The sequence below is a fragment of the Haliotis rubra genome, unplaced genomic scaffold (genome assembly GCF_003918875.1).
Source record: "Haliotis rubra isolate DU_JTF1 unplaced genomic scaffold, ASM391887v1 Scf161, whole genome shotgun sequence".
Lineage (NCBI taxonomy): Eukaryota > Metazoa > Mollusca > Gastropoda > Lepetellida > Haliotidae > Haliotis > Haliotis rubra.
The window spans coordinates 1074858-1282690 of NW_025765570.1; the positions used below are offsets into that span (position 1 = coordinate 1074858).

The 207833-nt window shown below is 41.7% G+C and overlaps 7 protein-coding genes, 2 long non-coding RNA genes and 2 other non-coding genes across 16 annotated transcripts; 4 read left to right on the top strand and 7 right to left on the bottom strand.

Annotated features, from left to right (window-relative positions):
* Window positions 1-2137: 2137 nt before the first annotated feature.
* Window positions 2138-13794, bottom strand: LOC124271553 (bifunctional peptidase and arginyl-hydroxylase JMJD5-like). Its single transcript, XM_046706692.1, has 7 exons — window positions 13516-13794; window positions 10956-11107; window positions 10296-10465; window positions 8988-9148; window positions 4137-4301; window positions 3455-3557; window positions 2138-2622 (listed from the first exon to the last, which is right to left on the bottom strand). The coding sequence occupies exons 1-7, from the start codon at window positions 13761-13763 to the stop codon at window positions 2416-2418; spliced, it is 1206 nt and encodes a 401-aa protein (XP_046562648.1). The 5' UTR covers window positions 13764-13794; the 3' UTR covers window positions 2138-2415.
* Window positions 7494-7926, bottom strand: LOC124271555. The gene is made up of 3 exons (XR_006897073.1): window positions 7800-7926; window positions 7690-7725; window positions 7494-7656 (listed from the first exon to the last, which is right to left on the bottom strand). It is a non-coding gene; the product is annotated as an uncharacterized LOC124271555 (long non-coding RNA).
* Window positions 13795-15721: 1927 nt separating the features above from the next.
* Window positions 15722-19389, top strand: LOC124271554 (bifunctional peptidase and arginyl-hydroxylase JMJD5-like). The gene is made up of 6 exons (XM_046706693.1): window positions 15722-15854; window positions 16560-17031; window positions 17804-17970; window positions 18268-18437; window positions 18550-18710; window positions 19221-19389. The coding sequence occupies exons 2-6, from the start codon at window positions 16745-16747 to the stop codon at window positions 19387-19389; spliced, it is 954 nt and encodes a 317-aa protein (XP_046562649.1). The 5' UTR covers window positions 15722-15854; window positions 16560-16744.
* Window positions 19390-28181: 8792 nt separating this feature from the next.
* On the bottom strand, window positions 28182-43090 carry LOC124271552. Its single transcript, XM_046706691.1, has 7 exons — window positions 42482-43090; window positions 41337-41488; window positions 34546-34715; window positions 31886-32046; window positions 31234-31407; window positions 29277-29370; window positions 28182-28794 (listed from the first exon to the last, which is right to left on the bottom strand). Exons 1-7 carry the CDS (start codon window positions 42748-42750, stop codon window positions 28372-28374), a joined length of 1443 nt encoding a protein of 480 aa, XP_046562647.1. The 5' UTR covers window positions 42751-43090; the 3' UTR covers window positions 28182-28371.
* LOC124271570 lies at window positions 33716-33818 on the bottom strand. The gene has a single exon (XR_006897080.1). It is a non-coding gene; the product is annotated as a Z30 small nucleolar RNA (small nucleolar RNA).
* On the bottom strand, window positions 38858-38960 carry LOC124271571. Its single transcript, XR_006897081.1, has one exon. It is a non-coding gene; the product is annotated as a Z30 small nucleolar RNA (small nucleolar RNA).
* Window positions 43091-43123: 33 nt separating the features above from the next.
* On the top strand, window positions 43124-49854 carry LOC124271556. Its single transcript, XR_006897074.1, has 3 exons — window positions 43124-43177; window positions 46373-46378; window positions 49797-49854. It is a non-coding gene; the product is annotated as an uncharacterized LOC124271556 (long non-coding RNA).
* Window positions 49855-50047: 193 nt separating this feature from the next.
* Window positions 50048-55622, top strand: LOC124271557 (zinc finger protein 532-like). The gene is given in 2 exon segments (XM_046706695.1): window positions 50048-54562; window positions 54564-55622. Coding segments are annotated over 2 exon segments (5082 nt in total). The 5' UTR covers window positions 50048-50074; the 3' UTR covers window positions 55158-55622.
* A 6349-nt stretch (window positions 55623-61971) lies between these two features.
* On the bottom strand, window positions 61972-86075 carry LOC124271560. Of its 5 annotated transcripts, XR_006897076.1 has the most exons (8): window positions 86010-86064; window positions 84127-84193; window positions 82858-82887; window positions 77408-77533; window positions 77086-77200; window positions 74569-74598; window positions 65469-65516; window positions 61972-65049 (listed from the first exon to the last, which is right to left on the bottom strand). XR_006897076.1 is itself a non-coding variant. In XM_046706699.1 (6 exons), exons 3-6 carry the CDS (start codon window positions 82884-82886, stop codon window positions 64852-64854), a joined length of 468 nt encoding a protein of 155 aa, XP_046562655.1. In that variant the 5' UTR covers window position 82887; window positions 84127-84193; window positions 86010-86064; the 3' UTR covers window positions 61972-64851. The 5 variants fall into 5 exon arrangements, 2 of the variants coding, with proteins under 2 accessions (XP_046562655.1, XP_046562656.1); XR_006897075.1 differs by lacking the exon at window positions 65469-65516; XR_006897077.1 differs by lacking the exons at window positions 65469-65516; window positions 82858-82887.
* Window positions 86071-199003, bottom strand: LOC124271558 (band 4.1-like protein 4A). Of its 2 annotated transcripts, XM_046706696.1 has the most exons (26): window positions 198583-199003; window positions 143209-143313; window positions 141905-141947; window positions 139990-140071; window positions 126436-126533; window positions 120852-120972; window positions 119419-119506; window positions 114072-114160; window positions 113792-113855; window positions 112600-112691; window positions 111263-111334; window positions 108209-108324; window positions 106648-106720; window positions 106355-106441; window positions 105772-105876; window positions 104656-104718; window positions 103838-103948; window positions 103156-103194; window positions 96398-96457; window positions 95548-95604; window positions 95193-95261; window positions 94460-94540; window positions 89058-89192; window positions 88833-88923; window positions 88532-88646; window positions 86071-86086 (listed from the first exon to the last, which is right to left on the bottom strand). In XM_046706696.1, exons 1-26 carry the CDS (start codon window positions 198727-198729, stop codon window positions 86082-86084), a joined length of 2208 nt encoding a protein of 735 aa, XP_046562652.1. In that variant the 5' UTR covers window positions 198730-199003; the 3' UTR covers window positions 86071-86081. The 2 variants fall into 2 exon arrangements, with proteins under 2 accessions (XP_046562652.1, XP_046562653.1); XM_046706697.1 differs by lacking the exons at window positions 86071-86086; window positions 88532-88646; window positions 88833-88923; window positions 89058-89192 and adding an exon at window positions 115580-115600 and having other exon boundaries at window positions 94456-94540.
* Window positions 199004-201318: 2315 nt separating this feature from the next.
* LOC124271559 (40S ribosomal protein S15-like) lies at window positions 201319-205626 on the top strand. Its single transcript, XM_046706698.1, has 5 exons — window positions 201319-201434; window positions 201639-201745; window positions 203099-203231; window positions 204753-204854; window positions 205477-205626. The coding sequence occupies exons 1-5, from the start codon at window positions 201375-201377 to the stop codon at window positions 205588-205590; spliced, it is 516 nt and encodes a 171-aa protein (XP_046562654.1). The 5' UTR covers window positions 201319-201374; the 3' UTR covers window positions 205591-205626.
* Window positions 205627-207833: the final 2207 nt, after the last annotated feature.

Consider the following 207833-nt stretch of genomic DNA (forward strand, 5'->3'; position numbering starts at 1 on the left):
GTGGGCGAGACAGCTGAATGTTCACAGACGACCATGCTCATTGTGTCACTCATAATTGCCACTGACATTTAAACCTTTAAAACATGATCTCATTTGATTCCAGCGAGTTGTCGCCAAGCGTCTCCTCTTACAAAGGAATATAATTCTCCCCATGGACCATTCAGCCTTTGTTAAGCTTTGGGGTTATTTACGCATTTGTGCATGTACCATCGCCCCTAGTCTGTCGTACAGACCCTGAAGCAAATATATCCAAGAAAGCCCACACAAGTCTAGAAAATGTGGCAAGTCTAGATTTCCTCAGCCTCAGAGGAACATGAAAAGTCTCAGGGCTCCTTTTCATTATATTATATTTATATTTTTTACTATGAACTTTTTTCAGTAAAAATATGTTCATTTCAGAGACTAGTTGTTAGTCTACATCGCCCCCTGAGTCTGCAGCAAGTGTGTACATGTTTTATACATCCCAGTGTACCTGCATTAGGTCAACACAGATTTACTGTATTATCAATCCGAACATCAACTGCAACGTACTCATCGTCGTCGTCTTTTTGTGAAATTAGTAAATAATAAATTACAAATTTAACTTCAGTAACTGAAGTTTCTCGTGAGAGGCGACTAACGGGATCGGGTGGTCAGGCTCAAGATTTGGTTGCCACATGTCATCGTATCCCAGTTGCGTAGATTGATGCTTATCCATGTCTGGTCCAGACTGGATTATTTACAGACCACCGCCATGTTGCTGGAATATTGCTGATTGCGGCGTAAAACTATAAACTCACTCACTCTATTCCCACTGCTTTCTGATTATTTACTTCTTGACCTGGGCCTAGATTTTCGAAGCTCTCTTAGTGCTAAGATAGTCGTAAGTTAATGTTAATGAATGGCACTTACGACTATCTTAGCGCTAAGAGAGCTTGGAAAATCCGGGCCCTGGAAACAATACACCCGTGCCTTCCTACTCCTTCACTATCCCCGAAAGACAATTCCCTGAAGACAATTATTGAGGCCTCTGTATTTTGGTTTACAGTGTTCGAAATTGTATTTCCCAGTATTTAGTGAAGAATTTGGTAAGTATAGGAATGTGGAGTCCGGCACAAGAAATAGAAACTTCACTTGTACACACAATGTTCCATGATATCAACTGTAAAAAATTCAAATTAGCTCAATTTGTCTGGCTCCCATTTCACGGAGTTAAAGACGTATTCCTTCTCGTGAATAAAAACACAAGTTTCTATGTTGTGAACGTTTTATTTTAACACCAGTGTAGATCGGTGAGAAGTTGCATTTTTATTGGAGTACAGAAATACCTCGTCCATCGTGTTCCATGACAGAAATCAGAAGAATCTGTTGATTCCAGAAGAAGCATCAACGAGACTATATGGTTTATATACATCATTTCGCTAGAAGTTTGCATGATGCCAAATGGTTGCGTTAGTCGCACCTGCTCCAATGCAGGTAAAGAAGGGCCGGTGAGCTCCTGGCTCAGGGGGCGGTGGGGTAGCCTAGTGGTTAAAGCGTTCGCTCGTCACGCCGAAGACCCGGGTTCGATTCCCCACATGGGTACAATGTGTGAAGCCCATTTCTGGTGTCCCCCGCCATGATATTGCTGGAATATTGCTAAAAGCGGCGTAAAACCATACTCACTCACTCACTCACTCACTCCTGGCTCAGGGTGCACCACGAGAACAACACACAGTGCCGTGAAAGTGGTGTTCACTATACTCGTACAGAAGGGAACCTGTGAAAACCTGCACACTTCAGCACTTAGTTAATATCTGTATGTGTCATCGGAACCTACGTGCAGGTCTGGACAGGTCTATTAAAACTAATGGTTCGGACTTTTTGTGCCTCAACATGATTTCCCAATAGCCAGTTTGAAGCACCTGGTCAGTGACAGTACAGTTCACTGACTCCGCTACTGTAGTGAGTGAGTGAGTATGGTCTTACACCGCTTTTAGCAATATTCCAGCAACATCACGGCGGGGGACGCCAGAAATGGGCTTCACACATTGTGCCCATGTGGGGATTCGAACCGGGGTCTTCTGCGTGACGAGCGGACGCTTTAACCACCAGGCTATCCCACCGTCCCTCCGCTACTGTACAGTTAACGTTATGTAATCTCATACAAACTAATAGATGAGTGAATTTAGTTGTTTAATGGCGTTGTGAACATCACTTCAGCTATATCAAGGTCGTCAGCTTCATATAAGGAAAACACATTTTTAAAACGTTTGTCACTTCAGTGAAAAGGTGTGTGCGTGCGCATGTGATGGTGTGTGAGTATATGTGTTTGAGGTTATTTATGTATTACAGACGCTGCCATTCAGACATGGATTCATACAGCAAACTGCTTGACCTGTAATAAACACAACTGCCAATGGTTGGTGTCAAAGCGGTATGACAAACTGCCAACCTCTAAAGTTCATCGCGTGTCAGATCCTTCCCTTGTTGGTCTCTGGATTCCAGAAACGACACCATCATGTCCTTCTTACTCCGATACTCTTCTCGGAAGTCGTTGCCGAAACCTTTAGGATACATCTTGAACATTTCGTCCACGTTGAAGGTGTAGAGTTCGTCCCACGTCAGCTCACCGTCCCCATTGACGTCAATATGGTGGAATATCTGAAAACAAGGGGTAGCTGTATGGTAGAACCAGTTTGCTGGCATCAGTTTCAGAAAGCGATCGTACAACTACATTTTTCGTAACTACCATAGTTTAACAAAGATCACAATTTGTACAGAGTGAGTGAGTGAATGAGTATGGCTTTGCTCCGCTTTTAGCAATATTCCAGCAATATCACTGCAGGGACGCTAGAAATTGGCTTCACACTTTGAACCCATGTGGCGAATCGAACCCGGATCTTCGGCGTGACGAGCGAATGATTTACCCAATAAGCCACCTCATACCCTCTCATTAATGATTAGTAAATAGTGGTGATTTTGTGTTTTAGTTCCATAATCACCGATTCGTTATGGACACGATATTTGACACGTTTCATTGAATAAATGACACATATATATACTTCAACTGTAGCAGGTGACGTAACAGTGTGATTATTTGCCATCTGTACAAGCGTAATAGTCAACATGCTTTACACTTCATATTTTCAGAAACATGGTATGGTATGCATGGGATACAGCTCGCCAAATTGGCGTGTTTTAGAGTGCCGTTGTCTCGATTACGATATTTCACCACATGTTATATGATAATAACTGACGAAACCTGCAATCAAGGAGCTTGTCCCCGACATATTCCTTCTTATTCATTGTTTTTCGGTTGTTTCGAACCTGGGATAACTCGTATAATTTACTTGGTGCCTTCGACACAGCAGGATTGGTATATAGGTATTTCACAGCGTGTCAACTTAATGCGGAAGAACAGTGTGCATGTCGTAAACATTTACACTCTACACAGTGACGACTGTAGACAGAATATATATAGATGGTGTATGACCTTCGAACTGGCCTCCTTGTCAGTAGAGATCTCCCTCCATCTCTCCAGGAACTCCACCTCCGTCAGGCTCTCCTCCATCCGAAGCGGTGCAAACACCATGTCCCTGCAACATCGACAACACTAGCGTCCACCACGTACATGTAAAGTTGGTGAGTTATGATATACGTTTTCGTAGCTGAACTGAAAAACAACTCTGTTCACATTAACCGATAAGGGATATAAAGTACATAATGTAACAATGAAATGTAGCTGATGAAATATTATTCAGATCAAGATGAAATACAAATTAAGACCTGAAGCTAACCAGGAAAACCAGTGAGTGTTATGCATTGCTTGTAATTTCGACATTCCCCTTATAACTGGCAATATTCTAGAAGCTCTACCTTAGAGGTACAACCGAAAATGCTTTTGTACAATTGTTGCAAATCGCTGAGGCCTCTGTGAAGCTTCAAAATCGTTTTATGGTGACATGTAAAGGGCATGTTTCCAAGTTGGAGGCATCAGTGACAACAATTCTGCATGGTGCAGTTCCTTAGTTGAATTACGCCGTAGGTTCCCGCAGTTTTCAAATAGTTGCCTTGGCTTTGCATGTATATGCGATAGGCTCATGTCTTGAGAAGGGCGCTTTTGTATGAGGTAATACCCGAAGTTATGAGACCTAAGCTGAGGCCGTGGATCTTACCTGAACGATTCATGCAGTTCTCCGTAGCCGTACTTAGTGAGGGAGCCCTCCGTCTTCCACGACACATCCACAGAGCAGTCGGTGGCGTTAAACCAGTGTAGATGGTGCAGCCAGATGTTGATGGCCAGGTTCCGACTACCGAACGAGTTCACTTGGTGGTACCATCTACATAGGCAAATTACAAATACACAGGTGTTCGGTTTCAGAATGTTTGTGTCTCGGTTTGTAATTGTATGGAAGATGTGGATGATCTAATACCTGATACCACATGCCTGTATGTCTGCCTGACTGTAGTGATCAACATATCATACCTGTGTATCTCATTGACTGTAATGATCAACATATACCCGTGTATTCCACTGACTGTAATGATCAACATATGTGAATGAGTGAGTTAAAATTTACGTCACATCGGCAATATTTCAGCCATATCGTGACAATGATCAACATATACCTGTGTATTCTACTGACTGTAATGATCAACATGTACATGTGTATCCCACCGACTGTAATGATCAACATATACCTGTTCGTCTCCCCGACTGGAATGATCACATATACCTGTTTGTCCCCCCGACTGTAATGATCAACATGTACCTGTTTGCCTCCCCGACTGGAATGATCAACATATACCTGTTTGTCTCCCCGACTGTAAGAATCAACATATACCTGTTTGTCTCCCCGACTTTAATGATCAACATATACCTGTTTGTCTCCCCGACTGTAATGATCAACATATACCTGTTTGTCTCCCCGACTGTAAGAATCAACATATACCTGTTTGTCTCCCCGACTGTAATGATCAACATATACCTGTTTGTCTCCCCGACTGTAATGATCAACATATACCTGTTTGTCTCCCCGACTTTAATGATCAACATATACCTGTTTGTCTCCCCGACTGTAAGAATCAACATATACTGTTTGTTTGTCCCCCGACTGTAATGATCAACATATACCTGTTTGTCTCCCCGACTGTAAGAATCAACATATACCTGTTTGTCTCCCCCGACTGTAATGAATCAACATATACCTGTTTGTCTCCGACTGTAATGATCAACATAACCTGTTTGACTGTAATGATCAACATATACCTGTTTGTCTCCCCGACTGTAATGAATCAACATATACCTGTTTGTCTCTCCCCGACTGTAATGATCAACATGTATCTGTAATGATCAACATATACCTGTTTGTCTCCCCGACTGTAATGGTCAACATAAACCTGTTTCACTCCCCGACTGTAATGATCAACATATACCTGTTTGTCTCCCCGACTGTAAGAATCAACATATACCTGTTTGTCTCCCCGACTTTAATGATCAACATGTACCTGTTTGTCTCCCCGACTGTAAGAATCAACATATACCTGTTTGTCCCCCCGACTGTAATGATCAACATGTACCTGTTTGCCTCCCCGACTGTAATGATCAACATATACCTGTTTGTCTCCCCGACTGTAAGAATCAACATATACCTGTTTGTCTCCCCGACTTTAATGATCAACATGTACCTTTTGTCTCCCCGACTGTAATGATCAACATACACCTGTTTGTCTCCGCGACTGTAAAGATTAAAATATACCTGAGTATCCCACTGACTGTAATGATTAAAATATATAGAGGATATTATATGAGTGCCCATGTCATACTATGACACGAGTACTTAAATGTTGGTATTTCCCGAGCGAGAGCGAGGGATATACATATATTTAGGCACGAGTGTCGTAAACATAGTATGATATGGGCACGAATATAATGCATTTATTACCGAAGTCGTCAAATTGAGCAAAACAAACCCGAATCTACTTTCAAACATAGGCTGGCTACCCGCCATGACCGCATGTAGAACGCATCGTCATAGAAGAAACGTGACGTCATTGTTCATGACGTCAAGTCACCATGACAAAGTGATATTTTGCCCAAGCGCATCGTATGAAAAATATGAACCCGATATTTTCGCCCTGGTAGTTAATAAACCAGTATATTATATGACGGGTAGATTTCCGCCCTGCTGATTGGCCCACTTGGTCACATGACAGCTTTGACGCTAAGCAATGTCAACCTCGAAACGTCGCGAGAGGTTGATATAACAATCCAAGAACCTCCAGTGGCTAAAATAGATTTGGGACATTCTAGCTGTCAACTCCGCACTGCGTGCGTCACGCTTCGTCCCAGTGTCTGTGTTGGTTTAGAGTTACGTCCCATCTGTATCAAAATGGCTGCACCTCTGGGTCATGTGCAACGCCATCGGTGGTATGCTATGTGACAGAAAAACAGGCATTCAGTACTTTTGTCATATAATAAAACAATTATTGACTTCTAGTGAGGTTGATCCAATGATTTATCGACCCTGGACATGTGATATTCACAGAGGCGCAGCCGAGGTGAATATCACATGTCCAAGGTCGATAAATCATTGGATCAACCTCACTAGAAGTCAATAATTGTATATTATTATTCACCCGTTGAAGATATCGCTGTTTAATAATTTTACAATGTTATTACACATTGCGTAACAACATCGCGTGATGCCGTACGTATGACGTCAAACTGGTTTACAGTTATGACGTCACAATGCTAATAACTCTGTCACAATAGTATTAGACCTTGCTTGACTCTCGGAAAGCTGATTGTCATCATGCACGTTGAATTCTTTGAAAGAAGTACTTTGCTCGATATTATTTTGCTAATGTTGGGTGCGTAATAAATAAAATACTAAACTATGTCCCATGTAATACCATATTTGTGTGTGGTATTGGTGAATGGTATTGGTATCTAACGAGCGAAGGCTCATAAATATGGTATTACACGGTACATCGTTTAGTATTCTCTATGTATCCCACTAACTGTAATGATTAACATATATAGAGGATACTAAACGACCTTCCGTGTATTACCATTTTTATAAAACGAGTTAATGATTTGGTATCAAACGAGCGAAAGCTTTCGCTCGTTTGATACTAAATCCTTTATGAGTTTAATAAAAATGGCATTTCACGGAAGCGAGTTTAGTATTCTGTTTATTACTCTCCAACATAACTTGAGAGAAACTGCCTACAGTGTGATGACTCTCAGCTTTCCGTGAGTCATAACATTGTGACTGAGGTATTAGCATCGTGACGTTATAACTGTAAACAATTATGACGTCATACGTCCGGAGTCACGCGATGTTATTACACAATGTGTAATAACATTGTAGATTTATTTAACAGTGGTATCTTCAACGGTTGAGTAATAAACCTGTGTATCCCACTGGCTGTAATGATTAACGTACCTGTGTAAACGTAATGTTTAAAATATACCTGCGTATCCCACTGACTGTAATGATCAACATATACCTTTTTGTTACCCCGACTGTAATGATCAACATATACCTGTTTGTCTTCCCGACTGTAATGATCAACATATACCCGTGAATCCCACTGACTGTAATGATCAACATATACCTGTTTGTCTCCCAGACTGTAATGATCAACATATACCTGTTTGTCTCCCCGACTGTAATGATCAACATATACCTGTTTGCCTCCCCGACTGTAATGATCAACAACCTGTTTGTCTCCCCGACTGTAATGATCAACATATACCTGTTTGTCTCCCCGACTGTAATGATCAACATACACCTGTTTGTCTCCCCGACTGCATAAGAATCAACATATACCTGTTTGTCTCCCCGACTGTAATGATCAACATATACCTGTTTGTCTCCCCGACTGTAATGATCAACATATACCTGTTTGTCTCCCCGACTGTAATGATCAACATATACCTGTTTGTCCCCCCGAGTGTAATGATCAACATTCATAACTTTGATACAAATAATCAGAAGAATAAATATTATTTTAGTGCGAGTGACGATGGTTGATACAACTTTCATCTCTCACGCGCATGGTTGGGGGATATTTTCCAATACTAAGATCAGCACATTCTCCAAACGGTTTTAATCTGTCGAAATTAAATTACTGTAATGGGAGCAGTGACAATGTTTTGTTACAACCACGCCTGTTGAATATCTGACTACAGGGGCCAGTCAGCAGCTACAATTAGTGTCCAATGAATCCTGATATAACTGTACCAGGAAGTGGCACAGTGAAAACCGGTCGGTAAGACCATGCTAGCGGGACTGTTGTTAGTGTCCTCAAACCTGTGCGTAATCTCGCATTAACCTGTAATGTCGGTCGCCACTGCTGGGGCCTTACAGGAACCAGGTGACTCGCACACATTGGGACACTTCCGGTTTATACACCGCATGCGCATTACATGAGGAAAACCACTCGTGGTGTTTTTGTTTCTCAGCGGTCAGGTTCAAATGGCGAACGTAGGATAGATGGGGCCAATGTGATAAGTAATGGGTACATGAATTTTATGCCTGAATTTTTTTGATAAATGATGTTTCAGTCTATATATGTGATACATTATGTCAATGTGTTTTTAGACAGAATATATTTGGCTCTATGGTTTTAGCTTGAAAAATATGTGGTTTTCCTTTAGAAAATCCCAATTATGGCTTGCAGGAAAGCCAAACTACAAAATGAGTGATGGATCCATCACTTACGGTCATCTGTATAGATGGATCGTCATATTCACAAATAAATGATTCACACTTGCGTAAATTCCATTTCCTATCATCTTGGGATTAAATGTTTTGATGATCGATTTCCTCATATTAAAACAATAACTACATTTCCCTTCTTTTTGCTTTCAGTTCAAACATTAAGTCATAAGGTTTCTCGTTTCAAGTAAGACGTTAATAAATACGGCCACGTATCATTAAGTGCGAGTTCTACAGAAAATGAATTCGTTTTCAGATTTTGTTACAGCGGTGCAATGTTGGTACAGACACGCTTACCTGTATGGTATAAACAAACAGTCTCCCTTCTCCATGTGTACCTTGAACCAGGGGAGACCACTCAGACGGGGAAACTTGTACATATCTACACTGTCCACATCTACCGAACTGTAGGATCCATCCCACACATAGCCGTCAGCCTCAATGTCAGGGCCGTATTTCTAGCGTCAAAACAACAGAGCCATTACAATAGTCCGAAGAATTGCGAAATAGTGCGACTGTTAATAAACGAAGACAATTGCATCCGTTTAACTTCTTTAAAAGGCATTTTAGAAGTTGTAGAAATGAAGCAAAAGCTCTATGGATAGTCAACTTCTTTATTGCGATGAATGCGGTGTTTGCTTGATAACGGCGTTAGTATCTACACCGAAACGTCACATTCATTGCAATAAGGAAGTTGACTACCCATAGAACTTGGTTTTCCTTTAGCTGCATCCGTGTAAATACAAACCGAAACATGAGTCTCATTAACCTATTCAGACAATGACCTACTTTTCAGCCTATCCGAATTTTCTCGTGTGAAAGTGAAAATAGACATCACAAACAACTATGGTTACACTGAATTCCAATTCCTTGTTTCATAAGAAAATGGTATTTACACTTGAATTGTAATTTCAAACTTTAATAACATGGTATTTCTATATTTTATGGCGAGGTGTAGGCAGCATGACCTTAACTAAGACGTCACAGACTGCCGCAGTTTGATGAGGTCGTACAATGATTCACAATGCATCTGGCTCACTGGTTACACCTGTTATGTGTGTTCTGCGCTTATTCAGTGTAGTTCTGTAACCCATAATGTGATTGATAGAATATCAAGTCCGTACCAGACCGCCAAACTTTTCTAGCGGCAGAGCCTCGTTTTGAGATTTCCACGATTTCCAGGTTTCTGTTTGTCAGTGCTCGCTGTACGACAGAGCACGCTGCACGACATGTTTGCAAGGATTATATGGAGCGCAGTGTTCCAATATACAAGTGCTTAAATGTACCAAATAATACTGATTAATATTTATGTATCCAGTTTAATGAATTGGTCTCAAAATTCTGGACTGGTTATTGTACTAAGTTGCGTAATAGGGCGGAACCCAGTCAACAGGAAACGAGACTGTTGTGTAATCAATGTTTTGACTTGTGGTGGTGGTTTGAACCCAAGATTCGCAATGATGATACACCAAGTGACTGGCATCACTACGGGCTTCCTCCCACACTGACATATAATTTAAGATACCTGAAAACGGTTCAAAGTTGTGTTACAAGGCTGTCAAGCAGCACCTGCAATAACACAGAGATGTGAAGAGCTCTGTTTACCTTATCGTAGAAGACGAGGTCCTTGGTGCCATCCAAGAGGCAGTTGATGTTGTCGAACTCGTCCATGTGGAGGACGGACTTGGTGCCGCCGCTGCTGAACCACGTTATCGCCTTCGTAAACAGCTTCTGGAACCCTCCACAACGTAGACAGTAGGGCACGTCCACGTCCCCTGTAACACACACGCAGGGTACACTACTCAGTATGTCAGTCTTGACCGTCGGGAAACTCCCCATAATGTCTAGAACCCACAGACATCGACAGAGTCTGCTGAGTCATACTGACAACTAAAAGTAAATCCCGCTCCAGGTAAACGTCTTTACAATTAGGGGCGTCGGGGTAGCCTAGTGGTTAAAGCGTTGGCTCGTAACGCCTAAGACCCGGGTTCGATTCCCCACATGGGTACAATATGTGAAGCCTATTTCTGATGTCCCCCGCCGTGATATTGTTGCAATTTTGCTAAAAGCGGCGTAAAACCATACTCACTCACTCACTCTTTACAATTAGCTACATTTCCCTTCTTTTTTGCTTTCATTATTAATAAACATTCAAATCATACAGTTTTTCGTTACAAGTAAGCTGTCTATAACAGAGCCCTGCTGTGAAGATGCACGGAACGAAACGTTTACACAGAAGAATGAAGGATGGGTAAGCTACAGTACTTTTCATGTCGGCGGTCAGGTCGTGAACCAAGTACACGTCGGCCTTGCGGTACTCGTCCAGGAACCGACGGAGGGTCTGCGACTTCAGCTCCTTGTTGCGATCTTCCTTCTTCCCCGTCTCCACATCCACCACGGTGTGTCCGAACCTCTCCCTGCACACAAACACTACATTATCTAGGGTTACTTTCACGAAGTTAAGGTTAACTTTAACTCCCATTCTTTAATTATTTAACATTACACTAACGTTACCTCAGTGACTAATGATCACCTTAGCGCTTTGTGAAAGGAGGGTGAGGTGAGGTGAGGTGTGAAATTGGGTTTAACATCGTGCTTGAGAATATTTCGCTCATATGACGACGTGCATGCGTATGTATGTGTGGCTGCTTGTACTAGGCCAGACTTAAGCTGGTTTTATAGTGCTAGCCAACTGAGATACCATGCCGCAGTGAAGCATGAATACCCCACTCAGCCACATTATACTGACTCCGAGCCGACCAGTCCTTGTTCTACCCATTAATGCCGAGCGCCAGGCAGGGACCAACAGGTACCATATTTTAACGTTTTTAATTTTGGTATGACGCGGTCGGGGATCGAACCCGCGACCTTCCGCTCTCCGGGCGGACGCTCTAACCACTACACCACGGAGGCGGTCCGTGAAAGGAGGCCCGGGTGGGCGGAACACTTCAGCGAGAGAGAGACGGGGGTTAAAGTTCTACAGGATACTACTTGTAGTTATAACACTACATTATTATTTCATGGTAACAGAATACTACACCAGGGAAAAAATACTACACAAGAAACAGAATACAACAGAAAAGGCGGAATACCATTTAGTAACGGAATACCACACCAGGAACAGAATACCACAACGCCTACCCACACCCTCTCTCTCTCACTTTCACACACTCACTCACTCACACTCACAAACTCGAGTGGATGTTGAGTATTAAATATCTCAATATGTACATTTCGAATCCCGGAGAGCGGAAGGTCGCAGGTTCGATCCCCGACCGCGTAATACCAAAAGACGTTAAAATATGGTACTTGTTGGTCCCTGCCTGGCGCTCGGCATTAATGGGTACAACAAGGACTGGTCGGTTCGGAGACAGTATAATGTGTCTGAGTGGGGTATTCATGCTTCACTGCGGCATGGTATCTCAGTTGGCTAGCACTATAAAACCAGCTGAAGTCTGGCCTAGTACAAGCAGCCGCAAAACACATACACATGCATGCACGTCGTCAAATGAGCGAAATATTCTCAAGCACGACGTAAAACCTAATTTCACCTCACCTCACTTCACATTTCGAATCGACTGTTCCACTAGTTGCCTATGTCACTATGACATTACAGACAACTAGTAGAGCGAGTGAGTGAGTATGGTTTTACGCCGCTTTTAGCAATATTCCCGCAATATCACGACACCAGAAATGGGCTTCACACACTGTACCCATGTGGGGAATCGAACCCGAGTCTTCTGCGTGAGGAGCGAACACTTCAAGCACTAGGCTACCCCGCCGCCCCGACAACTAGTAGAACATGAGTTGGTGGCGACACCGGTGACAGGGGCGGTGGGGTAGCCTCGTGGTTAAAGCGATCTGTCAAGATCGTAGCCTCGTGGTTAAAGCGGCCGCTCGTCACGTTGAAGACCCGGGTCCGATTCCCCACAACGGTACAATATGTGAAGCCCATTTCTGGTGTCCATGTCGTGATATTGCTGGAATATTGCTGAAAGCTGCGTATAATTAAACTCACTCACTCTATACGACAACACGGCATGCGCATGTGTTGTTTCTAGTTGCTTCGAAAACATCAGAAAACTTAATGGCAATCAAAACGTCAGCCCACCTCCATGCAAAAAACACATATGATGCCCTTCAGCAAAAAAACAAAACAAAACACAGAGATGAGTCACGTACAATCTATAGTGCCATGCAGATTATTTCTTTTTCGGAAAACAGGTTTTCGCCATTAACCGCGGCAATATGTCAGCCACACGGGTCAGTTTGAGACAGGCGTGTATTGCGCTTCCGACATCGTACTTGACGTTACCACTGTATGTCACATATTGCTTAGCGAGCAAGTACCTGTCTCTATCGGGGAATTGTTAATTAGTACTGCTGATCGTTAAAAAGCAAACATATGTTGCTGTCAATGTATTATAAAATCCCTCTCTGTTTCCATTTACATGATGGGTAACACGTGGTACACAAGAACCCAGGTGATGAGGATGCATACAGGGGTGTTATCTGCACACCTGTTGCTGTGGAATATAGGATGAGGCTGATAACAATCGATATTGCCTCACGAAAGAAGCCGGGAAACTCTCAGGTTAATTCATACAAAAGGAGCAACACGTGCTGAACTATCCAGACAATGAAATGGAAAAAAAAGGAATACGCATTCTAAATATTTCCTTCGGCAAAATGCGCCCGGAACATGTTCCTTGGCAATTTTATGTTGTGTATGTGACATGCCTTGACCGTGACGGAGATATGCCTCACTGGCAAGTGTGTCACAACACTTTCCATTAACATTTGTGAAAAAAGGATATTTACTCACCTCAAGTACTCGTCTGTCCACGTCTTGTATGGTTTATAATCAATATTCTCCAAAATAGACTTGAAAACTACAGGTATTCCTGGTTTAACATATTTTGCGAAAAAATCAGAGGGGTGTGGAAATTCGTGTTTAACTTCCAGAGTTTGGGGAGGGGCGTGGCTCCCGATGGGTTGCAGGTGTCCCGGGGGATCAGCGCTGTGAGACAGTGACGAGAAGGAGAGGAGACACACGAGTACCCACACGTCCATGTTAGCTGCTCGTAATGATGCGCGTCGTGTTGTCAGGTGGTGATATTCATTCACCCGGAAGCAAAGCGGACTCGTTCATCCAGTCGATCAGATTACGGCATCAGCTTAACGCGCACGTCAGCCATCTAACACAAGTCAGTGTGAGTTTGAAAACAGTTTCATTCTGTCAAGATCGTAGAATTTGTTTTGATATTATTTTCTCCACCTTCACAAATGTTGTGCAGATATTTTATATGGCACTGTTCTTAGATTTACCTGTATAACCATTTCTATAAGTTCATGTGGAACTCTCCCGGGGTTTCACTTTATATTTGGAGAGGATTGAAGTCGTATTGTGTTGTGATCTGCCTTTTTATACAAAGTAAAGGTCGGGGGAATTGTATTCGGATGTTATATATTGTGGTAAAGGTGTGTGGGACTGTTTTGTGATCTGCCTGTTATATCGATATGGTATATATGGTCTACAGGACTGTATTGTGATCTGCCTGTTATATCGATATGGTATATATGGTCTACAGGACTGTATTGTGATCTGCCTGTTATATCGATATGGTATATATGGTCTACAGGACTGTATTGTGATCTGTCTGTTATATCGATATGGTATATATGGTCTATAGGACTGTATTGTGATCTGCCTGTTATATCGATATGGTATATATGGTCTACGAAACTATATTGTGATCTGCCTGTTATATCCATATGGTATATATGGTCTACAGGACTGTATTGTGATATGCCAGTTGTATCGATATGGTATATATGGTCTACATGACTGTATTGTGATCTGCCTGTTATATCGATATGGTATATATGGTCTACGGGACAGTATTGTGATCTGCCTGTTATATCGATATGGTATATATGGTCTACAGGACTGTATTGTGATCTGCCTGTTATATCGATATGGTATATATGGTCTACAGGACTGTATTGTGATCTGTCTGTTATATGGATATGGTATATATGGTCTACAGGACTGTATTGTGATCTGCCTGTTATATCGATATGTATATATGGTCTACAGGACTGTATTGTGATCTGCCTGTTATATCGATATGTATATATGGTCTACAGGACTGTATTGTGATCTGTCTGTTATATTGATATGGTATATATGGTCTACAGGACTGTATTGTGATCTGCCTGTTATATCGATATGGTATACATGGTCTACAGGACTGTATTGTGATCTGCCTGTTATATCGATATGGTATACATGGTCTACAGGACTGTATTGTGATCTGTCTGTTATATCGATATGGTATATATGGTCTACAGGACTGGATGTGACTGTTGCGTTCTTTTCTTGACGTGGACACCTTCAGTGTGTCACGTTTCATGCTCTATTATCAAAGATATTTTTGGTGTAGGCCTATTTTGATAGGGGTGGATGTCAGCCTTAATGTGGGCACATATCTCCCAAAAACACCATTTCACACATGTGGAAAACATGCATTTGGTTCTCAAAATCTGCAATATAAAGTCTTGTTAAGCTGAATTGTGTGTACTTTTGACCGTTGTTTTCTTCGCTATGTGCATGTGGTTGGATTTATATTTGTGGTGATTAGTAAAAGATAAACTGATTACCTTATTCTCTTGTGGAGAATGGACTGTTTCATGCAACTGTTTTGAAATGAGGCTATAATATAATAAACGTATTTAGCCAAAAAGGGTTTTTTTTCCATTTGAAGTAACATGTGCTGAATATCCATAAGGTGTACTTCTGATTTGTGACAGTGCACGATTTGCGAATGCAGGCTTTCTGTGAGTGAGGCAAACGCTTCAACCACTAGTCTTAACTCGCTCGTTGTCCAAGCAATCAATGGCGAAACATAAACAGAAAAATAAGCCGTTCTGTTGCCTAACCTACCCATACCATGTCGGAACCATCACTCACATCCAACCAGCTGTGCGAGCGGCGGTTACCAGCTGTGACGTACAGCTTTGAACCATAGTTCATGCATATCGACGCTTGCAGGGTTACAACCAAAGGTGGGGCTATTGATAGTTACATGGCTTAATATGATGCCTATATATTAATAACGACAGAATCATTTGAGATTTGACCTGGTGCCGTGAACTTAAGGGGTAAGTTGGAAATCATCATCATCATCATCATCATCATCATCATCATCATCATCATCATCACGTTACACCGACTGCTGTCTACAACATCGGGTCAAATACGAGTATATCCTCCGTACCTATACGTTGACTACGTGGCCCAAATCGTGTTCTGCCATATGTAAATCATAGGCAGAACCTTGATTCGTCACGGAAAAACGTTATTGACGAACACCCTGTTACCTAGCACACCACAGTCTTGCCGGCTCTTGTATCTTGTAGCGGCTACAACCTTCACAGGACGGGCTGCATAAAGCCTGTTTTAAAGGAAGATGTTAAAATTCGCCTTCCTGTTATGGTACAGAATTCTCTAATATTAACATGAGAAGGTGTGAATCTGTTGTGTAGTGCAGTTATTGTAATGAACGATCTACTCTGTGTCGGTTTTTATATGCCTGCCTCGCCCTGATCTCACTGCAAGTCTATCTTGCAGTACTTGTCCCACCGTCGAGAAATCACACATTCTGATTTACCAAACAATCAAGTAACGTGGATATTGGCGTTCCTGCGTTAAGATGTTTATGTGAATGTTCTCGTCAATGGTCGTTAGATACAAATCATTAGTTTCCGTATTTTTCGTCCGTGGTATATAGTTGTGAGTTGTATATTAAATTATGAATACTTCTAACGCTCTCTTTACAAAACAGCGACTATTTTATAATTTTGCAGTCACTCCTGAACGGCATGCGATGTTTCAGACGTCACTATCAGTAACAGCACGCGGAAATAATCTGTAGCAAACACCCCTGTCGACAACGGTGACACAACACAACTGCGCCGACAACACGTTTACGGCTTGTCAACAGGAATCAGCTGTTACTTAGTTGTAGTTGTTGAACATTAAAGCAGGTAAGATGAGGGCAGTCTTATTCTGTTGGTTCGTGAGTATCTTAATCCTGCTTCACTTTACGGCCTGGGGTGATGGACAGAAGGAAGATGGAGGTAGGACAGCGCCCCCGGGACATAATCTACCGCTTGGATCTCACACAACTCCCCTCGAAGTCCCTGTTGTCGACAAGTTCCCCACGCCAAAGGTGTTCTTTGAGGAGTACTTGCGTAAAAGTAGGCCTTTGGTCATTAGGGCGATTATGAATTTGACAACTTTTCCGGCAGTTGTGAAATGGACGGACGACTTTTTCAGGTATGGAAAGCCATAAATTTATTTTCGTTTAATTGTTTAACTCCGCGCTCAGGAATATTCCAAGTCCATCATGTGTAAGGGTTTGTTGAAAAAGATTTAGTCAGATGGATATCTCGATGTGTAGGGCAAAGTTAGAAATTACAACTCGACGTGTCGGGGATTCATGACGAACAGCCTCTCGACTGCATGTGTGCGTTATTCTTGAAGACAGATACCTCGACGTGTCGAGTATTCTTGAAAACTGATGCCTCGACATGTCAGGGGTTCGTGAAGAATAATTAGTTGAAGTGTCGGGTATACTGGGTCGGACCCAAGTTCAAGTAGGACATCTATAAGCAACGTAAACGCGCGCCTCAGGCTGTGTAGGCTGTAAATATACATACAGATGGTTAAAATCTATTCATAAATGCCATATTCATTTTATACACTATACAACATTTTGTATGTCCAGGGAAGAATCCGGGTTAGGACCCTGATCGAAAGTGGCGACTTCTAAGATCGGATGACTTGGTTGACTAACTTGGTTGATGGGAGTCACAGTATCTCCAATGCGTAAATGATGTTCATGATGTCAATCACTGGATTGTCTAGTCCGGATTATATACTGACCTCCGTCATGTAGCACGGTTAAACACCAAACAACAATATTTGAGAGGAACAACGAGATATTAAATATCATTTACGAACACGTAATTTAAGTATTCATTTTGGTATGTCATAGAGTAATAGGGCGAGGGGTAGTATATCCCGATTACCATTGTATATGCACCAGGAAGGAGCTGGGGTCGGAATACATCGACGCCGAGCCGGCCCGGAAGGAGAACCGCGATTTGAAGCCCGAGGAGATGACGATGAAGACCTTCCTGCAGAAGTACACCGAGAGCGAGCTCTACCTTGTCGGCGGAATCCTAGACTTCCAGGCCAAGGACAAGCTCATGGGTGAGGAGGCACTGGAAATATTGTCAACCATATGCCAACATTTTATGCACAGACTTTGTTTAGAAACACCATTGGTAATAATAACCATGAGCTCGTAAGGTGTGAAGAGTTATGCCCCTTAGCTGTCAGGATGCTCTAGTTGTGAGTTCGATTCTCAGCTCGGGACTGTGTGGTTGTAATTCCGTGTGACTGTGGCGTCTATGAAGGAGATAAATATCTCACTCCTGGACAACCAAGGTATACAGTTTCACTGATCATGTCCGAGTCCAACATATATCCTAGCGCTGTTTGCTGCAGATGACCTGTACGTGCCCCGATCGCTGCACTGTGGGGGACTCCAGTTCTCCATCGAGTCTCTGGTCATGTGGTTCAGCAGCGGCGGCACCAAATCCGTCCTTCACAACGACGACTACGAAAACTTCAACTGCGTTCTGGACGGGACTAAGGAGCTGATATTCATAGACTGGGTACGTTTAATCATAGACCCTTATACGATGCCACGTTGAACGATACGCAATTGTCATTTGGCTGTTACTAGCAGTATGCCAGGTTTATCAGGAAACTTACTTTACATTCCAGAAACATAGTGAGCAGGTGACAGCGGACGGTTACCATGAGGACGGTAGCTATAGTGATGTTGATGTGGACAAGGTGGACATGCACAAGTTCCCGCGTCTCCAGGAAGTCCCCGTATACAAGGCCGTATTGCATAAGGGGGATTGCCTCTACATACCCTACCAGTAAGTGCCATCTTTCCAAACAGTTCGTTTTTACATTTCTGAAGCCTGATGTGTTTCAAGAAGAAACCAACCCAATATGACGAATAGAATCCATAACCAATCAGCTTCACGTCTTTAAAACGCATGAAAATCAGGGAAGAATTCTTATTCATAATGAAAGTTTCACATCATCATCATCGTCATCAGCATCATCATCGTCATCAGCATCATCCAGTTGTCCCCACAGCAGGTTCCAGACATTGCTGCAGCTTGGGGCTCGGTCTTTCCTTCTGCCTGTATTCCACTCGGACACACCCTTCCTTCCCGTGTCGAGGCCGTGTTAGGATTGTTTGTATATAAAGCTGGGGAATGTTGTTACAGAGAAGTCAACACCATTCCACCTATATCTGAAAACAGTCTAGTCGAGCTCAGGAAAAACCAGTATCTGAAAGATTGAAGGTTTATGACGTAATCACGCGAAATGAATAAAATATGTGTCTGTTAACGACACCGGGTTGTCTCTGTATTCAGGTGGTACCATCAAGTCAATTCCCCCGGAGGACGGAGCCTCGCCATCAACTTCTGGTTCCTTTCCACCCGCTGGTTCAACAACTCAGACTGTCAGAAGAAGAACTTAGAGCATCAAACACTCCCAAGTTCCATGTTTGACATCGGACAGGGTCAGATGCAGGCCTGGTAATATCCGTGCTTATTCTTTCTTTATTTTCTTCTCTTTTTTTTGAGTGTTGAGGATGGGGGACGTTCACTGAATAGTTTGGCGAAAACATTTCACTGACAAATTTATGGATAATAACTTTGTGAGTGCATTTTGAATAGGGGATTTTCTATGTAAGAGAGCCAGTGAGTTTTATGCCGTTTGAGCATATTTCGAGCTGCAATGAGAGCTCAGCGTCTTATCTGTACCCAGACTAACATTCATAAGTCATTTCCAGGAACAAATTCGCATCGGCATTTCGAGAGGAATACACGACTAACACCGAAGGTACAAGAATTGATTACCTATTTAAATTCAGTTATCTCAGTTATTGAGGTCAATAGAAGGCGATTTTTGATAATCATAATCGTTTAACACTGGTGTGGTGCAAATAGTATGCTAATATAAGGGTAATGCTCTTTTTGAGGGCATTATCATTTGCAGAAGCCCGAGGTCTTCCATTAACTGCCCGACGAAGGAGCGCAGTTGAAAAAGACCGAGGGCTTCTGCGAATGATAATGCCCTCAAAAATAGTATTACCGTTATTATTGCTAAAATACATGGAATTTGTGTTGAAAAGAAAAAGGAAACAATGAAGGAATTTGACTGTAAGTTTACTCAAAACCAACTTCTGACGGGGCTGACTGCCCGAATGCAATTACGTCATCGAACAATTCAAGTGACGTCACAACAGAAAGTGACGATATTCGACCTTGGCCTTTGACAAAACATAGCCTGCAACATGTCAAACTATGTCAGACACAACGTCAGTTTCAGTGTTCGGGTTTGATCAAACAACAACGTTAATAGTGCAATTGTTAAGGTTAGCACCAGCAAGAAAGCCAATATTACCGCTATTTTAAGCGTGAATTCGGGTTGTTTTGACTTGTTTCACCCAGAATATCTGCCAGTCCAAAGCAAATGTCGAATGAACCGTAAGCCCACGCACCCACTATGACGTCACTTGACAACAGAATTGATAGTGGCCCGTCGTTAAGGTTGAGCGGGCCAATATCATTTGCAGCGGCTCGCAAGTTTCTGATAATGGGAGGGCCGTTTCATGATAATTCCATGTATTTTAGCTATAATCTAAGTCAATGTTTACAGCCCACACTGCAAATAAGGGTCAAACAAAATAAAAAAGCACCGTTACCTTTAATCCTATAACTCAAGTCACTGCAGATTTTCCTCAACTACATGTTTCCATCCACTTGGTACAACTCCAGTCACTGATGTATTCATTGCACTTTGTCCCAAGCCTGACTCTACCCTCATACCCTCATCCCAGTCTCTGTATGACTCTACCCTCATTGTCTCACTCCAGCCTCTATATGACTCCACCCACTTTGTGTAACTGTCTCTATATGACTCCACCCACTTTGTGTAACTGTCTCTATATGACTCCACCCACTTTGTGTAACTGTCTCTGTATGACTCCACCCACTTTGTGTAACTGTCTCTGTATGACTCCACCCACATTGTGTAACTGTCTCTAAATGACTCCACCCACTTTGTGTAACTGTCTCTGTATGACTCCACCCACTTTGTGTAACTGTCTCTGTATGACTCCACCCACTTTGTGTAACTGTCTCTGTATGACTCCACCCACTTTGTGTAACTGTCTCTGTATGACTCCACCCACTTTGTGTAACTGTCTCTGTATGACTCCACCTTTTTTGTGTAACTGTCTCTATATGACTCCACCCACTTTGTGTAACTGTCTCTGTATGACTCCACCCACTTTGTGTAACTGTCTCTATATGACTCCACCCACTTTGTGTAACTGTCTCTATATGACTCCACCCACTTTGTGTAACTGTCTCTGTATGACTCCACCCACTTTGTGTAACTGTCTCTGTATGACTCCACCCACTTTGTGTAACTGTCTCTGTATGACTCCACCCACTTTGTGTAACTGTCTCTGTATGACTCCACCCACTTTGTGTAACTGTCTCTGTATGACTCCACCCACTTTGTGTAACTGTCTCTGTATGACTCCACCCACTTTGTGTAACTGTCTCTGTATGACTCCACCCACTTTGTGTAACTGTCTCTGTATGACTCCACCCACTTTGTGTAACTGTCTCTGTATGACTCCACCCACTTTGTGTAACTGTCTCTGTATGACTCCACCCACTTTGTGTAACTGTCTCTGTATGACTCCATCCACTTTGTGTAACTGTCTCTGTATGACTCCACCCACTTTGTGTAACTGTCTCTGTATGACTCCGCCCACATTGTGTAACTGTCTCTGTATGACTCCACCCACTTTGTGTAACTGTCTCTGTATGACTCCACCCACTTTGTGTAACTGTCTGTATGTATGACTCCACTCCCACTTTGTGTAACTGTCTCTGTATGACTCCACCCACTTTGTGTAACTGTCTCTGTATGACTCCACCCACTTTGTGTAACTGTCTCTGTATGACTCCACCCACTTTGTGTAACTGTCTCTGTATGACTCCACCCACTTTGTGTAACTGTCTCTGTATGACTCCACCCACTTTGTGTAACTGTCTCTGTATGACTCCACCCACTTTGTGTAACTGTCTCTGTATGACTCCACCCACTTTGTGTAACTGTCTCTGTATGACTCCACCCACTTTGTGTAACTGTCTCTGTATGACTCCACCCACTTTGTGTAACTGTCTCTGTATGACTCCATCCACTTTGTGTAACTGTCTCTGTATGACTCCACCCACTTTGTGTAACTGTCTCTGTATGACTCCACCCACTTTGTGTAACTGTCTCTGTATGACTCCACCCCACTGTGTAACTGTCTCTGTATGACTCCACCCACTTTGTGTAACTGTCTCTGTATGACTCCACCCACTTTGTGTCAACGTACTGTCTCTGTATGACTCCACCCACTTTGTGTAACTGTCTCTGTATGACTCCACCCACTTTGTGTAACTGTCTCTGTATGACTCCACCCACTTTGTGTAACTGTCTCTGTATGACTCCACCCACTTTGTGTAACTGTCTCTGTATGACTCCATCCACTTTGTGTAACTGTCTCTGTATGACTCCACCCACTTTGTGTAACTGTCTCTGTATGACTCCATCCACTTTGTGTAACTGTCTCTGTATGACTCCACCCACTTTGTGTAACTGTCTCTGTATGACTCCACCCACTTTGTGTAACTGTCTCTGTATGACTCCACCCACTTTGTGTAACTGTCTCTGTATGACTCCACCCACTTTGTGTAACTGTCTCTGTATGACTCCACCCACTTTGTGTAACTGTCTCTGTATGACTCCACCCACTTTGTCTGTCTCTGTATGACTCCACCCACTTTGTGTAACTGTCTCTGTATGACTCCACACCCACTCTTTTGTGTAACTGTCTCTGTATGACTCCACCCACTTTGTGTAACTGTCTCTGTATGACTCCACCCACTTTGTCTGTCTCTGTATGACTCCACCCACTTTGTGTAACTGTCTCTGTATGACTCCACCCACTTTGTGTAACTGTCTCTGTATGACTCCACCCACTTTGTGTAACTGTCTCTGTATGACTCCACCCACTTTGAGTAACTGTCTCTCTGTATGACTCCACCCACTTTGTGTAACTGTCTCTGTATGACTCCACCCACTTTGTGTAACTGTCTCTGTATGACTCCACCCACTTTGTGTAACTGTCTCTGTATGACTCCATCCACTTTGTGTAACTGTCTCTGTATGACTCCACCCACTTTGTGTAACTGTCTCTGTATGACTCCACCCACTTTGTGTAACTGTCTCTGTATGACTCCACCCACTTTGTGTAACTGTCTCTGTATGACTCCACCCACTTTGTGTAACTGTCTCTGTATGACTCCACCCACTTTGTGTAACTGTCTCTGTATGACTCCACCCACTTTGTGTAACTGTCTCTGTATGACTCCACCCACTTTGTGTAACTGTCTCTGTATGACTCCACCCACTTTGTGTAACTGTCTCTGTATGACTCCATCCACTTTGTGTAACTGTCTCTGTATGACTCCATCCACTTTTTGTAACTGTCTCTGTATGACTCCACCCACTTTGTGTAACTGTCTCTGTATGACTCCACCCACTTTGTGTAACTGTCTCTGTATGACTCCACCACTTTGTGTAACTGTCTCTGTATGTCCAACTGTAACTGTCTCTGTATGACTCCACCCACTTTGTGTAACTGTCTCTGTATGACTCCACCCACTTTGTGTAACTGTCTCTGTATGACTCCACCCACTTTGTGTAACTGTCTCTGTATGACTCCACCCACTTTGTGTAACTGTCTCTGTATGACTCCACCCACTTTGTGTAACTGTCTCTGTATGACTCCATCCACTTTGTGTAACTGTCTCTGTGACTCCACCCACTTTGTGTCTGTATGACTCCACCCACTTTGTGTAACTGTCTCTGTATGACTCCACCCACTGCCTTGTGTAACTGTCTCTGTATGACTCCACCCACTTTGTGTAACTGTCTCTGTATGACTCCTGTATGACTCCACCCACTTTGTGTAACTGTCTCTGTATGACTCCACCCACTTTGTGTAACTGTCTCTGTATGACTCCACCCACTTTGTGTAACTGTCTCTGTCTGTATGACTCCTCCACCCACTTTGTGTAACTGCCTCTGTATGACTCCACCCACTTTGTGTAACTGTCTCTGTATGACTCCACCCACTTTGTGTAACTGCTCTGCCTCTGTGACTCCATCCACTTTGTGTAACTGTCTCTGTATGACTCCACCCACTTTGTGTAACTGTCTCTGTATGACTCAATTGTATGACTAACTGCCTTGTATGACTCCACCCACTTTGTGTAACTGCATGACTCCACCCACTTTGTGTAACTGTCTCTGTATGACTCCACCCACTTTGTGTAACTGTCTCTGTATGACTCCACCCACTTTGTGTAACTGCCTCTCTGTATGACTCCACCCACTTTGTGTAACTGTCTCTGTATGACTCCACCCACTTTGTGTAACTGTCTCTGTATGACTCCACCCACTTTGTGTAACTGTCTCTGTATGACTCCATCCACTTTGTGTAACTGTCTCTGTATGACTCCACCCACTTTGTGTAACTGTCTCTGTATGACTCCACCCACTTTGTGTAACTGTCTCTGTATGACTCCACCCACTTTGTGTAACTGTCTCTGTATGACTCCACCCACTTTGTGTAACTGTCTCTGTATGACTCCATCCACTTTGTGTAACTGTCTCTGTATGACTCCACCCACTTTGTGTTACTGTCTCTGTATGACTCCACCCACTTTGTGTTACTGTCTCTGTATGACTCCACCCACTTTGTGTAACTGTCTCTGTATGACTCCACCCACTTTGTGTAACTGTCCCTGTATGACTCCACCCACTTTGTCTGTCTCTGTATGATTCCACCCACTTTGTCTAACTCGTCTCTGTATGACCACCCTCATCGTCTCACTCCAGTCTGTCTGACTCCAACCAACTTGACCTGTTTCAGTTATTCAAGGACCTCGACAAAGACCACAGCTTGACCCTGTCAGTGGAAGAACTTTACAATGTGGACGTCCACAAGATTCTGTCCAAGTATCCAAGCCTTGATTCAGCACTAACTGTAGAGGAAACAGCACATGATGAACTCTAGCAGCAGAATAACTTTGACCAGTGTAAATATCCTGGTGTAACTGGTAGAATTGATTCACATTAAAAACTCACACCTTACATTATGGTCACAATATGGCTGAGATATTGCCGATATGACAATAACTAAAACAAACACTTTATATTATTACTAGATATCACAATAAAAGTGTTTGGATTATCAGAATCCCATGTTACAAGTTCTTCTTGACATGAGCAATTGCTGGTAAACATCTTTGATTTGTGAAACATCCCAAACTGAGCACCTGTTACAGCTGGCGGTGGAGTGTGAGACCAGCCCGCCTCCACAGAATGATCACTCAATCCAAATATGAGTCTACCTCTGAGTTTAGTTTAAGGTCATTTTAAACGCTATTCCAGTTATATCATGGTGTTCCAGATTAGGAAAGCCCAAAGTTTCAGATATTTACCACTGATGTAACCCATGAGCATCTGTATTGTGACTGACCTACAAAAATAATCAAGCTGAACTGGGATTCGAACCACAATAACGGGTCTCTAGAAGACCCAAGGGATGCAACACAGACACCTGTGCACCTAGGCCTTGACAGCTTGGAATAGGAGAGTATTTCAGAATACCTTGTGTAACATAGTCTAAATCAATGTTTATCAGTCAGGACACCTTGACACATGGTTGTCTACCAGAACATCTAGACACATGGTTCTCTGCCAGAACACCTTGACACTTGGATGTCAATCAGGACACCTGACACATGGTTCTCTGCCATGGAACAGCCAGAACATCCTGACACATGGTTCTCTGCCAGAACACCTTGACACTTGGTTGTCTACCAGAATACACCTTGACACATGGTTGTCTGCCAGAACACATTGACACATGGATTTCAGCCAGGACACCCTGGAACATGGATGTCAACCAGGACACCTTGACACATGGTTATCTGCCGGAACATCTTGACACATGGATGTCAACAAGACACCCTGACACATGGTTGTCAGCCAGGACACCCTGACAATGAGTGTCTGCCAGGACACCCTGACACATGGTTGTCAGCCAGAACTACACATGGGCTGCTGTAGCTCTCCACTCAAGCACACTGTGTCACCTGTGATGGACAGTTCTCTTCTTATGCCCTTTATGCTCAGGATCAAAACGGGTAGGTAACACTAAGAGCGTTCGAAATAATCGCCGTCCCGGAAGCCCAGCACCGGTTGTTATTGTATCGGGCAAGCAGTTTCAAATATTTGCAGGCCCTTGTGGCCTTCAGTCAACTATCTGTCTTTTTCTTCAACCAAAATATTGCCCATTTTTTTTCTTCTTTATTAACATTTTGGAATCATCCATGATCCATCATGTTACGATAGCTTACAGTTTCACTTCCTGGCAGTTCAGCGCTTTACGCATAGGAATGTCAACACCAGTCTTTAACAAATAAAACATCTCTTTGTGCCACAGGCTTCGCTAACTGACTTGTAGAAACAGTGTGAAACTGTGTATAGTGTAGTCTTTTTTGTTGTTGATTGGTTTGACTTTAATAAAATGGGCCTTCAGATTTCACTCGGGGCCAGTAGAGTTTACAGCCTGCAGGCACTTAGGGCCAACTGGCAAATTAAAGTATTGCAAACACTGAACACAAATACCTGAAGGTGTTTTTGCTTGTGGCTCTAGACACTGGCTTCACACCTTGCAGTATGTGGGTAACCGAACCTGGACCTATAGCATAACATGTAGGAGGTATACAAATAGGCTCACATCACCTGACTGACTGACTGAGCAATATTCCAGCAATATCACGGCGGGGGACACCAGAAATGGGCTTAACACATTGTGCCCATGTGGGGAATCGAACCCGGGTCTTCGGCGTGACAAGCCAACGCTTTAACCACTAGGCTACCCCACCGCCCCTCACATCACCTGAACATCATTAGGAACAGAGGAGCACATTGGTATGAATGACCAAGTGTGCTGTTACAATGCAAGTGTGTTGAAACGATGCATGTGTTTTGTACATGTACTGTGTTAAACTCTCAAAACAATCTGTCCACAAAAGTAGTTTATTCAATTCCATTGTATTTCATTTTGGATAATATTCAACAATTAAACAACTCATTGTCTCAATTCAGTAAACAGATAAACGAAGGACATAATAAAACAGTTAATATATCTGGGAATGATGGAGTGTGACATAGCACAGAAAGGGCACAACCATTAGTACAACCAGACAAGGGTCACCACAACACCAGACCAGACACAACTCATTTCCTGTACTACACGGACCTACAGCAACACTCAATAGCCCAGCATTATACATAAAAGCACATAAAACCTGTTATGGTGTACATCGTTATTTTTATGCATCAGTAATTTCCTATTATCAACACTTTATCGATATATATATTGATTAAAATAGACACTAAATTAATAATTCACTCCCAAAAATCATTTACAGTCATAAAGATTACCATGGTTAAGAAGGACAAGGCAAAAAATCAAATCATGTTGTATCAAAAGAAAAATGTACAACAACTGACCCATACTACTATAAATGGCTTCCAAGTGTCACCAATATTGCCTCTTTGACTGAGAAGCTGATAAATGAGTCCCTATTTTGTGGCAAACTCTCTAAAGCACCATCTTGTAAGATCATCTGAACAAATATCAACATAAAAAAATACTAAAATCTCTCATCTGCTGCTGATATCAGGAGTGAATACTAGCACTCATATGGCAATAACATATTCAAAATATCTGGAGTCAATCCAACAAGTTCATCCTAATATTCACTTTGAAGGACTGTTATTCCACTTCACTATGTTCACTTACACACTATTCTGAGTGGAAACTCTGGAAGATACTATTCCAAACAAATGGAATTGAAAATTTTAACTATAAATTGTGTGTAGAGAGAGAATGCATCGCATGAGTTAGGATAAGTTTTAAAAATTAATACTTGATTCAGTCTCACTTGGGACGTGCCGTTAAGGCAAAAAAAAATAATGGTGTTCCGATCACCCGACCGACCCTTTAATTCTGGTGAGGACCTTTGGTTTTTTTAAGAGGTATGAATAAAATAAGCTTTCAGATACCATTGTTTTTCCACGGCACCAACGGACATTGATCATTCTGATAGAGAAAGTCAACATGATGGCCTTGGGCTTGATTGAATAAACAATTACACATTGATAAATGTGTTATTAGTTCGTACTTTAATTTCTAAAAAAGATATAAAATATAAGAATTACTACCTACCTACCCTAAATTTTAAAGAGGTGTAATCGGAACCACAACATTTTTTTATTTGGCCTAACTGTCGTAATATGAAAGAATGAAGAGCTCTTTAACTTCTCTTGAGTAGAATATATAACAAAATCTCCACTCTTTCCTGAAGTTCATCAAAACTCATCATGCTTATGACTAGACGTTTTTTCATTTTCACTGTCAGGTTTCCTGTCCTGCTGCTGTTTCTTACTAGTGACCTTGACCTTGACATCATCAATGACAGGTCTTTTGTCAGCTGGGTTTATATTAGCTGAGCCTCCATGTTTGGCGACGTCCTCTAACATTTTCTCAAACTCCTCGTCATCCGGAGTTATCATGGGGATATTGATAGTACGATCTGATCTCTCGGGAAAGTCACCCTGGACTATTATTGGTTCTTTACGAGGTTTCTTTTTGTGAATATTCTCCTCTTGAAGTTTCACGCCTGCAGCGAACAACTCTGGAAACTTCATGACAGCCTCATCAATGTCAAAGGTATAGAGCTGTGCCCATGATAGGACCTCAGCTGTTTCCTCCTTGGCGATGTAATGGAAAAACTGAAAACAGGGAGTGAGTGAATGTGTGAAAAATGCACTTAAAACAGTATTTCAACTACAACATGGCATGTCAGCTTATATAGCTTGAGTGTGTGAGTTTAGTTTTACCCTGCAGTCAGCAATATTCACGCTATATGACGACAGTCTGTAAATAATAAAGTCTGGACCAGACAATCCAGTGAACAACAGCAAGAGCATCAATCTACGTAACTGGGATACGATGACATGTGTCAATCAAGTCAGTGAGTCTGACCACCCAATCCCACTAGTCTGCCCCTTTCGACAAGCATGGGTTGCAGAAGATCAGTTCTAGCCCAGATCTTCACCTCCTCAGTGAAACCAAGAGCCAGAGAGATATCATGCATGCAAATCTTGTAAAACTAAAAGGCAAACTCTAACTCGTAATCACAGTAACTTTTTCCTGAAGACTATTTCTATGACTATATTTCTCACATGATGAAAGGGGTCTAACACAGACATACCTCCTCTGCTGGAGCTGCTCCAGCTAGGAACACAGACACAAAGTCAGCCTTGCTGATGCTGTCCATCTCACTGAGGGGCTCCAGTATATGGCTCCTGTACAACACAAACAATCAGGAAGTGTTAGATAGGTAGGAAGAATGTTACTGAGAGTGAGTTTAATTTTATGCCGCAATCAGCAATATTCGGATTTATTCTAGCTATATGGCAGCAGTCTGTAAATAATCGAGTCTGGATCAGACAGTCCAGTGATCAATTGGGAACGATGACATGTGTCAACCAAGTCAGCGAGCCTGACCACCCGATCCCGTTAGTTGCCTCTTACAACAAGCATGGGTTACTGAAGATCAATTCTAACCTGGATCTCCACAGGTCAGTGGTTACTGTGTGTCATACAAGCGAAACAAACATGCACAACAATTATTACATGCTAATGCAGTGCAGCTTGTTTGTGTAAAGTGTAACGTGTAGGCATGTGTAAGTAGGGGAGCGACTGAGTTATTTGTGTACAGGCTTGATGAGTGTGTGATCAGCAAGCAAACAGGCTTTCAGATACTGGGAACATTTTTCAACCAATCAAGTTATATCATGACATTTTAGTGTGAGGTGTGAGAACTTTAACACTGACATATTACTGAAACTGATAAGCACAGATATGATGCCAACTGAGACTTGAACCCATGACCAGCAGATCCATCAATGGCAATTCTACATCATTAGCAGGTGCTCCTCAACAAAGTGGTGCCTTGTGTGTCAGTAGTAATTAATCTACTGACACCTATCTGTATTAATAGACTCGAGAAATACCAGTGAGCCATAACTACTGCTTTTCTCCATCAATATGTACAATAGTGTAATGTTAAGTGGACCAGACAAAACAATTGACTTGTTCTACACCTACATGATTATTGCAGAAAGCGTTGTTCCAACTGTTCCCAAGGGGACTACTCTGATCATCCTGCACACAGTATGAAGACCTTGCAAGGATTACCACTGATGTGACGGATATGACAAATAGATTCACTGAATCAACATACCAAGTTGACAATACTGTGTTGTTATTTGAAAAGAACTGAAATGAGTTATCACATACAACAATGATCCAAATCAATGTTTTGTCTCAATATTATCGATGGATGTACATGTGACATTTCTACAGTTTGGTTCAGTTAGCACTGCCAGCCACACCCATAGCGTCCCTAGCCAAACTGTGCTGTGAACTGTCACTTCCTGGTTGTCAGACTTGACCAGTTTACACTTCAGGAGTCACATGACAACTAAAAAGGAAGATTTTTTCAGATATTTAATTAGTATTAACAATTGATGTAACTCTGAATTGATACCCGTCCACCACCCTTGTATTATGTAGTATGTACTGTGTATTGGGCCAATCAAAATGATTTGGCTCCACTGTGAAATCAGAGTCCTCTGACAGCACTTTCAGGGTAGATTTACTGACAGCACTTTCAGGGTAGATTTACTGACAGCATTTTCAGGGTAGATTTACTGACAGCACTTTCAGGGTAGATTTACTGACAGCACTTTCAGGGTAGATTTACTGACAGCTGATGAACAGGTGTGGTAACTACCTTACTTCAAAGGCTAAAAGGCTAAAAACAAAAGTGTGAAATATCTCAAACATATCATGGTCTTTATCCTCTTCCAAACAGAACTGCCACGATAAGAAACTCTGACATACACTGCTCCGAGAATTTTGAGGCTTCAATGCTAATTTGATGATAAATATGTCACACCTGATTTGTCCCGTGGAAGGTTTGTAATCTCTGGATGGAGAGGTATTAAATCATGGTGATAGAATCTGAGTGGAAACATTTCAATCAGTTCAAATTGTATAGTGAGTGAGTGAGTTAAATTTAAAGTCACATCGGCAGTAATTCAGACAAACCGTGATTATTCAAATTGTATGAGTATTCTGAAGTTGTCACAGTAAAAACAAACCTAATTTGTTCATTGGTTGATGCTAATTTGAACTTGGAAAGTGGTTCTGTTACGTTGAGTTGTTGGAACTGTCGACAGTCTGTGGCGTTGTGCCACCACCGATGTGAGAACCAGTAGTTGACAGCCACATTGCGATTCTTTTCCCCACCAAAAGAGTTGACCTGATGGTACCATCTGCAATAAACACCAACTCAGTAATGGCTGAAAACAGTTGTAGAGAGGTTCTTAAACAGTGACTTCCAAATAAAAGTATAAAAAAGCACTTTACTTCACTTGATTATCTCCCTTTGACCAAGGTTTGAATGATCAAGGTTATGAACTGAAGTTCTGGTAAATACAACATTTGATTTGGTTTGTTTTTTGTTTTAGACTGCAATCAGCAATATTCCAGTTATATATTGGCAGTCTGTAAATAATCGAGTCTGGACCAGACAATCCAGTGATCAACAACATGAGCATCGATCTACACAATTGGGATGCGATGGCATGTTGCAACCAAGTCAGCAGCCCTGACCACCCAATCCCGTAAGTGGCCTCTTACAACAAGCATGGGTTACTGAAGACCAATTCTAACCCGGATCTTCATGGGTTACAACAATTGAAACAATTGAGAGTGGCGATGTTCTGGTAAGGCAGAGAGATGCAGTCTTACTTATAAGGTATATATATGCAGTCTCCAGCCTGAAGATGTGCTCGATGCCAGGGTACGGCCTTCAGTCTGGGGAACTGCATCAAGTTGACACTGTCCACGTCCACTGTGCTGTACGTCCCTTCCTGAACAAACCCGTGTGCCTCCACATCCGACTTGTGAACCTTTAGTAACATCAGTAAACACTTGCTGATTCATACCAAACACAAACTGCAAAGATTTTATTTCCAACCAGTGATTGGAAGCATCAGCAATTCAATGCCAGGGCACCATGAACCACAATTAGTTCCGAGTCCCACTTATATACAGGGAAAGGGCGGCAAAAGGGAACAGAAAAGAGGAAGGATGTGGTCATGAGACCCTGGCTACACTATGCCTACTCCACCCTGGCTACTCGGTACCTACTCCACCCTGGTTACTCAGTACCTGCTCTACCCTGGTTACCTGGTAACTACTCCACCCTGGTTACCCAGTAACTATTCTACCCAGGCTACTCACTACATACTCCACCCTGGTTACCCAGTAACTACCCCTACTCCACCCTGGTTACTCAGTACCTGGCTACTCCACCCTGGCTACTCAGTACTCTACTCCACCCTGGTTACCCAGTAACTAGCAACTATTCTACCCTGGCTACTCAGTACATATTCCACCCTGGTTACCCAGTAACTACTCCACCCAGGCTACTACTACATATTACTTCACCCTGGTAACTAGTACCTACTCCACCCTGCTACCAGTACCTACTCCACCCAGGTTACTCCATCCAGGTACATACTCTACCATGGTTACTCAGTACATTCTCCACCCAGGTTATTCGGGTTACATAGCTCTACCATGCTTACTCAGTACATTCCTGGTTACTCAGCACCTACTCCACCCAGGCACCTCCCTCCACCCAGGTACTCAGTACCTACTCCACCCTGGTTTCCTGGATACAATTCTACCCTGGCTACTAAGTACTTTCTCCACCCTGGTTACCCAGTAACTAATCTACCCTGGCTACTCAGCACCTACTCCACCCTGGTTACTCGGTAAATACTCTACCCTGGCTACTCAGTACCTACTCCACCCTGGTTACTCCAGTACTCCACCCTGGTTACCCAGTAACCACTCCACCCTGGTTACCCAGTAACTACTCCACCCTGGCTACTCAGTACCTACTCCACCCTGGTTACCCAGTAACTATTCTACCCTGGCTACTTTGTACTTACTCCACCCTGGTTACCCAGTAACTACTCTACCCTGGCTACTCAGTACATATTCCACCCTGGTTACCCAGTAACTACTCCATCCAGGTTACTCAGTACATACTTCACCCTGGTAACTCTGTACCAACTCCACCCAGGTTATTCGGTACATACTCTACCATGCTTACTCAGTACATTCTCTACCCCCGTAACTCAGCACCTACTACTACACCCTGGTTACTCAGCACCTACTCCACCCAGGTTACTCAGTGCCTACTCCACCCTGGTTTCCTGGATACAATTCTACCCTGGCTACTAAGTACCTTCTCCACCCTGGTTACCCAGTAACTACTCTACCCTGGCTACTCGGTACCTTCTCCACCCTGGTTACCCAGTAACTACTCTACCCTGGCTACTCGGTACCTACTCCACCCTGGTTTCCTGGTAACTACTCTACCCTGGATACTCAGTACCTACTCCACCTTGGTTTCCTGGTAACTACTCCACCCTGGCTACTCGGTACCTACTCCACCCTGGTTACCCAGTAACTACTCCGCCCTGGCTACTCGGTACCTATTCTACCATGGTTATTCAGTGCCTGCTCCACTCTGGTGACTCTACACTACTCTGGCTATCGTTAGTTCTGCTCAGAGAGAAGATTCATGTGATCCTGCCTTGGTCAGAGTCATGGTGTATGAGCACAGCTAGACAATACCAAGTCACAACAGTCTACATCATCACTGCAGAACAGATGCCTCGTCAACACGGAATCACGTTTCATGGACAGTAGTGGTGTTCCAATTAATTGAAAAGATTGGTCGCAGTGACTAAACGACCAAGCTTTTCAATCACATTTTTGCATAATTGAACACAAACGATTTTGGAACCGTTGTCTTAGTGTTTGAAACACTTGACATATTTTTAGAGTTGTCAAGGACATAAAACGTGTTGAATGCTTAGAAAACTCACTTCACTTGCTGATAAGTCATGACTGAATATTTCTTAAAACTACGGGAAGTTTTTGTTCTTGATATATTAGTCATCACTTTAAAGAAGCAAGTTGCATCATTTTTTACATGGGATGTGAAATTTGCAAATGCAATTTGCGCAGTTTCGAAATAAAACAAACAAAAAACAACAAAAAGAGAACCACCTTATACCTATCTGCATGCATTAACAACCTAAATAGAAAAATCTGAAAAATGACGCTAACCAATTTTTTTCGATGATTGCTCATTGGTAATAAACCAATTATCAGTTGTGATTTCAACCAATTCCCAACACTACTGGAGAGTACTTAAGTTTAATCCACTGCCTTGACACACCCCAGCCTGAAACACAACACTGCCTAAATACACCGCTGCTTAAATACATCACTGCTTCAAAACATGTCTAAATTAACCACTGTCTCAGTAAATGACTGTCTTAGATCAAACCTGCCACAGCACATCACTGCCTCAGTAAACCACACACCTTATCAATGAGGATGACATCCTTGGTTCCACTGAGCACACACAGCAGATTGTCCAGTTTGTCGCTGTGTAGAACGGACTTGGTGCCGCCACTGCTCATCCACAGAACTGTGTCCTGCAGCACATGCTGGATTCCCCCACACTGAAGGGTGATGGGAAGGTGGACATCATCTGTAACCATGGTAATGAAAGTACACCAAAGCTGAACCTTCAAAACAACATACCATCCACCTTCCAGTAAACAGGCAACAGATGTATGCATGGTCCTTTCTTAGTTCAAAGTGAGTGAGTGAGTTGGGTTTTATGCTGCTTTGAGAGATATTCCAGCAATATCACGGCGGGGTACACCAGAAATGGGTTCCACACATTGTACCCATGTGGGGAATCGAAACCTGGGCCTTCGGCGTGACGAGCGAGCGTTAGCTTTAACCACTAGGCTACCCCCTTGGCCCTCCTAGTTAAAATTTTTCCAGCAACTATTTTAAGCTGCCCCACTCAATTTTCAGGGATTTTAGGAGCTTACCCCTCAGACATCAGCTTATAATAATCTTATCATGAACTATATTTAATATTTATCCCTAAGGCATTTTCATTTTGGATGAATGTTAATTAACTTGTTCACTTGATATATAAGATTAGAGGTTCAATCTGTATATTTCTGAACTGAAGGCTAGAGGCCATAGCATATGTGAAACGATTTTAATATTTTGAAACATGCACATTCACAGTACAAGTGTGTAAATGTAGCCACATTCTGTAGAAGCTGGGCATTTTCTGTTGACATTAGTATACAGAATTTGTAAACAGTTAAAGGTCACATAAACCCTAGGGGTGAAAATACATAAATCACTAACTGGCATCGTTATAAATGAAAACCCCGCCATTAAAACTACTCATTTCGACCTTTAATTGACTTAAATCGACCTTTTGACAACAGTGCACAATTTCACCAAGGCGAACTAAATTTCAACCAATCAGAGCCAAGATCTGTGACGCCATATGAGGAATAGCTTTGAGGGCCGATGCAGAATTCATCTACATTTTAGGGGTTAAATTATCTTGTTTACAGGCTTGTATAAACCTGAAATCGCGGACAATTGTTGTGGAAAATGAAAGCTATATGTTCTCACAATCTACTGTCATTTAATTTTGTCTCCTGCTTTGCCTAGTTTCCGAAGTTACAACTTGTTTTCATAGACGATTCTGTCAAAATCGATTGGTGTCGTTAGGGCCCTATTTGTATAATGACTGATCCAAATTGATCCCATTTCTGTGTTTTTTACCTCGATATTTAATCATGTCATGTAAAAATCTGTTTGTATTCTCAAAACAGTGTCGGCCCATAAGTTTTCACATGCAATACAGCAATTAATACTCCCTTGTTGTAACCCGTGTTAGGTGGTATATACCTACATATGTTATTTGTCATCATTCACTTGATGGTCAGTTAATGAATTTATAACAGGTATAATTAGTGGTAACACACTTAGATTAACTCGACAAAGGTTCCCATTTGGCATTTCTTGTGTCTGAGTAAATATTCAACATTATAAACATCGATCAAAGGATTAACCGATAACACGCTGATTGATTAATTACTTTTATCTTACACAGCGGAATTGTCAAAAGGTAGTGTTTATGTATGTAGATTTTACTAATCTATACTGAATACACTCTGTCGCGGTCGGTGTTCTGCTGTAAAAACAACGCCCTTCTTTCAAAGGATTAACCGCAATACATTGATTGATTGCCCATTATTGGCTAACTAAATTACTGTTTTAAAGAAAGCATGGACATTATGCAATTAGTTGCCAGGTGTGCTATCTTGGGTGACCAATGAGACTATACACCAATACCTGAAAAGATTTATCACTTTTTCAGATATATTAAACTGTTAAAAGACACATCATTTGGAACAGTTTTGTGGATATTGATGGATACATTCCTCAACAAGGTAATGGCCTGATATTGTTCCTATAACTTTAATCTGTTTTAATTTTAATATTTGCATTTTGTTTTTATTCATTTGTCGAGCATATCAACAGAATCATTGTTTTCGAAGGAAGTGTAATGAGACAGACAACATGCACTAGGGGTGTGTGTGCTAATTATGATTCACATTGGCAAACTATATAATGTCTAGATATTACAGTTCTGTTATAAATTCACTATAAGTATTCAGCAGATCGCCTGCTTTTATTTAGTTTCAAAATGCATACAAGTATTTAATTAGGATTATAAGACCAAATATAAAGACGCATTACTGACTAGTATCTACATACTGGTGAGTGGACATTAACCATGGGAATGTAGCAAGAAAGTTATCGCAAGAGTATTGTGACTTCGACTTCCACCTCGCCTCGCGGGAAGAAATCGCTATGTTAGAAGTTGTGTCATGCAAAATGCTTTTGGTTATGATTCCAATACATATTTACCATTTAGTAGAAAGTAGTCTTGATTTTCTAACTTGATGAAAAAACAAACTATAATCTCATTAATTCTAACAGATTTTTTTTATTTTTAAAATGGCGGCTACTGTCTGGGAACATCCGCCAGTCTGAGGATAAATGGTATTTAGGTTTGTTTTCACCGAAGTTACAAAATCAAAACTACTTTCTACCGGTAGTAAAATATGTATTTTATTGATGGCCAATAGGATTTTGTATGATTATAGCGATAACATAACAAATTTCTCCTGGCAGCGTAGGTGGGTGTCAATATAATACTACTTTACAATATTATTGTTACTTCAACCACAACCTCGCCTCGGAGAAGAAATCGCTATGTTACAAGTTGTGTCATGGAAAATCTTTATGGTCATCAATCATATGCATATTTTATTACAATTAGTAAGTAGTTTTGATTCTTTAACTTCCGCGGAAGCCATCTGAAATACCGCGCAAGTAACTACTCCACCCTGGCTACTCAGTACCTACTTCCACCCTGGTTACCCAGTAACTATTCTACCCTGGCTACTTTGTACTTACTCCACCCTACTTACCCAGTAACTATTATTCCCTGGCTACTCAGTACATATTCCACCCTGGTTACCCAGTAACTACTCCATCCAGGTTACTCAGTACATACTTCACCCTGGTAACTCTGTACCAACTCCACCCAGGTTATTCGGTACATACTCTACCATGCTTCCTCAGTACATTCTCTACCCCCGTAACTCAGCACCTACTACTCCCTGGTTACTCAGCACCTACTCCACCCTGGCTACTCGGTACCTACTCCACCCTGGTTTCCTGGATACAATTCTACCCTGGCTACTAAGTACCTTCTCCACCCTGGTTACCCAGTAACTACTCTACCCTGGCTACTCGGTACCTTCTCCACCCTGGTTACCCAGTAACTACTCTACCCTGGCTACTCGGTACCTACTCCACCCTGGTTTCCTGGTAACTACTCTACCCTGGATACTCAGTAACTACTCCACCCTGGTTACTACTCTACCCTGGCTACTCAGTAACTACTCCACCCTGGTTACTACTCTACCCTGGCTAGTCAGTACCTACTCCACTCTGGTTACCCAGGAAACTACTCCACCCTGGCTACTCGGTACCTACTCCACCCTGGTTACTCGGTACCTACTCCACCCTGGTTACCCAGTAACTACTCCACCCTGGCTACTCAGTACCTACTCCACCCTGGTTACCCAGTAACTATTCTACCCTGGCTACTTTGTACTTACTCCACCCACGTTACCCAGTAACTATTATTCCCTGGCTACTCAGTACATATTCCACCCTGGTTACCCAGTAACTACTCCATCCAGGTTACTCAGTACATACTTCACCCTGGTAACTCTGTACCAACTCCACCCAGGTTATTCGGTACATACTCTACCATGCTTCCTCAGTACATTCTCTACCCCCGTAACTCAGCACCTACTACTCCCTGGTTACTCAGCACCTACTCCACCCTGGCTACTCGGTACCTACTCCACCCTGGTTTCCTGGATACAATTCTACCCTGGCTACTAAGTACCTTCTCCACCCTGGTTACCCAGTAACTACTCTACCCTGGCTACTCGGTACCTTCTCCACCCTGGTTACCCAGTAACTACTCTACCCTGGCTACTCGGTACCTACTCCACCCTGGTTTCCTGGTAACTACTCTACCCTGGATACTCAGTACCTACTCCACCTTGGTTTCCTGGTAACTACTCCACCCTGGCTACTCGGTACCTACTCCACCCTGGTTACCCAGTAACTACTCCGCCCTGGCTACTCGGTACCTATTCTACCATGGTTATTCAGTGCCTGCTCCACTCTGGTGACTCTACACTGCTCTGGCTATCGTTAGTTCTGCTCAGAGAGAAGATTCATGTGATCCTGCCTTGGTCAGAGTCATGGTGTATGAGCACAGCTAGACAATACCAAGTCACAACAGTCTACATCATCACTGCAGAACAGATGCCTCGTCAACACGGAATCACGTTTCATGGACAGTAGTGGTGTTCCAATTAATTGAAAAGATTGGTTGCAGTGACCAAACGACCATGCTTTTCAATCACATTTTTGCATAATTGAACACAAACGATTTTGGAACCGTTGTCTTAGTGTTTGAAACACTTGACATATTTTTAGAGTTGTCAGGGACATAAAACGTGTTGAATGCTTAGAAAACTCACTTCACTTGCTGATAAGTCATGACTAAATATTTCTTAAAACTACGGGAAGTTTTTGTTCTTGATCTATTAGTCATCACTTTAAAGAAGCAAGTTGCATCATTTTTTACATGGGATGTGAAATTTGCAAATGCAATTTGCGCAGTTTCGAAATAAAACAAACACAACAACAGAGAACCACCTTATACCTATCTGCATTAACAACCTACATAGAAACATCTGAAAAACGATGCTAACCAATTTTTTTCGATGATTGCTCATTGGTAATAAGCCAATTATCAGTTGTGTGATTCCAACCAATTCCCAACACTACTGGACAGTAATTAAGTTTAATCCACTGCCTTGACACACCTCTGCCTGAAACACAACACTGCCTCAATACACCAGTGCTTTAATACATCACTGCTTCAAAACATGTCTAAATTAACCACTGTCTCAGTACATGACTGTCTTAGATCAAACCTGCCACAGCACATCACTGCCTCAGTAAACCACACACCTTATCAATGAGGATGACATCCTTGGTTCCACTGAGCACACACAGCAGATTGTCCAGTTTGTCGCTGTGTAGAACGGACTTGGTGCCGCCACTGCTCATCCACAGAACTGTGTCCTGCAGCACATGCTGGATTCCCCCACACTGTAGGGTGATGGGAAGGTGGACATCATCTGTAACCATGGTAACCATGGAAATGAAAGTACACCAAAGCTGAACCTTCAAAACAAGATACCAACCACCTTCCAGTAAACAGGCAACAGATGTATGCATGATCCTTTCTTAGTTCAAAGGGAGTGAGTGAGTTGGGTTTTATGCTGCTTTGAGCAATATTCCAGCAATATCACAGCGGGGTACACCAGAAATGGGTTCCACATTGTACCCATGTGGGGAATCGAAACCCGGGCCTTCGGCGTGATGAGCGAGTGCTTTAACCACTAGGCTACCCCCTTGCCCCTCCTAGTTAAAAATTTTCCAGCAACTATTTTAAGCTGCCCCACTCAACTTTCAGGGGATTTTAGGAGCTTGCCCCTCAGACATCAGCTGATAATAATCTTATCATGAACTATATTTAATATTTATCCCGAAGGCATTTTCATTTTGGATGAATGTTAATTAACTTGTTCACTTGATATATAAGATTAGAGGTTCAATCTGTATATTTCGAACTGAAGGCTAGAGGCCATAGCATATGTGAAACGATTTTAATACTTGAAACATGCACATTCACAGTACAAGGTGTGTAAATGTAGCCACATTCTGTAGAAGCTGGGCATTTTCTGTTGACATTAGTATACAGAATTTGTAAACAGACAAGATGTATATTTATCTGGATATAATGACCCTTTAGATCTTAATAATGTGAGCACATGAGAAAAATGTGATATTAATCAGTGATATTATTACTGTTACACATTCTACATAATTAGTAGCAGACTTCTAAACTGTAGAGAACAAGTATAAATTCAACCACATTGGCCCTCATTTCTTGTACCATTTGAGATTATTAATTTTGATTTTTCAATGCCTAATCAGAGGCCCAGATAAGCTGCGTATCCGGGTAAAATACTCATATAAAATTTGAAACTATGCATTGAAAAATAACTGTTGCGTACCAATAATGCATTTAAAATGTTAGATACGCAAAAGTTTAAAACAAAGGCGTTACGGAATATATTTATAAAAATCGCTTGTGTAATGAAAAAGACATTGATTGCTATCAAGTTGTACTGTTAGTATAGGACAAGTGCTGTACTGTCCATTTAGGATGAGGGACTTTTTATGAACTCATTTCCATTATATTTAAGTTGGTTTTGATTAGGTATGACATAGTCATAAGGCTGAGTCAATATACTTAGGTGAGTAAAATGACTGAAATGCACACGTTTGAAAGCAGTGGGTAACAGAAAATGAAATACCCACTCAACATTCATAATACCCACTCCAAAAAAATACAGTGGGTACAGTACCCACATGAGCTAAATCTTATCTGGTGCTCTGCCTAAGTTTGTCACGGAATGGAAGTGAAAAGAATGGATGACAATGTAAACATTGTACATATGTGTTTGTAGTGCAAGTAGCACTGGCCATGAACACTAGGTACATCTGAAATAAGGTTTCTACTCGTCCTACAAAGACAACTTTCTTAGGCTGAGATTACCTTTCATGCTGCTGGGAAGTGACTGAACCAAGTAGACATTCTTCTTCTGATAGAGATCTAGGAACTCATGGAGGGTCATGGTGGATGTGGGCTTGTTCCTCTTTTCCTTTTTAGACTGTTCCACTGACACCACCTCACTCCCGTATTCCTCCCTGAAAATTCAAAGCCCAGGAAACATGCAAACTGAAATATACCACTTCCAGTGTTTGATCATGTTGATGAAGTTTGCTGTAATTAAACCTGAGGGTTTTATTAAATGAAGGTAATTCCAAACGCTAACTTCATACCCATGTTTGATTATCAGGAAATGGACAAGAGTGGATGTGAACATAACACTGCAGTCCAATACTCCTATTACATGTAGTATGTTGTAGCATTATTCAGAGATTAAAAAAGAACTTGTAATAAAAAATACGCTATAATTAAAGATTTTAATCCAAAATGAACTTGTTTATTAGCTCTACCATGGATTTGTCTGAGTCTGTTCATAGGCCATCTGTTGCAAATGTCAGGAAATAATTCCCAGATCAGAAATTGAAAGTTCCTACTTCATGGCTAACATGTACGTACAATCTACTAACCAATACAGATTTCTCTCAATTTGTTACTCATGTATCACTTGCTTGACAACAACATTAGAACCTATTAGAACATCGCCTCCACAGAATAAAAGAAGTTGTATATCCATAATAATTGTCATTATTATTATTCCTATTTGTCAAGACAAATAATACAATTTTCAATTTTTTTACCAATGCTTCTTTTTGGTTTTGATCTGTCCTTTAAGAGTTTCCCGATTTTCATTTTCCATGTGTTTCATCTGTATACATGTGCAAAAGTTGTTATGAAGCACTTTACAACATAAACATTTAAGTAACAATTAAGTTACATAATATACATAATTTCTTAGATGTCTAACACAAGGAATTTTGGTCATTGTGATATATTTTGAAAAATATGCATGTTTTCATGATATTGCCATAATGTACAGATCTGCACTAAATAACCAGTCATCTCTGATATCTATAGAAGTCAAACTGTGTACCGATAAAGAAATGTGACACAGACAAAAACCCAACAATAATCCTAATCATGATGCCAAATTGTCTCACCTATGTTCACATAGCTTTTCAAATTATTCTTACCGAAGATAACCATCAGTCCATTTTTCAAATGCTGGGAAAGGATTGTCCAGGAGGGGTGACTTCATTAATAATGGTTGACTTTCCTTTACAAAATTTTCATAAAACACACCTGGTGATGAGAATTTGCCTATGAAAGTCACACCACGAGGAGATGTGTGAGAGCCCAAAGGCTGATGATGACCTTTGAGAGTTTCACCTGAAGCAAACTTCAGCATCAAAACAATGAACAAGGCGCACATATTCTGAGTCTGCATTTTAATGTATTTCATTGTTGATTATCAGCTGTTATCCCGGAAGTCACAGCTGGTCAAACCTGTGTAATTGCACGTAAAAGCATAAAATACATGGTCACTGCAATAGCCGTCTACTGTGGTGTTGTTTACACCATCTGATCGTGATGCATTTTCGTCAACTCGATATCCACGAAAAGGTTCCCTGCATGATCGAACAAAAACATTTGTAATGAATTAAAACAAAGTGCATAAAAGCATTTAGATGAGCCGACGAGATAACGACCGTCCGTAGTCAGCGCTGATTGCTACATAGGAGAAATATACCCGCATTCAGCAATAACGAAAACGCATGAACTCTCGTTCATGGGGGCCGCCATTTTCCAAGTGGTGCATCATGGTATAGCGGCGTCACGTGACATGTCCCCGGTAACATCGCCATGTGCAGTAGCAAAGTTGATTAAAGGTGACTTTATGTTTCAAATTGTACTCGATAGATTTTGCTAACTCATTTTATTCAACAATCACAAGTTCTGTTCATATTGCATTCCAGTTCAACGTTTTTACAGCTCACCAGCCTCTTTTTCAGACTAGGGATGTCAGCCATTTTGTACACATAGCCTTGTGTGAGTTTTCACAGTGAGGAAATCATGTCAGATTGGTAAAATGCATACTTCATTTTGAGAGAGAATTTTCTTTTGCAAATTGAAGTACACTCAACAACAGACTTTTTCCAAGAAAAAAATCCATACTGAAGTGTAAGTAAAGCATCCAAATTGCAGGAAATATTAGTCATATTTCCAACCCAAGAACAATCTCAGTGTCACAGTGTGACCTGACCTTCAAGGTAAATGTGATTCTTTCAAGTGCAGAAGTGCAATTGTTGTTGTTTCTGTTTAAACTAAGTGCCCGGTTAAACTACATTTAAGTGCGGTTTGTAGATGACATTATGTATTGCAGTATTCTTGTAGTGTAAGTTGGGCTGCGTCAGTGTGAATGATAACAGATCTATACTAGTAGTTAGCGTCTGATTATATATCAATTATATCGTAATATATTTTAGAGCAGCAACTTTGGAGAAGTTATAATCAGGTTGGCTTACTTGTCGAAAAGTAATCCACTAAATATTGATTTATTCTTTTCTTACCTAAGTACAAATTTTCTTTGAAAGGTTCTACATTGTAACATGTTTAGTTGGTGAAAGGTTCTGCAACAAGGAAATCATGATGAAACAACAGCCTCAGTGTGTAACAGTTTATGATGACATAGTTGATCTCCGTCATACGGTTTCATGTCTGGAGTTAAAGATCAACATAATTTAGGAGCGTACACGTGCTGTTGATAAAATATCAACTTCATCAATCAACAGACTTAGATTATATTATTAGGAAAGCAAAATGTTCAATTTATTATGTACATTCCAGCTCACGTTACTAAAAATTGTTGTGCTAATAAGGCAAACCCAAAAAATTTCTGGCACAAAGTGAAATATCAATTGTATTTCTTTATATTAATGTACTGTGTAACATTAGGAAACTAAAAATAAAATTTGTCAAAAAGAGTGGTTCTGAATAAACTTGTGAAATGAAAGTAGAAGAATATGGAATGATTGTTCGAGAAAAGTTTCAGCATTTTTAGATATGATCACTTTGTGAATATTGATATGCCATGTATAGCTTTCATCCTCGAATAGGTGTAATAGATCTCAATTCTGTTGTGTTAGATACCTTGGACTAGTTCACTTCCATACGTTAAATTTGTGTGTCCTCTTCACACAAATGTTCCATCAAATTATGTTGTTCTTCTTTCTTTCACAAGACTAGATCATCTTGTATCATATTATTAGGGCTCTCCTGACCAGTCTTAATACTCAATGAATCATCATTTCCCACATAGAATTACAGTCTCCTGATTCAATGCCTTTCTAATTATTTGAATACCGTGTCTTTCAAACGTGAGAACATTTTTTATGCAAATTGTGTGAGTTGTCATGGTTGTGGGTGCCACAGTTGGGGCTGGATGCACCTACACCTTTTGAAGATACATGGTGTCATTTTTTATTTTCAATGATCCAGTCATATGAATTTCATTGCCACGTTGCCTTTTATACTCAAAAGAATTTGTTACGGCAAATAATCAATACAGGTTATTCTCTGGCATTTAAGTTGCTTATATATAAGTGAGTTTGTTTTCATGTAACAAGTGTATGTTGACGTTTTCCCAGTATTTCTGGGCAATATATGTTAATCTGTTATAAAGTTGTAATTAGATGTTCAAATCTTTGCCTAACTGCCAAACATCACATCATTTATTATTCCCAAGTACCTACAAACTGTGAAAATATATCCTTAAGATATATTACCTACTCACATGGATGAAAATGCAATAATTTATTTATTGTATCCCTCTCACTATTCAAGTTTTGAGTTCTCAGTCATCACTTCTGGGTCATTTTGTCATGAAACTGCTCGTCAGGACTTCCAAAGTGAGATAAAACATGGCCACTGCAGTAGTGTTAGTCTGAAAACTACAGTCAGTTACTCCTATACATGTGCATATAAATCATTGAGTATAACACGATTTGATTACTGTTACTGTCATTTGCAATGTGACCTGTTGATAATTTCGACTGTACGCTGATATCTTGTTGAACTAAATAGCCTCATTCACAGCTTTATGGTGTCAGATGTTATGACCTTGACTTTTGAAACTGTTTCTTCCGTATTGATCTGGGATGGTGTGACCCAGAGTTTCCTCCCTTTGACCATGTTTACCTTTGCTTTTTTATCGTGGACAAATAACAAGGCAATGCTTCTATAAGATGGCAACAGTGTTCCCTTCTCCCCTTTTTCTAAATCATCAATGTATATTTCTATGTGTAATGCGACACCAAAGTTATTTGTCTCAGAATATACAATAAACGTAAGCTGATGTTTGGTGTATACTTGAGGGTGACTAGCTCAACACCAAAGCCTCCGATAAATTTGACTATGTAATTTGGTTCAAACGATGCATTACCTGGCAGTGTGTCAGAAAGGTGCAAGGTATCTTATTAATTTGAAATTGACAGTTATTGATATTTGTATGTCTACTATTGAATGGGGACTAACAATCTGAAGCATTGCAATGCCATGGGTTACACACAGGTAGCTTGCATCTATACCGAGAACTTGTTGATGTCTAGATACATGTACTACGATGTAGTTAACACCAAGTCATCAAGTTTGTCTCGACAAAGACATGTTCATATGCTAGTCACACTAAGTCAAGGACCACTTGATTCTTTCATATTACATCGTTAATCTGTAACACCTAGTTCTGTCATATTTACAGTGTCCAACAATACTTGAAAGGATTAATATGTCAGTGGGTTAGCACCATCATCCAGCAGGATATGGGGGAGGAGATCATAGCATATTCTGCATGAGTCCCATGCAACCTAGGGTGGCCGTAAGGTCACATGGATCAGATGGTTAGGCATGGTGAGGCATGGTGACTAGGTTCAATAGTGTGACATCATGCTCCGACACCGTGGGTTATTCCTCACAACATCAATCAATATACTGTGTTTTCTAGACCTTGGCTGGTCAGGTGATGTGTGTGGGGATGGGATCATATGCTGGTCAGATGATGTGTGGGGATGGGATCATATGCTGGTCAGGTGATGGTGGGGATGGGGATGGGATCATATGCTGGTCAGGTGATGTGTGGGGATGGGATCATATGCTGGTCAGGGGATGGGATCATATGCTGGTTAGGTGATGTGTGTGGGAATGGGATCATATGGGCTGGTCAGGTGATGGAGTGTGGGGATGGGATCATATGCTGGTCAGGTGATGTGTGGGGATGGGATCATATGCTGGTCAGGTGATGTGTGGGGATGGGATCATATGCTGGTCAGGTGATGTGTGTGTGGGGATGGGATCATATGCTGGTCAGGTGATGTGTGTAGGGGATCGGATCATATGCTGGTTAGGTGATGTGTGGAGGGGGATGGGATCATATGCTGATCAGGTGATGTGTGTAGGGGATGGGATCATATGCTGGTTAGGTGATGGTGTGTAGGAATGGAAACATATGCTGGTCAGGTGATTGAACGTGGAGATGGAATTATCTTCTGTGCTGTGAAGGTGCCCAGAGTATTTATGCACTGGTACATGTAATCCTTCTTTCTTCATTTCACTGTATAATGTACAGGTTCTTGGATTTTTGGAATGTTCTTTAAATGACCTTTTGCAACAATATGTTAGGTTGAACAACAGGTTCCTGTAGGCCTGGATAGAGCCTCACCAGTAGGAAGTGCTAGCTGGAATTATTGTGTCCACAGTTAATAGAGGTTAGTTTCAAGGGCCCAGGGGATGGCAGTCCCACTGAAGATTGTCTTGCCTGTAAACTCCAGTTTTATTTGCAGAAAATAACAACCAACCTTGTTGAGTGTAATATATGTTACAATATCAAGAAAATTACAGCATAAACTGGCACCATGGAACTTAGTCACCATAATGATCACAGACTTAAGTGTTTCAAACCAAATATAAACGAACGGGCAAAAGAAACGATGCCTTAGTAGTCGATATCTCACTGATATTACAAAATGACAAACCACCATTGTGAAAAAGGAAAGTGAATTTTAACTTGTTGCCGGGCATACACCTGTTATTAAAATTCACTTTCCTTTTTCACAATGGTGGTGTGTCGTTTTGTAATATCAGTGATTTCGACTTGGTATCGTTTCTTTTGCCCGTTAGTTTGTATGCCTGGAATGTTGTCCACTGCAAACTAACAAACGAAATTTGATGGCTTTGATAAATATGCATTATGAGAATAACAGAAATGTAAATAGATTGTAAGGAACAAACGTAATTGAATTTACGAATCACTGTGAGAAATACTTAATGAATTTATGAAGCTTGGCTTGACAGGATGATTGAGACATTATGGAAATGAATAACCAAAGACTAAAAACAAGGTACTTGATCTGACTTTGCAGAGTAGAAATTATTACAAAAAGTGTTAAATATGTCACTGTGTTTATCATTCATGGCTAGTTCTCAGTTTGATGTAATGCTGAACTGCTGTTTTTGTACAGAAAACATGTTGTAAAACATTGAAAAATGTCAAGCGTTTGCTTGTCAGGGAAACGTTAGGATTTACAGTTTATATGTTATAATTCAGTCTTGTATGGTTGAGACAACTAGTTACGTAGCCACAGCTAGTTGTGGATGGGTGAGTTGAGCTGAACTGTTTGGATCTAGGTCAGTGAGGACAGTTGAACTCCATGATAGCAGTAGGCAGCTCAGACAGCCTGCCTCTTATTATGTAGGTCATGCAGGAAGTGACCTCTGACCTCCCAGCTCTGCATGTGTGTGAGAAGACTGCAGTTGCATTGTAAGGAATAACAAACTAATGCAGAAAGATAGTTGCTTTTGAAGCTTTGTACAATATGACAATTAGATGATATGTCTCAGTATGTGTTGCTCAGAGGATGTGTGATATTGATTTATGAAACCGAGGGGTGCTGTCCATGTTTGTGGACTAATCACAACAATGGGTGATATTATCTCAAGCTTAGGATTCCATGTGTGCTGGTAGCGTGTAGGCTCTCATTGTTTTAATGGAGTTCACTGTAACATAAGGTTGCAGTGTACATCCCAGACTTACCCCTTTACATAACTCCATTTCCTAAATGTCTTTATCACATTTGACCTGTATAATGTTAGTTCTACAGTTAACAGTACTCAAATAAAATTGGATATGCATGTGGCATTTGGAAGCTACAGCTTCAATGAAGACTGAGCGTTTTCTTGGATTTTCACTTCTTATTCTTTCAATGGAACGTACACATGCTTGTACCTTCTGAACCAATACCGAAACACCATTTTGAAATAATTAGAATTTTGAAATCATTAAGTCAATGCTGTCTCCAGTGAAACCTTGGTAACACCAATCTCAATTGCCTGATTCATAACATAACTCAATGACTATCATTTAGGTCTTCCTATCTTAATATCAATGACTAAAGCAAGATGAAATTCTGTTTTATATCATTCTGAATGCAGGATAAGGTGTTCTGTATGAATTATTTATATGCTGTTGCATATGAAGTAGGGTATTCTCTTCAGCTGTTGTGTGGAAAACATTCTAATTAACACAATTACTTGTGAAACAATCTAGCTATATGATTTGCCAGTTTCCTTCTTGTAAAAACCCAGTTCAGTTGGCCAGTGTATACAGGTATCATAACATCATGATGTTGATGTCCTAGGTCACACTTCAAGATATATGTACCATACCAAAAGCTGATATTGGATACAAAATTGGTTGAATAGTCACATACAAATAGTTACCTGGTAGATACGAGAAATAAGTTATTATAACTTCTTTACAGCTTGCGAACTGATGAATTTGTTGTGTAGACCCTCAGATTTGTGGTGTATTATTTCACAAGCTCATCCAGTTCATAAGATCCCATATAACTCGACAGATTCAATGAGGATTTTGTTATAACAATACTCTCACTCTTGCAATTCATCTGCAGACACTCTCGTCTTGTAACTATTGTCTTGTAACTGTGTGAATAGAGTCATGGTAATCTCATATAATGTCAATATACTGACACTTTGATCCTGTAACAGTTTTCATGAATACACTATTGGAATATGATATTATCATGAATAGAATACAAATAATTATTCACGAATACAATATTGTAGTTAAGTGATTGATGCACTTTATAGAACGCCCATGTTGACAGTTTTGATTTGTCACAGCAATAACCAGTGATCTCATGGCACTCAAATTTGGTATGTAATAGTTATAGTCGACAGTACCATGTGCAGTCTTGGCAAACTAACATGACTTGCACTACTGCAATGCTAGTACATGTTCCATTCTTGCATATCTCCCTTTGGAAAGGACATAAGGGTTCAAGTAAAACATGCTCCCTTAAAAAGGACATAAAGGGTTCTGGTGACAAGAATAAAACATGCTCCCTTAAAAAATACAGCCTTAGAAAACATCAATTTGCCAGTCTGAGATCTATATATGTTATGAATAATAATATGGGTGCTAATAGTTGGTTGCAGATGGTGAGCTAGAATGATGAACGGTGAAGGTGGGTCCTTGGGTCACTCCCAACCTGGAATTGAATTTCATGCTCTCCCTTCACCTACAGGGCAGCACCACAGATGTTAATGGGGGTATTATGGAGGACAGACCAGATGAGATGATGTTCAAACAGTGCCAACAGTCTGTAAACAGTGTTGTGAAACATGAAAGCGGTGTCCACAGGACCCCTCTAGTCCCCCATGATCTGTAATGGGGTTATTGCAGTTAACAATTCTCAAACGTAAATGATAAAATTATGGAAACAGATGTTGTTAATACTGAAACTAATATTGAATCTGTAGGCACACTTATGGAGGCTGAAGGAGAAAATAAACAAGTGGAACAGGAAACAGTGTCAAATATGGGCAGCTCACAAGATCAAGACGACACAAGCATTGGTGGAATAGCAGACTCAGAGGGTGGACCTGACTATGATGCTGAACTTAGCATTGAGATCAGTGATGTAAGAACTGTAAACTTTGATGAGGAAGTGGATTTAGATTCAAGTGATCCTCTGGCAATAATTGATCTCGAAAACACCGAGGGCCTGTCCAAAGGTGACAGCACCAAGGAAGGTTTCACCAGCCCTATGACAGGATCACAGGCTTCACCACGGAATGGTGGCAATATGGGAGATTGTGAAGGGCAAGTCAGCCCTCTTGGCTCCATGGTAGGAGACACATCACAATCTATTCCAGACGAAGAGCAATCTTTAACACAAAGTGGTGGCAATATGAAAGGTCATCAAGCCCATCCTGATGGCTCCAGTTCAATAGTGAATGGTAGTGAAACAGCCAAGAATTCAGAAAAGAGATGTGAAGAGAGGCCCAACTTGAATGAATGTTCTGAGGGGGAATTAGCAGTTTCCAAGAACCAGAATGACGATAGCGCCAGGATTGAAACCCAGACCTCAGAGGGTGACATCCTGCATGATCTGTACCAACAAACCTCCTCTCTACATGACCCTGAACTAAACACTCTGAAGACATCTGATACTGTGGGAGAATCAGATAAGGAGTTGTCACCACCAACAACAACTCAAGCAAGTACTCTCCTTTCCAGCATAGCTGATACAGTGCAGAAGATAAAATCTGAGCCACAGGACCAGGGTTATGAAGATGCTTTGACGTCTGCTCAAGTAGTCAAGGTAGGCAACTGTGCTAAGAAACAGGATATGACTGAGCGGTTCCGACTGCCAGCGAGTCTTTGTAGGACAGAAGCAAGTAATGTATCGCATACCATCACAACAACGTCAGCATCCCTGATCACCACTCTGCCATCTCCAAGAGTGCTGCCATATATGGCCATGAAGACCACTGTTCCTCCTACTCTTCCAAGTCATGTGATTGGCCCCACGTCAGTTGCACCTGTGTCACGGGCCATAACTACAGCTGCTGTAGGGAAGGAAGGGATTCAGACCAAAACTGTAGCGTTACTAGTTCCTCTGAGAACACAAGGGAATGATCAGGGTCCCATGTTTGTTTCACTTCCCTCTGTCACAAGCAAAGATGCCAGTTGCACAACTGCGCAATCAGAGATGGCAACATGTGTGAAAGTAAGTGTTGCATCCCTGGAGCCTCTGGCATCAGCCAAACGTCATGTATCTAACAGTGTGCAAGATGATGGAAGTTTTGAAAAGCTTGTGTATGATAAATGCATGCAGCATGAACTGAAGTCAATTGAATTAGGAAAAGTGTCAGAATTTATTCAGCGGAGAAATACTTTAAAGTGTTATAAGGCTTCCAAACATCCTTCTTTCACAGACAAGAAACACCATGCTTGCCCTGAGTGTGGAGACAGCTACGTACTGAAGAACAGTCTCAACCATCACATGACGCGATGCAGCATTGTAATCAAGTACCACTGTGACAAATGCAAAGGAGATTTTCAGTTTACCAACAAATGTCAGCTCTTGACTCACATGAGACTGCATGTTGACGCATCCAGTACATGTAAGGTTCCCCCGCCGCTGAAAATAAACTCTGACAACTTATCTATTGTCACCCCTTCTGAAAAAGATCTTCAGAAGGCAACTGAAAAGTTTAATGTTCCGCCAAAGGACCCTGACAAAGTTATGGTCCGCTGTTTGGAATGCAGACAGGTTTTTGCAAATGAAAAAATCCTCAAGGTCCATTTTGGTGCCAATGAATTAGTTTGCTCGTTTGCATTCCAGTGTCCTGTTTGTTCTAAAGTCCTGCCAAGACAGTGTGCCTTGAATGCCCACATGAAGATCCATTCACGCATGTCAGAATATGTTTGTCCAGAATGTGGCAAGCCTTTTACAAACAAGAATGTGTCATTTGTGAGACATCTCAATGATGAATGCTACCACCAAAACAGAATCTTCCTACTTCAGTGCCCAGTGTGCAACATCCAACTGGAAAGTCACCCCAAGATGAAAGAACACTGTATGAAGGAGCATGTAAAGACAATTATCAAGTGCACGTTTTGCAAAGAAGAGTTCAAAACATGGGTACTGTTAAAGTCTCATATTCAGAATACTCATGGCTTTGAGCCTTATCCGCAGGAATTCACCGGTAGTAGGATATGTGGACTGTGCAGGATCTTGCTCACTTCAACTTGTCTGTTAGAGAGGCACATGGATCATCATATGCAGGAACTGAAGAAGAATGCAAAGTTTGGTTATCAGTGCAGTGACTGTTCACCTAAGAAGCCTGTTTTTACTACAAAGCAGCTGCTAATTCAACACATGCAAGCAGTTCACAGCAAACTGCAGACAGTGTCCTGCAACTGCTGTGATCTGATGTTCAACTGTGTCTTTGCACTGGAGAAACACCGGCAGAAGCTACACCCTGTACAGCCACATTCAGTGGGTCAGTATGAAAACACCAAGGTCACCTACCAGTGTGGAAAATGTAAAGTGACAAATTCATCAGCAGCTGCTCTAAAGAAACATGACTGCAAACCACCCATACCCACGGTTCCCATCACGGTAGCAATGTGTGCTAGATGCAAGTCTATAATGGCAAGTGATTACTCCAAACATAAGTGCCCACTGGCTGTGAAGAGTCCAGACAAAGCTCAAGAATCATCATTGTTAAAGGGTCCAACCAAACCTTTCCCAGTACAGCTGATAACAATATCAAAACAGTCCCTCATGCCACTGTCAGGGAACACAATTCGCTTAAAGAAAATTAAAGAGTTCAGCTGCAAGCACTGCAAAAAGTGTTTAGATTCTGCAGGAGATCTGGCAGTTCATTTGCAGAGCTGTGAAAGTAATCTGTATGTGAAGAGAACATCCAAGACAACTCTGAAAAGTAAAAGTACTCCTCTCAGTAGCTCCCAGTATGTGTTTTCTTGCAACTTGTGTCGTGTCAGGTTTGCTTCAAGGGACAGGCTGTTAATCCACATCCAGGATCACAGTCACAAAGGTGATAAGATATGTACAATCTGCAATGTTATGGCCTTCAAAACAGGAACTCAACTGGAAGATCATATTCCATTATGTAAGGGTCCTGATCTTGTAGCTGATCCAGACACCAAGGTTCAGTGCAGAGTATGTTCCCAATACATACAGAGGGTGTACTTGAAGACTCACATCCTCACGCACATAAGCAAGGGAAAAATGATGTGTCGCCATTGTCAGAGGATGGAATTTCAAAATCGAGAAGAGTTCAAATCTCATGAATATGCATGTGGGTTTTCCGACTACCCCTTAGAGCACAATTACTGCTACGTCTGTGCCAGGACATTTGACTTTATTGAGCAGCTTGTTTGCCACCTGCAGCAGCATGTGAAGGAAGGAACACTTGTGTGCTGCAAGTGTCAGAAGTCCGAGTTTACCACGAAGGAAGAGCTTAAGGCTCACCACGAGACATGTGGACAAGACTACATGAACATACTACCCGGTGAGATGTGCAGCCTTTGCCGATGTTCTCTGCATTATCGACCAACAAGCGATTTGCACCGCCACATAACGCAGCATGTTACAAAAGGAGCTCTAATTTGCTGCCGATGTCAGAAGATGGGATGGGACAGCTTTGGTGAAGTGAAATCACATCAAATAGGCTGTGGAATGTTCACAGAGAATTCTGGCCTGACCCGGAAGGACCAGGACAGGAAGTGTGTGTGCACCATCTGCAACCGGGACTGCAGTGACATGAATGCTCTGATTGTTCATCTGAAAAGACATGTAGCTAATGGACAGCTTATTTGTACAAAATGTCAGAAGAGGGGCTGGAAGAATGCATCAACATTGATGAACCATGAGATAACGTGTGGCGTCACTCTTTCTAAGCCAGTCAAAGCTAGTTATAAGACAATGGATCATGTGTGCGAACACTGTGGCAAAATGTTCCGCAAGTTTCACCTCCTGCAAGAACATGTAAAGAAGGAACATGTCAGTTTCCCGTGTCATCTCTGTGGTGTGGCGTACGACACCAAGTCAGCCCTGGTGAGCCATGTTAGTGTGGTCCATGATGGTAAACGGTCTCTTTTTTCTTGTAGTATATGTAAACAGAAAAAAATTGAAAAGAGTTTTGCTAGTCAGCAAGGTTTAGAGAAACACATGAGGAAAATGCACAGACATCATCGCCGTCGCTCTGATAGTTCTGACATGAACAATGGTGAAAGGCACACAAACTCCTCACAGTCAGAAGCTACCACACCTTCGTCTGAGCCATCATCCCCGCCACCTGTCAAACGACTGCGAGTGGAGGGGGACCCGCTCTACACATGTGCCAAATGCCCTGTCATCATGGAGGATGCAGCTCACTTCGCCGAAGCACATCAAGGAGCACAACTCCGACAACACCAACCAGTGTCCTGACTGTGGCCTCTGTTTCACCATCCTGGCCACTCTCAAGAAGCATTTGTTCCTTGTCCACAAGATCCGGGACTCAAACAAGTACTTGCAGGACAGGGGCATGAAGACTGAAGAGGAGGAAATAATTTCTGACTCAGAGGAACTGTCTCCACCACCAGTAAAGAAAACGAAATGGTTGAATGATTCTGTGGTGATGAGGAAGTCTGCCAATCCACTTGAATGCACTGTTTGTTCAAGAACATTTGATACTGACAGGCAGTTGAAGACACACATGAGAATACATGGCATGGCATTCCTTTGTTCCAACAAGAGAGCTGGTTCTGTCAAGTCTAGTCCAAGTGAAGATGCGTTGCCCAGTGTGGATGTATCACCAACAAAGTCGTCAGGTAGTTCATGTTCTGACGCAAAGATTTCTGAAAGTGCTGGGAGCCAGGATATGGAGCAGGAGAGAGAGACAGGCATACAGACGATGGCAGCCACTCCACTGACGGAGACCACACAGCAGACGCAGAGCGCAGTCAAGGTCAAACAAGAACCTATGGATTACTACTGATAGGGCAGACCAGTCCTCACCATCATCCGTTGGTCTGATGGTGCTGTGCTAGATGATCTTCAGTTGATGTTTTGTTATCATTTAACATATCTTTGATTGTTGTAGAATCTTGATTTTAATTGTCCCTGTGAAATGGCGAGTGAATCTGCTTTATGATCAAATAGAAGCTGACAGCTTTCTTTCCGTCTATAGACAGAAAAGTTCACTGATGGGATGTTAAATAATTATGGTAAAAGAATTTTCTTTGTTTGATTCCCTTTCGGATTTGGAAAATCCATGCCCCCATTGTTATGAAGCCTTATCACTCACCAAGCATGAGCAGGTTATTCTCTATTTCTTGAGACAGAACTGATACCAACATGTTAATCAAGCATATTCAGGGGTGGAAATAACTTTAAAATTGCTATTGTACTCCGGTAGAGTGGCACATGTAAAATCACTTGCCCTGATAATTTTTCCGCTATACCGGCCGATTTTCTTGGTGATTTTTTAAATAAACAATATGATTAACATTGGAATGTCAACTGGATGCCAGTACAGCATGATATACAAATGTCCTTGCCCAACAGAAAAAAACACTGGACTCGGACGTCGGGCAATGGGTTATTTCCACCCCTGCATGTATGCTTGTTATCTCCTTTTGAGGGAAATGATACCTATTTCGTCTTTATTTTTTGCTAGTGTGTTATAGAAAATGCACTACAATTTGTTTTGTATATAAATTGAATTTGAATGACACAGACCTGAAAGAAGGCACTGCCATGTCATGATTTAAACAAGCAGCCATACCCCCAGTTCTCATCTCAACTTTTGGTGACATTGCAAATACAACTGTAATGTCTTGTTGCATAATGGCGTCCAACCCCCATGATAGTACTCACAAAACATTTTTTCCCAGGTTTAAACAAGAATTAAACAGTGATTCCAGAACTCGCTTTCCTCATTTGCATTTTAACTAGTTGTTAACTGATTTCAAGGAAGGGAAAATCTGTGCTGTGTTAGTGTTGTGACAATGACACAAGTTTGTATTGGTTAATAAGGCCAGACCAATTTTATTTCTTGTTTTACAGATTTTTGTCCTCAGAAAACCTAAAGGCAGGAGGGGAAAAAATAAAAAACAAAATCACTAGTCAAAATAATTTTCCTTTTAAATACTAAAAGTATTTTATTTTTGGCAATTTATGAAGTTTGATTGGCAAAAACAAATAAAAAAAATGTCTTTTGTAAGTTTACATTTTTGGCCAATAAAAACGTGAGGATTGTATTTTTTGAGCTGGGTGAAAATTCATTTTAATTTTTTTTCTTATTCTTGAAGTAATATAACCGGCGGATCTGTAAAACAAGAAATAACATTGGTCTGGCCTAATGAACAATACTGCCACAAGGTCAGACGCTATCTCATGAATTGCTATTAACAGTAATTATAGCTTTAGGAGCAATGAAATTGAAGAAAGAGGTTTCTAATAATCAAATTGTATGCATCAACTTTACAAGTTTTAGTATTGCGATACATAGCTCAAGATGCTGATATCACAAGGTGAATGTAATTGTGTTATTACACAAATAGTTAGCAGACTATGCCTGGTTATTCACATGTCTTCATCAGTCAGTAAATTCATGCATTCAGTAACTGGTCACTTTCTGTCCATCAATCACGATGGTCCAAACATCTAGGATTTAATGTCGTGAATGGGACATCCTGTTGGAATTCAAGGACAAAAGATATCCTTTGCTAGTGGTAAGAGTTGGCTGATGTATGTATTCATATCAAAATGCTAGGGATAGCAGTCATCTGACCAAAACTGAAACATGAACAAAGTCACATAACCAAATTTTTTGTCAAAGACATCAAACTTTCAGTGGAAGATTAGTAATCCACGTGATAAGATCACTGTCTGTCTCATTCTTCAGTAAGAGAATTTACAAGGATAAGATTTGTAACCTGGTGTGTGCCTTTGAAAGACTTGAAACTTTGAATAGTATATTAAATATTAAGCGTGAAACGCTTTGGTGATGTGAGAACTGGGTCATGCCCCTGTGCTGGAGGTAGCCATTGCGCTGTTAATCACTGCCCTTCCTGGTACAGACAGTTTGTACAGTCCTGGTGGCACTTGTTAAATATTATGGACCATCGTGAAAAATATTCAGACTTTGTGAGGCTGCAATGTTGATTTGGTCAGCGTCTGTGATCTAGTCATGAGAAATGGAAGAATATGGATGTTGATGTGTGAGGGAGATGGTAGACAAAGCTGTATATGTGCTCAAAGTGGGAGGTCTTTAAATCTTTCTGATGATTATTTTTTATTCAAGATATTTCTGTTCATATATTAATATATAACATTGCTGAGGTGCATGTCATGCTATTTTGAGGTTATGGGAGATGCAGATATATTTCTCCTTGTGATATTGTGTACAGGTTGTTATACCTTGGTCCTGTAGGTTCTGGCAGGCTGGGGGAGGTGGGGTAGCCTAATGGTTCAAGCGTTGGCTCGTCACGCCGAAGACCCGGGTTCGAAACCCCACATGGGTACAATGTGTGAAGCCCATTTCTGGTGTTCCCCACCATGATGTTGCTGGAATATTGCTAAAAGCGGCGTAAAACCAAACTCAGTGAATCAGTCAGTCTGTCAGGCTGACTACATTAACAAACTTTCTCACCATTGCTGAAGTGTATGCAAGAGGGATGAGACAAGTACAAACTTCCTCCATTCAACACCCTATTGCCTGTCCCTACCTGGATACCCACTGTAGGTCCCAAGAGGAAGGCAGAAATTGGGAATTGTTTTACTGCAACCCTGACAAAAATGTAAAATACATTTTTTTAAATGTATGAATATGCTTACTCTGAAACTGACTGAAGCTTTACTCAGACATGCACAATCAGAAGCACTGTCAGAAAGAAATGCAAACATGAGTGACTTAAAGTGTAACCATGGAGATGTATATCGGTCATTAAAAGATACATCACAAACTTCGGACCTTGGTAGTCCTGTGGGTAGCTTGGTGCCCAGATACTCAGAATATTTTATTTTGACAAAAGTGCTCAGATAAACTTTATCACCTTATTTGTCTGTCTGCATGCTGTCATGTCATATCTAGTATAAACTTGATTGTAAATGAATTTTTTTACTTGGAATATATTCTTGATATTGCAGAAAAATTGAATATGCTGGCAATGAAGCTTGAATAAAGTGTGCAACACTGAATAAGTTGAGTTTTGTTCCTTGGAGTGCAGTATACATAGAGACCACATTCCTTGGATGCAGTGTGGAGGATGAATCATCATGTCTGCCAGGGGCTCCTTTCACGAAGCAACCTTTACTAAGGTTACCCTAACTCCCATTCTTTAATATTGCACTAAGGTTACCTTAGTGACTTACGATCACCTTAGTGCTTTGTGAAAGGAGGCCCTGTTCAGCCCTCTGTTGGGACACCAATATTTTTTGGATACAGTGTGCAGCCATCTGTTGGGGCATCGATATTCCTTGGATGCAGTCTGCAGCCATCTGTTGGGGCACCAGTATTCCTTGGATGCAGTCTGCAGCCATTTGTTGGGGCACCGATATTCCTTGGATGCAGTGTGCAGCCATCTGTCGGGGCACCGATATTCCTTGGATGCAGTGTGCAGTCATCTGTTGGGGCACCGATATTCCTTGGATGCAGTCTGCAGCCATCTGTTGGGGCACCGATATTCCTTGGATGCAGTCTGGAGCCATCTGTTGGGGCACCGATATTCCTTGGATGCAGTGTGGAGGATGAATGCACTGGATATTCATAATTCCCACTTTCTGACAGCTGTCAGCTTGAAAATGATGATAATTTTATGGATATACAACTTCTTTATTCTGTGAAAGGCGATGTTTCAACAGATTCTAATGTTGTTAAGCAAGTTATACATGACAAAAAATTAAGGGAATATGTACATGAGTTTTTATTACAATAGACTGGGGATGAGTTGTATATGCAATAGATGAGGTTGATGCACATAGTTTGTGTATGTTAAGTAAGGTTATACAAGCTATGTACATCAACCTCATCTATTGCACTAACATTTATCTGTCCTCCAATCATTTGGTTAATCTCTAATTCAGTCTTTGTACATCACCTAACTGGCTTCCAAACAACTTACTTAATCTCTGACCGCCTCCGTGGTGTAGTGGTTGGAGCGTCCACCCAGAGAGCAGAAGGCCCAGGGTTAGATCCCCAAAAACGTCATACCAAAAGACATTAAAATATGGTACTTGTTGATCCCTGCATGGTGCTCTGCATTAATGAGTACAATAAGGACTGGTCAGGCTCGGAGTCAGTATAATGTGTCTGAGTGGGGTATTCATCCTTCACTGCAGCATGGTATTTCAGTGGGCTAGCACTATAAAACCAGCTTAAGTCTGGGCTAGTACAAGCAGCCGCACACACACATACAAACGCATGCACGTCGTCATATGAGCAAAATATTCTCAAGCACGACGTTAAACCCAATTTCACCTCACCTCACTTAATCTCTGCCCAGAGACACTCCACTATGGTATCGCTCGTCACGCCGAAGACCAGAGTTCGATTCCCCACATAGGTACAACGTGTAAAGCCCATTTCTCTGGTGTCCTCCGCCGTGATATTGCTGGAATATATTATCCGCCATGAGCATGCATGAGTGGGTGGACACTGACGCTTTACAAATATCCACTATTATTATTATTATTATTATATTGCTAAAAGCGGCATATAACTACACTCATTCACACCACTATGGTATGATGACACATGTTCAGTATTTGAGTCTCTCAGGGCAGATCATGTGTCAGTATACCATATTATTGGAGTCTCTCAGGGCAGATCATGTGTCAATATACCATATTGGTGGGTCTCTCAGGGCAGATCATGTGTCAATATACCATATTGGTGGGTCTCTCAGGGCAGATCATGTGTCAATATACCATATTGGTGGGTCTCTCAGGGCAGATCATGTGTCAATATACCATATTGGTGGGTCTTTCAGGGCAGATCATGTGTCAATTTACCATATTGGTGAGTCTCTCAGGGCAGATCATGTGTCAATATACCATATTGGTGGGTCTCTCAGGGCAGATCATGTGTCAATATACCATATTGGTGGGTCTCTCAGGGCAGATCATGTGTCAATATACCATATTGGTGGGTCTCTCAGGGCAGATATGTGTCAAATATACCATATTGGTGGGTCTCTCAGGGCAGATCATGTGTCAATATACCATATTGGTGGGTCTTTCAGGGCAGATCATGTGTCAAAATACCATATTGGTGGGTCTCTCAGGGCAGATCATGTGTCAATATACCATATTGGTGGGTCTCTCAGGGCAGATCATGTGTCAATATACCATATTGGTGGGTCTCTCAGGGCAGATCATGTGTCAATATACCATATTGGTGGGTCTCTCAGGGCAGATTATGATTCAATATGTATGTGATATACCATATTGCTGTGTCTCTCAGGGCAGATCATGTGTCAATATACCATATTGGTGGGTCTCTCAGGGCAGATCATGTGTCAATATACCATATTGGTGGGTCTCTCAAGGCAGATCATGTGTCAATATACCATATTGTTGGGTCTCTCAAGGCAGATCATGTGTCAATATACCATATTGGTGTGTCTCTCAGGGCAGATCATGTGTCAATATACCATATTGGTGTGTCTCTCAGGGCAGATCATGTGTCAATATACCATATTGGTGTCTCTCAGGGCAGATCATGTGTCAATATACCATATTGGTGGGTCTCTCAAGGCAGATCATGTGTCAATATACCATATTTGAGTCTCTCAGGGCAGATCATGTGTCAATATACCATATTGGTGGGTCTCTCAGGGCAGATCATGTGTCAATATACCATATTGGTGGGTCTCTCAGCAGATCATGTGTCAATATACCAAATTAGTGTGTCTCTCAGGGCAGATCATGTGTCAATATACCATATTGAGTGTCTGGGGGCAGATCATATGTCAATATACCATATTGGAGTCTCAGGGCAGATCATGTGTCAATATACCATATTAGTGTGTCTCAGGGCAGATCATGTGTCAATATACCATATTGGTGGGTCTCTCAGCAGATCATGTGTCAATATACCATATTAGTGTGTCTCTCAGTGCAGATCAGGTGTCATCATACCCCAGTCGTTTGAATCATGTGTCATCATACAGTAATGGTGTGTGATCTTGGTTAATGGATGTCACACCTAAGCAGAGTGTCGCACAGAAAAGAACAAAATGTTCTCACAGAATAACTTTTTATTTATAAAATCGGTAATAACAGCTGAAGATGGCAACATTTGACATCAACATCACGGAAAACAAACATGATGTTTCTGGACCTTGCTAATAAAAGCTTGTTCCTGTAAAACAAGAAGTGACGTTCTTCTATCAACGACATCCAGTGTATAACGCGGTATCACACAGGGGAGGTAAGTGCTGTAGTGTAGCAGCACCAGATGCATGATGGGGTTCCCTACACACAATGTGTAACTTTGTAGCTATGCTGGTGTATGGGTGTAGTGCTACCAGATCAATACACTCTCAATGTTGACATAAAGTGGCACCAAGTTACAATGAAATTATTTTTCACAAGGCCAGACCAAAATCACCAGTCAAAGTTATATTCCTTCTAAGTACTCAAACTATGTTACTTTTGGCAATTTATGAAGTGTATATAGGCAAAAAAAAAAAAAACAATCTAAAACCAAAATTTCTTGTATGTTTACATTTTGGCCAATAAAAACATTCAGATTTTATTTTTATGAGTGGGGAAAATTATTATTATTTTTATTCCAAGTTTTTCCCCAAACATTTTTGAAAAACTGAAATGTATAAAAGCAAAGCTAATGTGCATCTTGATATTCTATAACTGAAATGGCTTGAATGCCTTTGCCCTATAATTTCAGCGATTCACAGTAATTATTCCCTTTTCTGTGGTCCTGTATTTTATAAAGATATGGAAGTAGTCTACAAGATGTAAAATATCCGTGAGGGTTATTCCCATATTGGTCAGGTAATCCAAGAAGCAACTGTTTGAGTCAGTGGGACAATTCAGTGGAGCATCTGTCAAGCCAACAACAGGATGCTCTAACTGTGAGACTAATTGACATTGTCTAAAGTGTTACGAACTGCACCTTATCAATATGATATCAACTGATCTAAATTAAAATTAAATTTGACATCAGAACAGATTTAATTTTCAACATGTATTTGAAACATTCCAAGCAAATCAGTAGGACTTCATTTATTTTCTCAATATTTAACAATTCCTCAATATGGCAACAATGAGAGTGTATCTATGGTTTTCTAAGTGGTTGTTTGGACAATACTATCACTGACTGCATGCTTGAAACTATATACTTTGGAACAGATAGATGCACATCCATGCTGAGAGCTGGTGGCAGGGACAACAGCAACAACCTACCTGTATACATTGTAACAATTAGTGATGTAAAATCTCTATATCCAATTTCATTTCTAAAGTTCAACATAGCATTACCTTGCAAATATACAAATATTTGGTGGTGAAATAAATATTGCCTCAAATATTACAAATACTGACTGAATGCTGAAATACAGGAAGCATATCCTGCTACTTGACCAGGAATCACAATGTTTGACATCGGACGAGCTCATCCATGGTTGCCAACCATGGGGTGGCCCTGTTTGGCATGCACTAAGCAGCAAGTATGTACACTTCCCAGGAAGGTTACCTGTATGACAGCTGGTTCATGTTCTAGCCATGACTTATAGCTGTAACATTCCTACAAGTGGGATACATATATTTACACACATTCAGTGTCAGAACTGACGATGTGTTATTCCTACTGAAAAATTTGCTGGTCTAGTACATGATACGTACAAAACCAAATTAAAGCTCTCTAGTATGATAATTCAATTTAGAACATTTCAAACTGACATAATTTTTCTGTTAAATATGGAAAAGTTGCAAACATATGTTCTAATATCCTCTTATACCAAGCAATTCTGACAGTAGCATGTGAAAATGTTTCCCAGCATATAAAACATCCACATTTACACGTGGCATAGCTGTCTTCACCACAAAACCTCAACCTATTTTCTCATGACAAGCCCGGGGGTCTCCCCAAAATACCACTGACAGAAAACCAAGATGGCTGATTTAACCAAGCTGGCAGGAACCTTGGGTCCCTCGCCAGAACGCTGGAATGTGAGTTGTCTCGCAGCACTAGTCTAACATTACCTTCAGCTAGTGAATATGCTCCAATACACAGGAAGACATAAATACATGCTTGAATAAATTACATACACTGTGTAGACCAGATTCAATAAGTAGTTGTGAGGTGTACACAACCGAGTATTACTCCTTCAGTTACGGCTACTATCGCACAATTGCTACAGTTGACTACAGTCCACCACAGAGAACACACAGCATGGCTAATACATGGCTCTCAGCTATTAGTAAAGAAGACTTAAAAAGTTCTTACAAGTGTTAATATTTTATCAGATACCATAAGTCAAACATTCTTGCCCAATTGGAGTCTCCTCTGACTGGAGCTGGATTTGACCTTGGAGGATATGCATGACCTTGGAGGGTGTAACTAGATAGATAAGGCTGGACGCATATCACAATACATATAATTATACAGTTAACATTGAACTTACTGATATATCATTATAGATTAATCACAAATTTATTTTCTAAACAAAATTCAGTATCAGATCTGTGTATCTTTGCATCTCAACCGAGTATGATACTGATAAATACCCGTCCTGGTACGTAACTCATGCAAGACCAGATACAGAAATGATAGAGAACTGATCCTGATCAGAAGTATATCTACCAACCTGAATCGGACATGATGCTGATACAGAACTGACACCAGACCAGCCTCTCACTGACACGTGTCCCATATAACATGAGATCAACATAGATACTGTCTGATCAATGTCCACAGAAGAAGAATGTAGAAACACGATCAATATCACCTTTTAGACAGCAAATTTAACAACTTTAATATAGGAAGCAGCATCTGCCTCCACAAACAAGGCCGTCCATGATGCCTTAGTTCCTAGATCTATCTCCCCTTGAGTGAGTTGCTTACAGTGCAAGACATGGTTGTGATGAATATCTCCTGTGAACTAAGTGTTCATACCTGTCAGTTACCTGCAAGGGGAGATACTCCTGGAGTTACCATGAAAACCCAAGTCATGACAGTCACCACAACTATGAGTGCCAATCCTCTTCCATTAAATCCATTCACACAGTCATCCATCCACACACCTCTTGTTGCCTAGCAACACAGAGAGAGACAGGACAAGAGTGAGGTGACTAGAGTTACATTTTGTAAGACAGGATCACAACTTGTGGCAACATCCATTCTTACAGGTGACTGTTGACCAAAAAGGCCACAAGCTTCACGTTGATAGTTTATCCCTGAATGTGTTGAGTGTTCTGCCCTGTGACCTCACAATGTACAAGATGTAACAAAAACTGATGTTATGGCTTGTCAATTTTCAATCCTGTGTTTCACTATGATCATGCCTTCCAATGTAATGACAGCAGGTTCTACTACCCGTAGAAACAAGATACAATGATTATTCCATATCTTGCATGTCATCTCTCTCTCCATCTGTTGCTTGGCAACAAGCCTCTCTCACAGGTCCAGCGCCACTCTGGCAGAAATCCACCCCTCTTGTCCCCTATCATAACTCTGTACACAGGTCGGAGGTGTAGCCAGCTGGTGGTCGGACATGTTGCGGGACAGTTTCCGAGGTCATGCTGCTGTTGATGCTTCTGCTTCCTGATTGGTCACTTGGTGCCGGTGACGGACGGGACGGGGGAGCATAGCGAGACCCAGATGACAGGCGTTTTGATGGATCTATGTGACTTCGAGAGTTGGACTGGAAAATAAGGAGAAACATTTTAAATAATAATAATGGCTATTTACAAAGCACCTGTTTTCCGTGCACCTGTGCATGCTCAAGGCACTAACACATTGCAATATTCATTCAAGAACTGTCTCAAAATATGTGTCATCCTATCAGGTACATGACATGTCATAGTTAATGCTGTAATGTTTTAAAATGTATGACTTCATATGTTCCATTTTCCACTTAGTGAGTGAGTATAGTTTTATGCCGCTTTTAGCAATATTCCACCAATATCACGGCAGGGGACACCAGAAATGGGCTTCACACATTGTACCCATGTGGGGAATCGAACCCAGGTCTTCGGCGTGACAAGCAAATGCTTTAACCACTAGGCTACGCCACCGCCCCCATTTTCCACTTAAATCCTGAAAGTATGACATAAGTAATACCTGTTCTGAAAGAAACGAGTAAGTGATGAGGCCTTCTCATGTAGTTACCTAGAGACCAGTAAATCTTTACATTAACAAACCAGGTTTTGACTATGATGCTGAATTATTACCTCTGTCTTTGTTTAACATCAAGGCCGATATTCAGAATTATCATACATCATATATGTGTGATGGTGAACATAAACTGGTTGTTGCTGTAATCACATTTTACAACATCAAAATTTATGCATTAAAATTAATGCTTGAGCAAGAATTTTAGGCAGTGTATGACTGAGTTGGGTTTAATGCCACTTTTAAGTGCATTCCAGTTAATGACAGCACGTAAGATTGTATATGTGAAACCATCAATATTTATACATCACCTCCTTATTCAATGTACAAACGTGAACTCCACATTGAGATTAGAATGCAGGTGAATGAATGGTTGAACAGGAGGATGGTTTATACAGGAGGATGTATGTTGTGCTGAAGTGTTGTATGCTGTGCTGAAGTGTTGTATGCTGTGCTGAAGTACAATGAGTTTCATAAGTAGTAAGTTATCAAAGTTCCATGTTAACTGTTGTGAAGAGACTTGTTGTCAAGAAGCCAACCCAGTCAACATGGTGCTAACAATTACACACAGTGATATCTATTGTGCTGTCAGTGAACATCAACAATAACGTCCGTACTAAAGTGTATCACAGCATCTATGCCTCAGAGGAGTGAAATCATTAGTGCACATGTCCTTCAAATCTTTAACCATATGGATAAAAGCTGACGGTGGGTAGTGTGTTCTAAGTATAAGCTGAAAATGATGAAGTGTCTTTTACAGGGGTAACATTTGTACATCAAAAGAAAATATCAAACCCTTTTTAATGCAAAGAGTTACTGCTGAAAAACACTACCCTTAAACCATAAATATATCAAGTAAACTTATAAAATGTCATTTCAGAATTGCATTTTGAAAAAATAAACAGTTACTTGAAAATAATTGCTTGAAAATAAATGTAAGAAAAGTGATAGATTACTGGATACACAGCATAAATTAGACCATATACAAAAAATATTTTGGCTGCAAAAACAAAACTATGTTGACCCCGACGTGATTTGAACACGCAACCTTCTGATCTGGAGTCAGACGCGCTACCGTTGCGCCACGAGGTCCCCTGCTCTGTTCTGGCGAAACTTGACTATACGAGCTGTATCTGAGCGAGACTTCAATCAATGCAAGCACAGCTAAACATAGCACAGCCCTGATCAGCTGGGTCAAGCTGACCCAGAACAAAGAAACCTCACTCAACGCTGAATGTAGCTGATACAGGAGGCTTTCAGGCTCCCTATAACGCTCCTTACAGTTACACACTTGGTCCCCAAATACTGGCATTATTTCCACATTATGTGTGTGTATATACATATATGGATTGTTGCCTTCAGGATACAGAACAACTACTTCTATTGATTCTACCATCTACTTACTGAACATTGCATAATGAACTTCTAAATAGTTTCTGTCAACAAATGGTTTTATGATAAAAATGTCTTAATAAGAACCCTCATTGTTTTCATGTGAATATTGGAGTATTCTCTATTTTTCATGATTTTGTGCTATTCACAAAATTAGTGCAGTTTGGACAGCCCTAAAAAAACACAAACATAATGCTGTGTTTAACTGGAGATTGCATAGTAATCTGAAAACATAATGTTGATCATATTTTTGCCATAGAATAATATATAAAAATGTAAACATGCACATGGGTGTTCCTTAAGAAGTGCTCCATTTATATTAGACAAGATGAGACATATGTTAAAGATCACATAAACCCTAGGGGGTACAAATACATAAATCACTAACTGGCATCGTTATAAATGAAACCCCGTCATTAAAACTACTCATTTCGACCTTTAATTGACTTAAATCGACCTTTTTGACAACAGTGCACAATTCTCACCCGCGAACGAAATTTCAACCAATCAGAGCGGCGCGTCTCTGTGACGTCATATGAGGAATAGCTTTGAGGGCTTCATGCAGAATTCATCTACATTTTAGGGGTAAATTATCTTGTTTACAGGCTTGTATAAACCTGAAATCGCGTGACAATTGTTGTGAAAATGAAAGCTATATGTTCTCACAATCTACTGGCATTTAATTTTGTCTCCTGCTTTGCCTAGTTTCCGAAGTTACAACTTGTTTTCATAGACGATTCTGTCAAAATCGATTGGTGTCGTTAAGCCCTATTTGTATAATGACTGATCCAAATTGATCCCATTTCTGTGTTTTTACCTCGATATTTAATCATGTCATGTAAAAATCTGTTTGTATTCTCAAACAGTGTCGGCCCATAAGTTTTCACATGCAATACAGCAATTAATACTCCCTTGTTGTAACCCGTGTTAGGTGGTATAAACCTACACGTGTTATTTGTCATCATTCACTTGATGGTCAGTTAATGAATTTATAACAGGTATAATTAGTGGTAACACACTTAGATTACCCGACAAAGGTTCCCATTTGGCATTTCTTGTGTCTGGAGTAAATATTCAACATTATAAACATCGATCAAAGGATTAACCGATAACACGCTGATTGATTAATTACTTTTATCTTACACAGCCGGATTTGACAAAAGGTAGTGTTTATGTATGTAGATTTACTAATCTATACTGAATACACTCTGTCGTTAATCGGTGTCTGCGTTAAAACAACGTGTTTCGCTCAAAGGATTAACCGGCAATACATTGATTGATTGCCCATTATTGGCTAACTAAATTACTGTTTTCAAAGAAAGGCGGACATTATGCAATTAGTTGCCAGGTGTGCTATCTTGGGTGACCAATGAGACTATACACCAATACCTGAAAAGATTGATCACTTTTTCGTATATTAAACTGTTAAAAGACACATCATTTGGAACAGTTTTGTGGATATTGATGGATACATTCCTCGAACAAGGTAATGGCCTGATATTGTTCCTATAACTTTAATCTGTTTTAATTTTAATATTTGCATTTTGTTTTTATTCATTTGTCGTAGCATTCAACAGAATCATTGTTCTCGCCGTGAAGTGTAATGAGACTCTGTCGTGTCGGTGTCTGCGTTAAAACAACGTGCTTCGTTCAAAGGATTAACCGGCAATACATTGATTGATTGCCCATTATTGGCTAACTAAATTACTGTTTTTAAAGAAAGGCGGACATTATGCAATTAGTTGCCAGGTGTGCTATCTTGGGTGACCAATGAGACTATACACCAATACCTGAAAAGATTGATCACTTTTTCGTATATTAAACTGTTAAAAGACACATCATTTGGAACAGTTTTGTGGATATTGATGGATACATTCCTCGAACAAGGTAATGGCCTGATATTGTTCCTATAACTTTAATCTGTTTTAATTTTAATATTTGCATTTTGTTTTATTCATTTGTCGTGAGCATTCAACAGAATCATTGTTTTCGCCGTGAAGTGTAATGAGACAGACAACATGCAGCTAGTGTATTGTAATGCGGATTATGATTCACATTGGCAAACTATAAAATGTCTAGCTATTACAGTTCTGTTATAAATTCACTATAAGTATCAGCAGATCGCCTGCTTTTATTTAGTTTCAAAATGCATACAAGTATGATAATAAACAAATTAGGATATAAGACCAAATATAAAGACGCACATTGACTAGTATCTACATACTGGTGAGTGGACATTAACCATGTGAATGTAGCAAGAAATATATCACGCAGTATTGTAACTTCGACCCCACCACCGGCTTCGTGGAAGAAATCGTTATGTTATAAGTTGTGTCATGCAAAATCCGTTTGGTTATGATTCCAATACATATTTAACTACTAGTAGAAAGTAGTTTTGATTTTTCTAACTTGATGAAAACAAACTATAATCTCATTAATTCTAACAGACTTTACGATTTTCAAAATGATGGCCCTGTCGGGGAACATCCGCCAGTCTGAGGATAAATGCTATTTAGGTTTGTTTTCACTCCAGTTACAAAATCAAAACGTCTTTAATACTGGTAGTAAAATATTTATTTTATTGATGGCCAATAGGATTTTGCATGATTATAGCATATCTTTATAACAATTTCTCTCCTGGCAGCCAGGTGGGTGTCAATATAATACTACTTACAATATTATTGTTACCGACCACAACCTCACTTCGAGGAAGAAATCGTTATGTTACAAGTGCGCCATGGAAAATCTTTATGGTCATCAATCATATACATATTTTACTACAACTAGTAAGTAGTTTTGATTCTTTAACTTCCGTGGAGGCGATCTGAACACAAGTAAGATATCGTTTCAGGCTTCCACAACGCCGGCTAAACCACTCACAAACATAACCCATTTAGCAACGAACTCGCGGGTCCTGTGGAAATCTGTGCATGGTGACACCATCGCCCGACCCCTAGGAGCAATTGGCAACAAAGCAACGATTCGGCATGTCGTCGTTGATGTCGAGAAATCATCAAAATGATGAGCATGCTACACACTTTCTTTACAACTAACTGAAAATCGTTCCTCATATGACGCCACTGCAGTGATCTCATGACAGAGTTACGTAACCTGTCTGTGGTTTCGCATATGGCTTGCGAGAGAAGCAGGCGACTTTTTGGCCACTTTTAATGCATTTCGGTATTAATTAACCACATTAGTTTGTATATACATAAATGGATTGTTGCCTTCAGGATACAGAACAACTACTTCTATTGATTCTACCATCTACTTACTGAACATTGCATAATGAACTTCTAAATAGTTTCTGTCAACAAATGGTTTTATGATAAAAATGTCTTAATGAGAACCCTCATTGTTTTCATGTGAATATTGGAGTATTCTCTATTTTTCTTGATTTTGTGCTATTGTTCTCTTCACAAAATTAGTGCAGTTTGGACAGCCCTAAAAAAACACAAACATAATGCTGTGTTTTAACTAGAGATTGCATAGTAATCTGAAAACATAATGTTGATCATATTTTTGCCATAGAATAATATATAAAAATGTAAACATGCACATGGGTGTTCCTTAAGTGCTACATTTACATTCGATTGACTGACTGACTGAGTTTGGTTTTACGCCGCATTTATCAATATTCCAGCAACATCACGGCAGGGGGACACCAGAAATGGGCTTCACACATTGTCCCCATGTGGGGAATCGGACCCGGGTCTTCAGCGTGACGAGCCAACGCTTTAACCATTAGGCTACCCCACCGACCCCCATTTATATTAGACAAGATCAGACATATGTTAAACATCCTGTACTAAGCCTGAATATATACACGACAAACTGTGTTTCTTTCTCCACAAATACAGATTTTTCAGAGTAGACAGGACATTTTATCAAAATATACTTTGTTTTATTGACATTAAAAACCAAGTCTTTTCTCCACTGATCAAAGTCAACACCTGTGTGTGAATTTAGTAAGGACGCATCAAAATAATTTGTTTCTCATTACTGCCCGTTCATTTGTAAAAAAATGTTTTCATTGGTAAATTTGCGTGTATAAAGCCAGCAGACTTCTGAAATCCATCTCCACTTTCGACATTCCAAGTTTTCGACTAACATTGTGGAGAAAAAAAATATATACTTCCCATCAAATGTTTAGACTCACTGAAAACACTCACTATATGTTATGTAGATATATATGGTTACATCAAAGATGAATTTCTCCACTAACTTGGGGGAACCAACTGCAAACCTTATGCAGATGAACTGCACTAGGATCATGCATCAAACTGCTGAAAAGCATGTGTAAATATCGTGCATGTGAACAGTTGCGCTTTGGTGTAAAGTTTTGTTAAGAATTGGCCAATTTTCACTGAGTTTTATCATTTCTTGAACTCATGACAATAATCTTTTCAACGTTAAGAATTTGTTTTACAATACATCAGTTCATGTGTAAACAGTACATGTAAACAGTATGGAATATTTTGCAAAAATTAGTTTAGAACAGTTGCCTGAAGTAAGTGGCTATATTTACACTAGTAAGTCTAAACTTTTGATGGGAAGTATATATTACAACATTAAAATAGCTGTATCTACATTGCAACAGTTTATCTACATGGCACTAAATTATAACTATCATAATACTATTGGTACGGTGCACATTTTTTTAAGTCACTCTTACTAATTTAACAGTTATCTACTTCACCTATTTGAACTTATCTGGGCACTTTTTTGCCTTCTGTTTATTGGCTCAGAAATAAGACTAGATCACCACATAACATTGGTCTGACATATTCTGCAGCTGATGTTGGTGTTAGTTGAGACAGCAGTCTCATAAATATTAGGGACCAGTTCAAATGTTTCATGTTGGAAAAATACTTCCCTCTGCAAACCCCCTCAAAATAATATAAATTCTGAAAATTCTGGAGTTTTGCTGCTTATTCTTGTCAAACATTGTTTGCATGTTTTTTTCAGATCATTTATCGACTGAAGTCTATTTTTTGGGTGTTGACTATCATTGTTGGGTTTCAGTAGACCAAATTTTATGATCAAATTCTTATATCATACTGAACAAGCACTTCTACCAGCGAGGACAAAGCCCTACCTCATGGAAAGAATCACTCCAAACAGCAAATGAACTAAAATAAGAGCAGTTCTTCCTTGCTTAGGCCAGACCAATTTTATTTCTTGTTTTATTGATTTTTGTCATCAGAAAACCTAAAGGCAGGAAGGAAAAAAATATAACATGAAACTCACCAGTCAAAGTAATATTCCTTTTGAATACTAAAATATTTATTTTTTGGCAATTTATGAAGTGTATATGGGGCAAAAAAAAAATCAAAAACATTTCTTTGGTAAGCTTACATATTTGGCCAATAAAAACATGAGGATTCTATTTTTTGAGCGGGGAAAATTAATTTTTATTTTTTTTCTTATTCTTGAAAACATACGACCGGCAGATCCATAAAACAAGAAATAAAATTGGTCTGGCTTTAAGTAACTATGTACATCATTAATAATCAGGTGAGATGATTTGGTCCAAATGGCAAGGCCAACTGGCACTGTTATCTGACATCAAACTTTTGAACTGGTCCCTCAGTTGAGATGTTAGGTGAGATATAGTTGAGCATGAGTTAAGCACTAGATCAGTTCTTGCTGGGGGTTAATGATTCCCCATACACTGATGTTTCATGATACATCATGAGTTTCAACACAACCATTGATTGACACATGGATACCAAACAATATTCACACATGTTCAGACAGTAAATTCCAGGCTATCAAGGCATTATTCTGAAATGGCATATTAGAAGCTGTGAGTGAGTGAGTGAGTTTAGTTTTACGCAGCACTCAGCAATATCCCAGCTATATGGCAGCGGTCTGTAAATAATCGAGTCTGGACCAGACAACCCAGTGATCAACAGCATGAGCATCGATCTGCGTAATTGGGAACCGATGACATGTGTCAACCAAGTCAGCGAAACTGACCACCCGATCCCGATAGGTTCGCCTCTTACGACAAGCATAGTCGCCTTTTATGGCAAGCACATGGGTTGCTGAAGACCTATTCTACCCCGGATCTTCACAGGTCTATTAGAAGCTGTAGTCATGGTAGTAGAAATGAAGAATTCTGTACAAATGCTACTACCTTTATCAAGCAAGCGATCACCAGGGAAGGACATGCTAATGTATGACCCATAAAGACATCTGCTTGACTGCAGATGAACACAATGCCGTAAATAATAGCACGTTGACATTCTATTGTTTCGGAATTACGGAGTACAGATATCTGCTTTCCTTTGTGAATTAATGCTGACAGTTCCTATGGCAATATCTCATACTGCGAGAGATTGTTAAATGCAATTAACCATGTTGGTTTGTTTTATTGGTGACACCATAATCAAGAATACTTCAGCCATATGACATACTTAAACAAGTCTGGACCAGACAATCCTGTGATAGTTACTATGAGCAACAATTCACATAATCTGGGTTCAATGACGCTCCATCAGCAAAGTCACAGAACCTAACCATCAAATCTAAAGAGACACCTTGAAGACACCTTGGACTGACCACCTGATAAAGGTAACCAAGGTTGGTGTTACCCCAGATACCCTGTGAGTCTGACTGAAACAATGCTGGGAAGTTGAGTGGCTGGATAACACAGGATGTAGGTGATCTTGTTGTAAGAATTGAGATTGATCAATAAGGGTGTTTGCTTGTGGATTCTGATGCCAAAGTTGAAGATAACATAAGAAAGTTATATTTTTTTTATAAGAGTGCACATCTACAGCAAGCATCACTATTGCATGTATACCCCAAGCCTGTATATTACATACTGATGTCGCCATCCACTGCTCAATAAGCCACCTACGACATGGTCATGTGCAGTCGACAGAAGATGATCTGCCGAGAAATTGCATGACAGTGTGATTATGCCACTTCCTCAAAGAGTTGCAGACAATCGTACATGTATTACTACAGCCTGTTTGTCACCTAGTCTGGACGACAGAAGCTGACAACATTTGCCAGTGTCAGTGTACATTGTCTCAATCAACTGAGTCCCCCTTATACCTCCATTATGGGTTGTGTCTGCTGCAAGTGCAAGGTACTGACAACCTATTCGCTTGAAACACCCCCGACCCACCCCAACTAGAGAGCTTGTTAGGTGTCCCTAGTATATTTGTTAGATGATACAAACTCACCACACTTACATCAGTGAAAGGATTAGCAGAATAAATACAAGTCCAACCTCACAAGCCTGTACCAGAATTATTCCATTAATGCGAACTCAGTAAAATGCTAACATTTCTTTGTCATTGAGAATGTTTCCTTTACAAAATAAAACAGGATAAATTTGGAATCCATCTTATAAAGCATGGAGAAACCTGGTCTGGTCATTCAGAGATTTATGTGTTTCATCATTTAGACAGTTTACAAACAGCAATATAATAAATAATCTTTGTTCGTATTAATGAAATAACTAGGGCAGCTGTTATTTATATGCAAGTCAGTAAAGGTCAAGGTAATCAAAATCAATTTATTTTGAAACTTTAGAAAAGTATAATTATGTTATCTGGAATTTTAAAATTAACATGATAAAGAATACCCATACTCTTGACCTTTACTTCCAGATAATCATGGAAACTATTCTAGAACTCACACTCAAAATCATTTGGGCAAAGTATTAAATCTGTAAAAAAGATTTAAGAGTAGAGATAAAATTACATGAATATTTGTAGAGAAAACACATGCATACACAGGATACAGCAACACAAAAATTACTACAGCAATACAGGTCACATTGGTCAGTGAAGTAGGGGATCTATCTAAGATGTACAACATGTCAGAGAGGGGAGATATCTACGCTGTCCAAACCAGAGAAGGGGCCTATCTAGGCTGTTCAAGTCAGAGAGGAACCTATCTAGGTACTACAACAAGCCAGAGAAAGGGCCTATCTAGACTGTACAACAAGCCAGAGATGGGGCCTATCTATACTGTACTGCAAGCCAGAGAAGGGGCCTATCTAGGTACTAGAACACGCCAGAGAAAGGGCCTATCTAGACTGTACAACAAGCCAGAGAAGGGGCCTATCTAGGGACTTTACAACAAGCCAGCTTTACACAAGCCAGAGAAGGGGCCTATCTAGGTACTAGAACACGCCAGAGAAGGGGCCTATCTAGACTGTACAGTAGCAAGCCAGAGAAGGGGCCTATCTAGACTTTACAACAAGCCAGAGATGGGGCCTATCTAGGTACTAGAACACTGCCAGAGAAGGGGCCTATCTAGACTTTACAACAAGCCAGAGATGGGGCCTATCTAGGACTGAACACTTACAGGCCTAAAGCCAGAGAAGGGGCCTATCTAGGACTTTACAACAAGCCAGAGATGGGGCCTATCTAGGTAAGCCAGAGAAGCCAGACTTTACAACAAGAGAGGGGCCTATCTAGGTACTAGAACAGAAGGGGCCTATCTAGACTTTACAACAAGCCAGAGAAGGGGCCTATCTAGGTACTAGAACACGCCAGAGAAGGGGCCTATCTAGACTTTACAACAAGCCAGAGATGGGGCCTATCTAGGTACTAGAACACGCCAGAGAGGGCCTATCTAGACTTTACAACAAGCCAGAGAGGGGCCTATCTAGGTACTAGAACACGCCAGAGAAGGGGCCTATCTAGACTTTACAACAAGCCAGAGAGGGGCCTATCTAGACTGTACAACAAGCCAGAGAAGGGGCCTATCTAGGTACTACAACAAGCCAGAGAAGGGGCCTATCTAGGTACTACAACAAGCCAGAGAAGGGGCCTATCTATACTGTACAGCAAGCCAGAGAAGGGGCCTATCTATACTAAAACAAGCCAGAGAAGGGGCCTATCTAGACTGTACACGCCAGAGAAGGGGCCTATCTAGACTTTACAACAAGCCAGAGATGGGGCCTATCTAGGTACTGTAGAACAAGCCAGAGAAGGGGCCTATCTAGACTTTACAACAAGCCAGAGAAGGGGCCTATCTAGGTACTAGAACACGCCAGAGAAGGGCCTATCTAGACTGTACAACAAGCCAGAGAAGGGGCCTATCTAGACTGTACAACACGCCAGAGATGGGGCCTATCTAGGACTACACTACAGCCAAGAGAACAAGCCAGAGAAGGGGCTATCTATCTAGAACAAGTACTATGGGGCCTATCTATACAACAAGCCAGAGAAGGGGCCTATCTAGACTGTACAACAAGCCAGAGAAGGGGCCTATCTAGGCTGTACAACAAGCCAGAGAAGGGGCCTATCTAGGCTGTACAGAGAAGGGCCAGAGTACAGGGGCCAGAGAAGGGGCCTATCTAGGCACTACAACAGGGGCCTATCTAGGTACTACAACAAGCCAGAGAAGGGGCCTATCTAGGTACCACAAGTCAGAGAAGGGGTCTAGCTAGGCTGTATAACAAGCCAGAGAAGGGGCCTATCTAGGCTGTACAACAAGCCAGAGAAGGGGCCTATCTAGGTACCACAACAAGTCAGAGTAGGGGCCTATCTAGGCTGTACAACAAGCCAGTGAAGGGGCCTATCTAGGCTGTATAACAAGCAAGAGAAGGGGCCTATCTAGGCTCTACAACAAGCCAGAGAAGGGGCCTATCTAGGCTGTACAACAAGCCAGTGAAGGGGCCTATCTAGGCTGTATAACAAGCAAGAGAAGGGGCCTATCTAGGCTCTACAACAAGTCAGAGAAGGGGCCTATCTAGGATGTACAACAAGCCAGTGAAGGGTCCTATCAAGGTTCTACAACAAGCCAGAGAAGGGGCCTATCTTGGCTGTATAACCAACAAGAAAGGGGCCTATCTGGACTGTACAACAAGCCAGAGAAGGGGCCTATCTATACTGTACAAGTCACAGAGGGATATATCTAGGCTCTACAACAGATCAGAGATGATATCTATCTGTTCTACAACATGTCAGAGATGGGATCAATCTAGGCTATGCAACAAGTCAGAGAGGAATCTATCTAGGCACTACAAGTCAAAGAGGGGGCTTATCTTGGCACTACAGGTCAGAGATGGGGCTTATCTTGTCTGTACAACAAGTCAAGAGAAAGGATCTTTCTACGCCTGCAAGCACACAGAACGGATGTTCACCAACTACACTGTGTGCAGAGACAGGACCCACACCAACAAGGACAGAGAAGGGCTTACCTGGACACTTCCATTGTAGGATGACCGGTGGTAGGGGTTCGGTGCCAAGGGAGGGGCTGTGTGGGTGGGGCCCTCGGGGAGATGATGGTATCCCGAGTTGTGTGATGACTGGAAGCTGAAACACAGAGGAAGATTGCCTGACAATCAGTTGCACCATGCCATGTATGTCAGTTCGGGTGTGATGTTGACATCAGCTCCGCCTCTTGTGGTAGTATGTAATGACACCACTCTTGGTGGTAGCATCTAACCTTATTTTATATCTCTAGCCATGATGGTGTCATAATGAATCAACAAGCAAGAGACGTCCTCCATTTCCACCCACCTATTCTGATGGTGTCTGGTCTGCTGAGTTGTGTGATGTTGTGAGGTGTGGTGTCCACTGCCCCGGGAACCATGTGTGGAGCGGCTACCAGAATGCCATCTGTCACCCTCTACTGCTCCGCGTGACCTGCAACACATGACAATATGAGACACGTCTCGCAGCTACAACACATGACAATATGAGACACGTCTCGCAGCTACAACACATGACAATATGAGACATCTATCTCAGCTGTAACTACCAACATGACAATATGAGACATCACTCTCAGCTGCAACCTCCAACATGACAATATGATACATCAATCTCAGCTGCAACTACTAACATGAGACATCTATCTCAGCTGCAACTACCAACATGACAAGATGAGACATCACTCTCAGCTGCAAATACCAACATGACATGAGACATCACTCTCAGCTGCAACTGCAACATGACAACAAGAGACATCTATCTAAGATAGCGCCACCAACATGACAAAATAAGACATCACTCCCATCTTACAACTACCAACATGGCAAAATAAGATAATACTCTCCAACACAACTACCAACATGGCAAAATAAGATATCACTCTCAGATACAACTACCAACATGACAAAATAAGATATCACTCTCAGATACAGCTACCAACATGGCAAAATAAGATATCACTCTCAGATACAGATACCAACATGACAAAATAAGATATCACTCTCCGACACAACTACCAACATGACAAAATAAGATATCACTCTCTGATACAGCTACCAACGTCACAAAAGAAGATATCATCTTCACATACAACTACCAACATGACAAAATAAGATATCACTCTCCGACTTGCAACTACCAACATGACAAAATAAGATATCACTCTCAGACACAACTACCAACATGACAAAATAAGATATCACTCTCAGATACAGATACCAACATGACAAAATAAGATATCACTCTCAGACACAACTACCAACATGACAAAATAAGATATCACTCTCAGATACAGCTACCAACGTCACAAAAGAAGATATCATCTTCACATACAACAACCAACATGACAATATGCTCTCAGCTGCAACTACCAACATGACAAAATAAGATATCACTCTGACACAACTACCAACATGACAAAATAAGATATCACTTTCAGACACAGCTGCAACTACCAACATGACAAAATATCAAGATATCACTCTAAGATATCACTCTCAGCTTGCAACTACCAACATGACAAAATAAGATATCATTCTCAGATACAGATACCAACATGACAAAATAAGATATCACTCAACATCTTGACACAGCAACTACCAACATGGCAAAATAAGATATCACTCTCAGATACAGCTACCAACATGACAAAATAAGATATCACTCTCAGATACAACTACCAACAGATATCACTGACAAACACAACTACCAATATCACTCACTCCAACACAACTACCAACATGACAAAATGACAAAATGAGATATCACTCTCAGATACAACTACCAACATGACAAAATAAGATATCACTCTTCTACCAACAACAAAAACTACTATCACTCTGACTGACAACTACCAACATGACAAAATAAGATATCACCAACATGACAAAATGAGATATCACTCTCAGATACATTGTACCAACATGACAAAATGATATCACTCTCAGATACAGCTACCAACATGACAAAATGAGATATCCACTAGACTACCAACATGCCCCACTACCATACATGACCAAAATGAGATATCACTCTCCGATACAACTACCAACATGACAAAATAAGATATCACTCTCAGATACAGCTACCAACATGACAACTACCAACATGACAAAATGAGAAAATAAGATATCACTCAAAATGACAAAATATCACTCTCAGATACAGCTACCAACATGACAAATGAGATATCACTCTCAGATACAGCTACCAACATGACAAAAATGATATCACTCTCAGATACAGCTACCAACATGACAAACATGACAAAATGAGATATCACTCTCAGATACAGCTACCAACATGACAAAATAAGATATCACTCTCAGATACAGCTACCAACATGACAAAATGAGATATCACTCTCAGATACAGCTACCAACATGACAAAATGAGATATCACTCTCAGATACAGCTACCAACATGACAAAATAAGATATCATATCACAAAAATAAGATATCACTCCCAGCTTGCAACTACCAACATATATCACTCTCAGATACAGCTACCAACATGACAAAATGAGATATCACTCTCAGATACAGCTACCAACATGACAAAATGAGATAATCTCTCTGCAGCAACTTGACACCATGGATATCACATAGTCATGAACAGAAATACTAAAAGTTTCCCAATGGGTGTACGAGAACTCCCCTGAGTGTATGCTCATAGAGGGTATAATTATCAACCTAGCCCACAGTTCTGTGTTCATTTACTTGTCATTGTGTTCTAGCTAGGGATTATACACTTGACGTTCTGCAGTGACACTTCCATCCCTTATCCTACACTTTGTTACAAGCTGAATTATCCAATGATGGTCATTAGCACAGTTTAGTTACAAAAGCAAATCAAGCAATTGCTGTTTAAAGAAACTATTCTTTTTGTTTATAAAAACATATTGACATGAAATTGTGAATTCTGTCCAACAATAATCTAACACTGATGCAATAGTATACAAAATAAATAATCTCTTTCACATTGATTAAACACCCCTGAAAATCTCAATCTTCACAAAAACAAATGATATGCACAAACTGTGACGAAAAAAACTCATACTCAAGCAAAAACTTGACACACTAACGGATGCCAGCTACTTGCCGGATGTGTGAAACAATGGCTGATGACAGCTTGGCCAGGGATCTCATGCAAACATTTCACATGAACAATGGCACTGATGTACTGGTGAAACAATGTATTCACAGGCTCACCCTATCTGTGTGGACCTAATCAGACAAACAAACTTTTCTTGTAACATACTTCCTGTACAGATACAGTGTGCCATATTATCTGTATGGATATTATCTTTATGAATATATATTATCTGTATGGTGGATATTATCTGTAGTGTGTATGGATATTATCTGTATTGGATGTATATACTATCTTATCTGTATTGGGTGTATATATTATCTATATTGGTAGTGGATATAATCTATGATGGGTGTGGATATTATCTGTATTGGATGTATATACTATCTTATCTGTATTGGGTGTATATATTATCTTATCTGTATTGGGTGTATATATTATCTGTATTGTGAGTGGATATTATCTATGATGGGTGTGGATATTATCTGTATTGGGTGTATATACTATCTTATCTGTATTGGGTGTATATATTATCTGTATTGTGAGTGGATATTATCTGTATGTGTGTGGATATTATCTGTATTGGATGTATATATCTATATTATCTGTATTGGGTGTATATATTATCTGTATTGTGAGTGGATATTATCTATGTAATGGGTGTGGATATTATCTGTATTGGATGTATCTATATGGGTGTATCTTATCTGTATTGGGTGTATATATTATATTATCTGTATTGTGTGTATATATTATCTGTATTGTGAGTGGATATTATCTGTAGTGTGTGTGGATATTATCTTTATTGTGAATGGATATTAAATGTAGTGTGTGGATATTATCTGTATTGTGAATGGATATTATCTGTATTGGATGTATATATTATCTTATCTGTATTGGGTGTATATATTATCTGTATTGTGAGTGGATATTATCTGTAGTGTGTGTGGATATTATCTTTATTGTGAATGGATATTATATGTAGTGTGTGGATATTATCTGTATTGTGAATGGATATTATCTGTATTGGATGTATATATATCTTATCTTATCTGTATTGGGTGTATATATTATCTGTATTGTGAGTGGATATTATCTATGATGGGTGTGGATATTATCTGTATTGGGTGTATATATTAGCTTATCTGTATTGGGTGTATATATTATCTTATCTGTATTGGGTGTATATATTATCTTATTATCTGTATTGGGTGCATATATTATCTTATATATTGTAGTGGATATATATTATCTTATCAGTATTTATATTAGATATTATCTGTATTGGATGTATATTATCTTATCTGTATTGGATATACATCTGCATTGGGTTATCTTATCTGTATTATCTGTATTGTATATATTATCTGTATCTGTATTGGGTGTATATATTATCTTATTATCTGTATTGGGTGTATATATTATCTTATCTGTATTGGGTGTATATATTATCTTATCTGTATTGTACATACTATCTTATCCATATTGGGTATATATTATATTATCTCTTATCTGTATTGTGTGTATTTATTATCTGTATTGGTGTATATATATTATCTTATCTGTATTGGGTGTATATATTATCTGTATTGGATGTGTATATTATATATTATATATTATCTGTATTGGGTGTATATATTATCTTATCTGTATTGGGTGTATATATTGGGTGTATATATTATCTGTATTGGGTGTATACATTATTATCTTATCTGTATTGGGTGTATACATTATCTGTATTGGGTGTATATATTATCTTATCTGGGTGTATATATTATCTTATTATCTGTATTGGGTGTATATATTATCTTATTATCTGTATTGGGTGTATATATTATCTTATTATCTGTATTGGGTGTATATATTATCTTATTATCTGTATTGGGTGTATATATTATCTTATTATCTGTATTGGGTGTATATATTATCTTATCTGTATTGGGTGTATATATTATCTTATTATCTGTATTGGGTGTATATATTATCTTATCTGTATTGGGTGTATACATTATCCACATAGAGCACATATGTTCACATCTATACAGCGTGCTTATATGCTGTGTAATATGTATACTGGTATATATCACCTCTCATGTTTGGGTAGATTATCTGTATGCTATCTGTAAAATCTGTGTTTATCAGCATTTGAAAAGTATACACTGTTATTACACACACAATGTGTGTATACATGTACATACTGTGTTTAAACCCTGTTAGTATACATCATTTGAATACACTGTGTGTGTATATATCTTACTCCTACAGAATGTGCTATTCAATTGTCTATATAAAATACCTCTTCTTTTGAAGTATGGAATGATGTTTCTTGGACAAATTAGCAACATATTCTCAGCTAAGTCCAATCATTGTGATCATGCAAACCTCAAACCATCATGCTGAACCATGAAGCTGATGTTTGAAATGTTGTTGTACAAATTGTGCATTTCAAACAAAGCACACAAAATATGACATAAGATAAGCAAATAAATAAAATATCTGCAAAACAGTACCCAGAAAACAGTGCACACTGCAACTAAAAATCAGCATTTTCCAACTGACATTTGGCTGTAAGCGCAATGAGGAGGTGTAGGGGGAACGGGGGAAGTGACTGTAAGGCACAGGACAACACCGGCGACATTCCTCTCTACCCTGACATCATACTTACCGTTTGTAATTATGATATTTGTTCCACATTCTGCAGCAAACATTACAGAACATTGTCAATGATCAAAGGGAGATAACTCAAGGATTCAATGTACTTTGAACATTCCACCACATATATGACATACTGAATTATTCTGTGTTTCATGGAAAGACGTTAGGTGCTTAGAAGTAACTTCAAACATGCAAAATACTGTGAATTATAATTAGTACAGAATATCAAGTATCTCATTAGAACATTAGCCATTAAACAAAGCCAGGTTCAATAAATCGATCAATTTGAGAACACATATTTGATTTAGTTTCTTTGATGTTTAATGCTGCACTCTGCAATATTCCTTCTTGACAGCAGCAGCCTTTCTGTCATTTGACCAGACAATCCAGTGATTGATTGATTGATCAACAATCTAAGGTGTTAGGATACAATGGAACACAGTCTGACCATCCAACCCTTTCAATCTCTTCCTACAACAAGCATAGACTGCTGGGGACAGCTAACCTGGAATCCCAGCAAGGCGACAAATATTTACCTCAATGAGATGCCAATGTACAATGCAACTTTATCATGGTACATCAGATTCATAAACATCAATCTGTTGTTAGCTTATCAATCATGCATAAAAATATGTGGTATCTTGGGAGCTCTTGCTTCAAGCAAACACAACACAAATCTTTAAGGGAAGCAGAAAAAGAATATCAGAAAATAATATTTGCTTTACAGTTCATATTTCCTTATTGGTGTAAAAGAGAAATAAAATGAACTAAAAGCTGTATGTGTTAATGATAATGAATTTGATTGATACATTCCAGTGACAGTACACAATTCAATCCACGATCTTGTTAGTGTTATCCAAACTGCAAACTGAAATAGTTCTATCAAACCACAGAAACATTCATGAAATATCGGATAATTTTTGCAGATTATCCCACAACAATAGTGAGTGAGTGAGTGAGTTGGGTTTTACGCCGCTTTTAGCAATATTCCAGCAATATCACGGCGGGGGACACCATAAATGGGCTTCACACATTGTGCCCATGTGGGGATTCGAACCCGGGTCGTCAGCGTGACGAGCCGACGCTTTAACCATTAGGCTACCCCACCGCCCCTCCCACAACAATAAAAACTGAATGTTGACCCCAGATCCTGCAAGTGAGAAAGCCCATTGTTCTCATCTAGAACTACTTGATGATACGGAGAAAGATCATGCAGAGGTAATGAGTTGAAGGAAGAGGGTACAGTATTAGACGGGTTAACTGTCTGCAAACAGAATACCTGTTATCCTTGGGGGGGAATTAAAGTTTTCTGCCATCTTTGAAGCTGCTCTTTGTAAGGATCAGATCTAGAACATCACACCCAAATTTTTCATTTTCAAAAATTATATTTTCCGTTCAACAAATTTTGAAGGGAAAGCCTTTGTAATTGTTTTGAACATGGATAATTATACAAATGGAACTTGTCTCCTAAAGGTCAGACCTCTGATGATATGAAACATGAGAAGAATGATATAACACAATGAACAATAGTTTCAATGTAAAAACATGTAGTAACTACAAATTGATATGAAACATACTGTCATCCATAACAGCCAATCATCCCAGCATCCTCTCATTTCTTATCTTCTTTCATGTCCAAAGATTCTCTTGATCACAGACAACGCATAATGACAGGGAATCCTCAGGTCACACACCAGCTGAGCCAAACAGGATTACATTTGTTCTTTATTCACTAAAGATGTAGGCCTCTGCAATCTTATTGTCCAGGGTTGCCACAAATTTGTACAGAAACAGAGGGCTACTGCTGAATCAACAGGATGCCTAAAAACCTGAACACTGGTGCTAAGACCATTTAAAGACAAAATTAGACATTAGAATTCAGGGACATTTTCAGTAAAACTCTTTTAAAATTCAGGAACATTATTATTTTCCAAAAATAATTCTCACTAGCAGTACAAAAATTTGTTTGCCAGTTTCTGTGACCTGAGTTTGGGGAAGTCAAAGTAAGTATAACAAGTTGTGGTTGACATGTTCAGTGTCGCTACATGCCACGTGATAGTGTTGTGTGGTACAAACTCATGCCTCAGTGTGGCAATAGCAATATGGTAGCATAGCAACATGATGTTAAATATCAGTGGAATGAAGAAATGAATCAAACCAATATTGTAACAATATCACAACCAGACAATATTGCTACAGCTTTAGCAAGACACAACATTCACAACCTCTCCACACAGCTACAGCTGTAGCAGGACACAACCTCCCCACACACCTACAGCTGTAGCAGGACACAACCTCTCCACACACCTACAGCTGTAGCAGGACACAACCTCCCCACACAGCTACAGCTGTAGCAGGAGACAACCTCCCCACACAGCTACAGCTGTAGCAGGACAACCCCTCCCCACACAGTTACAGCTGTAGCAAGACACAACATCCACAACCTCCCCACACAGCTACAGCTGTAGCAGGACATAACATCCACAACCTCCACACAGCTACAGCTGTAGCAGGACACAACCTCCCTACACAGCTACAGCTGTAGCAGGACACAACCTCCCTACACAGCATAAAGCTGTAGCAGGACATAACATCCACAACCTCCCCACACACCTACAGCTTTAGCAGGACACAACCTCCCCACACAGTTACAGCTGTAGCAAGACACAACATCCACAACCTCCCCACACAGCTACAGCTGTAGCAGGACACAACATCCACAACCTCCCCACACAGCTAAAGCTGTAGCAGGACACAACCTCAGCCCTAACTCCCCCACAGTGCCCAGTGAGGTGAGTGGGTAGGTGCTGCCTGTCAACCCCCATCACTACAGGCCCCCGCCCACACCGTCAACCCTCTCTCTCCCCCATGTGCCCAGCCAAATGAGGGTGTAGGTGATGCCTGTCAACCCCCATCACTACAGGCCCTGCGCTCACCCCAGCCCTTCTTCGACCCACAGTGCCCGGCCAGGTGAGGGTGTAGATGCTGCCTGTCAACCCCCATCACTACAGGCCCTGCCCTCACCCCAGCCCTTCTTCGACCCACAGTGCCTGGCTAGGTGAGGGTGTAGGTGCTGCCTGTCAACCCGCATCACTACAGGCCCTGCCCACACCCTCAGCTCTCCCTCTCCCCCTACAATGCCCAGTCAGGTAAGAGTCTCACCTCTGTGTATTGTAATGCTCTGGGTTGTAGGTGCTGGTTGCCTCTCAGTGTTGGGATCTCGTCCCTGAGGTCTCATGCAGTGAACAAATACACACTAGGGATGATACACCTGGTACACAATACCAGTCAGGACACATATGGTACTCATCATCATCATCCTCATATATACATTTGTATGGCCGATACACTCCGGCTCCAGGATACAGGCCTTTGTTTTACACAATACACAGTCAGGACACATGTCATTGTCAATCTACACAATACACAGTCAGGACACACATGTGGTCCACAATACACAGTCAGGACACATATGTGGTACACAATACACAGTCAGGACACATATGTGGTACACAATACACAGTCAGGACACATATGTGGTACACAATACACAGTCAGGACACATATGTGGTACACAATACACAGTCAGGACACATATGTGGTACACAATACACAGTCAGGACACATGTGGTACACAATACACAGTCAGGACACATATGTGGTACACAATACAGTCAGGACACATATGTGGTACACAATACACAGTCAGGACACATATGTGGTACACAATACACAGTCAGGACACATATGTGGTACACAATACACAGTCAGGACACATGTGGTACACAATACACAGTCAGGACACATGTGGTACACAATACACAGTCAGGACACATATGTGGAGACAATACAGGTCAGGCGGGTTCGATCCCGATCGCATCATACAAAAGGCGTTAAAATATGGACTTTTTGGGGCCGCTGGCTAGAGTCGGCATTAATGGGTACAACAAGGACTGGTCGGCTCGAGTCAGTACACATCTGTGGGGTATTCATGCTTCAGGACACATGGTATCTCAGTGGGCTAGCACTATAAAACCAGGACAAGTCTGGGCTAGTACAAGCAGCACCTACACATCACACACATGCATGCCATATGGTACACTCCAGAGTCAGGACACTATGTGGTACACTACAGAGTCAGGACACATATGTGGTACACACATACACAGTCAGGACACATATGTGGTATACGCTACACAGGACACATGTGGTGCACAATACACAGTACACATATATATGGTACACCCTACACAGGACACATATGTTGTATACGCTACACAGGACACATACGTGGTACACACTACACAGGACACATACCTGGTACATGCTACACATGACACATATGTGGTATAAGCTACACAGTACATATATATGGTACACACTACACAGGACACATATGTGGTACACACTACACAGGACACATACCTGGTACACACTACACAGGACACATACCTGGTACACACTACACAGGACACATACCTGGTACACACTACACAGGACACATACCTGGTACACACTACACAGGACACATACCTGGTACACACTACACAGGACACATACCTGGTACACACTACACAGGACACATACATGGTACACACTACACAGGACACATACCTGGTACACACTACACAGGACACATACCTGGTATACACTACACAGGACACATACCTGGTACACACTATACAGGACACATACCTGGTACACACTACACAGGACACATACGTGGTACACACTACACAGGACACATACGTGGTACACACTACACAGGACACATACGTGGTACACACTATACAGGACACATACGTGGTATACACTACACAGGACACATACCTGGTACACACTACACAGGACACATACGTGGTACACACTACACAGGACACATACCTGGTATACACTACACACAGGACACATATGTGGTACACACTACACAGGACACATACCTGGTACACACTACACAGGACACATACCTGGTACACACTACACAGGACACATACCTGGTACACACTACACACAGGACACATACGTGGTACACACACTACAGGACACACACCTGGTACACACTACACAGGACACATACCTGGTACACACTACACAGGATACACGTGGTATACACTATACAGGACACATACCTGGTACATGCTACACAGGACACATACGTGGTACACACTACACAGGACACATACGTGGTACACACTATACAGGACAGATACGTGGTATACACTACACAGGACACATACCTGGTACATGCTACACAGGACACATACCTGGTACACACTACACAGGACACATACCTGGTATACACTACACAGGACACATACCTGGTACATGCTACACAGGACACATATGTGGTACACACTACACAGGACACATACCTGGTACACACTACACAGGACACATACGTGGTACACACTACACAGGACACATACCTGGTACACACTACACAGGACACATACCTGGTACATACTACACAGGACACATATGTGGTACACACTACACAGGACACATACCTGGTACATGCTACACAGGACACATACGTGGTACACACTACACAGGACACATACGTGGTACATGCTACACAGGACACATATGTGGTACACACTACACAGGACACATACCTGGGACACAACATACACAGGACACATACATGGTACACGCTACACAGGACACATATGTGGTACACACTACACATACCTGGTACACACTGTTGCGCTCCTCTCTGTGGTAGTGGTGGCGTGACTGCTGACTGTGACTACTGTGCTGACTGTGTTGACTCACGTCCATGTTGATTTGGTGAGAGTTCTGAACATTACAAGAAATCATCAGTTTGCAATCAACTAACTCATATAAAAAATGCCTATCAGTATTTTACTGTCACAGAGCTAGTTTGCCATGTTTCCTTTCTAATGAAACAGCTCCAAATATGCATCTGGACAGAAAGAAAACAATCACTTTATTTGCACACAACAATCTCCAACATGATCTCACCCTTGTCCGAACAACAGGCGCCATCTGCATATCCTGCATGTGAACCACAGGGGAAGATTGCACCTGGCCGTAACTGTCTCGCTGCCGAGAACTGGGGAATATACAGATATTCATACAGGCCACAGGGGAATATATAGATCACCATAGTCTCCATCACAATAATCCAAGACCAATCACAACAATCCATGAAACTATCTCAAAGCAATCTTCTCTGAGCATGCTCACCTGTTGTTTTCAGAATTTGAGTAGTTGTCATAGTAACCACTATGTCTGTTTTGTGTATTCTCTCTGCCAGACAAATGGTACTGCGTCACACTGCCCTTGTCTGATAGCCCAGCCTGGGAGTTTCGGTCAGACTCACTGTGAACAGATCATCACAACTTGGAACATTGGCTGTGATTTCTCAAAACAAAATTAATTTTTTTATCAATTTCAAACCAAGTTTGACAATTTGAACAAGCTGAGTTTCTAACTCAGTTCTCAAAAATTGGAAATTTTAATATAAATTGTACATTTATATACTTATCCTATCTCATGACTTGCACCTCTCTCTCTTGCTTCGACTTTTAGTGGAACGACTGTAAACTTTTTTCCATAGGCCTCCTTGTCCATTTGCCCGTGCACTCCATGCTACTCTCCTTAATTAGCTTCCTAGTTCCTAATAAAGCTTGCAGCAAGCTCCACTAATTGCCCACGTGACTACCTTGAATGATCATTCTCATCTTGGAGCCATCGTTGTAATCTGAGTAGTGGGGAGGCCGGGCGGGCATCCATCGCGTGAGATAGGATAAGTATATAAATATACAATTTATATTCAAATTTTCCAAATTTTTAAAGTTATCCTATCTCACAACTTGCACTTATCCCTCGGTTGGACGGCGGGCCGCAGATTACCCTTCTGTCTGGACAGTGCAAACAGGTGGTCTTGGAGCTGTGTGGACTGATGACAACCGTAGATAGCGATGTACAAGGGAGGCCTGTTACGCATGCACGCAACTCCTATGCTTGTAGTGGGTTCTCCGGAACCCCTTGGCTTATTAAGCACAACGACTCCCGAGCGATGTGGTATTCGTCCGCAACCTTGTACAAGACAAGGGACGCAACTCGGTAAGTAGGCCTCGCCTGGCCACGATTTACAAGGTACCCCCGTAATTAAAGTCTTGCGACTAGAATCTGGCAAGACCCTGCTTCAAGAAGGTCCCCCAGACGGGTGGGTGAAAGAGAAACACAACTCGGCATCTCCAAGGTTTAACGTTCAGTTCCGGGCAGCATCAAATTGACCCTCACTCCTTTGCCTAAGCTTAGTCAAAGGATGTGCCCAGTAACTTTGGAGGCAGAACGCAAAAAATCCACTGGAATTTGGGAGTGTCACACTTCACTGACGTAATTGCTCCGTGGAGTAGAGGTCAGTAAGCGTGAATGTCGAACACCTCTGCATTGTCATACTGATTGTGCCTCAGGTCGGTAGGGCCACGCTAGGTGGCCGTTTTCCTATGCCTTGGTATGATGGAGGCCAAGTGAAGTAGTTTTTAAACCCATATAATGAGAACAAAAGGTTGAGATCCAACTTTTATTCAGTATATACAAGGAAGTAGTAACGCGAATGCGGAACCGTCCCTCATCTGCGTTGTTGGGCCGATGTAAGCTGCTGAGCCAGTACAAGAGGTCCGAACTGGTGTAGTCCCTGGACATCCGTGACAGACACGTCTCGCAGGTAATGTGAAGAGAAGACTGTATCAGAACACCAGAAGCATCCTTCCATGATAGCGGTCAAGGAACAGTTGCTATGGAGGGCCATCGTCGAGGCTAGTGCATGAGTCTCATGAGGATTGGAAGCAGCTGGAGGAGGCAACCCTGCAACGGTGTAGGCTCGCAGGATCGTGGCATGCATCCAGAAGGCCAATGTGGTCAGGGAAACCTCAGTTCTTGAAGGGGTCGACAAGGGCATGAAGAGGCGCTTCTGTAGCCGTCGACGATCCTTGGGGGCAGCAAGGTAAACGTGTAAAGCCCTAACAGGGCAGAGTGGCAAATCTACATCAGGCCCAAGAATGGTGGACAACGGCACATCCGGTCCGGTTGCCCTGGCAGTTGGTTTTTCGCAATGAAGTCCCAGCGGAGACCCAGGAAAGCCTTGCCATGCTTCTTCCGTTCGAACCGCACCTGATTGACATCATGCGCATGCAGTTCAGATATACGAGCAGTTGTAGCCAAAGCTACCAGGAAGAATGTCTTGAATGTCACTTGTTTGAAGTCCTTGTCTTCTAAAGGTTCATAATCTGTAGAAATCATATGACGAAGGACGACGGACAGATCCCAGGCTGGCTGATAGCCGTGAAGTAGCAGATTGGTGACGTACGGATGCCGTCACTGGTCCCTGGGCCAGAGTTGGTCCTGGGGGGGGGGGCAACAGAAGGAACCACCACGGCCAGATCTGTTTCCTCTGCCACAAAAAAGATTGCGTAAATCCGGATTGGTAGGGGTGAACTGTGCAGTTCGACGCTGTTTTAATGAGTCCTGGAGCTGTGACTTCTGTATCTTTAACAGTTCAATCGAGACATGAAAGCAGGTTTCTTTATCAACTTTATTAGATACTTCTTGTATGCTACCATGGAAGAGGGAGTCAGTAAACCAAAGCTGGCAAAACAGTTCTGTTTTAAATCGCTCCTCCCATGAAGAGATGTTAAGGGGTCCAGAAGGATTATATCTGGGAGCAGAGAATCCGTCCTTAATTCGTTTCAGGCTCTTGAAACCATCATTTAGTGTACTGGTTAATTTCAGAATACAAGGTCGAGGTGGTAGGGTGATGGTAGACCAATCCCGGTTCCTAAGAGTATAAGAGTGATCCAGGTCATCTGCTGAAGTACTCAAGGGAAGTTGGAGCTTCTCAACAATCCAAAGGAGTACCTGAGGTGTCTCAACTGCTGCAAAGCTACCCCCGGGGATAGATAACTCAGAGTGAGCGGGAGATGCAGGCACGGCTATTTGGACTTGATCAATCTCAGGAGGCGAACCAGATGAAGAGCCAGGAGCTACCGAGGCCGGATGGGCTGGAATAGAAGGCTGTATTTGGTTCCAGGCTGTGGTTATGGCCCTGATCATCATATTTAGATCCGGAGTCGCTGTAGGAGTGTTATCAGGTTCCCATGACTCAGCGATGATCCTAAAGCGAGTTGAAGGATTCTCAGAGCGTGTAGACAGAACATCATAAGAGACTGTAGGCCTATTAGTGGTATCAGAGCAATGATCACCCAAACGTTGGTCAGAGGAACTGTATCGAGATCTCGACATGGTAAGTACCGAGGTAGGTTGGTAAGCCGGTGATCTGGATTCCCTAGTATGGCTAGGTGATCCGGTATGATATGAAGAACTAGTCCGGGTCGCTGTAGTTCTAGTTGGTGATCTGGTTCTGATTGGAGCTCTGGTTCAACCATCTAGATCGAATCGGTGATCTGGTTTGCAGTTGCGATCTGGCTTGATTTGGTGATCTGGATCGGTTAGGTGATCTACTTTGATGTTGTGATCTGGATCGGTCCGGTGATCTGGATTGGTCTGGCGATCTACTTCGATGTTGTGATCTGGATCGGTTAAGTGACCTAGATCGGTCCGGTGATCTAATTCGAGGTTGTGATCTGGATCCATTCGGTGATCAGGATCGTTCGGGTGATCTGATTCAAAGTTGAGATCTGGATCCATTCGGTGATCTGGATCGATTAGGTGATCTGGATCGGTCTGATGATCTACTTCGATGTTGTGATCTGGATCGGTTCAGTGATCTGGATCGGTTCAGTGATCTGGATCGGCTAGGTGATCTGGATCTGACCGGTCATCTGATTCGAAGTTGTGATCTGGACCCGTTTGGTGATCTGGATCGGTTAGGTGATCTGGATTGATCCGGTGATGTGGATCGTAGTTGTGCTCTGGATCGATCCGGTGATCTTGATCGGCACCTTGATCTAGATCGGGCTTGTGATGGTGATCTGGATCGTGAAGGTGATCTAGATCGTTGTGGTGATCTAGTATGATGTGGCAATCTGGATCGGCGATTAGGTGACGAAACCTGAAGTGTTGATTCATGATGAACGTCCCCCGGCGACGCTGTTGTAGCCAGCTCCTTCTGGTTCAATGAACTGTGGGGATACAGTTGGCTGGTTGAACGCGGTTGGCCAGGCCACAAACAAACTGAGACAGTTGAGGGGATATGTACCGATGATCTGGATGATGATAGTGTCGATCTAAGGTGCCCTGGAAGTGTAAATGGGACAGGCAACTAAGAATTATCGATCACAACCGACCGCAAGTGATCTGATGCTATGGAAGGAGGTGATTGATGCATACGTAATAGGTGCCGAACATCCTCAGATAAGTAAGAATCTGATGAAGCGTCCATAAAATCCTCTTGAACCACAGACGTCGCTCTCTTGCGTGAAGGTACGAATTTCTGTCGCTGTAACTTGATATGTTTGGCGGGAGTGGGATCAGATTCTGTTGATTTCCTGTCCCTATCGGCGATTCTCCGGGAGCAAACACGAAGGTAGGACTTAAAATCCTCATCTTTTAGTGAATTACACTTGCCACATCGTTTGTCCCAGTTACATTGTCCAATACAGTCACTGCAAGACGAGTGAGGGTCGAGGGACGAATAATTCGTCTTGCATTGAGCACAAACTTTCCTTTTCCTTGACTGATTATCAGTTTTCCCCATGATGTTAGGGTGAAATAATGTCCCTAATATACAGCACGTCCGCACAGTCGTGCGACAAGAAAGAGAATGATCATTCAAGGTAGTCACGTGGGCAATTAGTGGAGCTTGCTGCAAGCTTATTAGGAACTAGGAAGCTAATTAAGGAGAGCAGCATGGAGTGCACGGGCGAATGGACAAGGAGGCCTATGAAAAAAAGTTTACAGTCGTTCCACTAAAAGTCGAAGCAAGAGAGAGAGGTGCAAGTCGTGAGATAGGATAAGTTTAAAAAATAAGAAACCTAAAAAAACTTTATTAAACCATCTACCAACTCAAACTGTTCACCAAGTTTAATATCAATTTCAGTTTATTTGGGGAAAATTGGTGGATTTTCTATTAAATTTCAGTAAACACCCCAACTTAAGCCAAAACTCAGACTTCAGTTGTTTTCAAGAATTTGGGTCCAGGAGAAGATCACATGCTCCAGATCAGGAGACTTCTGATCGTGACATACAACTGAACAACTTGGAAATACTCGGATGAACAACAACCCTCGATAAACATGGCTGGTAACATTACACGGTGAGTGAGAGCAAAGGCTGAGCTGAAGCATGCCTCAGATGTTTACCACTCAGGGGAAGAACAGGCATGGCATCAACAAACTTACTGAAGATGAATCTATTGTCCTAACCCACCATAGCAGATTTCTTGCAAGGGAAACTGCTGTAATTCTTAACAGCAAATTGTTGGTTGTGTCACAAGAGACCCAGAAAAAAGATGCTCAAAGAATTTCAAGAATTATAGGATATAGGATGTTTCACTGATGTGAATGAAACTTTAAGTCCATTTACACTTCACTTGATTTCTGATCTGTTCTATGGATCATTACTATGTTTCTACATACTGCTCCCTGTCTGTATTCTTGTTTCTCCGAGTCACCTCCACTTACCCAAAGCTTTTCCTTCTCGCTGCTCGCATCTTCTGTCGGGTCTTGGGGGAGTATTTGATCTTAAAAGGTTCAGCTTTGGTTCTGAAATAAATGTCACAACAAATCTGTTTCACTTGCTACAGAAGTTATCTCCCTTTAACTAACAGATCTTCCTCAATGGCAGTTTGAACGTCTGTAATGTGAAACATTGCTCTGCATCAACCCCCAATGAAACAACATTCACCAAGCATCAGTCAGTTCCCTTTCATCCAAACATTTTGTTTAAAAAATAATGCAACGTACAATTCAAAACATGTTCCCTGTTGTCCTCAAATATCTGTTGTCACCAAACAGAATAATGATTTAATCAAAGAAATGTAACCATTCTAGTTGATGCATCCGTGTCACAATATCACATCAGTGTCCCAATACACGTGACTGAGTGAGTTGCCCTCACTCCATAATTTCAATATTCCATCAATAGAGAGGCGGGCACTCATGAACGGAGCCCATTCAAACCAAGGCCTGTGGCATGACCATACTTTAGGGGATGTTGGGACAGCCTGGTGGTTCAAGTTGTGAGAACGTTAATGGTAACATACTATACTGCCTGAATCAACAAAAGATTTTAAGTCACAGTTTCATTTTTGGTCTTCTGAGCATAAATGTGCCTGTTAGGAAGCTGTGTTCAGTGAAAGAGATATTTCCATGTCATGGCTGACTCCATCTTTGTTCACAGTCAAGGTGTACTCACTCTATTTTCGTGTATGTGATCTCGCGCATCTGGTCTTCGGACATGCCCTGCGTGTCCACCAGTCCGTATCTGAAACATCAGCAGTCTTATTACAAGGCATCAAAGTGAACCATCATTTGTGAATGTATTTTGTGTGGACCTACTCATGATAGATTTTATACAAGAGAGACAATGTTGTACATAAAACGGTCTGCAACTGAGAGGAAACATTGTTTGTTACTTTTTAACGGTATCATGCTCAGTGTGAAAACAGTGTGAAATAGCATCCACAACCGTGCTGCTACATATGCAACTGATTAGCTCAATGGCTGTACGAGTGTTGGTCTGGGATGAACGCAACCCCTAGAATACGTACTCGATGTACTTCCTCAGCTCCTCCGGAGGCCTCTTGCCGCCTGGAGACTTGCTACGTCTGAAACAGAATGTGTGAGTTAATACAGACCTCACAAATGCTGATTAATCTTACTTTGAAAACATTCAAATTTTCATTTAAATTCTTTTTAGCACAATACTTGTCGCTGACAGCATTTGGTCAACTGTCGGTGTTTGTTACTTGTGACCTATCCCAGGGCTTAAGTTAGTTTTTTTAAACAATTGAATATTTTTACAGAAAGTAAGTCAGGTTTTTTATATTTAAATAAAAAACTAAAATCTGCTAATCATTGTACCCTGCATTGTTTTCATTTCTAAAATTTGTGCCAAATTTGTCAGTCAAAACACATTTGTTTACAAATCAAGTTATATAGTCACACTGACAACTGAAAAAGTGAAAGTTTCTGTGGTCAATAGTTCTCAGAGTGCTCCTTCTGTTTGGATCATATAGAACGCATACATGCAGCCATCTGGTTGAACATTGAGTGTTGTGGAAGTGTATCTGTGGTCAGGTACATATCTATCACCATGATATCAGTGTCACCTGTAACCATTACAAATGCGTGGACACGAAGGAGTGAGTGAGTTTAGTTTTACGCCGCTTTTAGCAATATTCCAGCAATATCACGTCAGGGAGACACCAGGAAATGGGCCACACACAACGTACCCATGTGGGGAATCAAACCCAGGTCTTCGGGGTGACCAGCGAACGCTTTAACCACTTGGTAACCCCACCGCCCCAGACACAAAGGATTTAGGTAAATAGGAAGGGTTATTGCTTGACATTTTCCTGGTGTATATTAATATATTAAGTCAGTAACTAGGCAACAGACCTCCTGCGTCTCCTCTGCCTCTGCTCTCCGCCGGGGGCTGAATGTAGGGATGGGATTGAGCTGAAACGACAAGTCAGAAAGGATACAGATTGTGTGACCATCAAACATGGAGGACAGGTAAATGTCCTGCAGAGCATCAAGGAAAAGCTTATCCCTTAAATTGTAATTACTGTTTCTGTTTTATGTGACTGAAACATTTCAGATTCGAGGGACTGAGAGAGCGGAAGACATCCAGCTGTCAAAAATGTAATTTTTAGAGTAAAATTGATATTTTATACTTATCCTGACTCATGCTCTTTTGCTTGTCTTCTTCTTCTTGCGAACATAGTGGAACACTTGTATCTCCTTATTTGAAGCTCCCTTCAAAATAAAATCACTAATTGGTACTCACCACGAGTTGCTCCCCCTTTGCTTCCCCTGGCGGGAAAGGTGTCGCCACCCTCTGGCCATGTGCTCCACTCTCTCCTGATTTAGCGAGCCCAACACTTGAATTTACAGGAAATCCAAAGTGTTATGTGGGGAGGATGGGAGGATAACCTCATGAGTCAGGATAAGTATAAAATATCAATTTTACTCTAAAATTACATATTTTTCCTTATCCTGACTCATGCTCTCTTTTGCTTGTAGCATCCTACGAGCGGAGGTGGGTAACAGAATACTTTGGATTTATAATTAGTGATTTTGTATAGATATACTGTAAATATCCCACACGGAACTTTCATGAAGGCTTAGATTTAGGATGTTTCCTGTATAAAGAAACCATAGGTTATATAAAGCCATTAAAGGGAATTACATTATGAATATATTGAACAATACATATAAATTATATATATATATATAGGTGACTCTGATAGAGGCACTGAAATTGACTATACCAAAGTATATGCTTAAGGTTGAATACTTAAGCTGAACATATATACATAGCCCTAAAACTCCGTCAGAGTTATAAGCTAGATGAGTATGTATAAAATACATATTAATCTTGTGAGGATAATATTTTAACGCCACGAGGGACTGTCAGTTGCTGAGCGAGGACCAGTGGTCCGAAATGGTGAATGCCAGAGACATCTTCTGTAGTGATGTCTCTCAGGTAGTGATTAGCAAATACCATGTTAGATTTCCAATAGCATCCTTCCATAATCGTGTTCAAGGAACAGTTACCGTGTAGGGCGAGGGTAGAGGCCAGTGCCCTGATCTCATGTGGATTTGATGCTGTTGGTGGGTCCAAGCCTGCTGCCTTGTAGGCACGGAGAATGACAGTCCTTATCCAAATAGATATTGTGGTCCGTGACACTTCTGTTTGATTCGTAGGCGATAAGGGGATGAATAAACGTTTGAGAAATCTTCTCCTTGTTTTGGATCGTCGTAAATAAACTTTGAGCGCTCTTACCGGACACAGTGATAGGTCTTGTGTATCTTCTGATCCGAGAATAGAGGATAGCGCCGGGATGTGGAATAATCTGTCTGGTTGACCTGGCAGTTGATTTTTTGCGATGAAATCCCATCTTAATCCGAGGTGCGCTGTGTTATGATTGTCATCAAACTGTATCCTCTCGTAATCCAGAGCGTGAATTTCAGACATTCTTGCTGCTGTGGCTAGCGATAGCAGAAACAGTGTTTTCTGTGAGAGAAATTCAAAGTTTGTCGATTCCAAAGGTTCATAGACCTCACTCGTGAGGTGTTGTAATACTACATTCAGATCCCAAGCTGGGCGTGGAACTTCGCTTTGGTCCTCCAATCGGAAAGCTCGTAGTAAGGCCAGTAACTCTGGAGATCTTGTCAATTTGACACCCGTTCTCATGGTGATTACAGAACTAAAGCTGCAAGATATGTTGATATCGTTGAACCTTTTAAATGTTTGTTTTGGCGTAGGTAACACAAATAGTCTGCCACTTGAGGTTGTGAAGCCTCTCTTGCTGTAAACCCTTTCTTTGTTGCATAATTTTCGAAACTGTGCCACTTGTCGTCGTACAAGCCACGAGTTGAGTAACGTAAAGGCAAGCGTGACTGCTTTTGCCGCCCTGGCAGAATATCCTCTCTTGTTTAAACACATTTGTATACAGTCCATACGTGTAGTTGGAACATTGCTGGGTTTCCGTGCACTTGTTTGGTGTGAGGATGAATTAACAGGTTTGGCGCAGGTAGCTCCAGTGTTGGTTGACCGATTTCTTGAATTAGTATGGAAACCACGTTCTGGCCGCCAGTAGGGCTGACCAAAGTGAGTTGTAGGCTCTGTGTTTGTCTGATTTTCTGTAATACTTGAGGTATTATTGCTGGCGGCGGAAACGCGCAGACGATTGAGGCCTTCCCATGATAGACTTAGAGCGTCCGTTGCCCAAGCTTGGGGTCTGGGACTGGTGACACGAATGTCGGTAGCTGATTGTTGAATCGGCGTGGCGAATAGGTCTATTACGGGCAGCTCCTAATTGCTTGATTATCTGTGCAAAAATTTCCTGTTGATCATTCACTCTGTCGGTGATGGTAGATGAGGCCGAGAGAGCGTCTGCTAGTATATTTCTGGCTCGGGAATGTGCACTGCTCTGACATGTAGATTTAGATCTTGTATTAAATCGAACAGTTGAAAGCTTAGGTTCAAAAGGTTCATCGATCTCGTTGAGCCTTGCTTGTTTATGTAGAACGCCACTGTCGAATTGTCTGTATGGATCATTAGGCGATTTTGTAGAAATGTGCTCCAATGTAGAATGGCGTTGATTACAGCTTTCATTTCTAGACTGTTTATATGGAGTTTGCATTCTTGCTGATTCCATAACCCTGATATCGTGTGGTTGGTGAGATGAGCTCCCCAACCTTGAGTGACGCGTCTACATACAGATGGGTTTTGTATTCCTGCTCTGCTAAACAAATCCCTTCGCGCAGACATTCGATTTCTTGGTCCACCATAGTAGATGCGGTCTGAGATGTTTCGTAGACTGAATGGTTGTACATCGTTGAGATGTGCTGATGAGACCTGTAGGGGGCGTAACTGTAATCTGCCTGTGACAGTCATGTCTTGGGCTGATGTGAGAAGACCTAGTAGGCTCTGCCATTGTCGCAGTGGTAGCGGAGAGAGTAGAGCTGGTGGAATGGTCTGCTGTATCTTGAGCCAACGGTCTTCTGGTACCAAAATACGGTGCGATTTGTGATGAATCGAATACCTAGGAACTGCAGATCTTGGCGATGGTACTAGGTCCGACTTAAAAGTTTACTAACCAACCTAGTTGTGTTAGTAGCTTTATGATGTAATTTAACTGTAGTTTGAGACGAGTGGATCTTGATCTACTTGTATCCCATCGTCGAGGTAAAACGCACTGCGTAGCCCTTGACGATGTAGAAATTTGATAATCGGTTTCGTTATCCTCGTGAATAGCCAGGGGGCTGATGATATTCCGAATGGGAGTACTTTCCACTGGTAATGTAGCCCTTCTAGAGTAAATCGTAGGTATTTCCTGGAATCGGGATGAATGGGGATGTGCAGGTAGGCATCCTGTAGATCTATGCTGCCCATGTAGTCCATAGGGCCGAATCATCTGGCGTAACTGAGGTAAATGTATCATGCGAAACTTCGTGGTTTGCGTAGATAGTTCTTGTTGAAAAAGCTCATGTTGTAGATGAGTCTGTATTTCTCCGTGGAGTTTTTCTTGGGAACTAGGAAAACTGGGGAGTAGAAACCTGGTTCGACGTTTGCTTGATCTATTACTTCTATGGCCTGTTTGGATAGGAGTGATGAAACAGCCTCTCTTATCTTTGGTAGTTGTTGCGCTTGTAAATCGAACTTGGGGGGTTTGATTGTCAGCGGAGGCTTGGCCTGTAGAGGATACTGAAAATCCGTGTTGAAGAATGTTGGAGGCGTAAGGGTCTTGCAATATTCCCCAGTTTTCCCAGTGTAGTTGGAGGCGTCCACCCACTTGAGCTGGCTGTACTGGAACGGCTGGGGGTGGAAGACTCCAGTCGTTCGAACCTGTGATTCAGCGCCTATAATTGCGGGAACCTCTGGGTGTCCTGCCTCTTCCTGATCCTCCTCTATAGTTGCCATATGGGCTTAATTTTAAAAGAATCTTTACCTCTAGAGCTGGCTATCTTCCTGTCTCTTGCTCTTTGTAGGCCCGTGAACTTAGATCTGCCTGAGTATCTTTGTGAAGTCTGACGAATGACGCTGGCTAGTGTGTCCATCGATCTAATCATAAGGACTTCCCTGGAATCCATAGAGACTTCCTTGGCGACTTTGTCGATTTCTCCGTCAAAGATGGATGTTGTCGACCACGGGCTGTATAAAGTGGGGCTGTAAAGTTCTCCCCAATTACAGGAGGCGAGGAGGCCTTGACGACGAGCTAAGGTCAGTGCTGCTGAAACAGATGTAAGATGATCCGTTAAAACTGCTGATCTTTCTTTTGCATAAGTAAGGCAGAATAAATCATTCTATCATCTTCCGTCGTGGAATCCGGAATCTAGTAATAAGAGTCTCATTGATCGTCCTAGATCTATTTAACCCAAAGAACATCACGCCTCGTCATGGTTTCTATATGAGCCAACTTGCGATCATCCATCTTGTAAATCTTGTTCTTTACATCGCTGATGATCTTATAGTTCTCATCGATGTCCTGGAGCCTTGTAGAAGGAGTCCATGTTATCGTGGAGAACTTCTTGGCTTGAAAGTTGGGCAGATGTGGTATCTGAACTTTGTAGCTTCTGGAAGCTGCATCTAGATTCTGTGGCACTGCCGCAATCGGGTCGATCGGGGTAGAGTGATTGCATCTGGATCATCTTCCTTCATCAAATACGTCTGCGCTGTATTGCCACTTTTAGATGGTGATATAAGATCTAGGTTATTGACCATCCAATACCGTATCTCTGCATCAGAAAATATGATTCCTCCATCATCCTCAAAACCATCATCATTAACAAATTGTAGATGCTCTTAGGGACTGCGTGTAGCTGTCTGTATATCTGATGAGGTTTGTGGCGATCTAGTTGACTTGTGCCGCTTCTATGTGGAGATCTGACGGGTGATCGACCTGGTGATGAACGAAGTGGAGATCGCGTCTATGGGATGATCTTTCGGAGACTTGTGAGGTGAATGTTGATAGCTTCGCGAAGCTCTTCGGCAGTCCCTCGATGTTCTTCTAGATGATGAAGATCTGGAATCATATGTCCTTCGCGAATGCCTTGTGAAGCTTCATTTTGCGTCGGTCCGGGGATCGATGATATGACCTTAGCGAAGGCTTCCGTGATGTCTGATGGTCTGAGTCCATATCTAGAGATGAAATCGAAGATGGTGATGATCTCTCCGCCGCAGCGAAGGCCTTCGCCGAGCTGTACATCTAGGTCCTTCGTCAAGGTGGTGTGGGACTTCCTTCGCGAAGGTGACATCGTCTTGGCTGCTACGTTGACGGGGGGTGCCTCTGGGGTGCTGTCTACGTTGGAGCCTTCGCGAAGGCTCGGACCCTGCTTGCGCAGTTTGTAGTGGTCCTCCATGATGTTCATAATCTGCCGCATCATGTCTTCTGGGATGATCTGTGGCGAAGTCGCCGGTGTCTTTTTCTGCGATGGGGTTCACATCAGTGACGTCTGGCGTCGGTGTAGAGGCATCAGGCTGCATGGTGATCTCTGCAGAAGTCACAGTCGCTGACACCGGTCGCTTCTTCTGCCGTAAGTCGGGGATGATTATCGGCTGATCATCGTAGAGAGGCCCAATTCTGCTGCTGGAACGATCTCAGCTGAGAAAGTTCTTGCTGTCTTCGTAGATTTCCCTTTGGAAGTCTGCGCTGCCCTGGGTGTCCTCAATCTGCGTTGAGGCAGCGATGAGGCCCTCTTAGACTTGGTCTGCAATGGCGAGATGTCTGGGGAGGCGGTCGTTTCTTCGAGGTAACGGACTGCGTCCACGTTCCTCTGCCAGGGGTCTCTAGCAGAACACCAGGCGGAGAGGGTCGATCGCTAGCAGCTGACTGGATGGAATATCTGGACTCTCTGCCATGTTTTGCCCTTGTTTGCGTGATCTATCTGCAGCACGTCTTAAGACGCAAAGATGATATTTATTAAATGCAGAATGAGATAAATTAATGCAGTAACTGCAACGTGAATTAAGCACACGCAGTAGAACAACTAGGGCATATTACATGTGGTTAGGAGGCAGAAAAGCGTAATCTACAAATCGTACAGATTTTCATCAACGTAAAGCTAGCTGAACAATCACGAATACCACACGTGAATAAACAGTAGAAATCGATAATTAATCAATACAAATAGTAAAGGATACTAGCTATACCTCTATAGTAACCTATGAGAGGTAAAACTAAGAGATTATCAAAGGATATGGTGTGTAAGGAGACACAAGGCGCTCTCACATCCTGCTCACTGGGCGAAGAAGGAGAGAGTGAAGCACATGGCCAGAGGGTGGCGACACCTTTCCCGCCAGGGGAAGCAAAGGGGAGCAACTCGTGGTGAGTACCAATTAGTGATTTTATTTTGAAGGGAGCTTCAAATAAGGAGATACAAGTGTTCCACTATGTTCGCAAGAAGAAGAAGACAAGCAAAAGAGCATGAGTCAGGATAAGGAAAAATTACAGTATTTAGGAACTCATGTATTCTCATGTATCAAAAACAACCTATCTTGTCAAAACCAGACCTGGCATTCTCTGATCCAGGACAACCATACAAGCACACACTCTGCCTCTGAAGGAACACACACTCTGCCTCTGAAGAACATTCTTCCAACACAAACTTTTACTTTTACATCATTAATATTCAAAATCAATTCTTACCCATTTGGATGATTTTCTTTGTCAGCAAACGGATATAATCTGAAATGAGATCCCAATTACAAAGCAGGCTGGGCTCCAGACACAACTACAATACAACTTACAGATTTTTTCTGGGTTACATCTTCTTTTTATTCTTGAGTACAACGTTTCAGGGGTGGTTCTGGCCCCATCATCAGGTAAAATGAGTTTTACCTGAAACGTTGTACTCAAGCCCTAAAAAGAAGATGTAACCCAGAAAAAATCTCTATGTTCATCAAATAGCATCTTCTAAAATGCCAATCAAGCAACAATACAACTAAAACGAAGATAAAGAATAACGGCTGTGACAGAATAACACCAGTCATATGAAAACTTTAACTTTTATTGAAAAGCAGTAAATTATTTCTAGTTTCTAAAGTAACTGTTATATATTCAGTTTGCAAAGAGGTCACATTTCCCAGCTGACATGGTTTAGTCTCAATGGCGTCCCTCTGGTCATGGAGGATCCCATACTTTTAATATGAGGTTATGACAAAGACCCCAAGGGTTTCATGGCTATTTTTATACACTGTGTACAGCATCAAGAGAGGGGTATTCTCTAGCTTAAAATATAAATGATAAGATATAAAATGTGAATTTTTTATCATAAGACTATATACCCCCATGCAGATCACTAGGCGGCATACGGTAAAGACTGACTTACATTGGTATGTGTCCACCTTGAATGTTGCTGTCGTTGGAGACACGGTTCCGGCGGTTCTGTAGGACGTTCCTGTAGGAGACATCAGACTCACTACCACTGTCAATCTCTCGCCTGGAACCAAGAAGCAACACAACATCATAGCACAATGTCTGGTAAAAGAGGTGAGGTGAGGTGAGGTGAGGTGAGGTGAGGTGAGGTGAGGTGAGGTGAGGTGAGGTGAGGTGAGGTGAGGTGATTGGGTGAGGTGAGGTGAGGTGAGGTGAGGTGAGGTGAGGTGAAATTGGGTTTAACGTCGTGCTTGAGAATATTTCGCTCATATGACGTGCATGCGTGTGTATGTGTATGTGTATGTGCGGCTGCTTGTACTAGCCCAGACTGGAGCTGGTTTTATAGTGCTAGCCCACTGAGATACCATGCCGCAGTGAAGCATGAATACCCCACTCAGACACATTATACTGACTCCGAGCCGACCAGTCCTTGTTGTACCCATTAATACCGAAGCGCCAGACAGGGACCAACAAGTACCATATTTTAACGTCTTTTGGTATGACGCGGTCGGGGATCGAACCTGCGACCTTCCGCTCTCCGGGCAGACGCTCTAACCACTACACCACGTAGGCGGTCGTCTGGTAAAAGAGCCCTGCCACTAAAAACCTGTGCATGCCAATGGATACAGTCACCATTTGAAGTTATGAATCTGTACCAGTGTACAGACTTTCTGACTTAATCTATGTGGGTTACCAATATGTAAATAGACACTAACTATTGTTTCCATATATATTGATATTCTGGCAGGTTGAACAGAGAGTGAGTCTTACCTTCTCCTGCGAGGGGCTGACACTTCGCTGTCGTTGTCTGATCCTCGTTTGTTGGGGAAGTACCTGTAACATATCATCTCTCTACAACATACTGCTGACGGAGATGCCACAAAGCAACTGCAGTGATAAATGTAATTTGTTTGTTGTTAAATGCGGCACCATCCTTGTGGAGGAAGACTATAATCACGTCTTGTCCAGACGAACCAGTGATGGGCAGTATCAGCATGTTGTGTGGGAATGTTGACACACAGCCAAAGAGCCCGGCTCTCAGATCCATTCAGTCGCTTCTTTCAGCAAACATTGGTTGCTGGGGAACAATTCCAACCTGAATTCCTACAGATTTGGCCACAGGCGATAAATTAAAAATATTCAAACATAGAGTTCCGACATATGGATACGCCATTTTTGTGAAGTCATGCAAAAAGCACTGGAAGAGTTTGTGTACAGGTAATACTATTTAAGAGAGGTGTCACTTGGTCTGTGGTTAGTGCGGACTGGTCAAGCCTGACACTGAGTGACTGCAGCAGGTAAATAGTAGGAGTGTCACGATTCACTCTCACTTCGATTCGATACGATTATCGATTCAATTCGTTCGATTCAATTAATTTTGATTCGATTCACCAAAGCTGAGGACAAAGTCAAAATTTGTTGTAATATCAGTTTAATTTGGCAAACTTTGGAAAATTGGCACAATGCACTATTAGAACACTGTCAAGACAAGTTGTCAACAAATACTCACTGAACAAGTGATCATGAAATTAAGTTTGAGTCACAAACTCTGGTGTCAAGTGTTCATTGTGACTGTAATGTCACTGTAAGTCATTTGGAATGATCATGTTCTGTGCAAGCAATTTTCACTTGAAAGACATGCCCTCTGGGCACTTACAATGTCTCCGGCAGTGGAGAATACCCTCTCATTGGCCACACTTGTAGCAGTATATTTTCAACATAATTTCTTACGATTTAAGATGAAACAAACTCTCAGTATTAGAATGTAAGTACTGTATGAATCGAATTGAAATGGATGCTTTGAAATCGAGATCGAATTGTACATCTATCAATTTGATTTTCGATGAACCGAACCGAACCGATTCGTGACACCCCTTGTAAACTTACTTTCTGCGACTGACTCCACTCTCGCTGTCGCTGGCCTGGCGGTTGTAGATGTGGCGCTCGCTGCGGGTGGACAACGGTGAGTCTTTGCCTGATGTGTACAGTCCACTGAATCACAGAAAAAACAACATCACAATCTGTAAAGGCCTGAAGTACCACGTGGCCTAAATATACCACAATGGAATTCCTTTGAATACGATACTAGTGTAATTACCACAACAACATACTGGTAGAATACCACTGGCAAAACAAGTCTTTACGCTGAGAAAATACATGATGGCAAAAGTAGAATAATTATATTCTGAAGTGTCAGGAAACATGAAAGAATTCTCTTAACTTTGGTTGACAAATTCAAGGCCTTAAAAGAGAACTCTTTTCAAATGTCAACACCATTTAAAGGCAGATTCAGTTTCTGGCTGCCACTCCTTTTCAAAGTACTTTTTGAAACTGTACAGCCTTTATGTCTGGGTGGTGTATTCAAGGCCAGTGAAAAGTATTTTGTTTGCAAAGCCATGCTTCAGTTGGAAAGAGGCTAAGGGATTGTGGCAGCCATCCTGTCTCCAGGCAACAGATCCCTTCTACTCACCCATCATAGTTGGTCTTCCAGGGGGCTGACCTCACACTGGTGGGGGACTCCTTGCCCTGCAGCTCAGGGAGGCTTCGATGCCGGGGACTGTACAAACACAATAAGGCAACACTCAGTAAAACAAAACTTCAGTGACCCTGTCAAAGAAGCAGACAAATTTGGGAATGTTTTAATTTCTTGCAAAAACAATAATTTCTGTGCTATAATTTCAACAAGAAATGTTAGAGGTGGCTGTGCTAAAAGGAGGTCAACTCCAGGCTGGAGACACTTGGTCATGGATTCTTTGTACTCACGCTTTCACTGGTTCTGGCTTCACCATGGTAAGGACAGTGCCTCCTTCCACACCATAGCCACCACTGCCACCTGCTGCAAGCAACAGGCACAGGCATGTGATAACAGACTGGATCATGTGATAACATACAGGAACATGTGATAACAGACTGGATCATGTGATAACATACAGGAACATGTGATAACAGACATAGGAACATGTGATAACAGACTGGATCATGTGATAACATACAGGAACATGTGATAACAGACATAGGAACATGTGATAACAGACTGGATCATGTGATAACATACAGGAACATGTGATAACAGACAGGAACATATGATAACAGACATTGGAACATGTGATAACAGACATAGGAACATGTGATAACAGACTGGATCATGTGATTACATACAGGAACATGTGATAACAGACATAGGAACATGTGATAACATACAGGAACATGGATAACAGACACAGGAACATGTGATAACAGACATAGGAACATCTGACAAACCTAGGAACATTTGACATTGGAATAGGACATAGAAACATGCTACTGATGTCAGAATATCTGACAACAGACAGGAATATCTGACAAGAACATCTGACAGCAGACAAGAATATATGACTGACAACACGAACATCTGACAACAGACAGGAACAGATGACAACAGACAGGAACAGATGACAGATATCTGACAACAGGAACAGCTGACAGCAGCATGAACATCTGACAACAGACAGGAACATCTGACAGCAGACATGAACAACTGACAACAGATAGGAACAGATGACAGCAACAGATGACAACAGATAGGAACAGATGACAGCAGACAGGAACAGATGACAACAGATAGGAACATCTGACAGCAGACATGAACAGCTGACAACAGATAGGAACAGCTAACAGCAACAGCTGACAACATATAGGAACAGCTAACAGCAACAGCTGACAACAGATAGGAACAGCTAACAGCAACAGATGACAACAGATAGGAACAGATGACAGCAGACAGGAACAGATGACAACAGATAGGAACAGATGACAGCAACAGATGACAACAGATAGGAACAGATGACAGCAGACAGGAACAGATGACAACAGACAGGAACAGATGACAGATATCTGACAACAGGAACAGCTGACAGCAGACATGAACAGCTGACAACAAAAACTTTGGAACCTTGTTCTACATTGTTTCAACATTACTTATACACCACCTTGGAATCATATCCACATATATACAAAAACATATTACAACATTCTTCACTTATTGTGTCACTGTAGTTTGATCTCTTTGATAACAGATGACAACAGACAGGAACAGCTAACAGCAACAGATGACAACAGATAGGAACAGATGACAACAGATAGGAACAGCTAACAGCAACATCTGACAAAGGAACATCTAACAACAGACAGGAACATATGACAGACAGAGGAATATCTCACAAGACATGGCTTAGATACACTATTCAGGTCTGCAGGGTATTCCCATACAGTTTTGTAGGCAGTCATGTATTTGTTTTTCACGTATATATTTTGAGTGGGTGATACTGGTAATTTAGTCCCTCACCATTAAGTCTTGACTCGGACTGTATCCTGCGTTGTTGTCGTCTACTGGGTATCCGCAGAACGTTTGGCTGTTGGCGACTGTAGTCGTCCCGCTGTGACTGCCTCTCCGTGCGACCACTGCACACAGGGAGAAATCATTGCTCAAAGAGGTCACAGGAATATCATTCTCATCACATAACATTTTCTGTCAGTTCTGTGTAAAATATTCAATTGGCTAGGTTTTAATATAAAAGTGATCAAAATTCAGTTAAATAATTACATAAGCCAATACGTATGTATTTCATAAAATATTTGTGACAAAATAGGTAAACATTACACACAACAGACAATATGGGTACATTAATGTACAAAACAGATGCTATGAACAAGATGGACTGAACTGCTTCACTGAGATGATGCACAAGCTGCAGGCTATATAACTGGAAGCCATGACTGCACACACGAGGCGAGGAGCCAGAAGTGATGAAAAGGATGCACTCAAAGCTACAATATGTCTACTTTCTGAACACATATTGTTTTACTTCAAAATACCCTATTGCACTGGACAAATTGTCTCTATTTACTTAACATATCATCTCTTTTTCAAATATCCTACATTAGTGATTAAAATGTTTCTTCTTTCATACACCCTGTGGAAGTGAATATGTCGTTTCTACATTCATATACCTAGTAGTTGTGAATATGTCGGTTTTTCTTTCATATACCTAGTAGTTGTGAATATGTCGTTTCTACTTTCATACACCCTGTGGAAGTGAACATGTCGTTTCTACTTTCATATACCCTGTGGAAGTGAACATGTCGTTTCTACTTTCATATACCCTGTGGAAGTGAATATGTCGTTTCTACTTTCATATACCCTGTGGAAGTGAATATGTCGTTTCTACTTTCATATACCCTGTGGAAGTAAATATGTCGTTTCTACTTTCATATACCTCGTGGAAGGAATATGTCGCTTCTCTACTCTTCATATATACCGGGTAGTTGTGAATATGTCATTTCTACTTTCACATACCCTGTGGAAGTGATATGTCGTTTCTACTTTCATATACCTAGTAGTTGTGAATATGTCGTTTCTACTTTCATATACCCTGTGGAAGTGAATATGTCGTTTCTACTTTCATATACCTAGTAGTTGTGAATATGTTGTTTCTACTTTCATATACCCTGTGGAAGTGAATATGTCGTTTCTACTTTCATATACCCTGTGGAAGTGAATATGTTGTTTCTACTTTCATATACCCTGTGGAAGTGAATATGTCGTTTCTACTTTCATATACCCTGTGGAAGTGAATATGTCGTTTCTACTTTCACATACCCTGGGGAAGTGAATATGCCATTTCTACTTTTATATGCCCTGTGGTAGTGAATACATTTTTCTACTTATACTTTCCCCATGGTTGTGAATACATTGTTTCTACTTTCATATACCCTATGGTAGTGAGTACATTGTTTCTACTATCATATACCCTATGGTAGTGAGTACATTGTTTCTACTATCATATACCCTATGGTAGTGAGTACATTGTTTCTACTATCATATACCCTATGGTAGTGAATACATTGTTTCTACTTTCATATACCCTATGGTAGTGAGTACATTGTTTCTACTTTCATATACCCTATGGTAGTGAGTACATTGTTTCTACTATCATATACCCTATGGTAGTGAGTACATTGTTTCTACTATCATATACCCTATGGTAGTGAGTACATTGTTTCTACTATCATATACCCTATGGTAGTGAGTACATTGTTTCTACTATCATATACCCTATGGTAGTGAGTACATTGTTTCTACTATCATATACCCTATGGTAGTGAATACATTGTTTCTACTTTCATATACCCTATGGTAGTGAGTACATTGTTTCTACTATCATATACCCTATGGTAGTGAGTACATTGTTTCTACTATCATATACCCTATGGTAGTGAGTACATTGTTTCTACTATCATATACCCTATGGTAGTGAGTACATTGTTTCTACTATCATATACCCTATGGTAGTGAGTACATTGTTTCTACTTTCATATACCCTATGGTAGTGAGTACATTGTTTCTACTATCATATACCCTATGGTAGTGAGTACATTGTTTCTACTATCATATACCCTATGGTAGTGAGTACATTGTTTCTACTATCATATACTCTGTGGAAGTTAATATATTGCTTCTACTTTTATTATCCCATTGTGAAGTAATATATCTACTTCCTGTAGCCTTTAACACTTAACAGTTTTTCTCAACTTTCAAACATACATCCAACAAGACAGAACACCCATACATACTAACTGGAATGCAAGTACAAAGCTTAAACTTATTTTTTCTTGTTGGGCCTAAATTGAGAAATAAATTTCTGACGACCTAACCTACTATTGGCGTTGGGCTTAACTACATGCATTCCTGAAATGTTTGTCTTTGTTTCTACATCTCTGCAATAGTAAGGAAGGTGTTACGGAGTATATCTCACCCATCATTGTAAAATCGTTATCATTACTCATGCACCATTAAGGTCCTCTACTCTATGTATGTTAACATATAACTTCTATGATCTACTGAACAAATTTGTTCTCATACTTGATCCAACCATACTGTCAAAGGTCTCTGGTTCAATCTAACTTTGGAACCTTGTTCTACATTGTTTCAACATTACTTATACACCACCTTGGAATCATATCCACATATATACAAAAACATATTACAACATTCTTCACTTATTGTGTCACTGTAGTTTGATCTCTTTGATAACGCCAATCATTTTTTTCTCACCTGCATTAAAACAATTGTTGATTTCAGTCAGCTCTCTGATAATATCATTTTCACAAAGAAACTTTCACAAAACCCTACACCATACTCCCCATAAATTTCCATAATCAGATCAATAATACTTTGAAGTGTTTTCATTGGCTGAAATGTTGATAAAATCAAACAAAATGTTCACAATAATTCCAAAGTATCAAAGTTAAGCCAACACAGTGAGGAACATTAGCTGGCTGATAGCATCTGGCTGGGTTGGGGGTAGGCACAACTGCCACCTGAGAGTGATTGCCTTACCTGAGTCGATGTTTTGACCCGGATCTAAACAATTTGCCTGCCCTAGATAAAGGATCTGCGACCTGGTTTAGTCTGACCAATGAGAATACACGACACATGTGAGTGGTGAGGGAAGGGAAGCACTAAAATGTATCCGTGCTCAAAACTTTTACACAATTTAACAAAAAAAAGAACTGATTGATAAAACTTTGATCAAAAGAAACTCTTGTAACATTAAAACACAGATACATTTCCAATGCAGGATTAGACATGTAAATGGAGAAAACTGCTTCATTGTGGTGCAGGGAAATCCACACACATGAAAATAGGTGGAACATATTCAATACCGAGATCAGTGGACTGGCCACAAAGGGATGCAAAAGGCTTTTGAGACACTGAGCTGCTGTATCTACATAGCAAATAGGAGAAATGACATAAATCTGTAAAGTATGCAACAGTTTTCTCCATTTGTTGGTGATTAGATATAAACAATGAACATAATGAAAAGCTAGTAACACATGACAGGGCAAAATACTTCCACTCACATTTTAAGTGATTGAAAGGACATCACTTATTATCTTTTTAAAAAAAATAAAATCTTCTCTCAAAAAGCGTGCATTAACTCAAAATCAAAAATGATTCTGCTGATTTTATAATCTTACAGTTGAATAGTGAATATGCAGTGTTCAAAATGAAGAGTGTTCTGGTGTCCACAAGTTTACTGCAATAGTATCTGAATATATGAACCCTCCATATCTCTTTAACATCAAGAGGTCTGAGGACATTCATGCTTAATTTTGAACACTGATATGGATAGACATATATTTTGTCAAATATACTTAGAAACAGACATAATGCATGTTCAGTTTCCTTCATTGGGAAATCTTATGGTTAACTGATCTGACAACAACACAAATGTGTTTGGTCTTCGGTTCAAGTGAAAAGCTTTCAACTCATTGATCGTAAAGTATTTTGCCCTACATTCAAACATGAACATGAAATATTCACTTTAAATATCAGATAAGATTTGTTTTACAAAACCAGGAGAGCAATGCTTGATAACTTAGCATTCTGAACAACAGACAGATGAAACTGAATAACACTGACACACTTCGCCCAGACAAGTAATTTGCTGGGGAATTTTGTTATTCCAAATAAAACATGGTTTATTACAAAGAGATGACAGTGAAACGAGGATGTTCACATGCTGATATTAATTAGTAAAGTTCCGTTACAAAAAGTTAATAGAAAAATGTAGAAACACACATTCAAAGAGAGTTATTTCAAAATTCAACACAAGTTACTATCAGTCAGGACATGCATATTGGTGTGAACAGACGAGTCTGGATACCACTCACCTGAAGAACGCATGATGCTCCACACAGCACTTCCATAGATGTTTACAGCTCGTCTTTGTGGGAAGCTCAAATGCGTACGTGTGCTCATCACTCTGAAACAAAGACATAGAATGGTCAAATCTATAATCGTTCTAATATAGTGGGTGATGTTTTGTTGCGGTCAGCATTATCACCACAACCTAGGCTGCCTGAACATATTGTGGCAAAGCACTGACTGAAGGTCATCAGGAGCAATGGTTCACCCTGTCTGGGAACATCACAACCATAGGCTGCCTGAACATATTGTGGCAAAGCACTGACTGAAGGTCATCAGGAGCAATGGTTCACCCTGTCTGGGAACATCACAACCATAGGCTGCCTGAACATATTGTGTCAAAGCACTGACTGAAGGTCATCAGGAGCAATGGTTCACCCTGTCTGGGAACGTCACAACCTAGGCTGCCTGAACATATTGTGTCAAAGCACTGACTGAAGGTCATCAGGAGCAATGGTTCACCCTGTCTGGGAACATCACAACCATAGGCTGCCTGAACATATTGTGTCAAAGCACTGACTGAAGGTCATCAGGAGCAATGGTTCACCCTGTCTGGGAACGTCACAACCTAGGCTGCCTGAACATATTGTGGCAAAGCACTGACTGAAGGTCATCAGGAGCAATGGTTCACCCTGTCTGGGAACGTCACAACCATAGGCTGCCTGAACATATTGTGGCAAAGCACTGACTGAAGGTCATCAGGAGCAATGGTTCACCCTGTCTGGGAACGTCACAACCTAGGCTGCCTGAACATATTGTGGCAAAGCACTGACTGAAGGTCATCAGGAGCAATGGTTCACCCTGTCTGGGAACATGAGTCAGTCACACCTTGCAGCCAGCAATCCTCACAAGTTAGTGCTTGAAGTGCAAGGGGCCTCTTTCTCTGTTGAACCAAGAACCACAGTGGCCATTTCACTCACTGAGCATCCGCTATATCCCTCTTTTATGTCACTTGTCACCTTGCGTGATACGCAATACCATAACCTCTTCCTGAGACCAGACAAACCAAATACAACTGTCCACTCTTGCTGAGGCAATGCATCCATTGTCCTGAATGTGTTAGTTTGCCAAGTGAATTCTATACCAACAAATAATATAGCGCTGAGACAATCAGACCTGATGGTTTTTCAAAGATGTACAATACCTAGTTATACTCACATTTTTGTCTTTGACCCTGATGATGAATATTTTTCCTTTGAAAGTGACCTTTATAATTCTTGGCCTGGAAAAAGAAAAGAAGAAAATGCATGAACTGTACTGATATTTTCATGCAAACTTCTTGTTGGCAGAACCATTTCCTGGATGCAATATCCTGAGTGTACAGTGTCTTTGCTAGACAAGACTACATTAACATGCTTATCAATACCCAAACAAGAATAAACAAAACAAACATTATTTCTTGCAAGAAAAGTCATTAAAATGTGAGTTTTCAACTTACCAGAAATAATTTCCTATCTTTGACTTATTCTTATATACAACAATTCCTGTGGGAGTCAAGCCAAGGAAGTACTCTATATTGCCTTCTCCCTGCAAGAAAGACACAAGGAGATATGGTCAGTCATGTGGAAGCCTCTATGTTGGCAACCCCAAGCACTACTTGGGCAGTATCTGGGTAAATGTGGTAGCAACCCAGGGACATCGTCACCATGATCCCCATTGTTACAAAGACATGGTTTACCTTGTTGGTGAACCCTGTGAGAACTCACAGCTATATTCCGTTTGGGTTCAAATGAGAACAACAAATGATTAAATATCTCGAAATTGGGATAAGTGCAAAAACATAAATAAGACACATAGTCCTGACGTTTTTTGATCGAAAAGTTGTTTAAGAAACTATCATGTAATACTGAGCTATTTTCATGCTTCACACCGGGGGTGACAAAAAGCTGATGGAAAAGCACCAGACAAGCTGGGGTCATCTCACCTCGCTGCACCTGAATGTGTGCTGGTGCTGTTCCACCAGCCGTTTGTTCCACCAGCCGTTTGTCACCCCTCAGTGTGAAGAGTGAAAATAGCACAATATTACATGATGGTTTCTAAAACAACTTTTTCCCCGATCGAACATAAAACGTCAGATTTCAGATCCTGTTGGGTACAGAGGTTTCAGCACCATGTTTTGTGCACTTATCCCTATTTCGAGATATATCATCATTCACCGTTTTCATTTGAACCCAAACGGACTATAGAATATTCTTGTGATCAGACATTACAATCAGGTGGTAGCAGGTCCCACTGACGGACTATGACATCTAACAACACATATCATCACAAATCTGTTATCAAGAGAAAGCATTAAAATTAGCAATAAAAATAATAACATATATATTGCAAAGCAATTTCAATGACAGGATAAAACCTGAGCAGTACCTGCATGTATTGGTACTTACATTGTACCACAACTGTAAAATAGAGTAAATATATAGACTGTAATAATTAATCGTAAGTAAGCGAAGTGACGAAAATGTCAGTGTTCTCTATTTCAGTAAAGCATAGAGACCTAGGGGAGTTAAAAGCATAACTCTATATGGGGCGTCTAAGAAATATGAAAGCTTTGTGAAAAATTTGGGCTTATATGAGCAGCAAAAAAAGCAAAGAAAAAAAAAAAATCCCATTAAAGAAAAGAGAGAATGAAATTCCCACAAAAAATTTAAGTTTAAGTTTAAGAGATTAAGTTACAGTAGACTAGCCTGAACGAACAAGACAAACTACAGCTGCCAGTATGTACAAAGAACCCTTGAGTGCAGTTAGAGCATAACCATGAGTATATGTACTTCATATACATGAGTATATGTACTTGATATACTCATGTCCAGACTGGCCTGTGCACATATAATCCCAATGTCTTTACTATCTTCTGAAAGTTCAGAAACCTATCTATCTTTAGTATTAATCTAGGTATAAGTGAGCTGGAATATGTGCACCATTAGTGCCCGTTGCCTTGCCTACCTTTTTTGACTTGTACGGTCGCTGCAGAAAAAAGACCAGTGACTATTTCACTCTGTAGAGTAATCATTAGGTGATAGTGGTGTGGCAGTGATGGCAGGGAGGGAAGTCCAGGGAAACAAACTTCCCTACTTCATGTTAGAAAGTTCGGGGCTGATCATGGCTGGAGGTCTACATATTGTGAATGGAATGAAGTTGAAGGTAGTGGACCTCTACTTATTGTGAATGGAATGAAGTTGAAGGTAGTGGACCTATCCTTATTGTGAATGGAATGAAGTTGAAGGTAGTGGACCTCTACTAATAGTGACTGACTGACTGAGTTTTGGTTTTACGCCGCTTTTAGCAATATTCCAGCAACATCACGGCGGGGGACACCAGAAATGGGCTTCAAACATTGTACCCATGTGGGGATTCGAACCCGGGTCTTTCGCGTGACGAGCCAACGCTTTAACCACTAGGCTACCCCACCGCCCCTACTTATAGTGAATGGAATGAAGTTGAAGGTAGTGGACTTCTACTTATTGTGAATGGAATGAACTTAACGGTAGTGGACCTCTACTTATTGTGAATGGAATGAAGTTGAAGGTAGTGGACCTCTACTTATTGTGAATGGAATGAACTTGTCGGTAGTGGACCTCTACATATTGTGAATGGAATGAACTTGATGGTAGTGGACCTCTACTTATTGTGAATGGAATGAACTTGACGGTAGTGGACCTCTACTTATAGTGAATGGAATGAACCTGACGGTAGTGGACCTCTACTTATAGTGAATGGAATGAACCTGACGGTAGTGAACCTCTACATATTGTGAATGGAATGAACTTGAAGGTAGTCGACCTCTACATATTGTGAATCAGAAGGTCAACCTGTTGTCTATGTTGGTAAGGATAAGTGAACAAACTTGCTTGGAAGGGACAAGTGAACATGTCAAGTCGACCTCCAGGTTTAATGGATGGAATAAGTGAACATGTCAAGTCGACCTCCAGGTTTAATGGATGGAACAAGTGAACATGTCAAGTCGACCTCCAGGTTTAATGGATGGGACAAGTGAACATGTCAAGTCGACTTCCAGGTTTAATGGATGGGACAAGTGAACATGTCAAGTCGACTTCCAGGTTTAATGGATGGGACAAGTGAACATGTCAAGTCGACTTCCAGGTTTAATGGATGGGACAAGTGAACATGTCAAGTCGACTTCCAGGTTTAATGGATGGGACAAGTGAACATGTCAAGTCGACCTCCAGGTTTAATGGATGGGACAAGTGAATATGTCAGGTCAACCTCCAGGTTTAATGGATGGGACAAGTGAACATGTCAAGTCGACTTCCAGGTTTAATGGATGGGACAAGTGAATATGTCAAGTCGACTTCCAGGTTTAATGGATGGGACAAGTGAACATGTCAGGTCAACCTCCAGGTTTAATGGATGGGACAAGTGAACATGACAGGTCGACCTCCAGGTTTAATGGATGGGACAAGTGAACATGTCAGGTCAACCTCCAGGTTTAATGGATGGGACAAGCGAACATGACAGGGCGACCTCCAGGTTTAATGGAAGGGACAAGTGAACATGTCAAGTCGACTTCCAGGTTTAATGGATGGGACAAGTGAATATGTCAGGTCAACCTCCAGGTTTAATGGATGGGAAAAGCGAACATGACAGGGCGACCTCCAGGTTTAATGGATGAGAAAAGTGAACACAACAGGGCGACCTCCACGTTTAATGGATGAGAAAAGCGAACATGACAGGGTGACCTCCAGGTTTAATGGATAAGAAAAGTGAACATGACAGGTCAACCTCCAGGTTTAATGGATGGGAAAAGCGAACATCACAGGGCGACCTGCAGGTTTAATGGATGAGAAAAGTGAACATGTCAAGTCGACCTCCAGGTTTAATGGATGGGAAAAGCGAACATGACAGGGCGACCTCCAGGTTTAATGGATGGGAAAAGTGAACACGACAGGGCGACCTCCACGTTTAATGGATGAGAAAAGCGAACATGACAGGGTGACCTCCAGGTTTAATGGATGAGAAAAGCGAGCATGACAGGGTGACCTCCAGGTTTAATGGACGAGAAAAGCGAACATGACAGGGCGACCTCCAGGTTTAATGGATGAGAAAAGTGAACATGTCAAGTCGACTTTCAGGTTTAATGGATGGGACAAGTGAATATGTCAGGTCAACCTCCAGGTTTAATGGATGGGAAAAGCGAACATGACAGGGCGACCTCCAGGTTTAATGGATGGGAAAAGCGAAAACGACAGGGCGACCTCCACGTTTAATGGATGAGAAAAGCGAACATGACAGGGTGACCTCCAGGTTTAATGGATGGGACAAGTGAACATGACAGGGCGACTTCCAGGTTTAATGGATGAGAAAAGAGAACATGACAGGTCGACCTCCAGATTTAATGGATGGTAAAAGCGAACATGACAGGTCGACTTCCAGGTTTAATGGATGGGACAAGTGAACATGACAGGGTGACCTCCAGGTTTAATGGATGGAACAAGTGAACATGACAGGGTGACCTCCAGGTTTAATGGATGGGAAAAGCGAACATGACAGGTCAACCACCACATCTAATACTGTACTGTAAACGTAGTATATTTCGCGGACGTTTTATTTTTCGCTACAAGAAAACATTTTAGCTTAAAATTTATACTCATGAATAAACCTGTCATTCATTCAGTCTAGCCACGCCGCTTCGCCCTGAGTTGTTACCATAACACATCACGCTTGAAGACAGAAATCTACGGAATCTTAAAATGACGACTGATAGTAGCATAAAGAATCAAACTTAACTGTCGCTGTAATGGATTTCCCAAAACATAATTAAATAATGAGCCAAATCCCATCACGAATTAGCTTAAAACAGCAATGTGTGTTGTGGCGCCATGGAAATTGGTCACATGACAGATGGTTTAATACAAAACAGATTACCATGAAACGACTTCGGAAAGAAATAATACAGCAGTATTTTATTTATTCATTTAGATACAAACGTATCATCATGAAGTTTAATAGTCACTAACACTCAATCATCTCATTCACAACAACCCGGCTTGTTTGAAATCACAAAGAGCTTTATATACAGTATAAGTTAATTAGTCAGAATTCGGAACATAATACTGATGTGTTTTTCATCTCTTCCGGGAGTAAACGGGTTACTGTGTACTAGTATATCGCACAGATAGGGATTTCCTGTGAGTAAGTAATAAACGCCGCCTGACAGGTTAAGCCACTGTTTGTTTTCACTGCTATTAGTGACGGCCAAAGAGACAGCTGGCAGTTCCGGCAATTACTGATTGCGCGAATAATTGCCCGCGCGATGTAGTCTAAAATGTCAATTCCGCGAAAATTGCACCACGCGAAAATAAGTACGTTTACAGTAGATGGAACAAGTGAACATGTCAAGTCGACTTCCAGGTTTAATGGATGGGACAAGTGAATGTCAGGTTGACCTCCAGGTTTAATGGATGAGAAAAGCGAACATGACAGGTCGACCTCCAGGTTTAATGGATGGAACAAGTGAACATGACAGGTCAACCTCCAGGTTTAATGGATGGGACAAGTGAACATGACAGGTCGACCTCCTGGATTAATGGATGGGACAGGTGAACATGTCAGGTCGACCTCCATGATTAATAGAAGGGACAAGAGAACATGTCAGGTCGATCTCCAGGTTTAATGGATGGGACAAGTGAACATGACAGGTCAATCTCCAGGTTTAATGGATGGGAGAAGTTAACATGACATGTCGACCTCCAGGTGTAATGGATGGGACAAGTGAACATGATAGGTTGACCTCCAAGTTCAGTGGATGGGAGAAGTGAACTCACCAGGACTGGATGGAGGTCCACGCCAAACATCTCCAGCCACTTGACCTTGTCCAAATACTTGTACTCCACCACAGCCGGGACATGACCACTGCAATACCAACATACTGTCATCACAGTAGGCACACACACACACAGCAGCAGGCATACACACAGCAGCAGGCGCACACACAGCAGCCACACACAACAGCAGCAGGCATACACACAACAGCAGGCACAAACAGCAGCAGGCACAAACACAGCAGCAGGCATACACACAGCAGCAGGAGGCACACTCAGCAGGCACAAACACAACAGCAGGCACAAACACAACAGCAGCAGGCACACACACAACAGCAGGCACAAACACAACAGCAGGCACAAACACAGCAGCAGGCACAAACACAACAGCAGGCAGGCACACAACAGGCACAAACACAGCAGCAGGCACAAACACAGCAGCAGGCACAAACACACAGCAGCAGGCACAAACACAACAGCAGGCACAAACACAACAGCAGCAGGCACAAACACAGCAGCAGCAGGCACAAACACAACAGCAGCAGGCACAGGCACACACAGCAGGCACAAACACAACAGCAGGCACAACAGCAGCAGGCACAAACACAACAGCAGGCACAAAAACACTGCAGCAGGCACAAACACAACAGCAGGTACACCACAGCAGCAGCAGGCACAAACAGCAGGCACAAACACAACAGCAGGTACCCACAGCAGCAGCAGGCACACACACAACAGCAGGCACAAACACAACAGCAGGCACCTACAGCAGCAATACCAACAGCAAGAATTGGTATAACTGAATGTGTGATCTTAAATGCTGCTTTGAACAGTATTCCAGTAATACCGATGTGGAATGAAACCATCGAATAATGACGTCTTAGACAGTGACAGAGTATTGGTTTACGACACCCCCAGGAATGTCGAAACATTAGCAAAGAAGAGCATACCCCACCGCTCAGACGCCCTGGACAACTAGGCCAGCTTCACCCCACCAGCAGCAGTAAGGTGAGTGACGTTGTGCATAACACTGAAGCTGCCAGTGTTCACAGATGGTCACCTAGACTAAGGCTTAGTCTCTGAATATATATAATTTTGATAGGAACAAACAAGCCCATTTATATTGAAAAGGAGCCCTAGGGAGACCAGAGATTCAGAACCTGAGGAAATCTAGACTTGCTTTATTTAGGGCTTTAGCACGGCAGAGAGAGCTTGGCAGTAGGGAAATTAATGTGGTTCAGGGACTGTGAGACAGACTAATGGTCACCCATCAAATACAGCATTAATTGTTGCAATCAAGCCCTCAATCTCAACACCTCAAACAACATTCTGAATGAATGGTGCCTTCAACAACACATCCAAACTATTTAAGAAACATTTCTTACAGTATTCATTCTGCCTGAGAATTACAAGGACAGACTCCCCACCCAACTCACGCAAGTCTCTTGTGTACAGCACTGATGCGGTTCTCCATGTCCTCTGTTTGGTTCTGGACGAAGCAGAACTCAGACACATACCCATGTGTAGCGTGGTTGGAGTCATAGTCACCTAGTTCCGCTGAAACAACCAACAATGGCACGTGTTAAACTGGTCACATTGCAATAATTACCTCCTTGTTATTTATGTTGCTATTGTACTTTAAATTTTGAAAAATTATGTTACAAAACAGAAAACTGTGCATGGAAATTTGTACTTTAACTACCCCGGTAAATGACACGAAATAAACCAGAATGCGTCACCTATCATCTATAAAACATCGCCAAGCATCTCTAACTGAATGCCTGAATATCCTTGTCAACAGTAGTGTATGCAGAGAGACACTATCCTTGTAACTACCACTGTATGTACTAGTGGTATTCCGATTAATTGAAATAATTGAAGATTGGTCGCAGTGACTAAACGACCAAGCAATCAATCACATTTTCTCATAATCGAACTAAAACGATTTTGGAACTTCTGGTTTAGTCTTTGAAACACTTGATGATGGAACATATCTTCGAAGCTGTCAGGGTCTGAAAACATGTTTAATTGTTAGAATACTAACTTCACTGACTGAAAAGTCATGACTGAATATTTCGTGAAGACTCCAGGAAGTTTATGTTCATGATATATTAGTCATCACTTTAAAGTAGCAAGTTTTATCATGTCATACTTATCTGCAATAACAACCTGAATAGGAAAATCTGAAAAATTACACCAACCAATTTTTTTTCGATGATTGATCGGTTATTATGAACCAATCATCAATTATAAGATTTTAACCAACTCCCAACACTAGTATGTACAAACAACTAATTGCTGCTTTACAGGCCACATGCATCTAAAACACTGACTAAATGTTCAAAGCCGAAATCTAATTTGTTTTGGGTCTCAAAGGGCTAGTGAAATAAGTGTAGTGACAAGTGGTGATTGGACTTGACACTAAAGGTGGCCCAGTTCCTGGCAAAATGGCAGCACCAGTAGGATTGATGTCCTTAAAAGCACCCACTGTCATTCTGCCAACTTACTTTTTATTCCATCCAGCAGCTGATAGTTAAACTAATCCCTTGTCTAATGTCTTTATTTCAAGAACTACACTTCTTGTAACATCTACTGTCCGTTCAAGGAGCATGGTTCCCTGTAAATATCCTAGGTGAGTGAGTGAGTGAGTTAATATTTAACGTCACATCGGCAATATCTCAGCCATATCGCGTGACGAAAACAATTTATACAATATAAAGAGAAAACGTTTTGAAGATTAAAACCTGTCGACGATGGACAGTAAAAATACTAGAGAATCACAGATATGAATAAAACTAGCGAGCAAAGCTAAAACATTTCAATTAAAGAGGACAGTACAGTATAAAACACTGGCTATAGATCGCCAACAACTGAAGGTAGATCACCATACTAGGAACCATGGGGACTTACATTACTTTTGCTACCTGCATGGACCCTAGCTGGATTTACACCATCCCTTCAGCCGCTGGCGATTGTAGGAAAATTTAGCCGGCAGTTAAAAGAACAAAGATACTACGTTTAAAATTTGGTAAATTTACATTTTACTTTGAAAGTTTTGGGACTTATGTACCCTCAAATATCCTAGGTGCTGTCATGATAACTGACTGAGTTTGGTTTAACGCCGCTTTTAGCAATATTCCAGCAACATCACGGCGGGGGACACCAGAAATGGGCTTCACACAATGTACCCATGTGGGGATTCGAACCCGGGTCTTTGGCGTGACGAGTCAACGCTTTAACCACTAGGCTACCCCACCGCCCCTGTCATGATAAAAACAATAATAACAGAAGTAAGTTATGTCTCTACAAGTTATTTCTACCCATTAACAAATATTGACAAAGAGAATTGTTTACAAAGGTTTTGATGCAGTCTGATTAGAAATCACCAGGAACAACAAATGTCTTTATTTGCATTCCTTTTGGGAAGGCAGACTGCCTCTTGTCTAGGATGCTTAGTGTACCATCATGGCCAATGTCAGTTCATTGCTGAACTCTTCAAAACATCCAACTTATTTCATCACAATGGGTCAATGCTTCTTGGTACTCATATTGTGACCTTAAACTATATCTGCACACATTTGGTCTCTTCATACATGTATATGGCAATAATAAAACACTTTTTGTGTCAGTCAACAATTCTCCCATAAGTTATCACAGATACTTGTCACGTCAAGCAAGTGATCTATGTATGTTTCGACAAGAGAACATGAATATAGCTTATCAAACAATACTGGCACATAGCCATTAAGTTAGAGGATCTGTGTCTTTTCCAAGTCAAGACTACAAAATAATGTCACATTCTTGATAAAATGGCATGTTTTCATGCAATCGACTTTAAAAGCATTGAGAATATCAATATTATTGCTCCTTTTAATAAAACATTCCTCTTTATTTATTAACATCATTGCGCTGACAATCTCATGACTTTTAGTTTTTTTTAATTACCATAGAAAGAGATTCCTGGTAATTAGCTAGTAGCCAGGTCCATTGATGCTGCAGGAGTACCGAGTTACCCCAGCACCTCCGCTATGCTCTCTTTATAATTGATGAACAAAGCTAACATTGCACAAATACCACATGCTCACTGACATCCGTCGATAACTGAGCATGACTAAATACATGGGGTGATACAGTATCGGTTGTGGAGTCAGCTGAAACAGGGCACCGTGCCACAAAGTGACATTAGCACGGTCGTACCTCCAACACTTTAACATTGACTTATGATGACAATCACAGTCCAGTCGTACCTCCTACATGTTAACATAGACTTACAATGACAATCACAGTCCAGTCATACCCTCTACACTTTAACATAGACTTACAATGACAACCACATTCCAGTCATACCTCCAACACTTTAACATAGACTTACGATGACAATCACAGTCCAGTCATACCCTCTACACTTTAACATAGACTTACAATGACAACCACAGTCCAGTCATACCCTCTACACTTTAACATAGACTTACGATGACAACCACAGTCCAGTCATACCTCCCACACTTTAACAAAGACTTACAATGACAAAAATGACAACCACATTCCAGTCATACCCTCTACACTTTAACATAGACTTACAATGACAACACAGTCCAGTCATACCCATACCTTTAACACTTTAACATAGACTTACAATGACAATGACAACAGTCCAGTCATACCCTCTACACTTTATCACATAGACTTTAACAATGACAACCACAGTCCAGTCATACCTCTACACTTTAACATAGACTTACAATGACAACCACACAACCACACTTTAACATAGACTTACGATGACCATCACAGTCCAGTCATACCTCCAACACTTTAACATAGACTTACAATGACAATCACAGTCCAGTCATACCTCCCACACTTTAACATAGACTTACAATGACAACCACAGTCCAGTCATACCTCCCACACTTTAACATAGACTTACAATGACAACCACAGTCCAGTCATACCCTCTACACTTTAACATAGACTTACGATGACAATCACAGTCTAGTCATACCTCCCACACTTTAACATAGACTTACGATGACTTAAAAAATGGTTCAGTTGTTGACAAATCTTAGTGAGTGAGTGAGTTTAGTTTTACGCCGCTTTTAGCAATATTCCAGCAATACCACGGCGGGGTTCACCAGAAATGGACAAATCTTAGTCTATTATAAATAGTGTAGTTAGACATCAAGCAACTAGTCAGTACAAAACAAACAGCAAAGCAGACGGAGAAACTTGTTCACTGATTATGATTGAATAATGTTCATCAGGTGGCAGAAAAACAAACATCAAGTATCAATGGGGAATATTACAAACAACTTTAATGAAAATAAAATCTGAACATTCAGTGAGAGAACTGGCAGAAGAAAATCAAATTTTGGAAGGATTTAAATGATGGATGGCTAAAAAACAAGTGTCAATGAGGAAGTGAACTTGAAACAATGCAGATTGTGGTGTCAGAAATGGAGGAACTTCAGGTGCTAATTACTGGAGTAAACAGATTTCTGACTTTTATAACAAATGTGTAGTTGTGAATGGAGGCAAAAAGCATGTGTATGTGTAGAATATTGTTGAGACTTGTATTGGACCCTGTCACCTGCGAAATACTGAGGTAAGACTTTGAAGCTTTATCACACTATGCCATTTTGAATTTGCCACCTCCCTTCATGTGCATAACGTCACCAATCATGAATACTTATGGCCAGGCACGTAAGCACTTCAGCCTACTTTACTGTGTTAAAGCATATGAGTTCCAGCAACATAGGCGGATCTAGGAATTTCTGAAGGGAGAGGGAGAGGGAGAGAGAGAGTTGGGAGGGAGGAGGAGGGGGGAGGGGGCAGAGTTCACGAATGGTGTTTCAAAGTAACAGAATTAACAGGGGGGAATCGGGTGAGGAAGAGGAGGAAGAAGAAAGAAAGAAGAAAGGGGAAGGGAAGAAAGAAAGAAGAGAGAGGGTTTTGAACCCCCTGACACACACACACACACACACGCACACAGACGCACACACACACACACACACACACGTGCACACACACCCCGGTTCCGTTTAAGCAGAACGTTAACTTCAGTGTGGTCTTCAGTCATTTTCTGAACCCCCTGAAACAAACAACAACAACCCCCCACCCCCAACGATCCGCCAAACAACAATCACTTTGTTAAACATGATCCTTGCCATCCCAGTATTGGTGCTCATGCGCCCATCACAGCAGGCTGACACACTTCATCTCTAATCAGTTTAGAAATAATCCAAACACCATCTTCACTGGAGTCATTTTCTAGCCAGGATCAGATTATGAAAGGTTTTATATAGTTTCAGCATTAAGGTTCTACACATCTGAGACTGGCTGAGTATTTGCTACCAGTTTCCACTTCCAATCCAAAAGTCACATCTAATATTTGATATTTGATCATATGAAGACATATTAAAATTTGCCCAGGGAAACTATCGATATTCAACTGGAAGACGATCTGTGAAACAAACAAATGACAAGTTGATATTAGTGGTGTTCCGATTAATTGAAATAATCGAAGATTGGTTGCAGTGACCAAACGGAAAATCTGAGAAATGACGCTAACCAATTTTTTTCGATGATTTCTCATTGGTAATGAAGCAATCATCAATTGTGAGATTTCAACCGATTTCCAACAATAGTTGAGATGACCTGACTGAAGTACTACTTCCTGTGATCCCTGATGTAGAAACAATACACAACACTCCAGGGTGGAACTGCTCTTTAAACCACATATGAAACATTAAAGCCCCAGACAGAACAACACATATCTCCTTTTGAAGGTGTAATGACGACACTCAAAGGTTGCCCTCATAATCCTGTCTATATCTACAGTATATATACTGGCATATGTAATTAAATAGCATACTAAATATCAGCTTGTGGAGAAGGACTGACAGGCCCAGAGTCAAGGCAGTGACACAGTCTGCACAGCTATGTTTGACTACACACACAGTCACCAAATGCTTCTCAAGGGGAATGTCACACTACCAGGAGAGGAGAGACAGGACTCACATTGCACAGCATATCCACAAAGGTCCACGGCCTCTTCAAATGTTACAGGGAGCCTGCCCTGTAGGATGTCTTGCTTGACTTGCAGAAAAAACAGATACCTGACAACACAAAGAACACTTAAGTAAATTCAAATGCAAATGAATACAACAACATTTACAGATGATACAGATATATACCAAGTAGAAATGTTCTTCAAAGGATCCTAAAGGTTTAATCCTGGGAACAGACAATAAAATAGTGACCTTATGTATTTAATTAGGACCATCACTCTTATCTAGTAACATTTTCCAGCTGAAAGAATGTTTAGTGGAAGACAATCAGTTTCTTTAAGAGGAATCAGCAAACAATTGTTGGTAAAAGCCAGTGAGTGAAAAGTGTTGGGTTTTGACACTGCAATGAACAGGTGAGGTGAGGTGAGGTGAGGTGAGGTGAGGTGAGGTGAGGTGGGGCGAAATGGGGTTTAACATAGCTTTTAAGAACATTTCGCTCATATGACAACATGTATGCGTATGTGCGGCTGCTTGTACTAGCCCAGACTGAAGCTGGTTTTATAGTGCTAGCTCACTCAGATACCATGCCGCAGTTTAGCATGAATACCCCAATCAGACACATTATACTGACTCCGAGCCGACCAGTCCTTGTTGTACCCATTAAGGCAGGGACCAACAAGTACCATATTTTAAAGTCTTATGGTATGACGCGGTCAGGGCAGTGAACAGAATCTCCGGAAAATCACAGCTGGAGAGTTTGAGGAGTCATAAATCTAAAATGTATTCGAGCAACTTATGAACATTGATATGATGCAAACAAGCCATGGATCAAACTCAGAGGAACCTGGAATTCAAACCATAATCACAAGATCCTGGAATGTCTAGGGGACTAAACTCTGCATGCTGGCTTTCAGCACCTTAGAAGACTGGGCCCCGTTTCTCAAAGCTCTCGTAAGCCTAAGATCTCGTAACTTTTCTCGTAGCATTCGTACTCCCTATGTTACAGTATAGGAGATTCGAATGCTACGAGAAGTGTTACGAGATCTTAGGCTTACAAGAGCTTTGTGAAACGAGGCCCTGGACTGTTGGAAAGAATATCTGAGGCTGATTTGACCTGTGGATGAATTGTCCTTTTGTTGCACTCAATGTATTTGGACAGAAATGTAAATTGTTGTACAGAAAGTTTCTGTCTGGAAACAAGGTTTGCTGAAGAGTGTTGTACAGACTGTTTGTGGATGGAAACCTGCAACATGTTTGTGAGTGGAGAATCTGTTCGAATATTTCAGTACAAAGATGGTCTCATTACATCGACGCTAATTGTGTCGTGGAAATTATATCTTAAGGGGAGTATTGATCAGAATTCATAATTGTATTCAAATCAATTTCATTTCTTGCCAAAAAATTTTTTTGACAGATCTGTCAACATTCAGGACATAATACAGAGACACTGCAGAGCAGGATAACCAATTACATCCCACTGATCCCAATCAGCGGAAATTGTAGTAGACAAACGAGTGTCAATCACTACCTAGACGGACCAGGATTAACCCATCCACCAGTACTGGGTCATCAACCAACCTCATAAATTATTACCCCTGTCTAGGCAATAATTGCATCTTATCTTCAACATACTGGAATTGACTTAGAATATAACCACCATCTTGGTTTAATAGCCTTCTCAGACAGAATTTGACTGGTTCCATGATCATGTTGATGATACTTAAAAGTTCCAACAATACAGATTTAAAAGGCTGGAGCACAAGTCATCTTTTCAAATATGTTTAAAATATTATTCTGAGAGTACCACTTAGTTGTATCGGTGACATACTTCAGTAAGAATGTTAGTAATACCAGAAAAGCAGAAAATGGCATTTTTAAGTCTCGAGTGGAAGGGACATGACAATATACCATGCAGATGACTTTTATCTGGGGGAAACATCACAATATTAAAACACCCTGGCGACTTGCCAATGACATGATGCGTTGTATGGCCAACAATAATCTTCGAGGAACAATAACCATAAACATTCTCAGACATATCTCTAATAATATTCATTGAGCTGAAGCTTCACAAGTCACTTGCTCATATTTGGACACTGTAATGTTGCGTACAGTGTCCCTACAGATGAAGGGTGCGATGTCTGTTCAGCACGAGGGAGGGAAGCAACTTAAATTATTGTGGCCCAAAACCAGTAGGCAAAACAAACCTTCTCCAAGTTGATCTATATTCTTGTGATTACCAATATCGACCCGATCAGGCATTGACAAACCCACTCAAGCTGTTCAGTGAAATGGGAAAGACAAATAACTGTGTCTAACAACAACTCGGATATTGTTTTTCCAATATCCATGAGTTATGCTAGTTTCATGATTTTTACATTCATTGTTAACCCCCTGGATGCCAGAGGGACATATATGTCCCTCCTTTGCAAACTTCACTTTAAAGTCAAATAAAATTCAAACTACATCATGCACACAAATACACTTTAAAGTTTTGAATTCTACGAGAAATGTCCTGTTTCTTTATATCACCCCCTACCATATAAGGCAAAGCAAAGTCCTGAAAATTACCACTGAAAATTAGGTCCATTATAAATCTGATTTCATAAAATAGATAAATTTGCATAGATCAGATGAATTCTAAAGAAACTGTGCAAGTTTCCTTCCTTCGCGATGCCCATGACTGATCTGAAATCCCACACAACAACAACAGTGTTTGTTTATTGGCATTTCTGACTACTTCTCTTGGTCACCATAACATGAATGGAAACAAACAACAATACACAGATAGTTACAATGTTTCTTTTTACTCACATCACATATATATATACAAACCATCCCAGAAACAAGGCAAGGTCCCTCACAAAATCCTGCATATAAATGTGAGCGAACAGGCAGTTTTTTAAGAATTGGTCATCGATAGTGATGTCATATGTCAACATTGTTATACATATTTTGATCATTTCTTTGAGGTGAAGGGCAGTAGAATAAGAGTAAACAATTATCTCAACTGCTGCTCACAGTTTAAATATTACGATGTATGTTTTGTGTCTTTTACATATTTTGTCATGAAACTAATTTCATTTCCTGCATTTGATCCTTCCTTCATTGTTCAATATCAGACATCAGATACAGGCCATGAGTAAGAAGACATAGTGTTTTCCACAGCAGGTGACCTGAGTTAGAATGACCTAGTACTAAGCCATGCCCCCTTGTCTCTAGGTGACCTCTTTGTCTTCATTTTACGTCATTTAATAAAATAAATTTTCATCATTTATGGATAGTGGTTATTTTTATTTTGAATGTGTAACATTATACATAAGCATAAACACACCTTTGATACATACTTATGTTGTTCAGATATCAGGCAGTAGTTTCATCTGTCAGTTTCCATAAAGATGAAACAAAAATCATTGCACACTGCTTTTATCGGTGTACGGTGAAAACAAACGTTATAGAAATGCTCGTCAGAAAAAAACTTTGTATCCAGAATGTTAAGTGTGATTAATTATCCAGAATATACACATGTATGCCACAATGAAGTACTGTGAACTACGACCAACATCCCCTATTCCCCAAACAAACATGTGCTGGCAAGAAGGTAAAACATTGTATTTGTGTTTCAAGAATATTTTTAGTCAGCATGTGTGGGGTTTTTGGTTTCATTAATACATATTTCTTTGACTGAGTTTTCTAGAAATCTACTCAAGGAATATGACTCAACTTTAGATATAGTAGATATTGAGGTATTACATACTTTCACAAAACTCAGAAACAGACACATGCCAGGGAACAGCAAGTAGCATGCATCCTTCAACATGGTCCTTGCCAGGGTACAGCAAGTAGCATGCATCCTTCAACATGTTCCTTGCCAGGGTACAGCAAGTAGCATGCATTCTTCAACATGGTCCTTGCCAGGGAACAGCAAGTTGCATGCATCCTTCAACATGTTCCTTGCCATGGTCAGCAAGTAGCATGCCATGGTCCTTGCCAGGGAACAGCAAGTAGCATGCATCCTTCAACATGGTCCTTGCCAGGGAACAGCAAGTAGCATGCATACTTCAACATGGTCCTTGCCAGGGAACAGCAAGTAGCATGCATTCTTCAACATGGTCCTTGCCAGGGAACAGCAAGTAGCATGCATAATTCAACATGTTCCTTGCCAGGGTAACAGCAGTAGCATGCAGCATCCTTCAACATGTTCCTTCAACATGTTCCTTGCCAGGGAACAGCAAGTAGCATGCATCCTTCAACATGTTCCTTGCCACAGCATGGTCCTTGCCAGGGAACAGCAAGTAGCATGCATCCTTCAACATGTTCCTTGCCAGGGAACAGCATGCATTCAACTTCAGGGAAACATGCATGTCCATTGCCAGGGAACAGCAAGTAGCATGCATACTTCAACATGTTCCTTGCCAGGGAACAGCAAGTAGCATGCATACTTCAACCTTGTCCTTGCCAGGGTACAGCAAGTAGCATGCATACTTCAACATGGTCCTTGCCAGGATACAGCAAGCTGCATGCATAATTGAACATGGTCCTTGCCAGGATACAGCAAGCTGCATGCATACTCTGAACATGGAACATGGTGAACATGGTCCTTGCCAGGATACAGCAAGCTGCATGCATACTTGAACATGGTCCTTGCCAGGATACAGCAAGCTGCATGCATACTTGAACATGCCACCCTATGTGATTATCATCTATATGGTCCTTGGTGTGACTCATTTATCGCACCCAGTGCTATGAAATACATGCAGTTCTAGTTGAGCTGACGATTCTCTACTTCAGTAGCTATCCCACTGACAATATATCATATTATTCTCAAAACAAAACTTCTCTACAGGGACACATTAAATCAATTATATCATTTCCAAATTTGATTTGTTGGTTCAATCAATTTTCTGACAACAATCATAAATGCGGATTATTATCCCATTGATGTCAGCTTTAAACAATAAAAGATACAACATCAATGTCATTCAAAATGCAACTCAATCATGATCCTCACTGCAAACAGGGCTCAGTGTGATCAGACTGCAACACGCAAGTGTGGAGCCATCGACTTGTGAAAAGCATGATCACTTTCAAAGAGGAAGAAATCCCAAAACCCAACAGTCATATTGATCAGCAATTAAAAATCATCTGTCCCTCAAACAGGGAGAATGTCGCACTAATCGACACTCAAAGAATCATTCTTCTTATCACTGGCCGAGTGAAGACGAGCAAAGCATTTTAATACATTCTGTCCTCATGGAGTGTCCCCTCCTACACTGCTGGCACCTGGCACACTGATAACTTGCAGGGCTCTGCTACCAAGTGATTTACACAGCAAATAGACCCTGTGCAACTGTAATCTTGCTATTTACTTTGCCTAAGTGGGAATTAAATTTTCATTCTCACTTCTCCCTTTTAGAGGATGTACGACTTCAGATGCCAGTGTAAACGGTGCAATAAATGGGGATGGCCATTCAGTTGCCTCTGGTCTTTGGTGACAGTGTTACAGGTATGATGAAGGTCTGTTAAAATGTAAGGTGGAATGTGGGGTGGTAATACCGTGTCATGGGGTAGCCGACATTGACTACTTGTGGTATGACAATTACTTACCTGGATCTATTTTCAAGTTCAGAAACTTAACTCATCCCTTATAATTTTACATGCCATAAAATGGATCAGGATTTCAATGTAAGACTGAAGAAGATCATTTGAGTGTACTTTTCAACAGAATAAAATGTCACTGTGCAACTTTGATACATTTTACTTACTGACTTCCAAAGTTCACTCTCTCACAATTTGTTTGTGTCTGTGACTGTAGTAGAACAGATCAGAGTGAGTGAGTATGGTTTTACGCCGCTTTCAGCAATATTTCAACAATATCACGGCGGGGGACACCATAAATGGGCTTCACACATTGTACCCATGTGGGGAATCAATCTGAGTCTTCAGCATGACGAGCGGACACTTAAACCACTAGGCTACCCCACCGCCCCAGAACAGATCAGAACCAAGAGGGAGCAGAAGAATGTCTTGTGATTTAGATGCATACAGACACCTGCCAACCTCTGCTACCTCTGCTGACATGGAGGAAACATGGAGCGATGGCTCACATTGCATCATGCCTTGTGATGCACAAGGTGGATATATTAGCTACTTCGGGTGACGAAGGAAGTGGTTGTGATGATTAATTCATCCCATTCACTACACCTGGAAGGCTGCAGTTCTCGGTGCAGAGATAGAGGAACTGAGATTAATCATGTTGTAAGTGTCATCAACAACGACATTATCAACCCACATGTTCTTCAGATATATTCCACACTACAGCATCACTATAATGCATCCACTACAGTTTTTGACTTAATCTTTATCTGAAAGCAGCGTACATTTGGTTTAATTATGGCAGCATTCCTGGTCTGTAACTTCTCTGTGCAGCAGACATTTTGTCTCGGCATATCACAAACTTCATGTTGTGATCTGCTTAACAGGAAAGCATTACGATTAGATTGTCTCCAGCAACTCTACCAATTGATTTAATGATGTTACTTATGATAATCAGACTGAGGATGACATTATGCACTGAGTGAAGGCATGTCATGCTGTGCTACAAATGAACGCCCCGCTGAAGACATTAAACCCCATATACCACTGCCATGGAATAAACTTGCCACATACACCACGCCCCGCTGAAGACATTAAAACCCCATATACCACTGCCGTGGAATAAACTTGCCACATACACCATGCCCTGCTGAAGACATTAAAACCCCACATACCACTGCCGAGGAATAAACTTGCCACATACACCACGCCCCACTGAAGACATTAAACCCCATATACCACTGCCGCGGAATAACTTTGCCACATACACCATGCCCCACTAAAGACATTAAACCCCACATACCACTGCCGTGGAATAACCTTGCCACACACACACAACCCCCGCTGAAGACATTAAACCCCACATACCACTGCCGTGGAATAAACTTGCCACATACACCACTGCTGGGTATCAACCTGTCGGGACATACGCCCCATGAAAACACACTAAATACATCAAGTTACCCTTGCTGAACCATTCTTTGTTGAGCATCATGTTTTGCAGTAACCGCTTAATTACACACTTTAGACCTAATAACATGTTTAGCTGGTTTAACAAAGTTACACAATCTACATCTAATTCGACACATGTCAACTAACAACATCTGAACATTCAAATGTAATATTCCTGTTTTCTTCCATGAAGTAAATAATGAGCACCTAACAGAATTTTAAAATGTAATGACTTGAACAGCAAGAGCCAATGCTGGTTCAGTGAATCAGGGTTCCAAGAACCATGGAAGGATTTCCTTCAAACTTCATCACGATTACAGCCAGTCTATAGCCAGGGCTTCATTTGTAAAAGCTGGACTGTGAGGGCAAAAACACCCTATCACCAACCTGATGATGGAAAACCAAACTTTCCCACAGGAAACAAAACACACAGCTATCTACTGACCAATCATTGACCTTGGTTCAAGTATCAAGATGATCTATTGCCGGACCACTGGTTTTCTATAGCCACTGGACAACAATAAGCCGGACCTATGTCTCACAGCTTCAAACCACTTCAAGAAAACTGGAGTGAGCAAGTTTCTGTTTTGGGGAACATTTCAGCTAATACTGCATCAATATCATTGCAGTCAATAAATAATGTTGGAAAACTAGTGGTTGACTGCATGAGTGACTCTGTTTCTACTCTCTTGGTTGAGGACTCAAGCAATGGCCTGTCCATAAATCAATTAACTATTAAAGAAATCAACATATAAACACATCCTATGAACTGGCAAATTTTCATCCAAACTTTATAATGAATTATTATACATTGCTAAGAAAGAATTGAACACTATTTCCAATGACTAAATAGAAAAAAAGAGAGAAAATCCCACTCATATCCCTACTGTGACTCCCAACTTCAGCTGTGCACAATTACAAGTGGTTATTTGTGACAGAAATACAAGATCTGTATCAAACATTGCTCTAAACCTTAAGTATAAAAAAGAAGCCATTAACCAAATCTGAAAACAATCCATTGAATGATTGTAAATTTATTGGTTGAACAATTTTGATGTAAGCGCTTTCCGTGAGTGAAAGAGATGTAATTTGTGATTAAAGTATCAAAATATAACTTGGAACTGCACCTGTCCAATATATATGAAGGCTGATCCCCTAATATGAAAGCAATCTATTGAAATGTGTTCAAGTTACTGGTTGAACCCAAAAAATTCTAAAACCTTTTTCAAAGTATGTAAATTGACAAATCTCTTTCAAAAATTAGAAAATGAGAACCAGACTTTGCACAGTACTTCTTCTTTTCACAAAGAAGCTGTTTTCAAAATTTGAACTTATATATTGGTTGAACAATTTTAAAAAGTTTGTGTTTGATGGTGAGGCAGGGTGTTTGTTGGTGAGACCAGGTGTTTGTTGGTGAGACAGTATGTTTGTTGGTGAGACAGTATGTTTGATGGTGAGACCAGGTGTTTGTTGGTGAGACAGCATGTTTGATGGTGAGACCAGGTGTTTGTTGGTGAGACAGCATGTTTGATGGTGACACCTGGTGTTTGTTGGTGAGACAGCATGTTTGATGGTGAGACCAGGTGTTTGTTGGTGAGACAGCATATTTGATGGTGAGACCAGGTGATTGATGGTGAGACAGCTTGTTTGACGTTGAGACTAGGTGTTTGTTGGTGAGACAGCTTGTTTGACGGTGAGACTTGGTGTTTGTTGGTGAGACAGCTTGTTTGACGGTGAGACTGGGTGTTTGTTGGTGAGACAGCATGATTGATGGTGAGACCTGGTGTTTTTTCGTGAGACACCATGTTTGATGGTGAGACCAGGTGTTTGTTCGTGAGACAGCATGTTTGATGGTGAGACCTGGTGTTTGTTCATGAGACAGCATGTTTGATGGTGAGACCAGGTGTTTGTTGGTGAGACAGGGACAATAAGAATATTTGGTGTTGACGCAAGGTGTTTGTTGGTGGGACAGCATGTTTGATGGTGAGACCAGGTGTTTGTTGGTGAGACAGCATATTTGATGGTGAGACCAGGTGTTTGTTGGTGAGACAGCATGTTTGATGGTGAGACCAGGTGTTTGTTGGTGAGACAGCATGTTTGATGGCGAGACCAGGTGTTTGATGGTGAGGCAGGATGTTTGATGGCGAGACCAGGTGTTTGTTGGTGAGGCAGGATGTTTGATGGTGAGACCAGGTGTTTGTTGGTGAGATAGCATGTTTGATGGTGAGACTGGGTGTTTGTTGGCGAGGCAGGGTGTTAGGTAGTGAGGTTGTGTTTGGTAGTGAGGTAGTGTTTGGTAGCGAGGCAGGGTGTTAGGTAGTGAGGCACTGTGTTTGGTAGTGAGGCAGTTTTTGGTAGTGAGGCAGTGTTTTGTAGTGAGGCAGTGTTTGGTAGTGATCACAAGCCTATTTACTATCTACAGTGACCACTTTCTACCCTCAAATGTAATGCTGCCAAATTTACTGACCAACAATGATAGATTCTGACAGGTGACAAACAGATGACTGACGACAGACATAATGTATGTCATCCACACAGGAAGTCATGCATAGAAGATCACCGACATAATGCAGCTCAACAATGTTGATGACATCCCCATGAACACAGTCGCTATGACATAACGGGGATGGAGCTGTAACCATGTCTCCAGCAGAAACACTGTCAGGGGTTGGTCATGCCTGATGTTGCCTAACACACAATACTAAGAATACTGTGGAGTGTGAATGTGAGACCCATGGCAGTACACATCTATGGATCATTATTGTTACTGGTATGTAGCATGCACTTATCATACCTAAATGATGTCTGTAAGCTGCTGCGGCAGAATGATGGATGGGAACATCTTTGTTTGAACAAGACCGAGTGAGCAGGAACATTAAAGCAGATAGGTTTCATAATCAATCACCTGTCAGTTTAGATTTGTTCAAGTCAATTAAACATGGTTCATAAAACTGGTTTCACATGTTATTTACCTACAACACATCACACAGCAACTGCTGTTTTCCATTATATTACGAATCATATTCATTGTCTGATGACTTGCATATTAATTTCAGAGTTGTGTAAAGTTTCCCGGTTTATGAAAGAGTCCTGAATAGTTTAGTCATGTGAGGCTGGATAATTGCAACAAACAATACATTTCATTACAGTCCATTATGGACAATTGATAAGGACTAGGTACCGAATCAATCATCAGAACACCGCACAAGACAAGAACTGCACATTTATTACCAGTTTGGGAATACATGAAAAAGCACCAAGAAAACATCTACCCAATCTATATCAGTTAAGGGATAAACTGTGCAATTTAAAACCTGTAATAAGGTTTCCACAGCCATCATAGGGTTTGAATCACAGGCCTTGAATGGTATGCACGAGCTGCTATAATTTTACGGATGACTACTTTCTTGTAAGGAGTGTTTTCATTCGAGGCTGATGAGGGAATACAAGGTTCCTTGGTCATTAATATTGAGGATAATATCATATCTTAGACCTGGCCAGTGGAATTACTTGTTTTACAGATCTGACTTTTAGCCATTAGGACAAAAATTAAACTTTTGTCACAAAAATGTGTCATCAGGCTCACATGTCAGGGCAAAATGCAGGTGGAACTGCACAGTCAAGCAGAGGCTCCTGGTGTGTGCCAGAATCAAATATTATAATAAAGGTCTTGAAATTTCATAAAGTGTACTCGGTTTGGGGTTTGCAATTTGGAAAGATCAACAAATGTTTTCACTGAAGAGGGCCACACTGCTTATCCAGACCACCTGAAGAGGGCCACACTCTTCCTCTGCAATGCTTTAATTTGCCAGTTGGCTTTAAAATCTACAGGCTTTAAAATCTACAGGCCCATTTGTTAAAGTCAAACATATAAAAACAAAATAGACTACACTGTACACAGTTGCACACTGTTTCTACAAAATCAATTAGCGAAGCCTATGACACAGAGAGACGTTTATATTTCTTAAAGACTGGTGTTGACATTCCTATGCGTTAAGCGCTGAAATACCAGGAAGTGAAACTGTAAGTTATCGTAACATGATGGATCATGGATGAATAAAGTTAAAAAAGAAAAAAACAAGAGAAAGATTCCAGGCCACATGGGCCTGCAGATATTTGAAACTGCCGGCCCGATACAATAGCAATTATTTCGAACACTGCCTCTGAACCACCTGAAGAGGACAGTTCTTCCCCTGCCCCGTCTAAAGAGGACCACACTCTAAAAGAGGACCACACTCTTCCCCTGCCCCGTCTAAAGAGGACCACACTCTTCCCCTGCCCCGTCTAAAGAGGACCACACTCTTCCCCTGCCCCGTCTAAAGAGGACCACACTCTTCCCCTGCCCCGTCTAAAGAGGACCACACGCTCCACACCCTTCCCCTGCCCCGCTCTAAAGAGGGCCACACTCTTCCCCTGCCCCGTCTAAAGAGGACCACACTGCCCCATCTAAAGAGGACCACACCCCTGCCCCCTGTTCCCCTGCCCCGCCTAAAGAGGGCCACACTCTTCCCCTGCCCCGTCTAAAGAGGGTCACACTGTTCCCCTGCCTCCCTGTCCCATCTGAAGAGGGCCACACCTCCTCTGCCCCACCTATTGTATCAGAATAGAACTGACACCAGAAACAAATTTAGGCTTTCTGTAAACAGCATTCATTTGATGAAATGCTTGATTTTAGGAGATATCTGTCCAACAGAAATAGAAATTTGGTGACCTCTTAATTGTTGATAGCTTTGGAAAAGATAATGTTACAAACAAAAAACATGAAATTGATTTTTAACTGTCTACATGACAACGGATGAAATGGTTTGGATCTGGCCACTGTAAACCTCTATTACACAGAACAATGTGTATGCATGCTACTGTGACAATACAAACAACCATGCACTGTATTCAGGTGTCTTGTTTCACACTGAATTGTCTAACACAAAAAGCTTATGCCAATAAATTTTAAAACATGCTGATTTACAAAATATCTAAATCCACAAACTATAAAAAAACAAAAAATAATTGCCTTTGATGAAATTTGTTTTGCAAGTGCAAATTGTTTGTGTGATGTATATCCTCTACCGACGTCCTACTCTCCTGACAACAAAGGCCAACATTCATTTGCAGTTTCATGGCAAAATACATTAATGTTGGTCAATTTCACATCAGTGTTGATATTTCACAAGATGTAATATTTGATGTTGCAGTGAAATCTCTTTTGGGAAGTAGAAACTGACATTGATCTGTATAGTTTACAGGGAAACGTCTGGTGATGGCATTCAGCAGGTAGAAGTCATTTCATTTAGTTGGCACAAAGTCAGACTAATTGCCCCTGTGGTATTTATGTGGACATTAATAAACTCGGGTGACATTGTTGAAACTACTGAGCAGTCTCTCGGTGTAATTCTGGTGGTGGGTATAGTATTACTTGGCTCAGTAACCTGGAGGTCTGGAGCTGACTTGATGTGTCCTTGTGTCCCTCTGTCCCGCCTCGTGGAGCAATGCTCATCTGACATACAACTAGAGCTGTGACGACATATCGTAGTATCGATAATCATGATACTTTTTCTGACAATAAATATATCAATACTTTTTTCCGTATCGTGATATGTATTGTTGACCTTAAAATTTTCTTGTTATCAAAATACAAATTTTTAAAGAAAATAACTAAAGATAGCATATCGTGATATGCATCGTATCGAATCGTCATCGTTCCATGATATCGCGATACGTATCGTATTGTGAAATTTCTGTATCGTCACACCTCTACATACAACCCACTACATTTGACAATGCGGTGTATTTTATTGCAATTAGTGAGTGAGTGAGTTTAGTTTTACACAACTATAGCAATATCCCAGCAATTTCACAGTGGGGACACCAGAAATGGGCTTCACACATTGTACACGTGGGGAATCGAACCCTGGTCTTCAGCGTGATGAGCGAACGCTTTAACCACTAGGCTACCCATCGACCTTATTGCAATTACATGTGCGTGTGTCAGGTGTATCAGGTGGGTGTGTCAGGTGAGTGTGTCAGACGTGTGTGTGATGAGTGTGTCACTTTGGTTGTGCTTGTTCACAGGTTTAACATGGTTGCTCCTCAGACACCACACATTGACCAATCTTGTTTTATCACCGCCAGGCAGGGCTACAAAAAGTAGCATCCTACTGCATTTTCTAGTAGGACAGAGGTAAGGATCAAACAACATAACTTCTGCGCTCTGGGCTGATGTTCCATCCACTTGACAACGGAGGCAGTCAACTACATCACAGCCAACACATTTACAAAGATGATGATTAGGGTAAACATGGATTCAAACCCACTTCCAGTCAGTCTTCGGTCCTGGGAGCAAGTTCACCCTGGTAATTTCTGCACAGAGACTTACGATTGTGGCAGCAATCACTACAATCACTTCCCACACTTCTGAGCAACATATCCATGGAAAACGGAACAAAACCCCTCTGTAAAGCATGACAGTCCCTTGCATGGATGGATGGCCTATCCACCTCTTAAAGGTATACAAACGTACCTGGTAATTTCTTCTTTCAACTTGCAGGGGTCAGCAGCGTAGAACTTGACGCCAAAGTAGAATGTGTAGGGTGTGCTGCTGCCTGCAAAACACCAAGCCATTCAGATCAAACTAAATGTTTGTAAATGTAAACGGAAACTTCTTCCTATTCAAAAATTTGTCAGTGAAAGTGAGTTGGCTTTTTGCACCACTTTGACTACCATGGCTTAATGCTGAATCAGCAATAAAGGGGTCAATGACAACATTATTTCAGTAGCATCATGTCAGCTAAATGTGGGAGCAGAGACCTGATCCAGCTGAATGTGGGATTTAAACTCAGGATCCAGACACATCTAAGGGACATAACTCCGTACATCATATGTCTGGGCCACCAAAGATCCTGCATTACATAAACTGATGCAAAATACAACTGAAATCAGCTCAGTTCAAACATCAACTACCAGCAAAAATATTTTCCCCAAAAAGCATCATCATTCATTTCTGGAAAGTATTGATTTCCACGAGCATTGTCATCATTTAATGAGTTAGATGATGACATTTGTGTGAACCCAATCTATCACCAGTAGCATTGTAGAAACAATTTATCTCATGTTTTTATCCTGATGTTAAATACACTGCAACTAATGCAACAGTTACACTATACATGACCTGAAGGATCCACTTCCAAAAGAAGGGCAGAAACAGTCTAATCTATCCAAGCCCATCTCTCCATTATTTCGCTCATTTGTTTAACATATCCTCATAACAGAGTTGTATTCCGATTCTAGAAATAAAGAACTTAGCTTGTCCATCTGTACAGATGGACTGCATATTCCAGTAATGTAGAAACTGAACGTAATGGTGATCAATAATCTTTTGTTCTTATCTAGACGCAGCATCTGCGTGTCAGAACACCCCGGTTGAGGACCATGAAGCTAATGCATACTGGGCTTTGATAATGTTAATAATGCCATTATCAAATGCATCATATCGAACCTTTACACTTTCTGTAGAAGTGATCTGTCTTCAAATGCAATTACTTAGTTCAACAAAATTATCCCTCTGAATATCAAACATATTAGTTTCAATACTTCCAATTGGGTGAAAATTGACAAATGCTTTTTGTGTCTCTCTCATGGAGTCCTTCATGTAGAGAAACCTTGATTACAAACAGACTTTCTTGTTACAAGAAGCCAAATGATTACTTGAGCCTATATTTGGGCTTGTTTCTTTAACCTCCAAAGAAAAGTATACAATTGCAAATGACACATCCAAAATTAAAATATTCATTCTGGCATGTCACTTCTTCATTTCATCCGGGAGAAAAGAATCAACCATCTCCTTGTTGGTAAAAAGTGTCAGAAAAATCTTCCCAAGTCCAAAATTGTTCTTTCAGTAAATAAATCTGGCAGCAACTTGCTGGCTTGACAAACAGTAGAAAATAGAATGTGTTTTCAGTGTGCTAGGGAATCTGCTTTGTAAAACTGCCTCCCCACGGATATACGGAGATGCCTAATTGCCTCTAAGTCAGCTGAACCACGTGTCAATCTCCCACACTCCTCATGGTACACACACAAAAAACTACACAACCAGTCACACCAAACATACCCACCCTCTCCACTCACAAACACACACCAACTCAGGCGCAGGGGCACATCAGGAGTGGTGGCTGAGCATGAAAATTTCATGCAGAAATTGAAAAAAATAATTACAATTGTACTTTTCTGGAGGTGGTTCATTTCTAGCAGAAAATTCTATGTGGGTAATTGGTCCCCTTGGTGTCTGTAGGCCAGTAGGCCGGACAATCTACCAGGGACAAATCATAGCGAATTCACTGTAGACCACACACTGGTTACAATAGGCTGAGTTGACAAGGGGTCATGGGTCTGTATAATCACCGAAACACATCACATCTTTGATTATCTAGAGACCTCACCTTTGAGTTGTGAGGCAATGGACTTTCCTTCCTCCAACCAGTGCTGAAAGACAACGCAACACACATAAAAATCAGATACAGATTACTAGCCTTATGAAGCATTACAATACAGCTGCTTCTTGCACAGGTAGAGGGTGGTGTCTCCTACAGGTAAAGGGTGGTGTCTCCTACAGGTAAAGGGTGGTGTCTCCTAAAGGGTGGAGTCTCCTACAGGTAGAGGGTGGAGTCTCCTACAGATAGAGGGTAGTGTCTCCTACAGGTAGAGGGTGGTGTCTCCTACAGGTAGAGGGTGATGTCTCCTACAGGTAGAGGGTGGTGTAATGCAGCACTCAGCAATATTCCAGCTACATGACGGCGGTTTGTAAATAATCGAGTCTGGACCAGACAATCCAGTGATCAACAGTATGAGCAACTGGAATATGATGACATGTATCAACCAAGTCAGCGAGCCTGACCACCCAATCCTGTTAGACGTCTTTTACGACAAGCATGGGTTGCTGAAGACCAATTCTAACCTGGACCTTCTTGGGTGCACAGTTAATGTTAATGTATGGCACAGGTGCTAAGAGAGCTTTAATAAGCCCTGGATGCACAGGTACAGATAATGGTGAAGGCCTCTGATGAGTGTCTGGCTCTGATATTTTACAGTTTTGTCCCTGCATCTTGTATCAGGGCACCCTGACCAGTTATCAGCTCACTACAGCAGCACATTACACCAGGTATGTGAAGCGTGGCCTGGGGAGCAGGTGCTCACAATGAGGAACTCAGAGACACCATAGGTGGGCTACCAAGGGCCTGGCAAGACCATCTCAATATTGTGATTGAGACTCTCTTGAAATGAACCATAGCCAAAACACAAGGGAATCCACTGCTTCCTAATCTTGAAGACAGGTCTTGAGGCGTGGACACAGTGCAAAGAGTTAACAGTGACTCAAGCCATGGGTACTGTTGCTCACCTTCAGACAAGAGCCATAGGCTGATGTTAGTACTACAAACTGCCTTTCATACTTGATTATATGAGTTCTTAATTGCACTACAACTGAAGCTGGGATGGTTGTGGCCTATATCAGGGATGTTGTGTTACTGTTGAAATACATCTGATGTGGTTTTCAGTTAGGCTCTTGTGAACTCGACATCTTTCGCTTGATAAAAACTTGTCACAAATCTAATCCTTAAACACATTCAAGAATATGAACAAGAGTTGTAATGATGCAACAATAAATCAAGGCTCATGAAATTTAAACACAAAGATGGCTTTTAGAAAAGCAGAAACTGACTTAATCTAACAAAACATCCATACTTACAGTCTGGCCCCGATTATCCACAAATCTCAATCCAAAGTAGTCTTTCTCAAACAGGTTGAGATGGTCGAACACCCTCTCCAGGAGCAGGTACCCCTTTGAGCTACCCTGGAACAAGAGAAGGTTCACTTAGTTATCTGTATGATACATGGTTCTTGCAATGAGGAATATATTGCAGAACACTGAACCAGCAAGTTTGGAACTGTTTGTGGGGATATTACAGAGGAATATCTCCAAACCAAATCGTGACACAGACATTCCTATCTAACAGATAGATGACACTCTGTGATGTAATCTTGTCATATCCCACTAACTCAACGCTTCATTAGTTGCCTGTATATCCATGGGATGAGGACGTCCCTGTGTATACCGATGGAGGCGAATGGGATACTAAGCACACTATTGTCAATCTTGTCTGTGGTGTTTTTGGATTATTCTCAACAACAGAGAGGTGCCACTGGGGAAATGTGTAATCAATTGTGTCCCTTCTTTACCAAATTGTCGCGGCTTATCTCTGTGTGTGTGTGTGTGTGTGTGTGTGTATGTTTCCTTCACTGTACACCTTCCAGCATCGGGTTTTGGATTTCAGTCGTAAACTGACAGTCAGCTTCAGTTTATATTCAGTCTTCACTTTCAAAGTAATAATTCCTATTTACAGTTTATGGCAATGATTGTTGTCTGAGAACGATTAATGAACACATTCTAAAGACCAACTCCCCAACACTGAAGAGATCCACTCAGAAATGGTTGTGTACTGAAGAGATCCGCGCGGAAAACTCCCCAATCACTGAAGACTCGAAAATGGTTGTGACCAACTCCCCAATCACTGATGAGATCCACGAGGAAAACTCCCCAATCACTGAAGAGTTCCACTCGAAAATGGTTGTGACCAACTCCCCAATCACTGAAGAGTTCCACTCAAAAATGGTAGTGACCAACTCCCCAATCACTGAAGAGTTCCACTCTAAAATGGTTGTGACCAACTCCCCAATCACTGAAGAGTTCCACTCAAAAATGGTTGTGACCAACTCCCCAATCACTGAAGAGTTCCACTTAGAAATGGTTGTGACCAACTCCCTAAGGAGTTCAGTGATTGTGACAGTGTCAGTAGAAGAAATTAACTGCTTTGTGTTTGTTCTATAACCTGAGACATACATGTAGTTTCTAAGTATTTCTTCAATTTGTTCCCTCCAAGGACCATACAAACTACCACCCTGTCCTTTATTCACGTTGCAATCAAGATCCAGCACAACCGTTGCCTTGTTCTCACGAAACTTCAAACCCTCCAACTTCCGACACCCAATCTCACTTCAAGTGTCTTGTCTCAGCCACACAGTAACTATTAGTACCGGTGCACACTACACTGCTGGGAAACAAGAGAGCTTCTCATGTCTCCTGATCTATTCGATATGTACAGATTTCGCATCAACCTATCTAAGATAATATTTGTAATTGCATACAATGACAGAGGTGAAAGACCCCTGCTGGTGGTGTTAGTAGATCTGTTTAAGTCAACACGATAGAGAAGACATCACAAGCAAACCATTATAGTGTAGCGAGAGTTGGTTACAAAAGGAATGTTATAGTGTACTACTGCGGTCACATGGTCAAAGCCATGTGTTTGCTCTCCTCCAGTCAAACCGTGATGAGATTAAAGATGTCGTGTCAGCTTCCTATATAAGCAGCCTGTCAACGCTGACATACATGGTGCTGAACAATTAACCCCATCAACACCAAGGTATTACACACGACAGTACATCACAGTGTCAACCAGCTGAAAACATCCCATGAAGCATGGGTGCAACATCGTGTGCTGTACTGTCCAATGTGAGTGAGTGAGTTTAGTTTTACGCCACACTCAGCAATATTCCAGCTATATGGCAGCGGTCTGTAAATAATCAAGTCTGGACCAGACAATCCAGTGATCAACAGCATGAGCATCGACCTGAGCAATTGGGAACCGATGACATGTGTCAACCAAGCCAGCGAGCCTGACCACCCGATCCTGTTAGTCGCCTCTTATGACAAGCATGGGTTACTGAAGGTTAATTCTAACCTGGACCTTCACGGGTATTGTCCAATGTAGATAAACAGAACAGGATATAATTATTCCATAGTGGAATATTATTTGTATACAATTTGACAACAGAGTGGTATTTCATTTATATTCGATACCATAAAAAGTGGACTATTGTCTGTATACAATACCGTAACTGGTTGATTTCCAACATACAGTGTCAATACTGAGTGATTATAATGTCTATGTTCAGTAGCATTGGTGTGGTACACTGTCCATATACAAAACCATTAAAGTACATTGTCTATATACTCAATATACAATACCACAACATGTATAATTCATAAATACAATGTAAATACAGACTGGCATATTGACAATGTACAATAACATAGATACATTGTATACATACACAGTGACAACTGGTATATTGCCTACATACAACATATAACAGAGGCATGCTGTGAACTATCAGGCAGGCTGGACAGCCACCTCAGTGGGCTGCCATAAGCTCCACATATCAAGGACTACCTGGTGTAGTGCCTGCACTGTATATACACTACTGGTATGGGAAGTACTACAGTCAAAAACACCCTTATGTATCTGTTCTGGCCTTGCCTGAAGCTGAACCAGAATGTGCCTACCCTCTAGCCTTCAGAGTCATTCAAATAATTAATCCCACTTCAAACTTTAAAAATATTTCATAAAACAGAAAGTGTATACAACAGAGCTCCTTGAAGTTGCTGGTTCACTCAACTATTTACAGCTTCACAACTGAACACTCAGTTGATTGTTGAATGCAAAACAAGTGCTTGTAAACAGATCATAATTCGAGCCACAAGAGGACAGCAAGGCAGGGATCTACCTTGTACATATCTACTTCAACAAAACAGATAGTCAGGCAGATTTATCAATCTATGTATGAACAAGGGATAGGAGTGAAGTGAATCTTATGCTAACTCAGAAAACAGGACCAGTCAAGAAATTGGACCTGGATGCAACAAGCAAGATATATACTACTCAAAACAAGTTAAGGGTCACAACTTTTAATGGCCATAACTACAAATATAGATAACAGTGAAAGGTAGCGATGATATAACAACTCAAGCCAACATTTCATTATAACAACAACGGGAGACAAAAAACAGCAGGAATGCCAGTAATTGCTGACGAATAAGGTCGAAGTGACCTACTGTCAGAAGTGAAAATGCAAACGCCAACATTGGACTAATAACGGATGTAACCACCTCGAGCAGTAAGACAAGCAGTACACCTCTTTATTACCCACGAGGTCAACGTATGGGTAGTTGCATATTAATCTCGTACGTCACACGAGTGTCGTATCGCGTTGACCTGTGTCGTAACGACTTGACCTGAGATTCTAACGATTTGATTGGATAACCGATGACCTCTCAATTAGGTCACATTCTGACATAACTATTTTTTCATTCATAACAAACACGTGAATTCATTCGTTCTACGACTTAAATGCATTGTGGGAATGTAAACATTGCGAACGTCGCCGTGTCGCTGTTTATTTGTGAGTCGAACTGAGACATTATATCCGTCGAAAAACATAAACGCAATGTTTCCACCAGTGATGTTAGCCGAATGAAGCAACTGGAAACCAAGAAACGAGGTGCTACGGAGTAGTTTACTGTAGGAGGTAGTCTGTCTCACAGTCCCTGAACCACATTAATTTCCCTACTGCCAAGCCCCTCTCTACGGTGCTAAAGCCCTAAATAAAGCAAGATTAGATTTCCTCAGGTTCTGAATCTCTGGTCTCCCTAGGGCTCCTTTTCAATATAAATGGGCTTGTTTGTTACTATCAAAATTATATATATTCAGAGACTAAGCCTTAGTTTATGTAGGAGGCTGTAAGAGGCGATGACAACTGACATGCATCGTGACGTCGGTTACCAAGGCAGTGAAGTCATTACAGTGTGAAGTCATGCAAATATTGTACTATAGTACAAAACTCTTCCGACCTCTTTATGAAACTGGTTTCGGTTTCAAACCAAAAAAATAACAAAAATACACTACTTTGTCAATTTAATGCATGTAAGACGTGGGTAATAAATAAAATACCACATTCGGTCTCTTTACATACGAATTATACGAAACTCGTGACCTTCCTATGTTATCCTTTCGCTCGGTCAGATACCATTGGAAGGACACTCGTTTCGTATAATTCGTATGTAATGAGACCTCGTGTAGTATTCTCTATGTCTCATACTGTTCACCAGACGTGTGAAGAAGGCTTGGGGTATTGCCTGCCATTCTGCAATGAGATACTGGGCCAGTTCTGCACGGTTGTTTGGAGGGGCGTGGTTGTTACGAAGCCGACGTCTTAACTCGTCCCAAGCACATTCCATAGGGGATAAATCTGCTGAATATGCCGGCCATTCCATGTGCTGAACATTGTTCTGTCTAAGGAAGTCGGTCACAACACGGGCACGGTGTGGTCAGGCTTTGCCACCTTCGAATATGGATCTGATGCCGATACGTTGTAAACATGGCAAAACAAGGGGTCTTATAATCTCCCGTAGATAGCAATTTTCGGTCAGGTTACCATTAATGATATAGAGAAGTGTCCTTTGATGAAAGGAAAAAGCACCCCAAACCGTGATACCCCCACCTCCAAATGGCAAACATTGGTTGACGTTAACATCAGCAAACCTCCCTCCCCGGACGCCGATACACACAAGTTCTACCATAATTGAACTGTAGAGTAAACCTAGAACCGTCGGAGAAAAGAACTGATGCCCACTGAGCACGTTGCCAACAAACATGGCGTCTATACCAGTCATGTCTTGCCGTCGTGTGTCGCTGAAGGAGTGGTGGTCGTACTGCTGGTCACCATGCCCGAAGATTGTTCCTCCTCAGTCGGTTCCTGGCAGTCTGATCAGATACCAGGGTACCTGTGGCAGCTCTCAGTTGGTCACGGAGTTGTCTGGCAGTTACTTTGCGTTATCGAAGGACCATATTTGTCAGGTATCGGTCTTCTCTAGGAGTTGTTGATCAGGCCTGCCAGAATGTGGTCGATTATTCAGCGTTCCAGTGACACGAGACCGTTGCCATAACCTTCCAATGGCACTCTCCACTCACATGTAATCTCTGAGCCACACTGCATTGAGGTTCACCATCCTGAAGCCAAGCAAGAGCTCTTACTCTGTCTGTCTTGCTCAGTTGACGTCTTGCCATTGTTGAATTTCAAGTGACAATAGCAATGTGACAATTGCAAGTTTTATTGGGAAAATAAGCATGCACAGCACTAATCACACGAAGAACACGTGCAAATGCTGTTCATGATGAAACATCATCTTCCACAAGCACAGTGGTGGCGCTTCTGTGAAGAACTCGATGTTTCAATTTGTTCATTTTTTAACACCCTACCACATGATGACTATTGGCACCACGGTTATCTGCAGCCTTTATCCAGGTTCTGCAATGGTTTTGAATAAACTACCATACACGGAATGTAAAATTTCATTCATGTATAATGCAACCAACCTCATCAATAACATTACATGATGATATCACATGACCCTTAACTTGTTTTGAGTAGTATATAAAACAGATAGTCAGCTGTGTGGCTGAGGTTCGTATGAAATGGTAATATAGTGTCACCTTTCTTGTACCTAATGTGCAACTAGATGTGTATACTAGATGTTGTAATTGACCAGTGCAAGTGTCCTGAAACTGCTGGCGAAAACAACCCATGCACAACAACAAATTTCATTATCCGACCGAAATCATATTGCAGGTCAGTTTCACATTACAAACTCTAAAGAAACACTGGTAGGACAAGAAAATCATTTTATGAACACAAAGGCATCATGGCATTTGAAGTTTTCATTGTGTGCTTTATCAAGTGAATAAATCAGGTGGTCTCCTGAACTTCCATTCAGGGGAGGCAATGACCTGAGGACATGCGACACCCATCTACCCAGCTGTACCTGTATAGCTCACCCCCTACCTGGTGACACCCATCTACCCAGCTGTACCTGTAAAGCTCACTCCCTACCTTGCGATGCTTATCTACCCAGCTGTACCTGTACACTTCACCCCCACCTGGTGACACCCATCTACCCAGCTGTACCTGTAAAGCTCACCCCCTACCTTGTCACACTTATCTACCCAGCTGTACCTGTATAGCTCACCCCCACCTGGTGACACCCATCTACCCAGTTGTACCTGTACACTTCACCCCCCCCCCCCCCCTGGTGACACCCATCTACCCAGCTGTACCTGTAAAGCTCACCCCCTACCTTGTCACACTTATCTACCCAGCTGTACCTGTATAGCTCACCCCCACCTGGTGACACCCATCTACCCAGTTGTACCTGTATACTTCACCCCCCTCTGGTGACACCCATCTACCCAGTTGTACCTGTACACTTCACCCCTACCTGGTGACACCCATCTACCCAGCTGTACCTGTACACTTCACCCCTACCTTGTGACACTTATCTACCCAGCTGTACCTGTATAGCTCACCCCTACCTGGTGACACCCATCTACCCAGCTGTACCTGTATACTTCACCCCTACCTTGCGATGCTTATCTACCCAGTTGTACCTGTACACTTCACCCCTACCTGGCGACACCCATCTACCCAGCTGTACCTGTATACTTCATCCCTACCTTGCGATGCTTATCTACCCAGTTGTACCTGTACACTTCACCCCCACCTGGTGACACCCATCTACCAAGCTGTACCTGTATAGCTCACCCCCTACCTGGCGACACCCATCTACTCAGCTGTACCTGTATACTTCACCCCTACCTTGCGACGCTTATCTACCCAGTTATACCTCTACACTTCACCCCCACCTGGTGACACCCACCTACCCAGTTGTACCTGTACACTTCACTCCTACCTTGCGACGCTTATCTACCCAGTTGTACCTGTATACTTCACCCCTACCTGGCAACACTCATCTACCCAGTTGTACCCGTACACTTCACCCCTACCTGGCAACACCCATCTACCCAGCTGTACCTGTACACTTCACCCCTACCTGGCAACACTCATCTACCCAGCTGTACCTGTACACTTCACCCCTACCTGGCAACAGTCATCTACCCAGTTGTACCTGTACACTTTACCCCTACCTGGCGATACCCATCCACCCAGTTGTACCTGTACACTTCACCCCTACCTGGCAACACTCATCTACCCAGTTGTACCTGTACACTTCACTCCTACCTTGTGACACTTATCTACCCTGTACACTTCACTCCTGGTGACACCTATCTACCCATCTACCCTGTACCTATACACTTCACCCCTACCTACCCAGTTGCAACACTTATCTACCCAGCTGTACCTGTACACTTCACTCCTACCTGGCAACACTTATCTACCCTGCTGCACTTCACTCCTCACTCATCTACCCAGTTGTACCTGTACACTTCACTCCTACCTGGCAACACTCATCTACCCAGTTGTACCTGTACACTTCACCCCTACCTGGCAACACTCATCTACCCAGCTGTACCTGTACACTTCACCCCTACCTGGCAACACTCATCTACCCAGTTGTACCTGTACACTTCACTCCTACCTGGCGACATCCGTCTACCCAGTTGTACCTGTACACTTCACCCCTACGTGGTGACACCCATCTACCCAGCTGTACCTGTACACTTCACCCCTACCTGGTGACACCCATCTACCCAGCTGTACCTGTACACTTCACCCCTACCTGGCGATACCCATCTACCCAGTTGTACCTGTACACTTCACCCCTACCTGGTGACACCCGTCTACCCAGCTGTACCTGTACACTTCACCCCTACCTGGCGACATCTGGCGACATCCGTCTACCGACCTGTACCTGTACACTTCACCCCTCCCTTGTGACACTTATCTACCCAGTTGTACCTGTACACTTCACCCCTACCTGGCAACACTCATCTACCCAGCTGTACCTGTACACTTCACCCCTACCTGGTGACACCCATCTACCCAGCTGTACCTGTATTCCTCACCCCTACTAAGCGACACCAATCTATCCAGTTGTACAGCTCACAGCCTTATACAGTACTCACATTCTGCTTTCCCCCTGCAAGACTACAGATGAGTGTTACCGCAGAATTAGAGAGATTCATGTTACACAGAAATTGAGTGATATGCAGAATGAATGCATGTGGCTCTATGCACTTGACATTACAACAGGGCACAGAATAGGTTCATATTTTGTTTCAGGTGTACAATCAAAGCTTGATTCCCAGTGCAATGTTGGACATTTTAACACAAGACTACCTCAGACCCATGCAAAAAGTTTGTGATTTAGAGTATATACATATTACATACAGTAGAAAATGATTAGAATCATTTGGCAAGCTTTTCAATGGTGATAATCTTCATGAACTGAGGAAACAACAAGGTATTGCTCAATGTGAAGACACACTACACTGAGTATGAGATGTCCTGTGTACCTGGAGGACAGGAGCGGGAAGTGGCATTGTCAGGGCAGATGGAATCCACTGACAAATATTTACACCTGCCACAAACCTACAGCACAGGAAACATTATCACCTGAATTAGATCGCTCCCTCAGGTATGTGGCAGGTAACAGTATTGTGACCTGCCATGATATCTATGACAGTAAATCTCAGGTGTGGTCGTTAAACAGGTGAACTACACACTACAATTCTCAAGGTCACAAAATATCAACACTGTCTTAACACGTAATAATATTTTGAAATTTCAGAATTATTTTACTTAAACCTTAATGTCTTCACATGTCTGTCATACAAAGCCTCAACATCCCTTACGTCTGGGATATATCCTCTATATCCCAAACATTAAAATTACAACAAAAATGAGCCAACATTGTAATCACCCAATAACCCAGGTGAGTTGCAGTGTTGACGTAATGGGTCTCGCCATGGAACAACCCTCAAAGGTAAAGAAGATTATACTGAACCGCATGTTGAACCAATCTGTCTGGTCACACTGAATGGAGGCTGACCACTGTTATTGATAGTTAAATATCTTCTTATGCAAGCAAGCAAAAAAGGATTATTTCAAACTTCATTCTGCTGTGACCAAATCTCTGTTTATTTCATCATGGGGTAACTTGAAAGGGCAGGAGTGACGTATGACTTGAGACTGTCGGAGACAGATCAACAAAATCACGAAGAGTCATATGACAGATTACCTCATTACAACTTCAAAGCTAATACGTAATTCCTCTTAAAAAAGACAGTCTTCGTTTGAGGTCCGACAAGCGTGGGTCCCCTGGGTTCCCCCCTAAATGAGGGGGCAAGCATTGGTATTTGGCTTTATTACCCCGCCCTACTGCACACAACTGGGTTAGAGCAGAACTTCATCAAACTTAATGTAGCATTTAATCACATTTTCCCCGAAAGCCGTGGAGACGAGATGCCTGGACATGGGATTGATCACCAGACACCAGTTCCTGCTAGAACACAGCAGCATTTAACACACTAGTGTTCAAAGACTTGAGGAATGCACCACAGATTCCTCTTTATCTCCCATTTCTAACAACTTCACCTCTGTCCCTCAGACGGAGAAAAAATACTTCAAAGAATGTCTGCGACAACATTCCTTTTTCATCCCTGTCAGTGTTTACACTAAGTTCTATTAATCACCTTCAGAATTAACATGATGGTGCAAAATCATTCAAAATATCAGAAATTTGCTCTGTATTTCTTTCTAAGACTTTGATGAGGGAGAGATGGCCTGTACAGTAACAAAACACTATGTTCAAGTGCCTTTTACAGTTCAAACAATTTTTGCCTCTTATAGAGAATTACTAAGACACAGTTTGTTAAAAACAGCAGACCAATCTGGACTTAAGTCACAATGTATAACCCCCTAAATAACTAAACATATGACAATGAACCCACCCACGACTTCACTCACTGTCAGCCCCAGTTTTGAACACTGCAAATCAATTTTCAAACAACAAGTCTGTATCGGGATAAGAATAGAGTAAACATACAGAAATAGAAAATTAATATCCTCCCTCAGGTGCTTCTACAGGAGGTCAAGTGATTGGCTTTTTTCTCATACAAAATCTATGTGAAAGTGGAGCAAGTCCTGGGATAACTAAGGCTATATTACTGAATGGTCAAATATCTGAATGGGCATCCTCGTTGCAACATCTCGCACACATAGCTATTTGCCCTGAGGCAATCAGGAACCTACCACATGACCACATCAGACACCCACACACATAGGGAGACCTTACAGCATGGAACCCTTACTGATGCTTACTACGCGGAGCCCTTACAGCACGGAGCCAATATAGCATGGAGCCCTCACTACACGGAGCCCTTACAGCATGCAGCCCTTACAGCATGGAGCCAATATAGCATGGAGCCCTTACTACACAGAGCCCTTACAGCACGGAGCCAATATAGCATTGAGCCCTTACTGCACGTAGCCCTTACAGCATGAAGCCCTTACTGACGCTTACTACACGAAGCCCTTACGCTTACAGCATGCAGCCCTTACTACACGCTTACAGCATGCAGCCCTTACTGCACGGAGCCCTTACAGCCCTTACTGCGGAGCCAATATAGCATGGAGCCCTTACTGCACGGAGCCAGCCCTTACAGCATGGAGCCCTTACTGACGCTTACTACACGGAGCCCTTATGCTTATAGCACGCAGCCCTTACAGCATGGAGCCCTTACAGCATGGAGCCTTGTATAAGGGGCCCTTACAACATGGAGCTCTTCCTGCACAGAGCCTTGTGTGTGGAGCCCTTACTGCACGGATCCTTATATGTGGAGCCCTTACAGCATGGGGCCTTTACTGCACGGAGCCTTGTATGTTGAGCCTTTACTTTACAGCATGGAGTCATTACTGCATGGAGCCTGGTATATGGAGCCCGGTATATGGAGCCCTTACTGCACAGAGCCTTGTAGGTGGAGCCCTTACAGCGTGGAGCCTTTACAGTATGGAACACTTATAGCACAAAACCTTGTGTGTGGATGCCCAGAAGAGCATACAAGAGGGTTTCATTACAGATGTATAATGAAAATCAAACTTGCTTCAAAACTTCATCAAATTGAATCACCTTTCTAATTACCCTGCTCCCTGGTCTGACGAGCTCTCACACGTCAATGCATTGACGTTCAACCAATCTCTAAATTCTAGCCGTTAAAAGGAAGCTACTTCAAAAGAGTTGGAAAACACTGGGCTGGCCCATTGTCCATCCCATGTCTACTTTATGTCTAAATAATAGATTTTTCGGGAGAGAGCAGTGTTCAGTGACATAGGGTTCTCTTTCGCTTGATGAGGCAGCCAATGAAAATCTCAAGTGGACTTGGAGAGCTCCCTCTACGAAGCTACTGGAGCAGGCTTTAGCTGTCCTTCATAACGTTCCCATGCATTGAGATTTTTTCTGTGTGAATTCAACTGCCAAATTCATTCTCCAGGAAGGACGCATTTTCCGGACATGTTTGGGTTTACACATCTTTAGTTCCTTTGAACTTTGACAAGATTAAACTGAAATCAATTTCAATTTTCATTTTTTCAAGGCGCTATCTCTGTCTATGAAAAATTTATGCATCTTTGGTATTCTCGTCGCTCTGAAACATGGTTTGATGTGTGAACTGAGCTCTTGAGTGACTTTAACTGCATGTCCTATTGAACCTGCCACAACTACATATGTTCCCACGGAGATAATTAATATTGGAAGAGGTTGCGGCAGAAGAAACTGTGTTCCGTGTGGCAGTCCTGTGATTCAAGACCAACTTGTGTCGTTCAGGTCTTCATGAACTCACTTCCCCGTTAATGAGATTGACAAATGTAACTGATGATACTATGATACAACAACTCTCAGTGTAACAATATCCGACTGCATGTTAGCTTGGTATGTTATTCATCCCACAAACAAATGCTGAATGCACTCCGAGTAAGTTAGAGGAACGTCACAGAAAGATGAAAAGTAAATCATCTAACAGAGCTCTCCCCCTCCCCACACTCACTGCAACTCCTGTGATGTTGTTCAGCTTCTACACCACATCAGCCTCATCGGCGTGGATCGATACCCATGTCCAGTTACATGCACAGATTTATGTATAACTACAATATATCTGTCCTTCCAGTAGTAGAAGCTAACATTTCCAATCAACGGACCCTCTTAAAAATACAGAAACATCTCAGCTTGAAACAAGTCTCACTGCTCGGGACGTTGAACTATGGGTATACTCGCTCTAAACAGAGTTGAAGATCTTTTTTCAAATTCAAACAAATCACCATTACTTTCATGCAACTCCCTCCATCTGATGCTGTATGGAAGGATTGATCAAGACAAATACAAGGTAACAGTGTGTATATTGCTGCATATTATTTCCCGCATTCTCACTGACATCATAACTGAAGTACGCCTGTGATAAGTGAGACATGCCCATGGAACATGAGATGAATAAGGACCAACATTAAATATCCACTCAGTCAAACTTGACCCTCTTAGGAACCCCCTGCGACCCCTTTTGAAAGCTTACACTGCCTCCTTGTAAATTAGATCACACGATCATGAATGTACATAACACTACTTCAAAGAATGTCTGGCATCCCCACCATATTTCATTCCAGTCAAATACACGGCCTGTCAGACTTAATGCATGCTACTTGTCTGTTCTCATGCCTCACCCTGAGGCAGCTCTGTGTTGGGACCAGTGTCAGGGGCCAGATACTGCAGGGGGTAACTGGGGGCTGGCTCACACATAGCTTGGTGTATGGTCAGGTATACCCAGTTACACCTTATGTAGGGGTGCACACATCCCTGCCTTACATAGGGGTAGAGACATCCCTCCGTTATATGGGGGTACACACACCCTACCCTTTTAGAAGGGTACACACATCCCTGCCTTATATAGGGGTACACACATCCCTGTCTTATATAGGGGTACACACATCTCTGCCTTATATAGGGGTACACACATCCTTACCTAATACAGGGGTACACACATCCCTGTCTTATATAGGGGTACACACATCCCTGCCTTATATAGGGGTACACACATCCTTACCTTAAAAAGGGAGGCAAATATCCCTACATAGGGGTACACACATACTTACCTGAAAAAGGGAGACACATATGCCTATATAGGGGTACACACATCCTTACCTTAGGGGGAGACACATATGCCTATATAGGGGTACACACATCCTTACCTTAAAAGGGGAGACATATCCCTATATAGGGGTACACACATCCTTACCTTAAAAATGGGGAGACATCTCCCTATATAGGGGTACACACATCCTTACCTTAAAAAGGGAGACACATATGCCTATATAGGGGTACACACATCCCTGCCTTATATAGGGGTACACACATCTTTACCTTAAAAAGGGAGGCACATATCCCTTTATAGGGGTACACACATCCTTACCTTAAAAAGGGAGGCACATATCCCTACATAGGGGTACACACATACTTACCTTAAAAAGGGAGACACATATGCCTATATAGGGGTACACACATCCTTACCTTAAAAAGGGGGACACATATCCCTTTATAGGGGTACACACATCCTTACCTTAAAAATGGGGACACATCTCCTTATATAGGGGTACACACATCCTTACCTTAAAAAGGGGGACACATATCCCTACATAGGGGTACACACATCCTTACATTACACAGGTGAACAGACACATTTCTATGTCATATAGGGGACACACATGCCAACAACACAAGTTCCTTCCCTATAGAGGGATACACACACTTTCTATCTATATGTGAACATAAATTACACTTTACACTTTCCAGTGTGCAATTTTTGCTTCGGTGCATCTATCATGATAGATCTACATTATCAACAGACACAAAGGATTGTTATGCAATTGACTTAGGTCTTAGGCTCTCCTGAGAGTATTCTGTCTGTTAAGTGCTAAAAGGTTAAAAGTAACATCCTACCAGGTACCCATTTATAACCTGGGTGAACAGAGGCATGTTTGGAACAAACACACTTGCCCAAGGAGACACTGAATGAGCTACTTTTGCTTCAGAGTTGGGCAGGACTGGCCTCCGCAAAACTGAGGCGTATTATCTGTTGAATGGAATAAGCTGCACCAACATATGCGTTATTGAAGCTGGAACCAACATGTTCACTCACAATAACTCTTAAACCGATATAGGTGCCAAGTGATTTTAATGGCCTGTTCCAGATCCTACTCTGAATCAAAGACACATGTTCTTCTATCCATCCACTGATAAACCTTTCATTTGCTCAGTAGCACTTGATCAACAAATCGTTGACTACAGACCGATGCTGGCGGTGTAAAGCCTGCTTCAAGGGAATACCTGAGGCAGTATCATTCCATGCACCCCACAGGCTGCTCCATCTCTGTCGACTCTCATTAACTACGTGCAACACAGACGCTCGCACAACTACTTCATCTTAAACTTCGTCCATAATTCAATTACATGTAACTTCATTTTGACAGTTGGCTGTTTAGCGTGGAACCAAGGTGGGCTGTTTTGCATGGAACCAAAGGGGCACTGTGTAATGGGTTCAGCACAGCCTGGGTAGGTGTTGCCATATCATAACTCGGAAGAATAGTGTTTACATGCAGGAACTGGGTAGTTTTCACTTACAGGTTGGGTCATGAAGGAGGTTAATGAAGCTGGATTATGGGCTTGAAAAGAAAATTCACTCAACAACTTCAGGAATCCAGGGCACATAGAAATTGAAGAATGTTGATGAAAAGAGAAGTCTTGTAAACAATCAGGTATCTTCACCAGACTACATACAGCTGGTGCCAGTGTTTGAAACCTGGTCCTAGTCTTGGCATAATTACTCCATTAAGTTGACTGTGAATAAAAAGACTATCCATACGAACAATACAGGTATCTTGTCACCCCTACATCACCACCCACCTCTCCCCAACCCTTCATCATGTTCCCCATCCTCGTCAGCAACCCTGATGATATTGATACACTTCATAAAACTGAAGTATACACACAAAGTGGTCAGGAGACTTGAGACACACTTGCTGGGACAGCAGATTCACCACTGTTAACTTTCAATACAACAGAACGGCTCGCTTGCAGCAGGGGCAGTAGTAAGCTGCCACAGCCGCTGCTGCAAGTTCCCCTTGCCATCCATCTGCTTCCCTGAGTGCTGGCTGTGTTCTCTACAGTGGATAACAATAGTCGGAAGTGATACCTGAGTATGTCGATGTGACAAAGTGGGTTACAACAGTCAGAAGTCATACCTGAGTATGTCGATGTGACACAGTGGGTTACAACAGTCAGAAGTCATACCTGAGTATGTCGATGTGACACAGTGGGTTACAACAGTCAGAAGTCATACCTGAGTATGTCGATGTGACACAGTGGGTTACAACAGTCAGAAGTCATACCTGAGTATGTCGATGTGACACAGTGGGTTACAACAGTCAGAAGTCATACCTGAGTATGTCGATGTGACACAGTGGGTTACAACAGTCAGAAGTCATACCTGAGTATGTCGATATGACACAGTGGGTTACAACAGTCAGAAGTCATACCTGAGTATGTCGATGTGACACAGTGGGTTACAACAGTCAGAAGTCATACCTGAGTATGTCGATATGACACAGTGGGTTACAGTGACACAGTGGGTTACAACAGTCAGAAGTCATACCTGAAGTATGTCGATGTGACACAGTGGGTTACAACAGTCAGAAGTCATACCTGAGTATGTCGATATGACACAGTGGGTTACAACAGTCAGAAGTCATACCTGAGTATGTCGATGTGACACAGTAGGTTACAACAGTCAGAAGTCATACCTGAGTATGTCGATGTGACACAGTGGGTTACAACAGTCAGAAGTCATACCTGAGTATGTCGATGTGACACAGTGGGTTACAACAGTCAGAAGTCATACCTGAGTATGTCGATGTGACACAGTGGGTTACAACAGTCAGAAGTCATACCTGAGTATGTCGATGTGACACAGTGGGTTACAACAGTCAGAAGTCATACCTGAGTATGTCGATATGACACAGTGGGTTACAACAGTCAGAAGTCATACCTGAGTATGTCGATGTGACACAGTGGGTTACAACAACATGTCGAAGTCATAGTGGGTTACAACAGTCAGAAGTCATGTCGATATGACACAGTGGGTTACAACAGTCAGAAGTCATACCTGAGTATGTCGATGTGACACAGTGGGTTACAACAGTCAGAAGTCATACCTGAGTATGTCGATGTGACACAGTGGGTTACAACAGTCAGAAGTCATACCTGAGTATGTCGATATGACACAGTGGGTTACAACAGTCGGAAGTCATACCTGAGTATGTCGATATGACACAGTGGGTTACAACAGTCAGAAGTCATACCTGAGTATGTCGATGTGACACCTGCAGGGTTGTCCAGCAGCATCTCAATGGGGACCAGGTCAAATGTTGTGGCATCATTTTAGAAATTTCAATTTTGATCTTGTTGCAAGTAATTGCTTGAGCATACATCACACCTTACCACATTTGACTTGTCACAGAAAGGACACACCACAAACACCATGACCGTGATCTGACGGACAGAACAAACTGTTATTCTAACCTTAAAAGAAACATAATATTTCAGTTGTGAAATGAGCTGAGATGTTTTGATATGTCCCCTCCTCAGCAGCATGATGAGAGCTGATTTACATGGTAATAGCTTCCTTCACCTCTCACCCACAAAACACCAACATCTCCCCAATGGACCTGTGAAAACCTTTTAACATGGACCCTCAGGGACCTGTCATTCATCATTTGTCAAGACAGTGAGGAAAGTATGCAGATCTTCCTATTCAATGAGAACTTTTTGAGTCTGTTATGCATGTTTGTGAAACAGGAGTCACACTGACATCCTGGAGCAGCTGGATCCAGGGAAGAATTGCCCCACAGACTGGTGTAACATGCCCGCTACCAGACCAAATAAAGATGGATACCAGGCTGGTACCAATACAAGACTGGTGCAAGACAGACGCAAGACACACAGATGATAGACACAAGACACACAGAAGACTGACACAAGACAGACACAAGACTGACAGAAGATGGACACAAGACTGATAGAAGAAGGACACAAGACAGACACAAGACAGACAGAGGAGACTGACAGAGGATGGACACGAGACTGATAGAGGATGGACAGAGACTGATAGAGGATGGACACACTGATAGACTGATAGAGAGGATGGACAGACTGATAGAGGGACACATACTGACAGAAGACTGACAGAGGATGGACTGAGACTGATAGAGGATGGATGGACAGAAGACTAGAGGATGGACACCTAGACTGATAGAGGATGACGAGACTGATAGAGGATGGATGGACACTGATAGTAGGATGGACACAAGACTGACAGAGAAGACTGATAGAGGATGGACAAGATAGACTGATAGAGGATGACACAAGACTGATAGAGGATGGACACTTGAGACTGACGGACACATTACTGACAGAAGACTGACAGAGGATGGACCACGAGACTGATGGACACAGAGACTGATAGAGGACAAGACAGACTGGTGAACGGACACAAGAGAGGAGAAGACTGACAGACAGACTAGGATAGACAGAGACTGATAGAGGATGGATGGACCACAGAGACTGATAGAGGATGGACATGGATGACCGAGACTGATAGAGGATGGACACGAGACTGATAGAGGATGGACACAGAGACTGATAGAGAGGATGGACACGGACAGATGACTGACAGACACATTACTGACAGACAGAGGATGGACAGACTGATAGATGGACACGAGACGATAGAGGACTGATGACAGAGGATGGACACGAGACTGATAGAGGATGGATGAGACACAAGACTGACAGAGGATGGACAGATGGACTGACAGAAGACTGACAGAGGATGGACAAGACTGATAGACAGACTGATAGAGGATGGACTGAGACTGATAGAGGATGACTAGAGGATGGACCACGGACTGATAGAGGATGGACACAGACACACAACTGACAGAGACTGATGGACCTGAGACTGATAGAGGATGGACACTGATAGAGGATGGACACACAAGACTGATAGAGGATGGACCACAGAGGACTGATAGAGGATGACACAACACAAGAAGAGAGGATGGATGACACAAGACTGACAGAGGATGGACCTGAGACTGATAGAGGATGGACCGAGACTGATAGAGGGATGGACCCAGAGACTGATAGAGGATGGACCACGACTGATAGAGATGGACACGAGACTGATAGAGGATGGACCTGACTGATAGAGGACTGACACATACTGACAGAAGACTGACAGAGGATGCAGACACGACTGATAGAGGATGGACACGAGACTGATAGAGGATGGACACGAGACTGATAGAGGATGGACACGAGACTGATAGAGGATGGACACGGACACATTACTGACAGAAGACTGACAGAGGATGGACACGAAGACTGATAGAGGATGGACAGAAGACTGACAGAGGATGGGATGGATAGAGGATGGACTGATAGAGGATGGACATTACTGACAGAGACTGACAGAGGAGGATGGACACAAGACTGACAGAGGATGGACTGATAGAGGATAGACAGGATGGACACGAGACTGATAGAGGATGGACACGAGACTGATAGAGGATGGACCACTGATAGAGGATGGACACCTAGATAGAGGATGGATGGACACTACTGACAGACTGACAGAGGATGGATGGACGAGACTGATAGAGGATGGACAGGACAGACAGACTGACAGAGAGACAGATGGACAGAGGATGGACACAAGACAGACACCAATACAAGACTGGTGCAAGACAGACACAAGACACACAGATGATAGACACAAGACAGACACAAGACTGACAGAAGACTGATAGAGGATGGACACAAGAAGGACACAAAACTGACAGAAGACTGATAGAGGATGGACACATGATAGACACAAGGACACAATACAGACACAAGACTAATACTAGACTGATGGAGGATTGACACAAGACGGACACAAGATCAATACAAGACAGATACAATATTATTGATTTTAGAATCTTGGTTCTATTCATTCCTCTTATAGTCCTCCAAATTAATTAAGTCCAGGCACAGGCAGGCACTACAGTAACTGAGTTCCAGGTAAGCTGCATGGAGGTAACTGCAGGTATGTACCAACACATCTTAACAAAGAACTCAACAGTATACACACACACACACACACACACACACACTACATAATTAGCCTCTGTGTCCTGTTAAGCTTGCATACCTGTACTTCTTCAATGAATTATATTTACAGACATAACACATGCATAAACTGAGGAAAGTAATGCACTGAAAAGGCGCTTAGTCATGTTCCACACTCGGGGAAGATAAAGTTTAAGCAGAATTATTTCAGAAAAACTTTTACTCATTGGTGCAAAAATACCCAATGGACTGGAACGGAAGGAGTAAAGACATGTTGACATCCCAAAGAAAACTATCACTAAGCAATGAGAATGATTAACTTCAGAGGTGAACACTCAACCACTACTCTGGAGGTCTGTGTTCAATGGCTGGAACATCAATAGCAATATTAGTATCCCACACACACCCCGATGTATCAGGGAATAATCACAGGTATCCACCTCACGTTCATTGAAGAATTGAACCAGTAAGAATGGAACATAAAGATTATTTACTTCATTAAATCTGTTATTGATTTCTCCTGGAGTGTATTCCACTACACCTGCCTGCATATCTGTCGCCAGTGTCCTTGCAGGGGGTCTACGGTGATCAGGTAAGTGCATACCTGGCAGGTGAGAGTTAAGGAAGTTTTAGCCAGGTAAGCTGTAAGACAGCTGATAGCCAGGGATTAATAGCACTGCTGGACGGCCGTGATCCAGCTATGTTTGCATTCTGTTAGATATGACAGGCGGGTGACTGTGGTTACAGACAGGACCACAATGGGCTGAATGGTAGGGTGATCTGCATACACAATATGTAATTACAGAAGGGATGGTGAAATCTACTCTCAACTGTGGCACCAGGTATGACCTGTGTATGACCACCTTAGGGGACAGAGAAGTCTACGATGGCACCAGGTATGACCAGTGTATGACAGACGGAGATGACAGAGAAGTCTATGGTGGCACCAGGTATGACCTGTGTATGACAGACGCGGAGATGACAGAGAAGTCTACGATGGCACCAGATATGACCAGTGTATGACAGACGGAGATGACAGAGAAGTCTACGATGGCACCAGATATGACCTGTGTATGACAGATGGAGATGACAGAGAAGTCTATGGTGGCACCAGGTATGACCTGTGTATGACAGACGGAGATGACAGAGAATCTATGGTGGCACCAGGTATGACCTGTGTATGACAGACGGAGATTACAGAGAAGTCTATGATGGCAACAGGTATGACCAGTGTATGACAGACGGAGATGACAGAGAAGTCTACGATGGCACCAGATATGACCAGTGTATGACAGACGGAGATTACAGAGAAGTCTACGATGGCACCAGATATGACCTGTGTATGACCAACTAAGGTGAGAGAGAAGTCTATTGTGGCAAAAGGTATGACCGGTGTATGACAGACGGAGATGACAGGGAAGTCTATGATGGCACCAGGTATGACCTGTGTATGACAGACGGAGATGACAGAGAAGTCTATGGTGGCACCAGGTATGACCTGTGTATGACAGACGGAGATGACAGAGAAGTCTACAATGGCACCAGATATGACCTGTGTATGAACAACTAAGGTGAGAGAAGTCTATTGTGGCAAAAGGTATGACCGGTGTATGACAAACTGAGGGAACAGAGAAGTCTACGATGGCACCAGATATGACCTGTGTATGACCAACTAAGGTGAGAGAGAAGTCTATGGTGGCAAAAGGTATGACCGGTGTATGACAGACGGAGATGACAAGGAAGTCTATGATGGCACCAGGTATGACCTGTGTATGACAAACTAAGGTGAGAGAGAAGTCTATGGTGGCAAAAGGTATGACCAGAGATGATGTATGACATGACCAGGACAGATGACAGAGAAGTCTATGATGGCACCAGGTATGACCTGTGTATGACAAACTAAGGTGAGAGAGAAGTCTATGGTGGCAAAAGGTATGACCGGTGTATGACAGACAGAGATGACAGAGAAGTCTATGATGGCACCAGGTATGACCTGTGTATGACAAACTAAGGTGAGAGAGAAGTCTATGGTGGCAAAAGGTATGACCGATGTATGACAGACAGAGATTACAGAGAAGTCTATGGTGGCAAAAGGTATGACCGGTGTATGACAAACGGAGATTACAGAGAAGTCTATGATGGCACCAGGTATGACCTTATGACCTACTAACCTGGTCTTGATGAGTTCAAAGAGACTTTTCTGGACTTGTGGCTATTGTGACTGTTATGTATGATTGCCAGAATGAGTATCAATTTACATAATTGGCATACAATGACATGTGTAAACCAAGTCAGTGAACCTGACCACCCGATTCCATTAGTCGCATCTTACAACAAGAATGAGTTTCTGAAGATCAATTCTAACCCGGATCTTCACAGGTACCAATGATCTTTACAGTTTTGTTGAGAAAGCAGATTTGATTTAAACAATATTTATTCATTATTAAATGAACGGATTGGTAAACAGGCTATAAGCCTATAAAAATACCTCTCCGAATACAATGCGATGGGAAACATTTTATATACATTCATCATTACAGACAAGAGAACACACCATTTGAGGAGTAAAAGACTTAATGAAAAAGACAGTAGTATAATTTATCAATTAGGTAAAAAATCGTTTTGTTAAGGTAAAATAGTCGTGTACAGATTTTACAATATTTTCATTGATTTCGTCAGAATATGAGTAACCTCCACATAATACAGATTGAATATTAAAACCATTTATGTAATAGAAACACTTCGATCGAATTGTATTAAAATTTGGACAGATAAATAGAAAATGAATGGCATCTTCATAATGATGGCCACAAGTGCAAGTAGACGTATTTTGGAGAAAACGGTCAAATTTATGTACGTTTAAGTCACTACAGCCAAGTCTTAACTTACAATGAATTATTTGATTAAATCTATTACCAGTGTTTCTGAAGACATGATGTACGTTGGATGAGACAGTTCGATCAAAGTGTTTCTTGAACATGACAACGGAATCTATGTTTCTTATATCATTTTCTAACTTGTTCCACTCCATCACAGAGGATGGTAAAAAAGATTTTTTATGTTTCCGTACGACATAATGGTACTTGAAGCATATTACTAGATCTAGATCCATATGTGGATACAGCAGATAGCAATATTCCTGTGATACGAAAACAGGAGATTGCCTCCACAGACTGTACCAATGAGTGATGGGATGTCAGTGTTTAGTGTTTACCACCAGGAGAATATCCTACACATTCAACATCTAGGCTAAGGTGGCAGAACAACTGTATTCATCATAATAAGTGCCTATCACAGGGGTCGATTTAAGGAAATGAAACCTACTTGTACCCATTGCAACCTAAGGCAATCACTTTGTTGCACCAAACAAAAACAGGTTGCACCTGCTGCTTAATATAAAATCTTATGTAATGTTTGAGTTTTGGTAAAGACGGTTTAGAACAGCATTATAACACAAGAAATCAGTTATTTTACATCCTAAACTTCATGAACAGTGGGGGCTGTGGGGTAGCTTAGTGGTTAAAGCGCTATTCGTCACACTGAAGACCCAGGTTCGAATCCCCACATGGGTACAATGTGTGAAGCCCATTTCTGGTGTCCCCCACCGTGATGTTGCTGGAATATTGCTAAAAGCAGCGTAAAACCAAACTCAGGCAGTCAGTCAGGAACAGTAAGTCCTTCAGTCACCGTTCCTACAATAATCAGTGACACTGTTCCAAGTCAGTTCCTCAAATAGAGTCATCATTCTGTTTTCCAGCTAAAGTCTGTGTTCTTTGAACACAAAATATTAGCATACACTGAGTGCAAGTTGATATACACAAGAGGTTGCATTTAGCAGTTTCAGGTTGCACCAGTGCAAGTTCTAAATGCTAAAATCAAGCCCTGCTATCAGCATCTCTGACCAGTCTGTCAGTAACGTTACAAGCACACCACTAACACTAAAACTTGATTGTGCATACTTTGTTGTGTATATTACAAATATTTTTTATCAACAGAAACAGTCGTGCAGAATTGATATATCATTGTCCATTAAATATTACTGATAACATATCATCTACTCTCGAACTGAGTTTGATAACTTATATTCCATTTCTGAAAAAAAAATTACCAACTTGTTGTGTGTATGGTTTAATAGCCTTCCTCTAGTTTGTAAAGGTACATATTTTGCCAAACACTAAGCACTTGAAATACAGACTGAGTGAGTCACTATATTCCGGACCAATCGCTGCTAACTCAGGGCACTGAGGACTCCTGATCTTGTTATCCAAGGAACAAGAGAGCTGGTGCTTTATCACGGCAGGCTCGCTATGAAGTTGCTATTGTTCCAAGGAATTGATATCATCCACAATTGGTTTGTGACATTTTCCTTCCAAGGAACTAATCACTAAATCTGTAACCGACTGTCAACTGATGATATTTGTTCATTATAAAGAATGAAGCTGAGCATACATGCATGGGGGGATCAACTACTGCAACAACAATTAGACGTCAGGGTCTGTTTTTTTCACTCTGTGATGTAAAATACTGCTGTAGGGTTTGCCTACAACACATGGTTGTCGTAAGATGTGACCAAATGTACTGGGCGGTCAGACTTGTTTCCTGGCTTGACTGTATGACATTATACATAAGGGAGGAGAGAGGCTCACGACCTCAATCACTGGCCCAGACTTTAGTCACGTACTTCACATATAAGATGCTATGCTTCAGTTCTCTACCTCGTAACTACATGTAAGGCTCACAAACTGGAACCTGCATACATGTACAGTTTGCATAGATACTGTACATCATGGCATGGTAACAATGTGTTGTTTGTACAGGTAACTGTAGGTCATGGTGTGGTAACAATGTGTTGTTTGTACAGGTAACTGCTGAATATATTGTTTGTTTGCTCAACCACCCGATCCCATTAGTCGCCTCTTACGACTAGCATGGGTTACTAAAGATCAATATTCTAACCAGGACCTTCAAGGGTGGCAGTGTTACGATGTTGCTGGATGACGATGCAGCATTGTAGATGGTTACTAAAGATCAATGATTCTAACCAGGACATGTTGATGCATGACGATGCTGCATTGTACATGTTGCTGGACCTTCAAGGGTGGCAGTGTTTGTAGATGTTGCTGGATGACGATGCAGCATTGTAGATGTTGCTGGATGACGATGCAGTATTGTAGATGTTGCTGGATGATGATGCAGTGTTTGATACATGTTGCTGGATGACGATGCAATTGTTGTACATGTTGCTGCATGACGATGCAGTGTTAGTAGATGTTGCTGGATGATGATGCAGCATTGTAGATGTTGCTGGATGACGATGCAGCATTGTAGATGTTGCTGGATGATGATGCAGTGTTGTACATGTTGCTGCATGACGATGCAGTGTTAGTACATGTTGCTGGATGACAATTCAGAGTTTGAACATGTTGCTGGATGACGATATTGCATTGTACATGTTGCTGGATGATGATGTAGTGTTTGTACATGTTGCTGGATGACGATATTGCATTGTAGATGTTGCGGGATGAAGATGCAGTGTTTGTAGATGTTGCTGGATGACGATGCAGCACTGTAGATGTTGCTGGATGATGATGCAGTGTTTGTAGATGTTGCTGGATGAACATGCAGTGTTTGTACATGTTGCTGCATGACGATGCTGCATTGTACATGTTGCTGGATGACGATGTAGTGTTTGTTCATGCTGCTGGATGACGATACTGCATTGTACATGTTGCTGGATGACGATATTGCATTGTAGATGTTTCTGGATGATGATGCAGTGTTTGTAGATGTTGCTGGATGATGATGCAGCATTGTAGATGTTGCTGGATGACGATACTGCATTGTACATGTTGCTGGATGACGATATTGCATTGTAGATGTTGCTGGATGTTGATGTAGTGTTTGTAGATGTTGCTGGATGACGATGCAGTGTTTGTAGATGTTGCTGGATGACGATGCAGTGTTGTACATGTTGCTGCATGACGATGCAGTGTTAGTACATGTTGCTGGATGACAATTCAGTGTTTGAACATGTTGCTGGATGACGATATTGCATTGTACATGTTGCTGGATGATGATGTAGTGTTTGTACATGTTGCTGGATGACGATATTGCATTGTAGATGTTGCGGGATGAAGATGCAGTGTTTGTAGATGTTGCTGGATGACGATGCAGCATTGTAGATGTTGCTGGATGATGATGCAGTGTTTGTAGATGTTGCTGGATGAACATGCAGTGTTTGTACATGTTGCTGCATGACGATGCTGCATTGTACATGTTGCTGGATGACGATGTAGTGTTTGTACATGTTGCTGGATGACGATACTGCATTGTACATGTTGCTGGATGACGATATTGCATTGTAGATGTTGCTGGATGATGATGCAGTGTTTGTAGATGTTGCTGGATGATGCAGCATTGTAGATGTTGCTAGATGTTGATGTAGTGTTTGTAGATGTTGCTGGATGACGATGCAGTGTTTGTAGATGTTGCTGGATGACGAACTGTTTGTAGATGTTGCTGGATGACGATGCAGTGTTTGTAGATGTTGCTGGATGATGATGCAGTGTTGTAGATGTTGCTGGATGATGATGCAGTGTTTGTAGATGTTGCTGGAAGACGATGCAGTGTTAGTAGATGTTGCTGGACGACGATGCAGAGTTAGTAGATGTTGCTGGATGATGATGCAGTGTTTGCAGATGTTGCTGGACGACGATGCAGTGTTACTGGAAGCTGATGTATTGTTTGTAGATGTTGCTGGATGACGGGAATGGAGAGAATAGTGCTACTGCTGACATGGAAAGTATGTCAAATGACATTGATCTTTTTTTTACCATCTTACAGCAATTACTGAAGTTGTTTAGAGAGCCAGCATTTCAAATTGAAATGTCAGCACACCGCCTACTGCCCCTGGAGGTATTTGAAAAACATGCTCATGGAAGAAATCAGAATTGTGACTCCAGTTTCTAGTTTTACCTACCAGGAGTAAAAAAAGATGAAAGAGGGATCTTCTGGTCTGCTGAACTATATCTTCAAAGAGATCTGTTGGGGTCAAAACTTAGCTGTTATTTTTGCACTGAAGCAACACAACAAAGGATTTTCTCTGAATAAAGTGTGCCACATGTTACCTCAAACTTAATTTGAAAAATTAATTTTTAAAATCACATTTATGTGTCACACCACCTTAAACTGAGTAAGATGGTGAAAGGAACACGCTCCAGGCAACAGGGAGGTAATCACAAGTGATATTTCTCTTTAGATCTGAGACGTGTTCTTACAGATGTTTCTAACCCTAAAGGTCAACAATAAAGAACAGCATAGACTTCATCTCAGGTCAGCTTGTTTTTACTTTCACAAAGATTGGAAACAGACTGGTCCATAAAACCAAAAGAAATCAATAATAAACCACTCAAAACTGAAGAAATCTAACAAATAATGCCAAACAGAAAGCCATCATTCCAAGAAGTACTGCCATTAAGATTCATAAATGGAAACAAGTTAATGTTGTCGTCCCTGCCCAAGTTATGAAAAAAACCCAAGTCTGCTTCTTCAATTGCTATGGAGGCCTGAAAAATACATGCTCTCAAAAGAGCTGTGCATGTTCTTCTATTCAGGTATTTTTAAGTTAATCTTTCAGCTGAGAAGGCATATTTAACAGGCATGGGCAAGCTTATGGGGCCATCAAATTCATCATACACTGTATGATATTCATGCTTAACGATAGTCTGATAGATCGTGCCAGCTTTCACGATCACCCGCTCCATTCAAACCCTGAGCTATAGCGTCGCTTGTTGTATTGTGTGGGCAATAATATGGAAGAATACTCTTGTATCCATGGTATGCAACGCTGAGAAGAGATATATCCACAGTCACAGTGATCTGTGCAGTCAGGCAATGGAGGAGTGAGTGAGTGAACATGAGTGAGTGAGTGAGGAGCAGAGTTCACAACCTGAGGCCCTGCATAAACAGTCGGTCCGATCTACTCACAACCTGAGGCCCTGCATAAACAGTCAGTCCGATCTACTCACAACCTGAAGCCCTGCATAAACAGTCAGTCCGATCTACTCACAACCTGAAGCCCTGCATAAACAGTCAGTCCGATCTACTCACAACCTGAAGCCCTGCATAAACAGTCAGTCCGATCTACTCACAACCTGAGGCCCTGCATAAACAGTCAGTCCGATCTACTCACAACCTGAGGCCCTGCATAAACAGTCAGTCCGATCTACTCACAACCTGAGGCCCTGCATAAACAGTCAGTCCGATCTACTCACAACCTGAGGCCCTGCATAAACAGTCAGTCCGATCTACTCACAACCTAAGGCCATACAGTAAACAGTCGATCCGGCCTACACACAACCTACAGCAATGCAGTAAACAGTGAGTGTATGTGATCTCCTCCAAACCTACATTCACACAGTAAACTGAGAGTGTCAATCTGATCAAGATCGTCCCTGGTGGCATGCAGGGAGATGTCTGATCTACTCACAACCAACGGCAAATACAGTAAACTCACAACAATCCGATCTGCTCACAACCTACGGCCATACAGTAAACAGTCGACCTGATCTACTCACAACTTGCGGCCATACAGTAAACAGTCGATCCGACCTACTCACAACTTGCGGCCATACAGTAAACAGTCGATCCGACCTACACACAACCTATGGCCATACAGTAAACAGTCGATCCGATCTACTCACAACCTACAGCAATGCAGTAAACAGTGAGTGTATGTGATCTCCTCCAAACCTACATTCACACAGTAAACTGAGAGTGTCAGTCTGATCAAGATCGTCCCTGGTGGCATGCAGGGAGATGTCTGATCTACTCACAACCAACGGCAAATACAGTAAACTCACAACAATCCGACCTGCTCACAACCTACGGCCATACATTAAACAGTCGATCCGATCTACTCAACAACCAACGGCAAATACAGTAAACAGTCGATCCGATCTACACACAACCAACGGCCATACAGTAAACAGTAGATCCGATCTACTCACAACCTACAGCAATGCAGTAAACAGTGAGTGTATGTGATCTCCTCCAAACCTACATTCACACAGTAAACCGAGAGTGTCAATCTGATCCAGATCGTCTCTGGTGGCATGCAGGGAAATGTTTTATCTCTATCATTTACTTGGCTGGCCACTGCCAGGTTGGCCAATTTGACAAGATAATTGTGATAGTCTGGATAAGGCAGATTTCCTCACTGTGCCCGCTATCAAAGAAGAAAACCTCTTTGCCCTGCCTGTCAAACAAGCAGATTATCCAAGTTTGAGGCATTTCAGACATTACAGGCACAGAAGGGTCAAAAACATGTTCACACGATTACAGGTGAAAGTGCTGATGCCATATCAACAAATTTGACAAATAAAGAGGGGAATTGAAGATAGCGACAGCACTCCGCTTTGAACCGTGGCCGGTAACCACACAGATTCTGATAACCACATTACGCAACACATTTCCTCTAAACAGCCCTGTGTGGATGACTGGAAATTCTCTGGCAAAAGATCTGACTTGATAAACAACCAAGGGTGTTTGTGAAGTTTCTTCAGGTCCCATAAAGAGCTTTGATAATGCATGTGCTAACAAGTGAATGGTCATTTAGATATCAGCCCTTTTAGGGCTGTTTAATCTCCCACTTAAGGCCCACTTGTTAAAGCCTGAGATGGATAGTGGGGACAGAGGAGGGAAGGGAGAGGGGAGATTTGTAGGGAAGGGGTGATAGTAGTGGAATAGTGTAGGGCTAGGAATAGACTAATGCTTAGTCTCTGAATATATATAATTTTGATAGTAACAAACAAGCCCATTTATATTGAAAAGGAGCCCTAGTGAGACCAGAGATTCAGAACCTGAGGAAATCTAGACTTGCTTTATTTAGGGCTTTAGCACTGCAGAAAGGGCTTGGCAGTAGGGAAATTAATGTGGTTCAGGGACTGTGAGACAGACTAGGCTAGGAAGTTCCTATGGTGGACAGGGGAGGTCACATGAAGGAGTGAGAAATCTAGTAGGGGGAGCCCCGGGGGGAGAAAGAAAGGAAGAAGAGAAAGGGGAAAAAGGATTGCATGGGATGGTATTGTCAGAGATAACCCAAACCTCTAATGGGAATAAACACATTTCACGTCACTGGTGAGTGGTGACATATTTATGCAAGGATTGCAGACAAAACAATGTACTAAACATAATTTAGAAGCAGCCCATGATTAATGACCTAACTATGAGCATTGTCTCAGTAAATTAAAACTTTATTTCATCACAATCATTTATGTATGTTATTATTGATGATACAATTTTCATATCGATATTCCTTAAACATATACCCCATTGATATCATTGATCTTTTTAACCAGTCCTAAAGATAACTAGACCAGGTGGGGAACTGATGAAACTGTTCAGAGACATTTATACAAAAAGAAGTGTAACTCCAGACTTTCTTGAATGAGCATTGTAGCATCTCCCTCCCCTCCCTGGCTCCATGAAGCACATATCCCGGATATGAGGAGCGCCTGCAGTCAGGCATTGACTGCTAACAATACACCCGAGGAAGCTTGGGACAAACACATCAAAGGAAGATGATAGCATCCTACTGATCATTGTCTCAGGAGAAAACAGCTTGCCTCCACACTTGACTAATTCATCAAGACCAGTTGTACTACAAGTAGGACGTTGTGTTTATATTGTAAGCTGGACTACTCACAGGATGTGGTGTATATGACTGACTGACTGACTGACTGACTGACTGACTAAGTTTATTTTAACGCCGCTTTTAGCAATATTCCAGCAACATCACAGCGGGGGACACCAGAAATGGGCTTCACACAATGTACCCATGTGGGGATTCGAACCCGGGTCTTCGGGGTGACGAGCCAACGCTTTAACCACTAGGCTACCCCACCGGCCCTGGTGTATATGACATATAGTGCAAGCTGTACTTGTTGTACATATATTGTATATTGTAATCTGGTCTACCAATAACATGTGGTATATACAATATATATTACAAGTTGTACTACAAGTAGGACGTCGTGTTTATATTGTAAGCTGGACTACTCACAGGATGTGGTGTATATGACATATAGTGCAAGCTGTACTTGTTGAACATATACTGTATATTGCAAGCTGACTACCACTAACATGTGGTATATACAATATATATTACAAGTTGTACTACAAGTAGGACGTTGTTTATATTGTAAGCTGGACTACTTACAGGATGTGGTGTATATGACATATAGTGCAAGCTGTACTTGTTGAACATATACTGTATATTGCAAGCTGACTACCACTAACATGTGGTATATACAATATATATTACAAGTTGTACTACAAGTAGGACGTCGTGTTTATATTGTAAGCTGGACTACTCACAGGATGTGGTGTATATGACATATAGTGCAAGCTGTACTTGTTGTACATATATTGAATGTTGTAATCTGGTCTACCATTAACATGTGGTATATACAATATATATTACAAGTTGTACTACAAGTAGGATGAGATAAATACAACATTACAAGATGTACTTACAATATGTATAATACATGTGGAATACAAATAATTACTCCATGAATGATAATCTGTGCATATTAGGGCTGCAACGAATAGATTATGTGGGGAATATGATATGTATGATGAATATTGGGTAACGAATACGAATAATTATTCATGAATACAATTGTAGTTAAGTGAGTGAGTGAGTATGGTTTTACGCCGCTTTTAGCAATATTCCAGCAACATCACAGCGTGGGGACACCAGAAATGGGCTTCACACATTGTACCCATGTGGGGACTCGAACCCGGGCCTTCGGCGTGACGAGCAAACGCTTTAACCACTAGGCTACCCCACAGCCCCAATTGTAGTTAAGTGATTGATGTACAATATGGAACACCCATGTTGACAGTGTTAATTTGTCACAGCAATAACCAGTTATCTCATGACACTCAAATTTGGTATGTAATAGTTATAGTTGACAGTACCTTGTGTGGCCTTGGCAAACTAACATGACTTGCGCTACTGCAAGGCTAGTACATATTCCATTCTTGCATATCTCACTTTGCAAAAGGACATAACGGTAACACATGCTCCCTTAAAATATCGTTAATATTCATTAATATTCGGTTCACTGGTTCAAGGGTGTTATACAAAAAAACAAAATTCCAATTAATCAAAAATATGTTTTTTACAATCGATAATCATTTTTAATCCTTCTTTCGATCGATTTTCGATCATCGGAACATCACTAATTGTAACAGCCTTAATGCATAGATATACCAGATATAAATAATTGTTGCTGTAAAAGAGAAGGCTGCTCCACCATCCAGTCCAATATCGTCAGGTTCTGGTTATCTAATCTGCTGCCTGATTGAATGGATCAAGACACTGTCCCCATCAAGGAAATGTAAACATGTGGCCTATAAGAGTTACCTCCACAGTCAGCTGACATGGATAAACATGGCTGTAAACTGGGAGTCAGTCATAGAGGAATGGATTTCCCAAGCATGCCATAACTGATCATCCCGTATAGGTCAAATATCAACTGATAGAAACGTTATCATCATCGACATGGGCCCTATCGTTTACTTATATTCCAAACTTTTATCCTATACAATGATGTTGATAATTATCCTTTAGCCATGACACATTAATGTAGAGTCAGTTATACAAGCTTAAACTGCAATGCCCTTTGCAAAATCTTCACATGAGATTTTAATTCCTAGATTCCAGTACAAGAGCAGCACACCTGACACACTCCCTAATGTATAATACTAGAACTGTAATTGTTTTCACTGTAAGCATATGTTACATGCCTCACTGGGATCTACATAGCATAACCAGTGATCTGATTTGAGACCTCCTTAAGCCAGGATCAGGTAGATTTATCACAATGTGTGTGTATTATCATGACAGCTTCCTTTGTGCACCAGTCCTCTACACTGTTAGCTTGATGGATCAAGCTGTATCCTGTCTCCACGCACCCTGACTTCATACATAACCTGATATAACCAGGGTGGAACACTCTACTGGAGTCCACACACTCATGTTCATGGTAATCCCAACTACAAGCACCTGCCCTAGGGCAGTGGTCAGCAAGTCCCCTACCTAGACTGGACATAGGTCACCTGGTCAGAGACAACTCCCAACGGATTATCACCTTGGTGTCAGGTACTTCTCAGGACCACGCTACCAGCCAGATTAAGGAGTCTGTATCTTTCAAAGCTGACTTGCATTAACACACTGCTTCATTACCATTCAAAGCTATTATGCTTACTTCTTTAGTATCTAGTTTACACATCTTATCTGAAAGTAGCTGATGCTCTTGCAGTTACTGAGTGTTTACAGCATATAAATCCATCCTGGGTCAGATGTTCATGTGCAGTGTTATTGTATCTCCACAGGGCTCGACTTAAGCACTTAGAACTTGCACTGGAGCAACCTGAAACTGCTAAATGCAACCTCTATTGTATATTAACTTGCACACAGGAACGCCTCCGTGGTGTAGTGGTTAGAGCGTCCGCCCGAAGAGCGGAAGGTCGCGGGTTCGATCCCCGACCGCGTCATACCAAAAGACGTTAAAATATGGTACTTGTTGGTCCCTGTCTGGCGCTCGGCATTAATGGATACAACAAGGACTGGTTGGCTCAGAGTCAGTATAATGTGTCTGAGTGGGGTATTCATGCTTCAATGCGGCATGGTATCTCAGTGGGCTAGCACTATAAAACCAGCTTCAGTCTGGGCTAGTAGAAGTAGCCACACATACACATACACACGCATGCTTGTCGTCATATGAGCGAAATATTCTCCAGCACGACGTTAAACCCAATTTTACCTCATCTCACATCTACTGCCCTTGTCTGACTCCCATCTTACAACATGTGCCCCTTATCACGTCACGTCTACTCCCACACTACACAGTAGAGGGGCACTACACGGCAGTTGTCCCTCTACAGTAACCACACTGTCTTCCCCCTCACTACACAGTAGGTGTCCCTCTACAGTAACCACACTGTCTTCCCCCTCACTACACGGCAGGTGTCCCTCTACAGTAACCACACTGTCTTCCCCCTCACTACACGGCAGGTGCCCCTCTACTGTAACCACACTGTCTTCCCCCTCACTACACGGCAGGTGCCCCTCTACAGTAACCACACTGTCTTCCCCCTCACTACACAGCAGGTGTCCCTCTACAGTAACCACACTGTCTTCCCCCTCACTACACAGCAGGTGCCCCTCTACAGTAACCACACTGTCTTCCCCCTCACTACACGCGGTGTTCCCTCTACAGTAACACACTGTCTTCCCCTCACTCTACAGGTGCCCCCACACAGTGTCTTGTCCTCTTCCCCTCACACATGCAGGTGCCCTCTACTACTGTGTAACTCACACTGTCTGCCCTCCCCCTCACTTCCCCTCACCACACAGCAGGTGCCCTCTACAGTAACCACACTGTCTTCCCCTCACCACTGTCTTCCCCCGTCGCTCCTCTGTGTTCCACTGGGTCTCTACTGTCTTCCACTGGGTCCCCTCTTCCTGGTGTCCTCCTACAGTAACTGGCTGTCTTCCCCTGTCTTCCCACTGTCTTCCTCTACTGGCCACTGTCTTCCTGTGGGTCCTTCCCTGTCTTCCTCCTGGGTCCTGTACTTCCTGTCTTCCCCTCGCTACCCTGTCTTCCTGCAGGTTCCCCTGTCTGGGTGTAACCACACTGTCTTCTTGTGGGTCCATGGCGTCTCCGCTGTGTCCTGTGGCTGTCTTCCGTGGGTCCGGCGGGTTGTACTGTGTCACTGTCTTCCGGTGGGTTGTCCTGTCTTCCTTCCTGCTGTGGTGGGTCTACGATAACCGGCTGTCTTCCCCTTACTGTGTTCCACTCCATTCCAGTGTGTGGCTGGTGTGCCCTCCACTGTCTTGTCCACTGTCCTTCCTGTCTTCCTTGGGTCTTCCACTGTCTTCCACTTTCCATTTCTTTCCCCCTTCGTCCACTGTCTTGTCCATGGGTGTCCATTCTGTCCTTCCATTCTGTGTCTTCCACTGTGGGTCCGTGTCTTCCGTGTGTTCCGTGTCGTGTTCCTGTTCCTGTGGGTTGTTCCTGTCTTGGGTTGCCCTTCATGTCTGGGTCCACTGCTCCACTGTCTTCCTGCGGTGGGTTGTTCGCCACTGTCTTCCTGTGGGTCTTCCACTGTTCCTGGGGTCTTCCACTGTCTTCCTGGTCGGGTCCTTCCACTGTCTCCTCCTTGTGGGTTGGTGTCGTGTGGGTCCACTGTCTTCCACTGGGTCTTCCTGTCTTCCTGGATTGGGTTGGGTCTTCCTGTCTTCCGGTTGGGATTCCCTTCCTCCACTCCTGTGGGTCTTCCACTGTGGGTTGGTGTTTCTTCCTGTCTTCCCCCGTACGGCATGGTTGCCCCTGTCTTGTCCTTCCACTGGGTTCCTGTCTTTCTGGGTTCTGTGTGGTTGCCCTGGTGTCATTTCCCTGTCTTCCCTGGGTCTTCCTGTCTTCCTGTGGGTCCACCTGTCTTCCCACTGGGTTATCCCGTGTGTCCTGTCTTCCTCTGTCCTTCCTGTCTTCCTCCCGGGTCTTCCTGTCTTCCTGTCTTCATTTGGTGGCCTGTGTCTTCCCTGTCTTCCTGTGGGTTCCTGTGTCTTCCACTGTCTTCCACTGGGTCCTCTGTCTTCCACTGTCTTCCTGTGGGTTGTTCCTGGGTTCCTGGGTCTTCCCTGTCTTCCTGTCTGTGTCGGGTCCACTGTCTTCCGTCGCCGGGTCCTGTGTCTTCCACTGTCGTTGTCCTGTGGGTCCCGGCTGTGTTTCCCGTGTCTTCCTTGGCCGGGTGTGTTCCTGTCTTCCGGTGGGTCCTCTTGTGTCTTCCTGTGGGTCCTGGCTGTCTTCCACCACGGTCAGTGTGTCCTGTCTTCCATGGGGTGTCTTTCCGCGGTCATGGCTGTCTTCCACTTGTGGGTTCTCCGGTCTTGGGTGCCCCACTGTCTTCCTGTGTCGGCTGGGTTGCCCTCTGTGTGATTCACTGTCTTCATCCACTGGGTCTTCCTCTTCCCTCACTACACAGCAGGTGCCCCTCTACAGTAACCACTGTCTTCCCCACTGTCTTCCCCTCACTCACACATGGCAGGTGCCCCTCTACAGTAACCACACTGTCTTCCCCCTCACTACACAGCAGGTGCCCCTCTACAGTAACCACACTGTCTTCCCCCTCACTACACAGCAGGTGCCCCTCTACAGTAACCACACTGTCTTCCCCCTCACTACACAGCAGGTGCCCCTCTACAGTAACCACACTGTCTTCCCCTCACTCACTGTCTTCCCCTCAGCAGCAGGTGCCCCTCTACAGTAACCACACTGTCTTCCCCCTCACTACACGGCAGGTGCCCCTCTACAGTAACCACACTGTCTTCCCCCTCACTACACGGCAGGTGCCCCTCTACAGTAACCACACACAGCTGTCTTCCCCCTCACTACACGGCAGGTGCCCCTCACAGTAACCACACTGTCTTCCCCTCACTACACAGCAGGTGGTGCTCCCTCTACACAGCCCCTCACAGCAACCACACTGTCTTCCCCTCACTACTGGCAGGTGCCCTCTACAGTAACCACACTGTCTTCCCCCTCACTACACGGCAGGTGCCCCTCTACAGTAACCACACTGTCTTCCCCCTCACTACACAGCAGGTGCCCCTCTACAGTAACCACACTGTCTTCCCCCTCACTACACAGCAGGTGCCCCTCTACAGTAACCACACTGTCTTCCCCCTCACTACACACAGCAGGTGCCCTCTACAGTAACCACACTGTCTTTCCCCTCACTACACGGCAGGTGCCCCTCTACAGTACTGTCTTCAGCAACCTGTCTTGCCCCTCCCTCACTCACACGGCAGGTGCCCCCTCTACAGTAACCACACTGTCTTCCCCCTCACTACAGCAGGTGCCCCTCTACAGTAACCACACTGTCTTCCCCCTCACTACACGGCAGGTGCCCCTCTACAGTAACCACACTGTCTTCCCCCTCACTACATGGCAGGTGCCCCTCTACAGTAACCACACTGTCTTCCCCCTCACTACACGGCAGGTGTCCCTCTACAGTAACCACACTGTCTTCCCCCTCACTACACGGCAGGTGCCCCTCTACAGTAACCACACTGTCTTCCCCCTCACTACACGGCAGGTGCCCCTCTACAGTAACCACACTGTCTTCCCCCTCACTACACGGCAGGTGCCCCCGTCATTGATGTACGAGGTGTACTGGTTACACAACACCTCTGTACACACTGACAGCCAGGTCTGTTTGCCTACGGAGGGCCATCAATGGAGCATTCCAATCTCCTGCTACTTCACCAGGACGCAGCCAACTCTTGTGTCAAAATGTGAATCAAAGCTTTTACACCCAGCACATTCACATCAACACAAGTCAATGGGTCTGAAGTGGATACATGTTATTCAGATGTTATGTACAAAGTACAGTTTGAGGCCATAAATCTCAAAATGTTCTTTTCAAAGACAACATTCTGAAAGATCAATAAACTCAAAAACATAAATAATAAATAACATACACAGAAAGTCTGAAATTTGATTAAGACATAATTCATGACAGTTAATGAAAAAAGCTGCAATTGTATGAGGCAGGCTGTCCCAGATAAGTTGTTTAATGTGAACACTGACATCATGTGCCATATTAAACAATATTGATCGCCATCTGACTTGCCAAGTTTTCAAAATTCTTTCTTGACACTCTTTCTTCCCACTTGTAACAAATTAATTTGGAATAAATCATATGTTGTTTTTTAGCCTTTGCATGGGATTTACACTTGAAATGTTGACATGATCATCTGAGACTGTAAACAAGCGAGTGGCAACTATTTGCTTGCTGTGTATATGGAAGGATGCAGCTGTAGTTTCATATGCCTCCCCATCAATCAATATGTGTCCCTCTCTTAAGTAAATGAGCACCAACTCGGGATCCTTGCAGCAATAACATGAACATTTGGAAAGCAGACCAGCAGATCTGGAGTACTTGTGGATTAACATCACATTTTTCACGAGAGATATCTGAATGATAAATCTCTATTTAGATATTGATTAGCAATTTACAACCTACAATATCCCCTCCGTTCATGCCTGGGTGAATCATATCGTCTTGCTGGCTGAGCAACGTTTACAGTCCATCCACCAACCATTAACTGAGGGCTCCATAACAAACGTCCTACCGGGCGTTAAATGGGACAACTAGTTCAGATACATCTACAGATGAGATTAACGCGACCAGAACAAAACCACTGCACCCTAAGAGTGTTCCATCATGGTCAATCAATGCATTTTATAATCATGGTCTTCACATGGTGTGGGCCTTGAATTTCATCTGAACCACTATGGTGAACTTGTACTGTTGTCTTCACAACTGTTATTGCACTATTCTTGAAAACTGAGTATGTTAATCAACAATACCACTCAATAAATTGTACTTTGTAAACGGAACAAGCATTCATTAAAACATTAAACTCAAACAGTAATGTCAACATTTCGATAGTCTGTCTCACAGTCCCTGAACCATATTATTTTCCCTACTGCCAAGCCTTCCCTGCAGTGCTAAAGCCCTAAATTAAGCAAGTCTAGATTTCCCCAGGTTCTCAATCTCTGATCTGCCTTGGGCTCCTTTTCAATTTTACATGGGTTTATTTGTTACAATCAAAATTACATATTCAGAGACTAAGCGTAAGTCTAACATTTCGACTATAACCCTTCAAAAGAAAATCATAAGAACAATATTCACTTGTACTGTTTTCCTGTCAACTGAATACAAGGCTGGCAAGGCTGTCGAGTCCACAGTTAATTCACTATAACTCTGCTGGTAAATCTTCAGTAAATAGTTTGTTTGGCTACAGTGAACATGTCAGCCTAGCCAGCACAAGCCGGGGTATTTGTAGCGGGGATGCGTTGAAAGGGACATAGGTGTCACAGTGCAACTAAATGTGTTCCGCATGTAGACAAAGTAGAAGTGTAATGAGGGAATATGGCTTAATGCCTCATCAGCAATATTACAGCTAACCACAGGGATGTTTCAGTCGTATCAGCTAAATCTAAGATGAAATTCCAAATGCATACAAAATACACAATGCCGTTTAGAAAGTGGTCAAATGTAACATGTTATATTTTAGTGGAAGCCGCAGTGGCTGAGCGGTCTAGGTGTCTGACTTTGTGTGCTGGCGATTAGGTGCCTGACTCTGAGGGTGTGAGTTTGAATCCCGGATGGGACTCAACCCAACAAAAGTACTAGAATCTGTACTTTACAAAGAAAGTGTAATCCCAAATATAACATATGTTATAAATGCATACATTTCTGTTGCCCTAATGTAGCCTGTATCCTAAGATGATTGCAGCTCCAGAAAAAGAACTTTCACTAGGCACTTGTAATGCAAACATCGCTTTGAGAAATGGTGGCCTGGCCTGAAAGACTGGGTTTGACACCAAGAGCATGCACGACACAACAGTTTAGAGACAGCCAGATCTTCAACGAAAGTACCATTTTTTGTCAACAGCCATTGTGACCCGTCAATCCACAACTTGGATTTACAACAAGTATAGGGTACAGGGAATTAAATCTGTCCCAGAGTCCTAGTGAGTTAAATCTCCTCCAGGAACCTGAATAGCAACTAGTGTTGGGAGTTGGTTGAAATCTCACAATTGATGATTGCTTCATTACCAACAAACAATCATCGAAAAAAAATTGTTAGCGTCATTTTTCAGATTTTCCTATCCAGGTTGTTACTGCATATATGTATAAGATGATGCAACTTGCTACTTTAAAGTGATGACTAATATTTCATAACCATAAACTTCCTGGAGTCTTCAAGAAATATTCAGTCATGACTTTTCAGTTAGTGAAGTGAGTTTTCTAAGAATTAAACAAGTTTGCAGGCCCTGACAACATCGAAGATATGTTCCATTGTCAAGTGTTTCAAAGACTAAAACAGTAGTTCCAAAATCGTTTGTGTTCGTTTATGAGTAAATGTGATCGATTGCTTGGTCATTTGGTCACTGCGACCAATCTTCGATTATTTCAATTAATCGGAACACCACTAATAGGAACCCAAACACAAGGCCCAAACTTAATAGAAATACTGTTTTTTCTAAGTGTGCCTTAGGGCATCAGACAAATATTGTAAGTGTGCCTTTCAGAAATCAAGTGTGCCCACATGTTTTTAGAATATATGACAATGATGATGATCATTTGAAATTTATTGTTAAATAAAGAAATGGGTTTATGAGCATTCAAATATGTATGGTATTATTCAGTTTGGAAAAAAATAATTGTTAGGGGAATTAAATGACTAAATGTGAGTTTTGTCTCTAAAAAATTAGCGTGTCAAAAGGGCACCGAGAGCATTTTACAGCCGTGCCATTTCAATATTTACTGTGCCATGGCACACTAATATATGGGGTATTTCGAACCCTGAATAGGGATGTCACGATACCTAAGTTTCATGAATCAATACGTATCACGATACCCATGTCACGATTCGATATTAGTATCACGATACCTATTTTCGCGGTATTATGGTGTAAATTTAGTTACATTTTGAACATTAATATTACATATTTTATAATTGTTCATGATAAGATCAACATATTTTATTCTTTAAAGATTAAAAAGTTCTAATTTTTCATCTTTGGGCATGAAAAATAATCATTTATAACTCTCATAACATCAAAAAACATGATACAATTGCAAAATGTAAACGATACATTAACATATTTAAACCAATACTTTCAAAACTAAATATTGATACAGTTTTGAATGTATCGATAATTGTATCATCTTAGAAACAGTATCTATGCATCGTGGCATCCCTACAAACTAATGTTTATTGCTGAGACCATCTTACTTCTTATACTTGCCAGTTGTAACACAAAGTTCACATTGTTGCTTTGGTGTTGATGATTCTATGTTACCTCGTCTGGTATGATTAAACAGTAAACCTGCTTGCTGCATGCATTCACATATAAGTTAGTGGAGAAATTCATCTTCGATGTAACCATTGCAGGCCTGATTTAAAGAAATGAAACCTACTTGCACCTAGTGCAACCTTAGGTAGAAACCTTGTTGCATAAGACAAAAAAGGTTGCTCCTGCTGCTCAATATAAAATCTTGTATAAAATATGATGCTTGAGTTTTGGTAATGATAGTTTAGAACATTATAACAAAAGAAATCTGGGACTGATAAGTTTAGTTATCTTACTTCCTAAAATTTCATGAACAGTAAGTCCTTCAGTCACTGCTCATACAGTCATCACAGTCACTCTTCCAAGTCAGTTCCTTATCATTCTGTTTTCCAGCTGAAGTCTCAAAAATTGACTTGCACCTGGTGCAAGTTAGACTAATAACTAAGTTGCACTATGTAATATTGGGTTGCACCAGTGCAAGTAACAAAGCACTAAATCGAGCCCTGCATTGGTATATACATAACATACTGTGAGTGCTGTAAGTGAGTCTAAACTTTTGATGGGTAGTATATGTTACCTTGTCTGGTATGACTGAACAGCAAACCTGCCAGCTGTGGCGTAAAACAGCATGCATTCACATATAAGGAACCAATTACAGAACACATTTAGGTGTGTTTATTAGACTGTAACAGAGAAATAACCAAAATTAATTTCAGTTGGCAGGCAAACAATAACACATTACTAAGTATATACACAAATAAACCACTTTGAATCAGTACATGCAAACATAAAGAATCAACTCGAGTAAGTGCAAACAAGATGAACCACTGAAATCTTAGTACGCTTCCATGAATCATTAACTAAAAGGATGCAATCAATTCATTTCAGTAACACCAACCATCTGTTCCATTTAAGCAATCTAATGAGTAGATTTATTTGATAACATTATGTTCAAAGTAATTCCCCAAGGCCAAACAAAACAACAGTTGTTTTAGGCACTGTGATACCCTGGGGAGGTACACTGGTAGTTCATATCTAATACTTACTTCACACCACACAGATGGATCAGTTTAGGATTGATATTAAACTTTCAATGTTTCTCAAATTGGTAGGGACACACGAAGAACTAGCGTTCCTACCCCAAAGAGTGAGTGAGTGAGTTAATACTTAACGTCACATCGGCAATATTTCAGCCATATCGCCTACCCCAAAGAGATGCTCTGTGATGTGGTATATTAGCATTCTGGGACCCTACTCTAAAAAACAGACAGTGATCACCAAACAATTCCAAGGCTCCATGTTAAAATAGACTTCGATTAAAAAGTTGATTTCAAAATTTGAGATCAACACAGAACAACCCAAACTCCTGAAATTTGAAGACAATTTCAAGAATCGATATACCGTAAGTGACAAATATGCCATTTGGCTGGAAGTGAGTGCCTGTGAGACACAATATATCCTTGGAGAGTTTGACTGTTTACACAGTAGGGCTACGAGCAATCAGTGGGCATCATTGTTACACAGAACATCACCAGCCCCAGCTATGTCTTCTGTGTTGGTAACACAACATATTTGTAACAAGCATCTGTAGCCTGACTTTGTGAACGACCAGTGTCAAGAAATTCACGAAACAATAGTGGAATCCTCAATTTCAATACTATTGTCAACTGATTAACTAATGATTAAGTTCATATCCTTTATTGTATTCATATTATCTACAAAATATCAAACCCGTGAAGGTCCGGGTTAGAATGAATCTTCTGTAACCCATGCTTGTCGTAAGAGGCGACTAACGGGATCGGGTGGTCCGACTCGCTGGCTTGGTTGACACATGTCATCGGTTCCCAATTGCGCAGATCAATGCTCATGCTGTTGATCACTAGATTGTCTGGTCATGACTCGATTATTTACAGACCGCCGCCATATAGCTGGAATATTGCCAAGTGCAGCATAAAACTAAACTCACTCACTACAAAATATCAATGTACATCACACAAGCATGCTTAACAGGTTTCATTCAAGGAAAAAACTCTCGGACAATCAAGCAGGCAGGTATATTAAACAATGTTGACAATAGGTAGAACTGTAGAAAATATTATTTATGTTGTCTATGTTATTTCCAGCACCTTCTGACAAGGATTTACACCATGAGATTCCATGAACTAAAGGAAAAACCACTCCATTATTATTTAGTCACGGATATAGGCAGCAGACCATAGACCACCCTGTTAAAACAAGCACCCAAATGTTGCACAGAGTTCAGAACCAAATGTTCATATCTTTTCATTAGTTCCAGTTTGTTGTTTATGTTGATGAAAACCAGAAACATGATGCCTGTTTAATTCCAACCACAACATGTAGAGATTAGCACTGATCTCCACTGAATATCACTGCCCTGTAATCACTACCCATTCACTGCGTACATTCTCGTATACAAGCCATCAAACATACATTACACTCTCATGTACACCACAAAAATTATGCTGAGTTTGTCAAATTTGAAACATGTTAAAAGGTAGGCTTCTATTTCCTATCTTCCAAAGATCAAACATGGATCAAGGTATATAATATCGGCAACTGTAAACTATAAAAATAACTTTTTGCATACCAAGGGGTACAAACACATTCCACCTTGCCTGAACTTCATGAAATACACCGTAATAACTTATCAATCATCTGCAATCCAGGCACTGTTTGAACTGAGCTCAAGGACAGTTTGACTATAAATATCAGATTTGTTGAGATTTTCTTGATAACTCACTCTCAGGCCAGAGTATTTGTAAAGTGTTGATAGTTGTAGGGAAACAGTGGCCAGAAGCCTGATCTATTTGGGTAACACCAATACAGAAACTAAAACAAGCATGATCTATCTGAGTAACAACTATAGAGAAACTACCAACAAGCATGATCTGTTTGGAATGTACAGAGGCACGGGTGTTCCTCAGTTCTACCCTACAAACACAGGGAGGGTACAGAGGGACGGGTGTTCCTCAGTTCTACCCTACAAACACAGGGAGGGTACAGAGGGACGGGTGTTCCTCAGTTCTACCCCACAACCACAGGGAGGGTACAGAGGGATAGGTGTTCCTCAGTTCTACCCTACAAACACAGGGAGGGTACAGAGGGACGGGTGTTCCTCAGTTCTACCCTACAAACACAGGGAGGGTACAGAGGGATTGGTGTTCCTCAGTTCTACCCCACAACCACAAGGAGGGTACAGAGGGACGGGTGTTCCTCAGTTCTACCCTACAACCACAGGGAGGGTACAGAGGGACTGGTGTTCCTCAGTTCTACCCCACAACCACAAGGAGGGTACAGAGGGACGGGTGTTCCTCAGTTCTACCCCACAACCACAGGGAGGGTACAGAGGGGGCCAGAGGGTGTTCCTCAGTTCTACCCTACAAAACACAGGGGGAGGGTACAGAGGGATTGGTGTTCCTCAGTTCTACCCCACAACCACAAGGAGGGTACAAAGGCATAGGTGTTCCTCAGTTCTACCCCACAACCACAGGGAGGGTACAGAGGGATGGGTGTTCCTCAGTTCTACCCTACAACCACAGGGAATGTACAGAGGGACAGGTGTTCCTCAGTTCTACCCCACAACCACAGGGAGGGTACAGAGGGACGGGTGTTCCTCAGTTCTACCCCACAAACACAGGGAGGGTACAGAGGGATGGGTGTTCCTTAGTTCTACCCCACAAACACAGGGAGGGTACAGAGGGACGGGTGCTCCTCAGTTCTACCCTACAAACACAGGGAGGGTACAGAGGGATTGGTGTTCCTCAGTTCTACCCCACAACCACAGGGAGGGTACAGAGGGACGGCTGTTCCTCAGTTCTACCCTACAAACACAAGGGAGGGTACAGAGGGATTGGTGTTCCTCAGTTCTACCCCATAACCACAAGGAGGGTACAGAGGGATTGGTGTTCCTCAGTTCTACCCCACAACCACAGGGAGGGTACAGAGGGATTGGTGTTCCTCAGTTCTACCCCACAACCACAAGGAGGGTACAGAGGGACGGGTGTTCCTCAGTTCTACCCCACAAACACAGGGAGGGTACAGAGGGATTGGTGTTCCTCAGTTCTACCCTACAAACACAGGGAGGGTACAGAGGGATAGGTGTTCCTCAGTTCTACCCCACAACCACAGGGAGGGTACAGAGGGACGGGTGTTCCTCAGTTCTACCCCACAACCACAGGGAGGGTACAGAGGGATAGGGTGTTCCTCAGTTCTACCCTACAACCACAGGGAGGGTACAGAGGGACGGGTGTTCCTCAGTTCTACCCCACAACCACAGGGAGGGTACAGAGGACGGGTGTTCCTCAGTTCTACCCCACAACCACAGGGAGGGTACCGGGTGTTCAGTTCTACCCCACAAACACAGGGAGGGTACAGAGGGACGGGTGTTCCTCAGTTCTACCCACAACCACAGGGAGGGTACAGAGGGACGGGTGTTCCTCAGTTCTACCCCACAACCACAGGGAGGGTACAGAGGGACGGGTGTTCCTCAGTTCTACCCCACAACCACAGGGAGGGTACAGAGGGACGGGTGTTCCTCAGTTCTACCCCACAACCACAGGGAGGGTACAGAGGGACGGGTGTTCCTCAGTTCTACCCCACAACCACAGGGAGGGTACAGAGAGACGGGTGTTCCTCAGTTCTACCCCACAACTACAAGGAGGGTACATAGGGATGGGTCTCCAGTCCAATAATGACAGTGAGAGCAAAAGGGATCATGTATGATTAACCTGAAGATGATGATCTAACATGCATTTAAAAACTGGGAGTTGGGTGCCACAAAAAAAACATTTAAAAATACACGGTACCTCTGATGATAACAACATTTTACTGACAGCAAAATAAACAGTTAATCCATTTATGAATGAGGATATGTGATATTTATATGGTATGCTGTTCTACACAAGGAACAGCTGCTTTTGTTAAATTTACTCTGAATTGATTAGGGCCATATTTGCTCAAAACAAGCCAATAGATGATTGATAGATGTGCTCTTGTTGTCCTATATCAATCATGTACTTGCCCCAGGGCATGCATTTCAAAGCCTGTAACACCAAAGCCTGAGACGTGTGTGAAAGACACAGCAAACACATCACACAATGTTCTTACAGTTATGTATAGTGTTCTTAAATATCTATAGATCAGTTGCTCAGACAGTTGTTTATTAACATCATAGGTGCCAAGGTTCCTTGAATAATGGCCATGGAATACACAGGTTAGGGCAATGAGATTACAAGGTTAATCATATACACTGTCTTGACATTCTTGTTCTTGGCAGAATTATCAGCCTTATTTACAAACAACTAGACTGGCGCTTAGTCTCTGAATATATATAATTTTGATAGTAACAAACAAGCCCATATAAATTTAAAAGGAGCCCCAGGGAGACCAGAGATTCAGAACCTGAGGAAATCTAGACTTGCTTCATTTAGGGCTGTAGCATTGCAGAGAAGGCTTGGCAGTAGGGAAATAATGTGGTTCAGGGACTGTGAGGCAGACTATAAGGCAACTCCTCTTAAAATAATGCATGATCTAAAGTGTAATGTATGTACTAAAAATGTTTCTAAAACATTCCTGAAAATTCATGACCATACTGCCTTAACAAAAGAAGATATGGCAGCAAATTCTGGTGTCCATCATCCACATATTCCTACGTAAAGACAGCCTTTGGAGTGAGTGCCCAGTGAGTGAGTATGGTTTTACGCCGCTTTTAGCAATATTCCAGCAATATCAGTTAAACGCAATAACAGGGAACACCACAAATGGGCCTCACACACTGTGCCCATGTCAGGGGAATCGGGGTAGCCTAGTGGTTAAAGCGTTTGCTCTAAATCGCATAAAGACCTCCCACATGGGCCCACATGTTTTAGAATATTGTAAAACCAAAAACTCAGTCAGTCAGTCATAAAGATTACTGCTTTCCAGATTTTGTATAATTTGGCTAGGCCATCTACTACCCCAGATAAGCGTTATCTATGCAAATAGACACCAGTTTCTATGCAAATAGACACCACATTGAAGCTCTGAAATATGTGGAAAAGCAGAACCTTGATGCAGCTTCAGAAATCACTGGATTGTCTGGTCTAGACTCATTATTATTTACAGACCGCTCCCATATAGCTGGGATATTGCTGAGTGTGCCGTTGAACAACAAGCCAAACAATCATTGGATTTTTACTTGTCCTCAGCACAATTTAGCAGTCATGGGCTAGCAGACCAGCATGAATTTCTGAAGCTGTGATGGAAAGGGCTATCTACTTGCTGGTGGATGAATGTCATGGTATTACATTCCATGCAACAAGTGACATCATTGTACACTGCATCTGGAATGCATTGGCCAGTTTTATATATCAGGGCAACACCGACATAAATATCAGTACTAAATGAATAATATTTACATTTATTAAGATCACCACAGTAAGATGGACAATGAGGTAAAAAATCAAATTTAACATTCAATGGAGCGATCTTGTTCGCATATAGGTTGAGTTGATACTAAATGTTCAAGTCAATGACACCACTACAGGCAACCAATAAACAACCCTGTGAACTGAAAATGGAGGGGGTCTTCCCCCTTACCCAACTCCTATTGTTTCAGTAGAAGTAATCACTGGGGTGTGATTATCCCCTTTAATCCCTTATTTGGTTCCCTGTGAAATAGTATCCGTCGCGTCCATTGGGAATGAAACGAATGTTTACTTGAACGTTTGCCATCGTGCAACGGAGAAACAAGGAAATCTCCATACTTTATAATACTTGTCATTGGCATAGTTCACTCAATTAAAATCCAATTTATAACAAATGGTATGAATATACTATATAGTTCACTTAGTTTATCTTGTGAAATATGTTCACTGGTGGTCATACGATTGCTCTGCTTGGCCATGATTGGAGTGCTGGGTGAACTTATGTTACAACCAAACTGACTGACTGACTGAGTTTAGTTTTACGCCGCTTTTAGCAATATTCCAGCAATATCACGGCGGGGGACACCAGAAATGGGCCCATGTGGGGAATCGAACCCGGATCCTCGGCGTGACGAGCCAACGCTTTAACCACTAGGCTACCCCAACGCCCTGTTACAACCAAAGCAGGGGTAACAAATTCACCCTGTTAATCTCTTTTAATCGCCCCAGCAAGTTGGGTAAGGGGAATGAGCCAAATGGAGGCTGCTAGTGCAGCCATCCATGCAGATAATAGCACACCCTGGAAGACTGATTGTGGGGGTGGGGGTGTCTGATCAGAGAGGTATGAAGCCTGCTTGTGTAATTCCCTGGACCACGGAGCCCACTGTTGTGTGACCAAATAACAGACAACGAGATATCAGCCTTGGACATGTGTCATTCTCACGCTAGTTAAATGTCCTGGTTAGAATTAAGGAATTTTGTTGTTGTTTTATTGTAGTATCTGAAATCGAAATGATCAACAAAACCCTGATCTGTCCTTTCTATGTTGTGAAGCAATCATTCATGCAATGAAAAACATCTGAATCTATTTGAGGAGTATGCAGCAGACAACATGGGAGTGAGTGTGGATCTGCAATATACCCCTCAGGTTGAATTGAAGAGTAGCACAAGCTGGCAGTCGAGCTGATTAATATTGCACAACCTCTGTCAGTATTCCTTTATCTCGATGCAAGAGTAATTCATGACTTCAGGAAATTAATGGACTTTTGAAATAACACACATGAAAATATTCAAATGAAGCAATTGTGTTGCACAAATACATATTGAAACAAAGCTCAAGTAATTCCTGCATGTGTTTGAGTTAAACATCAAAGCAGTTAGATTGTCATAGAAAATAATTGCAGTCATCAATCACTTTAGAACAACATAGTTTAAGTTCTACATATGAAGCTTTAATACGTCATGTATTTGCTATTATCTTTGAGTATTATATCATGAACGTTTTCCAACCAACATATACAATTAATTCTAATTCAGCTTGTAATTCTGGTGATCTTGATCTTTCACAAAATAACTGAAGTTTATGTTACTCCAGAACCATATCTTGGATGCCACATACATTGTATGTAAGGTTTACCCACCCCAAATAACTGGGGATCATTGTGACTCACTGCATACAGAGTCTTGGAGGCAATGTATATCTAGTCTCAGCTTTACCCACCCCATCACTGTGACTTACTATATACAGAGAGTCGTGGAGGCAATGTATATCTAGTCTCAGCTTTACCCACCCCATCACTGTGACTTACTATATACAGAGAGTCTTGGAGGCAATGTATATCTAGTCTCAGCTTTACCCACCCCATCAATGTGACTTACTTACTGCATACAGAGAGTCATTGGAGGCAATGTATATCTAGTCTCAGCTTTACCCACCCCATCACTGTGACTTACTATATACAGAGAGTCTTGGAGGCAATGTATATCTAGTCTCAGCTTTACCCACCCCATCACTGTGACTTACTATATACAGAGTCTTGGAGGCAATGTATATCTAGTCTCAGCTTCACCCACCCCATCAATGTGACTTACTACATACAGAGAGTCTTGGAGGCAATGTATATCTAGTCTCAGCTTTACCCACCCCATCAATGTGACTTACTACATACAGAGAGTCTTGGAGGCAATGTATATCTAGTCTCAGCTTTACCCACCCCATCACCTGTGACTTACTATATACAGAGAGTCGTGGAGGCAATGTATATCTAGTCTCAGCTTTACCCACCCCATCAATGTGACTTACTACATACAGAGAGCCTTGGAGGCAATGTATATCTAGTCTCAGCTTTACCCACCCCATCAATGTGACTTACTACATACAGAGAGCCTTGGAGGCAATGTATATCTAGTCTCAGCTTTACCCACCCCATCAATGTGACTTACTACATACAGAGAGTCTTGGAGGCAATGTATATCTAGTCTCAGCTTTACCCACCCCATCACTGTGACTTACTGCATACAGAGTCTTGGAGGCAATGTATATCTAGTCTCAGCTTTACCCACCCCATCAATGTGACTTACTACATACAGAGAGTCTTGGAGGCAATGTATATCTAGTCTCAGCTTTACCCACCCCATCAATGTGACTTACTACATACAGAGAGTCTTGGAGGCAATGTATATCTAGTCTCAGCTTTACCCACCCCATCACTGTGACTTACTATATACAGAGAGTCTTGGAGGCAATGTATATCTAGTCTCAGCTTCACCCACCCCATCAATGTGACTTACTACATACAGAGAGTCTTGGAGGCAATGTATATCTAGTCTCAGCTTTACCCACCCCATCAATGTGACTTACTACATACAGAGAGTCGTGGAGGCAATGTATATCTAGTCTCAGCTTTACCCACCCCATCAATGTGACTTACTATATACAGAGTCAGTGGAGGCAATGTATATCTAGTCTCAGCTTTACCCACCCCATCAATGTGACTTACTACATACAGAGAGTCTTGGAGGCAATGTATATCTAGTCTCAGCTTTACCCACCCCATCAATGTGACTTACTACATACAGAGAGCCTTGGAGGCAATGTATATCTAGTCTCAGCTTTACCCACCCCATCAATGTGACTTACTACATACAGAGAGTCTTGGAGGCAATGTATATCTAGTCTCAGCTTTACCCACCCCATCAATGTGACTTACTGCATACAGAGAGTCTTGGAGGCAATGTATATCTAGTCTCAGCTTTACCCACCCCATCAATGTGACTTACTACATACAGAGAGTCTTGGAGGCAATGTATATCTAGTCTCAGCTTTACCCACCCCATCAATGTGACTTACTACATACAGAGAGTCTTGGAGGCAATGTATATCTAGTCTCAGCTTTACCCACCCCATCACTGTGACTTACTATATACAGAGAGCCTTGGAGGCAATGAATATCTAGTCTCAGCTTTACCCACCCCATCAATGTGACTTACTACATACAGAGAGCCTTGGAGGCAATGAATATCTAGTCTCAGCTTTACCCACCCCATCACTGTGACTTACTATATACAGAGAGTCGTGGAGGCAATGTATATCTAGTCTCAGCTTTACCCACCCCATCAATGTGACTTACTACATACAGAGAGCCTTGGAGGCAATGTATATCTAGTCTCAGCTTTACCCACCCCATCATTGTGACTTACTACATACAGAGAGTCGTGGAGGCAATGTATATCTAGTTTCAGCTTTACCCACCCCATCATTGTGACTTACTATATACAGAGAGTCTTGGAGGCAATGTATATCTAGTCTCAGCTTTACCCACCCCATCATTGTGACTTACTATATACAGAGAGTCTTGGAGGCAATGTATATCTAGTCTCAGCTTAACCCACCCCATCACTGTGACTTACTATATACAGAGAGTCGTGGAGGCAATGTATATCTAGTCTCAGCTTTACCCACCCCATCAATGTGACTCACTGCATACAGAGAGTCTTGGAGGCAATGTATATCTAGTCTCAGCTTTACCCACCCCATCACTGTGACTTACTATATACAGAGAGTCGTGGAGGCAATGTATATCTAGTCTCAGCTTTACCCACCCCATCAATGTGACTTACTACATACAGAGAGTCTTGGAGGCAATGTATATCTAGTCTCAGCTTTACCCACCCCATCAATGTGACTTACTACATACAGAGAGTCTTGGAGGCAATGTATATCTAGTCTCAGCTTTACCCACCCCATCAATGTGACTTACTGCATACAGAGAGTCTTGGAGGCAATGTATATCTAGTCTCAGCTTTACCCACCCCATCAATGTGACTTACTGCATACAGAGAGTCTTGGAGGCAATGTATATCTAGTCTCAGCTTTACCCACCCCCATCACTGTGACTTACTATATACAGAGAGCCTTGGAGGCAATGTATATCTAGTCTCAGCTTTACCCACCCCATCAATGTGACTTACTACATACAGAGAGCCTTGGAGGCAATGAATATCTAGTCTCAGCTTTACCCACCCCATCACTGTGACTTACTATATACAGAGAGTCGTGGAGGCAATGTATATCTAGTCTCAGCTTTACCCACCCCATCAATGTGACTTACTGCATACAGAGAGTCTTGGAGGCAATGTATATCTAGTCTCAGCTTTACCCACCCCATCAATGTGACTTACTACATACAGAGAGCCTTGGAGGCAATGTATATCTAGTCTCAGCTTTACCCACCCCATCATTGTGACTTACTACATACAGAGAGTCTTGGAGGCAATGTATATCTAGTTTCAGCTTTACCCACCCCATCATTGTGACTTACTATATACAGAGAGTCTTGGAGGCAATGTATATCTAGTCTCAGCTTTACCCACCCCATCACTGTGACTCACTACATACAGAGAGTCTTGGAGGCAATGTATATCTAGTCTCAGCTTTACCCACCCCATCATTGTGACTTACTACATACAGAGAGTCTTGGAGGCAATGTATATCTAGTTTCAGCTTTACCCACCCCATCATTGTGACTTACTATATACAGAGAGTCTTGGAGGCAATGTATATCTAGTCTCAGCTTTACCCACCCCATCAATGTGACTCACTACATACAGAGAGTCTTGGAGGCAATGTATATCTAGTCTCAGCTTCACCCACCCCATCACTGTGACTCACTACATACAGAGAGTCTTGGAGGCAATGTATATCTAGTCTCAGCTTTACCCACCCCATCACTGTGACTTACTATATACAGAGAGCCTTGGAGGCAATGAATATCTAGTCTCAGCTTTACCCACCCCATCACTGTGACTCACTACATACAGAGAGCCTTGGAGGCAATGTATATCTAGTCTCAGCTTTACCCACCCCATCACTGTGACTTACTACATACAGAGAGCCTTGGAGGCAATGTATATCTAGTCTCAGCTTTACCCACCCCATCACTGTGACTTACTACATACAGAGAGCCTTGGAGGCAATGAATATCTAGTCTCAGGTTTCACCCCCCCAACCCCTTGACAAACTGGGGATCGTTGTGACTCACTTTATATAAAGTTAGAGTCATGAACAGACATAAATCCTGCATGTATTCACCATTTCATTCAAGTATTATTCATCCTCCGTTATTTTAATAGTAGATTATATATATGTTCTTCTAAAGTATTTCTGAATTGCCCAAATATTGCCAACACCTGAAGGAATGAGGTAAATCTAGCTAAGTCCCATGCAGGTAACAAAAGCACTGTTAGTCCGCATGGACCTGAGTTTGGTGATCTACCTCTGGTTGCTGACGATCTCTAATTGTGGCATGTTCATTGTTTTACTGTCCTTTGTGAACAGATATTATACATAAACATTGTCGTGTAATGAGGTATGAGCTGTTTTAGTCACATTCCCGCTTAAATATTGCCGATGTGACAATACATTTTAACTCACTCACTCAAAAAATGACGAATTAGAGTTTAGTTAACAGATCCTCCTCAGCTGTCACTACCGAGAAGGGCGTGGCATGGAGGCCGTTTTTGTCAATCAAAAGAGCTGATACCACAGGCATTGTGAATCTTATAAACATAACGAAGAGGCTTTGACTTAATACATGTAGAAAATGGGTGTTTATAAGTATTGATATGTCTATGAGTTTTAAGGAGATTCTCTTGTGTGACTACGCTATCACTAGTGAAACAGTCCTCGCTAAAAGCTTAGACTGGTCTGACACTAAGCTAATTGTTCATTGAGACAGTTAACAGCAATGTAAGGACCACACACTCACATACTCATCAAGTGTACCTGCACACAGGCTTGTTTGCCTGGTTTTAATGGTCAGAGTAATTAGCTAAATGACAATTGACAACATAATTAGCAAGCTGTATGCTGTCAGATACAAGTGCGTTAAGTGACACCCCCTCGTCAAGCTGAAACAGCTAAACACAGAAGCTGATTTGTCATGAGAGGTGACAGTGAGATTCCAGATACCTCAACCCCTTCCAGCTCCCCCCCTTCCAGCTCCCCCTCTTATTCTGGTCCCTCCTTCCCCGCCTTTTTACCCAGCAATCCATCAAGAGCTGCACAGTGCATGCAAAATGTTTCTTCATACTCCATCCAGGAGCTGAACAGTGTAAGCAAAATATTACCTACCACTCTATCCATGAGCTCTGGCTTCAAAGTCAATATATAAGTTGCAACTAAAACAGTTGCTAGGCGATCTCAATTTCAGTTTGTCTACTGATGAAAAGCGAAGTTATGGCTACTTTCTGAATCTGTTGATTAGGTGTGGAGCTGTACAGTGATTTGAACAGCAGATCACAGATAATTAGAGTCAAGTATGATTTAAGTTGGTCTCTCATTGTTTCCAATTACACTTTATAATTTCATATAAACACCACATAATACTCTGGACAACAAACTGACAAATGTCCAGTTACTTATAATGAGTGCAAACAGTCAGTTACTCAAAACAATCTCACATTCAGTGAGTGGCTTCTTCATGACTGACAGTACCATAGACTCACGGTCTCAATTACGAAATCTAAAATGTCACACGCTGTGCAATGTATGCCAAGGAGCATACTTAGTTGGAAGGCTTTCTTATGAAAAAGCTTTTATTTCTTTATATTATTATCTATAAAATCAATGTAACTTCATTCTGTGCGCACCAAAACAGTGTTGGTCGGTAATGAGAATATCACATTACAGTATACACAGCTTGAAGTACCAGGTCATGTCAAGATGAAGGGTACCTGAAACAGGCTCAACTACATGTTTGGTCATAATTCCATACACTGAACCATCACCATGAACACTGTAACGTTCATTATCACCTGGACAACAACACTAATGGCTTGAAGAGGGAATGAAATGGGTTTCTTTGGAATGACAAAAATCCTCCACGGTAAAGAGAACTGTTACCGCATCTGTTTTGCTCATAAACATGAACAGCCAGATGTTGAAGGGAATTCGACTGTCACTCACATGCATCAAGACAACAGGAAGTTGCCACAAAATAACCAGCTTCAACAAGAACACATTTGCAGTGAATATGTATTGTAATAGGGTTAGAAATTAATTTCTATATTCAATACAATGAAAAAGGCTGGAGTTGCCATTTCACAGAAAATCTGCAGTCAGTTTTGCTAGTCTCTGGATAGAAAACATATGTAAATTTCCTATGTCACAAAAAAATACTGATAGCTGTGGAAGTTTTGATCTGCAAAAGGACACAGTTGATAACCTTGGGTTAGAGAGTGATCTGCATGTTGCCATATTAATGATACTGCCTAAATACACTAATAAAAAGAAGTTAAGAAGTCTTTCATTATGCTGCTCATCCATCAGTGCATGATGTATTCACTGTTGAATTATTACAGAACTGGGTGTTCTAAACTTATTTTGAGTTGTAAATATTACTTAGCATTTTATCAAACAGCTGATTCACAACAGAGTTGTAGTAACATTGACTTTCAACAAACATGCTTTCCTCCTTTTAGTAATGTCAGATAGCAAGTAATTAAGTTGGGCGACAGGCAAGTACATGTATCTTCAACCTGGTGCAGACTGTCAATAACATAGGCATAAGCAATATATATAAAATAATAAACATCTGGATACAGCAAGTATTTGACACACGATAATACATATTACACCATCATTTGTTGAAAGGTTTCAAACAGAAATAACAATAACCCAACTGATTTGGGGATCACACGAACATATTACCAATTTATAAGCTTGCATATTTGTGTTTCAAGCACATTACCCTCTTTTGAATAAGTGAGTGAGTGAGTATTGTTTTACATCTCTTTTAGCAATATTCCAGCAATATCACAGCAGGCTTCACTCATTGTACCCATGTGGGGAATCGAACCCGGGTCTTCAGCGCAACAAGCGAACGCTTTAACCACTACCCCCACCGCCTCTCTTAAATAAGCTGTATCTACCCTAAATAATTACAAAATGGACCTGAAAGGTATGTAGAGCTAAGCAATACCAAAATATGATTGGTACAAGAGATAGTTGAAATCTTTTGAAAAATAAGCATGGTTTCTATTCATGTATGCAATGAATTGACACAACCACCTGGATCTGAAAATCTTGATTGACAAACTAATTTCTTATCAAAACATCCCTTTCACTGTTGCAGTGTCAGATCAGGATATCAGAGACAGCAATTAACATTGTCAGTTTGTGCATCATCTAACTCGTAACAAATCCACTGAAAACAGCGGAACTTGTAAAAATACTGCAATTCAAGTTTGACTTTAAACACATGATCAAAACTCAAATGTGACATCACTGTCTGTTAATATGGAATTAAACTGAGTAAATTTATTGCATGTCGATTTTCAGAGTGACTCACCTTGAGTGGCAATTTCAGCTCGGTGTCATCCAAAAATAAAATCCTACAGCAATTTTTGTCGCCAGCATCTTTGGTAAATCCACCGTTTTTGTCCTTGTCACCCCGAAGAAACCTAGGCAACAGGCGCGACAGTCTGAAGTTTGACATGGTTCGAGGAAAACAAATCTCACAAAGCAAATCAAAATCCGCGCCACAGCTAATGATACTCTAAAGTTTTTCGCTGTTCTGGCGAATCACACGTCACTCCCATTGTGTGACAGTCACCAAACGTCAGAATTTTGTCAGTTTAATCCATTCTATCTCATGGTAAAGCCTATACTTCAAGTTTCGATCGTTTTCTCTCTCAGCCGACTTGACTGCCGATCACAACAAATTCTCGCATCATGCCTCTTCGCGCACCTTGGGCAACTTGTAACTCGTATACTACTTCCCTCACGCCTTTCCTTCTATGTCTGACATATATGCCTGAATGTTATGATACTGAAGCGAACACATACTGTTATGGGTCACACATTCAAAATAAAACCAAATACAGTTCAGGCTAAAGTGAAAATTAACAAAGAAAAACATTAAGGAAACTTACGTTCGACTTATATAGTTTATTTCGTACGCACGTATAGAGGTACACAGTCATTAGTCTCACTTGGAGAAAATAAGTCTTAGGTCAGATTTCCAAGTGTATCAAGTTACAATTTTTTAAATCTGCAAGTGGTTCTTTTAAAATATTAACATGGCGCCCGCGTTAAAGTAGAACATGAACTTTACAGAATTCATAGTTACACGTCCTTAGGGGGTCACACAAGAAGCTTCCCACAACAGAGGAGACATCTGCTGTACAGTAACATAACACAGAAACAACACCAAGGGTTCAATAAGCTTTAATCTTTACGTCAACAGATAATAATAAAAAATCTCCCCAAACGTCAACTGCATCTGTAAACTATCGAGTCTGAACCAAACGATCCAGGAATTGACAACATGAATATCGAACTACGCAAAATGGATTTAATGATCTGCATCAAATATGTCAGACATCCCGACCACCAGGTCCCGGCCACCTCGTACAACAAGAATGGTTTCTCAAAACCAATTCTAAACCAGATCTTCATGGGTAGTCACATGTGTTTGTTGTACCTAACAGTCATTTAGTCAGGGTTAATAACGACATCTGCGATTTTAGAGGTTACAATATTTTAATTTTGAAATATCCCACTTTGATAAAGTCGGAGTTTAAAAAAATGCTATTTACCATAAAAGTGTCGAGAACAACGGATGCATCCTCACATCCACGAGTGTCATACAAAACTCTAACATTACAACTTGATCAAAACCACAACAAACCATATATACAGTATACGCTAGTCACAGTCCATGAACCATATTATTTTCCCTACTGCCTAGCCCTCCCTGCAGAGCCCTAAATGAAGCAAGTCTAGATGTCCCCAGGTTCAGGTTCTGAATCTCTGGTCTCCCTGGGGCTCCTTTTCAGTTTTAATGGGCTTGTGTGTTACTATCAAAATTATCTATATAATATATTCAGAGACTAAGCGTTAGTGCCAGTGTGTGAGTGAGTGAGTTTAGTTTTACGCAGCTTTTATCAATATTCAAGGAATATCACGGCGGGGGACACCAGAGTCAGTGCCACTGTGGAGATCTTGGGTGAAAGACGTCCTGTACCTCACAGTACGTTTTAGTGTGGGAGATGAGCGAAATGGGCAGAGACCTGTGAGGAATGGACGAGTGGGGGGCAGTGTACCCCACCCCACAATAGTGAACAAGGGGTGCGGCCACGTATCAGAAGGTCCGTGGATCGAATACCATCATGGTATTCGGAACGTGTATTACTGTTACACGTTCTCATGCTGCTTTCATCGATTCACTATTTAGGCCGTTAGATTCTACTTGATTAGCGACACCGGCATAAAACAGTTGCTCACTGTCTAGGATCAGTCACACAAACGTGTATCTGAAACAGACTTTCATCCTGTCAAATGAACACCACATTTCAATGAACACCACATTATATACACAAATATACGTTCAGTAAACATATTATCTATGAATCATGTACACGTGCAAGCTGAGACGTCGACATATTGGTGATAACTGTCTGAAGTATTTACAACTCACCCGTGAAGGTCCGGGTTAGAATTGATCTTCAGTAACCCATGCTTGTCGTAAGAGGCGACTAACGGGATCGGGTGGTCAGACTCGCTGACTTGGTTGACACATGTCATCGGTTCCCAACTGCGGAGATTGATGCCCATGCTGTTGATAACTGGATTGTCTGGTCCAGACTCTATTATTTGCAGACCGCCGCCATATAGCTGGAATATTGCTGAGTGCGGCGTAAAACTAAACTCACTCACTATTCCCAACTCTATATAAACGCGTGCGTACTACAGCCCATGGAATAACAATTTTTGTGTCCCGAAAAGAACAAACGGACCAAGCAGTGGAGGTACATGTATATATTTTATAGTACTGTTAACATAGGTTTGTATCATGCATGCATAATCAAAGAGCTTCAAAACTTGATATCTTCATTTGATCTTTACACTCCAGTAGACATAGAGTCCTTGCAGGATGAGGGTAGCGTGAGTGATTTGCAGTGTAAAGAAACGTCATATCAATTCTTGCTATATATTTTTCTAGGATCTATTCGCAGAAAAAGGCAAAGCTTATGGCCCTCTGATTTGTGGTCGGTTTTAAACTGAACATCCATATAAGGTTCAAATAAATCAAATTAAGATTGTTAGTAGTTGTGTGGGAGAAAGTATATTTCACTGCGAATGCGTAAACATAAACTTCCGGCATTGCAACTTCCTTTTCCTGTCCAAGAAATCAACATGGTAGGATGGTGTCTTCGCTATGCCAAATCTAATCCACTATCATCTATCATCTTGTTGTTTTATTTCGTTTATGACAATAATTTTGTATTAAGCTATGATCCTTCTTTCGTACTGACATAACATTTCACACCAGTGATGTTTTGATGCGTTTTATCTCAAGTGTGTATGTAAGTCTGATCTTGGTTGATGTGACTGTTTATGCAGACGGACGAACAATCTGCAGCCGATTTGGCTGAGAAGAAGAAGAGAAGGACCTTCCGTAAATACACCTACAGAGGCGTAGACTTGGACCAGCTTCTGGACATGACTAGGTTGGTTTTCTGATGTTTTTAAATAATTACCATGAAGATTTGAAAGAAGCATTCGTGTTTCGTTGCATAGAAGTTGTGCAATGTTACCAATATTTTGTCGAGTTTCGAGTTGAAGCACAATAAGAATGGGTTAATGTTTATGCGTCTGTATTTTATCTTTATGCTAGGCAGTATGTCATGGTGTTATTCATTTCTTTAACTTTGTGATGTACACCCTGAGTTAAGCAGATACACTTGTTCACCTTGTCTACACAAGTTATCCACAGAAGATACTCGAGTAACAAATGTAAATACAATTTTTAATTTTGTCAAGCTATATGGACATTTGCAGCACATTAACATTGTCAGGTTTATGTACATGATTGATTTCTACTTGTTTTGTAAATTTCTGATACAATAATACAACTGTAATCGGAGCACTTTACTTACACCAGTACCATTGTTTTAGCTAATTCCGGTTGTTGTATATAGAGAGTCTAACCCTAGCTCTAACCCTAACATTAAGCTTCCTTCTGATCATGCGCAGAAAATATGTTAAGTGGTACCGGTATAAGTAAATCTACCCCCATAATCTAATACAAAGCATAGAAACTCCAGTTGTCCGTTGTTGTGCAATAACTTTATCGTACACATTGTATGTCATTTGAACTTTAGTTCCTTGATCATTTCCCACAGTACCGGCATGATGACAGCTGGTTTGACTTAGTGCAGGTGTTTAGCAGGAAATTGCAGTGTTGCCTTTCACTCACCAGTTTGACTTTTTTTTAAAGCAAATCAGAACAATTTTGCAGACAATATAGCAAAACAACATACAGGGCTTGATGTAGCTTTATTTCCGCATTAGTAATGTAACCATCATATGAAATATCATTATTACACTCGCAGAGATCAGAGAATTTTTACTTATTTTTATCACAACTGTTTCCATATGAACTTGCAGCTGATAGAAGTTAAATCAAGTATTGAAAGTTGAGTCCCACTAAATAATTTTTTTCTTCACAAACATTTGCACAGTTATGTTTCGATCCAGTGCTGATGGTAGTGATATGCAAATCACTGATTTAGAAATTGATTACTGCTTTGATTACTGCAACATGTAAAATCAGCTTCAACCAGATAGACCCGCTCTTTGTAGCATGAGCAACAATCCATTCTTTGGACAGTAGCAGTAAAGACATTGAATAAGCCAATTCACTCCTAGCATACCATCACGTTTAATTTTTTTTTTTTTCATATTTGTCATTTTCAAGTCTTTAAGAAACAGGATATTTGGGACATTTTATTAACACATTTGTACTAAGATGTTTATGAAGTATCTAACAAAATTTATTATACTGAGATCATCTTTTCCAGTGAGCAGCTGATGGAGTTGTTCCCATGCCGTGCTCGTCGCCGATTCAGCAGAGGCCTGAAGCGCAAGAGGCTGGGACTGATCAAGAAACTGAGGAAGGCTAAGAAAGAAGCAGGACCTCTTGAAAAACCCGAGGCAAGTATACGCACAATGCACTGAGTTTCATTGGGTGGTTTTATTGCATTTTGTTTTAATTTTTCTCAGGACTCTCATTAAGTCCCCATGGCAGTGATGGGAAAAGGTTGTAAAATAATTGGATCTTTCCACAAGATCAATCATTGAAATTTAGGTTAGCATCATTTAGCTGTTTAACAAGGTTATGATCCAAACTTTTGAGCTTGAAGGAAGGGGGCAGAATTATTTTTGTTCAGTGATAGGGTGAAAGATGTGATCATTTGCATCTTCCGGTCAATGTATATTTCATTTCTTCAAAACACCATTATTCCTTTAGGAAGACAGAAACTTGTTCCCCTTGAATGTTTGGCATGTTGGTTTTACTGCAGATACTTATTTGTCGTTGAACACACTCTGCAGTATTCCAGCAATATGACATCGGTCTGTGAATAATCAAAGCTGGACCAGACAATCCAGTGATCAACTGTATAAGAATCAAATATGCAATTGGGATACAATATTGTGTGAATCAAGTCTGAGCGAGCCTGACCACCCAATCCCGTTTGTCTCTTTTACGACAAGCATGGATTGCTGAATACCAATTCTATCACTGATATCCACTGGTCACGTCCCTGTAAATTGCACAAATTTGTGAACCCCATGCCCATGCATAGTCTGTTTTGAATTAGTACCCAGCAACCTGCTCGTTGTGTACAGAAACTTCATTAACTATAGGTCAGGTGGTTGGCTTAAATGATGTAATTGATACTGTGTCAGCATGCTCTATTGTGGTTCTGTTATCATCGTTAGTAGTAGTAGTAGTATTTATAACAATTAGCCACGCAAGTATCTGCTTAAGCACCATTTATTCTTTCCTTGGCCAGTGGATCTGTATGTGTTCTAGTTACCACATTCAACTCCTTGGTGTGTTGACTAACCCAAGCTCCTAAGAGGCTGCTTTGTTTTAACACCATGCTTCACATATAGGGCACCCATTGCCATTTTGGTGAAGAGGCACATATCAGATAGCTTCATGCTCAGGGTGACTCAACACATTTTGACATACGTCAGATGCAGGGGCGGATACAGGATTTTCGTTTGGGGGAGGGGTGCACCCCAATCCTCGGAACCCTGGGCATAAAACATGTAGTACATTTGGAACACTCTTTGGGAGGGATGCACCCCCCCTCTGGATCCGCGCATGAGATGTGTTTGTGTCTGCAACAAAAAAAATTCATCAGTGGGATGTATGGGTTCATTTTTGTGCACAAAGTGCATGTACTGTACCCATTATTGGTCCATAGGCTGAAAAACAAACCCGCCATAAGCAAGATACAATCTTTGGAGCAGGTGCTTGACTGACTGTTTGAACGCCCTGTCCAATATAAGGGGGATCATGTGGTCAGCTTAGCTGACTTGCTTCATGCATGTCATTGTATTCCAATAGCGTTGATTAATTTTCATTACATGAATGACCGTTTTTGCCCGGTCGGAATTGACCATTTACAAATTTCAAATAAACAACTTTCTGTTTTTATGTAGGTGGTGAAGACCCATCTGAGAGACATGATCATTGTCCCTGAGATGATTGGCAGCATTGTGGGAGTGTACCAAGGCAAGACCTTCAACCAGGTGGAAATCAAGGTAAGCTGGTCCTCGTCAACCTGGGCCCTGTTCCACAAAGCCATCGTAGCACTATGACAGTTGTAACTCCCATACTTTAACAAAGACTTACGACAGTCTTAACGCTACAGTCACTTTGAGGAACGAAGCCCAGGGCTGTACAGTTGTGGACTGTACAGTTATGGTTCATGTGAAAGCATTTGAAATCAAGGTTTAGTCCTTTGATCCTTTTATTCCACCCTGATTTGGAAAATGCAGGGGTACAACAATCTTGGGTGTTTCTGGAGAACTAAACTGTTTAATGTTTCTTGTTTATCCAGCGACAGTGAACTGAAAATGGGTTCCTAGTTGCCAAACTCTGCATGGTGCCGTATCTCATTTCCTGTTTACTCTTTTATGTTTTGTAACAATCCTCCTTGGTAACTGCTTTAACTTGCATCTTGATTCGGGACAAATCCTTAATCTGAACAATCCTTTTATAACCAGTTGCATGTAGATAAACCAACCCAGAGACCATGACACAAACTACTGAACATCCTTAAATGTTTGTTAATGGCGCCACATTAAAGAAGGAAACTTAAGATTGTGTAAATTAGATGGCAGAACTTTGCAGGATGCTTTACTGGAGTACATTTAATTTCAGCCGGAGATGATTGGTCACTATCTAGGAGAGTTCAGCATCACATACAAGCCTGTGAAGCACGGTCGGCCTGGTATTGGTGCCACCCACTCCTCTCGTTTCATCCCTCTCAAGTAGGGAGCCATGTATACTCAATAAAGCTGCTACAACAAAGCTGGACATGTTTTTTATTTGTTTAAGAAAGATGAAATTGTTGAGAAAGTCAGGGAATTTTGATGTTCATAAAGTTGACACTCAAAGAAGGGCTGGCTAAAAAAAGATAAGTAATTGGATATATGCTTGATTATCGATATGAAAGTTGTGTCGATATTGTCATACATAGGGGTTAGCATAGTGGTTAAAGCGTTCGCTCATGCAGAAGACCCAGGTTTGATTATCCACAGGGTACAATGTGTGAAGCCCATTTGTGTTGTCTCCAACTGTGATATTGCTGGAACACTTCTTAAAAAAACAGCGTAAAACTATACTCACTCATTGTGGTGCTTTAACTATTGTGGCGAAATTCAGTTATAATTTACAAAACACAAAATAAGGTCGTATCTGTAGGCTGCTTCCTAATTATGTTTAGGAGGCTGTTTTGTTAGTAATGCATACATAAATACTAGACCAGTGATCTGAAATATGTTGAAATACATTTTAGGCATTTTTGGTATGTAACTTATCCGATATTAGTCGATGAGCAATATTTACTTATCAATCTCTATAATTGAAATCATTATGCAGCCCAAACTCAAGGTTGAAGAACAAGAAGGGAGCAGCCGAGTGATTGTTGTTCACTGCTGCATTCAGTGATCTGTAATAATAGTCTGGACAACAGTCCAGGGATTGACGGGAATATGGAATTTCTCGATGTTCTTATGACCACATGCATCAAGTTGCCAAGACACCACCCATTCCCTCTTACAATAAAGCATCAGATGTCTTTTTGAGTGATCCATGGGTACAGTGAAGTGTTGCAGTGAAAGGAGCTGATTGTTATTTTGTTTTAAACCAACTGACCAGTTTAAAGACTCCAGTGGCAGTGACACCAAAAACCATTGTACAGGGCTGATCAACATCGTTCCAGAAGACATCAGTCCAGGATTTGTTGTCTGTCTCACAATTACATTCCCTTGCTCCTTGGCATGTTCACCAGAAGGCAGCTGTGATCCAGTCACAGGTTGATTACATGAATTCAATTCATAAAGATTTTACTATTGTAAAGAAACTAATATGTGCATGGGATCATTTGGAACAAGTGGCCACTTTTCTGCAAAATAATTATTCTCGAAAAAAATTTCAACTTGCTGCACTACTCAAAAACCAAGATCGTGATGGTAAACTACTAAAGGGCAATAACTCTGTTGTTATTCAAATTTGACCTGTAATGTCCACGCTGCAGTCGTTGTACTGGATGGAGGACGTCAATCCCTGTCTTTGCTGCAATCTCACGTTTGTTCATTCTGTTCTGATTATGATCTGTCACAACTCCAAAATCTGCACTGGAGTGGAGACGAATGCTGGAGTTCTGGTGAGAGTACATTGTCATGTGTTTGAACAGCCTCCACTTTGTAGAGTTGGATAATGTCAGGAAATGATCGTAACACAAGTGATTCAAATAATGAAGACCTTTCAGTTGAAAATGTGTCCACTCTTTTGCACAGTGCACTATTTTCAAATATATGAGAGACGGGTTTTTACTCTGAACAATATTAGTTCTGGATGGTGGATTTTTAACTTGATCCGCACATGTTCATTAAGGATGGAGCCCAAACCATAATCTACCTCTGTGTGTTGCAGGAATGAAAAACAACAACATTATTGAGTCCGCCCAGAGAGCGGAAGGTTGCGGGTTCGATCCCTGGTCGCGTCATACCAAAAGACATTAAAATATGGCTCTGCATTAATGGTTACTGGTCGGACAGTACTCAGACAGTATATTCATGCTTAACTGCAGCATGGTATCTCGGTGAGCAAGCACTATAAAACCAGCTTAAGTCTGGGCTAGTACATGCAGCCACACATGCACATCGTCATATGAGCAAAATATTCTTAAGTACGATGTTAAACCCCATTTCACCTCAACATTTATTGTGATTTTGTATTTGATTTAAGTCACAATTCCGCAATATTCTGTCTGTCAGGAAAATATGGATGTAATGACCGACATCCCATGCTGCTGGGTTAGGCTGACATTGAAAAAACCCCAACTTGACTACCTTGTGTCAGACTACCATGGACTGGTGACTTATTTTAGCTCTGGATCTTCCATACAAAAATGATAGATCTTGTAGTTTCACAATTGTTGATAATGTAAATATTTAGGATGAACAGTAAGGATGTCACGATACATAAGTTTCATGAATCGATACATATCACGA

Excerpts from the sequence above, each read along its gene's own strand:
- LOC124271552 (XM_046706691.1), bottom strand. The coding sequence starts at position 42,750 with ATGAAATACATTAAAATGCAGACTCAGAATATGTGCGCCTTGTTCATT. Across the intron at positions 34,716-41,336 it reads ACTTCCCAGCAGCATGAAAG|ATGATGTCCACCTTCCCATC; the intron begins GTAATCTCAGCC and ends CCATGGTTACAG. Across the intron at positions 29,371-31,233 it reads TCAACCAATGAACAAATTAG|GAGCCATATACTGGAGCCCC; the intron begins GTTTGTTTTTAC and ends TGTGTTGTACAG.
- LOC124271559 (XM_046706698.1), top strand. The coding sequence starts at position 201,375 with ATGCGTAAACATAAACTTCCGGCATTGCAACTTCCTTTTCCTGTCCAA. Across the intron at positions 203,232-204,752 it reads GACCTCTTGAAAAACCCGAG|GTGGTGAAGACCCATCTGAG; the intron begins GCAAGTATACGC and ends GTTTTTATGTAG. Across the intron at positions 204,855-205,476 it reads TCAACCAGGTGGAAATCAAG|CCGGAGATGATTGGTCACTA; the intron begins GTAAGCTGGTCC and ends ATTTAATTTCAG.
- LOC124271553 (XM_046706692.1), bottom strand. The coding sequence starts at position 13,763 with ATGGACGTGTGGGTACTCGTGTGTCTCCTCTCCTTCTCGTCACTGTCT. Across the intron at positions 9,149-10,295 it reads ACCTCGTCTTCTACGATAAG|AAATACGGCCCTGACATTGA; the intron begins GTAAACAGAGCT and ends TTTTGACGCTAG. Across the intron at positions 2,623-3,454 it reads ACAAGGAGGCCAGTTCGAAG|ATATTCCACCATATTGACGT; the intron begins GTCATACACCAT and ends CCTTGTTTTCAG.
- LOC124271558 (XM_046706696.1), bottom strand. The coding sequence starts at position 198,729 with ATGTCAAACTTCAGACTGTCGCGCCTGTTGCCTAGGTTTCTTCGGGGT. Across the intron at positions 108,325-111,262 it reads GGGTCAAAACATCGACTCAG|TGGTCGCACGGAGAGGCAGT; the intron begins GTAAGGCAATCA and ends CCCTGTGTGCAG. Across the intron at positions 103,949-104,655 it reads TCAGCCCCTCGCAGGAGAAG|GCGAGAGATTGACAGTGGTA; the intron begins GTAAGACTCACT and ends TCTTGGTTCCAG.
- LOC124271560 (XM_046706700.1), bottom strand. The coding sequence starts at position 82,886 with ATGTGGAACAAATATCATAATTACAAACG. Across the intron at positions 77,534-82,857 it reads AAATATCATAATTACAAACG|GTCACGCGGAGCAGTAGAGG; the intron begins GTAAGTATGATG and ends CATGTGTTGCAG. Across the intron at positions 65,050-77,085 it reads CCTACAATGGAAGTGTCCAG|TCCAACTCTCGAAGTCACAT; the intron begins GTAAGCCCTTCT and ends CTTATTTTCCAG.
- LOC124271554 (XM_046706693.1), top strand. The coding sequence starts at position 16,745 with ATGAGGGCAGTCTTATTCTGTTGGTTCGTGAGTATCTTAATCCTGCTT. Across the intron at positions 18,438-18,549 it reads AGCTGATATTCATAGACTGG|AAACATAGTGAGCAGGTGAC; the intron begins GTACGTTTAATC and ends TTTACATTCCAG. Across the intron at positions 18,711-19,220 it reads TGCCTCTACATACCCTACCA|GTGGTACCATCAAGTCAATT; the intron begins GTAAGTGCCATC and ends CTCTGTATTCAG.